The sequence below is a fragment of the Silurus meridionalis genome, chromosome 24 (assembly GCF_014805685.1).
Source record: "Silurus meridionalis isolate SWU-2019-XX chromosome 24, ASM1480568v1, whole genome shotgun sequence".
In the NCBI taxonomy this organism is placed as follows: domain Eukaryota; kingdom Metazoa; phylum Chordata; class Actinopteri; order Siluriformes; family Siluridae; genus Silurus; species Silurus meridionalis.
This window is the reverse complement of record NC_060907.1, coordinates 9,220,992-9,432,993: the sequence shown is the minus strand read 5'-3', so window position 1 is coordinate 9,432,993 and position 212,002 is coordinate 9,220,992. Positions and strand designations below refer to the sequence as shown.

The window sequence follows — 212,002 nt, the reverse complement described above, 5'->3', positions numbered from 1 at the left end:
CGGTGATCACCACCAAATGAGCGATACCACCACTAACGTTATCTCTGCCAATAGCCAATGCCAAAGCTGAAAAAAAGGGGAGAGTGAATGTGTTATACATTAGCTTGTTTTTGACTATAGACACTGTAAAACACATTTAGACTATATACCGTAGTCGTATATGTAATACTCTGAATTAACATATTTCAGAATTCAACAGTGTCCCAGAAGTAGTGTTTTAAAACAGAATTTATATACGCTACAAGTCAAAAGTTTTGGCACACCTAATTCAGCTTGTTTTAGTTTTCTGAAGTGCTGGATATTTCCTTAGAACCCATTCCTTACTCTATGCAAAACCTTTCCTATTTTTTATAGTAGTTACTTAAGAATATGCTTTAAATAGGTGTATGGGATTTAAAACAACTTATTACCATTTTTGACATACTGAATGCACTCCTCTCGGCTCATGTCTGGTTTGTACTTTGCATCCATGTAGCCGTAGATATACGTGCTACCAGAACCTCCAATGGTAAAGGGTTGACTAATCAGCATTCCTCCCATAGATACTGTGTACACCTAAAACACACACACACAAAAGGAATCATATATGATGGCAGATTTTAAAATGTGCTGAAAATGAATATATCTCCACAATATATCTTCTTCTTCTTTCGGCTGCTCCCATTAGGGGTCGCCACAGCGGATCATCCGTCTCCATACCACCCTGTCCTCTACATCTGCCTTTTTCACACCAACTACCTGCATGTCTTCCTTCACCACATCCATGAACCTCCTCCTTGGCCTTCCTCTTTTCCTCCTTCCTGGTGGCTCCATCCTCAGCATTCTCCTACCAATATAACTCATGTCCCTCCTCTGCACATGTCCAAACCATCTCAATCTCGCCTCCCTCACCTTGGCTCCAAAACATCCTACATGCGCTGTCCCTCTAATAAACTCATTTCTAATCTTGTCCATCCTCGCCACTCCCAACGAAAACCTTAACATCTTCAGCTCTGCTACCTCCAGCTCCGCCTCCTGCCTTTTACTCAATGCCACTGTCTCTAGACCATACAACATCGCAGGTCTCACCACAGTTCTATAAACTTTCCCTTTCATTCTTGCAGATACCCTACTATCACAAATCACTCCTGTCACTCTTCTCCACCCACTCCACCCTGCCTGCACTTTTCTTTACTTCTCTAACACACTCCATTACTTTGCACTGTTGACCCCAGGTACCTGAACTCCTCCACCTTCTCCACCTCTTCTCCCTGCAACCACACCACTCCACTGCCCTCCCTCTCATTCACACACATGTACTCTGTCTTACTCCTACTGACTTTCATTCCCCTTCTCTCCAGCGCATATCTCCACCTCTCCAGGCTCTTCTCAACCTGCTCACTACTCTCACCACAAATCACAATATCATCCGCAAACATCATAGTCCAGGGAGACTCCTGTCTGACCTCGTCCGTCAACCTGTCCATCACCACTGCAAACAGGAAAGGGCTCAGGGCCGATCCTTGATGCAGTCCAACCTTCACCTTGAACCAGTCTGTCGTTCCTACTGCACACTTCACTGCTGTCACACTGTCCTCATACATGTCCTGCACCACCCTCACATACTTCTCTGACACACCTGACTTCCTCATACAATACCACAACTCCTCTCTTGGCACCCTGTCGACGCTTTCTAAATCCACAAATACACAATGCAATTCCTTCTGTCCTTCTCTATACTTCTCCATCAACATTCTCAAAGCAAATAAGGCATCTGTGGTGCTCTTCCTCGGCATGAAACCATACTGTTGCTCACAGATGGTCACCTCTTCTCTCAGCCTGGCTTCCACTACTCTTTCCCATAACTTCATGGTGTGACTGATCAACTTAATTCCCCTGTAGTTACTGCAGGTCTGCACATCTCCTTATGCTTAAAGATCGGTACCAGCACACTCCTTCTCCATTCCTCAGGCATCCTCTCACCTTCCAGAATCCTGTTAAACAATCTGGTTAAAACCCACTGCCATCTCTCCTAAACATCTCCATGCTTCTACCGGTATGTCATCTGGTCCAACCGACTTTCCACTCTTCATCCTCTTAATCGCTGCTCTCACTTCCTCCTTACTAATCCTATCTACATCCTGCTTCACCAACTCCACATCATCCAACCTTCTCTCTCTCATTTTCCTCATTCATCAGCTGCTCAAAATACTCCTCCACCTTCTCAACACACTCTCCTCACTAGTCAACACATTTCCTCTCCATCCTTTATTGCTCTAACTTGCAGTACATCCTTCCCAGCTCGGTCCTCTGCCTGGCCAATCTGTATAAATCCTTTTCTCCTTCCTTAGTGTCCAACCTCTCATACAGCTCCTCATATGCCTTTTCCTTGGCTTTCGCCACATCCCTCTTACCTGCTGCCGCATCTCCTTGTACTCCTGCCTACTTTTCTCATCACTCTGTCGATCCCACTTCTGTTTTGCCAACCTCTTTCTCCTTATGCTCTCCTGCACTTCCTCATTCCACCACCACGTCTCCTTGTCTTCCTTTCTATTTCCAGATGTCACACCAAGTACTTTTCTAGCTGCCTCCCTCATCACTCCTGCAGTAGTTGCCCAATCATCCAGCACCTCTTCACCACCACCGAGCCCCTGTCTGACCTCTTCCCTGAACCTCACTACACTCTTCCTCCTTCAGTTTCCACCATCTTATTCTTCTTTCAGTCCTCACTCTCCTCCTCTTCTTCTTGCCTCCAAAACCATCCTACAGACCACCATCCGATGCTGTCTAGCTACACTGTCCCCTGCCAACACCTTACAGTCTCCAATCTCCTTCAGGTTGCATCTCCTACATAGAACATAATCCACCTGTGTGCACCTTCCTCCACTCTTATCGTCACCCTATGATCCTCCTTCTTCTTAAAATACGTGTTCACCACTGCCATTTCCATCCTTTTAGCAAAATCTACCACCATCTGCCCTTCCACATTCCTCTCCTTAAAACCATACCTACCCATCACCTCCTCATCACCTCTGTTCCCTTCACCTACATGCCCATTGAAGTCTGCCCCAATCACCAATCGTTCTTTCCTAGGTACACCATCTACCACTTCATCTAATTCACTCCAGAATTTTTCTTTCTCCTCCATCTCACAGCCAACTTGTGGAGCATAGGCACTGATGACATTTATCATCATCCTTCAACTTCCACCTTCACGATCATCACCCTATCAGAAACTCTCTTCACCTCCACTACACTCTTACTGTACTCTTCCTTCAGAATCACTCCTACACCATTTCTCTTTCCATCCACACCATGAAAGAACAGTTTAAACCCACCTCCAATGTTCCTGGCCTTACTCCCTTTCCACTTGGTCTCCTGAACACACAACATATCTACCTTTCTCCTCTCTATCATATCAGCTACCTCTCTCCCTTTACCAGTCATAGTGCCAACATTTAAAGTACCAACCCTAATCTCTACTCTCCTACACTGCTCTTTACCCTGCTGTCTCTGTAGACATCTTTCTCCTCTTCTTCTCCTCCTTCGGCCAACAGTAGCCCAATTTCCACCGGTACCCTGTTGGCTAAAGATACCTGTGGCGGTCGTTGTTAACCCGGACCTCGACCTATCCGGTATGAATTTCTTAATCGTGACCCGCATATTCGATTTGGCACGTTTTACGCTGGATGCCCTTCCTAACGCAACCCTCCCCATTTATCCGGGCTTTGGAACGGCACTAAGAGTGCACTGGCTTGTGCCTCTCTAATGGCTGGGTTATCTCCACAATATATCTAACTCTCTTATAATACTGCAGATCCAGGCTTTATCTGAGTTTTATTTTAAACCACTCTCATACCTGTGGCCCTTTCTTTTGGTCCCAACCCGCTGTGATGAAACCAGCCTGTAGATCTTCCCTATTACTGTAGCACAGCTCCTTTAGCACAGTGGCTGCAGCTTTCACTAAAGGAGGTGACCCCATCTGTATGCTAGAGAGAGATAGCATTGAGAAACATTCAGAAACAGGTTCAATAGACAGCTTATGATATACATTTGAACGACTCAGCTTAACAAATCTGTCAAAATTAATAATAATAATAATAATAATTTCACTGTAGTTTTAACTAGACATACAAATTATATAATGCAGATTTTTCAGGTAGACTGTGAATCTCTTGTTCTATTACAGCCCAGAAATGTTATTTTGGATTCAGATCCTATAGGTTACCAAAAAATATAACACAATGTTCCTGTTGTAAATGTAATGTCATGTTAATGAAATCAGTCTGAGATAACTTTTGCATTGTAAGATGGTGCAATATCATGCTGGAAGTAGCCATCAGAAGAAATTGTACCCCACGTTTAGCAACAACATTCAAATAACCTGTGGCATTCAAGAGAAGATTGGTAAACCTGTGCCCACTGAAGCTTCACCTTTCTCTTCTTGATTTACAATAGTGTAACAAGTTTTCTGCTGTTGTAGCCCATCTGCTTTAATGTTGTTTATTCTGTTGATTTTCGATTTACCACAATTGAATCTGTTAACTTGAACTTCTGTAAGCTCAAACTAATTTTGCCATTCTGTTCATTTCTTTCAACAATATGGTGTTTCCATCTGCAGAACTGCGTTGTGAAAAAAATCCCAATGCTCAACACTGTCGTTTAGCCTCTCCCTCCTACTAATCACCTACACCTGTCCTCCATTTACCTGTCCTCTTTATAAGGTCCTGCTTCCCTTTCACTCGGCGTGTGATCTACAGTTTACATACCATAGATCATACGGACTACCTACCGATCCTCTGACCGCCTGAGTTGCACATGCTCCTAGCTACGTTTTGGGTGAAGCACGACTTAGTTAAGTTTATCGTTTCCTGCATTGTCGTTTCTTACTCTCTTGTGTTCTGCCTATTCAAGATCAACATATTACACCTTGTTTTACTCCTGGTTCCTGATGCCTGGTCTATCCGTGACTCTTTCTCTCTCTCTCTCTCTCTCTCTCTCTCTCTCTATATATATATATATATATATATATATATATATATATATATATAAATTACACACACACATACTATATTAATATATTTATTAAATATAAACCATTCCACTATGTAAGTATAACCAAATTCAAAATCAATTTTCCATGTTCTGATGGTTGATCTGAAGTTGCTGGTCCATGACACGTTTTTACGTATTCTTATGCTGCCACATGATCAGCCAAATAAATGCTTGCATAAATATGTAAATAAATTTATAAGGTTTATTGATCATAAACAACTCTACCCTACAGAATCTAAATACAATTACCTGTGGAAAGCCAGCTGAAACTTGGCTACTCTTGTGACATATTGTGCGTCTGCCAGAGAACCAGCAATGCAGCAAAATATCCGATCATGAACCTGTATCAGCTTGTTAATGACTTTAGATGACACATATGACCTATAGATGGAAAAAAAATACAGAAAATAAAACATGGTTTGGGTTTACTGCCGCTAAATATAACACTTATCACAAGCATACACTGGTTAAATAATATATTTTATACTCACCCACCCATTGAGGCCCTGGAGTCTGAACCAATGATAACACCTCCATTGAACTTTACTGCAACTATGGTAGTCTGTCAAAAATAGGCATGAGTGTTAAGTTAACATTTTTACATTCTATATATTAGAATTTCTAGCGACACCTTCTACCCTGGGGCCAGTTGTAATACATATCCTGTATGACCTCTATTGTCAGAAACTTGTGTATCGTAGGCGTGGCATTGAAATTTGTATTCCACCGTCTTCATAGTTGGTTTTGACTCAGTTCTGGCCCCTTCACCAAAAGTGATTATAGGGACTAGTATTTTAGTAGTGGACCATTTCTTAGTAGAAGAGTGATGCTAACATTTTAGTGTATATGAAAAGTGTATTCTGGTGTAGTGGCATTACTGGAGTGTGATGTCAAATTTAGGACTCCTGATCATCTCCAGGACTCCTGATGCCAGTTCCATACCACTGGATATTTTTGTTGGTGGAACTTTATCAACCCAGTAGCACTAAAGGATTTAAAAATTTACATTTGCATTTACATTTGCGGCATTTAGCAGACGCCCTTGTCCAGAGCGACGTACAAAAGTGCTTTAAGTCTCTAGTAATGAATAAATGTACACTGGTACGCAAGATTACAAACGTAATATAAATATAACCCTAGAATTCTACAAACTTGGAAAGTGCTAATTTAAGTATTTCAGGAAGAGGTAGGTCTTCAGTCATCGCTTGAAGATAGTCAGGAAGTCTAGCTAATGCTACACTACCTTACTTATAAACCACCTCACTAATTTAACTAAGGTGGTTTATTAGTAAGGTAGTGTAGCATTAGTTAGATTTGTAAACATCACTATCATGCGTGTGTCTGCTGCATCTGCTGTGTTGATGGTTCATTAATGTATAAAGTTCCCACATTCCACATCCAATAGTGTGCTTTTAATTAGTTTCAGATACATTTAGATATATACTTTAAGTATAAGGGTAGGTGATACCAACTCAGACATCATTTCAGCCCTGACAGAGGTGCCATGCATTCTCGAGTTGAAAGTGAAAGTAAAAAAAAAAAAATTAATACAAAAAAAAAAAAAATGCGTTATGACAAGACTGCGATATACGTATTACTGCCAGTAAGAGAAGCGAATGATCAAATAAACAATAAATAATGTAGCCCTCATTATGAGATTTGTCTTCCGTGGTTGATTTCTGCTTTGGTTGTCCTTGCTTTCCCCAAGAACATCTCTCTACGCTAGCCGTAAATGAGCCTTGGTACCGAGTTTATGTTAATAATAGAGTAAGATGTACTTACACCTGTGCTGACTCCTTTATTCTTGGATGTTGGTGGGTCCATAGTTACACAGAAGTGGCAGTTTTAAGTGATTGGCTTCAGGAAACAGTGGGTCCAAACTTGGTCCGATGTAGTGCGATGACACAGAAGCTTACAGCGCCGTCTCTGGCCATACATTTTTACTGCAGTTAATCCAGCCTCCATATAAACACAGAGCTGAAATGTTTCTTTGAAAATGACAAAGCTCGAAGCACTTGTATCAGGTTTTAACTGGTACTGCAAGTGGTCAAAGTTACAATTCCTGTATTATTATACAAAAAAAGTATAAAAGTATAAAAGTGTAAAATGCTAGATGCTATACCTGGAGAATGGTTCCTTGGAGCAATGCTCATTGTTTTTCTCAGTTGCTTTGAAAAGTTTTTCAGAAATGAAATTCTCAAAACTACTTGTTTAACCTCCACATCATTTAGTCATTTGTGCTCATCATAAAAACATTTCTTGTTGTTTCCTACATTATCAGGTGTTTGTCATGTTGATCAAAATATTTTATACTTGTTTCACCTAATTGGTCTTAACCCCCAAAACATCTTGGCATCAGTTCATTGCATAAGTCATTAAATGCAAAATGATTAAAGCAGTTGTCATCATCTGTCAAGCTTAAATTACTATTAAACTATTATTTGTAAATGTGACTTGAATTGATGAATTGTGCAGATGAATCTTGAATGACACTAATGAAGGAGAGTGAATGGCATCAGATCAACCAATAATCAACTAGATCTCTTAAACAGGCCAAAGGTGATTCTTGTGAACCTTCAATTGGAGAGTGTATACAGACAGAGCAAAACAAAGATTTACAATTTCTGAAAATGGATGAACAACTGAGAAACAAACGAACACTTGTATAGTACAGTAAAAGTGTGAATCTTGTCCAGTCTCTTGCAATCAATATAAATCCAATATGAAATAAAAAAATTGAATTTGTGCTGCTGAAATATATCATAGATGTCAAACAGAAGAAAGTCAAATTTTGTGCATTTTCAGTCTCTAACCCAAACCATAGTTCATATCAAGAAATCCTGTAACTGTGCGCCATCGTACTGACATGACTTAACATTTTCATGATTTTGTTTGTAAACAATGACAAAGGGACTTTTCATTCTGATGGGAATGACATGTTCATTGACACAAATACTTTGAGAGATGAACTCAATATATAGGCTTTTGCAAGAAATCCAATGTTTTGTGCTGTTTGTACAAATTGTTTTGACAATGCGCTTACTGGTTTGCAAATATTAAGGATGTATCGAGAAATGCTCAAAAGCAGCTGAGAAAAACTGTAATTGTTGCTGATGCATTGCTTTCATTCAGAAATGTTTAATTGGAGAATGCCTTGGGTGAGGGGAAAACAAGATGATCAAACCTTAAAGACTATTATCAACTAGATGTGTTTAAATTATATCTAATTAAAATCTAGTCATTTAGTTTGACCAGAATCACTGCTGTGAATCTCATCAGAGAGTTTAACATAAAGAATATTTAAAAAATAATTAGCACTATACAATGATTTTCCTTATTATCTTTAACATTTATATGCAATTTATTGATGTAAATTTGTTTATATGCAACAAACAAGGTAAAAGGCAAAAACACACAAGAACTGGACAGTGAATTCCAAAACTATCATTTTTGGCTGTGACTGAATAAATTATTTAAGACAAAAAACAGTAGAGATGTTCTAGACTGCCTCATACCCACACTCAAACAGGAAGGTGGAAGCTTAATTGTTTGGGGTTGCTCTAGAGTAGGGAAGGTCAAAGATTTATTTTGGGAGAAAGGAATATTGAACCAACATGGCTACCATTTTATAATGTAATTCTGTTTGGACTGTTGCAAACTGGAGCTTCACCATACAACAAGACAATTACCAGAAACATATGCCCATGCTTTTTTTTAAAGCATTATAGAGTGAGCAAACAGTTCTCTATCATGGATTGGCCTGCCCTAAATACTATTGAACTGCTCTGAAATGAACTGGAACACAAGGTCAGAAAGAAATATCCAAGAACTCATTAGGCAAGTTTTACAAGAGGTATTATAGCAAAACATTTCAGCTGAATATTTGGAGGGATGCATGACATGGGAGAATTGTTCAAAGAAAAGAAATATCTACATATTTATATATTTATATGGTTAAATGAAATCTACATTCCATTAAAAAAATATCTAGTCTGTTGCATATAAATGAATGAAACATGCATGTGTCTCTCAAAAAACCGAATGTATATTCATAATAGTTTTATCATTGTTGAGGTGTGCTGTTAAATGATGGGTCCTTAAATACTGTCCATACAAACGTTCACTGTAGTAGACTGGTAATATTAAGTTAACAATCCAACCACCAGGATAAATGGCGTGTGCACGTGTGAAGTAGGAAGAGACACAGCGCAACCTGCAGGCAGGAAGTCTTCCTGATAACTGCTGATGTGAACGCACGAGCTGCCATCATTGGACAGCAGAGCGCCGAACCCGGTAGATAGGTGAGCACTTTTTCTTCTTGAAAACAATTTTTTTGTCATTTCAATGATAAAAAAAGGAAAAGAAAAATGTTTTAGACGTTTTTGGATTCCTATGTATTTTGTTCAACCAGTATGCCTAGTCATAAAAACCCTCATCATAAACGAAAGTAAAATAAAGCAGCATCGTTTGAACTTTCGATTTCGAAAGCAAAGTGGAAGGTTTTCTTCAGACATATCGACATATCATATTTCAACCAAATCCCCCGTTTTTCTTTCAGAAATACTTCTTTTTTTATATTTATTGTCCCTTGCTTTAAACAAAGCATGGCTCTTTTGGAAGTGAGTGGATCTTCATCTTTTTCCGGTTTTGGCTCCCAGTTCAGCTCAAATCGGACGCTCTTTATTGATCGCCCCAATCACTACAGCTTTGGGACAAAATCTCAGGAATTTGCTGTACCAGTTGGAGTTGATGTAAGCACTGCATTTCTGTTTCCTTTCTGTTCCTGAAATTTATATTCCACTTAACAGAAGAACATCTGCTTTATTACTAATCATTTCAGCCACTCATTACTCAAAGCTATACAAACTAGTGTGTTCTATTCAAGACATTATCCCAAAGGCTAGTCTGTATAGAACAGTGACATCAAAAGAAGTGGCGTAGAAATATTCATCACATCGCTCATCACATACCGAGTACAGATAAACTCTCTACATTCCCAGTGCATCAACAACATTAAACATTCATTTAATGTTATCCCTCATGTTTCAGCCATCAGCTTTTCTGAAATCATGCAGTTGTGATGGTGGGATCTCTATAGACTTAAACCATGGCACTACGACACTGGCTTTTAAGTTCCGCCATGGCGTTATCGTAGCCGTCGACTCCAGGGCCTCAGCTGGACGCTATATTGGTAGGTCCACTCACATCTCTTTGACATGAGACACGCTTATGTGATGGCAGATCCTCAGAGTTTGGAATGATGCAGCATACATATTCATAAAATAGAGTTTCAATATTTTCAAGAGACAATATATAGTTTTTCAATTATACTGTCAATGTTTTTGTGTGTGTGTGTATGTGTGTGTGTCTGCTAGATTCAAAGGAGGCAAATAAGGTAATCGAGATCAACCCTTACCTGCTGGGCACCATGTCTGGTAGTGCAGCAGACTGCCAGTACTGGGAGAGACTTCTGGCTAAGGAGTGCAGGTCTGTCTGAACAAAATCTGAAGGGGTGTGGTGAACTCCCAACTGGATAAAGTTACATTTTTGTGTGCATTAAAGTGTAGTAATCATAGCTGGCACATTTTATGTCTTTTTCTATTGTAGAGTACAGTAGGAAAAAATAACATATCACTAACTCATTGGTTCTGTGTGTATCTGTGTGTTTTATCGATGTCTTCAGGCTTTACCAGCTCCGTAACCAGCAGAGGATCTCGGTGTCTGCAGCTTCCAAGCTGCTGTCCAACATGATGCTTGGATATAGAGGCATGGGCCTGTCCATGGGTAGCATGATCATTGGCTGGGACAAGAAGGTAGAGTTAATTTCAGCTTAAATTGCTGAAATTATCTTTGATAGTTTTACACCGCTTTTAAAATGTTTCTGCTGGGGATGATGATCTGTCATAGTGATTTTGGTGTGCTAACCAATACTACAGAACATGATCAATACTAAAACAGAAGACCATAAGATCTAAGGGGACACACTACATAGAATAAACAAGCTCATTCAGAACAATTGGATTCATTTGATGTGTATGTTGTCTAAATCATTTAAGTAAGTTTTTACATCATATAACTTGTTACAAACGTGTGTATTTGTGTTGGGATCTGCAGGGCCCTGGTCTGTATTATGTAGATAACAATGGAACTCGTCTCTCAGGCCAAATGTTTTCCACGGGCTGTGGAAACAGCTATGCATATGGAGTGATAGACAGTGGGTACCGTGAGGATATGACCGTGGAAGAGGCGTGCGAGCTTGGCCGTCGTGGCATTGCTCACGCCACACACAGGGATGCCTACTCTGGTGGAGTCGTAAACCGTAAGTGAGATCCATTCGTTATATACATCACTTAAACCTGGAATTCATAATAGAGATGTGTAAGGTTTGTCAATGCTATTCTAAAGCATCTAAAAATACTTTTATATGTTATACACGGTGCTTTCTGAACAATGACAATGTCTATGTGTTCTATTATATCTTCCTAGTCTATCACATGCAGAAGGACGGTTGGGTTAAGGTGTGCAAGGAGGATGTATCCGAGTTAATCCATAAGTACAGGAAAGGAATGTTCTGAACCCACAAGAGCTTTGATACTAAGTCACACACTAGTAGCACTGTGTCTGCAGTAATTCATTCATAAAATAAAGATGGCTTTCAAAACAAACATTAAACGACTTGTTCCTTTTTTGACATTAGATGATTCTATAGCTGTGATGCCCAGCATGTTACATAGAGGAGCATAAAGTATAGTGTATAAGAAAAATAGATGGATGGATGGTATATATATATATATATATATATATATATATATATATATATATATATATATATATATATATATCCATCCATCCATCCATTCATTTGTTCATATAATATCTTTATTTACTATATACATTTTCCTGGTCTTAAAAGTGTTGCATGAGTCACTTTAGTCACAGAGGGTGATATCTTATGTTTATTCACCCAGATTGATTTTTTTGTTTATACTGGGCCCTGCTAAAATTTTTCCTGGGCTCGCCTGTTGGTGGCTTTAAAAATAACTGCAAACACAATTTTTACTTTTTTATATATATTTATAATTTTATTTTATAAAACAAGGTGTTGCGACAGTGACAAAATAAAGTAACGCAAAGAATAAGATAAAACAGTTATGCACACAAAACAGACCCACAAATCATTTGGGTCTGTTTTGTGGAGCTACCAGAAAGGAGGAAAAGAGGAAGGCCAAGGAGGAGATTTATGGATGTGATGAAGGTAGTTGTTTTAAAAGAGGCAGATGTAGAGGGGGGTATGGAGACGGATGATCCGCTGTGGTGACCCCTAATTGCAGCAGCCGAAAGAAGATGATTTATGACATTATGAGCTGTGATACTATGTGGCAGGAAGATAAACAACAGTAACTTTATCCTTTAAAGCAATTGTATTGTACCTTAGAAAGAATATGTTTGTTCTGGTAGACAATATTTACACATTAAAGAGATAATATAATGTATGTATGTAACATGTAACCTTTTTTTATACCTTTGTTTTTATTTACTCAATGTTGTAGATTGACACATGAGAAAATATTGGTAACCATAAGTTATGTCTTGTGTTTATTTTCATAATATATTTGTGATTGGACATCTGTGTAGGTTTTTACTTTATGAAAAACATCCCATTTTTGGCTGTTAGATAGCTTGCACTTACATCTTGCACTTCCAGTGTGTTGCTTTATCAAATCCTGACAGACTTCTGCTCTCTGAATCATCTCAAAATGACAGATTCATCCTGACACTCTACTGTCTCCGTGTTACATATGTTTCTCTAATTAGACGTATCTACGGGGACTTAATACCTTGCTACTTTAAATTAAAAAAAAAAAAAAATCATAAGCTTATATGTATAAAACATGACATGATAAAGCATGATTACAAGCATCCTGCAAATCAAAGAAAAAGAAGCTGTAACCATTAAGACACCTTAGTGCATCCCAGAACTAGTATACTAGTATAAAGGCACTTGGTGCCACTCAAATGAGAATGTTTTTCTTTTTCCTTTGGTTTGCTTTACAAATTAATATATTTGAATAGGATTCAAGAAAATTAAGGGAATTTCATTTTTTTTTTAATGATTGCATGTGTATGTCAAGATATATTTAGTCTTTAAAAAAATAAAACTAGGTCTTGACAGTTGGTTGTGTTAGCCTAGGTTCATTTATCAACAATAAAATATTATGCATTGTAAGTAACATATAGAGTAAAATAAGGTTCATAAGATACACTACATTTCATTATACAATGCCAATGGAACTGTCTACATTGTATGGAATAATGTTCATATTTTATCTAATCAATGTATTATTTTTAAAAACACTGCTTTAAATCCAATAATAAAACAAAACAGCTGCAGAATATGTTATAGACTAAAAAGAAAAAAAGCATTTTTTTAGGTGTTTAGTTTGAAAGCCATCTTTTGTTTATGAATGAATCATGACACATACAGTGCTATTAGAGTATAATTTTTTTCTATATTCCAAAAATTTAATTAATAATATAAAAATGAGCACTGATATGCCAAATGTGTTCCCATAAACTAACATTAATTTATTTAGAATCTATTCATACTGTACTTGACAATTTTGTTCATAAGGCAATGGTAAAATAAACCTGTACACATAAGCCACATACATAAGCAGGGTTAAAAGAAAATATATTTAATATATTTTAATAGAAATATTTATGATTTGTATCTGGTGCTAATTTTATCTATGTTTGCTATGTTCCTGTGCTATGAAAGAGGTTATGTGCCATGCTGGCATCACAGGGCAACACTATTACTGCTAGTACAGTTTTAGTGGTGTTGAACAGCAGTTAATGAAATACACCAATCCTGTATTTGATTAAAATTGCAAATATCCTGCTTATATTATTTAGAGGACTCCTGCTTATATAAGTAAAAGTACAAAAATGCTTTCTTTTAAAATGCTTAAGTTATGCATCATACCTTTTTTTAAAAAGAGAGATGTTATTGTTACAGGAAAACAGAGAGTATCAGTATTTTACTTGCAAGAACTGTGGGGTTGTGGTCTTCATGACAGGTTACTATTTTGTACAATTTATGCATTCACTTTAAAGTAGCAATGTTATTCTGAAATGTAGTGGAGTAAATAAAAGTAAGCTATTACGTTTCTCAGAATTAAAATACAGTACACCAAGAATTAATAAATTAAAATTAAGTACACTAAAGAAGTTAGATAAATACTTCCACCAGTGATGTGGACATTTTACTGTTTAGATTGGATGTGTCCTGTAAATTCAAAACTCTTCACTACTGAATTTAGCCTAAACTGAAAGAAAAATTTAGATTTTGCTAGGTACCAAACTTTGTTATGACAAATATTTTATATAACGAATTTTGGTGTTGCTGACTTTGAGAGTGGAATTTAGTACATCTGAATTTATTTGCATTGCATTCGTTTAAATAAACCTATGATTGATCATCACTTAGTACTTTTCTTTAAAACTTTTATAATAAATTATAAAATATAAATAATAAAATAAAGTTTTCTCTATCAAAAAGTGAGTATTACTGTGTTTTGCTGTCAGCCATAATATTGAAAGAAGAATGATCCCATGTATGCATCATGTATCAGGAATTTATTGCAATATCATTATATGTATAACCATTGTGTTTTCTCAGCTCAGGCTGTCTCCATCTTCTGAACTGTCTCTTGCAGAAGCTCCAGTTCCAGGCGAACCACGTTCTCTGTCAAAACTGGAGTGGTACCTTTCTTATACTTATACTTCTTCATCCTACAAAGAAAGGGAATAATAAACATGCAGACAAAGAGAGATTAAGATTTACTTTACTTAAATGTATCAAACCCGATAACTTCAAGAGTTAAATTCCTAGGAGATCAGCAATCTTTTAATCTTCCATTTTTGTTTAACTAGCATTGATGCCTGCAATCAGAAAAAAATATGGTTTTGAAGTATTGAAAATAAGACTACGACTAAGGTAAATGTTTGCTAGGTGCTTAAAAGAGTTTAGACTCTGGAGTAACTTTTTTTTTAGAACTTGTTTATACATACAAAAAAATATTTATGTATGATTTATTATGTATGATTATCTCACCTTGTATCCTTGTACTCAGATTCCTGATAAGGTCTAATGTAATCAACCCCTTGTTTGCTGATCACACACAGGTCTATGTTGTGGCCTGAACCAAGATCACTCATAATGCCAGAGTGGATCGCATCACACACCAGTGCCTTTGCCTCATCTAGCTGGATATTAAAATGAACATGCAAATAATAGTTATTACCATAACAATTTAACAAGTGATTTGCTACCACAGTATATTGGAGTTAAAATAAAAGAACGTTTGCACACCTTTGGCTTTGAGTTAAGTGCATTTAAGTGTTTAAGTAAAGTCATACTGGATTGATTTTCACTTGTCAATGGTCCAAAAACAAACATCAAAAGCACTAAGTGTTGACAAATCAAATAGTTGGTGCATGCTCAAAAAGAAGGAACACACTAGTGAATTCGAGGACACTACAATGACAAGAAATATTCTTAAGAACAACTGGCCTGTTTAAGAATATTGATTAAAAAGTTAACAATAGAGAATTAGCATTTGCCAAAAACATGATCTAAACAATATCACCTAGGTTTATGGTGTATGACAACTATAGGAACTAGTTGCCTTGTATTTACTGAAGATGTAAATGATGACAAAAGCAATAGGATAAAGTTAAGAGTATCTAGTCCGATATTATAGGCTCATATTCAACCAAATGCTTCAAAACTCACTTAAAAGCACTTCACAACAATGATGGACAATAACCAAAGGCATAATTCAAAAGCAACCTTTTTTTGGGGAATGTTGTGCAATGGCCATGCCAATACCCTGATCTGAATCTAACTGCACATGAAGGTAAAATGCCCCAGGAACAAGCAGGTACTGAAGATAGCTGACGGAGGGGAAGATAAAACCCTAATTGTAACCCCATTAAACAATCAGGTCATTTTTGCTTAACATTAATGTCCAACCTTCCTAACACTAACACTGTTGTGGTTGAATGGGCAAAACCCCTAATCCCTGTTCCATAATATAGTTTGAATATTTTACAGAGTGGAGTTTATTGTACCAGTAAATGGGAACTAAATTGTGAATGAGACATTCAACATTCAAGTACATTACATTAAATTACATTACATTACATTTGCGGCATTTAGCAGACGCCCTTATCCAGAGCTACGGACAAAAGTGCTTTGAGTCTCTATCAATGAATAAATCCAACAGGTCCATCAGTTCAGAGATGTTACCGTTTAAAAACCTTTTTAAAAAAAAAAAGAAATCTACCTCCATATTGGCTTTAAATCTGTCCTCCAGGATGCCCATAGCAGCTAAATTGCCAGACCCTGAAAAAAACAGTTGGTATATTTAGCACAGGAATAATGCAATGTACGTTTCTGTGTGCTGAATGTCACATGCTTACCCATGGCAAGATATGGAAGCTTTTCTATGCTTCCATAGGGATCCACTGTGTAGAGATGGTTCCCCGAGAAGTCAACCCCTCCGAGAATTAAATGTGCCCCAATCATACCTCGATATCTGGAATAATATAGTCAGATAAACAAGTGAATTCAAAGCAAGCAATCTGGAATAAATTATGTGGTGCTAAAGCTCTTTGAAAGAAAAGCTATCATACATAAATACACATGCTCATTCACACCTAAAGAGCGTATCCTGTAATATATGAGCTGCCATGGTGACTCTGGGGTTCCTCTCGCTGTTCAAGGAGAAAATAGCGAGGTTGGAAGAGAGAAGTTCTGTAGTTTTAAATGTGTCCGCTGCTGTCCCTGCTCCGCAACAACTAAAACACATAAGAAAACTATGGATACCCATAAACCAATCAGGCATAACATTATGACATTATAACATTAACAGTGAAGTGAATAAAACTGATTTTCTGGGTGGGATATATTAGGCAGTAAGTGAACATTTTGTCCTCAAAATTGATTTGTTAAAAGCAGGACAAATGAGCAAGCATAAGGATTTGAGAGAGTTTGGCAAGGGCCAAATTGTGATGGCTGGATGACTGGGTCAGAGCATCTCCAACTGCAGCTCTTGTGTGGTGGTCCCAGTCTGCAGTGCTCAGTATCTATCAAAACTCTATAAATTTCTATTTCAGTTCCTGGGCCTGTGGTTCTGAATCCTCAGATTATTGTACGTGGGGACTGTTACATTAATTCCGTGTCCATGTGTGTGTTTTCTAGTGGTTCTCTGATATCCTTCTACTTTGCTCATTTTTGCTCTCTTTCAATAGGTGGACTGGCTATGCTATGTCAATGAGTGAATGACATGCCTGGGATAATCACCAAATCCATTGCATCCCCAACCAGGACAAAAAAAGAAAAGAATGAATGTATATATGAATAAACAAATGAATGTAGTGGACTTACTATATATTCGGAGCGATGTAGTGAATTTTGGCACACATTTTATCAGCAACTACTTCGCTGGAGGTAGCCCTCGTATCAGCTCCCAGGACCACACCATCCTACAACACACACACACACACACACACACACACACACACACACACACACACGCAAACAAGTTTAGAGTCTAATTAGGCTTTTGAAACATTAAAGATATCTGAGATGTCCTCTGGTTACCTTAAACACCAGTCCTGCGATCGTTGTCCCTGTTTTTACAGGTTTGGGCGTCTTGCTGTTCCCATCACCCAAAGCATTGTCCAATACAACATTTCTAAATGATAAGAAAACTGATTAGGACAAAAACCCAAAAGACTCTTCACACGTCTCCATGAACAACATTGTGCTCATTGCACCAAATTTTAATTTATTTTATTTTGATTTTATTATTTGTTCGCCATAACATAGTAATTTTTATATATCATATCAATATATACGGAATCACAGAAATTTTTTACTTTCGTTTTTGATCGTCTTTGATGCGCTTTAAAAACTCCTCGAGCTTTTCACGCACTTATATAAGCTCATCAAATTATCAAGAATGAAGTGTGAACATACCTTGCCGAGTTCTCGAAATTAAAACCTGATAGAGGTGTTTCAAAGACATGAAACTCTGCCATGTTCACGGGAAACTTTGCAGCTTGGTGTGTTCATAAGTGAGCTGGTGTGTCTGCAGTTCCACTTCTCAGAGATGGGGGAGGAGGAGGGTGGAGGTTAGGCCTTGTTGCCAGATCCTCGTTGTTATTTTTGGGTTTTTTTCTGTGTTATTTTTATGTGTTATATTATGTATTATATACCACAATAAATTGCTGCATGGACACTGTGTGTGTGTGTGTGTGTGTGTGTGTGTGTGTGTGTGTGTGTGTGTGTGTGTGTGTGTGTGTGTGTATATATATATATATATATATATATATATATATATATATATATATATATATATATGTGTGTGTGTGTGTGTGTGTGTGTGTGTGTGTGTGTGTGTGTATATATATATATATATATATATATATATATATATATATATATATATATATATATATATATATACACACACATTACCGCATTAGCATTACCACATTATGCTCTTATCCAGACTTATATTTATCTCATTTGTACAACTGAGCAGCAATAGGGTTAAGGGCCTTGCTTAGGGGCCCATTGGTTAATGCCTTGACCACTAAGATATCTTAATAAGTTTTTGTTTGCACCACAAGGCTGAACAAGTGTACCAGCTATAGCACATGCATGTAATGTGATTATAATTAAAATGTAATTAACAAATAAGCCAGTTCTCACTAATGGCTCCATATCTTTAAATTAAGTGTTCGATATACTTGTTACATAGATAGATAGATAGATAGATAGATAGATAGATAGATAGATAGATAGATAGATAGATAGATAGATAGATAGATAGATAGATAGATCCGAAAACTAAATGTACATTTGTAAAATGCATAATGTGTCTTTAAATTGACTCATCAGTTGCGAGGCAGACCTGAGAAGTGCAGGTTTTGCTCAGGCTTTAAGTAGTAAGCCAAAGTCTATCGCCTCCCCATGGTGAAATTTGAAAATAAGAAAAAATAGAGATATAGCTGGCACAGTGATCCATGCATGGGACGCAAATAAAACGTTAGATTAGATTTATGCCTGTTCTTGGAAGACACTACTGACTAAATAGTTGATAGAATAGTCATTATTCTAATATCTTGAATAGGGTTCTGGAAAACCCCGGTGAAAGAAAATGAAACTGAAAGTAACCTCATTGTGGGGGAATACCTTCATTGCTATGAAAAAGACTGCAGGATAAATCGATTTACTTTTGAACTTTTGATTTAAAACTCAATCAAAAGCTGCTGTTTAATTGTAGGCTAAAATATGTCCAAACTTCTGGTGTGTGTTCTTGCTGTGGTCACGGATTTGCTGGTGGTGTATGTGCTGGATTTGGCAAGCACACAGCTGAGAAGTGAAGAGAGGAGTTTGGATGGTGGGGATTCCTTGCTGAGGCAGTGGACTGAGGCTGTGCTGAGATGCTCACTGCTCTGCGCAATCTTCTACTGGAGTGATGTTAGAGGGTCCCTGATGAAGCGGTGGATTTTGGCTCACTGTTTTCTCAATCCTGTGTATGAAACAGGTCGTTTAACTGTTTTTGGTGGCTGGCCGCTGGAGAAGTTTGCTATGTGGCTGGTCGGCAGTGTGTCTGCTGCTTTGGGATGCCTGTTTTGGGAGACCCTCTTTCCAGAATCTAACGGGGAAAGCAGCAGCAAAGAAAACAAGCAGAAAGCTCGAGTGCTCTTCATGAGAGTGATCCGCCTCTACAAACCTGACTATCTGTTCTTAATTGGGGCATCTGTATTTCTAGCCTTAGCTGTCCTCTGTAAGTAATGAGTGAATCTCCTGTGAATGATTTTTGAATGAAACATGCATGCTCAGCTAAGATGTTCTTGTGTTTTCAGGTGAGATGTTTATCCCACTATACACAGGAAAGCTGATTGATATCCTGCAGACTGAATACAGCTGGAATGAATTTCTTTCAACAATAATATTAATGACATTTTTCTCTTTTGGGAGGTCAGTAAATACCAAAACATTATGGAAGTTTATGTGTCAGTTTTCAGAGTGACCAACACTAATCCTACAATTAGTATTTATCAGTGCAGTCACATTTTCGAACTGTATTCTAAACAGTGCTCTATTCCAGTAATACTAGGACAAATATAATTTTTTAATCATAATGTTTCCTCCCTATCTTCAGTTCTTTCAGTGCAGGTTGTCGTGGAGGCCTGTTCACATGTGCAATTGGCAGATTTGTCTCCAGAGTGAAGCATCAACTCTTCAGCTGCTTGCTTAAACAGGAAATTGGCTTCTTTGAGACTACAAAAACAGGTAGACTATTATGCATTCCCATCATGCATTTACCATGCTTACCCCAAAAACGTTTTGCAGTGTTGCATTACTCACTTAGATGTGTAAAATGGCTACAATTAGAATAAAACTGATGGTATAACTGATTTTTTTTTTACTGTCTTCAGAATACAGTATAACAATATTTTTTTATATTAATATTTGTTCACCAGGTGACATGACATCCAGATTGTCCACAGACACCAATCTCATGGCCGACGCTGTAGCTCTGAATGTGAACGTCCTTCTTCGGACCCTGATTAAGACCCTCGGGATGCTGTATCTGATGTTTAATCTTTCCTGGAAGCTCACTGTATTGACACTGATGGAAACGCCTTTGACTGGGCTGCTGCAGAACATCTATGACACACACTACCAGGTAATCAGCAAATAATCGATAAATCGACATGTATATTAGTTGTACAGAATGAATCAATTTCCAGATTTGTTAATGCTGGTATTATTTATAAATGACTTGAAAATTTATGAATGCCCCTTCCCATGTATTCTCTTTTGTCTTGTTGTCATCAAAACAGTTTAGGATCGATTTAAAAGTGAATGTTACACAATCATTACAATATATTATTATTTCACCTTTATTTTCCCGTTTTGTGCTTCCTATAGAGACTCTTAAAGATGGTGCAGGACTCTATTGCAAGAGCAAATGATGCTGCAGGACAAGCTGTCTCAGGCATCAGGACAGTAAAGAGTTTTAATGCAAAGCAGAGTGAGAAGTGTCGCTATGATGAACGACTGATGGACACGCATAATATAAAGACTCGACGGGACACAGTCAGAGCAGTGTACCTGCTGGTGAGAAGGGTAGGTGTACAGTTTTAGTTGGAGTGACAGAATAAACACAATGACAATTAAATGCAGCATGCATAGTTTTCATGAGACCTAAATATATCAACAGACTATGATACAAATTAGTTAACAAAGGTTAAAGAGCTTTTATATACAGTAATATGAAGTTTTTTCCCTATTCTTCGGCAAAAACATTTACATATGTAATTTTATTTATATGTGTGTTTCTGTGTGTTGTTTACAGCTTACAGAGTTGGGAGTCAAGGTGGCTATGTTATACTATGGTCATCTGTTTGTAACATATAAACAGATGACAATGGGAAATTTGGTGTCATTCATCCTTTACCAGTCAGATCTTGGGGACAATATTAGGGTAGGTGCACCCTATAAATTAATTCCTAAAAATTCCTTCAATGGGGAAGCCTGTGTGTGTGTGTGTGTGTGTGTGTGTGTGTGTGTGTGTGTGTGTGTGTGGGTGGGTGTATGTGTGTGTGTGCTCTTTTTATTTCAGTTCAACAGACAAAATTTCCAATTGCTGCCATCTGCTGCTCAGTTTTTCTGCCTTAATTACGTGTACGGAAAAACAGTAAACTGTTCATAAAAATGATCAAAAAGCTGAATTCCTAAGGAAGAGCAAATAACTGCTGTAAAATGTTATTCCAAAAAAGTTGAGTTGCTGTGTAAAATGTAAATTTAAAGCAGAATGCAATGATTTGCAAATACTATAAACCATAAAAAATTTATTCACAATAGAACAAACTTTCTGATGTTAAACTGTATGTCCGTGCTAAGAAAGAGACCACCAAGTGGCAATTAAAACAATTTCAAAATAGAGTGTGCACTCTACCCTGATTGGTGGCTTGCTCCGTGCTTGACCAGACACGTTTGTATCCATTCATAAATGAAGAGGAACGACTGATTTCGCAAAATGTGGTTGAGTAAAAAACAAATATTTGACCTTAAAATGTAGTGAAGTTAAAAGTAAAAGCCTCCCAAAATGAAATGTACAAAAACATGAAAAAACTACTTGAGGACAGCAACAAATTATACTTACTTCATTACTGTCCACCACTGGTATCTTTTGTTTCATGATGCACCAAATGTTTTTTGTGCATTATCATCAAAAATGTCTCTAAATATGCCATGCCGTCTGGATGAAAGCATCTGTTGTTTTAAAACCTGCACAGGTATATACCCTTTCAGCATTGCTATTTCCAGGTGTGCATTCCATAGGTACCTACTATCAGTGATGCAGGCGTTTGATCTGAGCACTGATAGCAAGTTGGATGGTCACCTCCTCTTTAGCCCAGAGGACACAGCATTCATGGTTTCTAAAAAGAATTTTTAATTTTGATTTGTCTGACCATAGAACAGTTTTCCACTTTGCCTCAATTTATTTTAAATAAGCTTTGGTCCAGAGAAGACTTTCTGAACAGAACAGAATTTCTGCATCATAGTCACAGTTCTTTGCTGATAGTTACTGAACTGTTGCCAATAATTAGCATTATTAGTTGCAATCTGTTCCTGTTTATTTTTAGTGGCACTCAATATGTTTTGATACATGTTACGGCCATCAAATTGAAAATTACACATTTTTTTCTTTCTACATTTCCTCAGTTTAACATCTGAACATTTCTATGTTTTATTGTGTATAAAATATAGGTTTTGACAAAACCTATACCTGAGTCATTGGATTTTGTTTTCAAATACCTTTTAAACAACATCCCAACAATTTTGGAACTGATGTTTGTGTGTATGTGTTTACACACAGTATAGATACAAGGCTGCATTATATCTTCCAGACTTTAATTTACATATTTGGAGACATGCTGAACTCTGTTGGTGCTGCTGGGAAGGTGTTTGAGTACCTGGACCGCAAGCCTGAAATGACGACTGATGGGACTCTGGAGCTAGAGGAAATGAAGGGACACATCAGCTTTCATAACATCACCTTCTCTTACCCAACACGTCCTGACCGAAATGTGCTGGAGGTGATTAGTATGACATGAACATAACATGCTGAATAAAAATATCGACAATGATGTGTTAAGATTTACTAAGTATTTTGCAATCTTCTTGGTATAAGCCTCTTGGCTAAATATACAAGTGTTGCTGAATTCTTGATTCTGACTGGTCAGGAGTTGTTGGATAATATCTTGTAACAGCAGCTCTAATAACGATTTCTCATTCTAATTTACTTATTTATTATACTTTAGCCTATTGATAATTTTTCTGATACCAGCATTTCACTGTAGCATTTTATTCCTTAATTATGAAATCTGACACTTTTAAAACACACTTACTTTTTACACTCTGTCATGATTAATGCATTAAGCACATTGTTATATGTCTCTGTCTGTTTTATTTAGGACTTCAGTTTGGAGCTGAAACCTGGTAAAATGACTGCCCTGGTTGGGATTTCTGGTGGTGGGAAAAGCACTTGTGTTAGTTTGCTGCAAAGGTTTTATCAGCCTCAGCAGGGAGAGATCCTGCTAGATGGACAGCCTCTGCAGAACTACCAGCACAGATACCTGCATGGCAAGGTAATGTCAGACATTTATTATATCATATTACATAATATACAACACATTCTTTTTATTGTGTCAATATCAGTGCTGGACAAAGTACACAAACCATGCACTTGAGTAAAAACAGAGACACAGTAGATAAAATATGACTCCAGTAAAAGTGTCCCTTTGAACTTTCACTTGAGGAAAAGGACAAATGTATTTGCTATCAAATGTACCAAAATACTATGATTTATTATGGCTATAATGTCCTATTATTATTTTTGTCACAAGGCTTTTGCTTAATCAACTAACTATCAACTTTTATGTGAAAAGACTATAATGTTACTCTTTGACCACTGATCTATTATAGAATGATACAGTGCATCTTGAAAGTATTCACAGCGCTTAACTTTTTCCACATTTTATTATGTTACGGCCTTATCCCAAAATGGATTAAATTCATTATTTTCCTCAAAATTCTACAATACATTACATGCAATAACAATGTGAAAGACGTTTGTTTGAAATCTTTGCAAATTTATAAATTAAAAAAAATCACCTGACCAAGAAAATGTAAGAATGATAAAACAGTGGAGATATCATTCTTAAATCTTTAATAGAACTCGCTCGAAAACCCAAATAGGAGAGACAACAAAGGACAACACTGTCTTGTGCTATAGTGTTGTCCTTTGTTGTCTCTTCTATTTGTGTTGTTAATTGAACCACTAGATGTGGTGGTCTAGTGGTTAGAATGCAGCGCTCTCACTGCTGTGGTCCGGGTCTGATCCCCGGTCAGGTTACCAACCCCAGCCATTAGGGTTACACAAGCCTATGTACTCTTAGTACCGGTCCCAAGCCCGGATAAATGGGGAGGGTTGTGTTAGGAAGGGCATCCAGCATCAAAACATGTGGCAAATCAAACATGTGGATCATGAATACGGATGATCCGCTGTGGCGACCCCTAATGGGAGAAGCCGTAAGAAAGTTATTTGTAATTGAACCGCTAGCTGTAGCTTTAAGTAAGAAGGCTGCCAATAAGGGAATACACAGAGAAAGCACCTCTTTATGCATATGCTATGCTTGTATACCCGTCTCATCCATTTGCAAGCTTGCCAGCTCTAATTGGACTGTTAGATGATTTTGGCAAAATTTCAGGATATAAAATTAATACACTAAAAAATGAACTTATGCTTTTAAATTCTACATCCCATTCGACAGTAACTCTGCTCCATTTAAAATAAGTACCGAAAAAATTGTAATACTTTCAACAATATAGCTCCTTTTAGAAAAAGCCTCCTGTAAAATGTCCGCTCTACTTTGTACAGTTGTCCCTTAATTTATTGCGGTTCAAATCTCATGGCCCTTTATCGCGATTTTTAATTTGGCACATAACTATTTTGTTTTGCGAATAGACCCAATTTATCGCAAAAAGTGTTAACTTAAAGTGAATTGTTTTTATTTAGTATTATGTTGAAATAAGATAATTTATTAATAGAAATATAATTATTAATTATAAAATTAAGTAAAAGTATACCTAAAATACCGTACAGTGTGTATCATACATTTACACTGAACAAAGAACACGTAGCGTTGTGTACAAAATCGTGGTGCTGGGATGCTAAAAATCTATATTATACGGCTGGATTTTTGAGGTGGCATCATTTTGGCACATCACTACCACGATAAATGGGGGACGACTGTACAAAGATGACCCAGTGTCTAGATATAATCTGAATACAATTGTTAGAGCACCTTTTAAAACCTGTAATCAGTTTAGACAAGCTTTTTTGCTTACTGATCTCTCAATGCGTTTTACAAATCAACCCACTTTCCAAAAATAAAAAAACTTTCTTTCGGCTTCTCCCATTAGGGGTCGCCACAGCGGATCAACTGTATTCATGATCCTCATGTTTGATTTAGCACGTTTTTTTTTTACGCTGCATGCCCTTCCTAACACAACCCTCCCCATTTATCCGGGTTCGGAACCGGCACTAAGAGTGCACTGGCTTTTGCAACACTAATGGCTGCGGTTGGTCCCCTGACCGGGACTCGAACCCGGGCCACAGCGGTGAGAGCACCGCATTCTAACCACTAGACCACCAGGGAACCTCAAAAAGTAATATAGGTATTTATTATTCTATGATTTCTTCACAAAGTGTAACATCTCTAATGAAATTGAAGCGCCAACAGGAAAGTGAACTTGACTTGCTTTTTTCAGAGGAAACATTGCAAGATATTATCAACAAAATTCATTCAACTTCAATTTGTTTATGACATACAATTATCCAGTTCAAAGTAGTTCATCGTCTACACTAGACCAAAGCAAAATTATCAACATTTTTATCAAATATTGATTCCTTGTGCAATAAGTACGGAGCTGAGATCATACACACGTGTTTTGTTCAGATACTTTTCTATCAAAATCACTCCTGCCACTCTTTTCTTCACTTCTCTAACACACTCTCCATTACTTTTCACTGTTGACCCCCAACTCAGATCTTCATCACATTGATTCCATTTATGATTCTGTTTTGCAGATTGTAGCAGTGGGCCAGGAGCCTGTTCTCTTCTCCGGTACCGTGCGGGACAATATTGCTTACGGACTGCCAGACTGTTCACTTGAGAGAATTGAGGAGGCAGCACGCAAAGCCAATGCACATGAATTCATCTGTCAGTTACAGAAAGGTTATGACACAGGTAAGGTACACTAAAATGATGATTAGTTGATGATTAGGCTTTAATTTTACACACAGTATTTTTAAATGTTTAATACAACTTTTTGAGAAACATTGTTTTACAGACGTAGGTGAACGAGGAAGTCTTCTTGGTAGCAGTCAGAGGCAGCGCATTGCGATTGCCAGAGCTCTAATCAGAGAGCCACAGGTTATATTACTGGATGAGATCACAAGCTTTCTAGATCCTAAGAGTGAACAAATGGTACATATACACACATACAGCACACACACATAAATACAAAGTGCATCCACAATAACACTTTAACATCAAACTTTAAATTGTTTAATCAGGTTCAACAAGCTCTGGCCAACTGCCCCAAACAGACCTTACTGGTGATTGCACACAAGCTGAAGACCATTGAGAAGGCAGACCAGATTGTCGTGATTGACAAGGGGGGGGTTTTGGAGCAAGGCAGTCATGAGGAACTCATGAGGAATAAAGGACATTACTACAAACTCAAAGAGAAACTCTTTACTGAAAATAACAGAAACAGTTAATGGTAAACAAAAAGAACCAAGCAAGTTTAATCTTTATACTTGCCGGCATTAAGACGTCATTAACATACAGTACAATCATAATCATACATGCCAATTTTGGCATTCTGCAATGTTTCAGATGTTTTCCAAGCTACAAAAGATATATTTGTATATGTTGGAAGTTGTAGATAAAGAGATAAATAGTTTTTGGATCTTTTATTTTTATTTTTTTTTACTTTTGAGTGGGATGTACATATTTATATGAATATCTATTGGTGTAATAGTAATTTATCTTCCACTGAATCAAAATACAAAACAAACAAATAATAATAATTTGTTCATTTAGAATATATGTATTTTTTTTAGGTAGAAAAAAAAAACAAGAAAACAGATACAGTTAGAAATGTGCATTTATATTTAGATTTACAGTATTTAGCAGAGGCCCTTATCCAGACCAATGTACAAAAGTGCTTTGAGTCTCTATCACTGTATCAACACTGGAACACTATGTTGCAGACATTTTTAAGGACATAAAACAAGTAGGGAACAAGTGATAGTTTAAGTGTTTCAGGAAGAGGTAGGTCATCACCGGTTGTTTAAAGTTAGGTAGTGACTCAGCTGTTCAGACATCTTGGGGAAGAACATTCAACCACCTCCGTGCCAGTCATAATGTATACCTACCTCTTAACCTAAAATAAGGTGGGACCAGAAATGAAGTGTTTTAATAAACTGTTTACCATGTGTTACTAGTGACAGCCTTGAACCTCTGTTCTCTTTGTAAAATGTCATCATGGTGTGTTATGGAGTTTTTTCTTGTTTTAAATTGAAACAAGGTGAAGAATATTCCATTACTATAAGTGAATGCAAAAATAAATCATTTTTGCCTCTGGAGTAATGAGATTTGTGTTTGTGTTTCATGCTCATTCGTTCTTTTGTTGAAACTCCATGTCTGATATAGCACCTCCTTAGCTAGCTGATGTCTTCTCCCACTTAAAACTTTTCAATAATTTCTCGTTTGAATGCTTGATTTTATTTATTTGCATTTCATTTTTCTTTTCACACCTGTTCTCAGTATTGCATTCTACCTTTTTAATTTGTATTACTTTGCCTCAGAAAAAGGAATGTGTCACTTTGACATTTCTATAATCAATAAGCATCACATGTGGTAGTGTTTCTACCCCCTTTTTTTATTTTTATTTCTGTTCTTGGAACACACTCTGATAGGAAAACAGTTTGTTGTAGCGTGTGTGTGTGTGTGTGTGTGTGTGTGTGTGTGTGTGTGTGTGTGTGTGTGTATTATTTCAGCTTTTCAATGCTTACAGTAAAATCTTTAGTTGCTGCCCTCTGCTGGTAAAAAACAGGCATAACATTATTATTATAACATTATGACTGGTGAATCATAATGGCACCTGTTATTGAGTGGGATATATTAGGCAGCAAGTGAACCGGCGACAGGGTTATGACTCATTGATGCACGTTGAAAGCGAAGGCTGGTCCGTGCGGCCCGATCTAACAGACGAGCTTCTGTAGCTCATATTTCTGAAGAAGTTAATGTTGTTGATGCCCGATGGGTTCAGGACAGGGACCAACAGAATATTAGGCATGTGATAAAAATGTTATGCCTGACTGATGGCCATAAAATTGTTATGCCTGTTATGTGTATTTTTTTTTATATTTCATAGCCTATTACATTTTGTTGGCTTAGATTCCCTGGATATTGTGGTGGTTTTGATTACAGGATGTGTGGAAATTAGTTGCATCATATTAGACAATGATGTTAAACATATCCCTATATGTGTGTGTTGAGTAATGTTAAATGGGACATAATTTAAAATACATTCAGCAGATGTTACATTCAGACATATTAGAGAGAATAGGCTTTATTTGTCACATATACATTTATGCACAGTGAATTAATTTTTTTCTCAAATCACAGTTTATTTAGAACCTGGGGTCAGAGCACAGGGTCATCCATGCTACAGCTGCCCTGGAGCACAGAGGGTTAAAGGCCTTGCTCAAGGGCCCAAGAATGGCTGCTTGGCAACACCAGGGCTTGAACCCCCATTTCAATTGTTTAGCTTAAACCAAAAGAAATCTTTGGCAGTACCGACTAGTCTAGATTGGAACTATATCCATTAGGTGGCATTGTTTATTTTAGTGTAGGTCAGGCCTGCCACTGATGAACACCAAACACATAAAGTTAATCAGTTCATCCTTCTCTGATATTTAGTCCCCTTTTTACTGCTTTTAAGTACATGTCAGAACCTTTAAACTCAAAGGCCTCAAAAACTTATACTTTTCTTGAATCCATTGTTAGAAACATTCAATGTTTTATAGTGACAAAGTAAAGCTTTTTTATGCTTTTCTATGCCTGTGAAAAAAAAAAAGACCTGTGTTTCCCTGAAGAATTTAGAAGTTGGGAAATTACAGATGGTCTACATCCAAACCTGTACACAAAAGTGAAAACCTTCCTCCGCAAATCAAAAATTAAAATAAGATAGCTGCAGATAATAAATGTAGAATCTATAATTAGACTTCTAATTATTTGTGGGTTTTTTATAATTTATGATTATGAAAATATGATCTTATTTATTCTCTAGACAACAAAATGGCGTAATCTGATATTTCTATCTGTTAGGAGATATCGGATGTCAATTATTCAGTATGCGGTGAGAAGAAAGGAAATGATAGATAGATAGATAGATAGATAGATAGATAGATAGATAGATAGATAGATAGATAGATAGATAGATAGATAGATAGATAGATAGATAGATAGATAGATAGATAGATAACAGATTTGTGCACTCAGAAACACACACACACGAAAAGTAATGGGTTTTAACTGCTTTTAATGTCCAGAAGGGATGAAAAAACAATCAAAAGTTCACCCTTGAAAACAGTATGACTTCAATTTATTGGCCTTGCTCAATTTTCTTGACTGATACATTTGTAACCCTGTCTGAATTTAAATCTCTCATGTTCATTGAAAATAGCAAACTACTGTGTTCCCCGAAAATAAGATATATCTCAAAAATAATAGTAATTTAAGCCCTACCCCAAAAATAAGCTCTAGTTAAGATTGTCAGCCAGCATTTACAGTAGTACCATAGGTCTGTTGCAACACACGATGATGTATTAAATTATAAAATATTAACATTAATATTATATAATAATAATAATTATTATTATAGTAATATAAACTTAATATATTATAATAATAATTATTATAGTAATATAACATCAATATAATACCGGTCATGTAAATTATAATTACTGTAAGTATTTGTAAATACCCAAGTAGATTGTTATACATGAAAATATGACATTCCACGAAAATAATCTCGACCGCGTCTTTTGGAGCAAAAATTTATATTAGACCCAATCTTATTTTCAGGAAAACACGGGTTATGAAAAAAAAGTGTAGTTTTGCCATACTAACTAAAAGCATAAATATTTGTGGACATCTGTCCATAAGATATATATGCACTCTATGTCACAAATGACCTATTTTCAGCTTCAGACCAAGGCCACATCTCTCTGTTAGTTTTACTAGATCTTAGTGCTGCATGTGACACTATAGCATGACTTTTTCCTGGATTGCTTACAGAATTACATCGGCATTCAGGGACAGGCATTAAGCTGGTTTAAATCCTACCTGTCTGATCGTTACCATTTTGTAGATTTAAATGGAAAACTATCCAGGTTAATGCAAGTAAATGATGGGGTGCCACAAGGTTCAGTTCTAGGAACCCTGCTTTTCACAATATACATGCTTCCCTTGGGAAATATATTTTAGAAGGCAAGAGATTAGCTTCCACTGTTATGCTGATGATACCAGATCAGGGCATTCTCACCCCACATCGTCACATATCGACGCTGTGGATGTTGCGTCCGCCGGCGTCCACATCCGACGCCGAGGGTACCCTCTTCGCGTCGATTTTCAACGTACAGGACGGAAACCCTTCGCCGCCGACGTAGATGGATGGGAGCCCTGTGCCGCTTTTCAATGCAGATCGCTGTCCTATACACTTAATAATTTATTATCTATCATAATAAGTGTATAGGACTAATTTTAAAATTTCATAAAATTCTGAAGATGACCGTAACCCTAACCCTAACCCTAACCCTAACCCTAACCCAAACCCTAACCCTGACCCTAACTCGAACCCTAACCCTAACCCAAACCCTAACCGTAACCCGCAAATGGGGTCCCGTCCATCTGCGTCGAAAAGCAACGCGAAGGGTTTCCCGTCCCGGTACGTTGAAAAGCGACGCGAAGGGGTACCCTCGGCGTCGGATGTGGGCGCCGTCGGACGCAACATCCACAGCGTCGATATGTGACGATGTGGGGTGCGAATGTGTTGACCAGATATATCTCATTAAAACCAGACGATACAGCTCAATTGGCTCGGTGAACTGAATGTGTTTGAGAATTGAAAGATATGATGATGCATAACTTTCTATTATTTAATTCTGATAAGACAGAGATTTTGCTCAAGAACCAGTACACAGAAGCTCCAGCATTTTAACCTGCATTTAGAAGCATGTACTGTAACTACTAGTTCAAGAGTAAAAGACCTGGGAGTTATTTTAGACAGCAACTTGTCTTTTGAAAATCATATCAACCATATTACAAAAACAGCCTTCTTCCACCTTAGAAATATTGCTAAGGTAAGAAACATGTCTATATCTAATGCAGAGAAGCGCGTCCATGCATTCATGACCTCCAGACTGGACTATTGTAATGCATTACTAGGTCCTGCAATGTCCTGCATCATTAATAAACAAGCTCCAGAATGGAGCAGCCAGAGTTCTCACAAGGTCGAGAAAATATGACCATATAACCCCAATCTTATCATCCCTACTCTGGCTACCTGTTAAGTTTCGAATCGACTACAAACTATTGCTACTTACCTACAAAGCCCTAAATGGTTTAGCTACCATGTATCTATCCAGTCTTCTAACACACTCCTTGAAATTTCAAAACACTGGCGTTCTAGTAGTTCCTAGAATAGCATAGTCCACTAAAGGCGGTAAAGCATTTCCGCGTTTAGCTCCTAAACTTTGGAAAAGTCTTCCTGACAGTGTTCGGGACTCAGTACTCAGTTGTACTGTAGCTCAGTGGTTAAAGCTCTGGGTTACTGACCCGAAGGTCTGGGGTTTAAGCCCTGGTATCACCAAGCTGCCACCTTTGAGCGAGCTCCTTAACCATCTGTGCTCCAGGGGTGCTGTATCATGGCTAACCCTGGGCTCTAGCCCCAAATTTCAAACCAGCTGGGATATGTGAAGATTTCACTGTAATGTATATGTGGCAAATAATGGCTCTTCTTCTTTTCAGTTGTGCTAGATTTCTTCAAGTGATTTGTACAAAACAGATTTGTTTGGACATCAAGAGTTTTGTCAGTGTCCATTCAAAAAAGGTTTGACAATTATGTTTGATTTGACTTGTTAAATTCAATTCAGGTTTGAATTAAATTAACATTTTTTTATAAATGTAAAAGTTGTTTAAAAATTTTTAACTGGATTAAATAGAATAGGCATCGTTCATCTAGTACTGACACCAATACCAATTTTATGAAATCCTTCATTTAGATTTACATAAATAAACAAAAAAAATTATTTCAATATAAAACTATACATACATAATAGAAAACATTTTGCTTTTCAGTGAAAAAAATTATACCATAATAAAAATCTATATTTTTATTATGGTATTATTACAATAAAAAATATATTTCTATTATAATAATACCATAATAAAAATATAGATTTTTATTATGGTATTATTATGTGTTTTTAGTCTTGTTCTATTGACAGAAACTTTTAATGCATTTAAATTAAAACCAAAGCAAAATGTAGCTAACAGAACAGGATGCATTCAAACTTTAACAGTATTCATTAAACACCAATATCCTGATCAACAGTACACAGTGTTTTGTTTTAATGACTCAATAAAGAGGAAGCAAATATTCAAATCTAGTCCAACAATATTAGTGTTAGGAAATGTTAATGACTGTTCTAATTAATATGTTATCCAACGCAATGTTACAAATAATTAATTAAAACTTAAGAGACACCAACAGACATTAAATAAAAAAAAAGGTCAGAGTAATTGTTTCTCTTACTACCAAATCATTCTTATTCATCTTATTAGCACATTAGCAAGCTTAAGTGTAGTTCGCCTACGCATTTTTTTGCCACAACATTGTCCTGAGATATCTTGCTTTTGGGAAACATAAAAGAATCTGTGATATTTTGGACACTTTTCTGGGCCGGAAAAAAAAATCTGAAGATTTCTCATTGCAGTTCATTCGTTCATTCTACACAATTAATTAATTAATTAATTAATCAGTCGTCGTCGTCCCAGGGTTGCCAGATTTACGTTTGACTGCTAGTTTTACAAATAAAAGCTTTTCGCCTGTGCTTAGAGTTTTGGGGTGTTTGGCGCACATTATTTAATTTATTCTATTAATCTCATTATTTTTGCTTGCAACAAAAAAATAACAAGTCTGCCAGCATGTAACACATAATAGATAGATAGAAATCTGTGAACAAAATGTAAAATGTGCATGCAAAATATGTCTTGAAGCTGACTAATCAGTTGCTAGGCAGACTTCAGATTTATAGGTTTCACTCAGGCTTTAAGTAGAAAAGCAACGCTTATCGCCTCCCCATGGTGAAAGTTGGAAATAATTAAAAAGGCTGTTGTGGGGTAGAGCTTACACAAAAAATGATGAAGAAGAATAAAACGCACACAAAACGTTAGATTAGTTTTAGATCTCATGCTTTCACTGTGAGCTGTTACTGTTTGGTATCGGGTTCTGGAAACCCCTGATGAAGAGAAAATGAAACTGAAAGTAACCTTGTAGTCTTCAGTGTGGGGGAAAACTGGGGAATACCATCTAACCTGTGGAAATAAACGCGATCAATAGATTTTCTTCAAACACGAGCGCTTTGAATGGTTTATAGATGCTACAATATGTCCAAACTTCTGGTGTGTGTTCTTGCTGTGGTCACGGATTTGCTGGTGGTGTATGTGCTGGATTTGGCCAGCACACAGCTGAGAAGTGAAGAGAGGGGTTTAGATGGTGGATATGCCTTGCTGAGGCAGTGGACTGAGGCTGTGCTGAGATGCTCACTGCTCTGCACAATCTTCTACTGGAGTGATGTTAGAGGGTCCCTGGTGAAGCGGTGGATTTTGGCTCACTGTTTTCTCAATCCTGTGTATGAAACAGGTCGTTTAACTGTGTTTGGTGGCTGGCCGCTGGAGAAGTTTGCTATGTGGCTGGTCGGCAGTGTGTCTGCTGCTTTGGGATGCCTGTTTTGGGAGACCCTCTTTCCAGAATCTAACGGGGAAAGCAGCAGCAAAGAAAACAAGCAGAAAGCTCGAGTGCTCTTCATGAGAGTGATCCGCCTCTACAAACCTGACTATCTGTTCTTAATCGGAGCATCTGTATTTCTAGCCTTAGCTGTCCTCTGTAAGTAATGAGTGAATCTCCTGTAAATGATGTTTGAATGAAACATACATGCTCAGCTAAGATGTTCTTGTGTTTTCAGGTGAGATGTTTATCCCACTATACACAGGAAAGCTGATTGATATCCTGCAGACTGAATACAGCTGGGATGAATTTCTTTCAACAATTATATTAATGACATTTTTCTCTTTTGGGAGGTCAGTAAATAACAAAACATTATGGATGTTTTTCAGGTTTTTAGATTCACCAGTCCAAAACTAGTTTTCATTTATGCATTCACATTCCCTAATTGTATCTTAAACAGTGCTCTATTCCAGTGTTACTAGGATAAATATTATTTTTAAATTATAATGTTTCCTCCCCATCTTCAGTTCTTTCAGTGCAGGTTGTCGTGGAGGCCTGTTCATGTGTGCAATTGGCAGATTTATCTCCAGAGTGAAGCATCAACTCTTCAGCTGCTTGCTTAAACAGGAAATTGGCTTCTTTGAGACTACAAAAACAGGTAGACTATTATGCATTTCCATCATGCATTTAACATGCAAACCCCCAAAATATTTATTATTATTCTTTTATCCGTTTTGTTACGCTTTGAATGTCTACATTTAGAACATAACTAATGGTACACTTGATTTCCCGACTGCCTTTATGGTATAACCTTGATTTTTTTTTTACCCTAGGTGACATCACTTCCAGATTGTCCACAGACACCAATCTTATGGCACGAGCTGTTGCACTAAACGTGAACGTTCTTCTTCGGACCCTGATTAAGACCTTGGGGATGTTATACCTGATGTGTAGTCTCTCCTGGAAGCTCACTGTACTAACACTGATGGAGACGCCTTTGACTGGACTGCTACAGAACATTTATGACACACATTACCAGGTACTTAACAAATGATCTGTAAACATTCACAAATTACTTGTAAAGTGTGGATCAATATCCAAACAAAATGAAGTTCTTCATAAGGGTTCCACATACTCGTTTGCTATTTATGCTTACAAAAGTGAAGAATACCAATCCAAAGCAAGCTTGTACTTTGTTTTATAGCTATAAGTTATTTAAAATATAATCTTGTGTTCCACAAAACAGTATCAATTAAAATGTGAACAATGTGATAGTATTAAGATGTAATTCTTTACAGAAACTCTCAAAGAAGGTGCAGGACTCCATAGCAAGGGCAAATGATGCTGCAGGAGAGGCTGTGTCAGGCATCAGGACAGTAACAAGCTTTAATGCAAAGCAGAGCGAGAAGTGTCGCTATGATGTGCGGCTGATGGACACACATAATATAAAGACTCAGCGGGACACAGTCAGAGCAATGTACCTGCTGGTGAGAAGGGTGAGTATACAGTGTTAGTTACAGAGACAGGGCATTTTTGCACAGTAATATGTCAATTTATTTTAGTGACTCTTTCATTCATTCTTTCATTTCATTCATGCTGTTTGCAGCTCACAGAGTTGGGAGTGAAGGTGGCAATGCTATACTATGGCCACTTGTTCGTAACGTATGGACAGATGACTACGGGAAATCTGGTCTCATTCATTCTCTATCATTCAGATCTTGGGGACAATATCAGGGTATGTGCACATCATAATATAAAAGTAGTTTTAACATACTGAAGCTTAATAACATTTAATTTTAACAACCTTTAATTTTATACATTTCAGACTTTGATTTACATATTTGGAGACATGCTGAACTCTGTGGGTGCTGCTGGGAAGGTGTTTGAGTACCTGGACCGCAAGTCTGAAGTGAGGACAGATGGGACCCAGGAGCCAAAGGATTTAAAGGGACACATCAACTTCCAGAACATCACCTTCTCTTATCCAACACGTCCTGACCACAGTGTGCTGGAGGTGATTATTATAATCTGACCATACCACACTGCATAAAATTGAATTTTAATGTTTTAAGAACTTAATTTGCAATCATTTTGGTAGGTCTTGGTGAAGGTTATGTTTCCTAGATATACCACAGTTATGCTGAATGCCTGATTCTGACTTCTCAGGAGATGTGGGTTCCTGTAAAAGCAGCTCTGACAGTAGTTTCAGCTGATAATGTTGTATTAATGCCCTTCGTGTAATGTACTCATTTGCTATACTTCTGTAGTAACAACTTAAACAGAGATTGCAGGGTGGATGGTCTACTCAGACTGTTTATAAAGACATATGCTGGTGTACAAGAGAAATAAAAGATTTTCTGATGTGCTGTTATATGAAAATATATAATCTTGAGGCTACTGAGTATTTTCCTATTTCAGAACGTCTCTGTAGAATTTTGTATTTATTACATGCAGCTCTCTTAAAGCACTACTTTTCACACACCAGACTACACTCTGTCATGATTAATGCATTTAGCACTTTTTTGGACGTCGCTTTGTTTTATTCAGGACTTCAGTTTGGAGCTGAAACCTGGTAAAATGACTGCTCTGGTGGGAATTTCTGGTGGTGGGAAAAGCACTTGCGTCAGTCTGCTGCAGAGGTTTTACCAGCCTCAGCATGGACAGATCCTGCTCGATGAACATCCTCTGCAGAACTACCAACACAAATACCTGCACAGCAAGGTAATGTTGGCAAGTTTATTTGCAGTTTTGCAGTTCAGTAAAAATTTAATAAAACTTAATTGAAATATATAGTTATGTAAACAAAAAAAGTACACCCACTTTGAATTCACTGGTTTTATGTATCAAGACAATAAAATATCATCTGTTACTTAGCAGGTATTAAAATTACTTAAACACAACAACTAATTAGTCAAATGTAATTAGATTTTAATTAACTTTTTTTTGTGGCTTAAAAATTAAACAACAATTAGAAATGAAAAAAATGTGTTAATGTAATTTTCCCTTTTTTAACTTTTATAAGACGTGATGGTCCAAATCAAAGGTCACCACAGGCCAACCTTGGCCTCTGGGCCCTAGTTTAGTCATCCCTGGTATAATGTGTGTTTCAGTAGTTTGTCTTCTATAAATTATCTTAGACAATAATTACAAAATATTACATTTATCACATTGATAACATTTCTTTTGCAGATTGTAGCAGTGGGCCAGGAGCCTGTTCTCTTCTCAGGTACCGTACGGGACAATATTGCTTACGGACTGCCAGACTGTTCACTTGAGAGAATTAAGGAGGCAGCACGCAAAGCCAATGCACATGAATTCATCTGTCGGTTACCGAAAGGTTATGACACAGGTAAGATACACTAAAATGATATTAAATTGTAGTCATGACCATGTGAATTAATTATGACTTCTACAGCATTTTTTTTTAATGTTTAATACAACTTTATTATATACACTGTTTTACAGACGTAGGTGAACGAGGAAGTCTTCTTGGTAGCAGTCAGAGGCAGCGCATTGCGATTGCCAGAGCTCTAATCAGAGAGCCACAGGTTATATTACTGGATGAGATCACAAGCTTTCTGGATCCTACAAGTGAACAAACGGTACATATACACACATACAGCACACACACATAAATACAGACTGCATCCACAATAACTTTTTGACATGAACTTTAAAAATATTTACTCAGGTCCAACAAGCTCTGGCCAACTGCCACAACCAGACCTTACTGGTGATTGCACACAGGCTGAAGACCATTGAGAAGGCAGACAAGATTATTGTGATTGACCAGGGGGTTATTTTGGAGCAAGGCAGTCATGAGGAACTCATGAGGAATGAAGGACATTACTACAAACTGAAAGAGAAACTCTTTACTGAAAATAACAGTAAGAGTTAAAGATATGTGGGTCTATACTGTATACTTTACAGGCACTGGCATGTCATCAGTATACAGTTCAACAGTAGTAATCATACACAGCTATAGTTTTTTTGGCATTCTGCATTGTTTCCAATGTTTTCTGAGCTACACGGGCTTCTGCATTGGTCATTATACTGTAAGATCTATATGCTGGTATGTGTTGGAAGGTATAATAATAGTATGTAAAATAAGGAGAAATTAGTTCTGACTTTTGTAAGATTTATTTGTTTTATGAATATATACTCTAGTAACAGTAACTTATCTTCCAATACAGCAAAATACAAAACAGAAAAAGAAATATGCCAGATTTGTTGATTTTAGGGATGCAGGATTATTGTATTGAAAAGTAAAAACAAACAAGAATGCAGATACAGTAAGAAATGAAGTGTTTTAATAAACAGTTTACCATTAACTACTAGTGACAGCATTAAAATATCTGCTGTCTAAAATGTCATCATGGTGTGTTATAGCTTTTTAGGTTGTATTAATGTGAACACATTCTAAAGCAGGGGTCACCAACGTGGTGCCCGCAGGCACCAGGTCACCCGCAAGGACCACATGCGTAGCCCGCGGGCCTTTTCTAAAAATAGCTGTTTCCTACTTTGTTAAATCATTGTTGATACTTATTATGAGAAATCATTAACATGATCAGTGTCTCCACATAGATGAATATAATAATTATTAATAATAACATATAGTAAAAGGTAAATTGAGCAAATTTGTTATTTCACATCAAACTGAAAACTGTGTCACATCACTGGTACCCAAGAAGTAGCTCTCAGTTTAAAAAGGTTGGTGACCCCTGTTCTAAAGAATAAGCCCATTACTAACACTGAATGCAAAAAAAATATCTTTGGCTCTGGAGGAAAGAGAGTTGTGTTTGTGTTTCATATTTATTTGTAGAAGCTCCATTTCCGATATATTGGAATGTCTTTTCCCCCATATTACTTCTTCAATTAAAAAAAATGTAAAATTTAAAAAAAGCTTGTTTTTAGGAATGCTTGATTTTATCCAGTTTTATTTAATTTGTTCACACCTGTTCTCACTATTATGTTTTAACTTGTTTATATGTATTACTTTTACTCCCAAAATGAAAGCAAGTCACTCTGACACTTCTATCTATCATAAATAAACATCACACTCGGTTTCTTTTTTCTACTTTCACTTTCTACTTGGAACACAATGTGATAGAAAAGTGTGTGTGTGTGTGTGTGTGTGTGTGTGTGTGTGTGTGTGTGTGTGTGTGTGTGTGTGTGCTTTTATTTTTCATTTCTTTAATGCTCTAAATCAGGGGTGTCAAACTCAGGCCCGCGGGGTAAATCCTGCCCGACGTACAATTATATCCGGCCCGCGAGATGATTTTATAAAGATCTATTAATATTGTTATTAATGTCCCGACTATATAAAGCGCTGATGACACAAACTACAGATCCCATAATGCAGCGCTTCAGCTGCCTTACCGAACACTAGACTACCTGGGAACATTACAGCGTCAATCAAGTCGAGATTCTGTTGATGTATTTAACCCTATTGTACAGTTATTGTGAAACAGCGCCTCACAGTGGTGAAGAGAAAAGTTGATTCTAAATATATGTTTACTGACACTGCCGGTGTTACACCAGAATCTGTGACCATCGTATGTGAACTTCTCTAGACGATCTATTTTAAGCAGCATTTTAAACAGCGCCCTCTATGGTCACAACATAAGATGGTCACAGATTCTGGTGTAACACATGCTAACCCGTGTGTCTTTTTTGTGGCGCGAATGTGGCTGTTATTAAGGAATTGAATCTAAGACGGAACTACGAGACAAAACATCAGGAGAAGCTGAAAAACCTGGATACAGAAAGTAGAAGAGTTAAAGAAGAATCTGACATTTCAGCAAATGTTTTTCACCAGAGCAAAATCACAAAGTGAAGCTGGTGTGAATACAGAGGAGAAATCAGAGTCACATCAGCCGGTTATTTACTGAGGGAGAGCTTCTGAAGAGCTGCATGATGAAGCTGTGAGACGTCTGGTGTTTGACTGGAGATATTTTAATGGAGAGCAAAATCTTTTAAGTTATTTAAAGTTTGAGATAATTTTTTTATAAAATGGCATAAGAGCAAATAAATCTGATTGTTCTGATTTGTTGTTATTTTAACAGTTACTTAAAAGCACAATTTTTAATTATTGGTTCAGGGTTTTTTTTGCAGCATGTTCATATTTCTAACTTGTATAATTTTGACAGGAGATATTTATTATTATTATTATGGAGAGCTAGTTATTTAAAGTTTATTTATTCTGGAATAATATTCTTGTCTGGTTTTTATTTATATTTATGTTAAAAAAAAAACATTGTTTTAGTGTGATTAATAAATGTTTATCCTGTTGGGCCCACAACCTAATGTGTGCTTTGAGTTTTGGCCCCCTGTGCAATTGAGTTTGACATAGGTAAATATCATTATTTATTAATAATAACATATCATTAAAGGTAAATTGAGCAAATTTGTTATTTCAGAATTGTGTATCAAACTGGTAGCCCTTCACATTAGTACTCAAGAAGTAGCTCTCAGTGTCAGATAAGTTGGTGACCTCTGATCTAAAAGTCCCGTTTCTGCCCTCTGCTGGTCAAAATCGTGCAAGTCGTATTTCTTCTTCAACAGCATGTACATATACCGAACGATCTAGAAAATGGACAAAAGGAAAAACGCGTTCAATAATTATTTATTATATGTTCAAATACACTGCTCTGCTGTATTCACAAACAAAGGCAAGTAACTGCTGTGAAGTAAAAAAAAAAAGTGATATAATCCAATTAAATGTTTCTGCTTTTCATCAACATTCTTCATCAACATTCTTTTTTTTAAGTAGTTTCAGGTACAATGTGTGCAGCTTCATAAGAAAATGGACATTTTAAAATCTAAAATGTTTCTGGAGCAACTCAGTAAAGAGAATTCATAAAAATCAATATTTAAAGCAAAATGTTAAATGAAAATAGGGACTCTAAGACTTTTCACACATGTTCAGATATGCTGGAATTCCTCAAGTGATATACACAGGAAAAAAAGTGTTCTGGACATTAAAGACACAGACATTTTTTGTAAAAGCATTTCAAAACTTTGTGTGATTTGCAGTATCTCCATACTAAGAATTTAGTTTCTTCAAATCAGATCTTTCAGTGTTTCTCAAAAAAATTAATTAAACCACACACTCACACACACACACACACACACACACACCGCATTCTGTTTGCAAAAAGACCCAAGTAGCAATGTAACCTGATGCTATGATTTAAATGAACTTTATACTTATTTGAAAGCTAAACATATCTTTATATACAAGTGTGTCTATTGTGGTAAAGAACATCATTTAACATATCTCCAGTAGATATTACATAAAAAACATAATTAGACTTGATCTCAATTATTAGTCTGATTTGATCAACACATGTCTAATATGTACACAAAACAAAAGAGAATTTATTAAAAAAGAGTTTAATATCTAACTCACCATTCTTTTCAGCATTGTTCAACTTAATCCATAATATATCTTTGGCACTACTAACTAGTCTAGTTAGGTGGCGCTGTTTTATTTTCTTAGTTTAAAGCCTGTTACATGCACAAGATTTATTTTGGAGGGCAAGAGACCTGTGTTTTCAGAAGGTGAGAACTAACAGAAACTTTGCATCCAAACCTGTACACAAAACTGGAAACCTTAGTCTGCAAAAAAAAGTAAAAATATAAAATATATATATATATATATATATATATATATATATATTCAGATGATAAAAATTATTTATATTTAGAATCTTTAAATAGAGTTAAAATTATTGGTATTTTATTTTTATATTTATATTTCATGGTTTTATTTACTCTCTAGAAAAAAAAAATCAATGGAATAATCTGTTATTTCCGATATTGCATGTCCATTATTAAGTATGAGATGAGAAGTAAGGTGATGATAGAATGATAGCACACACAAGCAAGTAACTGATTTTCACCCTTGAAATCAGTTTGACTTCAGTTTATTAGCCTTGATCGATTCCTTGATCGATACATGGTTCTTTAACCCTGTCCGAATTATATAACAAACAAGTGGTTTTGTCACACTAACTAAAAGCATAAATGTTTGTGGACATCTGACCATAAGAATCGTATATACTTTATAAACATCCTATTCATTATTTAGTCCCCATTTGCTGTTACAATAACCTCCACTCTTCTGGGTAGAAGGTCAACTAGATTTTGGAGTGTGCTTGTGGAGGATTGTGCTCATCCTGACAAGGATGTTAGAAAGTCAGGTAGTGATGTAGGTGAGGTGAGGAGGCCTGGGGTGCAGTCAGCATTCAAATTTCTCCCAAAGGTATTCACTAGGGTTGAGAACAGAACCCTATAGCAGGCCTCTCAAGATCTTCTGTTCCAACCCATGTAAACCATATCTCCATGGAGCTTGTTTTCTGCACAGGGGCATTGTCATGCCTGTCTCTTAGTTCAAGTGAAGGGAAGATTTAATGCTACTGCATCCAGTAACATCCTGTACAACTGTTGCCTCCAGCTTTGTGGTAATTGTTTGGGAAAGATCCAAATCTGGTTGGAGACAGTTGTCCCAATACTTTTGTCCTTATAGTGTAAGTTCAGATGAAACCTACACAAGCTTGGTTTTCTGTTGTGCTGCAATTCTTCACGTTTTGGGAGTTTTTCTTTGCCATTTAAAAAAATGTTTGACAATTATGTTTGATTTGACTAGTTCAACTCAATTTAGGTTTGAATTACATTAACATTACATTATGTAATTACATACAGCATGAATTACATTATAGAATTACATACTATACATTAACGTTAATTCTATAAACGTAAGAGTTATTTAAAATTTATAAGATGGATTTTTAAATAGAATAGGCATCAATCATCTGGTTTCTCATCAACGCCCTGGGGTTCCATAAAATCCCGGAGTAAGAACGACTAGACTGACTCAGGACTACAGTTTGCTTCTGATCATCATCACTGTACCCCGCAACATCGTTTATCTGTAATTAATGGACATTCGGTGCAACCCAGATGAGGATGAGGTTCCCTCTTGAGTTTGGTTCCTCTCAAGGTTTCTTCCTTATGCCATCTCGTGGAGTTTTTCCTCACCACAGTCGCCACCGGCTCGCTCATCAGGGACAAACTTACACTTATAAAGAACAAATTCACTTTTATCACCATATTATCTGTGTAAAGCTGCTTTGAGACAATATTCATTGTTAAAAGCGCTATAAAAATAAAAATGAATTGAATTGAATCAAACACTGACAACAATATTAATTTTAGGAAATCCTTCATTTAGATGTATACAAATGAACAAAAAAATGTATTACAACATAAAACTATACATACATAATAGAGGACATTTTGCTTTACAGTGAAAAAATTTATAACAATTGAAAATATATATTTTGTATTATGGTACTAATGTGTGTTTCTAGTCCATTCAAACAAATATTCGAATCTAGACTAGACTGGAGACTAACAATAAGAGCTTAAGGAAATGTGATACTGACGACCATGTTCTAAATTATTACGTTATCCAACGCATTGTTACAAATAATAAATAAAAGCTAATAGACAGCAACAGACATTAAATAAAAAAGTCCATAATAATTGTTTCTCTTTACTGCCAAATCATCGTTATTCATGTTATTAGCATATTAGCACAGATTATAATTAACCAGTTTAGTTACATTTTGTACTAATGAACCCCTTTAATCCCTGAGATTAACCAATTGCAATGGCAATTTCTACTACTAGTAGTAGAAGTTACCTACTAGATGGTTAATGAGAATTGAAATCAATGTATAAAGAGCTGTAGACAGAAATCAGCCTGCAGTAAAGTGTATAGTACAAAGAAGAAGTGCATACATCAGTACATCAGTTGGCGTTTGTAATTATTTCCCAATGCTATTGTACAGGACCATGGACACGACCATCGCAGCAATCTGGGGAAGAAAACACCAAAACAAAAACTTGAGAATCATAGTGGAATTTTGCAAAGTGAATTAAAAAGTGACATTTTTATATTTTTCGTGAGATATCTTCAAAAGATTTATAATTGCAGTTCACTCTTCCAATCTACACTTTAAACGAGTCTCCACAATAAAAATGTTTGTTTAGTTTGTGTCTTTTTTCAAAACATCTCCATGAAATTCAGTATTTAATATCTGATTATTAAAATATTTTATAATATAAATTCTAATATCATTTTAAATCCAAATATCCAGTATATATTTGCAATATTGCGTAACATTTTAACATGATTACTAAAACCTGTTGTTACTGGTTAACACTGTAAATAAATGATAGTTTCAGTTATTAATGCTCTGAGAATTAAACAGGTGGCCAGACCAACATATAAAAAACAAAAAACATGCAGATATAATCTTCGATAACATGCATTTGTGCTTCCCCTATTTTAACAATCGCCAGCCGCTAGTGATGCACTTCTAGGTGGAACTTGTGGGATTTGTAAAGTTTTTGTTTAAAACAGTTAGTGGTTAATAAATCAAGTGTTTCCGGGAGGCTGGGCTCTTAATAAGAATGCAACATGGTATCATTTCTCTGTGAGGGGTAATCTTAAGTTGTAAGATGGATACCTCTAGAGCAGCGATGCCGAGGGCCACGCCTCCTAGCAAAACCGCATTATCTTCTATCAGTTTGACCAGCGCATTGAAACAACCCCTGACCTTCTGCAAAAAAACAACAACAATGACAGTGGGTAAGCTTGGTATGTAAACCATATTTTTTGGAGTGTGTGTGTGTGTGTGTGTGTGTGTGTGTGGCGGTTTAATTTTATATGACTTACTCAGAAAAACATTCCCAGATAACACAAAACGGAGTGTTTTGAAGTTGTAAAAAGCGCACTTAGCTGCGGGTAATCCCACTTTCGTGGCAAGTTAATGCCGTTGTTAGTTACATGATATGGACAAAAAATTGTGGATACCTGACCGGTGCTTTTTGAACATCCCATTCCACATTTAGTCCCATTTGCTGATATACTGACCTCCACTCTTCTGGGTACTTCCAGTAGATTTTACAGTGTGGTTGTTTACAATTTTCATGACTATGAAAATTGTAGAGTCACACTGAAGGCATCAAGGGCTATTTGACCAAGTAGGAGAGTGATGGGGTGCTGCACCAGATGACCTGGCCTCCACAGTTACCGGACCTGAACCCAATCGAGATGGTTTAGGGGTGAGCTGGACCGCAGAGTGAAGGCAAAAGGGCCAACAAGTGCCAAGCATCTCTCGGGGAACTCCTTCAAGACTGTTGGAAGATCATTTCAGGTGACTACCTCTTGAAGCTCATCAAGAGAATGCCAAGAGTGTGCAAAGCAGTAATCAAAGCAAAAGGTGGCTACTTTGAAGAACCTAGAATATGACATTTTTCAGTTGTTTCACACTTTTTTGTTATGTATATAATTCCATATATAATTCCACATGTGTTAATTCATAGTTTTGATGCCTTCAGTGTGACTCTACAATTTTCATAGTCATGAAAATAAAGAAAACTCTTTGAATGAGAAGGTGTGTCCAAACTTTTGGTCTGTACTGTATATATACAACTGAGTTCCGGGAAAAAAACATTTATGGCTGGAAATACTGTCAGTTGTCCCAATACTTTTGTCTTTAACTCACATTTTTTTGGCATAGATTTATTTTATTGTATTTTATTTGATTATTATCATAATTATTATTATTTATATATTTTTATTTATTTGTTTGTTTTATTTCTTCTTCTATGACTGTACATCTTTGAGATGTATATTTCAAATGCACTAAATAAAATAAATATTATTATTATTATAATCATTATTATTATTATTATTATTATTAATAATAATAATAATAAAATGTATTTTATACAGTACTACAGTAGCCACAAATATAGTGCCACATGTATCAGTCTTTCATGAATATGTGAATGGATTTTTAATTGGAAATTTTAATTATTGTTTTTTAAGTCCTGTACCTGTTTTTCTGCTTCTTTCAGATTACACGGTGTAATTTCATCGCAGCACGTCTCCGGGAAAAGATTGAAAGATGTTTGAAAAGGAGATCCTTCGAAGTCGGTGTAGTTGTTGTAACCACAGCAATCCAGCTAAAGCAACACATAATATTAGCCTTAATTTTATATATAAACCAAAAGTTTATCTGACAAATTAGTGCTTCTTATATATATTTATATATACCTGGATCATAGTGTTATTCAGGACACTTGTGAAGTCGTTATTCTCTCCGTATTCCTTCTTGATGGCCTCAACAAAATTCTTATTCAGACCGCTCAAAGCCTCCTCCGCCTGTGACACAGACAGATATTAAAAATAATGTTAATGCTAATATAAATTACCATTAGCAGAAAATGCTCTCAACTGTGCAGTGAGAAAAACTAGATTCATCTCATGAAATCTGCCTGAGAACCTACAGTAGTTTAACCAGAATCATTACAGAAACTTATAACACTATAAAGATGCAAAATTCAGGTCATGTTGATTTGTGAGGATGGCCAGGAGTGCAGTTATTATCATTATCACCCACAACTGTTTGATTTTAAAGCTGACCATTCCAACAGTTCAGAGTTTTGTAACTAATGTCACTAATTTGCATGAAGCTTTATCCTTTTTAACAGTAATTTCTCGTTTTCGGTTCCTGTTTACTGCATTTACTGATGTATTTTGGAAGTACAGAGTGATGTAACAAGACAACAAGAACAAGAACAAGAACAAGCATTTCATGTGAATATAATGTTCAACTCAGGTTTTTAAAGCTGCGTAATAAGCTTGCACAATGGGTATGGCTCGATTTTTTTTATGTTTTAAAAATTTTTCAGGTTATATATACTAGTTAAAAGTAAGTAATAAATCACTGAACGTACCAGAGGCTTGAACACCAGAACTACAATGGCCCCAGCCACCTCAGCAATGAAGATGAGAAGCACAATTATGAAGAACTGAAATAACAAAAAAGAAGCAGCTTGTGATTTAGAGCAAAGATCATTATCGAAAGGTTGTGAACTCAATTCCCAGCACCACCAAGATGCGACTGCTGGGGCCCTGAGCAAGGTTACTAACTTTCACCTAATGCAAACCTCTCAGATGCTTAAATGAGATAAAAGTAAATATGTTAGAGAGAACCTGCTAATGCAAACAACAAATAAAGGTAAGATTATTTGAAGATGTGTTTTGTCAGTGGCAGAATATTATAGCATTATGCCTAATCAGCTAACAGTTATTCAACAGTTTTTTAATCTGTTAAGATTTCCAAAGGTCACAAAAGACTTTATTCTATTTGATAATATTAATTCCTTCATTACATTTTTATTCTTGAAATTAGGAATGTTTGTTGAATTTTTATTGATCTTATGTTTGGAACAGTCATAATAAGCATTTCACTGCATGTCCGTGTATGGTTATGTATGTGACAGATAAAATGATAATTTGATTTTCAAAATATACAATAATGAATAATTGACCCTTCTTATTAATCTTATTAATAGAATTATTTCTTACAATAGAGCTAGTTTTGTACACTGTGGAAGTAGCCCAATCTGGCAATCCTTTGTGACACCACCAAGCAGGAGCCCCAATGGACTATTATTAGCACCATTTGCCCCACTTGCCCTTGTGAATGAATCACAATACACTCATCAGGGCATTTTATTAGTCTTAAGACTGAGGAGTTGTGGAAGGTTGAACATGTTTATACTATATATAATAAAATAAAAAAGTTTTTGTGAGCTCTGATACAATACCAATTTAGGGCAATAATGAAAAACATTGGATACGTGTGTCTCATGTAGCATAATCTCTATTACTTATATAACCACCATAAAGCATTGGAATTCCTTGCATTAATTGGTATAAGATGTCACTTACTGTCAGAAGCATGCACTTGTTCTCAGTTATGGCTCCACAGCAGCCCAGGAAGCCCATGATAGCAAGTATGGCTCCCACAGCAATCAGCAGGTAGCCTACGTTCGCCAGCTGAGCCAATTCAGGAGGCGCATTATCAATATGAGATAACACACCAAGCATGGAGCTGCTGTCTACTGTTGCCCAGATCCCTACACCTAGGATTGCGGCACCTGCTAACTAGGAAAAACAAAGAGAAGAAAAAAAATTTATAAGCACCCTTTATGACTAGAGACTACGATATCTTAATATCCTCTACTGCTTCAACACATTTGCTTAATGTACCACAAAATGTTCAGACAACAATCTAAACAAGGCTTTTTACTGGCAGCATTTTTCCGGATGAATCACTAAGGTGGCAACAAAGATTAAACATTAAACCATAAAAGTAAATAATGTACAATGAAATCACCAGGCCAGTTTGCATTTAATGCATTTTTGTAGTCTAATAGTAGAATTAAGTAGAACATGACACAGGGATACCATTCCACAAATATAAAGTAACCTAATGGTGTGTGACCTGTGTGTTCTTACTGATTTCATATCAGTAGCAAAGTCCTAAAATTTTCCCAACATATCTACGGACATGTTTTTAGTGCTGATTGCAATTATGAATCAGAGATTAAGCATCATTAATCACAGCTGAGACAAGAGGTGTTATTTGCTTATTTTTACGTGTCTTTAATTCATAGAAAACAGGCAAAAAACTGATTATGATCCAAAGTCAGTTATTGCTGTTTTTCGCACTTTACAGATTTCTTCCTCTACCCTATGATGTGTAATCACAAACAATGTGTTAAATAAGATAATCATGTTAATCTCTATTACTACTTCAAAATGCTTATCAAAAGATTAAAAGGTCAAAAGAAGCTAAATCCCTAATTTGTTAATCAATAATAATTACTATACAAATCATGAAACGAGAATTTTTTTATAAAATTATGTTTGAAACTAAAGTCATACAAGCCTGTTTTTTTCCTTTCTTATTTATCAGCATAAAAACAGTTGAAACAGAGCTAGTATAACTAGTATAATGATTAGAGGTGATGTACGAGACTGCAAAATCTGCCTCAGGTAAGAAAAGTGTTCGAGGGAATTTGTATCTTTTCATATCCACCAGCTAAACCAATAAGTGCTTTAGTATCACAAGTGTAGCTTGTATGAAACCATGTGCTTAAATTTTCTGTTTGTGATAAGAACACATACTGTTTTATTCTGTTATCTATGGCTTTCTCGTGGAGCTAGGCAGATGAAACCATTCTGAGATTGCTCTGTAAAATGAAAAGTAATGAAAAACATTGCACTTACGAACAGGGCACCGTTGAAGATGAACATCATTATTTTGAGGAACCCCGAGCAGCACATCTTGACGTTTTATTGTTCGTTGGTTCTAGAAAATAAAATCAACTCTTTTACAAAATGGACAACACAAAGTGCACATACACACCAAATATAATTAATCAAGTCTCCTTTGTCATTTTGTACTCTCTGGAGGTTTAAACAAACTGTGAGTAGACTTAGGCTAAACATGTTGAACGTCTGATGCTTGTTTCCTGACTTTGAAGTGCATTATAATTTTAGCGCTCCACTTCCATCTTATCACACCTTTTTATGTTGTTGAGGCAGCATACGAAGAGAAGTTTTGTTATCCAACCACATCTAAAGAGTAAAATATTAACCCTGCCCCTCATATAAAAGCCGGTAGATGCACCTCTGTTGTAAAAGTTAAAAGATTTTTTTCTGTTAACAATGTCAGTTTTATTTGTTTACCCATGACTGGAAAAAAGAAAAAAACAACGGCTCAAATTCCTTAAGTTTTGTCCTTTTAGATTATACTCTTGGATTATAAATGAAGTGTTTTTATAGGTTGTTATAAGACTGTAGATTACTGGACACCTCGATCATTAATATTATTATCATTAAACTATTCAGTCAGCCTATCATGTGGCAGTAGACATAAGATATAAAGATACAGGTCAAGAACTTCTGTCAATATTTTAATCAAATATCAGAATAGAGAAGTATCTTTTAGTTGTCTTAGTAAGTTTTCCGATGGGCTGATTTAAGTATTTCAGAAATTGCTGATCCATCTGTTTGTTTTTACAGCTTTAGAGTTTACACAGAATGCTGTTAAAAACAACCAAAAAACCAACTACATTTTCGTCTGAAATGTGTCAAATTTCATGTCACTGGTAATGACAAGTATTTTGTAAAACTAAAACGGTGTGAATTCACTGACACTAGTAAAGCGACCTCTGCAGAGTAAAGCGCATGTGGTTCACATTTGTGTTATATCTACCTAAGATTTGACTTTGTAACTGGTGTCAGGTGCACATTTCTAACCTTCACCCCTTTTATTAAACCAATAATGAATCAGTGATAAGCGTCAGCCACCAATTGGGATAACAGTTGCTTGTGTTGTATAAAATGCTTTTTTTTGTAATGTGAATGTCAGTAAATGTCTGCTGGAACAATGAGCCTGACTGAGTGCTTATCTTATCACCAATGCTGATAACTGAGATGTGCTCAGTAGCACATGACCAGACCACAGATATCATTGCAGGTACTACTAAAAGCTGTCACACTAAACTAAGATCAGTTCAAAGGTGTGTTTTAAACCATGGGAGTAAAAGAGATGAATGCATTTCTTACGGGTTTTCTGATAGCAAACTTACCTGGTGATCTAATACATGTATATAATCAAAGTTTATGTATCTATTTTTCTTCCTGGTTTGTATGGCCTTTGTTTATTCTCTTATTGCTATAAACTTATATTGCTCTGAAATTGTCGCCTAAAGATTCCGTAAAACCATAAAAGCCAGTTGGACTTTGAGACAATTTGCTAACATGAGGAAACTGCACATATAAAACAATATTAAAAAGCATTTTTAATTTTATATAATATGATATAAAATAATATCATTGAATTAAATAAAATGAAATATAATAAAAAAAATTGTTTGAGGAAATATATATACTGTGTATATTTGCTCATCTAATTTATATACAAAAAGGTTATACTGTGTGGGTATACTGATGTGACTTTTCTATTGGTCACTTGAACAGCTGTTAACTTTCCCACCAGTGAAACCAGTGAAGTCTGTTTGGAACATACAGTTTTATAGCTGAAAAGCACAATTGCTTTTTCAGGATTTCAGTAGTTTCCCAAATACTCTAAATTTACACTGATGTAGAATAGTAATAGTCTACTTAAATCTTGATCTCGGTCAGACCTTGGTTAGTTTGTTTCTGCAATCCACACTAAATTTCAGCTCTTTATTCTATTTCCTGTTTAAGCGGTTTGCAGTGGATTTCCCCTTTTTTTGTTTTAAATCATTAATTCCTGACTTTCCGTCAGGCCTAATTATAGATGGGGTATAAAGAGACAGCACAGGAACCTATTCCTTATTATACTAATAAAATAACAATAATTTGCTTAGTCACAGATGTCAGAGAGAGAGAGAGAGAGAGAGAGAGAGAGAGAGAGAGAATGAAAAAAATGAAAATAAATAGCTACTGAAAAAAGTATACTGTAAGTGAATGATGGAGAAAGAGTTTAATAACTTTTACTATTATAACTTTTGTTATAACACCTTTACATATTTGATTGAATGGAAACATAAATAAAAAAACATTAGTATTAAACTAATATTATTGTGAATAAAAATTTGCGTACCAAATTTATCATTGTAGATTCCAGATTGGATGATGATGGGAAGGAATTATTTATATAATGGGGTATTATTTGACTATATAATAAAAAGATAATGTACATAAAATAGGGCAAATTCTCTAAATGTCCAACAAACCTTTGTCACAGTTTGTACCGGAAAGATTTTTTAATTAATATAAAATGTGATTGATGATAAGATTAAATGAATTAAAGTACTTCCTGTAGTACAACTTTGCTTTAGGATTTCTGTTTGTTCAATGAACAGTCCATACTGGATTCTGTCTCATTTAAAACCTGAAGCTGATTGTGTCACTTTAATTTATATGTATTTGAAAAGTGGAGGTTTTTGAAGTTCTTACCTGTGACAGGTGATTTCACTGGTCCAGGTCTCTAGCGTTATGTCTGGAGAGTCATGTGCAGTAATGAACTCGGATAAAATGGCTGTTTTATCCCAGTGGTTTCAGAGGGAGGGGCGTAAGCCATGTGTCCCTCTATTTCCTCCTCAGGCACACACTTGTGGTCAAAGTTCACACTTGTAACACTAGTGACAAAACAGGAGGTGGTGAGATCACAGTCATTTTAGTTACTCTTTATGTTCTCTTTAGAAGTGTTTTAAGAGTAATAATGATACAGTGCTTTCCAAACAAATCATGTATTTATAGAGGTTTATTTTCAGATGTATGTGGGATTATAATCTTTAACAAACATGTTTGTGTCTATATTTTTTATTTGAATTAAAGGTGATCTACAAATGGAGCCGTCTGTAATTATTAAAGCCTGAAAATAAAACATTAATCGCCTTCTCCCAGATCCCCCACCTCACCACCTCCAGGGAAACCATTGCAGCATTTGCATGAAGGCCGACCTTGAAAAATGTAATTAGTCATTTCAATTAAACACCTGAAACTGTATTTTGTTTGCAAAAAATATCCAGCAATAAGCAGTTTCATAGATTTTTTGTTTGTATGCTGAATGAATGAAAATAAAGCACAACTGTGAACTCAGGATACCATCAACCTAAAATGGTGTTAAAGAAAGAAAATATAAAGAAAATCTACAATCTATATGTAGTCTGAACTTAAGAAACTTATATAAAAATTATAAATTATAGACTAAAGACAGGAATTTGACAACAATTTTTGAACAGTGACAGGAGCATGACAAGATGGATACTGAACAGATGAGACATACAAATTTGAGTTTTAAACGCATACTTCAGTTATCTTTAAACTTTCTTGGTGTTTTTGTCATCAATTTTGTTAGCACATTTGTCACTTCTTTAACCAAACAAATTTGCCTGAATTACAATCTATTAAAACTGTTTCTCCATCAGTTTCCTTTGGCTCCAAAAAGCCACATTTATAAGTTTTTTTTTTTTTTTTACAAAACTTGTAACCTTTCATGTTTAGCAAACATGTTGCTTGTGGTGTTTTTCACTTAATTTTCTGCTATGGTTTTTATATATATATTTTTTTCCGAGTGCTCAGTTCATCCTACAACAATACATTATTTGGTTCACACCAGGAGCATAGTCTGCCTGTTTCTAACCCCTGTTTTGAAAGTATCAACACTTATAAATGCTTTTAAATGCATGAAATTAACAGAATGTAGGTCAAAACCGCAGTTTATATAAATAGGAAATGAAAACAATGGTAATGCTTATTTAAACATTAACCTTATATAAATGCTCAGTTATTTCCTCTACTGGATTTCACATGACACAGGAATTTGCAGTCAGATGTCATATAGCAATTAAGTCCCCTATGACGTTACACTTTTATCAGTAGTTCTCTGATAACTCAAGACTCCGAACTAAATATAGCACTATCTAAAAAGTAATTGATAAAAAAGTAAATAAATAAAAGAACAGCTATTAATTCCATCCTTCTGATGTATAGTTTGTATGAAGTGCATATTATGGGTAAATATTTAACACACTTTTTAGATATTGGTCATAACAAACATTGGGTAATTGGTTGTTGTTGTTTTTTACAAAGTGCTCCATGTATAAAATTGAATTAATTACATTACTAAATAACAAAAATATTAAGTTTTTTTTAATCCAAGCTTCATTGTATATGTTGACAATGATCAGCTCGACAAATGAAATGCACAACATTTGTTTTGCTTTGGTTCATTGTTTATTGATTGGACAGTCCACATACTGATACTGGATCAATGTGCCATTCGTACAGATTTAAAAAATTGACCTCAATTTGATGACAGAATATTTTATAAAGTCTGGCTCTTATGTTAAGGAACGATTCCTGAACTGAATCTATAAATCGCTCACTAAACATTTTACTCCATTACAGGATTTTGGCAATTATATAAATGTACCTGAAACATTGTAAATAAGTTTAACAGAAGCATGCTCTATTGCAGAGATTTTTCAGTAATCTTCCATGAAATGACACCTGACATAATGAGATAGATAAAGTGGGCAACATTGATATAACATCATAAAACCATTTCCCTGTTCCCAAACAACAGCATGTTCCAGTAAGGAAAAAGGTCATTCATAAGAGAAAGGCTCTTTTAGAGAACAACTTTAGTAAATGTTTTCAGAATTATGTTACATAAAACACCAGCATGTGATTTCAGCCACTGCAGATAAAACACTTCAAGCTGACACAAGGTTATTTTAGGCTATAGTGCAATATATTTGCATAGCATGTACACAATAATTGGAAATAATTCTGAACCGAAGTAATCATTTAAAAGTAAAACAAAGTGCGAAGGAATACAGATTATGACTAAACACTGTAATGTAATTCAATTTAATTTTTATTTTACTTCAATGCAAGACTGGTCAAAATAAAAATGTCAGTAAAGTAGTTTTGGAGTTATTGCATTAGCATTATTGTATCAGCAAATGTAGAAGCCAATCAGCTTTCTTTACACAAATCTATATCATTGGTTTCTAATAATTCCGTATCTTGTGATTTATAAAAAATTACTTCTGGCAAATTAAACAATTCCTTATTCAGTTTAGAAATATTTTTTAAGGTTTTGGTTGGCTGAATTATGATTGGGTTCGTGATTTCAAATAGCAGGATGGCATTAATGTAGTTAAATTGATATGATGATGATGATAATAAAAAGCCCCTTTATGAGAGAGAGAAGTAAATACTTCACAACCCAAGAAACATTTATAAAGTAGTTTTCCAGCAGATCACACATCATACATGTTTGTTCCCTTTATCCACATTCCCAATTTATTACTCTTGCCCCAACTAATAAGTAGCATAACATGAATCAGATGAACATGAGAATATTTAACCATGGTGTGGTCTAGATTTCAGATCATAGAGAGTTCAGACATGCACAGCAGTTACATTCAGGGTCCACAAGGAGGCGTAACAGTTTTGAAGATATAGTATGAACAGACTGAAACGGCAGAAAGCTTAATTTTATTTTGGACATGCTGCATCTCAAAACAATTTAAAAATAATAATAATAATTGGGGTGTATTTCCTACATACAGTCTTCATCAGTGACTTGACCTGATTCAGTAACCATGTACAATACATTTACATGAATCTTTGGCTTTAAAATCTGAATATGACCTCCAATTTCAAGATTCTAGAGCTTAAAAACAGCCAGGTTGCTCTTGTGTAACACTCTTCATTGGCTTATGGAGCACGATCCTGTATGATGACGGGACTATCTAATCTCTGATGGCTCAGTGGTTCTCATCTGGTGTGTTGCAAGGTGGTATGGGCTGCTTAAATATGAAAGCCATCCAGTGTTTCCCGTAAACACTCTATAATACATAGTTGGGAGCTTTTCAGAATATGGCTTCCAAACAAAAAATTTACACAATAATATACAATGTCATAATATGATGGATTTAATAAAAAATAAAAAAATAAAAAAGATTTGGCATATCATATCTCAGAATAGACTGAGAAGAAGAATCCCTATGAACAAAAATCATCTAATCAGAACTGGATGACATCCAGTCTGTCAACTTGAACAGGTGTCCCAGCAAAAGAGGACATGTCTTTAGTGGGATCACTGAATGGAAAGTTTGAGTTTGTTTACATGTTTGGAGTTTGAAAGCAACTAGCTCTGCTAAACCAGTGTCCTACAACTATTTAACATAAGTCTCATGTAGATTTAAGCACATAAAGACTGTCTGTACAAAATTATGACTCCCTAAGCATATTAATCACAGCCTAATTAAATCCGATAATGATAATATTATTATTCTATTATTGTAGCCTTTTAGTCCTGATACATTTAAATGTGCTCCTTTTAAATGCAAATTAATGTTGCATTTGGGTCTTGGACTTAATGAAAAAAACAAAAACAAATAGTGAACCTGAGGTAAAATCAGCTGAGAACCACTGTGCCTTAATACGTTTTTTGTAGTGTACAACCTGTGTGTGTGTGTGTGTGTGTGTGTGTGTGTGTGTGTGTGTGTGTGTGTGTGTGTGTGCGCATACATGAACGATACACTTACACTATACACTTTGGTCTATCAGTAGAGCGTATCTGTGTTGAGCTCGGTATGTGTGCACTTGTGTTTGGGTGAAAGAGCAATCATTAACACGAGCAGCCATTTTGGTTGGTAGGGGGCATGTCCTCTAGGCTGGGTCCTTTGTGATTGGCCAGCGGGCTTGGCTGTCCATCCAGGCTCTCGTTCATCTTGTCGCAGATGATGTCAACGAGCCGCTCGAAGACCTGCTTTACATTGATGTTGTCTTTTGCGCTCGCTTCAAAGAACTGGAACCCTGGACACACAAATATACACACAAGCACAGATATGTATATGTATATATACTGAAAGGCAGGTCCGATGAATGAAGGGCATTTATCTCCCTCTTTGTTTGTCATACAAGAACGTATTTAAAATACATTATTTGTCGCATAACTGTCTATGATGGTGGTAAGAATATCTGATGAATCATCTCTCAATAAACCTAAAACTCCTCTTGGCTTAGACTCTCGCCTCATCAGCAGTATTTTCTTTCTTAGTCATGGAGCACAACCACTCCTTTGCCAAACAGAGCTCCGCAATGCAGGCAAGTAAAAGAAAAAAAAAAGAGAGAGAGAGAGAGAGAGACAGAGAGAGAAAAAGACAGGGAGGAAGAGAGAGAATGAGAGGGATAGAGAGTGTTTTCAATATACTGCATGAAAGGAAGCATACTGCATTTCCGATTTTTGAGCAGGAAACTGATTCTTTCATCTATCTTGACATAATGGGTTTTGTGTGTGTGTGTGTGTGTGTGTGTGTGTGTGTGTGTGTGTGTGTGTGTGTCAACACAGAAAGGCCTTTTCTGTGTTGCTGTAGGAAACTCACCTAACTCATTAGCTAATCTCTGTCCATCTTCCGTGGCCACCAGTCTGTCGTCCTCCAGGTCACACTTATTTCCAACCAGAATAACTTGAGCATTGTCCCATGAGTATGTCTTAATCTGAGTTGCCCTGAGACATGTGCACATGTAAAATTAACAAAATCTATGCATTGAAATTATGTCAAATATTTCACAGTATGATATAAATTATGATGTGTGTAAAGCAGTTTATTTATTTATTTAAATGTTTTTTTACAAGATACATGGGCCACACCCACTTCAATGGCACTGACAGACATAGAGGCGACGGTGCTCCAGTAGAACTGACAAATAATAAGGCCGCACCTTCTTCAGTGGCACTGATGATATTTATACTTTCTTATACTTTACATCCAAAAGAACACCTGCTTGTAGAACATACCCTCTTCAAAATCTTGCACATTAATATGGAGATGGTGCACCTTTGCTGATATTATAACCTCCTCTCTTCTCCAAGGATATACCTTATATTTTGGATGGTGACTATGGAGATTTGCCAATTCATTTACAAGAGAATTAGTGAGATTGGGTACTAGGTACGGTGTTACGTTTTATCCTGAAGGTGTTTATTGTGGTTGAGGTCAGGGAAAATGTAATACTGCAGCATACGTGGACATTCTACATAATCTTCTGCAACAGTTTGGGAAAAGATGTGATGGTCAGGTTTCTACTTGCTTTGTCCATATAATGCAGCAGTAATGAAATCAGTGTTTGCAATGAGATCATATAAATGGACTTACCAATCCTGTACAGCATAGAAAGACTCCTGGTTGGTTATGTCGTACATGAGCAAAAAGCCCATGGCTCCTCTGTAGTAGGCTGTCGTGATGGTGCGATATCTCTCCTGACCTGCAGTGTCCTAAAAGCAGTCAACACACAAACGCAACTGAAGACACGTTATGTGTACTGTTATATATCCTGACACCATATAAACACTTTTAAGCACTTATAAATCCTGTAAGGCTTGATGTAAAAGGGTGTCCTAATTCCTAAGAGGTAAAAACCAAGCGAATCAATTAAAGGTATAAAGGTATGTCTTGAAACTCAAAATACAAACAAATACAAAACCTCCTTTTAGTTGTTCCATCCAAAGGCATGTACTCGAAGCAGATGATTAATGAAGGAAAAAAAGAGCTTTCTGATTAACCAGGCAACATGATTGACATTCATGTGGAGATGTTCCTTGTCCTGATCAGTCAAAAGTCCAATTTTTTTTAAGTTTTATATAGCTTCAATACCATTATTAGATATTGTTTTCTCCAAACAGACTTTTTGGCAAATGCTGGGATATAGAATATGGCTTTAAAAACTGACTTTGCATTTAATGCAAAAATGTACTGCATTAATCAGCAAAGTTTGACACACTTTTGACATATTTATACTTTATGGACACAATTGTATGCAATGTCTTTGAATGCAGTAGCATCAAACTTTCCCTTCACTGGAATAAGGAAATCCAAACCCGTTCCAGTATGACAATGTCCCTGTGCACAAAGCCAGCTCCTTTAAGATGTTGACCTCAACCCTATTGAACACCTTTGGGATGAATTGAAACACTGACTGCACCTCAAGAATCCTCGCCTCCTACATCAGTACCTGACTTTACTAACGCCCTTTTGGCTGAATGAACGCAATTCTTCACGAGCACAATCTATTTTAAAAGTTAATGGGGACTACAAGAAAAAAAGAACATACCCAATATTATGGTGCAACACTTTTGGGTTTTGGGACTATCGCAATGTTTATTATTTCAGGAAACAAAGTGAGATTATAATTCAGTCAGGAAAAAAAAACCAAGTATTTTATATAGCTCTACCCCAGATATAAACTCTGAAGCTTATCAAAACACACTGATTGTTTTGGCTAAGACATGTTGAGAGAAATTACAGTTTGAACAGCTGGAGTGTAGAAATTCATCACAATTTCCTACCAGACTATTGCACTAATAATGTGGTAGGAAAATTCTTATAATCTGAACGCTATAAAACAGATTTATTAAACATTCACATTACGAAACAGATACTTTAACACCACACATAAGCAAATTCTGCGTTTGCTGTTTTTGATGTTTTGCTGCTTTGTTGTATATCATTCTATATCAACATTGCTAACCATAATGATGCAAAAACAAACAGGATGTCCAACTACATGGTATAAAGAAGGGTGAATGGTAAGAGTGGCAACTTTATAGGTATATTTGATCCAAAATATAGGTGAAATGTTTGATATAATGCTAGGAAAATCACTTTCAAATGAAAACTTAAGAAGAAAGAAACACTTATTTGCATAATACTGTATATAATAAAATATTTAGCAAATATTTAATATTATTTTGCAACTGTAAGGCTTTGAAAACATGTTCGTATTTAAAAAGTAATTCTCATAATTATATATATATATGACTAAATTTTAAAGAATAATTTAGTTTAAGTTCAATTCTATTTATTTATATATAGCGGTTTTAACAACGAAAGCCAACACCTAAGAGGCTTTGCCAATATAAATAAATTACAAATATTAATTTTAAACTAATAGACTATAGAAAAAAGTCTATAATTTTATCAAAATGAAAAATGAGCGAGCGAGTGGTGACAGAGGCAAGGAAAAACTCCCTCAGATAGTATAAGGAAGAAACCTTGAGAGAAATCAGAATCAATAGGGAACCCATTCTAATCATAGGCCATTCATTATAGTTCAATTATTGTTATAGTTGATTGTTAAGTTGAACTGTTTACTGATTGCTGAGTTGAACTACTTCTTGGGTTAAAGAAGGAACCCTCCACAGGAACCTGATGGATTTTTAGCATGATCTTTAGAATAAACTATAAAAAAATAATAAACTAATTGTGTCTTACACCAATGGTCTCATAAGCTAGAGCTTAAGACAAAGTGACGAAGAATGGGCATTTATTTCACACCATATTTTCATACTATGTTGATCAAACACATAAATGAAATTTGTAGAAAAGAAAAAAAAAACACTGGAAAAAGACCAGAGAAACAGAAAGAGATGCCAGAGATTTCTCATCAGATATCATCTAAAGCTCTTTACAAGTTTACGTTGCTTTATGGTGGAATATTGTGCTCAGTTTGCGTGCAGGTCTTATTGACATCATTTACAAAAGAAAGTTAAAACACACACCAGAGCAACAACTCTAGCAGCACCGTAGTAACCAGGCAACTCCTGATTAGTCTCTGTGATATTGTAAAGCTGTAGACCCTACAGATGCTGTGTGTGTGTGCTTGTGTGACTGGAAAAGCATTAATGGTTGGCTTGCAGACAAAAGACCACCATCCCCTTCTTTCAACAGAGATAAGCTTAACCAGCTGTTTATACAAACACACTCACACACATTCAGACACAGACACAAACAGATACACACAGACATGTGTAAACTCACGTAAACCAGCAAACAGAAACCAGAAAACGTTTATCTCTTTTATTCGTAAATGTATGTGTTTGTATACATTTACATGTTATATAAAAGAAACATGTAGAGTGCATATGGAACGTTTTCACAGCGCTTCACTTTTTACACACTTTGGTATGTTACATCTTATTCCAAAATGTATTAAATTCATTATTTTCATCAAAATTCTAAAATAATACACCATTATGACAACTTAAAAGAAGTGTGTTTAAATCTTTGCAAATGTATTAAAAAGAAATAAGTTTAAAAAAAAACAACAATTGTACATAAGTATTCGCAGCCTTTGCGTCGTTGAAGCACATTTGGCACCAATTATAGCCTCACGTGTTTTTGAGTATGATGCTACAAGCTTGGCACAACTATTTTTGGGCAATTTCTCCCATTCTTCTTTGCAGAACCTCTCAAGCTCCATCAGGTTGGTTGGGAGTATCGTTGGACAAACATTTTGAGAAACTTAAGGTCATTTACAAAATTGTCCCGTAGCCACTCCTTTGATATCTTGGTAGTGTATTTAAGGTCGTTGTCCTGCTGGAAGATGAACCGTCGTCCCAGTATGAGGTCCAGAGCGCTCTGGTTCAGGTTTTCATCAAGGATTTCTATGTACAATGCTGCATTCAACTTTCCCTTAATCCTGTCTAGTCTCCCAATTCTTGCTGATGAAAAACATACCCAAAGCATTATTCTGCCACCACAATGCTTCACTGTAGGGAAGAAGTATTGGTTAGGTGATGAGGAGTGCCTGCTTTCCTCCAGACATGAAGCTTGGCATTCAGGCAAAAGAGTTTAATCTTTGTTTATCATGTTCTGAGAGTCCTTCAGGTGCCTTTTGGCAAACTATAGGCTTTTACTGAGGAGTTGCTTCCGTCTGGCCACTCTACCGTACAGGCCTGATTGGTGGAGTGCTGCAGAGATGGTTGTTGTTCTGGAAGGTTCTCCTCTGTCCACAAAGAAACGCTAAATCTCTTACAGAGTGACCATCGGGTTCTTGGTCACTGCCGTGACTAAGAACCTTCTCCCCCAATTGCTCAGTTTGGCCAGGTGGCCCACTCTAGGAAGAGTCCTGGTGGTTCCGAACTTCTTCCATTTATCGATGATGGAGGCCACTTTGCTCATTGGGACCTTAAATGCTGCATTAATATTTTTGTACCCTTCCCCAGATCTGTGCCTCAATACAATCCTGTCTCTAAGGTCTACGGACAATTCGAGGGCAGCCTGGACAGAGCCAACGAGCTAATTTGCATTTCAACAGATTCAGCACTGAACCCCCCGGCTGGGCCGTTCCACACAGGGGCAGTTTTCACACACTCAAATCAACACACACATCACCATTATCAGCAACTCCTGAGCACCTCTGCTCACAACCCCCAGCTCAATCCTCAACTGAAACCAGCACACCACCCTCACTGACTGTGATAGCTAGCCAGGTGAGAAGACAGCTGGAAAAACTCAACCAAAACAAGGCTGCAGACCCTGATGTTATTAGCCCCAGGATCCTAAATTATTGTGCTGATCAGCTGTCTGGTATCCTGCAATACATTTTCAACCTGAGTCTGATGCATCAAAAAAATACCGGTACTATTGAAAGCATCCTGCATAGTACCGGTCAGATCCTTCAATGTACGCAGCATGATGGTGGTAATTTTTTATCAGTCTGTTGTGGCAAGTGCCCTTTATAATGCTGTGATCTGCTGGGGAAGCCAGGGTTAGGGTTAAGGTTAGGGTTAGGGTTAGGGTTGCAGGCGAGATCAACAAAATCATCCGCAAGGAAGAATACAAATTGGACACAAACGGGACAGGTTGGAGATGGTGAGGGACAACAGGTCACTAAACAAACTCCCATACAGAGGCAGAGGAGGTGATTCTCCAACACACTGATTCAGCTTCGCTGTCACAAAGAACGCTTCAGGAAATCATTCCTACTGTATGCCATCGCATTGTGCGATGACTCACCTTTAAGTAATAGATGACAATGACAATTAGCACATTTTATTATTTTTCTTTCTTTCTTTTTGAATTGCCAGTTGGACTCTGTTTTTTATGTAGCATCATCTTTCAATAAACTTTCTTTCGGCTTCTCCGGTTAGGGGTCGCCACAGCGGACCATCCGCATGTTTGATTTGGCACATGTTTTTGATTTGCCCTTACTAACGCAATTATCCGGGCTTGGGACCGGCACTAAGGCTTGTGCAACCCTAATGGCTGGGGTTGGTTCCCTGACCGGGGATCGAACCCGGGCCGCAGCATTGAGAGCGTCGCATCCCAACCACTAGACCACCAGGGAACTATTTAATTACAATCTGATTTTTTAAATCCTGATACACTACTGTTTGTGTAACCTGCTGCAGTAACACCATCATTTAACAAAGAAACATATTGTAACAAAACCAAATGTATTCTGTAACATTTTCTAGGGGCCTTTCGTAAACAAGCAAAATCACTTTGCTTTTTTAAACAGGTGCAGCTTAAATTTCAATCACATAAAGAAATAAATACAGAATCTCCCTTTATTTTTCTCTGCTCTGTTCATTTTACAACTTGGTCAAACTTACATTGAGTTGTCTATCAGAAAACATTGTATCCTAAACAGTATCTTAGATTTTATTAGCAAAAATATTACATTTAAAACAGGCTTATTTGAATGCAATGGCAAATACTCTTTATTATACCCCAGTATTGTGTTATACTATATATGTTTTGTCCATTTAACATGCCTGTTGGATGTTTCATTGGCAATACTGAGGTGCCAGTTCCAATAGCACTTCCTCCTTCATTGCACTGCCTCACTTTATTATTTGCACTGCCTCACTTACTTTATTATTTGCATTGCCTCACTTTACATGCCTTGTGCAAACTGTATAGTTAAATGCTTTATCTTAATGTATTTTATTTTCCTAGTTTTATATAGTTTTTCATATTTTTTTATTTATTATTTTTACAGATGATTCTGATTATAAGGGAGTTGTTAGACTGTTCAACTTGTTCACGGGGACTTCCTAGCTTAGAAGAACTATAACGACAAGTTTAGCAAAAATAGATAAATCAAATGAAAAAGTGTACATATTAGTTTTGCGTTGGTCTAATGTAGTTCATTATTTTTTGAGATGTACTTATTTTTTTATATCTTAATATCCTGATATTCAACCTTGTGAACCAGTGTTAATTTCATTAATTGATAGAGACTTAAAAACACTTTTGTACATCGCTCTGGATAAGGCCATCCCCTAATTGCCGTAAATGTAGATTTTTTTTTATTTTAAGCAGCAACCAAGCTCCATGGACCTGAGACCTATAAAATATTTGATACCACAATTGTGCAAAGAATGATATTAGCCTCATGTTAGCACTCAAAATGTAAATCCCGGTTGTGTCAACCCATAAAGGTGTGAGTTAGATAAAAGGTGATTAAAAATACACTTTAGTAGCCCATTTTCACAATACTCTTAACATATAAAGCAAGAAAATCATATCTTTATCAAAGCTATTGTTTGAATACAGTAAGTATTTCTGTTGAGTTTATTTAATTTAAAATCTATAAATACTGGCTATACCTTTACAAAAGAATGTAAGTGATATTGAAATGTTAAAGAAAATAAAGTATATTTGGCCACATATTTACAGAAAAAAACTGTTTCCATTATTAGCCCTGCAGTCTTCCTTTCCAGTGTAACATTCAGTGTTTGTTTTCCTAGTGTTATTTTAAATCTAGTCAAAACTAAGGAATGACACTGGTAGTTCAGTCTCAAGTCCCAGGTGAAATTCCACACTCCAAATATATGAGTGCGATTAAATATTATCAGTCATGTTACATGTAGTGTAATGTGTAATTTGCAGTGTTTACTTTCTTCTACAATACTGCAGTCAATCCCAAGTCAAACTAAATTCTTCCTTTAAAATGTCTCCTCCCTTAAGTAAACTAGAAAGCGCGCACACACACACACACAAACACACACACACACACACTCACACACGTATGTGTTAGCACCCACATTAGGTGAGTAAGCAGAAAGAAATACAAGTAAATTCACTTCCCTGACAAATGTGGATTATATATAAACACTGTAGCCACGCATGAGCTAATATCATTAGAAAGCTCTAAAAGATTACACACACTATGCAGAAAGACCCTCCCAAAAGTCTCTGGATCGTCCACACCCTTAACACTAGTGATATCTGAGTTATAATAGTATCATTTCATTAAAGTAACAATCATTAAGATTAGAGATCATTAAGGGGGTACTGTCTGTGTGAAGCTTAGTCTTTTCTCCCACCTCCGAAAAACAGACCAGTTGGTGGACTGGAACATTGTTGCAAGGTGTGTATTAATGTATGAATGTGGATGTGTGTGTGTGTGTGTGTGTGTGTGTGTGTGTGTGTGTGTGTGTGTGTGTGTGTGTGTGTGTGTGAGAGAGTGGGCATGGTGTCCTGCATTTGACTGGCATCCCATTTAGGGTGTGGAAAGGGGCAGGGTCTGGGTCTACTGCAAGCCCGACCAGAATAAGGCAATAACTGAAGATTCATTAATTAATGAACAAACCAACAGCTACTTTTATTCATTATCACTCTGTTTAAAATTTTTTCAATGGATATGCTGTTTTTCTGATGGGTATTGTTCATTTTTTTCACAGTTTTACTAAGAAATTGTAGTAGCTAATATGTTTGCTGTCGCGTAGGTATTGTATCTAAAATATAATGCTTTCTGAAGCAGGTCAGGTTGTAATTAGATTTACATATGCAGGTGGCTTATAGCTGGAACTGTGATACTGTGCCCCAAATTAACACTGTGTAGGAGCTAATGTGTTAGCTATTGTGTTTTGGGGTTACTATGGCTAATATTCTTATATCTTTGGAAAATTTACATAAGAATTAATCCATTTTTTCCATTGACAAAAACATGTTTCATATCTGGGTCTCAGTCTCTGAAAAGTACTGCATCATTAAATTAGGGTCGATGTTTCTGCTAGCATGAGTCTGCACATTAAAGTGCACTACCACATAGAGCACTGTAGGCCAGTTTCACTCAACAGCTCAAGGCTGTCTCACTGTTTTCATTTAATCAGCCACACCAGGTTTCCTTCCTGCTGCACAGAGGAGCTGTAGGCTAGATATGCTATTTCATGCTGCTCGGAAATCAGGCCTTTTGTTTAAATTTTTCAATGGTGGGTTAATGAGAACATGGGAACACAAGGTGTGTTATGGTCACTCATGGATTTCACTCGATCACACTTTGATACATAAACATGGCAAATGTATAGATGTATAAATGTATGTAACAAATTGTCTGTAAATGTATACACTGTAGGCTGTTGAGTTGCTAGCTAGTAATCTACCTAATGTACAGAAACAATTGCAAAACTTCTAAAGTATTGTTAAGATAGACTATATGAGCATTGACCTTAACTAGCTAATTTAGTTGATTCATAAACCAACATTAGCTTCCCCTCTCTAACTTGCTGTGAGAGTGAACAGTTTGTATGCCAGTAAATATAATGTCAGTTATGCTTCGTTTTACCCAAACAAAGCATCATTGTATGTAAGCAAAAAATAATACTACTTCAGGCCATTCATTCTAACCCCTGAAAGTACTGTTAAACATAAGCTCAAATAGCAGGTTAACAATTTAGTACATTTAATGTTGATATCTGCCATTTATGCTGTTTGTGTGGCATTATTATAGGTATATAACATTACTGAATTGCAGTATTGCAATTAAAGAAAGGATCTTCTTTACTTCAAATATTTTATATATTGTGAGATCACAGTAACTGAAAAATAATTCAGAGAATTCTGCTTAAATTTGATTGACGATACGATACATGAGTGTGTATTACCCTTTAAATCCCCCATACTGATTCAAGGAATAGTAGATACTGCATTAGTATGCAAATAAATGCCTGTGCCTGTATTCCAAACACAGTTGATATAATTGATCATTAATTATCAGGTCCTAATGAGTTCAGTTGTTTTCTCTACCACATTAAATTTACAACATGTGGGTCTTATAGAATGTATAGAATGAGATCAAGAGCATTTACAACACATTACTGCACTGATGAAGCCTTGGCTATACTCACACAATAAATATGTTAAATAATTCATTGACCTCAGTAGACCAATTTTCCTTTTGGGTATTGATTACATTAGTGATTCAGTGCACACATACGGACAGTCCAATAAGGATTTCTTGCAGCCAGAAGCACTAATATCCGGACCAGACAGTCTAAAAGACTGCAGAGAAGCAGTGACTGCTATTTGTCTTTGTAGCTGTTTCACTTTATTACTGAGACTGACCGAACGTAGCCGTGTCCCATTTAGAGATTACTTTCCAAATCTGCAAAGTCACTCCCATTCTAGTGTTTATCTTTTCACACCAATTACCCTTCCAGAGATCATACAAGTTGTGTATTTTCTTAGAACACAATGTGAGAGCAACAGTAACGCCCTCTATTCCATAGTGTATATTTGTAAATGAAAGTGGCTCAGTGCTTTTAGTTAATGACAGATGGTTTGGGGGAGGAGAAAATAAAATATGATCTGGCCTCATTGGTTAGTAATATATTTTTTTTTTTTGTGGAATATGCAGTTAATAATAATACGTTTGTAGACAGACAAAGTTCATTTAATTTTAATTCATGAGTAATTGAGAGGTTTGTATTTTAAGTGATTGATACCGATGTTTGGATTATAGCGACCAGGATATTTTATGTTAGCGCATCATTGATGACAAAATCAGGCAACACATGAACGCTGAGAATTACAATCCCATTTCTTTATTAGCCAACAGACTGTAACTGATCAAGGGCATTAGAGTAAATTTCGATATCCTTACTTAAGAAAACTGTGGATTTCTTCTTATGAAACTGATAGATGTGTTTGTGGTTGGTGAGGTATGAAATATGCCCTAATGATTTACAGTTTTAATTTGATACAATACACTTTATATAAAGTGTGTGTTATGAGGAAAAAGTAGTAGCTTTGAGGACTAGAAAGCCATGCCTCCTTTACTGGGAATGACAGACACAAAGGCAATACCTCCTTAGACTTACAGATACAGAGGCCACACCTCCTTCACTGGAACTGAGAGGCCACGCCTTCATACGTAGGACTTACAGACAGAAAATCAATGCATTTTTTACTGGGAAAGAACAAAGACACAAAAGGCTCCATAGAATTACAATGAGAGGCCACACCTCCTTGTTTAAGACTTGCGGATTGAGAAAGCCACATCTCCTACACTAAGACCTATAGATAAAGAAGCCACACCTCCGCCACTGGGAGTGATATACTGAGAGAAGCCACGCCTCTCACACTAACACTTACATTTCCAGCAGCCACACCTCCTAGACAGAGGCCACAATCCCATATTCAGGATTGCATTTAAAGATTGCAATAAAGCAACAAAAGAAATTACACAAATCATTTATGATTGGAAACTGCTATAAAGAACATTACTCTAATAACAAAAGATCTGAAAGTGTGGTATCAGATTTTACCATCACAATCACTGAACAGCTAATAAAAGTCAAACTGAGACAGTAAAGTGTGGTGTTTCTTCAAGCTTAGTCCATCAAGAAATTGTAGACAATACAGTACATTCCATTATTTCCACTTACCCAGATCTGGAGTTTGATGCGTTTCTCATTTCGGTATACAGTTTTGACTTTGAAGTCGATGCCGACGGTGCTGACGAACGCGGGGGTAAACGAGTCATCTGCGTAGCGGAAAAGGAAGCTTGTCTTTCCAACACTGCTGTTACCAATAATAAGTAGTTTGAACATGTAGTCAAAATTCTGGTCAGCTGCATCCTTCTGCACCTGTGTCTGCTGCCGGGGGTCACTCACTGACGCCATCTACAAGATCCAAGGTCAGGGAATTAGCAATATAATTAAGGTGTGACTGTATACCCTGAGAAGATTAAGTTTTACTCCTAGCAATGTCCTATGCCAGTATATACGGTGGTATTCTCCCCCTCCCCCAAAAAAGTTTGTATTTCTCTCCTTATTATCATAATAGTTTTTTTTTATATTAATAATTGATGCTGATCACAGTAGAAGATAATAGTAGAAGAAAATTTGTGATAAACCTGTAACTATATTTGGCAAGTCACAAATTACAAGTTACAAATCAGCATCTAAAATACAAGTATACAGACAGGTACAAAATTCCCTCTTGTCATGCTTATACAGTTTCCCCTCAGTCTTATTGGTTTCTAATGCTTTTTCAGCTGTTTCATGTTGCTCGTTTTACTGGAGGTTTTTTTTTATTGGCAACCTTTAAAAAAAAAATAAAACAAAATTGAATTAGTTTTTTTTAGATATGCCAGATACTTTATTCAGAGTGACCTTACAATTAACTTATTTATACCACTGGGCAGCTAAGGGTTAGGGGCTTTGCTTAATTGTGCAAGAATGCCAGCTTGGTGGTGTTGGGATTTGAACTTGCAACGGTTTGATCCTACATCTTAACCATTGAGTTACCACTTTCCCTTTCTAACTCATTAGTTGTACCCTATATTGTCTCATTAGTTGTACCCTATAAGTCAGGAGACACAGTATTTAGTCCCACCACATGCATATGTATGGAATGGCAATAAAAATCTTCACTTGTCCCAACTTGACATGAGCCACCCAGTGCGTCCTATTTGTTTTGTTCTTCTACTCGTTTTCACTTCCACTTCACTCCTTTTAGTTATCTTGATCTCGATCTTTTTGTATTTCTCTTCCTCCAAGACTATCACTTGCTTAAAACTACGTAATCAGAGATGCTGAGTGTGTTTTTCTCCCGAATGGACTTGTTTCTGTAAACACCAAATCAGCACAAACCATCCGGACCAAAATCCAGCCAGCGTACTGTCAGCAAACCCTTTCATCTAATCATCTATCTTTCTCTGTAGATGCCAAATTCTGGGAATAATAGTATAGCCATACTTAAAAACTCCTCAATCATTGAAACAGCTTAAGTCAGTGGAAATACTGAAAATATGTTCCATCTTTTGAATACATTGTTATGATTTATGCATTGATCCTGGTCAAAACACAACACCTTAGAAACCCTAAAATATATATATATATATATATATATATATATATATATATATATATATATATATATATATATATATAAAAGAATAATTTTACATATTTATTTATATACATTGATTTCTGGTTAGATGCTAACTGCATTTCATTGGACCTGTACTTGTACTCTGCACAATGACAATAAAGTTGAATCTAATCTGGATCTAATCATTACTTGCCCACTGCCCTTAACACCCATCCACCATGTTCATCACTTGCCCGATGACTTTAACAGCAATCAAAAGCGTTTATCACTTGCCCGGTGCCTTTCAAAACCTATCCACATCTTTTATCACTGATCCCATGCCTGTAATACAAATTTACCAACAATCATCAGTCCAACACAATCGCAAAACGGCACAACAGCAATCTAAAGCATTTAAACTTCTACAGCAATTAAATCTTAACACCTACCAAAAGCTCATCACCTGCTCAAACTCCGTCTCAAGACTTTAGAACCTGCCCAACATCTCAATACTAAACTTTAGCAATCAGACCAGTGTTTATATGTGTATAAATAGTAGCCTGAGGGAGTCAACAGGATCTGACACACCTTGCTGAAAGAAACAGTTGAGTTGGGCAAGCAATACGTTCACTAATACGTCAGGGACGTGTTGCAATACATTCTACAGTATATACTTTTTAGAGGGGGGGGCTGAAAAACTGAACTGGTTGTCTCTTTGTACTTGTCATATGTCATTAAATATTCTGATTTTAGTTAAAAATGTATGATTTTTCCCCATTTATTTTTTCCAAGTCTACAGAACTAAGCTGTTTTGCACAAACCTCATTTATGCGTAGGACCCAAAAGAACACATTGTGGGAGAGACACAGAACTAGACAGACAGACAGACAGACAGACAGACAGATAGATAGATAGATAGATAGATAGATAGATAGATAGATAGATAGATAGATAGATAGATAGATAGATAGATAGATAGATAGATAGTGTACAATAAATAGATAATGTACATTAGATAAAAAATGTACATCCTAAAGGTTTGTATGTGGTAATGGTTCATCTATCTTCATGACACAAGAACAGGAATACAGTATCTGACAAGCAATTTTCGACCCCTTGGATATTGGCCCGGTCTTTTTTGTCCAAAAACACCATGTTTTATGTGGAAAAAAAAAAGAAATGTACGGGTTTAATAGAGGGTTTGTATTAAGGGTAGAGCTGAAACAGCATTAATCATCTGCAGTATTAATTGTGTCAATAGAAGATGTTTACAAAGGTAGTAAGCCAACAACGTGTGTGTGTGTGTGTGTGTGTGTGTGTGTGTGTGTGTGTAAAGACACTAGGCAGAACCCACACTGCTGAAGTGCTCCACACCCTTGATGGTTTAAAAGTACAACGTTTATTAATCAAACCTACATAATTACATGAAATGTAATAGTCTGAAAAGGTCTAAACAGATCAGGGTTAAACCTGTATTTACAAACCGAAAATATTTCCAGTCCAGATGCGCAGAAGCTCCACATGGACTCAACAGGCTGTACAGTCCAGCTGCCATATGGAGCATCAGAACCATCTCCAACGAGATACAAACACGTGTTTATTTTGTGTTGATTAAACTCAAAACTTGTAACAACTTTACCCACCTTCTACAGCCGCTGTCAGCTCAGTCTGCTCCAAACTTAACTTCTTATTCTTTCCGTCAAGATGCGCTTCTCCTTCTTCTTCTCCTTCTACTGCACCGGCGCTCTTTCTGCTATCACTCCTTTTATTTTACTGCAACTCCATTAAACACCGATCTAATTTAACCAATTAAATTAAAACTTACTAATAAACAAAAGCCAGCTTCCAAAAGCCGCTGTCTTTATTCCCTTTTACCTTGACACACTGTATCCCTCCACCTTCTACTGACGCCCAGTGATGGCCGTTCCCAGATCAGATGGTAGTCTAATCAGGGTTGCCAGATTCACTGGCACATAAACAATTTCACTCATTTCTCTCAACTCTAAATGTCGTTTCATCTTAACGTGTATTTTAGACTACATGCGAATTCGTAACTATTTCTTTTTATATACGAAGCAGTGAAATTTCAGGAAAGTCTCTGTAAGTGAACACATACCCTCAATAAAGTGTGCACACTATCAATCTGGCAACGCTCCCCCCCTATTCGAGATTTTCGTCCAGCCAATAAACCGGCAGAAAAAGTGCTGATGCCCCACTAATAACCATTTTATTCATAAAATCGCAGATTTGAGAAGAATGCATTTGTGATATTCAGACTACTACAATCAAACTACTTACATACATTCTCATTATCAACTTAGCCTGCTCTGATCTACACTGCATGGACAAAATTTGGCATACACCTGACCATTATACCCATGAAGAGTTCTACCTCAAAATGTTCCCAGTTAGAAGCACACAAGAAGAATGTGAGAAGATGTAGTTACATTTTCCTTTCATTAAGCGCCATGAAGAGTAGGTTTGATATGGTCGGAAAAGAAGAACTTGAGTATCCCGCACAGACCCCTGACCTCGACCATACTGCATACCTTGAGGATAAAACAGTAAAAAAGAATTAACTCTGAAGTGAGATGTTCAACAAGCACCTATGGATATAATGGTCAGGGGTGCGCAAACTTTTGGCCTATATGGTCCTCTTTTGTCATTTGTTGCTTATTTTGCTCATTTGTTCAGGGGCAGAAAAATTTTGTGACAAGTCTAAAATGAAGAAACTGGCCTGATCCATTAAACAGTGGTGTGATGTTATAAAACATCTGCTTTTCAATTGTAGCTTTGATTAAACAAGAACTCAGTTTTAAACATTAAATTACAAATGGCATCCTTGAAAACAACCCGCTACTCAGTTTGACAAATGATAATGTAGTCCAAATACATTTGAAAAATTAAATCAGCTGGATACAATTTTATTAAACCACTTTATCTAATATGAGGTCCCAGTTTCATGATTGAATAGCTAGGTTGAGCAATATAAATCCTGGCACACTTTTTCAGATGAAAAGACACTAAAGAACTGGAGGAGAATGTTTTGGCCCAAAGCCAGATTTAAGCCAATAAAAGCAGATGAATTATTATATAGATATTGCAGTTTAGTTCTCCCCGAACAGGATGCATTCTTACTGTTCCCTCTATGCATCAGATTTTAAAGAGAATAAAATCCAATTTGTATTTACCATAAGTCTAATATCTCTGAAGTGGAACGTTACAGAATTAAAACAACAGTAAAACAACCAAACTTCTCCATGTCCCAGAAATATTGAAATCTTATAGAACCATAACTAAATCTGTACCAAAACAATTATATTTAAATAAAACATCTGTAAAACTACAAACATACATATATACGTATATATATACATATATATAACTTAATTGAAACATTTTTCTTGAAAGCAACAACTGTAACAATTGAATGTAAATTAGATTTTGTTTTAAAGCAAACAAAATGAACAACATATCAGAACCAGCTAACTCCAGCTACACATCTCTGGAGGGTGCCAGCAGTCCCTTCGCATTAATCACACTGTGTGGATGTGGTGGGTGTTTGGCCGGGTCACTGGCCTCCCACAGCTTGTTAAACTCCTCCTCATAAGATTGAACAAGTTCCGGTTCCTCAATCACGATCACGTTCTCCTGGTTGCTCTGCACCGCTGTCATGGTCCAATTGAGGGAGCCAGTGATCAGCTTTCTGCTATCCAACACGGCAAATTTATGATGCATGTGCATGGTGATCGCCAGCTCGTGCCTCACACAGATACCTGAAATTACAATTAGAAACGGTCCATAATTGTTCTGTGTATCTTACAGCTACAACAATCTTTGTTACTTGAACACATGACCATCGCACCAATGTTCAGCTCTTCTCAAAACTGTTCCCACAAAGATTGTACACAATTGTAGAGCATGTCTATAGAGTATAGATTAGAATGTCCCACTAAACACTTTTGGATTGAACTGAAAACACCAACACCAACTGTGGAATTTCTAGTACTAAAGCTACCAGATGTTAACCTTGTCGTTACCTCTCTTTAACTATTAGCTTGATCGTCTTGAATACATTTACAGTAATGTTAAAACGATTCATTATTATTATTATAATACAGAATTATTAGCTTTTCTTTAGTCCTGTTGGATGTTTGGAATATATTTAATAGGACATTTTATGCAATACAGTATATAACATGAATGAAAGAGATAAGTGAAAGGTCATGCCTTCCTTGCTGAATCAGCATCTACGAAACCATTAGTGTTAGAAGTAAAGTGGACGTCACCTGGGAAGATCGTACGGCTTACTATCATCATACACACAGTACATGACTGAACATGATCAGATGACGTGGTGGTATTATTACAGCCGTGTACGCCTCAGGTCTTTCTGACGCAGTCACTGCTGTCTGATACATTTGTACCGGAGGAAAAAAAGTGATATTTTCTTCTCAAAAGAAAAAAAAAACATTAATTTAAGCACTACTGTGTTTGATGCTTGCATAAAATATAAACAAATAATTTTTGTCTCCTCTATGCTGATTATACTTTTATTTTTTAACAAAAGGCTGCACCCTTTTTTTTAATTCATTGATACATGAGAGTGAACTCTGTTGTGTACAGTTTATGATGTCATGGAACAAGGTGGAACGAGCTCCCAGATGTTATCCAGGTGTCAATGTTATTTATGAACCAATTAAATTGATGAATAAGCTTCCAGTAACCTTAGTAACATTAGTCACAGAGGTGGAATCTGTAACTATCCAACATAGATGAAGTAACAGGACTTGCAAGGTACCTGCTTTGTCCTTACCTGCCTTGAGGAGGACGGCGATCTGAGAGCCTGTGATAGCCATGTATTCTCGATCTGTGAGCACTCGCACCCGCACACCCCGGCTGTGTAACAGCAGCACAGCCCGGCTCAGCTGGATGTTGGAGAAGCAGAACATACAAAGGTCCAGTGATACACGTGCTGAAAGGAGGTGCTCCAGGAGTCTGGAGAATGATGTGTCCAAGCCATGAGGGAGGGGACATGGGCTGTAATAACAAACAGTGGTGAAAAAAAACTGCAGCACATACAGAACCACATACAGTTCAACTCTATACAATTAAAATGTTACCAGGGATGAGTCCTGACAGGATTGTATAAGTGCTCCACACATGATGGCGGTGAAGGAAAGAAGAGAACTTCTTTCAGGAGCTGACGGGAAACTTGTCTGGGCCAGAGAGACCGCAACCAGTCCAAGCCTTCCAGACCTAATATAACAGCCACTGCCCCGAGTCCGAGCATCTTTAATAGCTTCTTCAGAGACATCTTCCACTGCATTGATGGACGAGACATGGTGAAAGGAAGACGTCAAAGAGTTATCAGGAATAAAATCCTGATCATTTTCACATATTAAGATTGCAGCAATGCCTTGCAAAATATTTGAAAACACTTATACATTAAATGTACTTGTCTGTCTTTTCCCTGACCTTCACACTTGTTTTTACTTGGGATTAATGTGAATGATTACTGCATTGACCAGAATCTCGTCAGACTGTAAACATTAGTTTGGGAATCTCCATGTTTTAATTATGAATGGATTGTGCTCTACATCCGGGTTTCACAAAGGCGCCAATTCAATTAACGCCCCATTTAAACACGTAAATTATCTTGTTGTACACTTGTGCAACTATAAATACAGTCTTATTCGATCGTAAATGCATTTTCTGTTTTTTTTTCCTACACATTCAGAATTCAGAATGTTTAATTATGTTTAGCTAAAAGCTAGCTTACAGAATCGGATGCTAATAACCTGGAACCCTATTAGACCATGTGACCTGCACAGGCATTTAAAAAGCTGCAAAACTTCACTTTCAAATGCTAAATATAAACAATTAAATAATACAAGAGCTTACCTGTATTGTCCAAACTTAAAAGTCTGCACTAATACTTCTGCACTTTTACGCCACCTTTCTGAGCACTTTTTTAGACATACAGAAAATGAATCGATTCTTTTTTTGATCGGATCTTTTGACCAAAAATGATTCACCATCACAAACGACTCTTACGTAAAATGGTTTGCAGTCCAACTGGATTCGAAATATTCTTAAATATAAATGTGGACAAAATATATTTCTATTTCCATGCAAATAATCAGCAAACAGGTTGTTTCATAGTCAAAATGGCACAATAAAATATATGTAGTTTGTATTTAGTATGCAATATGTGTCAAACTCAATCAGCCAGTATTTAGGCCAAGAGTCGAGCCGAGGTCCAAAGCTGTCCAACATTTAATAACCAAAAAGACCAGATACAGAATAAAATGTGAAAATAAAACAGTATCTTCTGCTCTTATGTACAGTTGCCTGACCAAGATGTTTAACATGTTTTCTTGGTTTTTTAGTTCATTAATGTTTTGCTCTGAATAGGACTGTGGTGAGACCTGAGATGTTGTATGGTTTGGAGACAGTGGCATTGAGTAAAAGTCAGGAGGTGAAACTGGAGGTACACAGCTGAAGATGTTGAGGTTTTTGTTGGGAGTGATGAGGATGGACAGGATTAGAAATAAGTTTTTAGAGCGACAGCGCATGTAGGACGTTTTGGAGACAAAGCGAGGGAAGCGAGATTGAGATGGTTTGGACATGTTCAGAGGAAGGACATGGGGTATATCAGTAGAAGAATGCTGAGGATGGAGCCGCCAGGAAGGAGGAAAAGAGGAAGACCAAGGAGGAGGTTTATGGATGTGGTGAGGGAAAACATGCAGGTTGTTGGGTTGAAATAGGGTTAGGGTTAGGTCTTAATAATTCACAAAATAAAACAAGTGCATTTATATATAATGTTTGTTTCGCACTTAGTGTTTACTTACATTCTGAAATGAAATTGAAATGCTAATATGCACCAGACTTGTTCAAAATACCAACAATGGTTATTTAAACTATAAGGTCATCCTTCATTAAATATTATTATTACTATACAAGAATAAAATAAACATCCTAAATGGGATCTGAAGTCAGAGCCAGCCTGGGAAATTTCACTTTATTGTTTTTTAGGTATGAAATTTATTTGTTAGGGTAGACATTATATTGTAGATACATTTTTATTAGTTGGTTCAAAATATTCGATTCAGTAATTTGTTAGGTAGCATGAGGTTTTCGCCTCCTAGGAAGAGGTGAAGTTTAACAGCGCCCCCTACTGCTACTGAAAGAGAATTGGCGATGCAATTTGCGCCATTTATGTGCTAATGCGGTTATAAGTGTTAGCTAGACACGTGAAATACGTGACACACACACACACACACACACACACACACACACACACACACACTTCTTTTCTTTCAGTGGTTTTTCTTTATTTTTATTATTTTCTTTATTTATGTATTATTATATTATGAACATATCCAAACTAAAATAACATGTATGGATTTATGTAGTAAACAAAAAAGTGTTAAATAATCTGTGACTTTGTTAAATAAGATTTAAAATTTAAAAATAAATAAATATGTTAAATAAAATTAAATAATTAATTTGTGACATTTCTTGCCCCTTTAACGTGCTTTAGACTATTAGTTGTCTAGCATGAGGGTGAGTACAGAGTCATTAGCCCTATTACTACTACAACTACTGTACAAATCCATATTATGACAAGAAACAAGTAAAGGCCCCCATTAGCTTTAAAATGAATGTCGATCATTCCAAATAAATCTCAAGATCTTTAAATGTATTCCCAAGTTTAGTCTCCAAAACCATCACACTTTGATGAAAGAGGCTCTCATGAGGACTGTTCAATAGATTGAAGACAAGGAGCTACCTCTGCTGCAAAGGATGTTTATTAGAATTACCAGCCTCAGAAACCAATGATTTACATAAATGCTACTTAGAGGTTAAGTGCCAGACTGTGATCGAAGGGTATCTGCAAGAGTGAAAGGGAAAGTTTATAGGACTGTGATGAGACCTGCGATGTTGTACGGTTTAGAGACAGTGGCATTGAGTAAAAGGCAGGAGGTGGAGCTGGAGGTAGCAGAGATGAAGATGTTGAGGTTTTCGTTGGGAGTGATGAAGATGGACAGGATTAGAAATTAGTTTATTAGAGGGACAGCGCATGTAGGATGTTTTGGAGACAAGGTGAGGGAGGGGAGATTGAGATGGTTTGGACATGTGCAGAGGAGGGACACTGGGTATATCGGTAAGAGAATGCTGATGATGGAGCCACCAGGAAGGAGGAAAAGAGGAAGAACAAAGAGAAGGTTCATTGATGTGGTGAAGGAGGACATCCAGGTAGTTGGTGTGAGAGAGACAGATGTAGAGGACAGGGGGTCAGGCCTTCATGGTTGAATTGCAGCAAAGAAACCATTATTTCAAAAGAATAACAAGCAGAAGAGATTTGCTTTGGCCAAGAACCACAAGAAATTACATTAGATTAGTAGAAAACTGTTCTTTTGTCTGAAGAGTGAAAATTCACAATGTCTTTGTGCGGTTCCACTGTGCATGGAGGAAAAGGTGTGGTACAGTGGGGGTGACTCTGTTGGTTATTTTGTCAAAATTGTGTGCACACCTAACCAGCATGGCTGCCACATCATTTTGCAGCAACTTGCCGTAATTTCTTTTCCAAAAGGACACTCACACCTCTAGCTTATGAATTTTTTAAGAAGGAGGACAATCACCCTATCTTAATCCAGTTCAGATGGTCTGGGATGAGTTGGAAGGAATGTTTCACAGTTAAGAGAATCACAAATCGCCACTAGGTGGAGCTCAACACGAAGCTTTCTCCAACCATGGTGTCCTACCATTGCAGGACATCCAGCCTCTCACAGACATGACCCAAATGTCCCTAACAGGACATATACACCAGAACTATACACAGTGTACCTGCAATAAATTGATTCATTATTGATACTCAATATGTTTATTAGAATCATCATTAAATGCATTTCTAAACTAAAACGTGTGTGTGTGTCTGTGTGTGTGTGTGTTGAAGAACGTTACAGAATTGTATAATATATATATATATACATAACATACTATATTATAGCCTATAATATCGAACAACATGTAAGAACAACATATGCGTGCATTTTTCCCATATGTACCATTTGCGTTCCAAATCGCACCCTTCAGCACTAGATAGGACGCCTAAACCTTGCTCTTCTTGAATAAACTAGGTCACCTTATCCTACGCTTGAACTGCAGATTGAACTGCGGATGCGCTCGTTCGCCGAAGCAGCACGCCCCCTGATTGGTCTGTTATGGGGTAACGCGGGGCGGGACTTAGAGCGCCGCTGCACAAGCTGATTGGTTGATTCCGAAATGTGGGCAGGGCAGGAAATTGGATGGTAGAAGCACGCCACAGTTTCCCTAAAGGGGAGAGAGAATGGGAGAAGGCGCATAGATGTGTCTGTAACGAATAACTGAAATATAAACAATAATATTATTGGTATAAATATAAAGAAAAAAAATTAACAGTAAAGAAGAACACGTGTCTGATTTACGGTTTAAGTGCTGAAACGTTTGGAAATTGTGATTTTGGGGGAAAAAAGTGACGATTGGTATAACAATTGGAGGATCCATTGGGTCGCATTCGGGTGAGTGTTATTATAGATTATAATTAAACGCGGTTTGTTTGTGATCATTGTAGGGAAAAGGGAAAAGATGGATTTTTTTTTCTTTTTGGATGTTGATCTAATAGACAGAGTAGGATAGGAATCAGGAGGACTCACACGCCCTGCTGCAGCTCCTCTGATTCTTCTAAGCTGGTATTGTCTCCACCGGTAATGAGAACACTATCCTGCGAGGGCAAATACTTATGCACAAGGGGCTGAAAGATAGACAGAATATATATGATCTGTGACATTATATAATAATAAAGATTGAGAAGGTAAAATCTGTTTTAAAGAGTAATGCAGATATACTAGGAGCGCCTTGAGCTGTACAGTAGGTGTGCTGAAGCCAGAAGCCATCCTTTACTCTGTGTGTGTGTGTGTGTGTGTGTGTGTGTGTGTGTGTGTGTGTGTCCATGTTTTGGGGGGGGTGAAAAAAATTAAAGGAAATGCTTGAGCAAAATCCTATTCTAAAATCTTTTTTTCATACATTTCATGATGCTCTATCAGATGCATGACTAATCTCTTGGTGACAAATATGAGATGTCTGCCAGGTGCTTGCTTCATTGTCCACTTGATATTGGGTGTGTTCAAACTCACCCCAGTGTCTGCCTGTGGACACACACACACACACACACACACACACACACACACACACACACACTCTCTCTCTCTCTCTCTCTCTCTCTCTCTCTCTCTCTCTCTCACACTCACACACACACACACACACACACACACACACGAGATTCCATTTCCTCTTACTCATCTAAATACTCACAGTGATGCTCCACTATTATCAATGTATATGCAAATATTCCGGTCCTGCTTAGTTTGCATGTCTATGTCTGAGTTAAATGTGCCTCTTGTTATCCTGTCAGATGTTTTTCCTTCTGGATTGCACATTTAGATCCCCCACACTTTACCGCTACAGAATCGTTTTAACCTCTCAGTAAGCTGATCAGCTGAATTGGGTGTGTGAGATCCTAAAATGTGCAGTGCGACACCAGGATCAGGGACCGAACACTGCCCAACATAGAGTACACTTCCGCCTGTAGAGTCACATCTACATAGTCTAGACCTACCCTGGATATTATATTTATATACTGGTGGATGTGTAACATATTACACGGTTATACATCTTTAATGGTTTGTGTGTGAGATCAGTCGATTGATTTGTCAGACATGATGATACACATTGTTAGTATGATATTGACATCGTCTCTTCAGGTTTGGCATTCATTCATATTTTGTGTCCTGTATTTGCATTTCAGTTCCATATCAAGTCACGCCAACCTCACATGTGCTTTTGGTTAATTAGATAAAAAAAAAAAAACTTAAAGTTGTTTTGATTTAAAGAGCTCAAGAGTTGGTTTATTCTGACTAAGTCGCACTAAATATGTATTCGTCCATCAAAAACGCATCTTTTTAAATCTGCGTTTCAAAGTGATTACTATTGTTTACCTGCTACTGAATGAATGTGGTCATGTGATTTTCACAATTGCAAGTAATTGCTATGCCATTTTCAGTATTTGATATTTTAATGTCATGTTTTGCACTTGTTTAGTATAGTAGCAAACAACTATGAGCTACTTTCCATCCTATAAATGTTCAAAAGTGTGACTCGAAAACTTCCAGTTCAATCACAGGCTTTTGGTTTCTTGTAATGTTGTCAAATTGAGTCATTTTTGGTGGAATCTGATGCATGCAAAGTTTTAACTTACATTACCTACATTATACTCCTCGGACAGTACCTGTATCATCACTGCTTACATTCCTCTGGCTTATTTCACTTTTTGCATTGTTAGCTGAGAGATAACAGCTTGATGCTTTTCCTTCCTGGCGATTGGCTTTTGGTGTTTTGCAGTAAATAGTTGACTTGGTTTCTCAGGCCAGTGGTGTGGATCCTAACAGAGTTAATAAAGCTGTTACCATCACACTGCACTGTGCCACAGGATGTATACAAGGCAGTGTTGTTTGATTGCCGTCTGCCCCAGTGTGTCTCGGCTGTAAGCAAACACAAGCTCAAGGTACAGTGTTTACCAGTGTGTTCGTCAGAAAATGGCCATTGCGCTCAACCGAGGTTACACAGGGTCAAGCAAGTCATGTCATCAAGATCATGTGCAGTGTTAAGTGCTTCACTGACAGAGCTGTTCAATGTGTCCAGAGGCTGAATTACACTTTGCATCCTGCTTGAGTTTGAGATGGGGAGGAAACACATAATTTCTGCTTTAGAGACCCCTCCTTTCCGTCATACTCTGGTGCTGACATCCACACCGAGCTGAACGGAAAAGTCGACAGCAAGTAGTTTTCCTCCTCAGGAAATACCCACTGAGTCTTGAGCAGAACCGGACAGAGACGAGACAGAGACGATTCTGTTGACCTGAATAGTCTCTCAGACTTATTTACATGGTGTCTTGGTGGGAAGGTGCTGCTTGCAGCATGACATGACCATGGGGCTCGGGCTCATATTTACCTCGTTTTCCAAAGTTTGTAGCAATCGAATTTAATAGCGTCATTGTGATCACTCATATGCCTTCTTCTGATGAAAAGAAAATGTTCAGAAATGTTATTAATCTGTATAGCTAAGAAATAATGCACTGTTGCTTGTATAAGAAAATGTAATTCTAGCACAGCATATGGGAATGTTATCACATGCCATGTCGGGTAGTTGCAAAAATGCTGATGTACATGTGCGCCAACACAAATGGTCAGACTGGGGAAACAGATCAGGTTGGCTCTTCTGTCAATGCCTCTAAAGTAGTCCCATGATCTTTTGAATGAATTCCTTCATTGATTGACTCCGATGTACAAAATAAGTCAACTACATCCAGGGAAAGATAATGATTGATTGTAGTTTCGAACAATCCACCAGGATTTGGTGTTTTGCTTGCTATCAGTGTTTCACTGTCTGCTTTAAAACTTTACAAGCCGAATCTGTTGTGTCAGGGTACAATGACGATAACTATACTTCAAGGCAAACTGCTGAGCATGAGAAGCTCTGTGCTTTATAATTTAGGAGTGTGCTGTGTCCATGTGGAAGCTGAGTGTTCTGACTGTGGCTGGGAGATGTCCGGGAAGTCCTTCAGTTTGGCACAATAATATCTGATGAGAAAATCAGCTGTCTAAGGGCTTTCTCAGGGGAGAGGATAAGAAGAAAGCTTTGGTTGTGTGATTTTATATATATATATATATATATATATATATATATATATATATATATATATATATATATATATATATATATATATATATATGTATGTATGTGTGTGTGTGTGTGTGTGTGTGTGTCCAAGGTCACCTTCAGTCCATTATGCCTCAGGGGTCACACTGTGCATTATGTGCATCATCTCTTCTTTTTTTTTTGGCTTTCATCTAATTAGCTTGACTGTATGTAATGGCTGAGGACTAGATGGGGACTTTGATGCTTTGATGTGGCCTGCTTGACACATACTGGCCAGAGGGATCCAACACAAAAGACTGGACTCTGAGCCGGTGTCATCTTACCAAATCCCTCCTGAGGGTCTGAGATGTGGGGGTGGAGGTGGTATTTCAAAGAAACCTTTAAGACAACATGAAAGACAGGCAGCAGGCAGGGTGAAACAAGAGAGGACATCCTTGGCACTGAAATGCCTTCACTGGAAGCAGGTGTGTGTTGGCCAGTCTCTCGCCAGTGGTCAACAGAGTTCAGTTGTCTCAGTGTTAGATGGTGTGTTTTTTTGGGGGGGAGATTTTGGTGTTTCAAAGTCATTTTATAGCTTTTTCTCTCTCCTTTGTATCGCCATTGCTGGACACTGAAACTGAGAGTGTTTTTTACCGCTCGTTTTGTTCGGGTCCACCCTTCACTCACAAATCAGCGCTCTTCCATCTGCCCGCTGCCAGATACATACATGGATATATATATATATATATATATATATATATATATATATATATATATATATATATATATATATATATATATATACTGTAAAGTTTATACATTACAGTACTGTAAATTGCTTTGATTTGCTAATAATGCTGATCACCATTGTTTAAGACTCCTGGGTAAAGCTAGGCCATGTCTCAACAACCTATATATGAAATCCTATGCTGCCTTATTTTATCAACGCTTATTTTCTTTTATGCAAGCAAATAGCTGTGGTCTATGTTTTGTGGTCCATTTGCTTGTGGTATTTATTTAGACTTCATTGAAGCTACTTTTTTGATGTTGGCTGGTGTCTCATAGCATTTTAGATTGCAACTGTGTTCGCTGTGGTCGGCCTAGAAATGTTTCCACCCCTGCAATCATACAGTTCTCTTTAGTTTTCATCATCGGCCTTGAATCTCAGTGCTCTCCCTGAATCATTTCTAGAACAGCTGCTTAATCCAGACTCAGCAGAAAGTGGTGAGCTGGGAGGAACAAGGGATGATGAGAATGCAGTAGAGACTCTGTACTGCAACCTACCTGTGATATAGCTGAATCGGCATAAATAATAATAATAATCAGTATACTATTCAAGCTATTATTCAATTCATTTTTATTTGCATAGCGCTTTTAACAATGAAAATTGTCTCAAAGCAGCTTTACACAGATAATGTGGTGATAAAAATGAATAAGAATTCTTTATAAGGGTAAGTTTGTCCTTGATGAGTGAGCCACTGGCGACTGTGGAAAGGAAAAACTCCCTGAAATGGCATAAGGAAGAAACCTTGAGAGGAACCAGACTCAAGAGGGAACCCATCCTTATCTGGGTTGCACCAAATGTCCATTTATTACAGATAAACGATGTTGCGGGGTACAGTGATGGTGATCAGACGCAATTATCCACAGTGTAGTTTTACAATAACAAGCTGGAATGCAGTTTTATTATTGTGTTTTGTACTATACATGGTAGAATACGAGTTTTTTTTTTTTTTTAATCTAACATATTTCAGATACTTCATAATGGAACTGTTCTCACATTGCTGACTGTATTTTGCAAAAGGACAATCGCACACACAGTCAGATCAAGGAGAAGTTTTATTTACTTATTTACTTATTACACCTCAGGGGCTCTACAACAGCAGGTGGCTTGATTTCATCACTCTCCCTTGTTTTAGAGCCATTCAACCTCAACAGTTTGGTCATGTGACAGGAAGCAGTTGTCCCCGAACACTCCATATTTGTACAGGTCTAGGGTTAATCCAAAGTGGCAGCTTGTTATGTCAGACAGCCTAAAAGATCCCCTGTGTGTTGTTTTACATGGGGAACTTAAATAAGCCGGACCACAGCGGGATTCTGACAGACTAGTCTCTGAATACTATTATTTTTTACAAATATTATTGCTCGGTATGTCCTTGTAGATTAATGTTTATCACCTTGAGCCCTGTGTCTAGCCTTGGAAAAATTCAAACCCAGTGAATTTTCACAGTGGCCCATATTACTTTTTTATCAAGCTTTAATTAGGACATGCTGATCTATGTTTATCTTTCAGTTGTTGTCCTGAAAGAATTATGCAGATAGATTTGGGGTCTCAAGTTATATTCACAACAGTTTGTTCAAGCTAAGCAGCAGACTCCAGGAATTTTATGATGAGGTCATGGCACCAGGAAGTTATTTTCCTTTGAACAATTTATGAGCCTGTTGACTGGCTATTATATAGAGGCATACTATACTGAAAGGCCTCAACTTCCACATCCATTCAACAGTTTTGAGGTTAGTCCTTAATTGGATACCAGTGTTCCAGTTAAGTAGAGAAGTATCTGGTTTAAAGGAAGAGTTGTAGTCTACATTTATTCATTCAATCACTCATTCATTCATCTTCATAAACTCAGGTTTTTCTGTGCAGATTTGTTTTGGAATTACACCCTGGATGTGATGCTAATATCATTTACACGCAGTTTCACTACGGGGCTTTTTAGCACATAAACATGTACGGAAATAAGTAGAAAATGTTGAATGTGACAGAAAATGTTTTGAGGACAGAGTTGATATTCATCGCTGCAGCAAATTAAAAGAAAAAACACAAGTGACCAGAACAGCTTCAGTGTGTCTTAGCATTGATTTTACAGATCTCCAAATCTCTCAAAATGGATGAACTCCATTCTTCCAAAAGATTTTCCCTCAATGTTTTGAATATGGTTTTGAAGGGTGCTGTCTAACAAAGCACTGAATGCCCCATAGATTGTTATAAGGGTTGAACTTTGGTGGGTGGGAAGGCCATGACATATGATTTTCACTATTTTACCATCAAATCATTTAGTCAGACAGGGGATAGTGGGAGTCGTTATTGTGGAAGAAACCACCCATAGGAGAGGAATGATGATCAGTCAGAGGAACTGGATTTGCAGTGGCACTTTTCTGAAGGACAATTTTACCGAATAATTCAAGGAGAAGACTGTTACATGTTTTTCGTGTGTTAAAAATTATCAACATTATGAGCATATTTGTAAAAATCATTATTTACTTTGTTCACTAGTAAACCTGGCCTAGATCAGTTCTCAGTCTTAAATCAGTAGGTGCTCTCAGAGAGGAGTCATACATATAAACCTGTACTTTCTCAGGCAGCCAAGTGTTTGCAGAAATAAATGTTTCCAGTTCTATGCCTATAAGGATGAAGAGCAGTGAGGAGAAAGCAAACTTTTAGAAATCCCATCTCAAACACTCCTTTTAATTCCTACATGAATTCCTCTCTCAAAATTCCTAACAAGTGTTCTACAATAAATAATACAGTCGACCCCCGATAATTCGTGGCTCAGAAAATTTACGGGTTCCCATTTGGAACCTAACAGTTGTGGATTATCTTCAAATTCTCAAGAATCCGCAGCAGAACGAATGTTTAGGAACGTCAGGAATAACATTTTAAACCAAGTTTTCATTCACAAATTTCATATAATTTTTTAAAACACATTACTGTATTGACATAATGTATAAAATGAATTCACTAAAGTATCATAGGGGCTGCGGGGGGTGTGTCCAAAATTCGTGAATTTTCAGAACTCGCAGGGAAACACTGTATATTGATTTTCTAACTTAATATGGTTTGGTTCAGCATAAACAGTGATTGATGTGATCTTGATATTGTGAAATTTCTCATACACGTATCAAGTCAATTTTTTCTTTTCTTTCAAGAATGATTGGACAGTCAGCAGCTACTATAAAGACAGTGATGGATAGCTGATTTAGCAGATAATTTATGTTCAAAAGAAACTAATAAGAATTATATATTTAAATGGCAGAGTTTAAGCATGTGATACAATGCAGTGCTACATAAGGCTAAGGTGCAGATCAGGGGGGTCAACCACTGAGGATCCATGGTTCAAATGCAGAACCAGTAAAAGTAGTTCACTGGAACAAAACCAAGTACTTAGAATGAATGGTAGTATAATTTGTGTAGATTTTTTAAAATAATGATGCATAGAGCCCATTCCTGTTTTGGCTTTCATATTTTAATAAAAATACACATTTGTGAAACTTGCACATATGCTTCATGTTTTAGGGTTGTTAAATGAGTCTCATAAGACCAACCATTCATCAACTATGAAGGCAGTTGTGTTGCACTCACCTGAACATCCAACATGCAAAAGCAGATCTTTTGGTCTAAAGTAAAACAATAAATCCATGTTATTTTTTTTAAGTTCTGGAAAGATATATTGCTGTGGCTGTGTCTCTGTGTGTTCTCAGCCATTGTCGACCCCCAGTGACCCCACTGTTCTCACCATGACAACAGGCTTTTCTCCAGCCAGCTGGAATAGCCATTATGGAGGTTCCTTCCTCTTTCAGATTTCAACATGTTCTCATGCAAAGCGCTGAAGTACTCCTCATGATTTCTCCTTAAAATCTCAAATTTTACGAAGATTGGGTTCAAGCCCGCATGTATACAGCAACCTTAATTTAACCTACTGCATTTGCTCCTTTTCAAAGGTTTCTCAAAAATGCTAAATAGAACTTTTTTAAGCAGATGGCTTAAACAGAGGGACTGCTTCTCCGCATGCTCATTGCATGTGACACCCCCCCAAACCCCAAAAAGTGTAAAATGAACTAATACATTTTCCAGTATCTTTTTATTGTTTTGTTTAAGTCAATTATTAACAATTTCACACACTGAAAGAGAACATGATTCGCTTTTAACAATGGAAAAGCCGAAGATGCTGAGAAAATTCTATAGTTAAGTCAAGTCAATAGCACAGGTTAGACCCTGGTAAGACGTGCACGTGTTCTGGGCTCTCATGCATGAACGAAGTGCTCTCATTCATAAATACCTTTGGGAGCTTGCAGTTTTTTATACATGCTTTTAAATATTGGTAATGTTTAGTATTTCTTTCTAAAGCTCTTTACTAAAACTTTGCTGCAACTTTGTTTAGAACTCATATGTAACCATTAATTATGGGAAGCGACCTCATAGAATGTCAAGGAGGGTCATACTAAACATGGACCTTGCTGGGAAATAGAGAGAGAGGATCTTTCCTTTCTTTTTTCAAAGACTCCCATTTAAGCTCTACTTTGTGCTGATTACAGATCAATGTTGAAGATCAGAATCCACTGTACTTCCTCTGAATTTGTCTTTCTTTTCTTTCTCTGCATGGCTTCTAGTTTTGCTATGTTAAGCAGTTTATTACCACCTCTCGCTGTATTTTTTTTTAAACATCTATTTCTTTACAGTTTTATTCCCGTCTTGGCTTCTTGCTCTCATTCCAGATCCAGATCACGACCTTTGCAAAAGATAGTATGTGACCTATACATGTGGAATTTGTGGTGTAGAATGATTTATGCATAGGTTTGTTAAAGACTTACCACTTATCTAATGGTTAAAAACATTGTTACATTGACTACCTTCATTATAGCTTATTTGTCTCTAAACTGTTAAATTCTATGAGTTGACTGAAAAACCTTGTCTAGTGCAGTATCTTGTATTAACTCTGTCTCACTAATATCAGCAGTTAAAAGTATTCACGAATACAAAATATTTATGAACGTGAATATAATTTTAGAATTTACTGAATATAAATTAAAATCATCTCAGGAATCCTAAGTTATATACTTGTGGATCCTCAGCTCACATTGGTGCCACTGTTAAAAATAAATTAATTAATTAATAAATAAAAGACACAATTGGTGGTTTTTAGGTTTTCTCCTGGTTTTCTGGTTGTAGTTGTGGATTGTGTTCATGCTGTTTGGTTTCTGAAAACTTCATCGACATTTATATAATCATCGAGTCATCGTGCTTGCATCAAAGAATTTCTTCTTGGGTTCTGGTGGAAATAAAATGTAATTAGAAAGTTCCTACTGGAAAAATACAGATATTTTAAACCAATTTATTTGATGTACACAACTATTAGTTTATTACCATCAGTCAATTAGTTTCTTTTAATAATGGATTATTTTTGTTTTTCAACAGGTTAACTTTCTTAGTTGATTAAGATTGTGTATTATAATGCATTTACAAAGTAAAGACAGTAATCCTGTCAGGTTAGCTTGTCTAATGTAGCTAAGTAAGTATGACATTTATTTTATAATCTTATATTTTATCACTTATATTATCGCTTTTAAATATTATCTAAAACCCTGTAGAAATCCTCTGTTATTTTGACTGAGCTGACTAGCTTTAGCAGTGAAATAATGATCTCTGATTAGTGTGGCTGGCTCGCTAACAAAATCACCTGCAACCTAGCCCCATTATGGTTTATTTTTTAAAAGTGTATGACTTTATGGAAGCTCCCTAGGTCGAAAATTTTTAAATATTATATTATTATTATTATTATTATTTGTTTTATTAGTGGTTATACGGTTACTTTTGCTTGTGGGCCTATCTGTGTTTAGGATTTATGTGGGACACTATTCAAAAGAGAACACGAGATTAGCTGATCTGATTTTGCTTCTAGACAGCTAGCAAATATTAGCTTATATGATTTTCTTGTTTTTTTCCAAATAGATTATGCCAATGCTTGAAGTGTTTAAAGGGGAATTTCCATTAGCACTGTGAAACGATCCCAGACATGTAGAGGAATATACTGATTTATTTTTTTTGCTTAGCCTTACTTCAATCCAGAGACTCTAAACTTTGCTGAATGTGAAATGTGGTTGGAACTACAGTGTCAGTGTCTGTGTGTCTGTGTGTGTCTGGAAATGATTAATACATTGACCAACACCAACTCTTCAGCTTCACCACAATTAACAACATGCTTCTATTTTAAAAAAGTGGATTTTACAAGCATATTAAAATCAGAGATTTTCAGGAGCTCACAGGCTATTATATGTCAAACAGTGGACAAGTCTTGAGAAAGTTGAGAAACATGTTCACGTTATCCATGTAAATATCTTTTCAAAGGTTTTGAAAAGTTAAGAACTGTTGATCATAGGATACCATCCAATAAGCTGGAAATATGGACAAATTACAAGATTTGGGTGTGAATTAAAATACTATTTTGGGTAAATTTTCATTAAAAGTATCTGAATGTGTTATGATATTTTGTCACGACAGAACATTAGCACAACTCTGGTCCCCTATGTGAATCTCTGTGAATATCTGTAAAAAAAAAATGTTAGTGATGTTGTCCACACCTGTTTGTCCCAGTTGTTAAAGTTATGTGTGTAAATGTCCTCATATTTTAATGTACTTTGGAAGACATTTGTCCTAGTCCTCTTCTTCAGCCTACAGAAATTGTCCACTTAATGATTGTCAGTTGAGGATATATAGATGTTTTTTGTTCATTTTCACACTTACTATTCGAAAGGAAAATGAGCCAGCAATTTCTCCGAGGTGATCAAGACTTGCACGTTATGTTCGTGTCCTCGACAAAACACAACAGTTATAAAATTATTTGGCTGTCATTAGCACAGCTGGTGTTGTGTCTTTGAAATCTTTTTTCTTTTTCGCTCTGCTTGTGTTTACACATGAGGCAAATCAGCATTGAATAGAAGTTAAAAGCCTGTGTTAGAAGTGTTAGAACCAGCACCAGTTAATAAATAAATGTTCAGTGTAAATTGAGTTTAAAGAAACAACTTTGCATACAGTAAACATATTTCGTTTATTGTATGCAATAAACGAAATACATTTATTGCATACAATAAACGAAATACATTTATTGTATTTCGTTCGCTCGTAAATGTAACTAGTTTGTGTGTAGTGCTAACGCTTATATTGTGTGTGTATAATAATATGACCATTGCAAATGTTTCTGTATTGAAGTTGAAAAGTGCCATGAAGATGAAGCTCTAGGCAAAGTCCCAGCCAGTGTAAATGTAATATTTGAGTCAACGGGAATGAAAAAGCCAGACCTGCATAATAACGAAATATAAAGAAATGGAATCGTAATGTTTGTGATTTCTTGCCCTACGCATAGGAAAAGTATAAAAATCTATAAATGCAACCAAAAAAATGAAGCAAGATTATTCTCAAGGAAATCATGTCAGCATGTGCAAGTAATACATCAAAAAATGTTCGGTCAACAATATCCAAACTGGTTTCAGCTAAAGAAGTGTCTAGCTATTATCTAATAAAATCCAAAATAGTTTAAATGAAATATAATACAGTAAAATATTTTCTAGAAATGTTCACAATTATAGTACAGTGATTACTACAAACCACAAGATACTAAATAAATTATTATTAGGGCACCATAATGATTAAGGAAGAAATGTGTGTATGTGTGGTGAGTCTTGGGGCAAGGCGTGGAGTTCTCCGCACATGGGCCACATGACTGTAGCTGGTTGAAGGTCTCTCTGTTTAATATTGACTCTTTCGCCATTACCCACGTGACCTCCCAATGCACTGAGCATAAGCAGCAATAAGCAGTTCTTGGATGCTGATCTGAGACCTGTTATGCCAGAAACTTTAGAACGGGGTTACTTTACCAGCGCTGTCCCAGAAATCCACGCAGTGGCCTGTTCTCTGATAACGTTTTGTCCTGCTGCCAAACACACACACACACACACACACACACACACACACACACACACACACACACACCAAACTTTGAGCTGATTCTATGAAATGAGCTTTGAACAGGGCAGCTGAACCAGGTCATGAGTCACGCTCGGTCACAGTCCACATCATAGCCATAAAAGCGAAGTTTGGTTCCATCCGCTGTGTGTTTGATGATCACAGAGGTGTGTCATTAACGGGGAAGAAGAGACGAACACACACTCATAAGTGACGAGACCTCCTCACTCACACATCTGTTAATCTGTGGACCAAAGCAGAGGCTGCTTCATCGTGGTGTTACTCTAAATTACACACCCTGGTGCCAGACTAAAACTCTTAAGAACTGCTCATGGATCAGGCTCAGCGCTGGCACACGTTGGCTCTGTACGGCTAAAGACAGATTCATGATCATGGAGTCATTATACATAATGGCCACAGTGGAAGAAGGTTTTTAGTTCATTGTATTTATTCAACTGTTCAATAGCAGTATAATATTGCAGATAGAAACTATGCAGAAGTGGCAGTTCTCAATTGTTCAGGGGTTTCCCTGTTGTTGAGCATCACTGAATGTAAAATACACGTTACTTCCACTTAGACAGGAGCATAGGATTGTGCAACATAATAGTATTGTTTCTACGGCATATTGTCACGCAATACAACAATGCTTATTATGAATATTTGATATTACCCACCTACTTTTAGGCATTTAATTCAGGAACACATCATTAGACATTCATTTAGTATTAATTGATTCATTCGATTTGTGCAGGTGTTCGAATTCTCAGACATTAAATAAAGCCCCGCTCCCTTCTCCTTTATTTACATTGTCATAGTTTATTATGTTATCAGTTCTGGAACATTCCATTATTTTTTCGCAACTAGCTATTAATCTAGCTACCGAACAGTTTACGTTTTCAAAGAGCAGTTTAGAGAAAATAGACAGCAAAGAGTGTCATATGGTGCAAAAAAGACTGATCAATTTATAAACTTCCACTTGTGGGATCTTTTGTAACATGTTGTATTTAATAGTTAAAATATACCATGCTATAACATTTTGGCCATATCACCCACTTTTAGCTAAACGCGGTACCGTAAAAACATTGCGTTTTCCTCAACGAGCTTCTGTCATCTAGGCACAGCAGCTTGCCTTTGATTACACAGAATAGCAATAGTGCTTTTCGCTGCATATATTCACCAATAAATCTTATTACGGTTATTTGATTTATAATACTGCACAATGGGGGAGAAAAGAAGATGGAGAGAGATTGACATAAATGCATGGAAAGAGAGAGGGTGGCAGCGAAAGAGAAAGAGGGAGGCAGTTCTACATATTTGGCGTCACCGTGGGAAAATTCCTTGTGCATGCATGACTCACTGTAATTCCCAGCGTGTGTGTGTGTGTGTGTGTGTGTGTGTGTGTGTGTGTGTGTGTGTGTGTGTGTGTGTGTGTGTGTGTGTGTGTGTGTGTGTGTGTGTGACCAGACTAGGGCCACAGAGAAGCCTGAAGCTCACACTGGATTTGTGTTCACGCTGTTTAATTGAATGCAGAGCGTAACAGAGCTTGACATGGAGAAATTGACATGAGCGTCTTTGTAGAGAGTGTGTACATGCCCATGTGTGGCTACTTGAACTATGTGCTTTCTAGTGTTTTGCTCGATTAAAAAAAAGAGGATTAAATAAGATTTTGAGGCAAATTGCTGACCTGGTTTTAACCTGGGATGATATAAATATATAACAGGATGAACTAGTCATACATTCCTGTGATTTAATTTGGTCCTATGGTTTAAAAAGTGTAAGTAATGGCGTATGATGAGCTACTTAGCTGCGATATGTAAGTGCATTAATTTAGGCTGCAGGAAATGAAAAGTGTATATGATGATTACAGTCTTCTGTATGTTGTGATATGTAATTCTGAGCCTAGTTTGTATTGAGAGGTAAAGTTAGGTTTCTTTTTAACTTTGTTATGCTCACTTTTGTCTGCGTTCAATTACCTCTGTGTTCATGAAACATCATATATCATCATCTGATTAACCCACCTAATAAAATAGTTCTACCACGTGTAGATGTTTGTTGTGCAGCAGGTCGTAGGATTTGATAGTTTAGTTCGTTATAGTTGCAGTATTGTAGTTACTTGTATCTGTGTAGTGCATTATGTTTAAACACATAATAATTTGAGTTTTTACTTGTCTATTAAACATATTTCCTACTAGTTAATATGATCTTTTTTTGCTGCCTTGCTAGAAAGTCATATGTTACTTGTTTAACAGCTCTTATGCCTCTTATGATTAAGTCAAGTCACGTTTATTTCTATAGCGCTTTTCACAACAGACATTGTCTCAAAGCAGCTTTTCAGAAATCAACAGTTAAGGTGAATGGTGTGCATTTATCCCTGATGAGCAGCCGTGGCGACTGTGGCAAGGAAAAACTCCCTTAGATGTAATGAGGAAGAAACCTTGAGGGGATCCAGACTCAAAAGGGGAACCCATCCTCATTTGGGTGATATCAAGTGTTTGATCATAAATCTTTCAACAATACAGAACACTGGAGAGTGAGAACTAACATGAGCACTGGAATATAAGATTATAAGTAAATGTTCTTTCAACAGTCTTTGGTATAAGGCAGGTCATGTGATTGTGCATGTTATAATATTTTAAGGGGTTTTGGATATAGTTGTGATGTATATATGCTTGTATGTTTATTTACGCTCAAGTTGTACATATACAGCTGATACTTAATGTGACTTGTTTGTGTAAAATTGGTCATGTGACCTCTAGAGGTAAAAAAATATATATATTTATATTTTTTTTTTTCATATACATAATACATAGCTTTTTAATCAGAAAAATGTTTTTGACATTTTTAAAAATATATGATTTCATATTTGTACTGTTTTAAAACCAGTGTTTTATCAAACTAAACACTTTACTAAATAGTATCAATGCTGACAGCTCAGACTTATAGAGGTGTCTAGCATGTGTCTGGTTTATACGTATTACTCAGAAAAGTGGCTTCTGTTCAATACTAATGCGTTTTCCAACTTTCACCTCAATGATCTGCATTGATTTCCTGTACCATATATGTCCTTCAACAACGATAGTCACATGTTCCATTTAAAGTCTTGTATACGAATCACATGTTTTTTAAGATGCAGGATAAATATAATTAACACACACAGGCACCTAAATACAGAGTTTGTCTAAACTGTTATTGCTTGTTATACGTTAGATGTACATGGGCGATGGCATGAAGCGGTTAGCATTGCTGTTGCGGTTTGTGCTGACTCACTGTAGTGTGTATCCTCTCTCAGAGCTGTGTAATGCAGAAATCAATGCAGAGCAGCTAGCAGATTGACATTGAGCAGCAGCTGATGCTAATGAGAGAAAAATCAACCTTGCTCTTTTAGGATCTCTTTCCTCTCTCTCTCTCTCTCTCTCTCTCTCTCTCTCTCTCTCTTTTTCTTTCTCTTTCCATCCCCGATACAATCACACTGATCAATGCCAAGTCAGCTCCTCCTTTGGTTAGCTGTCTTAGTGTCTCAATTTTGCCTCTGACATCACCTCCTCTTCCGATTCCCCACACACCCTTACTTCCTGCCTACGTCTTTATCTTCTGCCGCAGCCGTGCCCTGGGCAGGAAGCGAGACTGTGGACGGACACACCTGGCAAAATCTTGGCAACAGAGTACAGAAAGTACAGTGTGTCTGTATGTGTGTATAGGGTTCATGTGGTTTGTGGAACTTTCATGTGGTTTACAGGGTTAGAGAATGAGTTCCCTGAACCTCACAATTCACAGCGTGCATGTGTTTTATACACCTTCATGTTGCTCTGTACGTATCTCCCTAATTTTACCAAAGGAATCATTTGCTAGTCACATTTTTGACAAATCGGTAAATCTTTGCTTTTTATTATGAACAAATTGCAATGCTCAGTGTGTGGCAATATAATCACAAAATAGATTGTGGTACATCAGTGAATGCATAAAATTATAAATATAAAAAATAAATAAATAATATGCTGTAGACAGGGCATGGATTAAAATAATACATTACATTTTACATTATATTACATACAACATAATACTCTAAACTCTGACTGCTGTATATTAAATACTTCATACTCTGACTACAGAGTTTTAAAATACTACATTAAATCTTAATTAGTGATTGTGTGGGAATCACTAATGTATGAGTTTTATTTTGGATGGAATGTAAGTTTATTCATTTGGCACTGAAAATGTGCAAACATTCTTTGTTAGTCCTTATTGATTCGTGGATTTTGCTCACTTCCTGTGCAAATTAATAAGGAAAAACTAATGCCTGACTCCTGCTGTTGGAATTTAGGAAGGATGCGTGATGCAGTGCATTCTGGGGGAAACCCAGTAGGAACAGCATGAAAAACTTCAGCTACAGTCTGGCAGTAACTTACATGACAAAATAGGCAGAATTATGTTGCAGAGAGACACCATCACAGCTCCATCTTGAAGCGGAATCACTCTCTTGGAACATAATTAAGGCTAATCGTTCACCCCGACGGCATGGGCGTCTTTCTCTTAAAACGAGACCTATGCGACAGATGGCATCGCAACCCAAAGTGACTGTGTGATCATTTAAATATCATTTAAACTGTTAAATATAGACTTACATTACTTTTTAGCCTCATTAGCATCATAGGCAAAAATGGAAGACACGAACTTCAGGCACCAAAGAGGTTCTGGCTAATACAATTTGGATAAACGGGGGGAAAATGTATGTTATATCAGGATTGATATAACACACATATTGTTGTAGTTATCAATCATTTTTGTCTGTGTGCCTTTAGATATAGAAACTACATTTTAGCAGGCCATTATTAAAGGAATAACTCTTTTCATTTAATGCATCTTAAACATATGTGTGATAACCACTGAAATTTTTTTTTATAATTATATAAGTTTACAGGCAGGCGCCAACTAAATCTATGTTTGCAACCAATACAGTGTAAAAGAAATGTTTTTTTTGAATGAGACACATGACAGAGAAAGGCTTCCTGCTTTCTACAGCTGTGGAACACCTTCTCCAAGGTTTTATGGCATTCAAGAAACACTAGAATCCACAAAACTGTGTCTTCACTCATTTCTTGCTAAATAATAAATAATATAAATTCATTTTTAAAAACATTTTGAGAAAACCTAAAAGTCAGGTATACTGATATAGGGTGAGGAGGCCTGTGTTCCAATTAATCCCAAATGTGTTCAGTAGGGTTGAAGTCCGAGCTGATCTTTCATTGCAACCCATTTAAAGCTTATCTTCTTGGAGCTGTTTTTGTCATTCTGGAAGAGGTTTGGGTCTCCTTATTCAAGTGAAGGGAAAAATTGAACGCTACCACATCTAAAGACTTTGTGGTAACAGTTTGGGAAAGAACCATATATGACTTAATCCAAGTGAGTTTTTTTTTCACAGAATTCCAGTTTTGTTCTTTTCTCAGTTCCGACATATGTTATTTGTGTCTGTGGTAGTTGTTTATAAGAGTACAGATAAAGGAGATTGAGATTATGTTAAAAAAATAAGAGTACTTCTTATTAAAGACACTTTCACATTATTCGAGACACAGTAACAATAATGGCTTTATATTTCTAAAACAAGATGTGTATAATCTATAGTTTGAGGGACTATGGGATATTCTGTAGTGAATATTTTCTTTACCTAAAAGATCTGAATTATATGTTCTACAATATAGTATAGTTGCTGTTTATTTTTCAAACACTAATTTTGAACTTATTTCTTTCCAACTTTTCAGATTTCCTGAAACATCAGTTTTTTTGTTTGTTTTAAAATGTAAAAGAAGCCTTTATTTGTCACACATATTTACAATTACATTCCATTTTATTGATTTAGGATTTAGTTCCTCCTGACTCACTGGCAAAAACCTACACATATAAACAGTTTACTCAGTGAACTCAGACTTCGGCTGGGTTTAGTCATTCTGTGATGCTAATTTTGGACTCAACACGTGAGTTTACAAAAGAGCACATGGTGGGCAATTTGGTGAGACGTCTCTTTGTCATGCAAGACACACACACACACACACACACACCCAGGGCTCGGCTGCTACGCAGACAGACGGCTTGCGCAGTTGCGGTCCAGCGCGCAGCTGCGATCTGAGGGTTAGGGTGCCTTTTTTTTTTTGGTTTCTCACACACGCGCCCACACACACACACACACACACACACACACACACACACACACACACACACACTCATACAGTCTGTTCTTTGTTCCATGATGAATGTGTAGGTGATTTTCATCCTTCTAATTGGCTCGGCTGTGCTTGACTAAGTGTAATTTTGAGTGTAAGAAAAACAAATATATTGAGCAAAATAAATAAATAAAGTGTGAATGTAGAAATACTTTATTTTATTTATATATATATATATATGTGTGTGTGTGTGTGTGTGTGTGTGTGTGTGTGTGTGTGTGTGTGTGTGTGTGTGTGTGTGTGTGTGTGCGTGCGTGCGTGCGTGTGCGTGCGTGCGTGCGTGCGTGCGTGCGTGCGTGCGTGCGTGCGTGCGTGTGTGTGTGTTGGGGGTGTTAATATGTAGGAGACACATGCACTCAGCCACGCAGCTGCTATAGCTCACATTTGTGATGTGTGTGTGTGTGTGTGTGTGTGTGTGTGTGTGTGTGTGTGTGCTTAGACAGCAATTCTGGCTGAATTTATATGAACTAAAAGCAGTTGGATGTGCAGCCCCTCGCACCACTTACAGCTAATTTGTTTTAGCTCCACTCTGAATATGACTTGTTCCTTCTCTCTGTCCTTCCTTTCCCAGGTTTCTCCAAACCTCATTGGATTTTAACCTGAACACAGAGGGAACATCCAAAGGTAGGTATCTGTGTTTATACTCTGTTATTTTTTGTGTGTGTGTGTGTTGACAGACTTCCTAGAACAAGGAACATAGTCAAATGCAAATGTGATGCTCACTTCTTATCCAAATTCTTTGTAATGAATGAGTTAATTAATGGATATTCGGTTTGGTAGGGTGAGGCGGGCGGTGGGGCCGTGGGGTGGGGGGGCATTTGGGGAATATTAATCCACTTTGTTTGAGCCTGAAAATGAAACATCAGTTACAAGTCAATGACAGGGTAGCATTAAGCAGCTAAATGTGATGTGGAGTTACGGTTACCACATGCTGGTTGATTCTTTTCCAATGCAGCACACTTCAGCGTTTTATGCCTCTTTATACCACAGCAGTTTTTGTCGAGAACAATCATTTTTAATGTAGTCAAAAAATGCAAGCTGTACATTTGATGCTGAGCAGTTGAAAAAGCCACAGTTACAGCCAGTATAAAAAGTTGACCAGTCTGTCCTGTTTAGTCTCTTGAAACTGATGAAACAAGGGATAAGGAAGGTCTTGTTACATGCAAACTGGAAAGTCCTCCATTAGGAAAATGTACTGACTGAAAAAAAAAAAAATGCATTGGATGTTAAATAATTTAATTCAGTTTATTTGTAGTGCACTTTAAATAATGGACATTGCAGCTTTATATAATTAAATAGAATGTACATTTTAGTGTCATAACTTATTTCCTAGAAGTTTATCCCTATTGAGCATGCCATTGGCAACAGTAGCAAGGAAAAAACTCCCTGAAATGGTATAAGGAGGAAACCTTGAGGGGAACCAGACTTAAAAGTGAACTGGTCATCTGGGTGACACCAAATGTCCACTTATTATACTTTCATCATTGTTGAGGTTATTAACTGTTCACTTATTGACACTTAAACACAAAACTGTTCATGGCAATTGCAACCCCTAAGCCATTGTAGCAGACTGATTATATTAATTATGTTCCAATAAACGTCTCCTTACAGATGTCACTGTAACAACAATCACGCATTCTTTGTTAAACAGCTACACATTTTTAGTTGGTTTATTAAGATTACTTTTTATAAAACATTATGGATACAGTAATATTGTTGTACAAGCATTTAAATAAAACTGTGATTTGCAGGTATCTAAAGACATCTGTTTGCTCTGCTGTATGTTTTTTCAAGTTGACAAAGTAATAAACTAGAGATGCCCAGAGCTTGTAGGCCAAGGTTGGTCAAAGTTGGTGAGCTTCAATTTTTCCCTGCCATGCCATTTATGAGAAAAGGGAGAAAAAAAGAGAAAACAGTGCCCTTTGAAAATAAGGACCAGCTTTATGTCTCTCATTAGAGATCACTGAAATTTTTATTAAATGAATGTATTTTTCATTGTACTGTAAGTTTCACTGTATTAAAACTTTGAATTTGTAACTGCAATAGTTATGCAAATTACGAAGTCATGTTTTCTGTTTATTTCATTTCAAATATTATGAAATCATAAATAAGAGGAACCATGGCATCTTTAATTTGAATATAATGTTTGGTAGAAGGAAACATATCATTTCAGCTCTCAATCACGTTTGATTTTTGGCCATACTGAGGAACTCAATCATTTTTATTTGTTTGTTGTATAAATATTTTGTTTGTTCAAAAAATGCTTTGAAATGCCTAAAGTGGACCTTGTGATTAGCTGTTTATGCTTCGAAAAAAATAATGTTTTGTCTTGTGGTAGTTTAAATTATTTGAGCTTGACAAAAGTTTGATCTGCATAGCAACAGTAACCAAGCATGGGCGGAGCTTGAGATCAATCAGCCATCATTGATGCAGCTTAGTGGTAGATCAAGTAATCAATAATGAATGTGTCTATCAGCAGTGTTAATCACAGTTGGTGCAGTTCTTTCTGTTCATAACATTAATTAATAATGATTAAGATATATTTTGGAAAGTGTGCCGACTTTTGGATAAACCGTTTGGTCATTTAACTCTGCTGTAAATACTAAATCTACTAGAAGTCTTGCAGTGAGACTAATTGGAGTTTTTCTGCTTCACTACCCGAGAATAGCTCGGAGATCCAGCTCAGGCTGTGAAATCCTTCAGAGGATGTGACTAAAAGGCGATGAGTAATTAGCACAGCATCTCCTGAAGCGTGATGCTGGTGAACATGGACGCTAGTTAGCTGAATGCAGCACATGTTTTTATAGATTACAAAGCAGAAGAGGTCTGACCAGGGATCGCAAATAGAGGTCTGAATGGAGAGAGTCATGACCAGCGTGGTGATGGAAAGAGCCAGGGTTTTTGAGGATGCCGTTTAACTGAAAACATGTGGGGTTCTGCAGACCCCCTGAGAGTACAGTAAAATAGAGTGTGCTGGAATTTTTACTGCAGAGATCCAGAGATTGTGAAATGTTGGCTTGTCTCTCGGCATTGCACTACATGCTGTAGACTAGTGACCATGCTGACAATATCCTATTGTTAAATGTGTTGTTCACACACTCGGTAGTTCAGGTTTTACACCAGCATGTAGCAATTGTTGTGAAGAAAACATTCGGGGTGTGTATTGGTCCTTCTGTTGCAGGACACTAACACTAGTGTGCATGCTTAAACAGTTTTTATACATCCTAATGTACGCAAGGTACATGTAAATAATCGAATAGTTCACTATAGTGCTATTCTGATGTAATAGAGTGTGGATCAGTGTTGAGAGCCTGACAAAGAGGCCACATCTCCTTCCCTGGGCTTGGCAGAGCCCATACCTTCTTTACTGGGGTTCACAGAGGCCACACCTCCTGCATTGGGGCTGCCAGAGGCAGAGGCCACACCTTTTTCGTTGTAATTGCCTGACACGGAGGCCACACCTTATTCATTGGGAAAGATGAGGCCAAAGGCCCTGCTTGTTTCATTGCATTTGCCTGACACAAAGGCCATATCTCTTTTACTGGGCCTGTCAGAGGTTATGCCTCCTTTACTGGGACCTTTAAACACAAACCATGCTTCCTTTACGGGCTTACATAGGCACAGGGGCCATGCCCCTTTCTGTCCGACTGACAGGGACAGATGCCACACCTCCTTTAGTAAGATTGTTTACAACGCACTGTGGCTCCAACACATTTATCTGTCCGTCATTCTAGTCACCTGGTGTTAATGATGGTCACACATTCATCATTATTATTACAGTACTGATCTACTGACACAACTGCTGCTAATTGTAGCTCCTCACAACACAAAGCCGTCTTCTGTTCTGTAGTAAACAATCTTCAGCCAGCTGCCTCCCAGGGTCAAAGGTCACGGACCAACTGGAGTACGACAGTGTGCCACGGGACTTCAGGGGGGAAGAGCGGCATTCCCAGCTGCTCAGTATGCAGAGGGGTGAAGCCTGCTGCTGCTTAAATTTACACAGAAAGACACGTTTTAGAGCTGCTGTACACACACACACACACACACACACACACACACACACACACTGCAGCACTCTCTTCTCTCTGTCTCTCTTCCATGGTGTGTATTGTGTGTTGAATTGTCTCTGGTATCACTTGAAGCAACCACCTGCTCTTGTGTGCGTGCGTGTGTTTGTGTGTGTCGGCTAATATACATGTTTAAGGCTGTGCTGTTTTGTGTAGCTCATAAACAGTTCAAAACCAGAAATAGGAAAGGTGTGTGTGTGTGTGTGTGTGTGTGTGTGTGTGTGTGTGTGTGTGTGTGTGTGTGTGTGTGTAAATTAGTTAATTATTGACAATTTTTAGAGTAATAAATCAGGATGATGATACGAACCAGTCAAAAATGTCCAGGAGAACTTCACATCCTCAGCTGACTGATCACATGACGAGGAGCCAATACACTAGCAGAAAAGAGCAATGTTTAACCTTTGACCCATGGTTTATATAAGACAGCTGAGGATGATGATGATGATGATTGTACATCGTTGCAGTAATACCACAACCGTGCTGATACAACAAGAATGAGAAAAGCTAAAAATTTTCAGGGGGATTTAAAAAGGAAGTGTCTCTGTGTGGCACAGGAGGTCTACAGAACAGCACTAATGAGCAGTGGAAGACAAGTAGAATGAAGACGGAGGTGATAATTAAACCGGAATGGTTTAAGCTTGATTTAGCATGCTGTCTAACCCCACCTTCCAGGCAGGTCAAAATATGTGTATATACTTCCTATAAAACCCATGTGTGCTGAATGCTAGCACCAGCGGCGGCGAGTTGTGCCTTTGTGCCTCGATTGGTCATGAGACAGATGTGAGATTGTTTATGTTTAAATATTTTCATCAGTGGCTGGAACATTTTAGAACTATAATGTCACAAATGGAAGAGTTATTTGAAGAGTATCTAGATTCTGAAACTGAGTGGTTTTGAAGTATTCATATCAGAGCGTTCATCTGAAGCTACCTTCAACCTGTAAGGGATATACATGGAAACAAGCACATAGTTATCCTAATAGGCCTTTCATACTCTCACACAGTCACGAGACGCCAAAACTTCCTCTGTTGTATAACACTGCTTTGAATAAGCACCTCCTAAAATAGTCAGCACTCGTTTGCATGATACACCATCGTGCCAAGCATCTTGTCAATCCTGGTAATATATTTTCCTTAATTTTAATGTTGTCTACTGAAGAAGTTTTGGTTTTGTTGTTCACTGATAGAGGTTCATGGGTAATCACGTGGTCTCTGTGTATGGACAAAGGTTTGTGGACACCTGACCATAAAATTGGTATGTGCTTTTTGAACATCTCTTTCCACATTTAGTCCCCATTTACTGTTATAAAAATCGGCACTCGTCTGGGAAGATGTTCCACCAGATTTAGCTACAATGGCATTAGTAAAGTCATGTACTGATGTAGGGTGAGGAGACTTGGGGTGCAGTCAGCATGAAAAAAATCACCCCAAAGGTGATTGACAACAAATGTAAACCATACAACAAAACAACAACAAATGTAAACCATATCTTCATGAAGCTGACTTTGTGCACAGGGGCATTGTCATGCTGGAACAGGTTTGGATCTCCTAGTTTAAATGAAGGGAACTTTGAATCATTCTCAAAATATATTATACATTTGTGTACTTCCAACTTTGTGGTAACAGTTTGGAGAAGATCCACATGTGGAAAAAATGTCCCAATACTTTTGTCCATTTAGTGCTTTAACTAGTCAGATTACTTCAAACAACATTAAAAGCATTAGATTTCTATTTTATTAACCAACTTTGCGATGAACTAGAATGCTGTCAGCCCCCCTGGCCTCCTCATCCTACATCAGTACTTGACTTTACTAAAACCCTTGTGGTTGAATGAGCACAGATCTTGACAAGCACACTCCAAAATCTAGTGAAACATCTTTCAATAAGAGTGGGGCGGTTATTATAAAATGCAAAATGAAAATGCCTACATATAATTGTGTTTGTGTAAACTAGTTCACATAAATAATTCACTTAAATATCCTTTGTTGCTGTCATGTAGACTCTCTGGATCTGCTCTCATTACCAGGAGAGGGCTTTAGTGTCTTGATTAGATGTGATTGTATTTCTGCACTGTCATGCAAGGCTGAGGAAACGATGTCATTGCACTCTGCAGTCTGGCTCTCACTCAAAAAAAATAAAATAAAATGCTCGTCCTGCTTCTCACTCTGTGCACAAATTGCTGTCAGGAGAGTGAAGATGGACGCCTTCACCGGTTCATTAAAACACGCAGACTGAAGGCCAGCATGCACACACTAGTGCCAGTGTCCTGCATCAGAAACCAAGCATCTGTTTAAAAACAGCTGTGTGTATGTGTGTGTTGAGTGAGAGAGAGAGAGAGAGAGAGAGAGAGAGAGAGAGAGCGTTCTTATCTGCAATTAGGCATTACAGGTCCTTCAGATCATTTCATTACAGCTGCTGTAATTATTGTTGCCTCACAGCATCTTCATTCCTACAGTGTCTATTAGTGTGGTCCAATTTTATTTACAATTATTAAATTTTTTTAAATAATTTTAATATAAAGGAGTCTATAATTAAATACAGCCATAAACAGAGTGTTGTTTTACACAAGTATTGTATAAATCACTTGGAATTAAATTGTGGAACAAAATTGTCTTAATTTATCTTCTTATAGAATCTTCCGATTTTTTTTTTTTATAATTAAATGCAAAATTGTATTTTGGATAATTAACCATATTTAACGATGACCCACCAGTGACACGAAGGTCAAAAGATTTCTATTTGAAACAGAATCTAACAACAGATTAGTACTGAATCTTGTTGAATGTTAAAAGGTTATGTTTGGTGGCAACTCAATTCTGAGGCAGAATGATGTCTGACTGTGTGCAAGTGTAAAAGCAGCAGAATCGCAATTATGTACATTTGATTGTACAACATTCATCATCTATATTGTCTGACTTCACCATTGTCTAACTGGTTCCCGACCAGTGAAATGTTTAGTGATATTAGGCTCTCTTTAAAACTTTACATCTTTTTAACTTTCCATCGTCATGATTGACATATGCTGCATCTCAAAGTGAACATTGCAAAAATGATTTGCTGTGTAAAAAAGATCTAGGATATTTGTGTGTAAACCTGGGAGGATTTTTTTTTTTAATTTCTCAAAGTCAAACATTTATTCATATACTCATAAAATCTTGGCCCTCTTGCTTAGAGATCATGAGTTTGAGTGGAAGGGATGGTATACTTTTTCCTTTGTGAATCAACTAGCCAATCACAATTGTCTAGTAAGAGTTCATGTATGCTAAAGAGGGCCGATAGCGTGTGATAGCAGATAAAGTGTGCCATGCTGCCATGGGATGTCGTCTTTTAAAAAAACTAGTTAAATATATTTACGTGTCCTGGAGGAAACAGATGTTATACCCTTGCAAATTGGAAGAACTGAAGGGCAGAAATTAGTCAGTGACCAAATAAAGAAGAAAATACACAAAACAATCTGAGAATAAAACTGTACAAATTGTACATTGGCTGACACCAGTCAATATCGACCCAACTTTAAATGTTTCGTTTTTGAATCGCACAATCACTTTACAAGATAAATGGGGAAACCCAAAGCAGCCACTTTGCTTGTATATCCACTGACTTGAATAAAGGTTATAAAAATACAGATAATAATAAAACAGTGATGTTCATTCTATATTTTGTGTACGTGTCTGTGTGTGTCTGTGTGTGTCTGTGTGTGTCTGTGTGTGTCTGTGTGTATATGTATGTATATGTATGTGTATATGTATGTATATGTATGTGTATATGTATGTGTGTATATATATATATATATATATATATATATATATATATATATATATATATATATATATATATATATATATATATAAAACACTATACATTCATTTCTACCCTGCTCATGGAGAGGAAGTGGAGTGATGGAGAAGCTCACTATTTGAAAATGGTGTATATCAGAACCACATGAGTGTTGCTAGGGAACTAAGTGTAGAAATGTGGACTGAAATAGACAGAGAGAGAGAGGAATAAAGCGAGTGACGACGACAGAGAATGCGGTGAAGGAGAGATGGAGAGAGAGGGAGAGAGGAAAGAGGAAAGGAATGTGTGAGGGACTGGATCCTTACTCGAGACCCAATCAAACAGTCAAGCAAGGACGTCATTTTATTAGTCCCTCCAGACCAACATGCGTAGTTTATCTCACACATGGTTAGGCAGAAGAATGATCTCAAAGTGTCCCACGTGTGTGCTGTGTGAAAGTGATATGATTAGCGCCTGTGTGTGGAGGAACAGGTTGATCATTACAATGAAATGGTTGCAATTATCAAGGTACCAGCCTGCGTAAAATGATACCAGAGTGCACATTCATGTGTGTGAAGGGTCTGACGGCTCAGAGTCAAGGAACAGACGCTAATGTGTTTTGATGTAATTGATGCAATCGAGTGAAACCTGTGGAATTTATCTTTTGAGACTTAAGTCCAAAGAATTAAAGTAAAAAAAAAAAAGAAAAAGCTAGCTAATGCCTGGTTGAGGTTATAGCTAGCTAACATGTTGCCTTTAAAATCTGCGTATATGAATAATATTAGGACCAGTCAGAATTGCTGAGAATGTTGAAGTTTTCCTCAGTTGTTTCTGTAAATTCCTTAGAAAACTTGTCCTGGAATTGCACCTTAGTGGGGAGCAGGGATTTATAATGTCCTCATGTCCTTCACAATCATCTGAGAAAGCTATTACTTCATCAAATGCTAATTACTTCATCATCAGTCACATCGCAGAACTGATCTGCATCACCTGAAAAAAAGTTACATAAATTTCCCCAAGGGCTACAAATGCCTTTGCTCACAACATGGACCAGTGGTTTAATTGAAGATATTTCTGACTTAATGCGATAACTGACGTCTCGTATTTCTGAGGTTCAATACGCTGCTATTTCAGTCAGAGGTGAATGCAGTGTTTGATACTTAAACACTTAGGACAGGTCTGAGATCAGCATTTCGTAACCGAATCCTTACCTCAGCCTTTTTTTCTCTAATACACATAAAGATCCATTACACTAGATGGACAAATGTTTGTGGACACCCGTGCCTAAGATTCATATTTGCTTGTTGAACATTCTATTCCATATTTAGTCCACATTTGCTGTTCTAATAACCTCCACTTTTGTGGTAAGAGTTAGATTTTGGAGTGTGCTTGTGGAGATGTGTGCACAATTAGCCACAAGGGTGATAGTAAATTCAGGTACTGATGTAGGGGGAGGAGGCCTGAGATACAGTCAGTGTTTCAGTTCATCCCAAATGTGTTCAATTGGGTTGAGGTCAGAGCTTTTTAGCAGGCCACTTAAGATCTTTTACTCCAACCCGTGTAAAGCATATCTTCAAGGAATTGTCTTTGTGCACAGGGGCATTTTCATGCTGGAATGCTAGAATTGCCAAGGGCCTCTAAGTTCAAGCCCTTGTGTTAACAGTTTTGGGAAGAACCAAAAAGATCCACATGGCTGGAAAAAGCCATTTGTCCCAGTACTTTTGCCATATAGCGTCTAATAGCACAGTGTTGCTCATATTTTCATTATGAAAAACATTTCCTGAAGCTCTTCACCTGCATTTGAATGATTTTATGCATTGTGCTGATGCTACATTATGATCAAACTCTTGATGTTCCCCTTTTGTGTCGGGTTCCTCTCAAGGTTTCTTCCTCATTACATCTAAGGGAGTTCTTCCTTGCCACAGTCGCCACGGCTGCTCATCAGGGACAAATGCACACCATTCACCTTAACTGTTGATTTCTGTAAAGCTGCTTTGAGACAATGTCTGTTGTGAAAAGCGCTATACAAATAAACTTGACTTGACTTGACATGATTGACCGATGAGAAGACTATAAATAAGCAGGTATACAGGTGTTCCTATTTAATATCTATCCTATATAAAGTGACAATTGACTATCACCTATAAACAGATGCTCCAGTGCCAGAGCTTAGTAACAGTTAATACGTTTTCAGCCAGAGGGCAGATGAAAAGACTTTGTGCTTTCTGTAGTTTGTTGTTGTTGTTTTTGTAATATGATGTAGTAATATTTTTAAAAGGAAAAAAGGAAGTGTATGATTCAAATGTTTTTGGCTCCTATTAGCATTAGTGATAATAGGAACTTGTTTCCTGAATGCCGTATGATATTAGGCAGCACACATTCGTCATAAGTAAGTGCTCCCATAGACAATCAAATAAACTAAAAATCTCTTTTATTAAATTTGGGGAGAAACACATCACCTTATAGATTTCCTCATTATTTTGTAACACGTTTTTGTGTTTCAGATATTTTACATGCTCCTGACTTGAGCACAATGTGGTCCATGTAAAATATTAACTCTAAAGCTCTCACAGTGACATCATCCTCACAAGGGTACTTGCACTGAAGCAGTCATCTATACTTCTGTTCTAACCATTAAGAGCCAGGGGGCAAAACTGTTTTCACATCAACACTTAAAATTGCCTGGTTTTCTGAAGGGAATTCCCGTATATACAGTAGCTCTTGTGTGAAACTGAAGCTTCGCTGCCGCTGACCACAACTAATATACATGAGCTAGCGTCATCTCCAGTGGTTATTCTCGTGCATTTTTTAAGCCCAATCCATCCGTCTTTGAGTTGGAACTCTTTTTTGGGTTTTCCCTTATTGGTCGCACAATCAGAGAGCCCTTTCATACACCAAAAGCTCACACGATAGAAATGTAATGTACTGGGGTCGTGGAGCGGGTGGTGGCACACTACTAAAAATACCCCTTCCTTCCTCCACACCCAAACATTAATCCCCGTTTGACGAAACAGCCATTCAACATTGTCCGTTTTCTAGTTGGCTGTCACAATTGGCCATTTGTAGAGCACCACTGTACTGTAGATCTCAAAAGGTCAATCCGTTCAATTCGTTCGTGAAACCGTACAGGCGCGAATATCCCAAAGGTCATCACTTTACACCATGACTCTGTATTCAAGTCCATTTCCAAGTCCATTTACTAAGACATAATCAAATGTCACCAGCAGGGCTATGATAACTTTTTAAACTCAGACGTTTATTTAAAGCCTTCTCAACTATAACTCAAGCCTATAGTAACCTGCATCTATGTGTTACAATTAAAGCGATATAACTTAAAGCTTATGCTGGAGAAACACGGCTGAAGAAATGTGACGGTTGGGGCACTGAGCTGAAGTCTGAACAGAAACAGAAGATTTCAGCGTATTTTAATCACATGTGAAGATGATCATGTGATCATATACTCGCAGTGTAGAGATCAGTTTTATTTCTGTGATTGCCTTACATCATAAACAGAGCTGATCTAAGATCAGTGTAAAAGGGCATCACAGGTTTTCCAGTAGAGGGCAGTCAGGCATGATGCCAGTCAGGTGGATTGTATATATACACATACTGCGACACACACACACACACACACACACACACACACACACACACACTGTTCTCCTCTGATAATTCAGTTAGGCTTTAAGCGGCAGGTGGTGCACAGCGCTTGATTAGATTTGAAAAGAGAGCTGTGTGTGTTTTCAAGGGTTGTAACAGAGTTAAACACACTGACAGTGTCTGTGTTTGTAAACGGAAAGGGGAGTCAGGTCATCCCTCCTTCATTTTCTTTTCCTCCTTTCTTTCCAATCCTGATGTCAGACTTTGCGTGTGTGTGTGTGTGTGTGAGAGTGAGTGAGAGAAACAGTACATACTGAAGGAGAAAGAGGGAGCAGCTGCAGGGTGGGAGAACACTGTCCAAATTGCTCATGGGAGCGAATTGAAGTGTTCAACCCCCTTTTATTATTATTTTTTTTTTTTATACGCGCGCGCACACAAATACACCCACACACACACACACACACACACACACACACGCACGCATACATTTTTCTTTGCTATTAATGTCAAATTTTTACACCCAGTCCAGCCTATGAAAATTTGACAGTCCTGTTAAAACTACTGGTTCATCTTTATTTTTAAGAAATCTAAAAGTTAATCTAAAATAAACAACATTATTTTCAAATGTAAACTTTTTTGTTTTTGTTTTTTTGTGTGCGCGCACTGGGCGTTAATGGCAGACCTCCCCAGGTGGTGTTTTGTCTAAAACAGCTGCATTAACCCACACACACACACACACACACACACACACACACACACACACACACACCTATAAATGGTGATGAAAGTAAACCTTGCAGCTATTATGAGTTTGTCAAAGGTATGTTTGTGTCCACTTCTAACTCACATTTTTATAATTAGTGGTGCAACACTCCTGCCTTCCTATTTAGACCAGAAATATATTTATTTATTCTTAAAAAATGACGGTAAATTCAATAAAATATATAATTATTTTACATTTATATATATTTTAATTTATTAAAGCAATTGAATTTATTCAGTGCCCTTTCCTGTTTTTTCAATACCTAACTACTTTAGGCAACTAAAATCTTAAACAAGATGGACTGAAACTCTTCAAAATGTGATTTTAGTCCCCCACTAAGTCTTTGTATTTGTTTCTCTGAATGAGAGATGGATGTCCCCAGCTGCCCTGGTGAAATGAAAACCAGACATTTGTGTGTCTAACCACAGGGTGTGTTGTATCTACCCACTGTAGTTTAACATCTCCTGCTGATTTCAGCCCTGTGAAAAAAAAAAAGAGGAGGGTTGTTTTGTTTTTTTGTGAGAGATCATACTAGACCAGATGGGACATAACAAACACCAATGCTGAATAAAGACAGAGATGGACAGATATGAAGAAGTCTGACTTGAGTCTGGAGCTTAACCACACCTACACCATATGGACAAAGTTTTTCTATTTTCATTTAGTCCTCATTTTCTGTAATAATAATCTCCATTCTTTTTGGAAGAATTCAGGTTTGAGTAACGTCATGTACTGATGTAGGTGAGGTGAGGAGGCCTGGGTGTGCAGTCAGTGTTTCAATTCATCCCAAAAGTGTTCAGTAGTTTGATTGCAGAGTCATGCAATAAATTTGACATATGCAACCAGTTAACAGATCAAATATTCACATAGATTTCCCAGTGATCTCCCAGATGAAGGTTAGTTTGACAGCAACCAACAGTTTAATGTTGAACAGTTTGTGAATGACTCATAATTGTATCCTAATTTAGTTATTTGGTGTTTGGTAACGAAGGGCAACTTTACATCAGCAACACTCACTTAATAACAAACAAGTCATTCATAATATATAATATATATAATAACTAGTTTCTAACTAATTAATCATTTGATTGTTAATAATAAATATAATAATATATTATGTGTTAGGCAGTCATTTATGAAAAATCATGAACCTACTAAACAGCTACTTCAATTAGGGTTCAGTATTCGGCAATCAAAAAGTTATTTATCAATCACTGGACATCTATTTAAAAGCTGACAGGCTGCACATTTCTTACCTTCACCACCTTCTTCCATAAGGATCAATTTTCTGTTCTTAACAAGTCTGGGTAAACTGCTGAGTAGGCACCAATCAGAGGCCGCATTTTTATGATGTCATCATGTCGACTTTTTACCAAGTATTTTAAAACTATAAAAATACAAATTTGAAGCTATTTTCATCAACCCTATCAAATACAAATTAACAAATCCTATTTTATATTATAAATACGTATTTGAAATACATTTATCATAAATACCTGCACCTCTGTCTTTATAGTGAATATGTTTAGACAAAACCATTTGAGATACTAAAATGTATTCTAGTTTCTAGGCAAATTGGATATTAGTATATTCATATTACTTATAGTTTTAATCCAAACCTCCATTTCCTAGGTCAGTTTGGATGTAAAATACCAAATCAAAGTCATTCTGAAAGCTAAAATGACTCTCAGGGTTTCCGCTGCTGGACTCTGATACCGGGACTGGCATTGCATGATGGATAAACATATTTAAAATGAGCAGCTAAGGTTTAAAATCCAGCTGTGGCTCTGTAACTGTCCTGAGATTAAAACCTCACAGTGTTCCTTTCAGTTATACAAAAGTTTCATCACTGAGGGTCAAGTGATTAAGACATAAAGAAGGAAAGGAGAGTGTATGGGTTGTTTCTCCAGTTTTTTAGTGTAAACGGTTGGACACAAAGCTTTATATATTTCACTGTGGTGTTTTGTAGGAAAAATTATATGCATGATCTTATGTAAAAGAGAACATCAGACCTGAGTGTTTCATAACTAGCTGTGGTAGCACACATACATAAGTGGTTGGAGGTAGATCCTGGTGCACTGACAGACAAGTTTCTATTAGATTATATTGAGCAATATTGAAAAAGCAACTGATGGAAAAAATGTTGCACATCTAGCCAAGAAGTTCTCATGGGATCGTTCACAGTTCTGCTGTTTTCACACACAGACCCAGTGCTGTATAGTAGTCAGTCAGATCTTTCTTTTATCCCGGTTTTAATGATGAAAAGACATCTTTAACTGAGCAGTAGTTCTGTTTGCTGAACCATAGAGGGTGCTCTGTCATTACCTTCAGGTCCTTCAGGGCCACAAGCAGTAGAATTGCACGAATAGGTTTTACTGAACATGCTTTTTTTGTGACAGCTTTTCCCGGTTCCATGAAGGTTGTAACCATCAGTACAGAGAAATACGACATCAGACTGTTGTTGAACCCCATGCTGAAGGTAATGCAGGGGTACAAGGTGGGAGCTGTTGCTTAGTGAGAAATATGAGCAAAAAAAACGCTCAAGTGGAAGAGCCAATCGCTGTTTCCATAGCAACCCTGCCAGTCTTGGGAGACGTGGTAAGGGTTGTCATAGCAACCAGGTTGCACCCATTGAGTTGGCAGTTTCGTTCTCGTGACTGATGTTATGCCAAGGATCTTAGAGGGGTTCTGTCTTTCTGAGGCCGTGTGTGTCTATTGGCTTTACCCTAACACTGATACAGAGTGTATTTGGCATGTGTGATGGATGATCTGGTTGAGTACGAGCTTCTCTCCAGGTTTCAGCAGGTCTCTGGCATTATTCTCTAGTTAGTGTTTCAGACTAGCTTTTCAAATTACTGTCATTGTGTTGCAGTCATACTGTCAACATTTGTACCAACTAGAGAGGTGGGTGATCTGGGGAAAAAAATCATACCACAATAAACAACAATAAAATGCTGTTGACTGCAGCATCAATTCTTCTAAGAGCAGCTTTCTGCTTAGATAAATAAATGAAATTAGATATTTAGACATATTGAGCTGTCACATCAGAAGTGTAATGCTCGGACACTGTTGATATGATGACCACAATGCCAGATTGATAACATCTAAGAATTGAGAAAGATGCTCCAGGCATTCTTGGAGTTGCCCCAGTGACAGCAGATAAGACTCACAAGGTGTGAGAAATTGAAATTGCAGAACGAGAGCATTAAGTTCGTCCTTGTGTGCTCCAGATGGAACAGGTATCAGACGATGAGCTGGACCATGCTGCTGAGGAAGACAGCGATAAAGAGGATCAGGACCTGGACAAGATGTTTGGAGCTTGGCTAGGGGAGCTGGACAAACTCACGCAGGTTACACACAAACGCATTTGTCTTACATTGATTTGTAAATGATAAATATGTTGTAGTGTTTATGCTCAAACATCTCGTCTCATCTCGTCTCTTCTCTTCTCTAGAGTTTGGATGATGGACGTCATCCAGGAAAAGTACAGAAAGCTCCTCTCAGAGAAGAGACCAACCTGGCCAACTTCTCCTACCGATTCTCCATGTACAACATCAATGGTCAGCACGCACATGCACACACACACACACACACACACACACACATATATTTAAATATATAAATATACAATAAACGTATTACGGGAGTGCAAAGGTGCAATATACACTGATCAGGCATAATATTATGACCACCTGCCCAATATTGTGTTGGTCCCGCTTTTGCTGCCAAAACAGTGATCAACCCATTACAGCATTAAGTTCTTCAGCAATATGATATACAGTAACTCGTCTGTTGGATCAGACCACACTGACCAGCCTTGTGCCTTAACGAGTCCATGCCCTTTTTGCCGGTTCACCACTGTTCCATCCTTTAAACACTTTTCACATCAACATAGAGTACAAAATGTTAACTTGCCTAATATCTCCCACCCACTAACAGGTGCCATGATGAAGAGATAATCAGTGTTATTTACTTCACCGCTCATAATGTTATAATGTCAAAATGTTATGCCTGATCGGTGAACATTACAATAATACCATAACAGTGCAACAAAGGCAACATGAGGTAATATAAACAAATAAATAAATAAATAGATAAATAAAAGCAGCTTTGGCCAACATTTCCTGCAGTTGCATTAAAATGGAGTGTGTTTTGCATGAAAATATCACACACATTTATGTGCATATACAAACACACACTTTCTTCTCTACAGAAGCCATAAACCAGGGTGAGCCAGTGGACCTGGATGCCCTCATGGCCGACCTGTGCTCCATCGAGCAGGAGCTCAGCACCATCGGCAAGCCTTCCTCTTCATCTTCCTCTTCTTCATCCTCATTCTCTTCCTCCTCTTCCTCCTCCGGTCGCCCTGCAGACCCCAAATCTCGCCAGCGGGCTGCACACGCGCGTTCAGCCAGCGCTCGACAAGCTGGAGGCAGCAGCGGGGGTAGTGCGTGTAGCAGCAGCCACGCCTCACCAGCAGGTACGGTGCGAGTGGGTGGTGGTCAGAGCCGACCGATGGTTTCCAACTTCTCTCTGGATGACATCACGGCCCAGCTGGAGCAGGCCTCGCGGAGCATGGACGAAGCCGCCCGTCAGACCTCAGAGTCTTCCATGAGCAACTCTCTCAGGCGTGCAGGCTCGGTGGGCGGGACCAGTGACCAGGAGGTACGCTCTGTCAGCCGCTCATCACACTCCAGCGTCAACTCCGTCTCCGCCTCCAGCATGGACTCGCTGGACATCAGGGGGCAGGAGGGTGAGGCGCAGAACCAAGCGAACACAGAGGTATACACACACACACACACACACACACACACACACACACGCGCATCACACCATCTAAGACCATTTACATATGGGTTTTTTTTTTCTGTATTCATTTTCCCACCGCTTTTTTTTTTTTTTTTTTTTGCTTTAGTTATAAACTAAAAAACTTACACAGGAGCTCACAGAGTTTAGAGAATATGCAGAATGAAGCCACAAACAGAGATCAGAAGTGAATGATGTAAGCCTGTGACTTCTTTCCCAGGGTGCTGCATTCTGAGGTCATGGAGAACAATAGTGCTTCTAGCTCCAGGGTGAGAATACAATAGTGGCACATTTCACCAGGCTTTGGCTCGGCTGTGACCAAAAAATTGAATTAGACATCAAAACAGAACAAAACAGATGTAGGGGATTTCTGCCTGTACGATACACTCTGGTAGAGACAGAAAAACATAAGATGGCTTTTGGGAGATGTTTTGAAGGATAAAACACCTTATTATTTTTCCTTCTGCCATAATAAATAAAAATGGTTTATACCACAGCTCTGTTAAACTCTTGATTCTGATTGGAGCAGCTCTGACAGTTAATTCAGTAACGACATGCACATATTTGGTAGACGCTCCACATAAACTGATTTTGAAAGTGTTGATTATGGTGTTTTCTGTAAGGAGATGTACAGTTACCATGTTTGAAAGAATCTTCAGCGTGAGCATCCATCAAAACTGAAGGTAATAATTTGTCTGACATACAAATATCTTTAGAACTGGGGCGTTTACTTTTGTTGCAAATAAATATAACAAATATATTAATATATACAGTTAATTCATTAATTATGCATTTTTATCAATGTCAGACTGCTGTGGTTTAATAGAACTCAAACGTGCTGCTGTGAGAAATTAATTATTGCAAGAAAAATCCCAAAATATAAGACGTGTTTTCATTCCGGAGCTTTTGACGCTCGCATTCAGAGACACACTCTTGCATGCACACACACATGCAAGTAGCCCCACACAGACATACACACACTCATACAAACACATGCTTGTGTCCACACACAGAATAATTTAAAGGCAAGCCACAATGACTCTACTACAGTGAAATCAAATTACTTTATTTCAGATTAACAGAAGCCAGATGTGAATTAACAAGCTTTGTATCATGATGTCATCGTGTGTGTGTGTGTGTGTGTGTGTGTGTGTGTGTGTGTGTGTGTGTGTGTGTGTGTGTGTGTGTGTGTGTGTGTGTGTGTACATTCAAAAACAAAATCCGAACCGAAACCAGCAGGCTTCTTCATCTCCATTGACAAACTGGATTAGTAATGACAGGACGGTGATGACAGTAATACAAATTAATTAATTAATTAATTAATTAATTAACAGTGTGTGTAAAATCTAAAAACAGGACATGGAGGAAAGGTATTTTTTTACAAAATAAGTTGCTAGTACCTGTAGTGCGCTCCCACTGATGAATTGGCAGATTTGACAGTTTTAAAGTGTGCAATAGAAAACAGCCCTGTGTGTGATTGTTTGTATGTGTATGTGCACGAATGAGTGTATCTGTCCTCAATTAACCCACTTGCCCACTACAGCTACAGCTAATTAATGATCATTGTGATGCCAGTCATTGATGCAAGTGCATGTGTTAAAACGCCACGCCGACAGCATGAGTGGCGTCCCCTCTCCTGCCCTTTTGTTCACAATGTCATTTTGCATGATGAGCATGACTGCGCCTGGATCCAGGCTGCTTATATTAAGCGTATTATTTAATAGGAGCTTTGTTATGACGATTTTTCTGAAACGTCAGCATTTTATGATCAGCTTTAATATCTAATTTACAGCTCTTTAGCTCAGAAATGTCAGACAGGACCTTTAGGATTAGGTGTATAAAATGGTCAAAGGACATTAAAAGTGGGAAATCGAAGGACAGTTTGCTGTTCTGTAGATTTCAATAGACAAAAAGCATTTGGATAAAAAACTGTTAACAGTACAAGATACATTAAATAAATGTATCCTGTAATGCTCAAAGTTCTGTCCATAGGTCTAATCATAATTCTCGTTCGAAAACTTTATTCATTTCTTTAGAAACAGCAAGGGACTTGTACGATTGTTGATCTGTGAAATCTAAGAGTGATAAGAGAAATCAATTTAAAAAAGACACAAGTGATAAAGTATGTAAGGAAAATATCTATAACAGATAAACTGTTCATGAATAAATTACAAGAATTATAAACATGAAGTCCTCGAAAACACTAATAAAATCAATACAAAACCTTTATCATTAAGATAATTGAGATATTATAGTAAAAAAGTCAACATCCAGGAACAAAAGTTAGCTTCCTGACCTTACTTGCCTGCCTGCCTGCATGATTGACATGTCTTTCTTTACCTGTATGTCTGTGATGTCACCACGTGTCCCACCACACCCCCCTTTCCCAGCATGCCTCATTGAGAAGGGTCAATGGTAATGCTGCCAGACGGCACCTAGACTTCACCTCCCGTGAGGAAGAACTGGATCAGTTCACTGTAAGTGTGTGTTGGATGTGAATGTGTGTTTGTGTGCTTTTAACCACTCAGAATGTTCAAATTCACGTTCTTCACTTTAATATGATTGCAGATTTATAATAAGCCGAAACTGTAAGGGGTTAGTTCTATTATTACAATGCTTTTTTTCTTTTTTTAATACATTCATTTGTTATAAGTTGTAAGTATATTTTATGAACATTCCTTGGACATGCTTAGGTAAACCTGCCATATAGGTCACTTCCTGTCCTCTAACGATTGCCAAACTATTTTTTAATATTGCTAGTGGAAACTTATTCACATATATCCTGAAGTTGGGTTTTTGCTATGATGTCCATACCACAGTCCTCCATTCCTGCTGCATAAAGTTGTGTTGATTTCCGGCCCACTTTGCACTTCCCACTTTCCACAAGTACACAAACCATGTAAAAGTAGAGATACACTAGGTAACAAATTACTCCATAAAAGTCAAAGTGTCCCATTAAACTTTCACTTCAGTAAAAGTACAAAAGTATTTGCCTTCAATTGTACTTAAGTATCCAAAGTACTTTGATTTATTAAGGCTATAATGTTCCTTCATTTTTATCACAAGACTTTTTACTTAATCACTTCAGGAAAGACTTTGATGTTCCTCTCAGCACATCAATATATTAATAGTATGATATTAATGAGTCAAACACTGATTGATATCCATTCAAATTATCATGAGCCCAAAACCTTCTTTTAAACTACTTAAACTAAAGAAATCACAAAAATAAGCCCACGTTAGAGTCAGGAGTTTGTTCCATCATTTATTCCCCTCAAAATGTTCTTCTTGCTGTTGTACTGTTGCTGATAAGTAGACACCACCAAGTGCCAATCAGAAGTTTAAAATGGAGCATGCTCTCGACCCTGTTTGGTGTCCTTTCAGGAAGACTTTACATTGTTGCACATAATGGCTCCTGCTTATCATGGTCACTCATTATGATTTCCCCCCATGTTTTATTTAATCACACTTCTTTATTTCCTTTGGGATTATTATTTTTATTTCTTCTCTTCAGTTAATACACCACAATCAACACATGCACTGCTTTCACACTTCTTTTAAATGATCGATTGCACATTTTCCAGATTGACCGGATCACAAATATTGCTCATTGTGCACTGACTGATCTTATTTGTCTTTCCCCTTTGCTGTTGTTAAAGCACTCCTACCTGGACAGGGAGACCTCTCTGATTGTCAAAAGCATTGCAGGAAAGCCCTCTCACTTGCTGACCAAGGTGATGCCTTTCGCTTGCTCCTCCTTCTCTTCTTTTTTATTTATTTATTTGTATTTTTTTTTTATCCCTCTGCATGTGAATGATCTCTGTTCGTTAGTATCTCCTAACTCCACCAATAGTTTCATCTGATTTGCATAGCCTTACTCCACTCCGCCTTATTGCTTTACTGCATCTACCTACACTATTTCCATCTTTCTTTCTCTCCTTATAGGAGTTGTTGTTGTGTTATTCTCCAGACAATTCTAATCCCTGATTTGAAGATCAGATCTTCTTTTATTCTTGCCTTGATTAGGATTAAACATAGGTGCATGCTGAGCTGATTGCAATTCAGTGGAAAAGGGAGATTTCTAACCAGACCTACCAGATCTGCAGAGATCTAAAAATTGGGCCTGTGTTTTAATTAATTGTTTTGTAAACAAAACAACCAACAATATTTCAACAAAAAATCGAATCTGGAATGAAATATATACCAGAAAACTGTGAACTAAACCAAGCTGTAATCTGCTTATCCAATAAATACTGTATTTACTAAACTCCAAATATCAAATAAAGAGCACAAGGAAGACAATTGTGTTAAGAACAATTACAGCCTTGTTGCCTCAGCTTACCGTTTTTTTGTGGCAATAAAGGAAAATAAAATGTCTCTGGAAGTTTGTGCCCAGTTTTCCAAATATAGTTTGATGAGAATTAGTTTGAGCTGCTCTGATGTAAATAAAATCATATGTACACTTCTTTCAGGGAAATTAAACCCAGGTGTGTATTTTTTGACAGGCCAGACATTACAAGAAATTGTTAAGGCATTTTATATTGTTGCTATTTTTAAATGCAGTACGAGATGCATATGTTCATCTCTGGGATATAATTTTTTTGTGGGGTTTTTTGTTGTTGTTTAAAAATACATTTTATATTCATGCTCATCAAAACTTGTTAAGGGTTTACAACTTAGTAAAGGGGTTCATTCTTGAGGAAATTCTACTTGTTAAGAATTTTTGTTTTTTTTTAATTAAAGGAACAGACTGAAGAACCCTTTTACTAAAATTCTATAGCTATAGAGTACATGGTTAAGAACTTTTTTTGACCTTTACACCAGAAGAGCTTGCACGTGTATGTTTTACAAAACTATTTACAGCACCTATCAAAACTGTGAATAAGAATTAAAATGTATATTTAATATAGGTCAGACATTTATTAAGCTGTATTTCTTCTACATTTGCTTACTGTGGTCTTACACTGAGGTGTGATGATCTATTCCCAATACCGTATAACAACACAGTACTGTTCTGCTCCTGTCACTGCCCATGAACTGCAGTTTGAAAAGATGCGAGAAAGTCCATGTTAGCCTTCAAACTTTTAATCTGGTATCTTTTGTGCTGAAATAGCCAATAAGTGTCAGATAGCAGCAACTACATTTGTAGAAAGGGGATAAAAAAAAATTCTATCTTTTATCTTCTATAGAGAGAATAGTGTTGTTTTTCTGGGGACTCAGAAGTTGCACTCGAGCTCAATATCTATATTATGTTAAATTTGAATGAACCACTTCTTAAGTATAACACTGGCTTCTTTAATTCTTATATACATTTAATATTGTTAATGAATTGTTGGTTATATTTAGCACTGCTATTACTATTTTTATATAGCTAACATGTTTTTAAATGGGACATCTGTGTTATACCATGTGATCATGTGACAAACACAATTTAAATTGGGGGAAATGTGCTCTCGGGATTGGGCACCACTTCCACTTCATGTGTATTTGTAAAGGTTGTTTACGTATTGTGAGCTTTGTGGATTGCTGTGTGTTTACAAACAGACTCGCAATTTGACATGAGTTGGATATATGTTTTGGCAGCTCAGGTATGTGTGTACATACCAATAAACATGCACCAATGCGATGTCACGGAGAGACTTTAATCCTCTTAATTGATATAAATGATCTTTTTTTGACTCCGTCACGCACACGTGCACATTTCTCTCAAAATACACATGTTTAACAGTAGGACAGCAACATTGAAGCCACTTGGCTGCCAGATTTGTTTGCTCTGGCGGTCATTTATTGGCCTACAAGTCTTTACAACTGTCCTCACGCACCCTTCCACTGTCCTCATGCGCACAAACACTGTCTCCCAAGCCCTAACTCTATCCCTATGTTTAAGAGCGTTTTATGTGTCCCAACACCTTTCTCAAACCCTGGCTACATGGTCCCTCTGTCTCATCCACGATAGCTCCATACTTCTTGTTGTCTTCGGCTTTACTCGTTGTTCGCGTCGTAAACTAGCCTACGTCTGTGGTGATGGAGAGCCGGGGAAATAATACACCAAAAAAAAAAACGTGCAATGACGGGAAACAGGTCGATGGGCTGAAAACTGTGAACACTGAGAAGAATAAACATTGATGTCTCCAAATAGATTAAAACTAATTTACCAGTCTGTTTTGAAAATGTTAGAAGTGGAAAGTACAGATATTTGTCTACAAAAATGTAACGAGTGAAAGTAGAAAGTTGTCCAGAAAGAAATAGTGAAGTAAAAGTTCTGATACCAAAAAAAATCTACTTAAGTGCAGTAACAAAGTGTTTGTACTTCATTACCTCCCACCCCAAAGTGGTTTCAGTGTCACCACAGTAAGATTAGCATCCTGGAATTATTCCCTTGACTTTCACATGCGTAAACATATTTTATACATATAAATCGCTTGGCCTTGAATCCTTTGTTTATTCTGTCACCTCATTTTAAAAAGATGTCAGCTCTGTGATGGTTTTGCTTTGTATCTGTAGACAATGTGTGTGTGTTTTTGTGTCTTTGTTTATCTGACTCCTAACCAACAAGGCCAGGCAGCCCCCCTGTTGTGGCGGTTATGCTTGGTGTATCGCCAGTTATCACATTTGTGAGCTTTGCCCATTTAAATCCCAAAAATTCCATTGTTTGTTGGACTTTCTCAAAAAATATCCTGTCTTGTTGTCATTTTGCACCTTTGTAGAGCAGGAAGCTCTTTACAATACATATATAAACTGTAAGGTGTCTTGTATGTTATTGCTTTTATCAAGTGCTAATAAAAAAAAGTTTGTTTTTGTGGTGGAGCTAGACATACTTTTAGGATTAGTAGGACAGCAGTGACTTCGTACATTTAAACTGATGTTTTTTTTTTTTTTTAAACTAATCGCAGTCTTTCACAAATCAGACAAAGTGCAGAAGTAACCAAGAAGTATGCACAGTGAATTCTGCACTAATTAAAAATAATAATAATTACTAATCAGAAAGCTGGTTAGCTTACGAAGACTCTTTTGGCTGATAGGATGATGGATAAGACAGTAACAAGAAATCTACTCTCTGAGGAAAAATGAAGACCGCTTTTATGTAATGTAGCCCAAACCTACATTAACCCAAGGTTGTTCTTTTGGAAACTTATTCACAGTCACAGTGTACTGTTGATATGGATCCATGCGTCATTTAAAACAGTCAACAGGGTGTGGTTCAGGGACTCCTATAAGAGAGATTTGGTGGCAGGGGAAAAGCATTAGAATATTTCTTTAAAAGTGATGAGAAGAAAGACCGAACTGAGCTCACGTTATATATTCTGTATGAGTGCTGAGGGGGTATGATGAATTACAGAACATGGAAGAGAGGGAGCGAGGAAGGAAGAGGAAGGGGGGCAGAGGAAGGCAAGAGACTTCAAAGGGAATTTGAATATTTTTGTAACAGCTTCTGCAAAGCCTGTTATCTCTCTCTCTCTCTCTCTCCTTTATACTCTCTCGGTTGAATCTACCCTTGACAAAGACCTGCATGATTTCTGGATGCTCATTTCTCCTGATTTTTCTATTTTTTCTTACATTGTTCTCCTTTTTTCATTTTGATATACATTGCTCCGAAGCCTATCACTCACTCCTGGCCTAAAGATTGGAAATGAAGCAAAGTGGCAAAAAGAAAGGGCAGAATGACAAAGCGTATTATTTCTCCCAAGTGCGTAAATAAAAAAGTGTTTCATTAAAGAGAGTCGACTTGTCAGGCTCAGACTATAAATTTCCCAAACTGACGCCGTTTCTTTTCCCAGACTGAGATAAAAGGACTAATGGGAGACGTCTGCTTGGACTCTCTGTAATTGGCCGCTAGAAAGAAGGTCATCAGAATGCCGCCCTCTGATTGGCCTTCAGGCTTTGGCTGTACACCGATTGGTGCTGTGGGTTTTCTGTGTAGGCCTCTGGTGTTTGTGAGGGGGATTAGACCCCAAGATTGGACACAGTCCCGGGGAAATGCAGCTGTTCTGCAGAGAGAAAGGAGTGTAGGCATGAAGCTGTGAAACAGAGAGACCGTGAGATGTAGAGGGACTATAAGAAAGTCGCGTTGTGTGGGTGAGAGAGACAGTGAAAGACACAAATCAATAGAAAGAAGCTGTAAAACACAGAGAGGAAAAAACAATGAGAGACAGAGAAGGAGAAGAAGAGAAACAACAAGAGGTACTTCAGTAGACAGGGAGACAGAAAGTAAATATAGCTGAGGAATCTAGAAGAAACTGGGAGTGAAAGACACAAGTATGGACAAACAGTAAGAACGCAATGGACCCCAAAAGAATGTGTTTAGAGAATTGAAGCAGGGAGACAAAAAAAACAGATAAGGATGTGAAGGAAATGAAGAGAGATATATGGAGCAAAGTAACAAGGGAAATGCTCGCAAGAAATGAGACAGAGATTGGAAAAAGTAGACAGATGAGAGCAGGCCATGATGAGAGAATGAAAGAGTGAAGTCGAGAAAAAAAGAAAGAGACTGGAGGAATGAGGAAGAGACTGACAGTTGCAGTGAATGGGGATCTCTATCTCTCTCTGTCTCTCTCTCTCTCTCTCTCTCTCTCCCTGTCTCTCTCTCTCTTTTTTTGTTTCTCTCCCTCTCTTTGACCCCTCCCACTCCTCCAGAGTGCAGTGTGTAGAGCTGAAGATCAGCAGCTTGCCTTCTAACACCTCAGTGTGTCTCCATGTCTCCAGCTGTGTCTCATGCGTTTGGACATGGCATATACACACACACAATTCTTTGCAGCTTCATACACATTGTGACTGAAAAGGATTGACTTATTATTTTTTTTTGCCTCATTTTTTTTCTTAATCATGGAATCGACATTTTGGCTGAAGGCGGTGTCTGTTGGCTTTTCATCTAAACCCTCACTCCTTCAGATCTTTTCTCCCAAACGAATCGACATACAGTTTCGTCTGTGACACTTTCCGCTTCGCTTCTCCATTGCTTTGGACTTTTTCATATGAAAAAAGCAGACCATTCGTTCTCCAAAGGTTGCAGAGCTGAGACAGGATGCGCAAGTAGGTCCAGAGCTTATAGTCGAGCGCACGCAGAGACACAAGCTGCCGCGTGTTTTCGGTTTGAAGAGCAAACATGGACATGATGACGGCGTGTTGGAGGGGACAGGTATGGCTGATTTGAAATGGGGAATGAGACGAACAGAAATCCACTTGTCGGCTTTTCAAAAGATAGGTGTTCAGTACACAGTGCTCTTGCTGGTGTAAAGGTATTGTATGTGGTTTTGTGTGCATGTATGTGTGTGTCTATGCAGTAACGTTTCTTTGTTATACAATTGTAGGAGGAGCAGGCTGCCAAAGCCAAGGCGGAAAAAATACGTGTGGCTCTGGAGAAAATTAAAGAAGCGCAGGTCAAAAAGGTGGGTGCACCAATGCACGTGTGTGTGTGTGTGTGTGTGTGTGTGTGTGTTAGAGGGTTAGAGGTTGACCACATGACACTTCTGACATTTTCAAAGTGTAATTGTTTAACTAAAAAATTACTTTTAAACTATTAAGTTGATGGAAGAAGCAAAAATCTTTAAAATGCATCAAATTAAGATTTTAGTTGTTGATTTGCTTTAACACGTTTCCTTTTTTTTACTTAAAAATGTTTGACATTTTTTATTAGATTTTTTTTTTATTTCAATTATATTCGAGGTTTTATTCTGAGCAACTGATACGAGCTGTAAATGAAATTCAAGATCACCATTATTTTATTTGAACATTTTCAATGTGTCTGCTCACACGTTCAGATGGTAAAATTTTTACATTTTCTACCATATGTAGATAAAAAATTATATATTTTTCTAAATTAGTGCATTTAAAGATTTGATTCTGTGAATGTGGATCATAATCAATGTTTTACTAAAATCTGTGGCAGTAACTTGATAAGCTAAGTTAATAAAAGCTATAATAAACCATCAGGGTATTGTTGCTGATGAATATCATAGAGGTGTATATGTGCTGCCTCGATGCTGCTCAGCATGAGGAGAGAGAGCGTGCTAGAAAAATAGGTCAGTGTGTGCAGAGGGGGGTGGGGTGGGGGGTTATTAAGAGAGGAGCACCACTAAGATTGACACAGCAGTATGTGTTACTATTTTGTATAGGAATTCCCACACATCCTGGAAAACCTAAACTAGTTTCACAGTCATGGAAGTATAACATTTGCCGATTAAAACACTGAGATTGAATACGATGGCTATATGTACAGTCAGCTGATGAATTTAAAAAAAGCCGATGTTGGGCCACCAAAAGTCTCCATAGCAGCTTCATTGCAAATTGGCATATCTCAAGAGTGCCAATGTCTAAGTCAAGTCATAAAAGTCATTTTCATTGTCATTCAACTGTTTCTCAAAATTGCTTTTTCTGAAAGCTCAAATTTGCAGTTAACACATAACAATCCACAGCCAAATAACCAACACAATAGACAGAACCGAAAACAATACACATAAATGTCACAACAAGCAGAGAAATATGAAATATGAGAAATACTGCATGTCAGTTCAGGGTACAGTGTATGCAGGTGATAAATCAGAGGAGCTTAGTCTTGATTTGGAGTGACACTTCAGTTCACAGAGTCTCGGTAAACAATGAGACTTTCCTTTTAATTGTCATCTGAATTTTCTTTTTTTTTTTACAGTTACAATACCAAAAGTCATTACGCAGTTTTTTTTTTGTTACGCAAAGCTGATATGAATGAGTTCTTCTTCTTCTCCTTTCGGCTGCTCCCATTAGGGGTCGCCACAGCGGATCATCCGTCTCCATACCACCCTGTCCTCTTCATCTGCCTCTTTCAACCCAACTACCTGCATGTCTTCCCTCACCACATCCATAAACCTCCTCCTTTGTCTTCCTCTTTTCCTCCTTCCCGGTAGCTCCATCCTCAGCATTCTCCTACCGATATACCCCATGTCCCTCCTCTGCACATGTCCAAACCATCTTAATCTCGCCTCCCTCACCTTGTCTCCAAAACGTCCTACATGCGCTATCCCTCTAATAAACTCATTTCTAATCCTGTCCATCCTCATCACTCCCAACAAAAACCTTAACATCTTCAGCTCTGCCACTGTCTCTAAATGAGAGATGAGAATGAGTTTAATGCCACAGTTATCTAAGAGTGAAAAACGCAAAAACCTGACAGTGCTATTGGTTGGAGGTGTTTACAGACAGTTTCTAGTCTGCCAATCTCATTGACTAGCCAATGATAGGCTCCTGTAGTTGGAAGAGGGGAGAAAGCACTTTCCTCAATGCAGAACCATTTAATTTGTTTTGTTAGATGCTGGTGGCAGGCTTTAGAAGAAAGCATGTGTTAGCTGTTGTTGTATGGTGGATGGAAATTGGAAAGACCAAATTTAAGCGGAACTTGCAGAAAAACATCAAAATACATTAAAAAAATGTAATTTATATTTGCATTTTGACATTAAATTTAATTAAAGAGCTTCTAAAAATGTCCTGCACCTAATACTGGAACTACTTAATACTGGAACTAGCTAATTGTGATGCAATTTATTTAATCCATTATGTATATTCATCATCTGCCCAATCATGTATTGTGTCATAGGCTTTGCCACACACAATAGTCACTCTGTTTTGAATTGTTTGTTCAGAGCTGAGCCCAGACGTGTCTTTTAAAGGCCAGTATATAAGCGAGCATCGTTTAATTGCACCAGTACATCGATTTGACACCCATTCACACTGAACACACTGAAGCTCAGTGTATTGAACAAGCCTCTGTTTCGCCTGTTTCTTTATCAGGAGTTTATAAGGAAACGATGATGTTCAGCCAAAATAATGCAGCCTGTGGAGCCCAATGTAATCTAATGAACAAGTGCCATGTGTGTCACGGTTAACAACAAGCAGAGTTTATGCACTTTTCTTTACCATATTTAAAGAATTCGCAATGCAGCAGTTTATTTTATGATTGTTACAGTTTAGATTTGACGAAAGTGAAGTATTTTTCCATTTATGGGTCAAATGGTTCTGGATAAATCCATGCCTTGTGACTGCACTGGCATGCATTATTCATAAGATGTTTATGAACTTACTCATAACAGATGCACTAGCATTGCCAAAATAAATATGAGATAGGAGGTTATTACTAGGTTAAATTACTATTGTAACAAATATCTGCAATATGTTTTTTGTGATGTGAAGCTACATAGTTAAGTTACAAATCTACATGTCTGCAAAGCATCATCGAGGAAAATAACGAGAGGTGTGTTTTTATTTGTATTTGAGTATTTGTGTGAGAGACCGAACGATGACTGTATGGCCTGTTGGCGATCTCTGCTCTTCTGTTTCTCTCTTTCTTTCTCTCGCTCTCTCATTCATGTAGAAATTTCATGTACAAATATATATATTCACTTGTGTATATATATTTATTTCGGCCTCTGTTTGCATCTCGTTCTTTGTATCTCTCTTGGTCCCTCTCTTTCATATTCTTTTTATTTATGGACTATATTATACTGTATAACTGTATTCAATTTCCTGACAGAAATTTTGTATCTGTATTAATTTGCAATTCCTTTCTCCTCGCCTTCAATTCAGATCCTGTTCTCACCTCATTCAGGAAGGTGAAGGCTCATCATTTATACTACTGTGTAGAAACTAACTAGTAGTTTGATAACTCTGCTCCATCTTCCTGTTCCACAGCTGGTGATCCGTGTGCACATGTCAGATGAGAGCTCGAAGACTATGATGGTGGACGAGCGTCAGAGTGTGAGGCAGGTGCTGGACAGCCTGCTGGATAAATCCCACTGTGGATACAGTCCTGACTGGGCTCTGGTGGAAACCATCACCGAGCTACAGATGGGTACGTGCTCTTATCTCGTTGTCAACTTCCAAGCCGAGTTAAAGATGGGAGATCTTTAGTAACAGGCTGAACTTATCAGTTAGAGGAATCAAATGAGATACGTGTCCAAATAACTGTCATAGGGATACGCCCTATCTTGCTACTTGTCATACACTTATTGCTCTTCAGTGAAAACATGTGCTTCATGACAGTTGGAAAGCTCATTTGTTATGAGCTTGGATGTGAGGAAAAACAATGCGGTGGGTTTTGTAGACTGAATCCTGCTGTAAAATTTCATCATCAGTCCTCAAACAAATGATCAACTCGTACACCTCGAAGAAGTTGGAACAGATAACAAACTACATCAAATCAACCAGACTATAAACCAAAGACAATTCCTCAGCTCCCATTTCAAATCCACATACAACCAGGACATATATACAATATCTCATAATGACAATGTAAAAGAAGTGTGTTTGAAATCTTTCTAAATGTATTACGAATGAAAAAAATGAAGAAAATAAATTACATGTAAGCAAGAATTCAGAGGCTTTTGCCATAACACTCAAAAATGCCAGTTCACTCAAATATCAGAAAGAACCAACACCATAAAAAAATTGCCTCTACCGGTGGAGAATTTTAGTTCACACTCTCTCTGCTTTCAGAGCGCATTTTTGAGGACCACGAGAACCTGGTGGAGAACCTTCTTAACTGGACCAGAGACAGCCAAAACAAGCTTATGTTCATAGAGCGTATTGAGAAGTATGCCCTCTTCAAGAACCCTCAGGTGAGACCTTTTACCTCCTGGCCCTGATGTGTGTAAGATTCACTCTCTGATATAATTTTTTTAATATCTGTCTGTCTGATCCTTTCCCAGAACTACCTATTGGGAAGAAAGGAGACCTCTGAAATGGCAGACAGAAACAAGGAGGCACTTTTGGAGGTCATTTACACACACAAACACACGCACACACTTTTATTGTAATATTAATAATAGGATTCTATGGAACAATGTGATCATGTGGGCAAATTACGCTAAATTATGTCCACCCTCTTCTTTAAATTATTACCTTGACTTGTTAGTCAGAGGGTTTTAGAATTCTGAGAATCTGTCATAGATATGGATAAAATGATTAAGAATCAGTTCATATGCGAGCAGCACAGCTCCAAGATCTCTGGTTTGATTTTGAGCACTAATGCAAAAGGGGCGGGTTTGGGGGGCTCTTTGGTCAACTGTTTTGTATCTTTCACAAAGTGGTAGCTTAGTGGTTAAATTGTGTTAGACCACCAAGATGCCATTCCCATAACTGCTTAGTTGTAAGTCACTCTGGATAAAGATGTACAAATTCTATACTTTCAGATGTAAATGCTTGCTATCAGATCAACAGACCAATTATAGGTACAGATTGAGCAAAGATCCACATTGATTCTAAATTCTGATCAGTCTGTTCAGATCTGCTGTCCTGTATTGTTGTGGTAGCTCAGTGGTTAAGGCATTGGACTCTGGATCGGAAGGTCACGAGTTCAAATCCCAGCATCGCCAAGCTGCCACTACTGGGCCCTTAAACAAGGCCCTTAACCCTCAACAACTGCTCAGTTGTAAGTCGCTCTGGAAAACGGCATTTGCCAAATGCTGAAAATGTAAATTCTCAAATTTGTGTGCGTAAGAATTTTTTTTTAGGCCGGACCAGATTTAAAATAGAACCCATCCTTTTCTTTTTGTTCTACTAATGTACTGCTTGAGGTGGGTATGAATGCTTTTGCTAAATGTGTGTGTTCTTTTTGAGTAGGAATGTTTCTGCGGTGGCTCTGTATCAGTGCCTGAGATTGAGGGAGTGCTCTGGCTGAAGGATGATGGGAAAAAGTCGTGGAAGAAGCGCTACTTCTTACTACGCGCGTCTGGCATTTACTTTGTGCCTAAGGGCAAGGCCAAGGTGGGTGTGGGGGTGTGGGTGTGTGGGTGTGTGTTGGTTATCACATTTTATTACTTGTTTTTATCACTGTGTGTGTGTGTGTGTGTGTGTGTGTGTGTGTGTGTGTGTGTGTGTGTGTGTGTGTTGTGTAAAGTACAGTGAACTAAATGAGTTTTTCACTGGTATTTCCTGTTTATGGATCCACTTAGCATAGTGTAAACCATCTGCTGCCTGTGACTGTGCCTATCGACTTTAACCGCTTGGGAATAAATCCACATATATGCATCTTTTCCTCAAAGCACAACCATATTTAACTCACATTTACTGTGAGAGCAGTTTTCTTTAATGAAGTTTATATATTTATATACCCTTAGTGTGACATTACCTTTATTCCAATTAATCAGTGTAATGGAGTAACATAAAAGAGAATGACATCATCTTTATTGTTCCTTCTCCAGGCCTCTAAAGACTTGGTGTGCTTTCTGCAACTGGACCATGTAAATGTTTATTACGGACAAGACTACCGGAGCAAGTATAAGGCCCCCACTGACTACTGCCTCGCTCTTAAGGTGTGTGAATATATGTATGTGAGTGTGTGTTTGTGTGAGATATCCCTTACTTTGCCATTAAAATCAATCTATTTATGGTCATAAATGGTCCCTAGAGTTTGACCCCGAAGCATCCTGTGTGTTGTAATACCATTAGTCCTCCATTTCAGCTTCCTCCAAGGATTGTCATATATCAAAGCCATCTGCTTGCTTGGGAGATATCATGCCATTTAGCTATTAGTCCAGGTTTATTTATTTATTTATTTATTTTTATAAAAACAGTTGCGGCAACTCCCCAGCAATGTTGTCAAATTCAAAATGTCTATATCATACCTGCATGTAATATTTCCCACAATGTTTGAGGTAAAAACAATGACAAAATAGAAATTTGATAAAGAACTGCTGACAGTGTAGATCAGAAATTTTTAAATCATTTGGCAACCCTCCCTCCATCCTTCCACTTATAATTATAATTTAAGTAAGTTTAAGGGTCACTGTAGTTCTACATTTGAAAGAACATATAATTTTTCAATTCCATTCAAAAGCAAATCTTTAGGAGGGGGAAGCAGTGACAGTCACGTGACTGGTGAGAGTGAAGCTTATTCCATTATAGCTTATATAAGCATTACTCCAGGAAGAAACTATAGTACATTATGCATAATACATAACCTTTTTACAGTGTAATCACTTTTTACAAGATCTACATTCATGTATTTAGGTATTCTGGGACTTTCACTATTTAAGATTCCATACTGTCTATTAAAAAATGATATTATGAATGAGTAATTTATTGTGCACTGCCAGTACCCATTGCTGCCCTCTGGTGGTAGCTCTAGATACCACCTCATCATTGGAAATCATGCTAGGTATGGTAACACCCTGAACTCTCCTTACAGCATCCTCAGATTCAGAAGAAGTCACAGTACATCAAGTATTTGTGCTGCGATGATGTCAGAACTCTACACCAGTGGTTCAACGGGATCCGCATTGCCAAGGTAAACAAGTTGACACTAATCTCAGACCTCTTATATTGTTTGCCATATAACCAGCTTGATACTGATAGCTTAGTATGGTTCACTATACTAATGTTAGAGATGTATACATGTTTTTGCAGTATGGGAAGCAGCTGTACCTGAACTATCAGGAGGCTATGAAACGCACCGAGGCTGCCTACGACTGGTCATCTCTATCCAGCTCCAGCATCAAGTCTGGCAGCAGTTCAGTCAGCAACACTGGTGCGCCATATACAAACATTATCACTTAATATGACTGATTAGTATCGTGTTCATTCATATTATTCTTACCATGTTGGAAGGTGATATCAATATATAGTGTTTTTTTACATTTAATCAAATCATGAGAAGAGGTTTTAGCCGGCAAATCACCTTCATAGTGCTCATTGTGCTATATAAGCATTGTGAGCATGTGACAATAGGATATCTGATCCAAAGATCTAAGTGAAATGTCATGAGTGCTTAATAATTGATTATAACTATTTCTTCTCAGATGGAAATTAGTAATCTACATACACGCAATCTTTTATCTTTTAGCATATGAGGAAATATCTTAAAAGTTTATAGATTTGGTATGCATTGACCAGAGTGCTGGATCATAATGATTTTTCCTCTTTGGTTGTCGTTGTAGAGTTGCAGTCCAACCACTCTAGTCAGACAGACAGCGGGGTCTCAGATGGCACCGCATCCACACATGCACGCTCACAGAGTGTCGTCAGCTCCATTTTCTCTGAGGCCTGGAAGAGAGGCACGCAGATGGAGGAAATTACTAGAGTGAGTTGTGAATATCTGCATCTAAAGGAAGATTTGCAGTTTTGTGAACTTACTTAATCGGCAAAACCGATTCATGGGCCGACTTGTAGTTAAACTGCTAAAGAAAAAACTTTGTTTTTAGTTCACATGAAGGCAGACAACACTACATACATTGTAGTGGTGTATAATAATAATTAAATATTAAATATTTTTTTATATATTCTTTCCCCCTCAGTCGAGACCGGAATCTACGCGTTCAAGCCATTCTATCCACAGTGTCCATGGTGGCCACTCCAGTCATGCTCACGTTAACACTCTGCATTTGGCGCAACAACAGCAGCATCCAAACGCCTCAGTACATTCCCAGCAGCATGTGCAGCCTCAGTCAAATTCAGTGCCACACCCATATGCACAGTCAGCCACCCAACATCGTGGTAGCATTACTCAAACTTCCATTCAAGCGCCGCCCCAGCCTGCTCCAGTTCCGCCTTTGCCAGCTCCAGCTTCACTGTTGCCAACTCCAGCTCCTTCCCAGCCTTCTCCAGCCCCATCCAAGCTCTCTCCAATTCTAACCCAGTCCTCTCCAGTACTACCGTTGCACTCTCCAGTTCTGGCCCAAACCTCTCCAAATCGTTTTCAGTCCACTCCAGCTCCAGCTCCAGCTCCAGCTCCACCACCCCCACCGCCACCTCCACCTCCACCTCCACCCCCTCCTCCTGTGTGCGTCCATCACTACTCTGGCCCACATATATTTGCCAAATACAGCACCATCAACCGCCTAAAGAATGCTTCTCATTCTTCTAAGCCACACCCTCAAGCACAGCAGGTGCTCCCTGTACTATCCTCTCAGTCTTTGAAACCCCACCTAAACAATATTCCACCAGGAGCAAATGTCCCACCTCCACCACCTCCTCCTCCACCAGCACCAATGCCTGCTCCAGGTTCAGCCATGGCTGTCCTGAAACTGGGCCCTCCAAGTCCAGCCACTGTGTCTCAGTTCACACCACCGCCTCCGCCATCCCCACCACTGCCATCTCCACCTCCAGCATCCATCAAATCCCAACCTCTTCCACCTCCACCATCAACCCAGTCCCATCCTTTTCCCCCACCTCCATCTCAGGTATCCATCCAGTCCCACCCTCTTCCCCACCTCCACCTCTAGCCCCTATTCAGTCCAATTCTTTTCCCCACCTCCAGCCCCTATTCAGTCCAATTCTTTCCCCCACCTCCAGCCCCTATTCAGTCCAATTCTTTTCCCCACCTCCACCTCCAGCCTCTATTCAGTCCCATTCTTTTCCCCACCTCCACCTCCAGCCCCTATTCAATCCCATTCTTTTCCTCACCTCCACCTCCAGCCCCTATTCCATCCAATTCTTTTCCCCACCTCCACCTTCAGTATCTGTTCAATCGCATGCTTTTCCCCACCTCCAGCAACTATCCAATCCCACTCTTTTCCCCAACCGCCACCATTAGCACCTGTTCAGTCACATGCTTTTCCCCACCACCACCTCCAGCAACTATCCAATCCCACCCCTTCCACCAGTTATTCAGTCCCAAAATTTTCCACCACCTCCACCTCTCCAGTCCCAATCTTTTCACCTTCACCACCAGCCCCATTACAGTCTGAGAATTTTCCTCCCCCACCTCCACTGCAAACCAACAGTTTGCCTCCTCCACCTCCACCAACACCCACTCCACATTCATTAACTTCCAATGGCCTCAAACACATTCTAGCCCTGAAGTTCCCAAACATACCCAGAGATGAGTCTGCTTCCACCAGTCAAACTCATTCATCACTACTTCCTCCACCTTTTCCACCAACTCCTCCTGCCCCTCCTCTTCCACCTCAGCATGCTCCTGCTCTTGCGCCACCTCCCCCTCCCCCTCCTCCTCCGCCACCTCCACCTCCCCCACCATCTGCCTCAGGGCCACCTCGGGCATTATCCAAAAACTTTACTGGAGTATTTCCACCCCAAACTGCACCAAAACCATCCAGTTGCCCTATGCAGGTGTCCCTAGTTGCTCCTCTTCCAGGCACTCCACCACCTCCTCCGCCTCCACCACCACCTCCACCTCCACCTGCACCTTTGAAAACTCATCCACCACCTACATTACCCAAGCAGCAAAGCATCACTAAAACAATCCCTTCTTTGAGCCAGACCACTACTACATCATCTTTGGTCAAACAACTTGCTAGCCAATTTCCAGGTGCTGTTCCCTTAATGGCTAACAATGTAGAGGGTCACAAACCCCCACCATTAGCACCTGCCGTTAAAACTAAACCAAAATGGCAGCCTGGTGGACAAGTCCAGCAGCAACAGCAATCACCTGAGTTTCCACCACCTCCAGATACTACACTTACTTTCCCAACACCACCACCTCCGCCTCCATGTCCACCTCCTCCACCTCCACCAGGTCCTGCACCACCACCTCCACCTCCACTGCCCCCTGTACAGTTAAGCTCTCCCGCGAAGACCCCTTCTGGATCCTATGGAGCAGGCAAAAAGGTTCCCCTAACCCCATTACGCAACTCCAGTGTCAAGTCCAACTTTTCAGCCGAATACCAGGAGTCCCGCCAAAATCTAGTGAGCAAGTTTAACACCAGCTCAACTTCTTCTGCTCATGTGTCTTCTGGTTCTCCATCCAAGGATTTATATTCGGGACCACCTGCACCACCTAAACCTGGCAAGCTGAACCTGGCCAACCTACCAATGGCTTTGCAGAGCAGAGTGGGTCAAAGCCAGCAGCCCATCACAAATCTTTCCTCCAGTGCCCAAACTCAGAATAGCAGCTTTCCTCCTCCTCCACAAACATCAAATCTCCCACCTCCACCACCCCTACCAGGCACCCCAAAAGTAGCAGTAGTAAACCCCCAGCCCCAGCCAACATGGAGTAAGAATTCCCTGAAGAAGGCAGCCCCTCCTACATCATTGCGGCGCAACAATACAATTCCAGAGCCTCCACCACTGTCACCGAATCTGCAGGGAGGTCCTGCACCTCCAACATCTCCAAAGGGAAGCTCTCAGCCAAACTTTCTAGAAGACTTGCATCGGACTCTAAGGCGCAAGTCTTTGCGAAACTCTGCAGCCAAGTTGGACCCTGTGGCGACCATGGATGACATGGTACTGCCTCCACCTCCTCCAGAGCTTCTTGATCAGCAGAGACTTAGTGGGAGTGGGTATATGTCCAACAACATTTCTGGCTATGCAACAATAAGGCGAGGCCCACCTCCTGCCCCGCCTAAAAGGGACCACAGCACCAAACTGACAAACTGAGAGTACTGGAATGTCCTTGGATTCTCCTTGATGATCACTCATACAAGGGATTTGGATAAAAGCAATCATTGGAACTGGCTTTTAAACAATATTTAACTTTATGATCGAGTGATCAAAATTACTCATAGGTCAAATGGTCATACTGGTGCACTCAGTATCAAATTCTCTTTCAAACAATGACATGAAGGAAATCTCTGCAACATACTGGTACTGCATGAACTTAATGGCAAAATTATATTAAGCTTACAGAAGCTAATTTGGTTTTGGGTGGTTGAATGTCATGAACTATAGGGAAATTACAAGAAGGATGAATTTTGCCTTTGTTTTGTTTTTTTATATGAATTTATTTAAATACATGAAGACATTTTTTATTTTAGGATATGCCTGTTAAGGATTGACTATGGTTGTGTGAAAGGTAGTAAGTTTTAAGTGTTTTTGTACTGAGAGTCTTTGGTTGGCCTGGCATTTCCCGTTTCCCTGAAAGAGAGGGATTTAATATGCCTGTGAATATGCTTGGCATTCTTTGGTTGCTTGTGAAGTTTAAAAAAAAATGTTTTTCAACTCTTTGAGTGATATTAAGTAGCAGTTTTCTCAGTGCATAAAATGCTATTTAGCTTTATAGGTAACAGTTGAGACAAATACCTTGGGAAAGATTTGGAAAACATTTAATGGGACATTTCATCAAAATAAGCCTGTCTCATGAATCTCAAAAAAGAACCGAAGAGACTTTTCATGAATGCTTACAGAATACTGTGAGATTTTTTTTGGAATGTGTTGAACCTGTCTGACTTCTCTACACAATTCACATCATTTCAATATGTTACTGTACAATATCACCAGATTTAACTGTATGTTTCTGATTCCTGAATACAATTATTGGTCTTATGCCAAGAATTCAGGCCTTCTGTTAACAGTTGTTTATATATCATGGACTTCAAGTGGCTTGGTGTGTATAGCTCATGTCCTGCATCTTGAGATCAATGTCCAAACCTTTAGCAGGAAGCAGTCAATATACAGTCCTTCTTGTATAGGTATTTCAAAATTGGTTCAATTACCAGTGGGATTGTTATTAATGTCCCTACTGAAATAATGATGACCAGAGAGTGTTTAAAACCATAAAATCAAACCATATAATCAGATTTCAGCTGTCACTAAGCAGCAAAATGCAAAAAAGACCACACCATATATGTATAAACGTGTAGAACCATGTATTCCACAATCTGTTTTTGAAGACTGAATATTCAACAGTATCAAGTTTCTTTTAAAGGTTTTTGATGATGTAAACATTAAATTATTAAAGTTAATTATCCAGTCTTAAAGTACTACAAATTCTCGTCTTTTAATGTCTATGACGAATGGTATTGAACGAGACTATGGAATGTCACAGTAAGAATGGTATATTTGAGAATGCCTGTGATTGGGGTTAAAGGTGGTCCAAGCAACATTAAGGAAAAATTCAGAAGGTAAAATGCTACTGTAGTTCACAGTTTGCATCATTTTGCAGAGTAAAAGTTAAGATTATCTTTTAATATTTGTGTAAACAAAAACTTTTAAATAAGGCTTAATGTATGTATTTGAGATTAGATTAAGTGTGTGTGTGTGTGTGTGTGTGTGTGTGTGTGTGTGTGTGTGTGTGTGTGTGCGCAAAAAGTGATACAGCCCAACCGTAACATTGTCCTTTATTTTAATATTTGTCAAAGAGAAGCACCCATGATGTGGACATGTTATGTTATGTTCCTATAGCATCATTTTTTTTTAAACATTTAATTAATCATTTTGTATGTTGTATTGTACCACCAAAACTTTACAGCACCACCAACTATGGAAAATCACTCAAATCTTCAAGGTCTGTATCCATATATTTTTTACTGTTAAAAACGAAAAGGGCTGCAGCTATTCCAGATGGTTGCTGAAATAATCTGGTTGGCGGTTGATGCCACCACGTCTTCCAGGGTATATCGGTGGAGGTGCATCAAAGCTTGGAGCCACAGTCGAAAGTACAGGGTCTGTAACAAATGTAAGTGTGTGTATTATAAATTGCTCATCCTGGATCCAGTTGCAAGCATAATCAAACCGATTTAAATTTGTATGACTAGTTTGTAATCTCTCAAGATTATCAACTTGTAATTTATATCGTGTTTGGTTTATGCTGGTTATCATAATTTAAATAACTAAAATAATTTAGATGTGTCCACAGATCCTGCTGCACTTTATCATTATTAAAGCTGCACCAAACACTCCAGTTTAAGTGTGTATCGCCACATCACTCCTCAACAGGTGCATACAGTGTTGTAACAACTAGTGTCCAAATCGTACACTAAAATATGGAAGTTCAACAGTGGTTTAATAAATTCCTCAACATTTATTTAAGTCAAAGTGAAGTGACTTTTCAATCCTCAAACTAAATATTTTGTGTGTATTGAATGTCACACATATCAGAATTAATCCAGCAGGAACAAAACGTGTTTTGATAAATATGCTTACCTTTACGAGCAATGCGATTTGGATCATATTGCCATCCAGTCCACACCTGAAACTACAAATACATCCAGTTTATTTAGCTTGATTAGGCCACCCGGATTTTTTTTATGTGTTTGTATATAACCTGGATCTGAAAGGACGACATGATCGGAGTATGGTGTACAGCTTCACAAGGCTTATACACACTCACCTCTTCACTGGACTCGGAGCTAGAACTTTGTGCCTGGCTGCATTGGATCGAGACGACACTAGTGAATCTCTCAGACAAGCGTGTTCGGATCTGGCAGCCCGCGTCCGACTGGACACAGGAGAAGGGATGAAGAATAAGAGGACAAAGATTGGGTTGAAATCATAAGGGAGGAAGACGTTCTTGAAAATTGTTATGTAAGAGCAAAGTAAACTGAGCTAAAACTTTTTTTTTTCTTTCATGGAAAGTGTAGTTCCAAACTTTCAGTTTCTTTGAATTTGCTTGGAAAGGTTCTGTTGGCAAGGCACCAGATTGAGGTCAATGCTGAAGAGTTCATAGCTTTTTTTCACGCTCACCATTTCACAACAAGAAGTGCTGAGTCGTTTCAAAATGTTAACCTGTTTAATTCCTCACTTTTTTTAAAGGGCTAGTTTAATTCTATTAACTCTATTAATTTAAGGGCTAGTTGATTCATGAACTATATTGTGGTTCATGTTTTGGTTTACACAATTCAGAAAATACTGTAATCTAGTATACATCGTAATCAAGTAAAAGCATATGTAATTATTAAATGTTTTTTTCCCTTTGTGTTCCATTCCGTTTCTGTCAAAAAAGTTTGTATTAGCTTTTGAAATCTCAAAAAAATAATCTTGTGTTTAATTCAGAGACCTTCCACTCTTTTCTTAGTAAGCACCCAGTTATCCTGTTATGTTATTATCAGATATAAAATCAGTAAATTATCAATTACCTTTTAAGCTGAATTGAACTAGCTAGCTAGTGTTGGTGAAAATGCTAATCATGTGTAAATAAACTTCCACTCAGGAATCCTGTTATAATTGCTAATCGGCTTCATGTATTTTAATTCATTTGAAAAAAATGCTCATTATGTCCATTGTGAACTCGGCAGAAGTTTATTGTTTCACCTAAAAAGAGATTTTGACATGTCTGCTCATGTCAGCTAGTCTGCAGTGGACATTCTGAGCTTTTATAAATGACTTTAAATTCCTCTCAGGAATTCTGTTATGACAATGTTTGTAGCATAACAGTAAAACAAAAAATACACAGTGTTTGTTTATAAATATGGCTAAAATTTAACAGAAATTTGAACACTAAAATAAACCACAAGTTATACATGTTTAGAATTTCCACTGCTAATATTAATCGACTATACCATACCATCAAGTTTGCCTGACTGAGACCTGATTGAGATTTTAAGAATTTGTATAAATGAATGGCTTTTAGCTTTTCACATGTGAACTGAAACACCACTGAATTATGACAAATATAAACAGAAAGCACCAAGTTATACACTTTTTAAGACTTCTATACCAAGATCAATTCATAAGCAAACAAATTGGGGCTTACCACAAAAAAGCCTCTATTGTAGGCGCAGCCCTGAGGGTCCATCCCAGAGCCCTTCCGACATTCTGTTTCCCTTAGAGAGAGTTTTAGCATCATATCATATGTGTTTGACCCCAATGGAACAACCTGGAGTAATGTAATGGAGAAAAGCCTTGAATTATACAGAATGCAGTAGCATTAGCACATATATACATACTATTACGTGCCTCCTTAAGAGCTTTCAGTGGACCTCTAACTGAACAACCAAAAACAAGGTCTGCAGGACTAAATCCAAAAGATCCTTGAACAGCTTCTCTTACTGCAAATAGCACAAGGGGGACTCCTTCATCCCAGTCTTTCTCAGTATCTAAACAGTATTTCCTTAACATAGATTTTAAGGACTGGTGAAATCTCACTAATGCACCTTAGGACTCAGGATGATAAGGACTGGACTCATGATGAGTTATGTTTAACATTTTCATAACCTGTGAAAATACCTTGAATAAGAAGTTAGTTCCTTAATCCGTTTGAACTACCTTGGGTAGCCCAAAAGTGGTAAAAAAAAATATTACATGTTTTTACCACCACTGAAGAAGTAATTCGACGTAAGGGAACTGCTTCTGGAAACCGAGTAGCAGCACACAATATTGTTAGTAAATGCTGATTCCCAGACTTAGTTTTAGGCAGGGGACCAACGCAATCAACAAGAACACGCTCAGAAACGCTCAGTAACACCTACATATATACATACATTCACTTCATAACCACATGCACCAAATAACACTGAAATCTATTATATCTGTCTAGTCCACATATGTGTAATTGCTTAGAAATTCTTTTCACAAGGCCTCTAGTAAGTGATTTTTCAGGATTTCATTCATTCAAGTCTTAAGGGTTCTATCACTTTTATACCTATAAAAAAATAATTTATGTAGCAATTCCACCTACCTTTGTGACTGTAGCCTTGGACACCCTGTAGAGGTGATGGCGAGCGAAACGAACATTGATCTCATCCAGGGCCATCCTCAGTGCCTCGTCTACTTTAGAGCTCAGTTCAAACAGAGGGAGCCCTGTTGGGATTTTAAATTGGTCATCAATTTTGCAAGTTTGCAAATCTGGGTAAATCTGTATCATTAGACGCTACAAAGTAATGATGTCAGAGAATTTTGATAAATACGAACACCAGTTGTAGGGCAGAGCTGATGAATATTTTGTCTTGTAGCATAAATATTTGAAACGTTGCTGAAATATAGATACAGTTGAATTGTACTGTACATACGTATTTTATTGTGTTCAATTGTTTAGAGGTCATAGAAAAATGTGAACAGTTTAAATACAATTGTACAATCTTAGATGTGAACTCAGATTTAATGCCAAGATAAGATATAGAAGAGATATAGATATATACAATATACAGTTGATGGCATGAGTAGTTTTTGAAATTCTTTTTTTTTTTTTCTTCTTCTTCTTCTTTATTGACTTTAAATAGCTGTCATCAGTGGCAATCGATGTCTAGAAAACCTGCTGATTGTATCAGAGTCAACATTTAACTGATTGACCGATGAAGGCTAAGCTAGTCTTAGACTTGAATGATCTTACCAGCATTCCTATTGGAAAATATTGCTCTATGCCTTATACACTGTACATCATTTAAGATTGAATGAGCAGATTCAGTCTCAACCTCCTCGTTTATTCACATCATAAAAAAAATCAACAATATTGTAGTGTTATGATGATAAAAATGTATATGTATGACATACCTAAACCTCCCAGGCACTGAAGAAACAGCAGGAGCAGAATGCAGCACTTCATTTTCATCTGTCAATCAAACTGACACTCGTGGTCAGCAGTAACCACCACTACCCTTAAATCCCCACGCCCTCCTCTGGCTGTGTTCTATTTCACAAATCTTCTCATTTCCCCTAACCCCTCCCCTCATGATGAGCCATATCATTTCATATATCATTCATTTTCTCATATTAATTTGAGCTTTTCCACTGTTAGAATTTAAAAGAAACCAAAATGATTGTGCTGTGTGACATTGACAAAGTGGAATTCACTCGATCCATATCTCCTAAACCTTCTCTATAGGAAATGGAAACAAGGAACCTATTTTTATTGGAATCAGACCTTTGTCATTCTCCATATATTTACTTTTCCCAGTATGCTGCTCTGTTTTACTTGGCTTCTCTCTTCTGTCTAGTCAGATAGATCAGGATCCATACTTCCTGGAACACGCTTTCACTGCACTAGGCTTATCACTAACTGATCCAGGATCAGTTCAACCCTTTTTCCTGCATTAGATAAAGCAGTCTGTGACCATGGACACACAAAAGGAAAGGTTTATCCAACTGTGTGAGAGCTGAGCTAACTGTAATGGATTAGGTAAATACAGCCAGTACCTGGTAGATCGACTGTTTGGTTACTTTAAGAAATGATATAATAACATTACATAACTATTTGGAATTATTGTGTAACATGAATGTTAGGAATAACTATTGTGTAACAGGGAAAATATATCATTCTTCGCCGCAGCACATAAATCATTATAGACATTACGACATTTGATAGACTAGACGTTTATTCTTAAAGAATTGGAAAATATATGTATATAAATAATTTGAAAGGATATTTCCTGTTTAGGACGTTATTTAGACAGCTAAATTGTAGCCAAAAGATATAAGATACACTATGATGACACCTTAAAAGTGAGGTCACTTGGATCTTATTTATTTAGTCTCATCCCTTAAAGAACCTGTTCTATAAGGAGCCATTGTAACAAACGCATTTATTAAAAACAACCCGTCTTAAATATCTATAGTAGCGAAAATCTAGTTGACGGAGTATGATTTTCTTACATAGTAAATGCACAACTCGGTTTGTTTGTCAGTTTCTAATACAAATATTTAAACTATAAGGCATAGACATTTTTTTTCCCAATTTTGGCTACTGGTGACTTACTAACAAAGTCAGGATACTAAGTAAGTAATAATTTGCCTTCCATTTATTTTTTGTTCATAAACAACATAAAAATGATTATCAGACTGAAAGTATGTTCAAGGAGGGAGGTACTGTTAAAGCTTTTGCAGCTTAAATATAAGACAAAAAGGTTCAATTAGAAATGCAGATCACAGACCTACACAAGCTCACAGGCTCTTGTTTGGGCATCTCTCTTGCTTTCAACCTTTTTATTTCTAAATGATTTTTTTTGTAAAAGATATTTTTTATATCTATAATTTAATTCCTTTGACTATAATACAATATATATATATATAATTTTTGCCTACTTTTCTTGTTCAATTCATTTATTTTTTTATTACGGTACATTTGCTTTGTCTATTTTTTTTTTCCTGGCTTTTTGTATAGTAAATGAAAAAGTTTATATACAAGCTGACTTCGGATATTCAAAATGTACCCGTCACTTACAGCAAATGTTAAACTAATAAATCACTGAAATGAAACAACAGGTCACATTTAAATGATGATATATAGTAATATAATAATTAGAATATTTTTAAATATTGTATATAATATATCTAGACCAAAAATTTTTTAAGCATTATACTTATTTACTGAACCCCTGCACCATAAATATCGTAAATATTTAATAAGGAATCTGAAACATTCCTCCGTCATTTACATTTATTGCATTTGGCAAACTCTGGTATCCAGAGTGATTTACAATGATCATAATCATACAACTAAGCAGTTGAGGGTTAGAATTAGGGAGTTCTAGCTCAAGGGTTTAGAGCTTTGAATTAAAATCCCAGCACCACAAAGGCTGAGCAGTGGCAGCTTGGTGGTGCTGAGATTTTAATTCAAACCTCTAAACCCTTGAGCTAGAACTCCCTAATTCTAGTCCTGTTTAAACCAGACACATTTTCCTGAAACCATTTATTGTAAATATTTTGATAAATAAGCCAAAAATAAATCAAGCTCTAGTTTTCTAACTACATTCCCAAAAATATTTTCCAAGTCTTTAAATAGGAAGGAGAAAATGCACATTCATGATCAGACAAGTCGACATTTTGGTGGAAACCTGAGCAGGAATGAGAGGGAATTACACGTTGATCCGAAGTGTAAGAAACAGCGGTGATCAGTACTGTGAAACAAACCAAACAGTATGTTTGTTTACCGTGTGCTCACTGGACTCTAGTCATTACAGCTTCACAGTGCTGGGAAAACTCTCTCTTGGACAGCTGATCAGAGAGCATTTTATTTTTTTTTTCTTCTTTACTCACTCTTATAAAAGATCAGTTTTGGATCAGTTGAAAGCTGGTCAGATAAATGCAGCTTATCTTTTAGGGTCAAGTTACAAAAGTAGGGTTGCGAACTGGGTCATGCGCAATGTTACATTACGATTGCGTTGCTTTTTGAACTCTTTCAACTCAAAACATCACTTAACTAAGAAGCATCTCGGTTTCCTAAAAACAACAAAATCGAAAGAAAAGTCCATTTAGTGTCACGTGTACGGGAATGTTCTGCGGGTCTGCTGGGGCGAGTCACGGGATGATGAAAGCTCACGAACATGCCTGGCGTACACACAATACAATCTTTTAACAGGAAGAAAGTTGTATTGAGCTCTGAATGAGACATGCAACAAAACATCCTCTAGCCTCCAAAGATTCATCGCTCCAAAGTGGCCATCAGAGGCTCAGTGGCTGCCAAGAAAGATGCTTCAAACTCCCGATCAGAGAAACGGCTGACTGACTGACGAGCCCGGCTCCGGATCTCGAGTCGTGCTGCGGTCGTCATGTTGAGGATTCGCTCCATGGCATCTGCGTAGCTGTCTTCATCATCGGCTAGTAAACCTGTGCTGCCACCGTCATACGGCACCACGATGTCCAGCTTAGGACCACCAGACCTGTGAGCCAAAATCACTGTCCCAGCAGCCATGCACTCAACCACACCTGAGGGAGAGGGAGAGAAAGCAGAGGAATGTGTGATTGGTTCAGAGAAGATTATGGCTATTCACTGCTATGTGAAACCTCCAAAAGGGGGTCAAAGGTAAAGACCATTTGACCAAAGCTATTCTACTGCAGCACATAAACAAGCACCAATAAACCTAACCAACTAAACTAATACTTTACTTATGCAGAATCTATTTAATCCATTTTACAAACACAAAATGCATAACTTGAAATAAATAGCAATCACATAAGCACAATAATTTACTTGTCATACGTTTGGAAAATCATAGTCTTTTATGTTTTTTTACAGACACAGGCATATTGCTTTGGTTTGCATGCAACACACTAGGTAATTCACCAGTATGAAGATCTACTTTGACCAAACAAACACATAAATGTACAGATGTTTCACTTTATTTTCATTTTTAAAAAATCCTCCCTTGGCATGAAAACCAGTTTTATACATTTGAAATACTTTGCCATGCTAAAAGTCTTCACTAGTTGGATTTCTTTCTGACCTTGTGGTCCAGTTCCTTGTTGAGCAGTTCAATATGATTTATATGCAGTGACTGGACAGACCATTCAATCATAGACTACACTCCAGACCACTGTTTTTCTCTAAAATAGTGCTTACAGAGCATGGACATATGCTTTTGATCATTGTTGCATATCCATCGCTGATCATGAAGTTGGTTTAAATTAGCAGCTAGATAGAATTGCATGGTGTTGTTTTAAATGGTTCAGTACAACCTCAAACCATGTTTGACTGTGGGTATGAAGCAGTCTGCTAACATCTCTCATGTTGTCTCTTTTACATATGGTCTTCTGTAAGAAACAAAAATGTTACATTTGGACTCGTCTGTCAACAGAACCTTCTTCCATTTGTTCGCTGTGTGTTTTTGCCTTTGTTTGGAAAATAGACAACAAACAACTCTTCTTCTTCTTCTTTCGGCTGCTCCCATTAGGGGTCGCCACAGCGGATCATCCGTCTCTATACCACCCTGTCCTCTTCATCTGCCTCTTTCACACCAACTACCTGCATGTCTTCCCTCACCACATCCATAAACCTCCTCCTTGGTCTTCCTCTTTTCCTCCTTCTTGGATCCTCAGCATTCTCCTACTGATATACCCCATGTCCCTCCTCTGCAATCTCAAATCTCTTACTTTGTCCCCAAAACGTCCTACATGCGCTGTCCCTCTAATAAACGTATTTCTAATCCTGTCCATCCTTGTTACTCCCATTGAAAATCTCAGCATCTTCAGCTGTGCTACCTCCAGCGCCACCTCCTGTCTTTTACTCAATGCCACTGTCTCTAAACCAAACAACATCGCAGGTCTTACCACAGACCTATAAACTTTCCCTTTCACTCTTGCAGATACTCTACTATCACAAATCACTCCTGTCACTCTTCTCCACCCACTCCACCCTGCCTGCACTCTTTTCTTCACTTCTCTAACACACTCTCCATTACTTTGCACTGTTGATCCGAAGTACCTGAACTCCACCACCGGCTCCACCTCTTCTCCCTGCAACCGCACCACTCCACTGCCCTCCCTCTCATTCACAAACATGTACTCTGTCTTACTCCTACTGACTTTCATTCCCCTTCTCTCCAGCACGTACCTCCACCTCTCCAGACTCTTCTCAACCTGCTCCCTACTCTCACCACAAATCACAATATCCTCCGCAAACATAATAATCCTTGGAGACTCCTGTCTGACCTCGTCCATCAACCTGTCCATCACCATTGCAAACAGAAAAGGGCTTAGAGCCGACCCTTGATGCAGTCCAACCTGCACCTTGAACCAGTCTGTCGTTTCTACTCTTCACTTCTGTCACACAGTCCTTGTACATGTCCTGCACCTCCCTCACATACTTCTGACACACCTGACTTCCTCATACAATACCACAACTCCTCTCTCCACCCTGATGTACACTTTCTCTAAATCCACAAACACACAATGCAACTCCTTCTGACCTTCTCTATACTTCTCCATCAACATCTGTGGTGCTCTTCCTTGGCATGAAACCATACTGTTGCTCACAGATGATCACCTCTTCTCTCAGCCTGGCTTCCACTACTCTTTCCCATAACTTCATGGTGTGACTGATCAACTTTATTCCCCTATAGTTACTGCAGGTCTGCACAACCCTTATTCTTAAAGATCGGTACCAGCACACTCCTTCTCCATTCCTCAAGCATCCTCTCACCTTCCAGAATCTTGTTGAACAACCTGGTTAAAAAACTCCACTGCCATCTCTCCTAAACTGCCATCTCTCCATGCTTCTACCGGTATATCATCTGGTCCAACTGATTTTTCACTCTGCATCCTCTTAATCGCTGCTCTCACTTCCTCCTTGTTAATCCTATCCACTTCCTGCTTCACCATCTCGACACCATCCAAACTTCTCTCTCTCGCATTTTCTTAATTCATTTTATATATACACACAAACACACACACACACACACACACAGAGTTTTGCTCTCACCAATGCCAAAATGTTCATTCCACATGGTGTGCAAGCCGATGGTAGCATCCACTAACTCCTTCTTAAGCTCTTCGAATGGGATGTTCAGCTTAAACTCCACCCTATCGGCCACACCCAGCTCCTGGCACAGCCCCCTCAGCATCAGTACTCTATCCTCATCATCCTGGTTCCGGCATCCACCAATCAACACCAGCTTCACCTGATCTGTCCTGCCAGGCTCCTCCCCAAGTCTGTCCAGAAGTTTCCGGAAGGCTTTGACCTGTAGCCGATGGTCCTTCTCTGGTCGAAACTGAGCCACTGACACTATGGAGTGGCACTTCCTGCCCCCATCTTTGTCCTGTTCTTCCTCCAGAGGGATGTCAAGAAAGGCCTGGACGTCGCAGGGTGGGTAGACGACACTGGTGCGGTTCGGGGCACGCCACAGTGCTAGGATGTGCCCCAGCGTCCAGGTGGAATTCACCATGATCACATCGCTACAGGAGCCGGCGAGACCATAGAGCAGGGCGAAGGCACAGTAATATACCACCTTGATGGCACTCAAAATAGGGTTATTAGTGATGTAGTCTGCATTGTTGAACCTATTAAAGGAAAAAGGCAGATGAACATATTTAAAAAATGACTGATCAGGTAGTGATTAGATTTAGATTTTGTTTTCCTCACAGATTATCAATGCTTCAGTTTCAAAACCTGTACCTTGGGTTTCTGTCACGAACCACTGACAGCATGTCTGTGCTGATGGTAGGGTAGTGCACATAACTCGCCACTCTGCATCCACCCAGGTAACGGAAGACAGGTAGAGTGAAAGCGTAGCCCATGGAGTCAATGTAGAGATCGGGCGTAAATGACGTGAGCGCCTCCCAGCCCAGGAAAAGGGAACCGATGCTCTGACCCAACAGGGTGAAATGGGGGTAAAGACTGGCCTCCACCACAAACCGGTGTTTCAGGAAGATAAAGCGGACTGGACGTGGTAGGCGTATGTTAAATCGGCGACGAGCGCCGTCCACAATCTGCTCACCCGTGACACCCTGATCTCCGGTGTAAATGACGAAATCCACATCTGTGTACCTGCAATTAAGCAAAGATAAAGAACTAATGTTATATAAATAAAGTCTTACAGCTGTAGTGCAAAGCTTTTAGGGTAAAGTAGAATAATTGTGCATAATTTTAGGTTGTACTTGGTCTCCTACTCCAAGGTCTCTTAAGCAACTCTATAGTCTAGACCAGAGGTGGCAAAAGTACACACATCCTTTACTTAAGTAGAAGTATAGATACTCATGTTTTAAAATACTCGGGTAAAAGTTGGAGTACAGATTAAATTTTTTTACTCAAGTGAAAGTAAAGAAGTCTTGGCTCTGACATGTACTTAAGTAAAAAGTAGTTTGTGTCACCATTATGAGGGAAAAACCCACAAAACGCCACCTAGAGAGTTAATTGTGTAAAACATGGGGGATTTGGTGTTTAATTTGAGACTTGGCGCATAAATAAAACAAAAGTTTACTGATTAAAAATCAGTAAACAAAACAAATTAAAAATGTTTTTACCGAATGAATGTGTCCAGGCGGAACATCCACATATAGAACACAAGCAGAGAAAAGATGATGATGATCATGAATGTGTCTGTTCTCAGTCATGTTTACATCACTGACTCCCTCTGTCTCATCCACATTAACCCCAAACTTCTTACTGCCTTCTGCCTGCTCATTCTTATCTTCGTTAACTAGTCTACATCTGTGGTGAGTGAGAGACAGGACTTTATACACCAGGGGATTGAAAAAGACGCGCAGTAACAGGAAATCGGTTGTTCGGCTGAAATCGACGCGCAGTGCAAATAAAAAAAATATATTTCACCAAATCAATGGATTAAAACTAAAGTAACAAGCCGGTTTTGAAAATGTAAGAAGTAAAAAGTACAGATATTTGTGTAAAAATGTAACGAGTAAAAGTAAAAAGTTGTCTGAAAAATAAATAGTGGAGTAAAATACTGATACCAGAAAAATCTACTTAAGTACAGTAACGAAGTATTTGTACTTCGTTACTTCCCACCTCTGGTCTAGACTTACTGATCTAGTATCAGCTCTGGACTCTTTACCTAGATCAGCACTGTGCTTAGGAACATCGTATGGATTTGTCCTTTGCCCTTTAAGTAATGTTTGCTTTGCGTCTCAATACTATACTCTAACATCCAGTTCCAAGTGTTATGGAAGCAGTACACGGTCACAGATTGTACTCAGAAACAGTAAACAGACACAGATTGTACTCGCACGTAATCTATGGAGCTCACACATACAGCTAGTTGTAGATTGGTTTCAACTTGCCCTATATATTGTTTGCACAATTCCACACTGTTATTTTATGGCACAAACATTATACGGACAAAGGTATTGAGACACCTGTCTTTTCCAGACATATGTGCTTCTTCTCCAAACAGTTACCACAAAAGGTGCACAATTGTACTTTATGTATCTGGATGTGATAGCATGACAATTGAACCAGGAGACCCGAAACAGGAAACCTAAACCTGTTCCAGCATGATGATGTCCCTGTGCACAAAGCAAACTCTATGAAGATTTGCTTTGCACGCATTGGAGTGGAAGATCTCCTGCTGTAGAGCTCCGACCTCAAACCCTATTGAATACCTTTGGGATGAACTAGAACTCTCTTTACCCTAAATCAGTACCTGTTTTTACGAACACCTTTGTGTCTGATTGAGCACAAATGTCCACAAGCACACTCCAAAATCTACTGGAACATCTTCCCAGAAGAGTGGAGGGAATTATAAGAGAAAATTAGAACTAAATGTGGAATGTGATGCTCAAAAAAACACATACCGGACTTATGACCAGGTGTCTGCAAACTTTAGTCTATATAATGGCACTCACTCACTGAAGGGTTCGATATGCAAAGCACACTGATAATTCAAGTTGTAAACCTTGTGCCAATTATAATACATTTCCGACTGCAGGTTTTTTTGTTTTTAAGTACATACCTGTTTTGCAAAGCTCTAATGGCACACCAGAGCACTCTCTCTCCTCCACCTCCTGCATTACAGTACGGGTGGAAGAAAGCGACGGCGGGTCGTCCATCTTGCACTCTGCGCGCTTTTCTGCCAGACTGAAGCCAAGCGCGAATCCCCGTGATGAACAGGAAAAGCACTCCAGTCAGGATGAGAGACAGGTAGAAGCATGGCAAAAGTAGTGACCACAACAATCTGCATCAAACACATAACAAGGAAAGAAGACATTTATCTTACAATCAATGGCAGCAAAATGAAACTTGTTACAATAAATACCCCGGCATAATAATATAACATTATAACTGGTGACGTGAATAACACTGATTATCTCTTCATCATGGCACCTGTTAGTGGGTCGGGTGTAACAGACAGCAAGTGAACATTTTGTCTTTAAGTTGATGTGTTAGAAGCAGAAAAAATGGGCAAGTGTGAGGATTTTGACAACTGCAAGTTAAACAAGGGCCAAATTGTGATGTCTAGACGACTGGGTCAGAGCATTGCCAAAACTGCAGCTCTTGTGGGAGGTTCCCAGTCTGCAGTGTTCAATATCTATCAAAATTGATCCAAAGAAAGAATAGTGGTGAACCGGCGACAGGGTTCACTGATACACGTGGGGAGCGAAAGCTGGTCCGTGAGGTCTGATCCAACAGACGAGTCTCTGTAGCTTAGACCGCTAAAGTAGTTCATGCTGTCGATGCCCACTGGGTTCAGGACTCTTTTGACAGCAAAAGGGGGACCAACACAATATTAGTCAGGTGGTCATAATGTTATGCCTGGTCCATGTATACCCAGTAAAGCAATATACAAGTCTAAATAAGGAAAGCATGGCAGTACTATGAATAAAATGATCTTTTGTGCCAAAATGGGTCATGGAAACAATATTCACTTCTATTCAATATGACAACAGGAACACAAGCAATGGTGCAATGCCATTTTTTTTCTTTCCTTGGTTTAAACAGGACCAGAAAAATCGATCAAAACTTTATAGATTTTATATTTATCTAGACGCATAACTATGCGGCAAACTGTGTGAAATCCATGGAAATATCAAGTGCTGAATGTAAAAATCTCCTCAGAAACTCTAACGGATAATATACAGCACTGGTGTAACCTAATTGCAAAGAAAGTTGGTCAGGAATGTTTGGCCGTGGCATTTTTGAGAAAGGCCCCAACGGAAAAGCATGTCTAGTAGAGTAAGCATGCTTGTCCTCGATTCCTTCTGTCCTGATTTTTCTCCCGGTGCATCCTTTCATCATGTCCAAAGAGGAAAGCATGAAGAAGCAATGAAAGAAAAATAAAAGTGGAAAGTAGCAGGCTTGGTTTGGTGGTTCTGGTTCCCAGGAGCTTTATTGTTCATGTGAATTGATCGTGATGGAGAATTCTCCTCAGCAGCTATAGACCAAGCATAAAATGACCATAACTAAAACCAGTAAGAACATTTATCACATCATGGGGAGGTTGTAGCTCAGAGGTTAAGGCTCTGGGTTACTAGCTGGAAGTTTAGGGGTTTAAGCCCTGGCATTTTCAAGCTGCCACTATTGGGCCCTCGAGCTTAACCCTCTCTGCTGCAGGAGCGCTGTATTATGGCTGACTCTGTTCTCTGACCCCAGCTTCATAACACTGGTGGGATATACAAAGAAAGAAATTCACTGTGCTGTAATGTAAAAGTAGAGGTAAAAAAAAAAAGTAAAAGCCTCTCTTTTATTTATTCAATACATTTTCATTTGTATAGCTCATGGGCATTATATTAAAGCAGATTCACACAGATAATGCAGTAATAAAGAATGAAAATGATTGTTACATTGCCACTAATGAGCAAACCGGTGGCGACAGTGCCGAGGAAAAACTTCCTCAGATGGCATTAGGAAAGAAACCTTGAAAGGAACCAGACTCAAGAGGAAACCCATCCTCATCTGGGTGGCACCAACATGTCCATTTACTGCACTTAAACGTTGTTGAGGTGTGCAGTGATGGTGATCAAATGCAAACTGTAGCACACAGTGGCTTCCAATCGAAGCCATCCAGAGGCAGCGTTGAAATTTTCTCCTTTCTCCATATTAACCTGAAATTCTGTTGCCTTCAGATCAGATTTTCCATATTTGATCTGATCTCATGACACATTTCAGGCTGTAACTGACAGGAGTTTTGCATCATTTCGCAGAATAAGCTTGCAAGTTTTAAAGTGGGTATTTTTATAGTATCAATAACTGCCAGTAAAAGGATTTTGCTATTATAAGTGGTTGGTGAAAAAATAAAAACACAAAACCCATTCATTACACATACTGTAGAAGGACCGAACATGCAGCTCAGATCATTTAACTTTTTTTTTTTGAGATTATTGTTTTATTGCTGCTGTACGTTTTTTTTTTTATTTATATATATATATATATAAAGACATATATTTTTCTTTAAAACAGTAATTACCTGATTAAATCGCACAAACAGATTGACAGGTGATCGTGGTCGGACATCTTCGTAAGAAATGACAACACAACATTCACACTTCCGGGTTGCGTTCTTCTTCTACGATTAATGTCGACGATATTTAAAATTCTGAACCTAAACTGTGCATCAGCGCCGCCTGCTGAGCGGCGGGAATAAAAACACATTATTGACTTGTATTGAGCAGTGTTAGACGAAGTACAGAAAACATGAAGTTGAGTTACAGTGGGTAAAATGTGACTCCAGCTAAAGTAAAAGTGCTCCCTTTAACTTTCACTTGAATAAAACTACATAAGTATTTGCCTTCAAATGTACTTTAGTATCCAAAGTACTGTGATTTATTATAGCTATAATGTTCCTATTATTTTTGTCACAAGTCTCTTTACTTAATCAACTCAGTTTATGTGAAAAGACTTGTTGTGTAATGTTTCTCTCAGCACACCAATCTATTAATCCTCAATCTATTTAATCCTCTCTAAATGTTCTGCTAGCTGTTGAACTGATGCTGAACTGTATGTTGGTGATAAGTAGATGCCACCAAGCACCAATCAAATCGAGTTTAAAACAGAGCGAGCGCCCGACCCTGATCGGTGTCTTGCTGCTTGTTTAACCAGTTACGTTTTTATCATCATAAATAAAAAGGAATGACTGATTTTGCAAAATGTAGTTGAGTAAAAATTACAAAATTTGACTTTGAAATGATGTGTAGAAAAAGTACATGTAGTTCTATTACATTCACTTCATTACAGTCCAACACTGGAATTGAGCATATCTAGTTCATTTCTTAGAAATGAAGATCAAAATATTTTGTATAATAGATCACATTTGAGGTGTAATCATTGTGGAATTAAACTATAGGAAAAAAATAAGAAAGAAAGAGGCTTTTACTCTATATATACGTGTATCCCAGCAATGTTAGGGATCTGGGGTCAGAGCACAGGGTCAGCCATGATACAGCGCCCCTGAAGCACAGAGGGTTAAGGCCAAGAGTGGAAGCTTGGAAATAGAGGGGCTTGAACCCTCGACCTTCCGATCAATAAAAAGAAATATACTGCTGTTTTGTCTAACTCAGTCTTCAACATTCAGATAACTCAGTGTATTCATTTGTGTCTGGTTGTAGGTGCAACTGATCCAACAGTCTCTGAGTGACTTCAACATTGTGTGATAAGCATGGATCGCTTTTCTCTGATTTAGGACAGCAAAAGTTTAACTAGAAAAGTCAACATGTCCAAATCAATACTGTTCCACTGTTTCACTATTGCATAAGAGTGTTACAAGCCAACAAAGCAAAGATGAGACCTCTGGTTTTATTAACCATTTTAATTGCGTTTCATTGCGTTCTGAGAAATTGTTTCTGCACATCGGAACAGTAAGTACACTTTTTAACTGCCTCTGTCTGGATCTGTTTTCTAAACCTGATCAGTTTTGATTACTCCTGTAGCTGATACAGAGCCTGGCTTCGGAGTCATGTGGGATTGTACCAGGAGCTTTGCTTTTTGTCAAATTCAGACTGGAAAGTTGTAGTTTATTATGTAGAATAATAGATGTGAACTATGAAGATATTTAAAGGGGAAATATTACACAATTTATTTTTATCTGAAATTCATCAAATTATTTTATTTTTTTCTATAAACCAGAGACAAAGTTTTGTCCATTACAGCTGTAACTCAGGAGCAAGTGAACCTATTGCAGAACATATCCAGCCATAATGAGGCATGTAATGTATTTACACAAACACACACACACACACACACACACACACACACACACTGTTAAACATCTAATTTAATCTTATAGTGCTGTATATGGAGGGAATAAAGCACCTAGAGACTTACTACTGAAAAGAATCAACAACAGAGTGGTGTGATGCAAAATATAGCTACTGCTTCCTTCATGATGGTTACATGCAATGTTGATCATATTGTTTTATTGTAAATTACATGCAATGTAGGAACGAGAATTGCTGTTATTGCGTGTGTTATAACATCCGTAAACCTTTGTTCTTTCATCAGTCTTTCTTTCTCTTCAAGTTAGACAGAAAAAAATCAAAATTAAATTTCAAGATTAGAAAATCAAGATTGGATGTCAAAATTCTTAGGAACAATAGAATCTGATGACAAAATATTAAAACAGTAAGCAGACTGGAAATGTTTTTTTCTTAGGATTCTTAGGATTTTTACAAGTATATTTTGTCCATGTTAGCATCCATAATGCAACGACATCCATCTGAGCATTGATTTACTGATTTGCCTTCTTCTAAACTGGGCTTTTTTGCATTTATATCCAGAGCGACTTATATTTTATCTAATTTATACAACTGATCAGTTATGTGGTTCAGGGCCTTGTTTAGGGGCCCAGGAGTGGCAGCTTGGTGTGATTGGGATTTGAACTCATACTCTTCAGATATAAAGTCTATTGTCTTAACCACCCAGCTACCATTTATGTGCTTTTACTCTAAAGTGTGAAAAAACCTGATGTAGAATTGTACAGTGTAATGCTGTTTTTTTGTTTATTTGTTTTGGATTTTTTTGCTGTGAATCAGACGGTGTTATGGCAGCCGGCGTCTCCCAGCCACATCACAGCCAACACACCTGTCCATCTGTACGTCCAATCCAGCAGCTTGGCACGAGTTACTGAGCAGCTACAAACACATGGATTCCTCTTCCGGTATAGAAGCCCTTTTAAAGGAAATACTTCTGATTTATAGTCTAATGTTGAACTTTAATGGCTGAGGATTTGGTCTGATCTCAGAGTAGCTGCTCTGAGTTTTTGCATTTGCAATACAAATGGTGACATGATGATTAAAAGGCTGCAAGACTGTGAACTGAATCTCAGACATGTTGTGGTTTGTGCAGCGTTCTCTTGGAGAACACACAACGCCTGATCCAGGAGCAGACCCGAAATGACACCACAGACCCCAAGAGCAGTGGGACTAATGAAAGATATCACTCTTTAGAGGATGTAAAGCAAGACTTGCATGTTATCATCAACAGAACGGAGGAAATATTTGTTATAATTTGTTATAATGCATTTTCATCTTTTATGATGATGCAATTCTTGTTCTCATCCAGATTTATCATTTCCTCAATAAAACGAGCGAAGATTACCCTGACATGACCAAACTCATTCTGATCGGCTCATCGTTCGAGAAAAATCCACTTTTTGTCTTAAAGGTAACATTTTGTCTTTTTATGTCTCATTCTATTTAGGAAATACGACTAAAATGACAATAAGCATGGATCATCTTCTTCATGTTTTATTAACATTTCATATTTTAGCTTTTGTGTTTTTTAGTCCATAGTCCAGTAAATTACTATATGATTTAGTTGAATGAGCTTTTGTCTGTGCATTAGCTGTCAGGAAGACGAGGTCCAGTGGATAAAGCCATGTGGATGGATTGTGGGATTCATGCTCGAGAGTGGATATCACCTGCTTTTTGCCTTTGGTTCATCAAATTTGTAAGATTTGCTCTCCTCTAGGAACAATTTTAAGCAATTTTTTTTAAACTGACTACACTCTTCTTGGTCTCCCCTTGTTACCAAAACATGTTCTAAAATATATTTCTGTACCTTGATAATAAGCTTGATAGATCATAAGTTACACTATATGAAGAAGAAGGTTGGGATACTACTCATATGTGACTCTTACCAACAAAGGTGGAGACTCACAATTGTATAAAATGTCTTTGAATTGAGTAGCATTATATTTTTCCCTTCACTAGAACTAGGAGACCCAAACCTGTTCCAGCATGACAATGCCCCTGTGCACAAAGTAAAATTCCAGTTCCATGAAGATCTGCTTTACATGGTTTGGAGTGGAAGATCTCCTGCTATAGAACTCTGACCTTAAACCATTAAAAAAAAAACCTTTGGGATGAATGTGAACACTGACATGCCCAAGGCATCCTCGCCACTCCTACATCACTACCTGACATTACTAGCAATTTTGTGGCTGGATGATTACAAATCTCCACAAGTACACTCCAAAATCTAGTGGAACATCTTTCCAGAAGAGTTTCAGAATCTTTTATATATATATTTTAAGATGTATATATCTTTTAAGATCTTTTGTTATAAAAAAAATATTTACGGTATATGTTTCCTAAAGGGAAATGTTTCCACTGATTCTGGTTTCTGTGTTTAAACGCTTACAATAGTTATTAAGTGCATGTTATACTTGTTCTTCTTCAGGCTCTGACATTTTACAAGGAAAACCCTGATATCACCACAATGCTGGACAAGTTGGACATCTACATCTTACCCATCATGAATCCTGATGGATACAAGTACACATGGACAACAGTAAGACATCCATGTTCTCGGGACCTCAAGATTGTTTAGAATTGGTTGAATATATATTTAATAGTAATTTGACATCGCAATGTAACAGATATTAACATAGTAAATCAGAACAGTGCTCAAAAATGCAACATACTAAATCATTTATGTGTTTAACTAAAATAAGGAAATATAACTGTTACAGAGAGGTATTATAAATATTATGTGGTTGTCTGTATTTATAAAGCATCAGGGTAAAAACATATCCAATCGAATATCTACTGAACCCCATGATTGACATACACTATATAGACAAAAGTTCATGGACACCTGACCATAAGTTTCATGTGCTTTTTGAACATTCAGTTCCACATGTGGTCCCTATTTGCTGTAAGAATAACCTCCACTCTTCTGGGAAAATGTTCCACTAGAGTTCAGAGTGTGCTTGTGGAGATTTGTGCTCTTTCAGCCACAAGGGTGTTAGTAAAGTCAGATACTGATATAGGGTAAGGCCTTTGGGGCAATATTTCAATTCATGTCAAAGGTGTTATGTAGGGTTGGGGTCAAAGCTCTATCGCAGGAAATCTTCCACTCCAAACCATGTTAAACAGATCTTTATTAAGATGTGCTATTGGTCTCAAGTGAAGGTAAAAGTATAATGCTACTTCATTCAAAAACAGTTTGATTGGGAAAGTCAGGTGTCCTGATACTTTTGACAGTATAGTGTAGTATAGTTTTAATATATATATTTTATTTGTACAGACAATTGCACCAACGTAGGAAAGAAAGTTAATTAGGAAGAAGAATGTTAGAGAAACATATGGCTTGAAAACATCATGTTCATGGTAAAGAGTAAAGACTTCATAACATGAATGATGCTTAAACAGTGCAGGAGGAACAAGTTTCAGTTGATAATATTCAGGGAACACAATGGGAGATCTGTTGAACCAGCGCATCTCATTATGTTGATAAAAGATATGAGAGGATTAATCATCTTTATGATTTGTGATGTGTGTATACATATTGATGTCTAATTATACATTGATTTTGTTGATCGTGTTGAACCTTAATGCTTTACTTCAGTCGTGTGTATGTCCGGTTTTACTCCACAGAACCGCATGTGGAGGAAGAACCGGGCAAGTAGAGATGACAGTTTGTGCGTCGGAGTCGACTTGAACAGAAACTTTGATGCCAACTGGTGCAGTCAGTAATAAACCCCGAAATTCCTATGCTGTCATTCATAAATACAGATGTTAATAACTAACTAATGCTAATACAGTACTGTACAAATGTTATATATAATATATGGACACTGACATTTTACTAACTAATCTTTTATTAGATTAGCTTGTGTTAAATCAGATTTGAGAAATTGGATTTGACTATTCTATACTCAAAGCGATTAATACTCAATAGCTATGTATATAAAGCTATATACAAAGCAAAACATATGAGCAAACTAAACAGAAGTGCAAAAAAGAAGGTTTCTTAAGGTGTAAAGTAATTGGCATAATGAAGTAGCCTGACAGTAAAGTGCAAGTGAGATGTGTAAATGGCATTATAAATGATATCTTCAGTGCAAACAGAATAACAGAGTGAACAAAAGTGGAAAGGATTTAGTACAGATGAATGGATGAATTAATAGATGTATGGTTGGATATATAGACAGCTTATTAGTAGCCAAGTTTATGTTACATTCAAATTCACTTCTAAGAAATGTAAAATCTACACCCACTAGAGACTAAACCAACTATAAACTTTAGTGTGTTTTACACTGATTCTGTAGTGTATCTGTGATAAACACAATCATTTCAATACGTTTTCCTCTGTTGAGAAGAAAACATAGAACTTTGAAAAGTATTCAGATAAATGTCAAAAATAGGCAAAATGAACACTAAAACTATTGTAATCTTACAATAATGGGATCTGGATGAAAGAGATATAAGAGAAAGTCATACAGTTTTAGTGATTGTCAGAAGAAAGATATTAACTTGAGTACAGAGAGACATTAGAGGCTGGTGTCTCTGATAACTACACATACACTAAAGATGCAGGTGAAAGAGTTTAGGCTGAGAAAAGTATTACTGAAGTATTGCTTCAACCATAATCAAGTCTAAAACTATTTTTCAACTACTTTTTCTTCCATGATGAAGCGAAGGGAGCGTCCAGCAATCCCTGTTCTGATATTTACTGCGGCCAGTATCCGGAGTCTGAGCCTGAGGTGCAAGCTGTGACCAAGTTCTTGCGTTCCCACAAGGATGTGGTCAAACTTTATTTCTCCATTCATTCTTACTCACAGATGCTGCTCTTTCCGTACTCCTACACCCACGAGCAGATCCCAAACCACAATGAGCTGGTGAGGTTTAACACAAGCATTTTTACACAATGGCATTTTTTATGCTTTGTGAAGCAAATTAATAAATAGTGTTGTTTCCTTATGTATGTAGACACATGACCATAACACCTATGTGTACTTGTATCCTGTATGTACAGTAATGTGTACATGAATACTAGTATGTACTTATTTCAGATCCCTTTTTACTCTTATAATAAGCTTCATTCTTTTCTGCAAAAGGTTTTTCATCAGAGGTTGAAGCATTACTGTAGGTATTTGTAGGCATTCAGAGTATTGGTGAGATCAGGCACTGATGTTAAGTGAGGAGGTCTGTGGTGCAAGTCAGCATTGTAGTTCATCTCACAGTGGTTCAATGTAGTTAAGGTCAGAGATCTGTGCAGGACACCCAAGTTCTTCCACTCCAACCTTTACACAACATGGAGGTATTGTCATAGTGGAACAGGTTTTGGCATTTAAATTCCAGTGAATGGAAATTATCATGCAACAGCATAGAAAGACATTCTGTACTTCTAGATTTGTAGCAAAGCTTTGTGGAAAAAGTGAATGGGTGTGATGGTCAGGGGTGTACAAACTTTTACACAGGAAACAGTGGTGTAATGAATAAGTAATTCTAGTGGTCCAATATGGCAACACCACAAAAAAAAAACTGGATGTGGATTGAGACAGGATTTTGAATGATAAAATGAACAAAAGTGAACTACATGTCCAGTATTACAGTTTGAGGAAGAATAACAAATGCTTGGGAAAGTCAGGTGTCCTGATACTTTTGTCCATACAATGTAGTATAGTTTAAATTTTTTTTGGCAAAAGCATCAATGTTTATCCATACCCATGTTGATCGGAGTATTAAAAACCAGATAAGTATTAATTTAAGGTACATTTAGAACAGATATAAATGTGTGATTAAGTTGCGAATAATCGTTAGTTAAGTCACAACGACCGTGCGATTAATCACGATTAAATATTTTAATCGATTGACATCCCTAATATTATTATGATGTGGTCCAGTTACCAGTGTGACACTAAAACAGGTAGTAGTAAAGGCTACTTTTTTCTTAAGTACATGTCAGAGCCCAAACCTTTTTAATTTAACTTGAGTGAAAAAGTCTAGTCAGTCCTTTATCTTTTACCAGAGTCTTTTACAACATGACTATCTGTACTTCTACTTAAGTGAAGGATGTGTCTACTTTTGCCATCTCTGGTGTGTGTGTGTGTGTGTGTGTGTGTGTGTGTGTGCTCCCTGACAGTACGATCTTGTCCAAGAGGCATCCTCAAAAATACGTCGCCATTACAGAAACCAATATCGCTTCGGTTCTGGAGCAAAAACAATATGTAAGCATGTTAAAAATATATGTTCACATATAAATATACCATATTTTCTGGACTATAAGTCGCTACTTTTTTCCCACGCTTTGAACCCTGCGGCTTAAACAACGAAGCAGCTAATATGTAGATTTTTGCGGGGGTTTTCTTGGTTTCACAAGCTTCAAGATAAAAAACTGAACCCCATAATATTAGACCAATGAAATTGCTGAAAGGGTTCAGGTGAACCAATGAAACTCTTTATATTAAATCAGATGCGCTCCCACTGAATCGGGCCGCACCACATCATAAATATGGATGATGTTCCTCTGACGTTTGACCTGCCGCTTACTCGGACTGTCTACAGGAAATGCGAATCATTCGTCACGCTGAAAACAACCGGGCATGAAAAAAACGCACTTCACCTGTGTTCTGAGCTGCACGGCATCGGGAGAAAAGCTTCACCAATGGTGATTTTTAAACGCATGACGATGCCAAAAGATAAACTCTCGAGAGAAATGTTGTGAAAGGAAGGAGGAAGACAGTGAACTATGACTTTCTTGGTAGGCTACTGTTTAGATACAAGCCGTGTAACAGACACTGTCTTTAAAGCCTGTGTAAAGTTCATTAGTTTCAGTGTAAACACCTGCGGCTTATAGACAGGTGCGGCGTATTTATGTTCAAAATAAAAATCTTTGTAAATTCAGAGGGTGCTGCTTATATTTGGGTGCGCTTAATAGTCCGGAAATTACTGTATGTTCATTAAGCAAAAAAAATTATAATGTACATCTGATTATGTACAATTTTCTGCTGACATTTACACATTTATTTCTTACATCCACCATGTCACTTCCTATTTGCTCTCTGATCAGATATAGCTCCTGGGGGATCAGATGACTGGGCCTATGATCAGGGCATTAAATACTCGTTTACTTTTGAGTTGCAAGACCGTGGGCAGTACGGCTTCCTCCTTCCTCCCAACCTGATCACAAGTGCCTGCAATGAAGCCTTTGCAGCGGTCAAGACCATTGTTCTGCGTGTCCTGGTGAAACTTCAATGAATCTATGCTTTAACCTTTATTCTACATATATGATGTTCTCACTGCCCTCCATAGTTTCATGTTATTTCTATTCTTATCACACTTGATATGTAGACTCTGTTTGATGGAAATGTATGAAATTGTGCTGTGCATTGAGTCACCAAGTTCCAATACTGCTTTTATTAAACTCTCTCATACTCTCATCTGAGTGAATTTAATTAGTTAAATGAGGCTTCAGTGGCCAGCCGAGTCAGCCTACTTTTCTCAGAAGAAATTTGCTTAGTATTAGTAACACAGTATTAAAATCCAAATAGCTGGTAAATGTAAAACATGCAATTTGATACTGGTACAAATAAATATACACATTTACAAAAACTGCAATGATTATTAGTCATTTTCCTAATTTCAATTGCAATACAGAAAATAATAAAGCAAATAAAAAGCCTAGTGTTATTGTGTGCTGCTTGGTACCCAGCAAACAAAAAACATTCCTCGAAGAGTAGCCTTTTGTTTCACCTTAGAGTTGTTAGTTTTAAAACCATTTATTAACGTTGAGCAAGCGTTTGATCAGTGTTGTCAGTGATGTTCATTAAACCTACGAGAAAAATAGCATGTTCTCTTTTTGTAAAGTAAAACTAACATTTCAATAACATTCATGTAACGTTCTCTTACATGCAAATTTTAACAAGGCTGCTTTTACATTTCATGTTTGTATATAAACAAATGTAAAGACGGTCATTTAGATATTGCAAAAGCACAATAAATAGGCCACTGTTTAAATTTTGGATTTAAAAAAGAATACATATTATATTTAGAGATATAATTGTGTCTTCTGCAAAGCCAACAATGAATCATTAGGCTACAAAAGAGAAAAATACAACTACATCTAACATGATTGTGCTAAATATTAACATTGCATTTTTGTAAAGTTTGACAGATTTGTTTTTATTTTTTATATTAATGCTGAATTTGTGAACACAAATAAGATGTACACAGGGAAAATAATGTAAAAGTTATGGTAATGTTGGAAAAACGGGTTATGTGACGCAAATAAATGAAACATTTTGGGAACGTTAGGGAAAATATGCAGTGAAAATAATTTAAGTGCTATTGGAATATTAGAGGAACATATTAGGAGTTATTGAAACAGTATTTATGAGAATGTTAGGGAACTGTATCTAAACATTGAAGGAATTTTAGGGAAATATATCTGCAAAAAAAATTATGTAAATGTTATTGGAATATAAGGGGAACGTTTTTTAACATTATGGGAACATTAAGGAAACCTATCTACACATTATAGGAATAGTAACAGGATGTATATGCAGAGAAAATAATGTAAATGTTACTTTAGGGGATTATAATATAATATAAAATATATATAATATATATAATATAATAATATAATATAATAAAATAGTTATTTATATATATATATATATATATATATATATATATATATATATATATATATATATATATATATTTTATTATATATATTTTATTACTTTATAAGGGGAACGATTTTAACATTATGGGAACGTTAAGGAAACCTATCTTCACATTATAGGAATGGTAACAAGATGTATATGCAGAGAAAATAATGTAAATGTTATTTTAGGGGATTAAAATATTATATCTATCTATCTATCTAACTATATATATATATATATATATATATATATATATATATATATATATATACACATACACACACACACACACACACACACACACACACACACACACACACACACATATATATATATATATATATATATATATATATATATATATATATATATATATATATATATATATATATATATATATATATAGGTATATAAGGGAACGTATTTTAACATTATGGGAACGTTAAGGAAACCTATCTACACATTATAACACATACACAAGATGTATATGCAGAGAAAATAATGGAAAAGTTATTGGAATATTAGGGGAATGTATTTAAATTTACTATAACAGTATGTAAATATTATGAAAATGTTAGGGAAATGTTTTTTAAACATATAGGAAATGTTAGGGAAACATATACCTCAAGCAAACAATTTAAATGTCTCTGGAATATTCAGGGAACATATTTAAAGTCATTGAAGCGGTATTAAATGTTATGTGAAAGTTAGGAAAACGGATCTAAAACATGATGGGTATGTGAAATGTAAAAAAAATAAAAATGTAAATGTTATTATATTAGGGAAGAGTTTTAAATGTTGTCTAAACATTACAGGAATGTTAGGGAAACAAAATAATGCAAGTGATATTGAATATTTGGGGAATGTATGTAAAGCAATTAAAACAGTGTGTAAATGTTATGGGAACGTTCGGGAAAGGTTCTGTGGATGCAGGGCGAATGGAGATCACTAACACGTGAACACGTTTAAAGGTTTTCTGAACGTTTAGAAAACGTGCCCCGAACAATAGAAATGTATAAGTTCGATTTTTGTAAAAAAAAAAAAAAAAAAAAAAAGAAAAGAAAAAAAGAAATAATAATAATCTGTGCATATAACTGAAATCTATACAGATAACTAGCAATAAACGTTCCCAGAACCAGAACCGGAACCATGTGTGTCTGTATGGGGACATCCCGCTTCCCACTATCCTCTCATCTGCACTGATAGCGCTGCATTAAATCCCAAATGACCATTATATCCCCTCAGTCAGTGCACTTCGAAGTGTATGAAGCCATTTCTTTTCGCACCCTACCTAGGGTCCCTATGTGTTTAATACCTAGCGGTTTGGAATGCGTCCTTAGAGATTTCGGACTCTCGCTACCTAGCATCATGAAGGCGGCTTGGGGAGCGCCGTATAACGACCTGCGCTATTTTTACCGCGTGTAAAAGGTGTACACGTTTCACAACAGTTTATGAAACTGGACGCGGTGCTTTACTGAACATTTCGGTGAGTTTTCTTTTTTTATTCTGTCGGTTTATTACCTGACTAGCATGACCCGTTAGCTAGGCCGAGAAGCTAACCATGCTAATCAGCTAGCTAGTTGACTACTGGGCTGCAACACCGGTGATAAAAACGATCTCAGCTCGTGAAAGAGGTTATTAATGCAAAGTAAATATAATGTTTCTCATGATGGATCTGTCAAATCCATGCAAAAACACAGTGGGACAACTTCCACTACTGTATAGGTAGTAAACTGTAGTCGTGATAAGAAGTTAGCCGCTTGTACTTGCTAACCTGTTAGCTAGATTGTGTTAATTCATTTGATTAGTTGTGCGATTCAGGATCCTTTTATTTATTTATTTTTATGATAAATATAATATTTAAGTATATGTACCCATACACCTGACTCTGATCCTACAAAATCCAGACTGTGTGCAATGAAAAAAGTGCAGAAGTAAGAATCAATAGCCAAAATGTTTTCACAGTTATATAATAATATTATTATTGAAAGCATTCTCACCTTCCAGCATTTATTAAAGTGCCAAAACTTATGCACAGTACATGCACTCACAAAGACACACGTCTATCTTTGATATATTTTGTGTATGTGCTGGGCTACGAAAATCAATCGCAGAATTTAAACACAAGCCTTCACTGATCTTTGTTTTTGCTCATATAGAGGAAATAATTAACTCCCTTCTGTAATATATAGAAAAATAATCTGTTAAACACTACATACGAGGTGGCATCCAACAGTTTCAATACTAGTTTTGTAACATGCCAACAGATGGCAGCACAAGGCTGCACACACACACACACACACACACACACACACACACACACACACACACACAGTCACAGGAAGCGCCAACCTTTTGTAAGTCAGTGTGCCAAAAGACATCATAGTATGGGAGCTGTGCAACTGGTGATATTCGGACTACGTTCATCACCACATCTCTTATTCTGTCCACGTGTGCACCCTGTCACCAAGCTCTTTTCACACGTGAAGTTTCTTGCCGGAAACAACACGATCTCACTTTCGCACCCACCTTAGTCGCCAGATTTGGCCTCTACGGACTTCACCCTCTTCCCGAAGATTTTGACACCATTGGGGAGATTCGCCGAAGGTGGGAAAGAAGACTTCCAGGATACGTTCCAGAAGTGGCAGGAAAGCTGGGAGCACTAGTCTTGAAACTTTTTGATACCACCTCATCACACGTATGTGTGTATATGTATATAAACATATATTTATATATGTTGTAGTGGTCGTCTTTCTACAGAACATGTGAGATTCTTCTCTGTTTGGATGATGTGAAGTTGCTGGAGCAACGCTGAAATTTTGTCAGCTGTTATTCGATTCCCAATTGCTAGGATTGGCGTTATGTCCAGGTTGATCAGTTTTGAGAAAATCACGCACTAGCAAAATTTCTATATATCTCAGCAGGTTGGTTGAGTGTATTGCTGAGTGTTTTACCCCAGTGTGGCCTTTTTTTAGACAAAATAAATGTGCCAAATATCATGTTTTAATATCTAATGTTTGAGAATTTCATCTCAAGCCCTGCAGAATGTCCAAGATCAGGCGGAAGGTGACAGTGGAAAACTCGAAGACCATATCAGAGAGCAGCAGCAGTACGACCACTCCATCCCGCAGGCCCAGTGTCTTCGAGAGACTCGGACCCAGCACGGGCAGTAATGCCACAGAGGTGACGCGGAAACGCGCTGACTGTGTGATCAACAAGAATCGCATCAAATAAAACATTTTCCATGAAATCTGGTTTCATCACTACATTGTGGAGATACATTCACTCCTTGATTGTTACCATAGAAACGGACTTTTCAGTTTGGCTGGCTCATAACTTGTAGATTTAGAGTAATGTCTACAGCCTCATGAAATGAAATGATATTTCATTTGCCAAAGAGCAGCATCCCATTTTCTGATTCATTAATTTATGGAGTGAGACTCCTAATTAACTCTCGCTCTAATTTCGCCCGCAGACCCAGTGTAGAAATTGGTTGAAGACAGGAAATTGCAGTTACGGCAACACTTGTCGCTACACGCATGGAACTCCGGCAAGAGGCAAGAATTTTTCTGGAGCATTCAGCAGGTGAGGCGACTTTCCTCAGGACCGGTCCTGATGGTTTAGAAGACTAATTAATATTACTAAATATATTTTAAAGGTATTTAACAACCAAACAACATGTGTACTGAGTGCCTTGCTATTTTGTTTGTTGTGTCTAGGTCATCTGAGAGGCCCACTGGTGATCTCCGGGAGAGGATGAAAAATAAGAGACAGGATGTAGATACAGACACACAGAAGAGAGACCAAGACGAACCTACTTCACCAACAACTAGAGTAAGATCATTTCATAAATAAAACTACCCCCTTCTTTTCTTCACACAGTGTGCTAACGTGTGTGTGTGTGTGTGTGTGTGTGTGTGTGTGTGTGTGTGTGTGTGTGTGTGTGTGCAGCAGAGAGATTCATCCAGAAGCAGACACAGAGAGAAGGAAGATATAAAGATCACTAAAGAACGAACGCCAGCCAGCGAAGAGGAAGCTGCAGAGTGGGAAGCCAGTCGTGAAGGTGAGATGATAGATAAAGCAGGATAATTGATAGACCATTACAATGTGTCCGAAAGTTAATTGGTGTTAGACGTGTGTGTATATACACTGATCAGGCATAACATTATGATATTGTTGGTCCTCCTTTTGCTGCCGAAACAGTCCTGAACCTGTTAAGTGTTAACTACTTCATTGATCTGAGCTACAGAAGCTCGTCTGTTGGATCGGACAGCATTCCCCATGTGCCCTCAGCCGGCCATGACAATGTTGCCAGGTTCACCACTGTTCCTTCCTCAGACCACTTTTGATAGATACTGATCACTGCAGACCGACAACATTTTGGAGATGCTCTGACCCAGTCGTCTAGACATCACAATTTAGCCCTTGTCAAACTCGCTCAAATCCATACGCTTGCCTATTATTACTGCTTTTAACATCAACTTTGAGGACAAAATATTAACTTGTCATATAATATATAAAATTAATACTCATATTGTGAACTTTCTTGATCTATCTCTCTTCTCCCCCTAAAGACTCTGATAACGGTGACTACGATTACGAGTTATCCCTGGAAATGAAGAGGCAGAAGATACAGAACGAGCTGATGAAGCTTGAGCAGGAGAACATGGACAAACGAGAAGAGCTCCTCATTAAGAAGGAGGTACACACCCTCTGGCAGCTACACATATATGAACTGCTGCTTATATAAAGCATCCTATGTGAAGGACATAGCAGTTTGAAAAAGCCACGATTTTAACTTGAGCTTATTCTCAAAACAGGAATCAGTGACCAAGACCAGGACCAGCAGCACTTCCAAAGATAAGGTACTGTAGATCATGTAACCCTTCTTCTCAGGTCAGCGTAAACGGCGTCGCATCTCTAATGAAAAATAATAAATACATTTACAAAGAAGCTTGTCAAAATCAAGACTCAGAAACTTGCCGCTTATTAAGTTTTGTAGCTAAACTTTTAAAAATAAATATAATGAAATTAATAACCAAAATTTAATTTTTACACACATATAAAGTAAATCTTACAGAACGGTTTTAGATCATCTGGACCTTTCGATAATGTTCGTGTAAGCACACGTGTAGAATGTATAGATTTGTGAATACATGATGAATTTGAAAATATTAATTTAAAATGAAAAAATGTTGCTAACGTTTCATAATGCAATATATTTATGATAAATGACAAAAAATTGTTACTTTGTTAAAACCAGTTGTCTTTGTCATAAAGATACCAGAAACTTTAAAAAAAAGGATAGCTTTTGCTGTTACTTTCAGTCTGGCATTTGAGTGAAAAACAAACCTAATAATGCAACAATTATTGCTGCTACATTAAATTGACTGTTGATGTTTATAGCATTGAGTTGCCATATGAAAAGCCCTTTGGCTAATTTTGTGCTGCAGGCAGCATCAATCAGCACATATATACAGGAACCATAAACATAAACTTAATGTTGACACAACAATTGGTGTATTTGTGGGAATTTATACTATAATCTAAACTCCCAGTCTGAACTCGGTGTATTATACTTAAATTAGAGGCATGGAGTTCTGCTTGAATTGCACTATTACACATTTGTTAACATGAATCACTTTGTCTTATGATGTGTGTGTGTGTGTGTGTCTTGAGGTCATTTTGTGTACTACAAAGTGTCTTTATTTTTAGGGGTCTCCCGATCGCTCCAGCTCTAAGAATTCCCCGCTGTCCCGCAAATCTAGCGGCTCCCCAAAAAGAAAACCCAGTGGTTCTCCTAAACGCAAGTCCATTGGGAAAGGCGGCGGCTCCAGCAAGAAGGAGAAGAAATCGTCCTCTTCATCAGTTATCTCCTCCCCGGTGGGGGAGCAGAACAGAACAGAGGAGGCTGAAAGCAGGTTCGCTTTATTTCTGATCCTTAATATCCCTGTGTTTTAAGAGTGTGTAGGAGCTCTGTGTTTTTTTTTTTTTTTTTTGTTTTGTTTTCTTTCATTCGATCACTCTCATAACTTCTTTGCCCGATTTTCCAGAAATATAATAATAAAAGGTTGTTTATGCCGAATACCCAAATTAACCCACACCAGCCCTGAGTCATGTCCGTGATGTAAGGTGTAATTCTTTATTCATTAGTTATAGAATAAGTTTTTGTAGGCCAGAAGGAAAAACAAGGCTTGGCCTGCTATTTATGCTGCTGATGCTTTGGTGGATCAGTTATAAAAAGAACAAATTTGACACTCTAATCTTTGATCAGATCATCCAAGAGTGGACACAGCAAGAAGAAAGGGCCACGTACACCCAGCCCTCCTCCCCCTGTGCCCTTAGACCTGCCTGTAGGAGGCAAAAAGCACAAGGGCAAACACAAGAACAAGGAGAAGAGTGAAGACAAGCAGAAAGAACCCAAGGAGCGGGGCAGAGACATGGATAAGCACAAGGAGAAGAAAGAAAAGCGCAGGTGTGTGAACAAACTTTTTATAAAAGATAAAACTAATATATATAAGTTCTTGGGTGTTGAAGAAAACCAATAGATTAAAATAAAAACACATGTATTATAATGAATAACTGGTGGGTTTTGTAGGGACCGCTCCGACAGTTCCCATAAGGCTAAACGATCTGTGACGTCAGAGGAACGATCTGGAAGTGTATCTTCTCCTGGAAGAGAGGTGTCGCCCCAGACCAGAAGGAAGTCCTCATCTCCTAAACCTGCCACCCAAAAACAAAGCTCACCACAGAGGTAATCATATCTACGGTGAATTTTAGATGTATATAATGGGTTATTATTTTAAAAAGTGAGTACACCCTCACATTTCAGCAACCGTTTTAGTACTACATCTCAAGGTACAATAATAAAGAAATGTAACTTGGATATATTTTAGAGTAGTTAATGTGCAGCTTGTATAGCAGTACAATTGCAGCAAGTTCGAGAAACGTTAGTTCCAATTCACTCTGGGCCAAAAATTTAGCATAAACAGTTGTCCCATCATGCAATTGAAATGCAGACATTGCTCATTGCATATTGTAATCTTATTGGATTGATGTCACTTGTAATATACTATTTATTTATCTTTTTAATTATACATTTGTTCCCCTATAGGTCTCGTACCCCACCACGTCACCACCGGAGCCCCTCTCCTACGTCCCGTCCTCACCACTCCCCCTCCTCTCATTCTGGGTCTTCCCACCAACGTCACTCTCCATCTCCTCGCCGGCGCCGTGGCTCCGCCTCCCCGTCCTATCAGCGGGACCTCCTTCCCCCCTTGTCGTCCTCACCCACGGCTGCTCAGGCATCACGCCGCTCACGGTCCCATTCACCCCCCACGCCGCAGAGATCAAGCCCCGCCTCCCGACACCACTCGCAGGGCCGGGAGCGGGAAAAGGAGAGAGGGCGGGGAGAAAGAGAGAGAAGCCCTGCACATGACCGACGTCACGAACGCCGAGATGGTACCAGTTTGTTAGACTTTCGAATTCATATAGCAAAAATACAGAGACATGTATTCAACTGAGTATTTTTTGGTGTCTGCGTTTTGCATCCAGAGAGCCGCGGGAAGCGCGAGAAAGACAGCGGGCGGGACGATCGCAGCTTTGAGGATCAGAGCTCCTCGCGGGACGAACGAGAGAGCCGCGACCGAGATCGGCGCTTCGACCGAGACCGCCGAGACACACGTGAGGAACGACAACACCGCAGCGGCGATGCCAAAGACGTTCGGGACACCAGAGACCGCTCCGGACGGGAGTCAATGGAACAGAGAGAGAGAGACCGGGACAGGGAGCGGGACCGCGAGAGAGACCGGGACAGAGAAAGGGAAAGGAGCGAAGCTCATAGGAAAGATGATGCTTCAGTGCAAGAAGAGAGAGGTTATGGAAGAGGACACGGCAGAGAAGAGGGCCGGAGCGAGAGCAGGGCAGAGAGCAGGAATGAATCACGTGCAGAAAGGATGGGAAGAGGACGGGGACGTGCATCGGACAACTCTGAAAAAGGTAAGGGGATCGTTCTGTATGGTCGATGCGGTGTTCTCAAATGTTTGTGGGTTAATAATGTTTCCCTTCCTGCACAGGATCAGCCCGTGGGTCTCGTACATCCCAGGCAGACGGTGGCAGCCATGATGGCTGGGAGTCTCGTAGCGGTGGCCTGAGAGAGAGGAGCCCTGAGAGAAACGCAGAGAGAGGAACAGAACGTGATCGCTACGTGGAGCGTGGAGAGCAGGCCCGGGATTCCTCTTACGATCGGCGCGGAAGTCAGGCAGACAGAGACCGTCGTGACCACAGGGATAGAGGTTGGACTATGTGTATATATATAAAATATATATAGAAGGTTACATAAAAGATCTTCCCTAATGGTGAATTAACCATGTTGTTGTTTAGTAATTAGAAATGTGATACTGATTCTGTGTTCAGCAGATCAGAGAGCCCCCTCACCAGGTCGCCACCAAGGCCGCAGTGAGGACGCGGAGCGTGACGACAGGAGAGACGATCGGAGGGGCGACCGAGGCGAAGACAGGCGGGAGGACAGGGGCCGCGAGCGAGAGGGCCGAGAGAGAGACCGAGAGAGGGACAGGGAGAGAGAGAGGGAGCGAGAAAGAGAGAAAGAAAGGGAAAGAGAGACTGAGAGGAACGGGTCAGGAGAGAGAACGTGAGAGAGAGCGGGAGGAAAGAGAACGGGAGCGGGAAAGGGAGAGGGAGGAGCGTGAAAGAGAGCGGGAACGAGAGGAGCGAGAGAGGGAGAAAGAGAGAGAGAAAGAGAGGGAGCGTGAGCGGGAAGAGCGCGAACGAGAGAGGGAACGGGAGAGGAAGGAGAGAGAACGTGAGAGGGAGCTTCGAGAGAGGGAGAGGCAGAGAGAGTGGGAGGAGAGGGATAAGGGCAGGGAAGAGAGGCGGGACAGGAGAGAGGAGCCACGAGATGAACGCACGACCAGAGATACTCATGAAGAGAGAAAGAACAGGTAAAATTTCAAAGCTTCTGATGATAGATTTTCGCACACTGTGCGAGTCCTTTGCGATTGTTGCTTGTCAGACTGTCCAAACGTGATCCCTGTGTGACTCTGTAGGATCTCGGGTGTCTTTGCACACAAGAAAAAGACAATCAGATTAGGTCATCAATCTGTGACACATTCACTTCTCTGGCTAACAGTAGCCAGCAGCAAACAAAAACCAATTTGTAGCAATAATTTTGTTCATGATTTGCCTTGAGGAAAACTCTCACTGCACGAAAGTGAAAATCCAGTATTTCATAATAGGAGGAAAAAAAGATTGCAAAGGCCATTAACTGGCTGTCTGTAAACAAAGTAGTGATCAGAGACTACAGATCTTAGCCTGGGATTATAGGAATCGTTTGGGATTTAAAAAATTTGTCTCGGACGACAAAATCGCACAGTGTGCACCTCACCAAACTCTAGTTGTGACTAAAGTTTCACTGAACTGTTTTTTTGATTGAACATCTCTTTTAGTGGACGCAAAAGACACCGTTTGGAGAACACTCCCAGCCCCCGGCCTTCTCCAAAAAAATTACGTGAAGGCAGTCCTGCAGACAGCGATGGCTACAACAGTACAGAGGAAAAAGGTAACTTCTTGGAAAACTGGACCGAATGTAAACGGAAGCAGAAGCAAAGAAGGTTTCAACACACAGCAGGGTTATTTCATCTTTCTGATTGTGTTTTGTATTGGGCAGGTGATAAACACAGACTCCTCAGTCAGGTTGTCCGTCCTCAAGAACCAAGCCGCTCCCCTCCCCGGGTATCCACCGATGACAAGCCCACACGCTGGAGGGACAACGAACGTCGCGGTGACAAGAAGGAAGGGCGTGGTCGCCATGAAGAGACGGACCCTCGTGGTGAGCGCGGGGCGGGTCGAGGGATGGAGCGCCGTGGAGATCATGCTTCTGAGAGTTCCCTGAATATGCCAGCATCCGAGTCTCGAAGGGGTAAAGAGCAGAAAGATGCCATCACACCACCTGCTCCTTCCGCCAGTGGCCTCGAGGGACGAGATGCTCCTCCACCTTCCGGGCATGGGGAAGGCAAGAAGAAACCAAAGTCTCAAAAAAAGAACCTGAAGAAAAACAGGAAAGAGGAGGAGAGCACTAACCCCGAGCCTCCACCTTCTTCTTCCGTAGCACCTTCTGAAGCGCCACGCCCACTTCTCTCACCACCTAAAATGGTCAAGAAGAAATCATTAGAGCGGAGGCGGAAGCGCTCCCGGGGTGCCGAGTCTGATCCGTCTGATGATGAGCAACCCATGGGCAAGCGGCGCCGTGGCCCTCAGACCCCACCGCCGATCAACAAGGAGGACTTACCTTCTCAGCGGGCATTGATATCTGGCCATGCTTTAGCAGCACCGCTCAAAATAGACACTAACTTCAGTGACTGGTCTGACGAGGAGGTTCCAGAACGCAGCGAAGCTTCATCTGAGCGACCTCAAGAGCGGCTGCTGCCTCGCCGAAACCCACCTCTAGCCCCGCTGCTTCCTGACCCACCCATGATAATGCATGCTCTCCCACTGCAGCCACTGCTGCCGCAGCACATGTTGCGCAAACCACAGCAGGCCGACCAAAGGCAGCAGCGCAGTAGCAGCATGGGTAGCAACCCGAGTCGGGCAACCACACGCCGGCTCCGTTCACCTTCTAATGACTCAGCCCACCGCACAGATGACAGCCAGCAGGGGTTACGGCCACGCAGGGTACGAGGACAGGGGGCCAATTCTCGAGACCGGGACAGAGAGAGAGAACGGGAGCGAGAGAGGGATCGGGCTGTCACCACTGAACCAAGTGGAGCAAGGGAAGAGAGGAAGTCAAGGATTGACCAGTTGAGGAGAGAAGAACCGAGTCGCAGTACTTCATCAGGTAACAAATTCCATGATTTAAAGCAGATTTGGGTTCTCGAAATTTCTTTCTTAATGGTCTTAAAAAGGCCGAAACTCAGAAACTCTCTAATTGAACACGTGTACCTGTGTGTCTGTGTATGTTGGCTTTTGGATATGCTTTATTCAGTACACCACCATTTAAAACCCTACTTTTTGTTCCTTTCCAGACCGCCAGGACTCGCGAAGTCACAGTTCTCGGCGCAGCTCACCAGAGTCCGAGCGACAAGGTCGCTCACGGGCTGGCTCACATGACAGCCGCGAGCGGGACCGCGAGCGAGACCAGTTTGATCGTGACAGGAAGGAGTACCGGCAACCACAGAACCAGCCACTTTCACAGCCACGTGATTGGGAACCAGAACCCCGTGAGTGGGGTGTTCGAGGTCGTGAGCCCCTCCTTCTCCGGCCTAACCGGGAGCCAATCAGAGAGCGTGACTTGCGTGAGATGCGTGAGCGGGAGAGACTGCAGCCTGAGGGTCTGCTCTCACATGAGCGCCTCGATCGTGGCGAACGGGATAGGGACAGAGAGAGAGAAAGGGGAGAGAGAGAACGCATGCTGCCCTTTGACCTCCCACTGTTGGTGGACCCCAAGAGCCGAGCGGAAATGCGAATCGAACGAGGAGACTACGAGCCCCTGCTGCCTCGAGAAGCCCTCGTGGACATGGACAAGCCCATTGCTACAAATGAGCCACATGTCGAGATAGAACCCTGTGAAACTGAGAAGATAGACAGCCTCGATGGTGAGATGGTTCTCTGAATTATTTTCTATTTATATATATTTTGCTTAATCCATACCTGTTTAAACAAGAATAACCCATAGAACAGTGTGCACTTGAAAGCAGCCTCATTCATTGTTGCTCTGGTCAGAGTTTGCACTTTGAGCTGCACTTCTCGTTCCCTAATACTGTGCTTTTTCTAAAGAACCTTTTTGCGTGTGTCAATAGAGGATGAAGGGAAGGGCGATGACGCACAGTCAGCGGTGTCGGGCGGGGAGGAATACGAGCCAATCAGTGATGACGAGCTGGATGAGATCTTGGCTGACAGCCAGAAAAGAGACGATCAGCAGGATGAAGAGAAAACTCCAGGTAGAAACGTGAAATGCACTGCTTCGCCTACAGCCAACACTTATGTATTCAGAATAAATTATTTTATTAATTTGACACTGGGTGTGTTAATTACAATTACAATCACGAGCTCGAATGCCAAAGAACATTTGTAATTACCGTAATTTCCGGACAATTAAGCTCGCCCAAATATAAGCCGCACCCACTGAATTGAACTTTACACAGGCTTTAATGAAAGACAGTGTCTGTTACATTGTATCTAAACAGTAGCCTACCAAGAAAGTCACTGTTCACTGTCTTCCTTCCTTTCACAACAATTTCTCTCGAGAGTTTATCTTTTGGCATCGTCGTGCGTTTAAAAATCACCATCGGTGAAGCTTTTCTCCCGATGCCATGCAGCTCAGAACACAGTTGAAGTGCGTTTTTTTTCATGCCCGGTTGTTTTCAGCGTGACGAATGATTCTCATTTCCTGTAGACAGTCCGAGTGAGCGGCAGGTCAAACGTCAGAGGAACATCATCCATATTTATGATGTGGTGCGGCCCGATTCAGTGGGAGCGCATCTGATTTAATATAAAGAGTTTCATTGGTTCACCTGAACCCTTTCAGCAATTTCATTGGTCTAATGTTATGGGGCTCAGTTTTTTGGCTTGAAGCTTGTGAAACCGAGAAAAACTCAGGAAAATCCATAAATTTGCCGCTTCAATGTTTAAGCCGCGGGGTTCAAAGCGTGGGAAAAAAGTAGCGGCTTATAGTCCGGAAAATACGGTACAAGTTACTAAATTATAGAGACAACACATAATTTGTAGCTACATTTGTAGTTTCAATTGAGTGAGACTCGTAGTATTTGCAATAAACAATACAAAAGAAAATTTAGTTTTTACACAACCTTGTCATTTGTCAAGAGTTGATGTATAAATCATGTGATTCCAAACATCTCGTAGTTGGTTTGATTTAAACTATTTTAGAATAAAAATTGTCACTATAACTGATTTTGTTCTAATGTTATGTCTTGGTTATTCATGTGGCTCTACAGGACCCCTGGATGTGATCGATGTCGACTGGTCCAGCCTGATGCCCAAGCAGAAACAGGAAACTCGGGCACCAGGAGCTGCACTGCTAAGATTCACACCAGGAGCCATGCTGCTGCGGGTGGGCGTCTCTCGTCGCCTGGCTGGTCCTCAGCTCCTCGGACGTGTTAAAGAGGTCTGCGTTAAAGAATTGGAAGACGCTAAAGGTGAGAAAACAACACTGAAGCCTCATAGTAAATGGTTTTTACAAGATTAGATGGTGTTTGATGCACTTCATACAACTTTATTACATCTATTCATTTTTTTTTTTATATTAATGAATGAGATGTAAAGAGGTAGACGTACAGTTGTCCTTCTTTCCTTTAAATCTATGCTTCGTTATTAAACCGCTTTATGAACTGCTCTCACTGCTTTTAGATGCAGATAAGCTGTTTGAACACGACCTTGGTGCCCTGAACATGGCTGCCCTTAACAGGAAGACAGAGAGAGCAAACTTGCTGAGAAACCTCGGGCCGTGCGGCAAGGCTCTCTGTGCACGTCGAGACATCGCCATCCGGAGACAGCTCCTCAAAAACGACAAGGTAACATGTACACCCTGAGGCGGGGTTCGGTTTTATCTTTACAGCACTTTTAAGTGTAGACTCTGTCGCAAAAAGAAACTCCACAGTAATCTGGACATTTCTTTATAAAAGTTCTGAAAGTTTTTTTTATGAGAAAGCCACAGTGGAGAGGATGAATCCTAGGGAAGAAACCATCAGAGGAACATGATTCAAAAGGCTAACAGATGGTGTGGAATAATGGTTTAGTCCTGAACTACACAGCAGACGCGAACTAAGTCATAATTTATATGTTTAAAGTGACCTAAAATGATCTGTTACTCACTCCAGTTGGACAGAAGCAAAAAAAAAACCCACTTTAATCCAGTTCGTTTTCTATAGCGCTTTTCACAAAGGACGTTCTCAAAGGAACCAGTATGAGGAACCAAACTCCTATCATCCTCTACAAGAGTGTGATTTTATAAATCATAAAAAAAAAATATTACAAACACCGGACACTGAGAAATATCATGCGCACCAGGGTGTGTTATTTGTGTAATGTCTTTTCTTCTGAAAGTAATGTTCTTTCATCCAAAAACAATGAGCTAAAATTAAGCAAATTCAAATTTTATTTCACATACACATTCATACAGCGGTAAGACATGTAGTGAAATGCTTTTTACAACTGTCCAACTTGTAAACATGAAAAGAAATGCAATATAATGATAAAGAAATAAGAGTAACGTGACATAAAAATAAATAGTATAAAAGGCCATTAAAATATAATCGGACTATAAGTATGTTTGTAATTTATGAATAAAAATGAAAAAGAAATGAGATATTTATACACGTGTGTGTGGGTCTATGTATGATGATTTATATATGTGTATATATACATATGTATGTGTGTGTGTGTGTGTGTGTGTGTATGTGTATATATGTATATATGTGTGTGTATATATATATATATATATATAATTTTAGATAGTGTGTGTGTGTAGTGACACTTTAATGACAATCACACTGAGTCGCTTTAATCTGTACTTCTGTCATACATACACATCCATCCCTTCTGTTTTATGTATGTATGTATGTATGTCCACATACATACATTCATACATTAATTAAACAGAAGGGATGGATGGATATGTATGAAGGAAGTACAGATTAAAGCGACTCAGTGTGATTGTCATTAGTGTCCATGTGCTTGTATAAAAAAAGAAAATGTGAAAGTGACGCTGTGCTAGTCAAGTCCAGTTTAGATTTTCCACCAGTGCAAGTAATGCAATTAAAAGTGAATAATCGTGAATAATTTCAGACAACATAAATCTGACAGCATATCCGTCACATGCTGTTCTGCCCTGTTTTATTCCCACCAAGTTGTATCTCAACATCTGCCCGCTTCTCTGGGTTTTAGGGGACGACAAAGCAGATCTACACCAGCACTCCAGTGGTGGACCAAGAACTGCTGCAGCTCAGCATACGTCTCTTTAAGAAGAAAATGGCTGCCGGGCAGGAGAAAGCCGACCCGGCACCTGCGACTAACCCACCAGCTGAGGTGTGTGCATCTTAAAACACCTCAGTGAGCACAGCGTGTGGAAACTGATCTCTCGGACTCGACCCGTGTTGTGCTATGAAACTCTGAAACTGTTCAGGAGTCAGTGCTAATGGAGAATCAGCGACGCAGGCTTGAGAGATCTGTTCCATAGAGACTGGAAAAAGGCTAGCCTATGAAGATACTGTAGAATTTCCGAAAGCCAATGAACTTTGTATCCTAAGTGTGGCAGAGGACTGTCGATGAGAACCGCCTCTCGTTCCGGTTTAATATTTTAGAAAGATTTTTTTGTAAGAATGTCATTTTTACCGGACGTGCTTTTGTGTTAATTTGATGTGCTCCGTATTAGAGTTGTGCATTAAAATGTTTTTTTGTGTGTCATTTTTGCCTCATTTTTTATTTTTTCATTTATTTTTTTTACTTTCTGTTTTATTGCTACAGTACACATTTGTGACATGAACTAGGCACATCAGAACAGGTGTCATGGTCTCTATGAAGGAAAAACGAAATGCTCGAAGTAAACATTGGCATTGGACAATATGAAATTTTCAAGAACTTATTTATAATTGTTTTAAAAAGTACATAAAATAAATAAATGTATCCAAAATATGACACACTATATCGAATGTTCAAGGTTCTGTCCCAGAATTCCAGCGTGCACCGATGACGTGTCTTCACCCAGCGTTTCTTTTCCTCCTACCCATTTTCCGACATTTTCCGCCATGTTTAGATTTCCCGTCTTCCTATTCGTCAGTCAGGGTTACGATTGACCAATCCATGGTTTTGTACCTGAGCACGAGACTCCACGAGCCAATCAGAGTGGCGGGGCAGGGTTAACCGGAATACGGGTAGGAGAATAAACGCAGGCAACTAGTCAGGTCTAGAAAAGTGGGTTACGCAGGCAGGCAGTTCCGCTCCGAGTGACCCGCGCGGGCCGACGCCGGATGATCCGTTTCTGAGTCTCGGCGCTGTTTGATTAAGCTTTACACTGCTGGATGAGGTGTTAGCACGTTGACCGAGGCACGATGGTGGGATTTCTGCGAGTCCGTTTGGTGGCGGCGGCGGCGATGTCCGTACTCCTGCTCTTCCTGCAGGATGCTGCGGCTTTCTATCTTCCGGGTTTGGCTCCAGTCAGCTTCTGTGAAAATTCTCAGGAGGCAAAAGACGCTCAGAGGGAATGCCAGGTGATTCTCTCTGGATTATTTACTCGTGTTTTTTAACGGTTATAATGATATATAACGTGTGTCTCGTTCTTCACTTAAACCCTTTTAGCATTCTCTTGCTAGCTAGCGAGCTAGCTCTGTTAGCTAACAAACTGGCAGTTTAAACATGGCGATAATATCATTCGCAGCGGTTAGATTCGTATTCCTGGTGGTTTAAGCACCACAATATAATTAAAAGGACACGTATTTGGGTCCTGAAGTCATTCTAGTGATCTTTTATATTTCTATATATTTCTTCTTTACTCCCTGTGATAACACGCCGAGAAACCGGGCTGTGTCCCAATCGACTTCCTGTTTCTTCTTCATACACACGGAGAGAAGCCTCATTCTGCCTCCTTTCTAGTGCACTTCAGACGTGTCATGGGGTAATTTAGGACGCCGCCTTGGCTCCTGTGACAGCCCCGTGGCCCATTTAAGTACAATATTTACAGATGGAAAAGTGTTCTTCAGTAATGATTCGTTATAACAGTCATATTATTATTAAGAACAGTATTTTGATATGGTTTTTATTCATTTAAATAATAATAAATCCCACTTTTATGCTAAACGTATGTGGCTGTCTGACCATCACACCCAGATGTGGCTCTTCACCAAATTATCACAAAGCTGGAGCGCTCACAATGTCTCTGTATGCTGAAGTTTCCTTCTCTGTAATTATGAGGCACAAATCTATTCCTCTATGGTAATACCAAGATCTGCAAAGCTCCATGGTTTGTCAAGTCCTCAAGACCTCCTGTAGAGAAATGATCACACGTTCTAGTGGAAAGCCTTCCCAGAAAAGTGAAGCATTTCAGAACAGCAAATCTGGAATCGGGTGAATAAGCACTTATATCTGTGATTGTCAGGTGCACAAGATATCAATTCTGCGACGGTCTGGGATTCGTGTAAGATCTGTGACTGATCACCACCGTTTTCTGACAATGTGCCTCATCTGATCTAATGTCCTAGTCCAATACAGCTTATTGGGTTTGTGGCTCCTGGAAACTGCAGATGAATTACTGACAGTGTAAGGAAATATTTCATTTGAAATCTTAGTGTGAGCTTCTACAGCACTTGTACAAAAAAAAGAAAAGAAAAAAAAGCCCCCATTATGAAGCTGATCTAGAATTGAACAAATGGCAGAAGGAATGGGACCTGCCCAAAGAAATGTTTCTTATAGTTTCAAATCAAGGCATTACCAAGTCGTCTACACTCAGTGCTGACTTGGCCACTCAAGGTTTACTCATAGGTTTCTACTAACGGGTGAAGCTCCGCCCTTGTGTCTCTAATATCAAACTCCCTTGACAATTAAACACATGTTTACTGTACTGTAACTTTTACGATACGGTTGGGAAACAATTTTACACACAAACATGTTTACGAGGGATTTTTTCATAACGTTTCCTCTAAATGTGTTTCCATTTTTTTGTCTCATGTGAAGCTGGAATTTCTTATATTATATATTAAATGTAATGGATTTGATGATTACACATGTCATGTTTATAGCCTTGAAACGAACATGACGTTAATGCTTAATGAACAAACAAACAAACAAACGGGGGACAGGTTTGTTAAATTCTTCTCCGTTACATCACTTTGTGTTTTTCCTATAATACATTTATTATAACATCAATTTTCACCTGTGCCATCTGTAGTGCTGTCAAATTCTTATCATCACATTGTTGTTCCTTTGCCAGCTTCTGCTTTGTTTCTTTCACAGTTAGATAAGGCTTGTCTCGCTAACCGGAATGAAGAAAGTGTAAACGTGTAAAGTGTAAACGTCCTCCGTACAGTTTCTGGTCGCCCCAGTTTCATTCCTTAAAACAAAGCATCTAAATAAACATCTCTCTTCTGCGACGCGTCGTCTTATCAGTGCACGTTTTCAGTGTTTATAAAGATGGTGCTTCAGTTTTTCGGGAATTTGACTGTCTGCATACACTGATGTTCTTTTTGTTCTTATCTGCTTTTGCAGGATAAAATCGAGCTGTTTGTGAACAGACTGGATTCGGTGGAGTCGGTTTTGCCGTATGAATACACAGCGTGAGTATAAAAAAAACAAAAAAAGTCTGACCTGCTTCGTCACATTGTTACGCGCTGTGGTATGCGCTGCGTCACCTGCTTGGAAAAGGATTTTTTTGTTCACCGCATTTTAGTGAATCTTTTTTACACACCCGTCACTCCACAGCGTGGTAGAGCAGCAGTAAGTTTTCCTCGACCGTTTGGGTGGAGCAGTTTGGCCGGTTTTTCCTGTGTCTTTTCAATGGCGAAAACCAGTCAGATAGTGTCAGGAGTGTTAGTGTTTAAGAGACGGGGAGAGCATGGAGAAATGTAACGCCTTCAGATAAATGCAAGTATGAGGTGCAGGACTGAGGAGGGATTGTCCCGACATGAACACTAAGCTCTTTAAGACCTTTCTGTGCCTCCGTGGAACTCAAATAAATAAATAAATGTGGACTGTACCAACTTCACTTTTTACTCCACCTTAGTCATCGTTATATATTTTATATATATATATATATAATATAAATAAATGCAATAAATCTGACTGGAATTGGCTTAGACAATTAATATTGGAAAATTATGTAATGCACAACACACCAAACATTAATGTCTTATAACCTTAAAAACTCTGCTTCCTGACTGCCTTTATTTATTTATTTATTTATTTATTTATTTTGACCTTTTATGGAACTCAGGTTTGACTTCTGCACTGTGGATGCTGAAAAGCGGCCATCGGAAAACTTGGGCCAGGTGCTTTTCGGAGAGAGAATTGAGCCATCGCCTTACAAGGTAATACACACACACACACTCACACATGCACTTTCTCTTATCATGCAGGGATCTGCACACTGCATTAATTTAGTATCTGTGACAAAACCTGCATTCATTCTTTTCACGTTTCCACTCTCACTCGCCCGCCATTAAAATAAAGTATTGTTCATGTTAAAATTGATGAACAGTCAATTACAGGTTGTGAAGAGAAACTTCGTGTTTGACCTTCAACAAATTGTTTTAGTAAAGCACTTATCTATTAAATCAAGGTTTATGTAGCGTGCTTGTGTGGAATGAGTACATTGTGAAGTCACTGATTTTGGTGTAAAGAAGACCTGAAAATCATAGTAAAAGTAGGAATAGTAGTATACTTTACTGCAAAATGTCCTCCAATACATGTCTAAAAGTCTTGGAGTAGCTGATTTGAACAGCACTTGTGTATTTGACTCATATTGAACGTAGGCTCATAGATGCACTAGTCCTCAACACCAAGACCACATGTTAGTAAAAAAGCCAAAAAGAAAGTGATTTGTGAGGTTTTAATTTCTAAAATAAAAATCAAATCATATACCTTAACATTAACGCAACATTAACAAGATGCAAGATTAACACAACATTGCAGAATGAAACAAAGATCAAACAAGGTAAAAAAAAAAAAAAAGACAAAAGTATTAAATCAATTAATATCTTCATTTAACAAATAAAATTGCAGCATCATGAACAAAATAGAGCCGTCAGTATTCAATCGACAAATTCAACTAAATAAATGACCGATATTGTATTCAACTTTAACAAAAGTTAGTTAAGTATTTGCTTATATAAGTTGCTTGTAGTTTTGATACTCAGTAAATCAGTGAATTATTGCTGCTTCAAAATCCAAGCAGATAAAGTGACATTTTCACAAAGTTGATTTCACACCAAAAGGCTTTACAATTCACCCCTGGACTCTGTGACCTCTGTCTGAAAGTTCAGTCAGTGGATGAGGTCAATCACCCAAGTGTACTTACTCAGTGCCATGTCTTATATTGTAGCCTTGTGTCTCTTGAAACTGTGTGTGTGTGTGTGTGTGTGTGTGTGTGTGTGTGTGTGTGTGTGTGTGTGCGCGCGCGCATTTTCGGTTCTGCATTCAAACATTTTGACACTGAAAACTTTATTTTATGTTTTACAGTTTTCGTTCAAGGTGAAAGAGACGTGTAAACACGTGTGCACCAAAAAGTACACCAATAGTGCACAGGACAAAGCCAACCTGGATTTTCTTAAGAAAGGCATGCTCCTTAACTACCAGCATCACTGGTAAGTCCTCTTTTCATCCTCCATTCCTTTTCGCTTTCCTTTCCTTTTTTTTCCTGAACGCAACACATCACCACTAGATGGCCAACTGATCCTTTTCACATTTTTCTTTGTGCCTCCTGCAGGATTGTGGATAACATGCCCGTGACCTGGTGCTACGACGTGGAGGACAACCAGAAATTCTGTAACCCCGGATTTCCTATAGGGTGCTACGTCACGGATACCGGCTTGGCCAAGGATGCGTGCGTCGTCAACGTGAGATCCTCAGTTTGTCATTAGTACTGAACACAGGCTTGGTTGATTGTTGTGCTTGATCTCATTACTGCAGTAGGTGCTGATTTTTTTTTTTTTTTTTTTTTTTTTTTGTGTGTGCAGTCAGAGTTCAATGACAAAGACACGTTCTACATCTTCAACCACGTCGACATCACTATCTTTTACCACAACGTGGAGAATGAGGCTCCTGACTCCAGACTGGTCGCTGCCAAGATGGAGCCAAAGAGGTACTTTTGTCCCTAATGCGCACCAAGACTTACTTTGAGTATTAGCTGCTAACAGGTGCATTTTGTTGCATTCGTTGTGTCATTTAGCTATAAACAAACCAATCCAGATGCTCCAGACTGCACAGGGCCACCCATGAATCTTAAAAACAAGCACGATGGAGAGATCAGCATCCCCTACACCTACAGTATACAGTTCAAGGTCAGTTTTGATGTACTTAAGCTTGAACTGATCTTTCCTCAAGCTTTAAAAAAAAAGCATACGTTTTTCCTGCAGGTTGATCGATGGTGGATTTGACCGATTCCAGTAGATAGGTTGGATCGATAGTTTTTAAAATGGATACTGGATTAAAAAACAAATACTTCATGTAAAATAGTAGACATTTTTTCCACACAAAAAAAAATTGAATCATAAAAATGAATATATGATTTTATTAATAAATATTGAAGAAAACAAGACATGCATTGAAACTGAAACAAAAAGTATCCCTCCAAATAAAAACAGTTACAATGAATAAGAAAAAAGACACTTAAATAAACACCACATGGCTTCAGGGATTTACCTCTAGATGCCGCTCACCTACTGAATAATGCAACCTGGAAAAACTATCAGTATGGATTTTTGCAGATGGTTCCGGCAATTACCTATCTGATAAACCGATTAATTGGACGACCTCTAGGCTTCAGAGCAAGATTTAGCATAATAAAAAGCAAATAAGGATTTAATTTTGCTCTTCTGTTTAATCTGTCATGTCTAATCAGACTTTTTTGTTGTTGTGTTGGGTTTTAGGAGGAGCCGAACATTCGTTGGGCCTCTCGGTGGGATTATATTCTGGAGTCCATGCCACACACCAACATCCAATGGTTTAGGTGAGACCACACAAACATTACACTCATACAGACTTTGCTTCATACATACACACAGACACACACAATACTCGTAAAATAACCGTGCACCATGAACAAATAGAAATAAAAACAAAAAAATGAGTTTTTATTTACAGTCTGTTTGATGTAATTTAATTTCTGTGTGTTTGGCTGCAGTATAATGAACTCCCTGGTCATCGTGCTCTTCCTGTCTGGTATGGTGGCTATGATCATGCTGCGCACACTGCACAAAGACATCGCCCGCTACAACCAGATGGACTCAGTGGTTAGTTTGGCATCTCACAACACTGTAGACACTACAATTGATGCTATGATACACACACTGTTCGTTATCGTAACGGAGCTGATGCCGAGTCGGAATGAGTGGGCTATGAGTGGTTACATATCAAGAAAACATCCTGAATAGAGGAGCCAATCAGAAGACAGAATTCAACAGTGCTGTAGAATAAATTTGGATTATTAAGCAGTATAAATACTGGCTCAGCTGTTTTAAGAAATCTTCAGACCAAGATTTTTTTTGTTTAAATTACTCATCTTTTGACTAGAGGTTGACTGATTTTTCAGACACCAGTAGCTATTTTGGATTGTACATGCCGAATAATCAACCCGATAATTTTTTAAATGGATACTAGTTTAAAAAAACAAAACACTCCATCTAAAATAGTACTGAATTTTATTTTATATATATATATATATATATATATATATATATATATATATATATATATATATATAAATATAAAAGATATTGAAATGTGCTAACTGAAATAAATAGGAATATATTTATTATATTATTAAGTATTGGGCAAAATAAGACATGCTTTCAAACGGCAACTAAAATAACACTCCAAATAAAATTAGTTGCATTTAAAATGAATAAAAAAGACACTTTAAATAAACAGCATGCGGTGTCAGTGATTCGCCTCTAGAGGCCGTATAATGCAACCCGGAAAAACTATGAGTATGGATTTTTGCCGATCGATTCAGCAATCATCTATCGGTGTGTCCAATTAATCGCTTGACCTCTGCTTTTAACATTGTCTCTCTGATGTTAAGACTTTCTTTCCTTGTCTTTCTCTCTTTTTTCCACACACAAGCCCCAAACTCATCAAGTAGTCATGAGGGCAGATGCAAACTGACAACTGACCCCCCCTCCCCTTCATGTCCTTATTCGATGTGGAACCACAAACCAAAGCCACATCCAGATCTCTATACCTTGTTTGTCATACATGACCTCAATTGTCACGTCTTTGTGTGTGTGTTCTCTTATCAGGAGGATGCTCAGGAGGAGTTTGGCTGGAAGCTGGTGCATGGTGATGTGTTTCGCCCACCACGTAAAGGAATGCTCCTGTCCGTTTTCCTTGGGTCGGGCACGCAGATCTTTATCATGACGTTTGTCACACTGTGTAAGTGCCGCATGGCAAACACACCTGCCTTCACACTCATTTAAAGTTGTAACAAAGTGAGCATGAGTCATCACTCATAAAAAAAAAAAATTAAAAAAAATCAATTATGAATCATTAGAATGTTTTATTACGATGAGTTTTTAAAGGCTTGATGTTGTAACAAGTCCCCCGGATGTGCAGGTTAATGTTTAGCTGTATTTACAATGTGTCATGTTGAAATAGTTGATTACAACCCCTTCTCTCTCCCCTTCTCTCTCCCTTTCTCTCTCTCTCTCTTTCTCTCTCTCTAGTTTTTGCGTGTCTAGGTTTCCTGTCCCCGGCTAATCGTGGTGCACTGATGACGTGCGCTGTGGTGCTTTGGGTGTTGCTGGGAACGCCGGCTGGTTACATCGCTGCCCGATTGTACAAGTGTGAGTACTCAGTTGAGACACTAATCCCTCACCTTTGATCTCAGAGTTCTGTTAAAACCGTGTGCAGGTCATTATTACTAATTATTGTCAGAAGGGGCCCCACAAACACACAGGAGAGACCTTTTTAAAAAAAAAAAAAAAAAAAAACTATTTCAAATTCTTTTTTTTTTTTTTTAACCAACATGTGCAATCTGAAATGAAATGACGTTTCATGTGAGTGTATGTGTGTTTGATGTGTGCAGCATTCGGAGGTGAGAAGTGGAAGACCAACGTGCTGCTTACATCATTCCTCTGCCCCGGGTGAGTTTTGTTTTTGTTTTTGTTTTTTTTATTGCTTGATAAATATTAGGGATGGTAGATTTACAGATTCGCATCGGTGCATCAGCATGAAAGTGTGACACAACGATAAAAAAAAAGTGAGCATCAGATAGTTGGCATTTGTATAGCAGTGCATCGTTTTTAACAAATTTGCATCGGCAAAAACGATATATTTCTACTCGCTAAACTGTTTCTCGAGCGCGTTCTCTCAGCACCACTGTTGCAACCTGATTATGACGTGTCGCAACGCTACAGGGACCAAGGCATGTCCTGAGAGTCACATAGAATACAGATTAACATGGCAGAGGTAGAGCTGCATTTTCCTGGAGACAGAGCAGGAAAGGAACATCTGGTTTTATGTAATCTTGGGCCTGTTTGTTAAAGGGCTATGTGTTAGAAGTATTGATGATTTGCTTCCTGTCGGAACCAAAGAAATATAATTTTTTTATCTGTATCGTATCGTTGGCTATGCATCAAGATGCGAAACGCTTCGACCTCAGTTATGGACTTGCAAATCTTTAATAAATAAACATTTTCAACCCCTTGCTTTTTGTCATTTGTTTTGAATGCTCAAATTTGAACCTTCTTTTCCTCCTGCAGTGTGGTGTTTGCTGATTTCTTCCTGATGAATCTGATTCTGTGGGGCGAGGGCTCATCAGCCGCCATGCCCTTTGGTACTCTGGTGGCCATCTTGGCTCTGTGGTTCTGCATCTCTGTCCCTCTGACCTTTGTGGGAGCCTACTTTGGCTTTAAGAAAGCTGTGAGTGCATTGAATGCTGCTACAAAGCTAGTTACATGATTTAAATGTAAAACCATTTTAAATGTTAAAGGTCCCAGGTTCTACTTGGAACGTCTTGAAGCACTGACAAGTTTGCACCTCTGCATGGGCTTTTTTTTTTGTGTACGTGTGTTTGTTAATTGTTAGTTGTTTCTATGTGACGTAGGGCATCGAACACCCCGTGCGCACCAATCAGATCCCTCGGCAGATTCCAGAGCAATCCTTTTACACCAAACCTCTCCCAGGCATCGTGATGGGTGGAATCCTGCCCTTCGGATGCATCTTCATTCAGCTGTTCTTCATCCTTAATAGCATCTGGTGAGTTGACAGTAGAAGACTGAGCTCCAAAAGGATCCATTAACTTATTCGAGGAAATCATCAATAAAGATTTATACATTTCTCTTAAAACCCGTTACAGTGTATTTATGATTGTGGTACTTTTTTAAACCAAGTGCACAAACCTGCCATGGCTTGAATTTGATGGGATTTTTGATTATTTTAAAAATTTGATATACAAAAGAATACATAGAATTTGGTGAAAATGTTTGATTTGTTACTAGTCATAGAGTTTAAACAAAGCTGAAATGCTGAAAATGGCCCGGATTTGTACAGCCCAGGATGCAAGTATGTAGTGTTAATATTAGAGTTTAGGCTGATTGTATCCTCAGCTCACATTCTAGCGAACCAGTACTGACCCTCTGACTTAAAGCATTAATGACTCAAAGCACTTTCTATGTCGCTCTGGATATGGGCGCCTGTTATATGCCATATATGTAACCTGATCATCTTTTGTGTGTTCACTTTGTCTACAGGTCCCATCAAATGTACTACATGTTTGGCTTCCTTTTCCTTGTCTTCATCATCCTGGTGATCACTTGCTCTGAGGCCACCATCCTGCTCTGCTACTTCCACCTTTGTGCTGAGGTTAACAGAACACACATGCGCACACACACAAAAATCACATGGGGACTCAACACAAATAGAGCTCTGTGTTCTGTTTGAGATTGACTGAACATTACAGGTGATTTCATAGCACACTTTTGGGTGAATTTAAATGCTTTTTGAGAAGCTCTTATGCACCCAGGGAAGAAGTGAACTAAGATCGCACACTAAAGTAGAGTGCAGAGAGCAAAAAACATACCGCACCTTGTCTATAAAAGAGGCTGATCAGTGAATAAAACAGACATGCGGATGAAATATTGTAAAATGTTTTTTACTGCAACTACTCACTTGTCATTTTTTCACATTCACAATTATGTAACAGTACAAAATACAAAAAAAAGTGATAAATGTGATGGTGGTTATTATTATTATTATTATTATTATTATTTTTTTTAATTTGTATTTTTTTAGCAAAAGCAATCTACTATGATCTAATTAATAATACTGGACTATTTGAGCCCCATGTTATCCAAGGTTGTAAACTTATCACATTTATTACTATACTGTAAAACCCCCTTAATTACAAAATGTTAACTTGCCCCCAATATCTCCCACCCACTAACAGTTGCCATGATGAAGAGATAATCAGTGTTACTCACTTCACCGCTCATAATGTTATGCCTGGACGGCGTATACAGTTGCAGGATATTGACGCTGTTGTTTGTTTTGTGTTGGTCAGGATTACCACTGGCAGTGGCGCTCGTTCCTCACCAGCGGTTTCACAGCAGTGTATTTCCTGGTGTACGCCGTGCACTACTTTTTCTCCAAGCTGCAGATCACCGGGCTGGCCAGCACCATCCTTTACTTTGGCTACACCATGATCATGGCTTTGATCTTCTTCCTCTTCACAGGTGTGTGTGTGTGTGTGTGTGTGTGTGTGTGTGTGTGTGTGTGTGTGTGTGTGTGTGTGTGTGTGTGTGTGTGTGAGAGTTTAAATTTGTGGTGAAAATACTCAGCTTCAGGGTGGAAACATTTTCCCACTCTGTTATTGATTATATTCCTATAACAGCACACTCTATCCTTACATAATTCATATCTCAGAGACTTTAGATCAGTGCTCCCCAAACTTTATTTCTGTAAGGGCCACATCGATTTTACTTTCTTTAATGTCAGTTTGTAACAAAAAAATTAACATAGGCTGGAGTGACTATCAGTATTGTTGTGGAGATTTTATGATATTAAATGTATTTATTATGCCTCCTTATGCTAGATTAGTTTATTATTTTGTTCTGCACTATATAGACAACTGAGCAATACTTTTCAAGAGATATACAGCCTATTAAAAAAAGCATTATTACAGTCATAATGACATTTTTTCATATTCATTGTTAAAGAAATCAAAAATTTTACTTATGCATATTCATGTGGTTGGTGGGTGAACCTAACAAATAATTGACCGTGGATTTTAACGATGGCTAGGATCGTACTTACCGATAACCGATTAATCTACCGATAGTTTTTTAAATGGATACTGGATTTAAACAAAAAAGTGTACACTTCATGTAAAATAGTACTGAATTTTATTTAAAAAAATTAGTCATGAAAGTATGCTCAAGGAAATAAATATAAATATATTCATAAAAAAAATAGAATTATATAATTATTTGTAAATAATATACAATATTGCGCTCTTCGTGCAGCGCGCCATCTCGCGTGTAAAAAATAAAATAAAATAAATAATTAAAAATAAAAACAGTATGCGGCATCAATGATTCTCCTCTCGAGGCGGACTGGACAGCCGGAAAAACTATCGGTATGGATTTTTGCTAATAGTCGATAGTTCCATTAACTATCGGTGCCTTGAACTCTGATAATAACTAAGGGACATTTTTAGTTTGAGAGCCAACCTTTTATTATTAAATACAGATATGATATTAGTAAAATCTGAACTTTTCCTCTTCACAGGAACGATCGGATTCTTTGCCTGTTTCTGGTTCGTGACCAAAATCTACAGTGTGGTGAAGGTGGACTGATTTCGACCAATCAGAGCCTGGACTGTACTCGTCTCTGTAGGAGAGATAAGAGCGCTGTCGTAGACGCCCCGGTGCCTGGGCTCACTAACAACTCAAACTAAGTTCTACAGATCTTAAGCTTCCATTGGAGTGTATGTGTGTTTAAAAAAAAAAAAAGTGATTTGTGTGTGATTTCACACATGCTTATAAAAGAGCACTCGTTATAAATAGCAACATGCTGCAACCCAGAACACACAAACCACATCTTTTGTTTTGTTTTGTTTGTTTTTCTCTCCTTTCTTTCCCTTGAACATTGATTTCAAATTGACATTTGTAAATATCACACTTCTCCCTTTTCGCTAATATTAAAGTGCATCAGGTGCAGGTGTAGGTAGCTGACATGTGTTCCGGTGTTAGAAGTATGAATTTGTAAATATATTCCTTTTTTTTCTCTCAAATGCTAAAACCTGTTTAAAAAAGAGAGAGAATGCAGTAAAGGAGCTGCAGCTTTCTTTGACTTTGTGATGGGAGGGAATGGGGTGATTTCCTCGAAGTAATTTGTGTGTGTGTGCTTTCAACCCACCAGCTTTCCTTGCTTTTTATTTATCTCATCATTTTTAATTCGCACTGTTTGACTATTGATTTATACCTCAGTGCTTTCTTTGTGCCTCATCATTTAGAGGAAAGAATAAAGATGTGCTTCACTGTAATACATCTTCACTGCTACAGATGAGTACCAAGTACATGAGCTTTATCAAAGTACTTTCAAAAACCTTTAAAGTTTTTTTTGTTTCTCTTTTGTTGTGGGTGAATGTTTCTTTAAGAACCCTGGTTATATTTGTAAATGAGTCTGATCTACTCTTCCATCTGTTGAGTTCTGGTTTGATGCATGCACAGGAGCTGACCAGGGATCAGCAGTCCAACAGATGTTCAGTACATAGTAAATAATTCTTTCTTTCTTTTCATCTTATCGTCATAATCGTGCACATTAATTCGGGTGGGTGGTTTAGTTGGGGGTTCAAAGGCTCCGTTGATGTGTAGAAATACGTGGATGGGCCGATTTTTCACAGCAACACCATGTACATAGTCGCACTATGTAAGCAGATAAGTTAGATAGGTTTGACACTGATCAGAAGTGTTTCTTCACTGATTTGAAGGAATTGCACGGGGGGAGGTGAATAATGGAAATAAAGAAAAGATTTCTCTTGTCCTAAAAAATCTGACTTTTTCACTGATTCACTGTATCTCATACATTAAGCATCGATTTCTTTGTGCACTTGAGTGTTAATATGTGGATCAGTGCTTTAGGTTTAGTTCACCTACTATTCTGTATGATGCATTTCAGATTTTTCATTTGCATTAAATATGAATTTACACTCTTTCCTGAAGAATCATTAGTATTGATTCCAGCCTTATGTATTTTTCAGATTTATAAAAATGGCCAGGTTGCACAAGAGACGTCGCTGAAGCGTCTCTCCAGAAATAATTTATTAGGCTCAATTGTAAACTCTGATGGAGCTAGAACGGGCTTTTGTAAAATTTTAGCTCCGTGTTGTGTCTAGGGTTGCAAATTGTTAGGAATTTTCAAAGCTGAAATAAATCGGGACAAAATTCCAGGTTAGCAAATAAAAGGAAACTTAAATGTAGTTGGGAAAAAAAAACATCTTACAGGATAATCTTGGGTAAAACAACCAGATTTTGTGCAATTTTTGTTACATTTCTCCCCTGCACATTAATCAATCACATGCACATATGCACACTTACTGCAGGGCTGCTGAGGCCACGCCCCCTACATACTCTGCTTTTCTTCATAACAGCTTTCCTTCTATCCTGCACACAAAATTGTCAAAAAAATGTCCATCTTGGTGAGTATTCATGTAAATTACCCAAATATAACAGATTTGTTTCAACTTCTTTGTGCTGTGTGTAGAAGATTGTGCAACAATATTATACTAACAATTCAAGTCTGATATTTAAATCTGATTCCGATGATCAGACTGATAAATCAAAGTGCTGCAACAATCAACTTTTTGGATTTTTCGTATATTATACTTTTTTTATTTGTTGTTTTGCTTATAACTAAATAAGAGGGTATGTATGTATACGAGTTTACTAAAAAAAAAAAATGCGAAAGCCACATATTGAGTTTAACAATCTTTAAATTTGACATCTTGTATCACTGATAGTGGCTGCTTTTTGAGAAGTGCATTGGAGATTTCTTCTTTGAACAAATTCACTCCTGCTGGGTTGTTTCTTCAAAAAAAAAAAAAAAAAAAAAAAGCTTTTATGTATGCATAGTAAAGCAATTTGTGTAAATCAACATTTGAATTGTTTTTAATGATAATTGCAGATGACAAGTTGACAACCATGCTTTAAAAATGTATATAAAATACAATACAACATTGTTTTGACAATTTTTGTTTACAAAAAAAAAATACACATTTTGTTCGGTTATGAAGATAAGCATCTATAACAGGGGCCACCAGGGGGCACCAGGTAGCCCGCGGGTCTTTTCTAAAAATAGCTGTTTCCTACTTTGTTAAATCATTGATGATAATTATTATGAAAAACCATTAACATGATCAGTGTCTTTACACAGATGAATATCATTAATAATTAATAATAACATATAAAATGTAAATTGAGCAAATTACTGGTAGCCCTTCACATTAATTGGTTCCCAAGAAGTAGCTCTCAGTTTCAAAAAGATTGGTGACCCCTGATCTAGAATGTATCATTGATATTGTATCATAATTTAATGATGTATTCATAAATTGTATACAATATAAATACATTGAAAACAAGCATTTAAACGTAGTAAAGTCGCAGTAAATCACGTTTGAAAACAAGTTACTGTTGTAGAAAAATGCTATAAAAAGACAATAGAACAGAGAAATGCAACAAACTAATTGGCCTGATTAAAAAAATAAAAAATAATCAGTGTACTAATGCATAAACATTCGCTGAAAAAACACCAGTAATTATACAGTATTATACTGTATTTAGTTTTTGTTCGCACCGGTATAATTGAATTCATCACATGTCGTGAACAAGCTGATTGTGCAACCTGATGCTCGCGAGTCACGACATAACAGATTAGATTAGATTAGATTCAACTTTATTGTCATTGTGCAGGGTACATGTACAGAGCCAATGAAATGCAGTGCGATTGTCCCGAAGTTACAAACAGTTTACAAAACAGCACTTTATTAAACGATACCATTCTCACGTGATGAGGATTATACAGTTTTCACCTTCATCCCTGATTTGGGACGCGCACTTTTTCCTGCTGCTGGTTGAACTGTACTTTTCGCCATGTCGCAAGCGGCTTTGATCTTGCCGCCACACTGACTCCAGTAACTTGAGCACGAATTTCATTATCAGTTAGATGTTGCAGTCCTAATATAAGTTTGTATATGATAGTTTATAATACATTATAAAATATTTAATTCAATACATTATTAATTACACTAATTAGAATATACAAATATATAGGTTTTTAACCTACCTGCTTGGATTTTATTTATTTAATTCTTTTGCCTGAATACCCATAGTCACTAAAATAAGTACATTCATCATGTACACATAACTTGTTACATGAGTAGGTTTATCAAACCCATTTCAGTGAGTCTTTGGGTAAGCAGACAGAAGAAACGGGGTAGAATCCAAGCAGGTGGGTTTAAAAAGCAAATAATTACATTCCCGTGTTTATACTGCCATCTAGAGGAATCTTCGGATCAGTGAAGCATTTGACCGAACTTTCCGTGTTTCAAGCGCCACCTACAGGAAACACGACGCTACTGTCAGCTTGCACAGTGGGGTCGGAATTGCGCACAACAGATGTGCGCATCATGGCGGATTTTTGTGCTGATTTAAAACTTGTCGCATAAGTAAAACAACAAAATGTTTACAAAATAATTGTAATTAAAGAAATGACGTCGTAAATAATAAATGTGTGTTGCGTCGAAGGTTTTAATTTCGCCTCTTTTATATTTATTTATATTCGTAATAAAAATGTTCAAACATAAATTGCATTAATAACATTAACATTAGCGTTAACATTGCACTGCATTAATCACGTGTTAATAAAACTAGTGCCGTTAAAATACATTTGCGTTAACACGTTATTAACGTCATCATTTTGACAGCCCTTTTGTTTATATATATATATATATATATATATATATATATATATATATATATATATATATATATATATAATTTCTTTTCTCAGCTGACAGATTCGCCAAATAAAGCAAATTGTTTGACTACTTTATTATGAAGTGATTGGAAAATAAATTGTAGCTCTGTTAATTTTCCAAGTAAACCTTGGAACGACCACCACATCTGAAGAAAATGTCCTGTAGTTTCGTCTCATTTTTATCGTCATCCAACATTTACAATATTAATATAAAGGATTTTAACAGCAACATGCTAGTTAGCTACATTATTATTCTCAATCGTAAACTTTTTTTGCACTTGCTATCCATTTTCCTGTTGTTGCCTAGCAACAGTATTCTCATGACTTTAACCACGTAAACAGCCTCCATAAATCAAAAGCACAATTTCATTTCCTGGTCTGCTAGCTTAAGTTGTGTTGCCGTGGCGACTGTGAATAGGATTAGTTCTGTATTTGAATGATTAGTTACCGTGGTAGTGTTGAGTTAGTTTAATGTCTTTAGTTCGCTCAGACGGATCTCCTGGGATCGCTTTGGGGTCAGCATTTCTGTCGTAGGACCTTTTATAAGTTTACCAATGGAACCAACTAAAGAGCTAAAGACTAATGAATTGAGTTTGAAACAAACAAACAAACAAAAAAAACAGCACTGCTTCATGGTGTTCACCTGGACCTGGACACAGTGTTGGATGTTCTGTCATAAATCAATAACACACACTTTTAACCAGGTCTGATATTGAAGTTGTCTTGCTCATGAAGCTTGTTTTTTGAATAGTATTGCGATACCCGGTTCATTTGTGAGTGGATCTTTGAGTATTTGCTCAAGAAAGTAATAACACACTCAACTTGGATGTTGGGTTTGAGCACATTTCACAATTTCTCCTCTGACCCTATAAAGTCCCCCTGGAAAGTCCTGGAAGTATCAGAAGACAAGATCTTAACTCGCCAAAAGGCTAATGATCTCTTCAAGTAGTCATGCTGAACACAGCTGATCCTGCAGAGCAAAAAAAACCCTTATTATTCTCCTTTAAACACCTCAGCTGTGAGTCAGTACGCTGACAGCATGCCTGTGGAGTGTGTGTGTGTATGTGTGTGAGTGTGTGTGTGTGTGTGTGTGTGTGTGTGTGTGTGTGTGTGTGTGTGTGTGTGTGAGAGAGAGTGTGTTCCTTGTTGAAGTTCCAGATGGCAACTTCACTCACTCTTTTGTTGTGTGGCCTTCCTTTCAAAAATAAAAGAGAAAAAAGAAAAAAAAAGACGTTTTACTGCTTCCATGGAATTGGCTTGGTCTGAATCTGAATTAAATTGTAACAGCCTTTAAAAAAAAAAGGCCTGGCCGTCCTTAATGATATTCCTTCAGCACCCCAAAATATGTGCAACGGCAAAAGGAATTCCAGTGTTATGGACGTGAGTCATAAACGAACACACTGATTAGCAAGACTGAGGCAGTGTGTGAATTGGATGATGCCACTAAAATGACACAGTTCAGAGATCCTTTCTGAAGCAGGAATATTTTTTTTTGTTTTTAATTAAAAATGTAAAAAACATGTTTTTCTTTATTATAACCTATATTATTAATTATACCTGATTTTCAGTTTCCTTCCAGAGATACTCATAACCCCAGGGCCCCGGATTGACTGAACTTGTTGACCTGTTTGACGTAGGGGGAAAATTGTATGCGTTACTTTTCATCTTTCTTTACTGCTTACTGGTTTTAAGCGATGATGTGAAGCATATTTACGAGCTTCGGTTTCATGTCACGGTGTTTGAGGATTGTATCTATTGCTTTCTTCATCTCCGTCATCCCGCCGCTCTATAGACTCATCCTATTGTGTGTGAGTCAGCTGCTGCTGGGAAATGAAGAAGGAGGGAAGCATTAACACCCCCACACACTCCTATTCACTACAAATGAGCATCTGGAGCCGTTTCTTTCTTTTTCTTTTTTTTTTTTTGTTACTCTGATCTGGCACTCTTAAGTAGCTGATTTCAGATCAGCTGAGAGAATAACATCAGCTAACCTTTGTTTGAAAGGATTTTTTTGCAGTGTGTGTGTGTGTGTGTGTGTGTGTGTGTGTCGTAATCCTCCCTATTAGCGGGATGTTTGGCCTGAGATTCGTATACCCACACACTTGAATGAGTAAGAAACTATTCATTGGATCAAATGAGTGAGCGATTTCCTTTAAGTGTGGCTCAATGGAAGAGGACCTGAGCGGAAGCACCAGCAAACAAGGCCAGTCAGGTCAGGGGCTCTGGTTCGCATGGACTTTGTTCAGGATTTATTTATTTGAGGGATGCATTCATCCGAGGCGGCTAACAAGTGATACAGAATCCAACCCAAGCATGTAAGACTCCTGCTCCATGGTGACAGTTCTGTGTTAGTCAGCAGAAAATTCCACTAATTTTATTATAACCACTAATTTAAACTCTCCAAGGAATCCTGAGCAATTTGAGCAAGACCATTATACCTTGGACAGAATCCAATCTAAGCATGTCAGGTAGCTTAAAAGTTCATGGTTTTGCCCTTGCATTTTTTCAAGGAACCTTTTCAACCTTTCTGGGGATTTCCACTGACAAGCGATGAACCCTTACCATCAAGCTGCCACTGGACGGTCAGACCCTCGAGGACCACTTGAGCAAAAGCTTTAGTTCAACAGACCACTTTCCTACACACGTAGCTTAAATTCTGCTTAAGCACTTTACTCATCAGTTGAGCATTTACAGTCTTACTCAAGTGGCTCCTCAAGAGGCTTATTGAACAGCGAGTAGCGCAGTAGTTTTGGGATTTAAATATTCTGGTGACCAGGACAAAACTAATAAATCTTTTGCCTCTAATTAATGATGAGCTGATGGGGAGAAAGAAAGAAAGAAAGGAAGAAAGAAAGAAAGAAAGAAAGAAAGAAAGAAAGAAAGAAAGAAAGAAAGAAAGAAAGAAAGAAAGAACAAAAAAGTACAAAAGAATGAAAGAACAAGAGACAAGAAAGATTTTATTCTTAAGATTTTTATATTTTTTTTATGTTACTTTACTCTTTAATTTTTTTTAGTTGGACAAGTCAAAAAAGCATTAAACTACATTTCACTACATGTCATAGTGTAAACGTGTATGTGACAAATAAAATTTGAATTTGAATTTGAGAAAGTGCAAAAGAATCAAAGAATGTCACGTGTACTTTGCAGCACAATGAAATTCTTTCTTCGCACATCCCAGCGATGTTAGGAAGCACCCCTATAGCACAGAGGGTTAGGGGTCTTGCTCATGGGCCCCAAGATTGGCAGCTTGGCGATACTGGGGCTTGATCACTGAACTTTCAATCAATAACCCAGAGCCTTCACTAGAACCCGACCTCGATTGTACATTAAACACTTTGTTCGGAGATTTGATTTAACATTAATGTATATCAGATAAAACTGAATCTGTTTTAGGGAAGAACAAACCCCAAAAAATGGGTTTGCACTGGTCACTGTCCATATATTTTACACCCAACAGTCCCATACAATTTTCTTTTAAAAAGTAGTGCCTGTGTTTGTGTCCCCCCAAAGATTAGTAGCCTCACCATGTCAGACCACAGTGTCTGGTGGAGAAACACCATTGGTGTGAACCTTGAGAAACTAAATACACATACTTAGAATCTTTGGGACATGGAAAAGCAAAGATGCAGCAAAAATAAAAAGGCTATTTGGTTTCACTTTTCATTTCTGTCACGTCTTTATTTCTTTCCTGTTTCTCTCTGCCAGGCGCTTTTATCCCAGAGTAGCATTTTTACTTACAAGCACTTACTCAACCCCCACAAACTTCATTAATTACTTCACTCAATCATGAATCGTGTGTGTGTATGTGTATGTGTATGTGTGAGTGTGTGTGTGTGTTTGTGTGTGTGTGTGTGTATAATGGTTATTCATGACTCATTAAATGCATCACACATCACAACATATAAAGAGAACAAAATGCATGATCCTTAGTTAATATACTGTAGTCTCTTAAATTAATAGTAGATAAACAGCAATTGTTCATTTCTCCTCGTCTGAGTTTGGAATGTTATTATGTGGCATGAAGAACAAGACTATCATCCCTCTTACTCCCTCATTCTTTTTTCCTCCTCACATCCACAGCAACTGCTCATTCATTTTCTTCCGGTCTCACAGGCTACTGGAGCGTTTGCTCCCAGCATGTTTCCCCAAAACATCCATCACTTTATCTGAGTTTTGATATGACCTGGTTCTTTCTCTCTCTCTCTCTCTCTCTCTCTCTCTCTCTCTCTCTCTCTCTCTCTCTCACTTACTCTCACCTCTCTTCTTTAACCCCCATCCTTTCACCTGGGCAAAGAGGGCAGTTGTGCTCCTGTGTCTCTAGGGGCAGTTCTGTCAGATTTACCCCAGCGGGGGACTCTTTGTCCCCTTTCTCTGACTCTCAGTGGGGGCAGGGAATGGTGGCGGCTCTATGTCCGAGTCCATCCTGTCCCACAATGCCCCCATGTCCATAACGGATCGGCCAATCTGCTTATTTGGCTTGCGCGAAGTCAATAAAGAAAGCAAAGCCACTTGGAAAAAAAAGTGACCCCTCATGGACGATGGGCCCCTCCCAAACACGTGTTTGCCCCTCCCTCAGAATGGTGCTTTCTTTCTTTTTCCTTTCTTCCTTTCCGTCGTTCTTTCTTTCTGTGTCAATAGGGAAGGCTGGGTAACGGTTATATACTGATGAAGAGGACGGTGTTGGTTAAGGTTGATTGGGACTGACACGCCACATCTGTTAGGGACGGGTCAGCATGTCAACTGCTGCTAGAAAGAAAGACTTCTAATAAAAAACAAAAATAGTGTTTACATTTTTTAGGTCAATCTGGTGTTTTGTTTGTATTGCAACATTTAAAAACACTTGAAACAAGGAGCAGTACTTGTAACTAGCAAGCTGTGGTTATTAAAAGTTGCCTTTAAAAGGGATTAGACCAGACTAAGACTCCTGAAGTTAATTAATCTGGTTTAATCCTGTTCTGAGGACTGACGCGCCATAATCCGGCCTAATGATCCCACTTTGAGAAGGGTGTGGAGAAGTTGGGGCTGCTTCTCTAGGGATAAGTTGTTTTTGATTACTCATTGGACATAACAGGCTTCACATTTAAATGATCCTCCTGATTTAAATGAACATGCTGATCTAAGATCAATCACCACCACCACCACCATGTTCTGCATTATAATATGGCCATGTAGGAACCAAAACATGGAAACATGTACTGTACACACCTGCTGGTACAAGAACAGCCTGTATTATTAATGTGCAATATATTACTGTCATACTGATACTTAATTTTTCTCATAGAGATGTATTTTTTTACATGTCTATCTTGTGCTTGTGTTGATTCTGGACATTGAAATAAAATTATAAAAAAAAAAAAAAAAAGCCATTGTTTTTTACTAAAGGGTTATGCATATGATATATAGCTAATTAAAGTCATTAGATGAAGTCTACCAGATGAAGTGGTTTTGCCAAGCTGCTACTCTTTGGGCTGTTGAGCGAAGCCCTTAACCCTCTGTGCTCCAAGGGTGGTGGTGTATCATGGCTGACCCTGTGCTCCGAGCCCAGCTTCCTGACATTCCAGCTTCCTATTGGAAGAAATAACAATTTCCCTGTGGGATCAATAAAGTATTCTAAATTGAAATTAAATGATGACATTCAGATAAATGATTATATTAATTATTGATACAAATTCATTTTTTTTTTAAACCTGTAGTTGCATGGCTGCTCTTTAAATGTACTGCCAGGATCAATTACTATTTTCATGGGAGGATCAAGTCCGTAAAGTTTTATAATAATTGGATCTTACAGTATTTGTGTTTTTTGTCAACAACAGCAGCGAAATGAGGTTCTTCACTTTAATATTCATTAAGAACTCCTTGGTGAGACATTTAAAAAGTGTCCTACATACGTAAAAATAAAATAGCTATTCTAGGAATGTACTGTACAAAATTTGTTAATGAAGTACATTTATTAGGAAAATTTAATTAGAATGACTGAGTCTGGTTGTGACTATTATTATTTGTATAATAATAATAATAATAATAATAATAATAATAATAATAATAATAATAATAATAGTGGGTAAAAAAAACCTCAGATAGCCTGGTGAGGAAAACTGAATATTAATTGTAATGAAGTTACAACTTATCATTTAACTTTAATAAATAAATTAATATGTTGTGTTGTGTTATAAGTCACATTAGTCACATTAGGGCATGTGGAGGAAAATTCCTGACATTTCCTCCATGATCCTAAATTCACAAAATACCAGCAGTAAAAAAATCAGCGGGATTCCCGGTTTGCCTTCATTCTTTACCATCATTTATCGTTAGGCTGGCGTACTTGCTAAAACTATCCGTTTAATTACAGAGTGAATTTGAGTGAGTGGGCTCTGATTGACTCAGTGGCCTAGTGGGAAGCGTGGCTGATGGGATTTAAGCTCCATTGAGGAGGCCACGGCTTCTTCTCTCTGCACAAAAGCAACAAAGGAACAAGAGGCCACGGAGGACTTCATTTAAACCCTCTTAGAAGCTGGATGACACACACACACACACACACACACACGCACACACACGCACACACGCGCACACTTAACTGGGCGTTTCTGGATTTAAAGCGTGTCAAAAACATCAAATCACGGTGCAGTCTGACTAATGGAAAAAAAGGGTTGCTAAGTTTATTACATTTTGTTCTAATGTTGATGGAGGGCTTTTTGCTCCCTTTAATAAGAATTATGGAATTATAAACCTCATGTATTTTTCATGATGATAATTATATTACTCTTTGATTATAATTAACAACCATTAACATAGTCAACATCCATGGACATTGATTGCCAATGAAACATTTCTTGTACAAATGGATAGAATGAAGAATATTCAATTCTAAATGAGTAAACTGGAAAACGTTTTTATTAATGATGCAAACTTTGTAGAATGTTTGTAATTTACTGTGAAAAAAATCTAGATATAACTGGTAAATGTTGATCTGGATTACTTAATTTATGAACTTCGATGCACACAGAATACAATATACACTGTTTTATATCAACTAAGACAAATAATAAGTCTTTCTGTTCATATTTTTTAAGCAAGTACACTAGTGTTATTACAGTTTGTGAGATGACACTGAACAGGTTCATTAAGGGCGAATATTTGAGGATTTGATTAAACATTTGTTTAATTTGAAATAATGAAGTGTAAGAAACATGAGCTCAATAACATTTGAGAGCCAGTGTAGGTTTGAATGCCACTCCGATGACAATGTTTCGGTCATAAAGCTATGCATGTTTAGCACACATGTAAAATCACAATATTTATTTAAACGTTTTTTTAGCATTTCCCAATTCCCCACTTCACATTCCTACATCTTAACATTTCCAATATTCCTAATTTTACTCCTAACCCAACTTCCCCATCAAAGCTTTTTGTATCTTATCTGAATAATTCATCATTTGTAATTGCTTTTTTGTTGTCTTCTGTGACCTTATGAATTGTATCATTCCCCCTTTGTCTATTTATCTTTGATGCTGTACCTCGTTTTGCCAAACCGACACTTTAAAATACTATTTATACACAAACATGCCTTAAAGCAAACAGTGAAACAATGAAAGCATGATTATGGACTTCCTCTTGTGACGCGGCTTTGATCTTTAACAATATGAGCAGTAAACACCCACACAGACACATCCTTGTTTCTAACACTCGTTATAGTGAAACATCAAAAACAGCTCGAGCTAAAAGTGTGTTTATGTGATACTACTGTGCTCACCCGTGCTGTCTTTATCTATGCGGCATATGCACTTTAATAGGAACACCTGCATCCCTGCTGGTTCATGCAGTTATACAACCAGCCAATCATGTTACAGCAGTGTGATGCATGTAAACACATAAGATACAGTCAAAAGCCTCAGGTAATATACACATTAGGTACCAGACTGAGGAAGAAAAGCGCTGTGAGCTCTGTGACCTTTACAATAGAATGCTTTTTAATGCCAAATGGGCCGATTTGGTTTTTTTTTAGAAACTGCTGATCTCCTGCGATTTCTCTACGTTTGCACAGAATGGTGCAGGAAACAAAAAACATCCAATGAACATGCAGTTCAACATGTGGAAACACTGTGTGGATGAAAGGTCAGAGGAGATTGTTCTGAACACAAATGACAATCATATAATCACTCTTTACAAACATGAAACTTTGTGTCAGATCGAACAGCTTCAGAAAACCACATCAGGTTCCACTACTGTCTGCCCTGAACAGGAATCTAATGCTACACTGGTTAATATCTCACCTGACTGTTTACACAGTAATTATTTTATATAAAGCAAAATTTGAGAATATTTAATGGCCTGATATTTACCATAAATTTGTCATAAATTTTGACAATCAAATGGAGCTTCTCAAACATTCCTCATGTAGTATAGGTTCCTTTTTATTTAAATACAATGTGTTAGTGAGTTTGAGTTAAGTTTTCTTAGACTGTATATGTATATGTATATGTATATGTATATGTAATATATATGTATATTTCTTAGACTTAGAAATGATTAGAGTTTTTGCAGTATTCTAAACGAATGTCGGATGTTCTTATTTGTTATTTGTATACATGCACTCGAAGTGTTTTAAAGATCCGAATTGGACTAATTATCAGACAGTACGCTTTAATGATTATCCTGTGGGTAACAAGTGTTACAGGTTACATTATTATTCCACTGATGCTAATTGTTCATCCTTAATACTTTTTACACACCCTGAACTAATGCTCCAATTGGTTTTCAGATGCAATTACATTAGCTGTTAGAAGATGAGGATGTGCCTGCTCAGTGGTTAAAGCATTGGACTTGGATCTGAAGGTTCTGAGTTCTGCACCACCAAGCTACCACTGTTGTCTTTGAGCAAAATGTTATTCAGAAACAATAATGATTTGAGATACCTTCTGTTTATTAGTTTGCCAACTTTTAAATTAATTAATTAAATTCCAGAATAATTCACTTGAATCTATTTTTTTTTTTAATTTACACATTATTATTAACATTATTGTTCCAATACTTTTCATTGACAGTGTATGTCAATGTACCTTTAAGTCAAGTCAAGTTTATTTCTATAGCGCTTTTCACAACAGACATTGTCTCAAAGCAGTTTTACAGAATTTAACAGTGAAGGTGAACAATGTGTATTTATCCTGATGAGCAGCCGTGGTGACTGTGGAAAGGAAAAACTCCCTCAGATGTTACGAGGAAGAAACCTTGAGAGGAACCAGACTCAAAACGGAAACCCATCCTCATTTGGGTGACATCAAGTGTATTATTTATTTACTTAAATAACCATTAAAATGGAATATACATAGCAGATTTATAATTAAATTTGTATCATCTTGGGTAATAATAAACTTCCAATAAACAAATAACAATCAAACAAAAAACATAAAGTTGGGCTGCAGTTTTTGACGTGCTCTAAATAAAAGTTGCTTATTAAAAACAAGGTTTAGAGAAGTGTCTTAGTTTTCTATTACATCTTAATGATTTGCTCTGTTTGGGACGTATGGGTTTTACGTATTATTATTTAAACACTATACAGTAAGTCACATAGGAACTGAAGCTTTTCTTAGTTCTACACTGGCATTGTTTAATAACTTTGTTTCCTTATTGGATTACACTGGATTACATCCTATTACTGTGTATTATTATTATTATTATTATTATTATTATTATTATTATTATTATTATTATTATTATTATTATTATTACTAATATTATTATTATTATAATTATTATTACTATTGTATGACAATAATTATGCATAAAAACATCTTGTCTTGTCTTGTGTATGTTTGAATAGTTGCTCCTATGAGTGTGATGTTTTAGTGAGCAGCTTGGCTAAGCGTGCATTATTGATTGTTAACACAGGCGTTATGTGTGGATAATGGTGCTCTGAAAACTGTGAAACTCTTTTGTTCTTCTCCTCCATCACCTGTTAGCTAAAGATGCCTGGCGGATGAGAGCCTCCATGGCCACAAAGCGCCCCGGGCCGTGTGTCGTCCATCTTGGTAAATCCTGCCTCTGTAGGCATTGTTCCATGACCTTCGACCTTTTCAAACACATTTTGAACAAGACGGCGATGAGGGAAGCGGAATGCCTGGGAAAAGGTGGATGTTTGTGGGTGTAGCAGTCAGGATGAGTTGGCTGGGGGTGTTTGCTGATCTGATCAGGGTTAAATAGCAACAAGTTGTGCAGGAATATAATCCTGGACCTCTATTTATCAAGCCTATGTAACAGTGTAAAGGAGAAAATAGTGTGATGATCCTTTGTCCCTCTTTTACGAACAGGCTCAGTTTCTTACTTAAATGTCCTGATGGCACTATTAATAAATAAAGTCCATACTGTAAAGCTGTCTATAAGCCCTGTCATGTTTTCTAGCATGGGGAGGTTGATATAAGGTTGACGTGAATAAACATATAGTACCAGTTAGAAAAAAACAAGCATAATAATTTATCAAAAATATGAATTTTTTCAGAACTTACTTGAAAAGCAGCCATGCGCTCAGCATGTGTGAATTTCTTCAGCATTGTACAAAAGCATCCCAGGTGGCTCCTGATGAAACTCATGGGTATGCCAGGAATGCGCAGAGCTCTCACCATGTCTACTCAGAAATATGAGCTCTCTGAATTGATTTGATTAGATTTTTATATTCGCAAACTCCATCATAAATAAACAAAGAAAATCTATTTATAAAATATTCATATTTTTATATACAGTGTATAATTAGCTTTATGTTTGATATATAAACAAAAATCTAATAATATACTGTATATAAATATATACGTACACATTTTATACATTTTAAAATCTGACCAAATAAGTCAAATTCTAATCTAATAAAATTTTCCTTTTCTTCCAAATTTTCAAATAACTTTTTGTATACAAATTTCAGACAAAGAAAAAATGTACCAATTCACATCTCACTGCTGATAACTGGATTAGGACACGTCTTCAGATTAACTTTTCTCTCTGACTACAAGAGCACAAAGCCTGAGAAGCATTACGCCTGAGTGCTCTCTTGAGGATTCTGAAAGGGGTTTGACTCATCCTGGCTCTCGTAAACAGTTTTTTGTTTTTTTCTTTTTTTGTTTGTTTTTTTTTTGTTTTTTTTTGTTTTTTTACATGTTTTGTGTCAAATAGAAGCTTTTTAACACTAATCTCTATCTACTGTATATGAGCACATGTTAAATACTGTACACCACATTTTCATCACATTTATAATGGATACTGAATCCTGTCAGTATGATTAATCTGACCTGTTCAAAATTTTGTCACATCAAAACATTTGTATTAAAACTGGAATTTTTTATTTGGAAAACTTGGATATATTGTGTATATTCAGTATATATATAATATAATATAATATAATATAATATAATATAATATAATATAATATAATATAATGTAACTGTTTCCAATATATTATAAATGTCTTAGAAATAAATTACTGGAGATATATAATATAATTTAATATAATAATATTATATATATATATATATATATATATATATATATATATATATATATATATATATATATATATATATATAGTGTAACCACCCTAGACTTCCACTGTAAGTGAGTTTTGTAAGAAGTACACGAAAAACATGTTGAAATTCTGTTTATGGTAATTATATGTATGCTGTACATGTAGTGAATGTAGATTGAACATTGGACTGGAGTTTTCCTTTAATGATTTGGAAAATTAATTTAATCCCGATTCCACAAGAACTGTATTACATTCTGTTCTTTCTTAAAAGTAAACTGTTACTCGTTCTTATACTTTCTTGTCCCCTCAAAACCCTTCAAGGGACCGGTGCTGACAGGAGCCCCCCATGCTAACTGTCATTAACTTCACATCAGTTGTGTTTCTCGCTTTAAGGCTAAACTGAAGTAATTACTCTGAAGCTGGCTGCATTCCTGCCATGGCCCCCTGGTTTTCTCACTCTGCCCCGTTTCACCACCCTGTGGAGAAATGACCTCTACATCTCTACAGAAACCCCATGTCTGACCCCATCAGCTGATATAATTAAAGTAAAGATGACTGTGATGGTTTGGTTTTGAAGACTGTAAAACAACACAGTGACTTTGGGTGAAATGTGCTTTCTCTTTTGTTTTCTCCCACTCTCTCAAACTCTCCCTATCCCTCTCTCACTGTGGAGGAGAGTGAGTATGTGATGAAGGTTCAAACTCCTGCTGCTGTTCTGAATGGAGTCCATCATGATCCCCCCGCTTCGTTTTTATTCCTGCCTGTTGGTGCAGACATTATGCTAATCCAGCTCTTTATCTAAATCACTTCAAGTTTTATGGAAACCAAAATCTTGAGTATGAGTATGTCAGCTTCAAACCTACTGAATGCAAGAGAAGGAGAGAGGAAGTGTCGGTGTTGATCTCAGGAATACTGCTGCATTTTCAGCTAATCTCCATTCTCCACATGTGCAGACAATTCATTTTCCTGTACTGAAAAAAAGAAAGAAAATTGACTTTTTACTAATTTATTTGTTGATTGAAGTCTAAGGGCCGTTTTTGGACTCAATTTGAGTTCAAATGTATGACTACTTTGACTATTAATTGAGTAAAGGGATTCAAATAAAACTGATTCCTGCTTTTGTGGGATTTAAAATCACAAATTGGTATCACATACAACAGCTGGAGCAATACTGACATTCATTTCACATAATTTAGCATTTGCCTTGACTTTGATTAGAACTGAATTTTGAGTAGACAGGATTTTTTCTGTTTTCTCACGACAGAGAAACGTGTTTAAAGTCTTCTCTATGGTAATGACACATTATTGATTTATGCTGTAGAAAAAGATTGTGCTGAAAACTTAGTTTAAAAATATCTATAATTTAAAACATCTCACTGCATTTTCACAGATGAATATTTCCCATTTGAAAGCACTCACAGTCAGGCTGAGCTGTTGAAGTGGAGTGAGAGATGAGACAGTGACGTTGTTGAACACATGCAGTGATGGGAAAAGGTTGTAGTTATTTTTCTCCTTCGCTCTGTATGAGCTTCCTTCTTACTTCTTCCTTTTTCATCTTCTGTCACATGAAAGGAGTCTGCAAGAGGGGAGAGAGAGAGAGAGAGAGAGAGATAGAGAGGGAGAGAGGGAGAGAAAGAGAGAGAGGGAGGGTGAGAGGAATAACATTTGTGAGTTTCTAGATGATGGAAGTTGATTAAAACTGGAGCTTCTATAGGAAAAGGAAAAGCCTGAGAGAGAAACTTCCACACAAAAAAATAGGAAGAAGGGACACAGATGCTGTCATGCATAACTCAAATAACAATTCTTTTTACGCATACACCCCACCCCTACACACACACACACACACACACACACACACACACACACACACACACACACACACTTGCATCAATAGCCTGTAGTGCTAAATATTATTACAGGCTACATTTTTTACAAAAAGTTGCTATATAGCAGCTTATATTATATATAATAATTATAATAATTGTACAAATGTATATATATTATTATTATTATTATATAATATATAGAGTGTGTGGTTGTGCATGTGTGTGTGTGTGTGTGTGTGTGTGTGTGTGTGTGTGTGTGTGTGTAAAATATATATACATATATTTACGACATATTTCTTGATAATTCTTTCTAATTTCTTACAATTTTATTTAACAAATTGAATTGAATTGGAAGAAATTAAAACTAAATATTCAGTTATGGAGAACGAGTAAATCGTGGAATGACCTGGAAATGTGTACATTTTCTGTGGAAAATACAAATCTGTTCAGTTTTTCCACTACCACGTAAACAAATGGAAATCTTGGAAATAAGAAATAAACACGCACATTTCGTTCACGTTCTTAATAAAACATTCTCCACGGGCCGGAGTACAATAAGGTGCATATCATATTGCTAGACACCTTATACACATTTTATCATTTCATTACTAATTGTATTATTACATTTATAATAAAAATGTAACTCAATGCATTATAATGCAGAATCAGGGCGAGCGATCTTTATTGATTTATCGATGCATATAGAAAAAAACTGTGACTGACACAAGTGCGAGAAATTGGCATTGGGAGAAATAGTAATTTGTATAAATAAAATACCATCAAATAGAAATAAAAATAAAATAAACAAGTAAAAGTTTTTCTCCTGGTGTACATGATCAGATTCCGACTTCTATTGAGGCTTCTATAGACTATTTATTTATTTATTTATTTATTTATTTATTCATTCATTCATTCATTCATTCATTTATGTATGTATGTATGTATTTATTTATTTTAATATTTGTTTAGTTTAATTTTGTATTTATCTATAATTTATTTATTTACTTATATACCGCTTATCTATCTATCTATCTATCTATCTATCTATCTATCTATCTATCTATCTATCTATCTATCTATCTATCTATCTATCTATCTATCTATCTATTTATCTGTCTGTCTTTTTCGTTTTTTTATCTATTTGTTTGTTTGTCTGTTTGTTTGTTTGTTTAGTAGTTTTGTTTATATTTGCCTCCAGGCTACAGTTAGACTATTGAAGTTATTTATACATGACCTGATTTATAGGACTTAATAGTGTTTGTCCTGAAGAATGTAAAAAATGTCCCGGGTCGTTAAAAGGTGAGAAAACGAGACACATTGGTTCCTTTTCACAAACTGGAATAGATTTTTTTTTTCATTGCATGTGGCGTCTGAGAGTCTGAGCATTACAGCCTTTTAAAGAGAAAAAAAATCTCTGCTCACTGGTTCGGGCCAACTTTATTGTAGAGAGGGCAAAAAAATCAAATGAATCACCGAATCACCCCGTCACCGGGGCAACCGGGTGGCATCCGTCCGCATAATACCGCCGATCCACTTCAAAGCGCCGACGCCTGCGCATGTATTTACTGATGCCTTCCTCAGGACAGAGCGAGGACAGCCCGTGTCCAACACACTGCTGGAGAGAGGAAGTGTGTGTGTGTGTGTGTGTGTGTGAGAACTGTTTGTCCAAAATAGTGCTTATAGACATATATCCTCCTAATTATCTAATCTATAGGGGCAATATTACACCTGCCAAATTTACATCAAAAAACGAATCTATTAGGTCATTACATTACATTTCTTACTTCTAATGATCATCTCTCTTTTGCATTTTAATTTAGTTTAATTTCATTTAAACTTATCATTCAGCATTTGGTTGATTAAACCCTAAAAAATATAACCTATAGCATATATATGCTAAATTAGTATATATGTATTATTATTATTATTATTACACCCTATTAGCAAATATTCTATTTGGTTTTGTTTCTTTTACTTAATGAAAAAATAATAATAATTATATAATATATATATATATATATATATATATATATATATATATATATATATATATATATATATATATATATATATATACATCTTAAATCTGTTTTGTGATTAATTAAAACTTGGCATTTGTATCACTTAAAATCGCTTTGTGATGAAGCTAAAACGGAGTTCATTTTGGCTAATTTGCTTTTACTAAAGTGCCTCAATGTTCACAACCTGGTGGGACTGGTCAATTTATTTACTTGGTTAATAAATATGGGACTACAGGGTTAATCTTCAAAATGATCTTAAAATCAAAACAAAGCTGGCAAAATGAGAAAACTGTGCTAATATGATAAATAAGAGGTGACAATGGATAACATCTATCTATCTATCTATCTATCTATCTATCTATCTATCTATCTATCTATCTATCTATCTATCTATCTATCTGTCTGTCTGTCTGTCTGTCTGTCTGTCTGTCTGTCTGTCTATTTCTTAATTAGTCTACATTAAACAGGGTGCTTGTTTCTTTTTGCAGCACACTGTCCTCTAGACATTTAACGCGTTTTTTTTAAGACCTGGAAGCTATTACGCAAAAATAAAAACGTGTTAACACGTGTACTGGTGTCCAGGTTCAACACCGAATCCAATCCAACCACGAACTCGGGCAGTCAGTCCTCAAGGTCAACATCAGCAGTGCGCGCGCGGGACTCCAGCTGCGCCTTAGCTTTCTGCTCAAGTGCCCAATCTATCTATCTATCTATCTATCTATCTATCTATCTATCTATCTATCTATCTATCTATCTATCTATCTATCTATCTATCTATCTATCTATCTATCTATCTATCTATCGTATAATTGTTTCTAAGGTATGTTTTGGATTGTTAAATAAAATGAAGGCTGGTTGTTTCCTAACATAGCAACAAACTTATTATTTTTATTTTTATTCCTTGCACATAGACACCTGTGTCACCCTTTTCCACATGTCCTAAATAAAAGTCGATCCAAACGCACAGCTCTAACACACACACAAACACACACACACACACACACACACACACACACACACACACACATATATATAGAATTTTTGTCTTTTCATTGATCTGGTGCAAAACTCAAATGCTGGCTATTGGTTTGTAAACGCCACCGAACTGCACGTAAAATCGCATCTTTTTTACTGGGGCAGGGAGCAACAGTGAGCAGAGATTAGTCATGGTGACTCGGCGTCTGATTGGACGAGAGTAACGGATTAAGGATTTCCAGCAGCCAATCGGAGCACAGCGGGGATCTTGTAGTAAAGGGGGCGTGGGGGGAGTGAGGAGAGAGATAAACAGCCCAAACCCGAAAAGTCGCACATTTCTGCGGACAGATTTGGAGTGTTCAGACTCTTTTTGCTCTCTTTTTTGAGGTTGTGCGTGACTTTAAACCCTCTACCCAGAGGACTTGTGTTAGTTAGGATTTTATATTAAACTTTAGAATAAAGAAGCTGTGCGTCATGCAGGCTTCTTGTTAAACTGTTCATCCGCTCTTTTTTACGCATCGGATTGCTGAGAAAGCGAGAAGTTGGCAGTGATGTTACTTGACGCGGGTCACCTGGGTCCATTCGGCCGCCATCACCCCGCTGCTGAGTCGAACGATAGGGACGGTAATTTTGCAGAAGCGGCGCATGTGGGCGCCTTCAAGCTGAGCCACGGAGAGCTGTCTCCGGGTCAGGGTGCTGCCTTCGCCCCCCAGACTTCGGGATATGCCGCTCTGGGCGCCTCATACGGAGGCTCCGCGTTCGGCTCTCCCCGAGACTTTTTATTGCGGGGACGCGGCTTTGCAGACCCGGAGCGCGGTCTCTTCAGCCCGGCGACTGGAGCGCTTCATCCCTCCCACGCGGACCCGCAAGGTCATCTCCTCTTCCCGGGTTTCCACGAGCAGCACGGCTCAACCAACAACGCGCTGTTCGCACGACCGGACCAGTACCACCACCATCACCATCACCAGGTGTCCAACGCGCGGCCCGACCCGTACGGCCAGTACGGCTTGAACGTAGCTGCTGCGCATCACCACCATCACCCGGCGGCATTTTTCCGCTACGTGCGCCAGCAGTGCGTCAAGCAGGAGCTCGTGTGCAAGTGGCTCGAACCGGACCGCGAGAAGCGCCGCTGCGGCAGGACCTTCGGCACCATGCACGAGCTGGTGGCGCACGTCTCCGCGGAGCACGTCGGCGGACCCGAACATTGCAACCACGTGTGCTTTTGGGAGGAATGCCCTCGAGAGGGAAAGGCCTTCAAGGCCAAATACAAACTCGTCAACCACATTCGCGTGCACACCGGAGAGAAGCCGTTTGCGTGTCCGTTCCCGGGTTGCGGGAAAGTGTTTGCGCGTTCCGAGAACCTGAAAATACACAAGAGAACGCATACAGGTAAACACCTTACATTTGACATAGAACGGAGACATGATTATTCTTAATTGAGCTTCATGCATAGTGATTTGTTTATTAAGTTTGCAACTGCACAAGATTTGTTTACTGCCTGGAATACATGCTTCCTTTAGCCATCAAATAATTTCCTGTTCAGGATCTAGGGTTTGCAACTCGAATCGTTTCCATTTTGTGTACACACACATTTAATGAGAGTCACTTCACACGTTTTTGAGCGACGCGCGCGTTTTTTCCGGTCGTCAATAAGCGCCAGACGACGTGTTAATACTCCATTTCCCTGGTTACGTGATGGCATTGTTGCGTTTGGATGCGTGTGTGGGGTATAGCACGTCTAAACATAGGACGTAGGTGTGAATTGCAGGTTTTTTACAGGGTGCTGGCAATAAAATGTGGCTCAGGGTGCAGGGGTGCGGGGATTTGGGGAGGAATTCATGACTGTCCTATGCACGTGTTATTCCTTGTATTTTTTTTTTTCTAAATATTTATGATTGTGATTTTTGCAGGAGAGAAGCCGTTCCAGTGCGAGTTTGAGGGCTGTGACAGGCGGTTCGCCAACAGCAGCGACAGGAAAAAGCACATGCACGTGCACACATCCGACAAGCCGTACTTGTGCAAACTGTGCGACAAGTCGTACACTCATCCCAGTTCCCTGAGAAAACACAT

At 37.9% G+C, this 212,002-nt stretch overlaps 14 protein-coding genes across 21 annotated transcripts in view; 7 read left to right on the top strand and 7 right to left on the bottom strand.

The window, feature by feature from the left end:
* The window catches only part of psmb12 (proteasome 20S subunit beta 12), a 7,189-nt gene extending 216 nt beyond the window's left edge, over positions 1 to 6,973 (bottom strand). The window contains exons 1-6 of the mRNA XM_046837087.1: positions 6,817 to 6,973; positions 5,526 to 5,596; positions 5,284 to 5,415; positions 3,839 to 3,968; positions 411 to 555; positions 1 to 66 (exon numbers count right to left, since the gene is read on the bottom strand). The exon at positions 1 to 66 is cut by the window's left edge and continues 216 nt beyond it. Coding sequence (XP_046693043.1) covers positions 1 to 66; positions 411 to 555; positions 3,839 to 3,968; positions 5,284 to 5,415; positions 5,526 to 5,596; positions 6,817 to 6,858 — 586 coding nt within the window. The 5' untranslated portion in view covers positions 6,859 to 6,973. The remainder of the gene's footprint in view (positions 67 to 410; positions 556 to 3,838; positions 3,969 to 5,283; positions 5,416 to 5,525; positions 5,597 to 6,816) is intronic.
* Positions 6,974 to 9,237: 2,264 nt separating this feature from the next.
* Positions 9,238 to 11,699, top strand: psmb8a (proteasome 20S subunit beta 8A). Its single transcript, XM_046837581.1, has 7 exons — positions 9,238 to 9,335; positions 9,593 to 9,785; positions 10,084 to 10,225; positions 10,410 to 10,521; positions 10,718 to 10,847; positions 11,149 to 11,353; positions 11,521 to 11,699. The coding sequence occupies exons 2-7, from the start codon at positions 9,639 to 9,641 to the stop codon at positions 11,607 to 11,609; spliced, it is 825 nt and encodes a 274-aa protein (XP_046693537.1). The 5' UTR covers positions 9,238 to 9,335; positions 9,593 to 9,638; the 3' UTR covers positions 11,610 to 11,699.
* Positions 11,700 to 14,652: 2,953 nt separating this feature from the next.
* On the bottom strand, positions 14,653 to 18,216 carry psmb13a (proteasome 20S subunit beta 13a). The gene is made up of 8 exons (XM_046838277.1): positions 18,083 to 18,216; positions 17,705 to 17,798; positions 17,489 to 17,586; positions 16,759 to 16,899; positions 16,522 to 16,637; positions 16,386 to 16,444; positions 15,152 to 15,303; positions 14,653 to 14,829 (listed from the first exon to the last, which is right to left on the bottom strand). The coding sequence occupies exons 1-8, from the start codon at positions 18,142 to 18,144 to the stop codon at positions 14,718 to 14,720; spliced, it is 834 nt and encodes a 277-aa protein (XP_046694233.1). The 5' UTR covers positions 18,145 to 18,216; the 3' UTR covers positions 14,653 to 14,717.
* A 944-nt stretch (positions 18,217 to 19,160) lies between these two features.
* Positions 19,161 to 38,820, top strand: LOC124378613. The gene is made up of 22 exons (XM_046838344.1): positions 19,161 to 19,901; positions 19,981 to 20,095; positions 20,280 to 20,410; positions 20,602 to 20,807; positions 21,053 to 21,250; positions 21,480 to 21,608; positions 23,038 to 23,226; positions 23,605 to 23,778; positions 26,283 to 26,442; positions 26,546 to 26,682; positions 26,772 to 26,973; positions 33,923 to 34,438; positions 34,518 to 34,632; positions 34,807 to 34,937; positions 35,113 to 35,318; positions 35,578 to 35,775; positions 35,886 to 36,014; positions 36,105 to 36,293; positions 36,827 to 37,000; positions 37,469 to 37,628; positions 37,745 to 37,881; positions 37,971 to 38,820. Exons 1-22 carry the CDS (start codon positions 19,403 to 19,405, stop codon positions 38,175 to 38,177), a joined length of 4,302 nt encoding a protein of 1,433 aa, XP_046694300.1. The 5' UTR covers positions 19,161 to 19,402; the 3' UTR covers positions 38,178 to 38,820.
* A 4,668-nt stretch (positions 38,821 to 43,488) lies between these two features.
* Positions 43,489 to 52,298, bottom strand: tspan34 (tetraspanin 34). 2 transcript variants are annotated; one of them, XM_046837416.1, is made up of 8 exons: positions 52,164 to 52,298; positions 49,440 to 49,521; positions 48,096 to 48,311; positions 47,096 to 47,170; positions 46,413 to 46,520; positions 46,193 to 46,321; positions 44,818 to 44,910; positions 43,489 to 44,163 (listed from the first exon to the last, which is right to left on the bottom strand). In XM_046837416.1, the coding sequence occupies exons 2-8, from the start codon at positions 49,494 to 49,496 to the stop codon at positions 44,113 to 44,115; spliced, it is 729 nt and encodes a 242-aa protein (XP_046693372.1). In that variant the 5' UTR covers positions 49,497 to 49,521; positions 52,164 to 52,298; the 3' UTR covers positions 43,489 to 44,112. The 2 variants fall into 2 exon arrangements, with proteins under 2 accessions (XP_046693372.1, XP_046693373.1); XM_046837417.1 differs by lacking the exons at positions 43,489 to 44,163; positions 44,818 to 44,910 and adding an exon at positions 45,428 to 45,487.
* Positions 52,299 to 53,926: 1,628 nt separating this feature from the next.
* On the bottom strand, positions 53,927 to 71,547 carry rab3da (RAB3D, member RAS oncogene family, a). 2 transcript variants are annotated; one of them, XM_046837638.1, is made up of 5 exons: positions 71,260 to 71,547; positions 68,188 to 68,424; positions 57,887 to 58,005; positions 57,113 to 57,237; positions 53,927 to 56,543 (listed from the first exon to the last, which is right to left on the bottom strand). In XM_046837638.1, exons 2-5 carry the CDS (start codon positions 68,422 to 68,424, stop codon positions 56,356 to 56,358), a joined length of 669 nt encoding a protein of 222 aa, XP_046693594.1. In that variant the 5' UTR covers positions 71,260 to 71,547; the 3' UTR covers positions 53,927 to 56,355. The 2 variants fall into 2 exon arrangements, with proteins under 2 accessions (XP_046693594.1, XP_046693595.1); XM_046837639.1 differs by lacking the exon at positions 71,260 to 71,547 and adding an exon at positions 70,066 to 70,128.
* A 959-nt stretch (positions 71,548 to 72,506) lies between these two features.
* Positions 72,507 to 75,664, bottom strand: pld6 (phospholipase D family, member 6). Of its 3 annotated transcripts, none has more exons than XM_046837635.1 (4): positions 75,521 to 75,664; positions 74,740 to 74,939; positions 74,433 to 74,656; positions 72,507 to 73,392 (listed from the first exon to the last, which is right to left on the bottom strand). In XM_046837635.1, exons 2-4 carry the CDS (start codon positions 74,931 to 74,933, stop codon positions 73,112 to 73,114), a joined length of 699 nt encoding a protein of 232 aa, XP_046693591.1. In that variant the 5' UTR covers positions 74,934 to 74,939; positions 75,521 to 75,664; the 3' UTR covers positions 72,507 to 73,111. The 3 variants fall into 3 exon arrangements, with proteins under 3 accessions (XP_046693591.1, XP_046693592.1, XP_046693593.1); XM_046837636.1 differs by lacking the exon at positions 75,521 to 75,664 and adding an exon at positions 75,095 to 75,119; XM_046837637.1 differs by lacking the exon at positions 75,521 to 75,664 and adding an exon at positions 75,062 to 75,083.
* Positions 75,665 to 78,953: 3,289 nt separating this feature from the next.
* Positions 78,954 to 132,637, top strand: raph1b (Ras association (RalGDS/AF-6) and pleckstrin homology domains 1b). 4 transcript variants are annotated; one of them, XM_046837257.1, is made up of 17 exons: positions 78,954 to 79,182; positions 97,884 to 97,936; positions 112,749 to 112,868; positions 112,973 to 113,078; positions 113,732 to 114,300; positions 116,715 to 116,801; positions 117,984 to 118,058; positions 123,633 to 123,710; positions 126,982 to 127,141; positions 127,786 to 127,907; positions 127,998 to 128,063; positions 128,911 to 129,054; positions 129,492 to 129,602; positions 130,478 to 130,576; positions 130,696 to 130,816; positions 131,226 to 131,368; positions 131,583 to 132,637. In XM_046837257.1, exons 3-17 carry the CDS (start codon positions 112,749 to 112,751, stop codon positions 132,507 to 132,509), a joined length of 2,928 nt encoding a protein of 975 aa, XP_046693213.1. In that variant the 5' UTR covers positions 78,954 to 79,182; positions 97,884 to 97,936; the 3' UTR covers positions 132,510 to 132,637. The 4 variants fall into 4 exon arrangements, with proteins under 4 accessions (XP_046693213.1, XP_046693215.1, XP_046693214.1 ...); XM_046837259.1 differs by lacking the exon at positions 116,715 to 116,801; XM_046837258.1 differs by lacking the exon at positions 117,984 to 118,058.
* A 3,647-nt stretch (positions 132,638 to 136,284) lies between these two features.
* On the bottom strand, positions 136,285 to 140,488 carry spp2 (secreted phosphoprotein 2). The gene is made up of 6 exons (XM_046837261.1): positions 140,392 to 140,488; positions 139,580 to 139,701; positions 138,656 to 138,778; positions 137,294 to 137,401; positions 137,107 to 137,158; positions 136,285 to 136,628 (listed from the first exon to the last, which is right to left on the bottom strand). Exons 1-6 carry the CDS (start codon positions 140,447 to 140,449, stop codon positions 136,516 to 136,518), a joined length of 576 nt encoding a protein of 191 aa, XP_046693217.1. The 5' UTR covers positions 140,450 to 140,488; the 3' UTR covers positions 136,285 to 136,515.
* Positions 140,489 to 142,834: 2,346 nt separating this feature from the next.
* Positions 142,835 to 151,612, bottom strand: alg11 (ALG11 alpha-1,2-mannosyltransferase). Its single transcript, XM_046838325.1, has 5 exons — positions 151,470 to 151,612; positions 149,019 to 149,240; positions 146,726 to 147,097; positions 146,033 to 146,610; positions 142,835 to 143,541 (listed from the first exon to the last, which is right to left on the bottom strand). The coding sequence occupies exons 1-5, from the start codon at positions 151,514 to 151,516 to the stop codon at positions 143,258 to 143,260; spliced, it is 1,503 nt and encodes a 500-aa protein (XP_046694281.1). The 5' UTR covers positions 151,517 to 151,612; the 3' UTR covers positions 142,835 to 143,257.
* Positions 151,613 to 152,688: 1,076 nt separating this feature from the next.
* cpb2 (carboxypeptidase B2 (plasma)) lies at positions 152,689 to 160,664 on the top strand. Its single transcript, XM_046837152.1, has 11 exons — positions 152,689 to 152,856; positions 153,125 to 153,200; positions 154,030 to 154,154; positions 154,343 to 154,448; positions 154,559 to 154,660; positions 154,841 to 154,945; positions 155,678 to 155,788; positions 156,877 to 156,967; positions 157,918 to 158,120; positions 159,368 to 159,452; positions 160,295 to 160,664. Exons 1-11 carry the CDS (start codon positions 152,780 to 152,782, stop codon positions 160,480 to 160,482), a joined length of 1,269 nt encoding a protein of 422 aa, XP_046693108.1. The 5' UTR covers positions 152,689 to 152,779; the 3' UTR covers positions 160,483 to 160,664.
* Positions 160,665 to 163,232: 2,568 nt separating this feature from the next.
* zc3h13 (zinc finger CCCH-type containing 13) lies at positions 163,233 to 177,329 on the top strand. Its single transcript, XM_046837190.1, has 22 exons — positions 163,233 to 163,380; positions 164,931 to 165,077; positions 165,370 to 165,479; positions 165,614 to 165,728; positions 165,846 to 165,957; positions 166,469 to 166,596; positions 166,715 to 166,759; positions 167,610 to 167,815; positions 168,169 to 168,369; positions 168,493 to 168,648; positions 169,009 to 169,355; positions 169,449 to 169,892; positions 169,970 to 170,188; positions 170,313 to 170,529; positions 170,567 to 170,854; positions 171,359 to 171,471; positions 171,580 to 172,746; positions 172,934 to 173,503; positions 173,708 to 173,848; positions 174,863 to 175,063; positions 175,275 to 175,438; positions 176,811 to 177,329. Exons 2-22 carry the CDS (start codon positions 164,940 to 164,942, stop codon positions 176,964 to 176,966), a joined length of 5,238 nt encoding a protein of 1,745 aa, XP_046693146.1. The 5' UTR covers positions 163,233 to 163,380; positions 164,931 to 164,939; the 3' UTR covers positions 176,967 to 177,329.
* A 479-nt stretch (positions 177,330 to 177,808) lies between these two features.
* Positions 177,809 to 190,113, top strand: tm9sf2 (transmembrane 9 superfamily member 2). The gene is made up of 17 exons (XM_046837189.1): positions 177,809 to 178,132; positions 180,123 to 180,190; positions 180,847 to 180,940; positions 182,091 to 182,215; positions 182,338 to 182,467; positions 182,588 to 182,712; positions 182,800 to 182,911; positions 183,500 to 183,579; positions 183,754 to 183,862; positions 184,871 to 185,003; positions 185,294 to 185,413; positions 185,656 to 185,713; positions 186,332 to 186,491; positions 186,676 to 186,827; positions 187,322 to 187,433; positions 188,131 to 188,302; positions 189,357 to 190,113. The coding sequence occupies exons 1-17, from the start codon at positions 177,974 to 177,976 to the stop codon at positions 189,422 to 189,424; spliced, it is 1,977 nt and encodes a 658-aa protein (XP_046693145.1). The 5' UTR covers positions 177,809 to 177,973; the 3' UTR covers positions 189,425 to 190,113.
* Positions 190,114 to 210,252: 20,139 nt separating this feature from the next.
* Positions 210,253 to 212,002, top strand: part of zic2b (zic family member 2 (odd-paired homolog, Drosophila) b) — a 2,477-nt gene continuing 727 nt past the window's right edge. The window contains exons 1-2 of the mRNA XM_046837605.1: positions 210,253 to 211,321; positions 211,843 to 212,002. The exon at positions 211,843 to 212,002 is cut by the window's right edge and continues 4 nt beyond it. Coding sequence (XP_046693561.1) covers positions 210,484 to 211,321; positions 211,843 to 212,002 — 998 coding nt within the window. The 5' untranslated portion in view covers positions 210,253 to 210,483. The remainder of the gene's footprint in view (positions 211,322 to 211,842) is intronic.

What these genes read in the sequence shown, in the direction of transcription:
- psmb8a (XM_046837581.1), top strand. Translation starts at nt 9,639, where the DNA reads ATGGCTCTTTTGGAAGTGAGTGGATCTTCATCTTTTTCCGGTTTTGGC. An exon ending in CTGTACCAGTTGGAGTTGAT is followed by an intron (nt 9,786 to 10,083) that starts GTAAGCACTGCA and finishes CTCATGTTTCAG; the next exon opens with CCATCAGCTTTTCTGAAATC. An exon ending in TCATTGGCTGGGACAAGAAG is followed by an intron (nt 10,848 to 11,148) that starts GTAGAGTTAATT and finishes TGGGATCTGCAG; the next exon opens with GGCCCTGGTCTGTATTATGT.
- psmb13a (XM_046838277.1), bottom strand. Translation starts at nt 18,144, where the DNA reads ATGGCAGAGTTTCATGTCTTTGAAACACCTCTATCAGGTTTTAATTTC. An exon ending in TCGCAGGACTGGTGTTTAAG is followed by an intron (nt 17,587 to 17,704) that starts GTAACCAGAGGA and finishes TGTGTGTTGTAG; the next exon opens with GATGGTGTGGTCCTGGGAGC. An exon ending in GCTTCCATATCTTGCCATGG is followed by an intron (nt 16,445 to 16,521) that starts GTAAGCATGTGA and finishes TGTTTTTTTCAG; the next exon opens with GGTCTGGCAATTTAGCTGCT.
- LOC124378613 (XM_046838344.1), top strand. Translation starts at nt 19,403, where the DNA reads ATGTCCAAACTTCTGGTGTGTGTTCTTGCTGTGGTCACGGATTTGCTG. An exon ending in ACATTTTTCTCTTTTGGGAG is followed by an intron (nt 20,096 to 20,279) that starts GTCAGTAAATAC and finishes CCCTATCTTCAG; the next exon opens with TTCTTTCAGTGCAGGTTGTC. An exon ending in ACAAATACCTGCACAGCAAG is followed by an intron (nt 37,001 to 37,468) that starts GTAATGTTGGCA and finishes TTTCTTTTGCAG; the next exon opens with ATTGTAGCAGTGGGCCAGGA.
- tspan34 (XM_046837416.1), bottom strand. Translation starts at nt 49,496, where the DNA reads ATGTGCTGCTCGGGGTTCCTCAAAATAATGATGTTCATCTTCAACGGT. An exon ending in TCTTCAACGGTGCCCTGTTC is followed by an intron (nt 48,312 to 49,439) that starts GTAAGTGCAATG and finishes TGTTTTTCCTAG; the next exon opens with TTAGCAGGTGCCGCAATCCT. An exon ending in ACAAGTGCATGCTTCTGACA is followed by an intron (nt 47,171 to 48,095) that starts GTAAGTGACATC and finishes TTGTTATTTCAG; the next exon opens with TTCTTCATAATTGTGCTTCT.
- rab3da (XM_046837638.1), bottom strand. Translation starts at nt 68,424, where the DNA reads ATGGCGTCAGTGAGTGACCCCCGGCAGCAGACACAGGTGCAGAAGGAT. An exon ending in TTCTATGCTGTACAGGATTG is followed by an intron (nt 57,238 to 57,886) that starts GTAAGTCCATTT and finishes CACATGTCTCAG; the next exon opens with GGCAACTCAGATTAAGACAT. An exon ending in GAGATTAGCTAATGAGTTAG is followed by an intron (nt 56,544 to 57,112) that starts GTGAGTTTCCTA and finishes TTGTGTGTCCAG; the next exon opens with GGTTCCAGTTCTTTGAAGCG.
- pld6 (XM_046837635.1), bottom strand. Translation starts at nt 74,933, where the DNA reads ATGTCTCTGAAGAAGCTATTAAAGATGCTCGGACTCGGGGCAGTGGCT. An exon ending in CCTGTCAGGACTCATCCCTG is followed by an intron (nt 74,657 to 74,739) that starts GTAACATTTTAA and finishes TTGTTATTACAG; the next exon opens with CCCATGTCCCCTCCCTCATG. An exon ending in CGCCGTCCTCCTCAAGGCAG is followed by an intron (nt 73,393 to 74,432) that starts GTAAGGACAAAG and finishes TTGTAATTTCAG; the next exon opens with GTATCTGTGTGAGGCACGAG.
- raph1b (XM_046837257.1), top strand. Translation starts at nt 112,749, where the DNA reads ATGGAACAGGTATCAGACGATGAGCTGGACCATGCTGCTGAGGAAGAC. An exon ending in CTCCATGTACAACATCAATG is followed by an intron (nt 113,079 to 113,731) that starts GTCAGCACGCAC and finishes TCTTCTCTACAG; the next exon opens with AAGCCATAAACCAGGGTGAG. An exon ending in AGAACCAAGCGAACACAGAG is followed by an intron (nt 114,301 to 116,714) that starts GTATACACACAC and finishes CCCCTTTCCCAG; the next exon opens with CATGCCTCATTGAGAAGGGT.
- spp2 (XM_046837261.1), bottom strand. Translation starts at nt 140,449, where the DNA reads ATGAAAATGAAGTGCTGCATTCTGCTCCTGCTGTTTCTTCAGTGCCTG. An exon ending in TCAGTGCCTGGGAGGTTTAG is followed by an intron (nt 139,702 to 140,391) that starts GTATGTCATACA and finishes AAATCCCAACAG; the next exon opens with GGCTCCCTCTGTTTGAACTG. An exon ending in GCTCCGAGTCCAGTGAAGAG is followed by an intron (nt 137,159 to 137,293) that starts GTGAGTGTGTAT and finishes ATGTATTTGTAG; the next exon opens with TTTCAGGTGTGGACTGGATG.
- alg11 (XM_046838325.1), bottom strand. Translation starts at nt 151,516, where the DNA reads ATGTCCGACCACGATCACCTGTCAATCTGTTTGTGCGATTTAATCAG. An exon ending in GTTCGTGACAGAAACCCAAG is followed by an intron (nt 146,611 to 146,725) that starts GTACAGGTTTTG and finishes TTCCTTTAATAG; the next exon opens with GTTCAACAATGCAGACTACA. An exon ending in GAATGAACATTTTGGCATTG is followed by an intron (nt 143,542 to 146,032) that starts GTGAGAGCAAAA and finishes CCTCTCCCTCAG; the next exon opens with GTGTGGTTGAGTGCATGGCT.
- cpb2 (XM_046837152.1), top strand. Translation starts at nt 152,780, where the DNA reads ATGAGACCTCTGGTTTTATTAACCATTTTAATTGCGTTTCATTGCGTT. An exon ending in ACATATCCAGCCATAATGAG is followed by an intron (nt 153,201 to 154,029) that starts GCATGTAATGTA and finishes GCTGTGAATCAG; the next exon opens with ACGGTGTTATGGCAGCCGGC. An exon ending in GCCTTTGGTTCATCAAATTT is followed by an intron (nt 154,946 to 155,677) that starts GTAAGATTTGCT and finishes GTTCTTCTTCAG; the next exon opens with GCTCTGACATTTTACAAGGA.
- zc3h13 (XM_046837190.1), top strand. Translation starts at nt 164,940, where the DNA reads ATGTCCAAGATCAGGCGGAAGGTGACAGTGGAAAACTCGAAGACCATA. An exon ending in CTACTTCACCAACAACTAGA is followed by an intron (nt 165,729 to 165,845) that starts GTAAGATCATTT and finishes GTGTGTGTGCAG; the next exon opens with CAGAGAGATTCATCCAGAAG. An exon ending in GAGAAGAAAGAAAAGCGCAG is followed by an intron (nt 168,370 to 168,492) that starts GTGTGTGAACAA and finishes TGGGTTTTGTAG; the next exon opens with GGACCGCTCCGACAGTTCCC.
- tm9sf2 (XM_046837189.1), top strand. Translation starts at nt 177,974, where the DNA reads ATGGTGGGATTTCTGCGAGTCCGTTTGGTGGCGGCGGCGGCGATGTCC. An exon ending in CATGACGTTTGTCACACTGT is followed by an intron (nt 185,004 to 185,293) that starts GTAAGTGCCGCA and finishes CTCTCTCTCTAG; the next exon opens with TTTTTGCGTGTCTAGGTTTC. An exon ending in TTCATCCTTAATAGCATCTG is followed by an intron (nt 186,828 to 187,321) that starts GTGAGTTGACAG and finishes CTTTGTCTACAG; the next exon opens with GTCCCATCAAATGTACTACA.